Genomic DNA, 248802 nt, shown 5'->3' on the forward strand with positions numbered 1-248802 from the left:
AAACATGTATGGCCCTGGCACCAGAGTGGCTAGTATAAGCTGACACCTGTATATATTCCATTTAGTTTGTACCTCTCAGTCCACCCTCCCTCCCCCTGCCCTTAATTCATTCAAATGCTTGGAATTTTGTATAGAGAATACTGTGTGTATGCTGCTCTCTCTTTTCCTCGGCATATTTGGTCCTACCCCCAACTCATCTGGGAACTCCAGCTTTTTGTGGGTTTTATTCCTATCTCTAATAAAGTGTCCTAGGTTGATTTATTCCTACCAAATAAAAAGGCAAAGGAAGTATCTGTAATGGAATGTTTCTGGTATACAGTTGGCAAATGGAAACGAGGTAGCCACAGCCAGATATCTTTATACCACCCTTAGGTTTTGCTGATCTTGATAAAATACACAGCACTGCATTTCATCTTTTCATTTAAATTGTAAAACAGTCTAATTTCATGAAGTGATTCCTAAGTTAAAGACTTACTAATTCTCCCTGTAAGATTGCCATTCCAAATGGCACAAGATGAATAGTCACAATAGCAACCAGTTCTTGAGCACATGCATAGTATCCCTTGACCACACCCTGGGCTGTGGTGTCCGTGACTGCACATGGGGGACCAAGGAGGAGAGTGGTCTGGGTAGTGGCTGTTCTTGATTGTGCTGCTTATGAGAGCAAGAAGGGTTCCTCTGACTGCTGGGGTCTCCTTTAAGGTAAGATGGTCGGTCAGGACTCGAGGGGCCTTGGCACATATTTAAAGGAAGATTACCTATCTTTGAGTTGAGTCAAAAAGAAATGCTAAAATTCTAGTAGGTAAGTGCAGTGTAAGCTCTGGCCTCCCCTGGGCATTTATAGTAAATGAGGCACTCTTGAGTACAGCCATGCATTGCTTAATGATGAGGATATGTTCTGAGTAATGCGTCCTTAGGTGATTTTGTCATTGTGCAAACTCATAGAGCGTGCTTACACAAACCTGCTACACACCTAGGGTGTATGGTACTAATCTTATGGGACCACAGTCGTATATACAGTTCATCGTTGACCAAAACGTCGTTATGCGGCGGGTGACCGTATTCATTTCTTGTGGATTTGGAGTGAGCTGCCTGTGTTGGGGAAGTCCCTGTGTGTGAAAAGCAGAGGGAAAAGCACATGTTGGTTTAAATATCTTTATGGTTTTTTCATTAGTAGTATAGGGATTTTTAGGAAGTGCCTGAAAAAAACAGAGTAGGAATTGATCTGATTTGTTGAGAACTCAGACATGGTAAAAGTGATGTTTTAATGACAAAACTAGAACATTTGGCATCAATTAGTAAAATATTGGTTGTTCAAGGAAGTTTCAACCAAGGCATTGGGCACTTAGCTTGTAAGCCCCCAAGTTGGACCCACTTACACAACCCTACCCGTGGGAAATAGCACTCAGGAAAGGATTACAACCAGTCATCACCTCCCAGCCAACCCCCTTACTGAAGCCCCACACTGAAAGGGGAAAAGGAATAGCGCATCACATCAGCCAAGTTTTTATTATCTGCGGTGCCTTTGGTCCTGCTCGCATCATGTGATAACAAGCCTGGCGTGCCACTTTCCGGAGTAGCAGGTTACTCTCACAAAGAGAACAGTGAGGGCCCAGTCTTCAACAAAGAACGTCTGTCGCAGGCGCCCCCCGGAAGCTACTGCGGGAGGAGCAGTCTCTGAGGAGCCTGGGCTTCCCCTCACTTGGCCCTGATTGTGTTATTTCCGTTCTCAGGGGGACTCAGCCAGAGAATGTGCTGTGGACGGTTAGAAACAGTGATGAAATGTGCTCAAGATTGGAAATTTCACAGGTTCCCTTTCTTAGTTTCGTGTTCTTTTCCCACCTGCCTCTCCCATCCCAAAGAATAAAAATAAAATCCTTAAATATTCCATCAGGCATGATGGGTGTAATGCTTTAGTGGAAGATCTAATAAACCTGAGATTGTGAGGGATTTTTTTCACTAGGCTAAACCTAATTTTAGCAAACCTTTCCATTTTTCAGGCTTCAGATGCCTGCTGTTAAAAAAAAAAAAAAAAAAAGCTTGTATGTAGGTCAGACTCCCACCAGTTTATGCTTTGATACTGCTATTTTGAAGCCATCTCTCTCTCGCTCTCTCGCTCTCACCTCCCTCTCTACTGAGGAAGGAAATACCTGAATTTTTTTTTAATGGAAAATACATACACAGACACACCCTTTATTTTGTTTGGTGAGGCCTGCTCCCATTCATTTTAGGTTCGCCTGGCCAGACTTTTTCATGTTTAGTAAGAATTAATAGAAATGCCTTCAGACATTGTCATCCATTTAAAAGTGATGAGACCTATATCAGACACCAGAAAAAGCACAAGGATGTTTATATTTCAAAATGACGGGTTGCTTTACAAGAAATTGATTTTTTGCTTCTTCCCGGTCTTCTTAAATTCTACCCCATTTCAAATTTGTTCCTTAGAAATTAGCTTTTCCAAGAAGAGAGATGCTCAACTTTAAGGCAAGGGTGGTGTAAAGGAAAAGAAAATGGGTCTCAGGGTCAGACAGACCTGGGTTTGGATCTCGGTTCAGTCTGTTGTTCCTGTGACTTTGGGCCAAATTACATAGCCTCTCTGAGACTTTCAGGGAGGTTAGGTAAGGTTTCCTACCCTTGAAACTCATACTGTCTTGTACTCATCCTGACAACCTGGAGGGCTCAATGAGATAACTGTCATTGCCTGGCTAATGGCAGGCCTGGACTCAAAGTAACCGTCTTGTCTCCTCCCTGTCTGTTCTCTAAATCCACTGCCCAAGCATACCAGCACTGAGAGTCATGTAGCCTGTGAGAGCAGTAACCTCTGGATGGCACAGGGACATTGCTCACTCTTAGTACTCCTTGCGTTCCTGAGAAATGTTTGTGCAAGGTCCCACAAGCAGAAGTAAACTATTTTTCCTCTAGGCCTTTCTTTTTGCTGCCAGCTCCCCCAAAGAGCCATTGTTCTCTCATGCCCTGAATACCCATATCCCAGTGCCTTTATGACCCTATTACAGGAAGATTGGAGAACTTTTTCAGAAGGCTTTAGAATTTATATCTAGAGAAAGGAAAGGTGTTCTTCAGCTGTTGGGCTTATAGCCTTGGAAAACCCTGAAGCTGCCCTATCCCTTGCTTGTTGTCATAAAGATATAGGGAAATAGGTAAATGGGCCACTGCCGCTGAGCAGGTAGCTTTGGAAACAGCACTGCTGGGCCTGACAGCGAGAACCTACAGGCTTATCCCAGTGCGGGTTGGATAGTTGTCACCTCATGGGTCTGTGTCGATCTGCCACTGATTCTCTTTGCCAGATTGTTTCTTGAATAATTTGTTTTTCTCCTGGAACATACACTCTGAGCTGCTGGTTTTGAGAATTGTTTCTGTCTGGAGCCAGGTCAGTTTAGTGCCAGCAGGGTTTGCATCACATAGTCTGCTGGGAGAGGGTTGGACCCCCTTCCTCCAGACCTTCATCAGCAGGGTGCGCTGGTTACAAGCACCATCCCTGGAGCCAGAGTACCCAAGTCAGGTCTGGGCTTCCCTGTTTACACACTTTATGACATTGAACAAGTTACTCAGTCTTTATGTCTTCTCCTTTCACAAACTTGATGACTTAAAAAACAGAAATTTATTCTCAGCATCCTAGGAGCTAGAAGTCCAATATCTACCAAAGCCATGCTCCCTCCAGGGACTCTAGGGGGTGAGTCTGTTCCTTGCCTCTTCCAGCTTCTAGTGGCTGGCAGCATTCCTTGGCTTGTGGCCACATCTCTCTTTGCTTCATCTTCACATCGCCTTCTCCTCTCTGTTTTCTCCTTTATGGGTCTCTTATAAGGACACTTGTCATTGGATTTAGGGCCCAAGATAATCCAGGATGATCTCCTCATTTCAAGAGCCTTAACTTAATCAAAGACCTTTTTTCCAGATATGGTTACATTTACAGGTCCCAGGTCTTAGAACGTATACATATCTGTTTGGGGACCACCATCCATCCTGCTGCAAAGTGCTAGAATGTGTGTTTGTTAAATTAAAAAATTATTTATTGCAGGAAGCAAAGCAGTCTCATAAGTGTGATGTAGTGAGGAAGAAAATATGGTGCCTGGAATTAAAGTACACACTTTACATTTTTTTTAAATGCTGGCTGTGATATTAAATCCTTTCTTATGAACTGTTTCATTTGAGCACAGAGTGGTATGGTAGAAAGAGAATTTGATTTAGAGTTAGAACACCTGGATCTGATTTCCCTTACAAGTTCTGTGGCCGTGAAGAAATCTCTTTTCTGAGCTTCTGTTTACTCCCTATAAAATAAGAATATTTGCTCTGCCTCTCATAAGCCTGTTGGAGGAGCCAGTGACATAAGGCATTATAACAAATAAATCATTTCCCTGATTTTACGGAAAGCCGTATGATGAAAGTAGGGCAGATATTTAGCTTTACTATCTATCTTCTGAGGAAACAGAGGCTTAGGGCATCCTAGATGACTTGCCCAAGAACACTGATCTGGGTTGGGATGAAGTGAAAGTGAGATCGCACTGTGTAGTTTCTAGTCTAGTTTATCTGTACGTTCCCTGTTGAGGATGACATTGAGTGGCTACTGACTGCTATAGCCATTGGTCAGTCGGGTTTGGGCAGCCCACTCTTTGCTCTAGACATCAAAGTACAAAACTCTCATACTGCTGAAAACAAGAAGTGATTGGGACTGAACAGTTGTGTATGCTGTCACTCATGTGAGCACACACCTGATATGCTCTCCCTCCTTTCTTTCTCCCTTACCCAGTTCTCATTCAGGCCTCTTTGTAAAGGCATGCTTCACTGCTCTACCGTCAGTTTTCTGGGGAGAGAGACTGAGAAGGGCTGGCAGAGGCCTCTTGTCCAGGTTGAACTTGGTAGAAGGAGGCAACCTGTACCTGTTATGTTACCAGTTTTGCTTCCCACGGTGGGACTTGAACCCACAATCGGAGGGGACCTGAGAAAGAGCCTAGGGCCGGTGGATCTTGAACCTACAATCGGCGGTTTCCTCCTCAGAGAGTCCTTTTCTTTTCGGTGTCGCGGATTTGGAACAAAACCAAAGCTGAGCGTTCAACGGCGCAAACTTTTATTCAATGGCCAAAGAATGGAGAAGTGGGAACTATGTTCACAAATCAACTTCTCAGCTCTTAGGGTGATTAAGCAGCTGTTATAAGGGGCCAAGGTACTGAAGGGGAGGAATATTCATAGTTCTTCTGGGAACCAGGCAGGCAGGCAGGCTTTTGGGGTTGAAGGGGACAAGGGTGCCACCTCTTTTCTTTCCTTATTGGTTATACCCTGCCATTGCCATGGCAGTTGTAAACTGTCGTGGTGCCGGTGGGTGTGTGGTGTAACATGGTAATGTATTACAGTGAGCATATAATGAGGTGCAGGGTCTATGTCAGCTCAAGTCAGACCACTGTGTTGCTTATATAAAAGAGCTTTAACCTTGATTTGTGCCCATTAAACTATTGTCCTTCGTTTGTAGCTCTTTAAAATCAAGTCCAGCAGCCAAACCACTGAGTTCCAGAACTAATAAGTATCCACCATCATATCTAAAGCAGGATTGGCAAATTACAACCCATGGGCCAAATCTGGCCCATCTCCTGTTTTTTTTTGGGCTGCAGGCTGAGAACGGTTTTACAGTTTAAATGATTGGAGGGAAAAACTCAAAAGAAGAAGAATGTTTATGTCACATGAAAATTACGTGAAACTCACTTTTCAGAGCCCATAAATAAAAATTTATTGGGATGCAGACACACCTATTTTTTATGTATCATCTATGCCTTCATGCTCCAAGAGCAAAGTTGAATAGTTGTGATAGAGACTATATAGCCTGCAAAGTCCAAATGTTTACTCTCTGGCTCTTTATAGAAAAAGTGTGCTAGAAGTTCTAAAGGCTCAGTGTGAAGCTGAATACAAGCGGTATTTACTGTTCTTGTGTCTAATGTCTTCTATCATTAATTTCAAAACAATAGGGAAAGATGAAGGAACTGTCCTTCTCCCCTGGCCCGGTCTCCCCGCCTCTGCCAGGTTCTCCACAGCCAGTGCTTTATGATGAAGGATAGAGAGAGAGATTTTTTGTGAATGGGACTTGGCGATTCCAATCAGAATCCCTTTTTAATGTTAATTTCACAGTAGTGACCAATACCCTTTCAAACACACCTTCCCACAAAGCCTGTGCGTGAAGCTCCATCTTGACTGAGCTGTGGTCCTTGGACTGTGCACTGACTTGCTGTTAAAGTCCTTGTCTCCATTCCCTGTGGTCTGGGCGTGGCATTTTGTGTCCTCAGGGAGATAATTGACAATCCACTGTTCACCTAACTAAACAGAAGGAATGCTTTGTTTTCTGATGTTTTTTTGTAATTGCTTCTTACAGCTACCTGCCTCTACCAGGGCTTAGGATAGTCATTCACTTCATAGACCTGCCCCAGTATTTCTCCTCTCCCCTCAAAGAAATTAAAAGCTGGACGTAGAGATTATTACAGATTATCGCTCTGTCAGTATTTCTTTCTTTTTCTTTCTTTTTTTTTGAGAAAGATTAGCTCTGAGCTAACTGCTGCCAATCCTCCTCTTTTTGCTGAGGAAGACTGGCCCTGAGCTAACATCCATGCCCATCTTCCTCTACTTTATATGTGGGATGCCTATCACAGCATGGCTTGACAAGCAGTGCCATGTCTGCAGCCGGGATCCGAACCGGCGAACCCTGGGCTGCCGAAGCGGGACGTGCGCACTTAACCACTGTGCCACCAGGCCAGCCCGCTTTGTCAGTATTTCAGATCCTTTGGCGGATTAGGTATTTGTGTTTATCAGTCTTGCGCGGTGAGTATCCCTTTCTTCCTAGTACACTTACCTTAGTACTTTCAATCTCCCTCCACAGGTCAGATACCAGGCCCAGGTTCCATGATGCCTGGGCAGCCCATGCCAGGCCGAATGATTCCCACTGTTGCGGCCAACATCCACCCCCCTGGGAGTGGCCCTACCCCTCCTGGTATGCCTCCAATGCCAGGAAACATCTTAGGACCCCGGGTACCCCTCACGGCACCTAATGGCATGTGTAAGTAGCACAGTGCAGGGGTGCATCACCCCAGGGTTTCTCTGGGAGGGCTGTAGACAAGGGATGAAGGCTTTGTTCTCTGTTTTGGTCTGGCAGGTCCACAGACAATGTGATCTGTGACAGTGTGTTTCAGATCCGTTTTTGGTCCGTGCTTTTCAGCACCCTGATGAACAGGCAAAGAGCTGATGAGTGCAAAGTGCTTCTAGTCAATTGGGCTTGTGTGCCATAGCCATCACGGCATGCATGCTTGACACCAAGGTCTGTGGGGAGGCCAAAAAGACATTCCTCTCCCACTCCCATTTAAGCCTGTCTAGTTTGAGTCTTGGGAGACATACAGAGCTATTGGTTGTTATTTTCCCTACAGGAGCCTTTTGTGGATACAGGGTTCATAAGTAGTGGCTATAAAGAAAACAACAGTTTAGGGCAGGAATAACAAATAAGTTTCTTGTAGCCACTCTGATATATTGGTAGTGGCTGCGTAGACTAAGGAACGACTGTTCGGGAGCTGTGTTGAGAAGGAATATGAGGTCCCAGCAGGTTCAGTGGAGAAGGCACAAGTGCTGCTGAGCAATGTCTGTCTGATGGTGTGTGCAAAGCAGGGTCATTTCTCCCATAGAGCCCTTGCTCTGCTCCAACCCTGGCCTCCAGAAGATTGCTTCAGAGGCTCTGGCCTGCCCTTTACTCCTGTAGACTTTCTCAGTGAGAACAGTCCCAAAATGCAGCTGATAGTGGCCAGGTACCCGAGCCACATCTGTGATCTCAGGTTCATTTATAAGTTCATGTATGTGCCAAGGAGTTAGCTCCTGTTCACAATACAGAGAGTAAGGACACTTGAGAATTCCTAGCGTCCAGGAGCTGTAGTTGGGAACATAAGGAATGAACAAGTGGACAGTAGTATAGGATTTACCAAAATTAGATGAGACTGTGAAGTGCCTTGAGTGCACTGTAGTACTGTAGGAGACTTCCCAGGCCCTGGAGGCAGGCTGCATGGACAAAGGCTCTTCTCATTTGTCTCTAGAGCCCTTGGGGCTAGAACAGAGTAGGTGTACAGAAGAAAGACAGCAGTTTAGCTGGGTGTATAGGATCACGACAATAGAAAAAAATGATTTCCCTTCAGCCAGTGGTCAGAGGTTGTAGTACAGCAGGTACCTCTTTTCCGTGGCAAGAAAATGCTTGCCTTGCCATCTTACAGGCCATATACAAATGTGCCAGCCTACCAAGAGAGAGGACCAGTTTGCCATCCCCATTGCAGAAGCAGTATCATTGGTCTTTACCACTCTCATACCCTGCTAATCACCCATGGTGTGTGACTGCAGGATTCCATCCTAAAGGACCTTCAGTGGAGCATCTTGAGAATGTGGAGGGTTTTGGGTGCTCCCCTCCCCTTCCTGCACAAATGAGTGTTTCAGGGATTCTGAGGGATTCTGATTTGGCTCCAGGGTACAAGGCAGGCCTCACTGGGGAGTTGTTTTCCTTCTACAGGCCTTAGTTTCCTCCACTAAAAGATGACACAAGGAATTAGATCACTGGGCTTCAAAATGCTTTGAGGAGCCTTACCAGTTTGGTGGAAACCTCCTAGGGGGAAGCTGGGTGAATTGACTTGTAAGCAAGACTACACTTTAATTATTTGTTTCGTATGTTTTCATTTCTGGCAAAATCTAGAGGTTTAAAAAACCCTGGATTAAATGATCTCTAGGGTTCCTTTGTACACTAAAGCAGCTAAAGTTGAAATAGGAAGGGGCCCCAGACACTCATACTAATTGTTCCCTTCAGGATCTGACCTAGTTTTGGCCAAAAATCCAAGGACTGCAATTCAGGAGCTGTGGGGCCTCCCAGGACTGTCCAACTTGTCAGCAGCTGCCTCCAGTGAAGCTCTCTGGTCCTGGTGGAGTCAGTTAAATCAGCAAGAAGTTATTGATAATCTATTTCTTGTCCAGCTAGGCTAGATACTGTGAGAGAAACAAAGAAGACACAGAACTTGCCCAGGAAGGAGCTTATCATTTAACTAAAGAAATAAAATTAGAACCATTAAAATACAATAAAACCAAAATATAAGTTCTGAAAAAGTCTGGAGTGATTCTTGGAAGGGTGGGACAGATTCAGACACCTCCCACTCCTGCACCCACTTGGGTTAGTGGAAACAACATGAGTGAGCAGTGACCCAGAGGTTCACATGCACGTGACCCGCATAGACCACAGCGGCAGCAATGCCTCACAGGCCTCATTGGTTACCTGCCATAAAGAAAATTACTTCCTATGTCATTTTTCTCTGGTTGGGCTCTTTCCCAAGCCCTTTGTGTTTCCAGCAATGACGAGTTACTCTCGAATGTGTTTGCAGATCCCCCTCCGCCGCAGCAGCAGCAGCCACCACCACCACCTGCAGATGGAGTCCCTCCACCTCCTGCTCCAGGCCCACCAGCCTCAGCTGCTCCCTAGCCTGGAAGATGCAGGGAACGTCCACACCCAGCACCACCAGCTGGAGTAGGGATGACAAGACTTGTGTTCCTCAGCTTCCTTGGATTTCTTTCAGGACTTTTCTTCTCATAGCCCCAAGCTCACATCCCTTATTTCCCCATTTCTCTTGCCACCCCTCTCCATGCTCTGACTCCTCTTGTGTTAGGTCCTCAGCCAACACTCAAGGGGTAGCCTGTGGTGACTGTGCCCTGGTCATCCTAAAAATAACCTGCGTCTCCCCTGTCCTGGTGTGGGGTATACTGACAGTTTATCTGCAGGTCCTGTCAACATTAGTATCCTATGTCTTTATCATTTTTGCTCTCCTGCAGTTTTTTGCTTTGTCTTATGCTTCTATGGAAAATGCTTTATAATCATTATCCTTTTTTTTTTTTTTGTCATTATTGCTTTAAAGGAGAACTTCCTAAGTTAATAGGAACCAAAAAATGGTGATGAGCAGAGGGGATAGCCAGAGGGGACAAACCTTAAGGCATTATAAGTGACCTTATTTCTGCTTATCTGAGCTAAGAATGGTGCTGATGGTGAAGTTCCATGAGATATTTGCCACACATAGACGCACCAAAATTAAAAGAAATGGGGAAAGGGACCCCATTGATTTTTATCCCTAGTGAGGACTGTGAAGGCTTCCACCCACCTGGCAGAACATCCCCCTTTAGTACATGGTAGGGAGAGCACAGGCGCCAGAACAGATCTCCTTCCCCAGGCCCACTGGTTCTGGTTTTCTATGCAGATAGTTTGTTGGAGTGGGGGTGGGTATTTTGTTTTCTGAGAGCAGTGTGAGCTTTGAGGGCTGGGATTTTGGGAGGCATTCCTAAGTTCCCTAGACTAGCCAGGAAAGTTTTAGGAGTCTGTGGCAATGGCCACCCAATGAATCTAGCCCACTATTCACTGCTTTGTATGCATTTTTTTCCTCCCTCTTTAAAAACCTTTAAAAAGAAAAAAAAAGTAAGTAGATAGTGCTAATAAACATTTTAGCTCATGGAACTTGGTTAGAATGGCTGGGGGTACACGTCCCCAAACTACCTCTTGCAGTAGCCAGGGTGAGTGGAACTTAGTGAAGCGGTACTTTAGGTTTGGGCTGGGATTGGAGAAGTGGGGTAGGATCAACAGCCTCTCTTACCTTCTCCCTTCCCTTTCTGAGATCCCACATTCCATCCATCACAGGGTTGTCAAGGAGATGCTGGGGGTACCAAGGAACTCACTGGGCAATCAGAGCATCAAGCTTTGAGGGTTAGGGTGCTTGGGCTGGGAGAGTAGAATGCCATTCCAGAGGAAGAGCCACAAAAATGCCTTAATTTGAGCCCATTTCTACCCCTGCTGATGAGTGACTTGAGAATTCTTGTTTTTTTCCTGTCCTTTTTCCCTCCCCTCTGTCCTTCCATGGGTGGGGAAAGGGTGTTTTTGATAGAGCTTGATTTCCAAAGCACCAGGCCTCTTCACTTCACATTCTTAAGTGGCTGTTTCATTATTTAGAATGCAAAGTGGAACATCTTTTTCTATATATTCTATAAAGCTTTACATATGAGAGGGTGTAGGGAGGTGTTTCTAAAACACCTTACAACTTTTTTTCTTAATATCAGAAAGCAAAAAAAACCCACAATTTAGATTTGCCTTTCAGAACCCTCAGGTGTTACCTCTAACCAGGTGGTCCTGGTCACCATCAGAGTACTGGAACCAAGGAGACCTTGTTCCTTTTGTCTGTTTGTTCTGGACTCTCGGAGTGGAAATGAGCTTGTTCCTACTGGAGTTTAGTTCCAATGCATTTGCCTCCAGAAAGACCCCAGTGCCTCTTGACAATGGCCAGGGTTTTCCGTGTTTCCCACCAGTCTTTCCCAAAGGAAACTCATTCCAAATACTTACCTTTTCCACTGAGGTCTTAGAAGGAAAATGGAATTCTGGTTCATACTGTGGTCCCTTGTAACCTCAGGTCTTTAATGTGATCACTTTCAAATTTAAAAGATCCAGGTGGAAATATTTTTACTATGCTGGTAATACTTCTACAGAATACCTGAATTCTTAACACTGTTATGTTTCAGTATAAGTGGTGACTTTTTCTTTTCATGTCTTTGATCTGGTTTTGTCCCTGTAATACAGCCGACCCAATTTTGTGAGGGGGAATAATATGTGGTTTTTGTACAAACATGTTTCTCTGTGTGTTGTTATTTGGAAAAATGAAGGGAGGGAGTTTCGGGAGATTGGAGGAAATTGATCAAGAAAGCCTAATCTCCCCTCTTATTCAGTGAATAAATGGAACATCGTTTCTGGATTCTAATCCTATTCTCTGCATTCATACACCAGTTTCTTCATATGTCCTATGAAAAGCCTAAATATTCAGCCCCACCTGATCCTGGTCATTACTTAAAGTTCAGTGACTCCGGGCTTCCTAACCCAGCTCTCCACCTTCATTGTGCTTAAGGAACATACAGTTGAATGTGCCTTGCCCACTGTTTATTTCCATGCTCAAAATGAAGAAAGATGAGGGGCTGGCCCCGTGGCCGAGTGGTTAAGTTCGTGCGCTCCGCTGCAGGCGGCCCAGTGTTTCGTTGGTTCGAATCCTGGGCGCGGACATGGCACTGCTCATCAGACCACGCTGAGGCAGCGTCCCACATGCCACAACTAGAAGAACCCACAACGAAGAATACACAACTATGTACCGGGGGGCTTTGGGGAGAAAAAGGAAAAAATAAAATCTTTAAAAAAAAAAAAAATGAAGAAAGATGAGTGGAAGTTCTCCAGGAAGAGTGAGCTAGAGAATGTTAGGATGCAGTTTCAACAGCCTCAAGTTGGAGGCACGTGATTCCATGGATAGCCTTTGGAGCACCACAGATGCAAACCCTGTGCAGAAAACAGAAGCCATTGCCTTCCAGATGCTTATGAACCCAGTGAAGCAAAAGAAGCCGATTCTGTGTCTGCCAGGAGGTGAACACTCAGCTCCTCAAGGAGCTCATCCCAGACCGGTTGGGCTTTGCTTTCTGACCCGTTGTAACTCTTCCCTCCAGTGAAGAGTGCTGGAGGCAGCTGGGTCTCACAAGATTCCTGTGCTTCCCTAAGGGTGATGAGAGAAGTTAATCCTGAAGACTGGTTTATAAACTTGAGTGTGGATTCTTTTTAGAGCATCACAGGTCATGTTCAATCAACCAGTCTTCCACAGGTTTCTCAGATCCTTACTGTGGAGTAATTCCGCCAGATGCACTTAAGAACAGCAGTTTTCCAGCTTCAGTGCAGATCAGGATCACTTGCAGGATTGTTAATATACAAGCTGTTGGGCCCTACCTCATAGCTTCTGATTCAGTAGGTCTGGGGTGAGTTCTGAAATTTTGTATTTTTAACAGGTTCCCAGGGGATCCTGATGCATCTGGTCAAGGGACCATCTTTTGAGAACCACTCTTTAAGAAGGTTGTATGGTATGGGGCTGGCTGGCGCATAGTGGTTAGGTTTGGTGCACTCCACTTTGGCAGCCCAGATTTGCAGGTTCAGATCCTGGGTGTGGACCTATACCACTGACACGCCCTGCTGTGGCAGTGACCTACATACAAAATAGAGGAGGATTGGCACAGGTGTTAGCTCAGGGCTAGTCTTCCTCAAGCAAAAAAAAAAGGAAAATTGGCAGCTGATGTTAGATCAGGGTGAATCTTCCTCAGCAAAAAAAAAAAAAAAAAATTGTGTATTAGAGCAAGATCTGTACAGTTCCTGACAGTTCATTTTATGTGCCTGTTAGTCCAGTAAACATTTGAGGGCCTAGTGTGTGCCAGGCATTTGACCCTGCATGCAGTGAAGTCAGTTATGAATAAGGTAGGCATGGCCCCTGTGCTCCAGGCCATTTACATTTTTGTGGGGTAGGGAATACCAAAACTTAAATAGTTAATATTATTTTAGATAGTGCCAAGTGTTCATGAAGAAAAAGAAGCAGTGTAGTAAGAGTTTTCTAGGGAATAATTTATACCACCTGTGAATGGGATGTTCTGTGATTTTTGTCCTGTGGGGTGTGGTAACCTGAGGGTTGACATTCATTCCAGGAAACCTCCATCTGAATAATCAGAACACCCTTTCATCTGGGTATGCAATGCCAACCCCTGAGATTTCTTTCTGCAAACCTCTCTGCCTGTGACTTTTATTATAAAGCCCCTGCTTCCTACAGTTCCAAGAGCGTAGCTGTTTTCAGTTGCTTCTGCTGAAGGAAGACTTCCTGGGAACATTGTGAAAGCACCTTGATCCCCTGTTAATGGATTATCTCCATTTAAGGAAGTCATCTTTCAGAATGGGATGGAAAGGTGTATTCTTGAAGGAAGTGCTGCCTCAATGTTGGATCTCCTTGTGAACAGCTCCCGTGGACTTCATTTCCCTGTGTCTTGCCTTTAGGCCTGCCATCACAATTAAGAAGCACTTTTGATCCTGAACTCCTTGAAACAGAGCTGAGACAGGACTGCCATACCCAAAGGGTGACTGAGGGAGGGGGACAGAGAATTCTATGAATCAGCCTAAACAGAGGTTCTGAAACCAATAGTAGCCAGCTCACTCTAAGACTACCCAGCACTGTTTCAACTCTCATGGGAACCCAGGGGGCAAGAGACTTGTCTGGTCCCCTCCTGCTCTGGCCTGTCTTGTAGAACTGAAGCCATCTTTACTCCCTACTGTCCCCAGAGGTCTTTCCAGGCCCCTCCAAAGCCATGGAGAGCAGTCAAGTGAGTGATTTCTGGTAGCTACCTCACCACCACCTGCCATACAGTACATCCTTTGCAAGTCTCAGCAAAATAGCCATGCCTTAATACAGTACAGTGGCCACCACCTTCAGACAACAGACAAGAAAGAAAATGCCTCCCACTCTAGTTCTAAGGCAGTCCGGTATCTAAGGTGCCCTCACTACCAGATGGTCTAGGAAGGGTTTAGGAGGCAGCAGGGCGCTTGGTTGGTAATAAACCTCTTTGCACAGGTTGATTTCTGTGGCTAGTTTGGCCCTAACACTGACATCTCCCAAGGCCATGCAAACTGATTGTGGCATTCCTTGTTCCAGTCTGCTTATTCTGCAGTAGCTACAGGATGAGAGCATATGTGCAATTGAGAATCCAGAGTTCCCTGCAGCAAGGTAGTCAGTGCAAAGAACTTAGGCCCCTGACCCTCGGGTCTTCCCTTCTTCCTGGTAATGGTGCAACAACGTCCGGTCCCAGCAGCCCATCACCAAAACCTGTCACAGCTGACTGCCCTGCAGCTCTGAACCGGGTGTCTCTACCTAGCACACTGCCAGGAGAGAGGCCATACCAGATGTCCATTTTTTACTCTGATCTAGGATGTCAGTCTGGACTTAACTGCCGTGTTGTGCCCTGTTAAGAGATCAAAGCATCAACTCTTAAGTGCCCAGGTGGAAGCGGGTGGTGCTGGGGGGGAGAAGCAGGGCTTCCATTTGCCAAATGAGGCCCTACCTCTGCATCTTGACTCCTTCTGAAATTAAGAAGCAAGAATGAAAAGCCTCCATACTAAAATGAAAACATTTGAAATTAGGATCTTAGTTCAAGTCCTGGCCTTACCACTTCATTAGCATGAACTTGGACAAAGTTGCTTATTCTTAGTGTCATTTTGCAAATATATAAAATGACTGGTAAGGTATTCATACTATGGTTGTGAAGAATAAGACAGAGCACTAGGAAAACTAAAAACTCAGAAATGTTAGTGGTTACTCTTGAGGACTTAAAGGCAGAAATCGTGCTGTTTTCCTGTCCAGACTGAAATATGCCCCCAGCCATGGCAACTGGAGCAGCTCCCGCCCTGGATAGGAGCCCCTTGGTGAAGCCAGGGGCTTTCTATGTACAGAGAGGCGGGGTGTAGCCATGGCAATGGGCCCTGTGCCTGCCTTGGTACTGGAGGCAGGTTGCCAAACCCAATAGGAACCTCAGAGGCATGCAGAAGCTGTTGCTTCACAAAGCATCCCTGATGCCCAAACGCACAAGACTTGAATGTGGGGACATGAAATGTAAGCTCTAGATAGAGGTCAATTTCCCTTTCTTTCACTCTCCAATTCCTACATTTTATCTCTCCTCTTGTTTAGCCTACCCTGGCCCTTGTGCCCAGAAAAAAATATTGCATTTATTTGACACTCTATGGTTACAACTTTTCACATATATGAGACTTGGGTTACTGACTCTTCCCAAGGTCACACAGACCCAGTGCTGAATCCTGCTCTTTCCATGATATTCCACTGCCTGGATTAGCTTCTCCCATGCATCTTGTGAAGATTTTGCCCAGCCAGGTGTTCTGTGCCCAGTTCTGAAACTGCTGGTGAGATCTGCTAGGGACGCTTGGAATGAAACTGAATGGCAACAGTTGATTTAAAATCCCAAAATGAAAAAAGTGTTAACAGAATTTGTCTCCAGGGAAGGGAAGAAGGTGGTTGAGGAACAGATATTAAGGAAGGAGACATTTCATATTTTATACCATATGCTTGTTTTACTTAATTCAGAAATTGAATTTAAAGGAATATATTTAAATATTTAACAAAATATATTAAAATGAGAAACAAACTGGAGTAGGTAGAGTTTTACAAAAGGGTGAGAGAAGGGCCAGCATCCAGACCGATCTTGTGAAAAATGGTAGTGGTTGTCACACCCCAGGCATCAAGGGACCCATCCATGAGGCCTCCTTCCCACACAGACCAGCGTCAGGAAGGAGACGGTAGGCATGTCCATCAAGATCCTCCACTCTGACACCTACCACTCAAGAGTCAAGGAGACACAGCAGATAAACACCAAGAGATTTGTATACAAGGCAAAAAAAAAGGAGATACAGAGATAGCCACAGACAAGGGAAGCAGAGATGGAGTTGGAGAGTGCATTGGTGCCTCTATGGGCAAGAGGCAGTGCAAAGCCCTGCCTGGCCCTCTGCTCAGAAAAGGTTGTATTTCAAACTGGTATTTACTATCCCCAGAGGCAGCATGAAGCCATGGAAAGAGCCTCAGAAAATCAGCCCCTTTGCAGGGAGCTCCAGACCCAGTTCTGGGGTGGGAGTAAATGGTTGCCGTTCATTCATTTATGCTTTCCACAGGCCTTCAGGAGCCTCCCTCTGTGCCTGGTGCTGTGCAGTCAAGTGCCTTGCAGTTCAATGGGGAATTACTGTAGATAGACAATGAGATCAGGACATAAGTGTCTAACTGCTTGGGGCAGGCTGAGAAGGCTTCTCAGAGGGGAAGGTGATAGGAACTGAGCTTTCTGGGTTAAGGAGTTTACCAGGCAGACCTGGAGGGGAGGGAACCACCAGGCTGAGCAAACAGATTGCAGCAGTACTTCCAGTGAGAGAAACAAGCTTTGAAGCAAGGCAACCCCATCCAGAGACACCCGCTAGAGAGATTAGGAGATAAAACCTCCATCCTGGTCACCTCTGTGGTTCCCTCGGGACAGAAATGAGAGTGTCCCTCAAGTATCAGAACTGCCCCATCTCCTGGGGCAGGAGGGATCCTGGATGTCATCATTTGAGTCAATAACAGATCAGGAGGCAGAAGGTCGGTTTAGGGGGATGGACTAGGTAGCTAGTCCGAGACTCCGCCTCCCCACCAAGCAGGGCTCCAGGGATGAGTGGTCCTGGGCTGCACAGTGAGCTGGGAACGGAGCCCGCAGACTGCTATAATGCCTCGCCTAGCGTCCGCGATCTAGACTGCTTGGGTTTACCCAGGAATTTGAGCTTTGGTGGCCTGGGACACACGGGGGCGATGTATCCGGTGAGGGAGGAAGGAACCAGGATTAAAAGCCGCTCCCCAGGCTGCCCCGAGGAGGCGAGAAGGAAGGCAGGGTAGCCACAACCCCAGGAAGGTCTTGCCCCCTGCCCCCGGGATGAGTTCTGGCGGGCCTGGCTCTCCAAGGTCTAAGCTTTGTTGCGGACGGATTAGGTCTGATCCGATTAGAGCCTGGGCCGTCGGCTTCGCCCCCTTGCCTAGCCCTGCCACCTCCCGCCCCGCCCTGGTGGGGATCCGGAGACCTCCCCGAGACCCTTCCTCGCTCGGAACACCGGGTTGGCACAGAACTCCGAGAGGCTCAGCGCGCCCCGGGTTCGGCTCATTGCCAAAGCGCGGGCTCGGGCTTCCGCCCCCTGCGGCTCTTCTGAGCCCCGCCCCAAGCCTGCCGGTGTCTGCGCTCCCGCCTCCGTGCTCGCCGCGTGGCGAGCGGGTTCCTCGCGGGTAGGGGACCCGTGCCAGCCCTCCACGGGGAGGGCGGGGCCGCGGCCCCGCCCCGCAGGTCTCCCGCCCGTGCACCTGTCCGCTAACGCCACGCGCGGCGCTGTGGCCTGCCTCCGCGCGACTCCTCGTCCGTTTGTCTCCGCGTCTCGAGCCGGGGGTCTGTCTGTCCCCCCGGCAGGCTGACTGAGCAGGGCCGGCGTCAGAGCTACGTGCGGCGGGGCGGGCGCGGCGGGCGGGGTGGGGGCGGTGCTGAGCGCGGCAGCGGCGGCGCGGGAGGCGGGGAGGCGCCGCGCGCCGGGGACAGCGGCGGACGGCGGCGGCGGCATGCGGCTTCTCGCGCTGCCCATCGTGGGCTGAGACGGCCGCAGCACGGGCGGGAGGCGCGGTGGCCGGCGAGCCGAGGGCGCAGCCAGCCGGGCAGACCGCGGACAGCGGTCAGGGCGCCGCGCCATGGGCCGAGCCGAGGGCGGGGACCCGGGTCGGGGGCCGCCGCCGCTGCTGCTGCTTCTGGGGGCCACGCTGGTCCTCGCCGCCGGGGCCGCGCCGGGTAGGTACAGACTGCAACCGTGACCCCAGCAGCCCTCGCGTCCCGCCCTGGGCCGGTGTCCCGCTGGCTTCGGGTGCAGGCGGGGTCCGCGAGCTGTGGCAAGGAGGCGGGGCAGCGCCTTGCCTGCGACCTGGGCGGGGGAAGGGGCGCGCGACCAGGAGAGGGACTGGGGGGCGGACGAATGGTGGGGGAGGCCCCGACCAGGATGTGCGGACCGAGAGACTGGCTGGGGAAGGGGCCTTGGTGGGCGGGGCCTGAGGGTGAGACTTCGGGGCGGGACCTGGAGGTGATGGGGGCAAGAGGATGGGAGTTCAGGGCGGAGCTTCGGGAGGGGTGGGGCCCTACGGGTGCGACTTCGGGGCGGGGCTTGGAGGTGGTGTGGAGCCCTGACGGTAAGACTTCTGTCAGCGCCCGAGTTGGAGGCCGCTGTGGCCAGACTGCGGGTTGTGTCGGGGCGGGGCCTGACGCTCGAGAGGCGGGGCCTGAGCGGGGAAACGTCGAGCTGGGTGTATTCCCAGGTTTGGGGGGCGGGCTCGGGGCGGGGCTCAAAGATGGGGCGTGGCCTCGGGAAACCTTGAAGCTGCGGCTTAAGGTTGGCCCCGGTCTGGGAGAGGGAGCCGGCCGGGCGAGGCCTAAGGCCTACCCCGCGCGCTGCCCTGACGCCCCGCCCCTCTCCCTCCGGTCCACAGCGCGTGAGGCGGGTAGTGCCGTCGAGGCCGACGAGCGGGTGAAGAGCGTCCTGGTGTGGGAGCCGAGTGCCAACAGCACGCGGGAGAAGGCCGGCCAGCCCGCAGCTGGGGAAGACGAGACTTCGTGGACCGCGGCCGGCGGCGAGCAGGCAGTGGTGGGTCCTGGGGTCGGGCCAGAGGAGGTGCTGGAGGCGTCGGCGGCGGTGACGGGCACCGCCTGGCTGGAGGCTGACAGCCCAGGCCTGGGCGGAGTGACCGCAGAGGCGGGCAGCGGAGACACCCAGGCCCTTCCAGCAACCCTCCCGGCTCCCGACAAGGCCCTCGGGCAGTCGTCGGTGCCCCCCACAACCTCCGAGGCTACAGAGACCAGTGGACCACCCTCCGCCACCCCCGCCGACAAGCTGAGCCCAGGCCCTGAACTCCCCAAGGAGAGCCCCTTGGAGGTTTGGCTGAACCTGGGAGGCAGCACACCTGATCCTCATGGGCCAGAGCCCACGTTTCCCTTTCAGGGCACACTGGAGCCCCAGTCAGCATCAGATATAATTGACATCGACTACTTCGAAGGATTGAATGGTGAGGGCCGAGGCGCCGACCTGGGGAGCTTCCCGGGGTCACCAGGAACCTCAGAGCACCACCCGGATAATGGGGGAGAGACCCCTTCCTGGAGCCTGCTTGACTTGTACGATGACTTCACCCCCTTTGATGAATCTGATTTCTACCCTACCACATCTTTCTATGATGACTTAGATGAAGAGGAGGAGGAAGAGGAGGAGGACAAGGATGCAGCAGGAGGTGGAGACCTGGTAGATGAAAATGACCTTCTAGTGCCCACTGAGAAGCCTGTTCTGGGGCCAGGGACAGGCCAGCCCACCAGTCGGTGGCATGCTGTCCCTCCACAGCATACTCTGGGAATGGTCCCTGGCAGCAGCATCGCCCTCAGGCCCCGCCCAGGAGAGCCAGGCAGAGACCTGGCCACAAGTGAGAATGGCACTGAGTGCCGCAGTGGCTTTGTGCGGCATAATGGCTCGTGCCGGTCAGTGTGCGACCTCTTCCCAAGTTACTGTCACAATGGCGGCCAGTGCTACCTGGTGGAGAACATAGGGGCCTTCTGCAGGTAAGGGTTTAGCAGGCAGGTGCACAGGGGCTTGTAACAGAACTCCTGAAGAGTGTATGTGAGGCAGACTCAGCAAAGGAGGGAATGTGACAAAGGAGGGAGTTAACAACTTCCAAGAGGTTGTGCATTCACAGGATTCCTCCATCAAGAGATGTTCACTCAAGTATCTTCTACAGAATTACTTCCTAGTGTACTTCCTGTGGTCTCGTCACTAGGAGAGGTTCCTCAGAAATAATATTTTCTATTTCCTCTAAGTGTTGTGTCCTTTCCCAAAGCACTAAACTATAAAGGCGAAATGAAGGACTTCTCTAAGGGTTTTGGAAAGAAGCCTTTGCTGGCTTTGTGGGGTCACTGTTGGAGAGTTCTGGCTATACTAGCAAAAAGAGTGGGCCCATAAACCTACTCTGGGGGAAAGATAGCTGCTGAACACTCCCTCTGAGCCATATGTGTGGCAGGAGGAGAGCCCCATCTCCCTGTTGGCTATATGGGGCGGGGAGGGCATGTCAAGTCAGAGGGAGGACCTTCTCATTGGGAACTCAGAGAGCAGCCACCCAAATAGATCGAATCAAGCAGAGTCTTTCCTGGTGTAGCAGATGTGGTGGGGTTTCTTAACTTTGGGTAGTGGCATTTTCCCTTCTGCCTTGATGTTTGTCTTCCTTGGGATACCCAGCCCAGAATGTTTTTAAAGACCCAGAGAGTATAGTGACCCTAGGGACATGGTCTGAAGCCACCATCCCCTGCCTCATCAGTAATTACCCCGTACACCTGCCTTCATGCTGAGGTCATTAACATGCTGGAGGGCTCATCAGCTTATTCTGGAAGAATCACAAGTCAGGGGTCATCTGGGTGGTTTGCTTGTCTCCATCCTTTACAGGCCCCAGAAGTGGAGTAGAGCCCTCAGATGCCTCTGGGACTTGTTTCCATTGGTCCTAGGAGGAGCATTTCTGTAATCTGGGTGTCTCCTTTTTGAGTCTTATTCCCAATGTTTATTTCCTTGGTCTTTTGGATGTATGTGAAGAATTCAGGTTCTGTAGGTTTTGATGTCCTAATAGAAGAATAACATACAGAAAGCATGAATGTTGTGCCTTTGGCATTAAAGCTTGAGTTCCTTCCTGTGAAGTTCTTTTCTATGAATTATTGTGACACTAGAGTCACTCATATAGGATGTGTTCACACAGTTCTGGTTGGAGTTGTCTAGCCATTGCCAAAAGCAGAAACTGTGATCAAGAAATTATGGCAACAAGACCTTGCCAGTTGGTTAAGGGCTACCACAACTTTGGGAAAACCGTGTGATTTTACTCCTCAAACTTTAATTGAGGAGACTATAGTGATTGTTTTAGCCTGGGAGCTATGGAATGTCTGTGCAAAATCATAATCTTTCATCCTATTGGAGATTTGAGTTTTCACCTTCAAAGTAAGCTCCCCGTGAGAGTATGAAATTTGGAGCTCTTGCTGCCTCTGGAGAGCTAGGAAAGTTCCCAGAACCTTCTGGAGCTCTCAGGGGATTCCCAAGTGGAGGAGTAAGCTTGTCCTCACTAAACTGCCTGGCTGTGCTGACCGTAGGCCTGCCGATAGGTCACTGCGTCAGAAGGGCTTCTCTACAAGTCCACTCAGTTCCCCTTGCTCACTGTCCATCCCAGGATCGCACTTGGGCCTCCCTACCGGAGATTCCTCCTCTAGCTGTGTACACTCAGGCCTGGCAGTGGCTCGAAAACTGTTTTGCATTCCACTCACAGGAGACTGCTGAGCCCTTAGTTGCAGACTGCAGTGTGCCTTTGTCTCTGTCACCATGACCCACTGCAGAGAAATGATCAGAGCTGTGGCAGAACTTCCCTAGAACAGTGGGCTAGAGGGATCTGCTTTTCAGCATCCTCACACAGATAGCCTTCCCATGACTGCAGAGGGTCAGCTGGAGAAGAAAGAAGAATTTCCTGTTAGCCATGTCTCCCCACCCTAGTAGCCAATTCTCCGATGCATAATTTCCCTATTTCTGGACCCCTTTCTCTTGTCTGTCATTCACCCTGAGGTTCATGTCCTCCCTCCTTTGCCTGCCTCTGTATCCTTCCACATCTTTCCTCTTTGAGGCAGCCTGGTTCCCATGGAAACAGCAATGTCATTGGAAGAGCTGGAGCCTGGGAATGTCCCCAAGGGCAGGAGAAAGTCACTCAACAAAAAGACTAAAACCCACCCAGAGGGTTGATTCTCACTGTGCTTGCATGACGGTTCTCATGGTAATAGGACAGGAAGCTATAGGGGCTGCAGAGATAGGAGGAGAATATACACCCATCTTTGTGCTTGTCCTTGTCTGTTGCTTCTTTATTTTTCAGTGTCTGGTTAGCCACGTGAACTAGATGGGACTGCAAAGCAACAAGATAGGCTTTTATGTATAGTGCGGGTCCTAATACTTTATAGTCAAAGCTCCTATTCATCTTGTTTTTCATCTGTCTTTCACCTAGAGCCCAGGGCAGGGGGGCCTGAGAGAATCCTCTGATTGTCCTCACTGAGGCTTCCAGGTGGAAAACCAGGGTTCCCTTCCCTCCTCAGTCACCTAACAGTTATGTGAATGACCAGTGCTCTCAGTTTCTCAGTGCTCTGGTTACCTCATTTACATCATGGACCTCAGAGCTGCCCGGCCTACTTCATAGAGTGGTTATAAAGATGGAGCAAGAATATGAAGGTCTGCACAGATTAGGGGCATCACAATTCCTCTAGACAGTTGTAGGAGCAGGCTATTGAGGTAAGTACTGGGGTCAGGGGCCAGGCCCTTGCCGTGGCCATGGCTGCCTGCCCATCACCTAAGTCTCATGCTGTTGCTGCTGCAGGTGCAACACACAGGACTACATCTGGCACAAGGGGATGCGCTGCGAGTCCATCATCACCGATTTCCAGGTGATGTGTGTTGCCGTTGGCTCAGCCGCCCTCGTCCTGCTCCTGCTCTTCATGATGACAGTGTTCTTCGCCAAGAAGCTCTATCTGCTCAAGACGGAGAATACTAAGCTGCGTAGGACCAAGTGAGTCTGTGTCAGCCAGCCCCATCCTGACCCCTCCATCTGTGCCCCTCCATCTGACCCAGGGACATTGTCTTGAGGGTTTCTGGCACCTGCTGTCCATCCCTAGTTGTGTTTTTCACACCAAAGATTCACCCAAGCTTATCCATTCCTATACAGATGGTGCTGGAATTGCAGCAGAGGGTAAGCCCCTCTGGCACCCTGCAGCTATCCAGCACCATTTCCAACTCCCTCTACCCCAGGATAGCGGGTGCTTAAAGAAAAGGCAAGCAGCATATAACAACTCTTGGCTCTTACTCGGTCCCCAAGTAAGTTACTGTGCTCAGTCCCTCACCCCCACCTGACTGCACCTGCTTCCCAGGTCTTTGACAGTCAGTGGCCGGTGTGAGGATTTCACTCACAAATCAGTGTGAAGTAATACCCCTTCCCTTAAATCTGCTGTCACTCAATAATAGGTCTTCATCAGTGAATGTTGAGGAGAAAGAGTTTAGCACTGCAGTGCATTGCTTTTCAAAGCTTGTCAACCTTTGGTCCAGACAGAAGTGCAAGGAACTTAAGGAAATCCTCTTTACCTCTCTTAAGTAGAATCTGAGGGATGGAGGGGCCTAGGCTTAACTTCCTCTGCTGTGGATTTTAAGGGCTCTTTGGGGATACAGAGTCTCATTTCAGTTCCTCTCTTAGTAGAGGAGTGACTGCTCTGTGCATGTGAGAATCAACCTGCATGTATGCTTTAAGTCCATGCCTTGAAGACTCGAATGTGACCTTACACACCAAGAGAGAATCACTCTTATCACTAAGCAAAGTAAAGGACCTTCTGAAGTGTCACAGGAGTCACAAAAGAAGGAGTTTGGAGTTCAGCTTCCTTGGGGCCCAAGAGACAATTTATGCAGAACTGCCTCCACCTCCCTTTCAACCTGTTGCTCCATTAATCCCCTCCCCCTGACCTGAGACTCCCTCCAGAGAATGTGACTGAAGGACTTTTCCTAAGTCCTGGGAAAAGGACAAAACGCCGTCTGTTGCTCCTTTGCTGGGTAAACTCATGCAGTGTGCAGATGCTGGCAGTCTCTACAGCCTTTCGGCTAACTGTCGTGGGCCTGAAAGGGCCTCTCCTTTGTGCCTGTGCATTGAGGCAGGGGCTGTATCTGTGCATGTGATCACAAGCCAAGACCCTTGGTTCTAAGGGGGTGTGGGGGGGAGGGGGAGGGAGGGGCTTGGACCACCTATCAGGGCAGCTGCTGATGGGGATGGAGGAAAGAAGGAGCAACTAACTGCCAGGGGAGTGGAGAAGCAAGAGCTGTGGCCAGGGACAGGGCCTCGTTCTACGCTGTCCTCCTTTAGCTATGTCTTTTGCACAGAGCATGGCTTCCTCACCCCTTCAGCTCAAATGCTGCCTTCTTTGTTTCCCTCTGCATACCTTCTTTCTTTCCTAAGCCTGGTTACTGCTCTGGTAATGCTACATGTGCCCAATGCTCCACAGATACTGCTGCAGTTTATTGATTCTAAGATACATATTTTTTTTCACATATTAACATCTCTGAAATTGGATTGTGTCTTACAGTCACTGGCATCTTATAATCACTGTTGGCCAGATGGCAGTCATGATGTAGTTATAATTGTCTGGCATGCACAAACGTGGTCATAGCTGTTCATATCGTTGTCAGTTCTTTAAAGTCTAAATGAGCTACTTCAAGTATATATTAAAAACTCTAGGTGATCAGGAAGTATTGGATCATGGTTTAAATGGTAGAAATTTTTTCTTAATGGTACATCAAATAATGGCTCATCTTGCTATAATCTGTGGCATTTTATGAAATACAGTATTTGACTCATGGAGCTTTTGTCAGATTTTTGCCATGATCTTTTCACTTACATTTTCCTTTCTCTCTTCTGTTCTAACCAGCAAATTCCGGACCCCATCTGAGCTTCACAACGATAACTTCTCCCTATCCACCATTGCCGAGGGCTCTCACCCAAATGTAAGGAAACTTTGCGACACTCCCCGTACCTCCTCCCCCCATGCCCGTGCCTTGGCTCACTATGATAACGTTGTCTGTCAGGTAACTTGTCTTCTTTACCTCTCCCCTTATGCATGCTTCAGCCCCTGCTCATGTCTTCTGTCTATTTCAGAGTGTGGAGTCACTCCTTAGAGCTCTGGAGATAAGCTTAGGGCAACCAGTTGGAGTGGTGAAAGTGGGAATAAGAGCGTGATGGTGTATCACTTCCTTGACAAGCAGAGTTATAGGTAGTAAAGAAGATCTTTTTCTAGGATGACTCATGCTTTTTAGCTTCATCTAGGCTTTAGAAGCCTGATTTTTGTCTTTCTAGTTTCTATATCAAAGAGAAAATGCTCTGCTTTCATTGCTAGGGAATTTCCTGATGGTCATTGAGGCAAATGGTGGTTGCTCTTTGGGATGAGTGGAAAAACCTCTGGAATGGCTGGAAAAAAGTGTCCTTGACACTGTGAGGACTCTAAAAACTGGCAGGCTTATACAAACTGGTTAGCGCTGAGCTGAGCACAGAACACTGGTGGAACCATAAGTCTAGGGGTAAATTCTGTTCTTAGGAGGATGAGCTCATAAATATCAGTCAAACCCCAATAAAAGGTTTCAATAGACCATTTTCTAAAGACCCTGCTTAGTGTGTTGTCTAGACCAGACTAACCAGTAAAATACTGTCAAAGAGAATTTCAGAAATAAAGCAGAAAAACTGTTCCAGCCCAAAATCATGTCACATCTAAATCCAAGAATTCTGCACATGATACAGGCTCCTCAAAGTAAATGCATCATTACACAGATAAGGGAAATAAGCTAAGATTCTTCAGATGGAAACAATGGAGTTTAAGAGGAAATTTTGAAGAAGTTCTTTGAAATAATGGACCATCGAATATCAGAACTCTTAGGGGCTTTAACAATCTAGACCGGTGCTGTCCAGTGGAACTTTCTACATCTGCACCGTCCACTACGGCAGCCACCAGCTGCCTGCGGCTGTAGAGCTCTCGAAATATGGCTCCTGCTACCACCTTGGGTAGCACAGATCTAGACCTCTGTCTTCTTGTTATAGATGGGGAAAGGGGGGCCCCAGAAGGGGAAAGAGAATAATAGTGATTGAGACCTTGTTCACCAAACCCCAGAAAAGAAAAACTTGGCTTGGCGGAAGAGTAAAGGGTCAATTTAAATGAGAAATGAAAGAGGTAAATCTAGAATAATTTTTAAAAGTCTTTGATATAAAGAATAGAGAAAGAACAGATATTATTTTACTTGGTATACAAGATATTAATAAGTTCAAGATGGATATAATAACCAAGGAAGCAAGCTGTGCTATAAACTTAAAGATTGATGACCATGTTAATCAACCCACAAGGATATAGGCCCATTGAGGTCAGGACAGTCTTGCTCATCTTGGGACACTCAATCCCTACCTTACTTACCCGGCCCCTTGCAGTAATATGCATTTAGTCATCATTTATGGGATGCTAATGAATGAGAATGATGGCCTGCCACAGAGTCTCTTGGTTCCACTATCTGATCTTCCATCTTGTACATGTGGGGCAGCAGGTCTGACCAGTACGGTGTTTCCTAAATTCATTGTCTGCAGTTAATTCCTGTCTGTGTGGTGGAATGTAAGGTTCCTTAGGAAAGTTTCTGACCCATGCATTTATGGTACCCCAAGTATGAACACCTTTTTTCTTCACAAAGAGGGAGAGGAAGGAAATTGCTCCTCTTGGAGGCCTTGGTTGCATGAGTCAGTATAAAGGTTTCCAGTTCTTCTTGACTGACCCAGCTTTGTGGAAAGCAAGGCATTTGTACATGAAAGTTACCACTGACCTTGAGTTCAGAATATTAGCAAGCCTTAAAAACAAGACCAGAGCAGGGGGTAGTCAGCCATGGTGGACTCTGCCCGAGAAGGGCCATAGAGTTGTCTGGGCAGCACTCAAAGCATCCCTCAGAGAAGCGGCAAGATGAGGCTCTGGTCATCTCTGGCTTCCCTTGGATCTTGAGGGTCATTTCCACCTGGCATCCTTTCCTCAGCTTGTGCCCCAGGGGACATCTTGTCCTCTCTGCCAAAGTTCTGAGTGTGTGAGGGGAGGAGTCTCCTGTACAGTAGGCAGGGTACTGGCAGACTTTCTACCTTCATTTCTCATTCTCTCCACCTAGCCCAAAGGTCAGAATTGGTCATATTCAAGATCTTGTGGGCATTAACTGTTAAGATAGTTGCCACTTTATTGTGAAGTAAAGCCCTATTCATTGCATCAGTCACCACACTGATTGCTTACAAGTGATCCTGGCAGCAGGGTGAGGGTGAGAAAACCTCCAGGTGAGCAGGGAGGTGAAATGGGGGGCAACCAAGTCAGGCCTGCTCATTTAATCTCTTCCAGCCCTCTCCTTCACCCCTCAGACTCCCTTGTTCGTATTGATGTTTCCTAAAATTTTGGAGAGTTCTATTTATCTTAATAGGGTGATTATTTCTTTTACAGAAGTAAAGTAGATTGAGTGGGTCATTTTCCTACCCGGTACCAGTAATCTCTGTGAGCCACAATCTGAAAAGGTTTCAAACAAAAATTTCTGCTTTGGGTCTGTGGTGGGGGAAAGGTCAGTTGCTGGTGTCTGTGTCAAGGGCACTTCCCTTTCCTCTCTGCTGCTAGCATCATCTGTGCTGTTCCCCGCCCCGGGCCCGCCTGGACTGATGTGGGGCCCTGCAGCTGGTGAGCCAGTGGCTGAGTGTGTGTGTGAGTCTTTTGTGTAGCTGAGCAGCCAGCCTCAGAAGGGAACATCAGGAGGAAAGGAAAAAGCCTGCAGCTCCTGAGCCCCTGCTGTGGAGGTTTGCAAGTTTTCTGGGAGGAATGGCAAGTGTGTCAGAAGCTGGCCACTTTCCAGGTGCACAGCATGAATAAAGTCACCTGAAATCCATGGGCAAACTGCACAGACGCTGAGCGCTGCCCTGTTAGTGCTCACAGCTGTGCTATCAACGGGATGTTGTGGATATAACTTGGTCCTCCTAAGATTTGACAGACTTTCCAGGACTTCACTCTATTATTAGGACTTCTCCATGGTGTCCCTTAGTGCTTTTTTTCCTCCCTATTTAAATCTTTCTTACTTCCCAGACTCTGCTTCTTTCATCTGTTTGGTAAAGCACTGACTGCCTACCTCCTTCTGATAGAGGTTTGTGTCTGGACAAGGAGGAGTCCAGGCCTGAACCCACTACCCCTCGGCTGAAGGATGCCCATATGGCTGGGGTGGAGTGCTGGGAGTAGGGAGTGCACAGTAGTTCCCAGGACTTAGGCCAGATGGAGGTCCAGTTTAGTTTGGGCCCTCATCTTCTTGGCACCACAGCTTTGATGCCTGGTCTGTAAGGACTAACTAAATCACTTTTCTTCACATCATGAAGTTCATTTCCTCTTGTTCTTGTCTCATTGGAAATGGGGAACATGTGCTCCCCTGTTGTTTGTAAATCACTCCTGTGGTCTTTGAAACTCTATTAAATTGCTCTATTCAAGCTGGTCTTCTGGAAAAGTGCTAAGTAAGGCTGGGAGCCAGGGGCAGGTGACAGTGGTTTCTATATGCACAGAGCTTTTGAACATGCGGAGTGTCCTGTATAAGCCTGGAGCCTTTACCTATTTTCTTTCCAACCAATCACTGCCCTGACTTAGTGCTGTTATGGGTCAAACTCAGTAGCAGGCATCGTGGATAAGAGCTCTCCACAGTTTTATGGAGAATGCCCTGGTGCTTATGCATGATGCTTACCTTGAATTTTGAAGTGGTCAAAAACGGAAGAAAGGTCTGAGCTAGCTGGTCAGATAGGGACATTCTCTACCCTTCTTGTCACCCATGAACCTGCCTAGGTGGTTACACAACCCCTTGTTCAGTTGAGTTCCAAGCACTTACAGTAGCTATTTAGGGCACCTGAAAATAATTGAGGCCCACTGAACTGCATTGGGTCTAATCCCCTCAGGTGGTCCTAAAGGAAAAGAGTAGTGGGAAGGCAGGAATTGCTGTAAGAGTTCTCTGAATGCCCAGAAGGCAGAATTGGAGGGCTGTGTGCTGGTATGGGTTTCCTGAAAACCTTTGACAGGCAAATTCGGTTCAGGTTCAGGAGCTTGTCATAGGGCTGCAGGATATGGATAGGCAGAAGGGCATGGGTACACATCAGAAATGTGTCATGAACCAGCAGCACAAATATCATCTGATGCCAAGTATGGCAAGCCACTCAGACAGCCAGACTGATCTGGGCTTGGGTTGAGGAAACACCTTGTAAATTAGCATCTTTTGCTAGGTAAACTTCTTCTGATGGTGAGAGGCTCACACATCTCTGGCCTCTAGTCAAAGGATGTATATTTGCCATGGGGAGAGGGGCCCTAGCTTTGCCAGGAGCAGCTTGGCGCCTGACCATAGGCCTATTCGCAGCCCACTGTGTGCACTGACAAGACATGTTCCTTTTCGTGAGAGCAGAAAACAACAGGATGGAGGGCCATGGGAAGAGGGGCCGGGCAGGCCAAGCAGAGCTCATCAACAGGTGAGACTTTAAAGGGACCAGGCCAAGTATTAAAAGGGACTGTTTTCCCCAGTCTCTGTCAAAGAGAAAACCTTGGATGGCCTACATTAAGGGTATTTGTAATCCAATTACCTGTCAAGTTTTCATCTATATCTGGCCAGTGTTTTTGAGGATGACTTTCCTAAAAAGTAGCTGCTAATGAGTCGCTTTGGTTCATTCAAGTCTTGGAGCTTTTTTCCTTCTTCAGTTATGCTTCTTTCAGCCAGATAGAAAAGCCTGAGATTGTTTGATCCCTCTACCCATTGTCTCCTTCTTGCCCCTCCTTCACCGTTTTTCCTCTTCCAGGATGATCCTAGTGCTCCCCACAAAATCCAGGAAGCTCTCAAGTCCTGCCTGAAAGAAGAGGAGCCATTTAACATCCAGAACTCCATGTCGCCCAAACTTGAGGGTGGCAAAGGTGACCAGGCTGACTTGGAGGTGAACTGTCTTCAGAATAACTTAACCTAAAGCAGAGCAAGAAGAGAGGAAGTGGGGGGTGGGGGTGGGGGAAGAACATTGTCTCCTCTTGTACAGAGTCTATTTCTTGTAACCATTTGTTAAACTCTTTTCTTTTTCTGATCTCATGGCATGCTTTGATGTATTTTGTACAGGAGGGAAAAAAACACAAAATAAGCAAAGAACCTGAACAGAATCGCATACGTTGGATTGTTTTGTCTGTGCTGTCTGTACATTGCTTCTGCTGCTGTGATTTCTAAACCTATGCTGTTATTCAACTGACTTTTTTTTTGTACTTTGACACACCTTTTTTTGAAATACCAGTAAAACAAAGTTCTTGAAATAAAACTTTTTAAAAAGCCAGTTTCCTAAAGTCATCATGTCTACTCCCTACCCATTCTTGTCAGTTTGAGTTGAATTCTTACCTTCATTGACGATTTGTATTTATACATGTTTGAAATCCCAGAAATGGTCTATGTACTAGTCAACTTGGGTTGCCGTAACAAAATACCACAGACTGGGGGGCTTAAACAATAGAAATTTATTTTCCAACAGTTCTGGAGGCTGAAATTCCAAGATCAAGGTGTCAACAGAGTTGGTTTCTGACGAGGCCTCTCTTTCTGACTTGCAAACAGCCACCTTCTCACTGTGTCCTCACGTGGCCTTTTCTCTGTGAGGATGTGGAGAGAGAGATCTCTGATGTCTCTTCCTCTTCTTAAGGTCACTAGTCCTTATCTCCCAATACAGTCACATTAGGGTTTAGACCTTCAACATATGACTGTTGTGGGGGACACCATTCAGTCCATAACAGTGTGTAGCACCTGTGTTTAAGAATTTTCTGGGCCAGCCTGGTGGCACAGCAGTTAAGTGTGCACGTTCCGCTTCGGCAACCCGGGGTTTGCCAGTTCGGATCCTGGGTGTGGACATGGCACTGCTTGGCACGCCATGCTGTGGCAGGCATCCCACATATAAAGTAGAGAAAGATGGGCACAGATGTTAGCTCAGGGCTGGTCTTTCTCAGCAAAAAGAGGAGGATTGGCAGCAGTTAGCTCAGGGCTAATCCTCCTCAAAAAAAAGAATTTTCTGTCCAGGGCCAGCTTGGTGGCGTAGTGGTTGAGTTCGTGCACTCTGCTTTGGCAGCCCGGGGTTCACAGATTCAGATCCCAGGCACAGATCTACACACTGCTCATCAAGCCACCACTGTGGCAGGCGTCCCACATATAAAATAGAGGAAGATTGGCATAGATGTTAGCTTAGCGACAGTCTTCCTCAAGCAAAAAGAGGAAGGTTGGCAACAAATGTTAGCTCAGGGCCAATCTTCCTCACCAAAAAATAAAAGAGTATTCTTTCCTTCTTTGATAAATATTTATTCAGCACTTACTCAGCCAGGCACTATGCTAGATGCCAGGACCTATAGATGAATAAGATAGACCGTAACCTCAAGAAGTTAACATTGTACTTGAGAAACAGACTTATAAACAAATAATTATAATACAGAATGTCAATATTATAATAGAGGTATGTACAAAGCTTTGAGTGTTGGAGTTAAGAATTCAGAAGTCTTCAGGGAAAGGAGGATTAAACTGGGCTTTGAAAGATGCGTTTTTCAGGATGATGCAAAAAAGTGGACATTCAGGCAGAGGGAGAACACTTGTAGGAAAGTTGTGCTGTATGACTAGTGATTGTGAGAGGGAGGGGTCCTAAGTGATGAGGCTGGAAAGGGCAATTTAGGACAGATTGTAAGGGCCTTGAATGCTACTAAACACAGGGCTGAGGCGGAGTCAGATTTTTTTCTAAAAGATACCTCTGGAGACAATGGTGAAGGTAGACAGAATGAGGACTGGAGCAATCCAGGCAATGAATAAGGATGGATTAGAGAGAGTAAAGAGTTCAAATAGGCAGAATTGCTATTGGGGGAGTTTTCTATAACTTTGCCTATGTTCCATCTGTGATAATTCCAAAAACTGGGATCCCTATGAGTGTATTTTTGTTGCCTAATTTCTGCTGGTTCTCCCTGATTTGTCATCTCATGTGCCTCATTATTTATTTTGTACTGGACATTGTATTTGATAAACTGTTTATTGCCATATTTTGAGGCCTGGGATGATTTCTTTCTTTAAGGAGGGTTAAGGTTTGCTTCCGTCAGGTGCCTAGGGGCACTAGAATTCTGGGACCGCATTAATCCAGATTGGAGGTTGGAGATTTTCCCAGCCACTGAAGCCAGGCTGCAGATCTATCAGACTATGCAAGGGCTAGTTGGCTTTGGTTAATCTTTACCCCTAGGGCACAATCCTCTGAGGTCACAGCCTGCAACAGGAAGGGGTTTATCAGTTTCTACTTTTGGTGGGCTCTGTATTCCAACCCCCATCCCCGAGCCCTGCAAGACTTTCAGAAACACAACTCATTCTCTCAGTCACCTCTTGTAAATGGGCAAGTGCCTCCAGGGAAGAGGTGGCCCTGAATGCTGGCCTCACCTGTCTTGATTCCTGTCTTCTCTGGGGTGTCAGCCTAGTAATTCTTTAGTATCTTGTTAGCTCTTTGATGCTTTTCAGATGTTTGTACAGCTTTTTGGTTGTCCTTAGTGGAAGGATTGGTCTAATTTACCTAGTCTGCCATTTACTGACAACAGAAGTCATCTATTTTTGTCTTGGGACTCTTGCCCAGATGGCATTCAACTGGTGCTATGAGCTCAGTCTGCTCTTTGCTTTTGGATAGGGCTGCATAGTGAGATGTTGGTTTATGGCCTGTGTGAGTTACAGTTTCCTTACCTGACCTTTATCCTCTTTGTGGGGTTTGGCATAGTTCTGCTTAGACTTCCTATACTTTCTGAATTAGGGGACAGACCCGTCTTTCATGGATAGGCACTTCTGGCTCCTTTTCAAGGAGGCTCATTCAAGAGGGATTGTATGTGAAAGCACTTTTGTAAGTCCTAAATCCCATCCAGACATAAGGATTTGTTAGTATTGTGTTTTGTTTTTGCCACAAGAGAATTATGAAATGCAGATCAAAGTCCTTGGCTCTACCCCATCTTCCCAGCACATGCAGGAGGGATAGGAAAACCCAGAAGGGAAGGCGAACAGGAGACAGTGCAGGCCTAATGAACAGAGTTACCAGATGCTACCAACAGTCTTTGACCCTAAGAGGGGGCTGATGTGATGGAATAGGATATATTGGTGTCCATCTGTGCCAGCCCTCTTTCCTGTCACTGTTTGTGATTCTCTGTGATGTGCTCCAAGGGCCGGCCAGCATCCTCTCTGGGGAACTCGAGCTCTGCTGTCAGCTCCCTCACCCACCTCCACAGTGATTGCCTAGTGTTCCAGACATCCCTCTTCAGCACCCTGGTGCTTTCAGATGAGTGTGACCTGATCCCTTCTCTCTGCTGTTTCCAGCCTGTCTTCTGTCATTCTCTCTAAAAGACATACTGAAAATGTGGGAAACTTAGGCATCATGGAAGAAAGATCATTTGTCTGGGGAACCTTTCGTCACTGATGAGTCTTTTCACTTAGGAGAAGTATACATACAATGTTGAACCATCTGTCTATGCAAGGCATATCCTTTACACATATGCCGTACCTGTATTAGTTTCCTGGGGCTCCCATAACAAATTACCACAAACTGAATGGCTTAAAACAAGAGGAATTTACTCTCTCATAGTTCTGGAGGCTAGAAGGCTGAAATCAAGGTATCAGCAGGGGCATGCTCCCTCTGATGGCTGCAGGGAAGAATCCTTCCTTGCTTCTTCCTAACTTCCGGTGGTTGCCAGTAATCCTTGGTATTCTTTGGCTTGTAGTTGCATCGCTCCAGTTTCTGCCTCTGTCTTCACACGACCATCTTCCCTCTGTCTGTGTCTGTGTCTCTGTGTCTTCACAAGGCCTTATTATAAGATCACTAGTCATTGGATTTAAAGCCCATCCTAATCCAATAAGACCTCATCTTACCTTGAGTACTACTCCAAAGACCCTATTTCCAAATTAGGTCATACTCGCAGGTACTACGAGTTAGGACTTCAGTATATCTTTTTGGGGGGACACAGTTTAACACACAATCATGCCTTACTATTTGAAACACACTCTCTTATCTGTGGTCTCATCACATCCTCACCAGAGCCTAGAGACGGGTCTTAGGGCTGGAAAGCATCAGTGACAATATTAGAACCCAGACCTTGGACTTCTATTTCAGTCTCCTTTCCTCTGTGTGAGATCATGTCATAGACACTGTATTTACAGTTTGTGTCCTTTCTCATATAATTTACAGAAATGAAAAGGTTAGCATGTGCTCTGAAAAGCAGCAGACCCAGAGCTCAAAGACCTCTCCAATTAGGAGTCCAGTGACCTCTCTGAACCCAAGTTTCTTCATCTGTAAAATCCTTTCCTTTTCATAGAACTATCTGCACGTCAGGTATATAGCAATGAAGAAAATGGTCCAAAAGCCTTGCCTGGTGGAACTTACTTCCCAGTGTCATGAAATGCACACAAGGTGAGGTCTGGGAAAGTATTCCGAGAAGTGGGAGTGCCTGTACAAACCCACCCTGCAGGCCTGGGGGAAAGGGTGAGTGCCAGCAGGGGGATAAGGGCAGCTTTATTGGTCAAGCGAGCAATGAGGTGTGAGCACTGCGATTGCTGAGAACTATAGCAGAGGCTCTTCTCTCAGCCCAGGAGCTCATCCCAGGCAGATGAGAGGCTTGAGGGAAGAGTGAGGGACTCCACTAAAGCGAACTTGAAGTAGTATTTTCTCTTGGGTGCATAACAATGACATTACACTAAGTACATGGGAGCAAAGACAGGCAAAGTTACACTAAGGAAGCAGATGGCCAGCCAGACTAAGCAGTACTCTGGCCACACATCTATCAAAGCCAGAGGAAGGATGTGTCAGTCAGAAGGGTTAGCTTCCTGCTGCACATGTGCCTGCAATTCTGAGGCTTATACCCGGGAGCAGAATTGTTAGGATGGAATTTAGTCTATTTTTACCTTTACAAGATGATGTGAAAAGTGGTTGTATCAAAATAACTTGCAACAACAGTGGATGAGAGTTGCTTTTGTTCCACATCCTTGCCATCACTTGATATTCTCACACATTTTCCATTTTAGCTGTTTTTGTAGGCATATAGTGGTACGTAATTGTGATTTTAATTTGCACTCCCTAATTACTAATGAGATTGCACACCTTTCATATGTTTATTAGTCATGTAGATTTCTGCTTTTGTGAAGCACCTACTTAACTCTTTAGCCCATTTTTTTATTAGATTATCTTTTTCTTATTGATTCACAGGCATTCTTTATATATCCCATTTCTTGGTCATATGTGTTGCAAATATCTTTCCTCATTTTGTGGCTTGCAATTTCATACTCTTAATGTTAATTAAGTTAATATTAGGGTGAAATTTTTTGTTTTTGAGGAAGATTAGCCCTGAGCTAACATCTGCCACCAATCCTCCTCTTTTTGCTGAGGAAGACTGGCCCTGAGCTAACATCCATGCCCATCTTCCTCTATTTTATATGTGGGACGCCTACCACAGCATGGCTTGCCAAGTGGTGCCATGTCCACACCTGGGATCCGAACCAGCAAACCCCAGGCCACTGAAGCAGAACGTGCGCACTTAACCGCTATGCCACTGGGTCGCCCCCGAAGGTGAATTTTTATGTGGTCAAATTTATCAATCTTCCTTTCTGATAACAAAATCATTCCTGAAGAGTTGCTTCCACCTCAGATGCTAAAAGTCACATGAGAACATCACTTGCACCCAGTAGCAAAAAAAAGTCAGATAACACACATAATCACAACTTTTTGAGCCCATGAGAGAGCTGAGGTCACAAGGCAGCCAGATAAATTGAATTCCAAAGGATGATAAGCTCCTTCGAAGAGAGACAGAACACATAAACTTTGTCCATGGTAGAGCCCAGGAAGAAGAGGCAACACCATAAAATCAGGAAAGACAGCTAAAATGTTAATGAATTCATAAAGGCAGAGTGTGAACTAGCCTGACAGTTCAGAGTCCCTGGGAGTTCCAGACACAATTGTTGTCTACAGCCATTCACAAGCTCTTTTCTACAAGCCTCAATTAGGTGCTCACAAAAACTGAGGGGTGATAGGCATGAGACCTGAGAGCACCCCAGTTAGTGGTGCATGGAAACAAAACACCACCCACTTCCCAGACTCTTCTATCAATCAAAGCAAAAGCTTTAAGTGGATGGAAACCCTCCTGTTCCCATGAACAGGGAAAATGAACTCCCTCTGGGAAAGAGGTAAAAGCAAAGCCACCTATCTCTGCAGGAGAGGCAGGAAGCTTCGCTCCCCATTACAAGCTTTGCTTCCATAATTCTTGGGGGAGGGGCAGGAATCCTTCTGCCATTAGTTCCAAGCAAAGGTGTGAGGGAGGGTTAAAACCAAACCCACTTACCCCTGAGGGAGGGGTGGGCCCAGACACTGCACTGATACAATTGTCTGCTACCACTGAGGGAGGCTCTAAAAACTTGCTCCCACCCTAGACTCCCCTCGGATACAAATCAGAGTTTGGTTGGCAAGGAAGGGAAGAGCAAGGAAGAGAAGAAAGCTCTACCCTGAGACTCAGGTGCACAAAGTCTGCCTAAGAATAAAGCTGGACCAGGAAAACAAAAAAGCTGCCCCACCACAGGCTTCACCCTGATTAAGAAGCAACGGCAGTTAACTGCTGGGAGAGTGGAAAAAGCATGAAGAGATCCTCCTCTGAGGTCCAGGAATTCAGGACCTGCTGAAAGCAGAATGCAAAATTGCTCTGGCATCTCAGACCTCACATTAATCAAAAGGTAGCAGTAGCTGGCCATTGGAGGAATTACAGCAACAACAAACCTCAAATCCAGCTCTACTACTGACTTGCTTGACTCAATCTCTATACTGGGAACCTAACAAAAAAAGAGACATGCCCATTTACCTAAGTCTCTCCTATTTCTCTTTTTTTTTTTTGAGGAAGATTAGCCCTGAGCTAACATCTGCCACCAATCCTCCTCTTTTTGCTGAGGAAGACTGGCTCTGAGCTAACATCCACACCCATCTTCCTCTCCTTTATATGTGGGATGCCTACCACAGCATGGCTTGCCAAGCGGTGCCATGTCCACACCCAGGATCCAAGCCAGCAAACCCCGGGCCGCCAAAGCAAAATGTGCGCACTTAACCACTGCACCACTGGGTTGGCCCCTCTCCTATTCTTTTATACACAATATTTGGCATTCATTCAAAACTCATGAGACAAACAAAAAAGAAAGGAAAAGAAAAATAAACCACTGGCAAGTAATAAAGTGTTCAAAACAACCAGATGCAGAGATGACCCAGATAATGGAACTATCAGAAAGAGACTAATTAGTATGTTAAAGGATCTAATGGAAAAGATGAACAATATGCATAAACAGATTGGGAATTTCAGCAGAAAGATGCAAACTACAAAAAAGGAGTCATGTAAATGCTAGAAATAAACCATAGAAAGATCACCACAAAATCATAGGTGAAGAATTGCTTTGACTATACTAATAACATATAAAATAGACTTCAGAACAAGGAATATTACAGGGATAAAGATGGACATTACATAATGATAAAGAGATCAGTTCATCAAGAAGACCTGACAATTCTAATGAAACTTCAAAATATAAAGGAAAAAATGATTGAGGGCCGGCCTGGTGGCACAGCAGTTAAGTGTGCATGTTCCACTTTGGCTGTCTGGGGTTTGCAAGTTTGGATCCCGGGTGCAGACATGGCACTGCTTGGCAAGCCATGCTGTGATAGGCATCCCACGTATAAAGTAAAGGAAGATGGGCACAGATGTTAGCTCAGGGCCAGTCTTCCTCAGCAAAAAGAGGAGGATTGGCAGCAGATGTTAGCTCAGGGCTAATCTTCCTCAAAAAAAAAAAATGATTGAAATGAAAGGACAAAATAACTAAATGACGGTTATAGTTGGAGTTTTCAACACTCCTCCTTTGGTATATGGAAACCAAAAATCATTGAAGTTATAGAAGACACGAACTACACCATCAACCAACTTGATCTAATTGACCTTTCTAACCTTTCTAGAACACTCCTCCCTACAACAGCAGAATCACACTATTTTCAAGTGCACATAGAACATTCATCAAGATAGATGATACTCTGAGGCAGTACACTCTTTGACATCAGTATTAAAAGGATCTTTTTGGACACCATGCCTTCTCAGAGAAGGGAAACAACAGAAAGAATAAACAAATGGGACTTCATCAGATTAAAGAGCTTCTTCAAGGCAAATGAAAACAGGATTGAAACAAAAAAACAACCCACTAACTGGGAAAAAATATTTGCAAGTCATATATCTGACAAAGGCTTAATATCCATAATATATAAAGAACTCTCACAACTCAGCAACAAAACATCAAACAACCCAATCAAAAAATGGGCTGGAGACATGAACAGACATTTCACCAAAGAAGATATACTGATGGCCAATAGGCACATGAAAAGATGCTCATCATCGCTGATCATCAGGGAAATGCAAATCAAAACTACACTAAGATATCACCTTACACCCGTTAGAATGACAAAAATATCTAAAACTAATAGCAACAAATGTTGGAGAGGTTGCGGAGAAAAAGGAACCCTCATACACTGCTGGTGGGAATGCAAACTGGTGCAGCCACTATGGAAAACAGTATGGAGATTCCTCAAAAAATTAAAAATAGAACTACCATACGATCCAGCCATCCCACTACTGGGTATTTATCCAAAGAGCTTGAAGTCAGCAATCCCAAAAGTCCTATGCACCCCAATGTTCATTGCAGCACTGTTTACAATAGCCAAGACGTGGAAGCAACCTAAGTGTCCAGCAACAGACGAATGGATAAAGAAGATGTGGTACATATATACAATGGAATACTACTCAGCTGCAAAACAGAACAAAATCATTCCATTTGCAATAACATGGATGGACCTTGAGGGAATTATGTTAAGTGAAATAAGCCAGCGAGAGAAGGATAATCTGTGTATGACTCCACTCATATGAGGAATTTAAAATTATGGACTAAGAACAGTTTAGTGGATACCAGGGGAAAGGTGGGGTGGGGCGTGGGCACAAAGGGTGAAGTGGTGCACCTACAACATGACTGACAAACATTAATGTACAACTGAAATTTCACAAGATTGTAACCTATCAATAACTCAATAAAAAAAAAAGAAACTAAAAACAAAAAAAAAGGTAGATGATACTCTGGGCCATAAAATAAATCTTCAAAATTTTAGGGCCAAGTGGTTAAGTTCGCACACTCTGCTTCAGCAGCCCAGCATTTTGCTGGTTTGGATCCTGGGCACGCGCAGACATGGCACCGCTCATCAAGCCATGCTGAGGCAGCATCCCACATGCCACAACTAGAAGGACCCACAAAATATACAACTATGTACCAGGGGGCTTTGAGGAGAAAAAGGAAAAATAAAATCTTAAAAAAAAAATTTTTAATGTTTTGAAATCATACAAAGCATGTTCTCTGACTACAATAGAATTAAACTAGAAATCAATAGCAAAGATATCTGGAAACCCCACCTCCGAACATTTGGAAATTAAATAGCACATTTTGACCCATGATTCAAAGACTAGATCACAAGAGAAATAAGAAAATATTTTGAACTGAATGAGAACGAAAACACAACAGATCAAAATTTGGGAACACAGCTAAAATAGTGCTTAGAGGGAAATTTATAGCATTAAATGCTCTTATTAGAAAAGAAGGTTTCAAATCCATGATATAAGCTTCTATCTTAATAAACTAGAAAAAAGTATGCCCAAAGCAAGCAGAATAAAGGAAAAAATAAAGATCAGTATTGAGATCAATGACATTGAAAACCAGAAAACAATAGAGAGCATAAACTGAGAAACCAAAACTGATCCTTTGGAAAGATTAATAAAATTTATAACCACTAGCCAGACTGATCCAGAAAAACAAGGAGAGAAGACACAAATTACATAATGATCAAGAATGCAAGAATGAAAAATGGGGCATGTGGCATTACAAATCCTACAGACAGTAAAATAATACTGAAGGAATTTTATGAACATTTGATGCCAATAATTTTGTTAATCTCAACGAAAGGGACAAATTCCTTCAAAGACAAATAGTACTAAGTCTCAATCAGGAAGAAATAGATAACCATTAATAGCCCTGTATTTATTAAAGTAATTGAATTTGTAGTTAAACTTGATAAAATTTTGATAACATTTCTAATCTTGGTAAAAATTGAAAATTTCTGCTCTTTGAAAAACACTGTTAAGAAAATGAAAAGATGAGCCAGAGAGGGGAGAAAATATTTGCAAAACACCTGTTTGATAAAGGGTTTGTATTCAGAATATGTAAGGAACTCTTACAATTCAGTGTAAGAAGACAGCCCAATATTTTAAATTGGCAAAAGATTTGAACAGACATGTCAACATAAAAGATATTTCAGTAGCAAATAAGCACGTGAAAAGATACTCAATATCTTTTAGTCTTTAGGGAAAAGCAAATTAGAAAAACTACAATAGGATACCATTACATACCTAGTAGAATTGCTAAAATTTAGAAGACTGACAATACCAAGTGCTGGTAAGGATGTGGCCCACTGGAACTCTCAAACATTGCTTCTGGAAAAGCAAATTGGTATAGCCATTCTGGAAAACACTTTGGTAGTTTCTTATAAAGGTAAACATACCTGCAACCCAGTAATTGCACTCCCAGATATTTACTCAGAAATAAAGCACGTACATACGAAGAACTGTATATGTATGTATATAACAACTTTGTCCATAACCCCCCAAAAAAGAAAACAAAGTGTATGTCAATTCCGAATGGATAAATAAACTGTGATACAGCCATACAATGGAATACTATTGAGCACAAAATGGAATGAACTACGTATATGCACATCAACATGGATGAATCTCAAAATCATTATGCTGAGCGAAAGAAGCCAGAATCAAAAAGCTGCATACTCTATGATTCCATTTATATTACATTCTGGCAAAGGCAGAATGTAATATAGGCACAAAAAATAGATCAGTGGTTGTCAGAGGCTGAGGATGGAGGAAGAGAATTGAGTGCAAAGAGGCATAAGGAAACTTGTAGTGATGGAAATGTTCTATAACCACCTTGTGATGGTGGCTACACAACTGTACACATTTGTCAAAACTCATCAAACAGTACACTTGAAAAAGGTGAATTTCATACTTTGTGTCAGGAGTCCCCAAGATCATTTCCAGGTTTAATGATTCACTAACAGGATTTATAGGACTCAGCAGATAGTTATGCTCACAGCTAAGATTTATTGCAGTGAAAAGATACAAATCAAAATCAGCAAAGGCACATGGGAAGAAGTCCAGAGAAAACCAGGAGCAAGCTTCTAAGAGTTCTCTCCCAGTGGAGTCAACACAGGACCCACTTAATTTCTCCAGCAATGAATTATGACAACACATTTGAAATGTTGTCTATCAGGAAGCTTATAACAGACTCAGTGCTCAGAGTTTTTACTGGGGACTGGTTATGTAGGCACCCACTGCTTAGCACGTACCAAAATTCCAGTCTCCCAGAAGGAAAGCAGATGTTCAACATAAACCACATTGTTTGCAGAAACAGTTTAGGCACAGCGAGCCACTGTAAACAGGGAATAGTGAGAACTCTTCCAAAATCTTAGTTCCCAGATGCCAGCCTTTCCAAGGAGAGCATTCTTGGGCCTGCTGTATTAACTCTTTTCTGCCCATACCTCAATAAACCTAACCAAAAAAGGAAAGAACAAAAGAAATTGTTACGTATCTTGAGATCATGAAAATATTTAATCTTCTTTTCATAATAAACTTTTAAAAATTGAAGAATAATTTCATATATTTTTTAAAACTTTGTTTTGCCTTTCACATTCAGGTCTGTAATCAGCGGTGTGTGGGAGCTGGCTCACACCGTCTCATGAGAAAGTTGTTAAATTTTCATGTATTTTGTGAGCCAATTGTTAAACATGGCAATTATTAAAAATTAACCTGTACAAACTTACAATTAAATTGTATTAAAAACAAAGATAATAAATACTCAAAATTCATCACTTCCTACTTATTTTGCTATTATCTATGCTCTTGAAGTTATTTATGTCAATTGAGTCCGTTTGTTGGAAATGCCATCTAATGTAATGCTACTGCACAATTTTCCCTATTCTGTACTCAATGACCTTACTTGGAATCAGCCATGGTAGGAGTATTTACACCATGGAACTCAGTAAACACTGAAAGTCAGGGATTGTTCCCCTTGGGGAACTGGTTGTTAAACATTCATCAGCACACTGCTGTCTGTAATCCACCTGGCACCGATTTTTGTAAATGACATTAGGTGGGGATCCAATTTCATTTTTTTTCCCAAATGGATATCCAGTTAGCCCAGCATCATTTATTGAAAAGGCTACCATGTCTCATTTTCCCACTGCTCTGAAGTGTCATTTCTGCATTATTCAAGTGTGTATACAAGAATGGGTCTGTCTCACATCTTCACTTTGTTTCTTTGGTCTATTTGTTTACCTCTGCGCCACTATCACACTGTGTTTCTTGCTTCATAGTAAAGCTTGATGTCCAGTAAACCAAGTCTTCCCATTTTGTTCCTCAAAAGTATCTTGGCAATTTTGCGTCCCTTGCATTTCTACATGTGTTTTAGTACCAAAACAAACAAAACATGAATAAAAATCCTTGAGATTTTGATTGGAACTGGTTAGAATCTACAGGTTAATCTGGAAAGAATTGATCTTTACAATATTGAGTTATCCAGTCAATGGACATGGTCTATCTCTCCATTTATTTGGGTCTTCTAGAATTTCTGTAAATATTGTTCTATAATTTTCTGTATGAAACATATTTGTTAGATGTCTTTGCAGGTACTTGATTTTGTAAATAGTATTTTAAGTGATATCTTTTCAGAGTTTTTAATTTTCTGGTTTCTATTGTATTTTATACAGAAGCAATTATTTTTAACATTGATTTGATATTCAGCAAACTTGATAAACACATAATTATAACAATTCATATGTAAATTCTTTTGGATTGTCTGTGTACAATCATATAATCTGCAAATAATGATAGCTTTGTTTCTTTCTGTACAATCCCTATAGATTTAATTCTCTTTCTTGGTTTATTGCATTAGCCAGGACCTTTCCATATATTATGAATAGATATGGTGAGAGCAGACATCCTTGTGTCACTGCCAGTCTCGAAAAGAAAACCTTCAACCTTTCATTATTGAAATAGTATTTGCTGTAGGCTTTTTGCAGATACCATTTATCAAAGTAAGACGTTTCCTTCTACTCATAGTTTGCCAAGAGTTTTTACTTTGAATGGATGTTAAATTTTATCAAAAGCTTTTCTGCATCTATTGAGATAATCATGTAATCTTCCACTTTTATCCTCTTAATACATAAAATTGCACTGATTTTTCAAATGTTAAACCAATCTTGCAACTTTGGAATAAATATAACTTGGTTGGATACATTAACCTTTCAATTTATTGCTAGGCTAAATTTGCTAACATATATTTTTAGAAATTTTTCCTCTACATTCCTGAGTTGGCCTGTCACTTTCCTTTTTTGTACTGTCTTGGGTAGGTGTTTGGTATCAAGGTTATGTCAGCCTTATAAAATGTATTGGGTATTATGTCCTCTTTTTATATTCTTCAGAAGAGTGTTTAATATTGGCACCACTTCTTTTTCCTCACTGGTATGTGAGAACATACCGGTGAGGCCATCTGGGCCTGGAGTTTTCTTTGTGGAATGTTTTCTTAGTTATGGATTTAACTTCCTTAACAGTTACAGGATGGTTAAGGTTTTCTACTTTTGTGTCACTTTTGATAGATTGTATTTTCCTAAAAATTTGTCCATTTCATCTAAAATGTCAAACTTTGGCGTAATATTGTTTTCAATATCTTCTTGTAATGTTAATGTCTGCAGAATCTACAGTCGTGTCCCCATTTATATTCCAGATATTGGTTATTTGTGCCTTCTCTCTTTTTCTTAATTAGTCATACAAGAGGCTTATCAGTTGTATTAGTCTTTTCAAACACCCAATTGCTTGGCTCTTTGTTAACCATCTCTGTTTTCTATTTCATTATTTCCTGCTTTTATTTTTATTATTTCCATTCTTTAATTTTCTTTGGGTTTACTTTGCTGTTCTTTTTCTAACCTCTTTATGGATACTTGGCTCATTAGTTTTCAGTCTTTCTTCTTCTAACATACCCATAGTAAGACTATAGATTTTACTCTAGGTTTTGCTTTATTCGGTAGTTTTTTTTTTTATTTTTTATTTTTTTTAATTTTTTTAAAGATTTTATTTTTTCCTTTTTCTCCCCAAAGCCCCCCGGTACATAGTTGTATCTTCTTCGTTGTGGGTCCTTCTAGTTGTGGCATGTGGGACGCCGCCTCAGCGTGGTCTGATGAGCAGTGCCATGTCCGCACCCAGGATTCGAACCAACGAAACACTGGGCCGCCTGCAGCAGAGCGCGCGAACTTAACCACTCGGCCACGGGGCCAGCCCCAATTCGGTAGTTTTTTTTAAGACTATTTTTTTTAGACCACTTTTAGGTTTACAACAAAATTTAGAGGAAGCCATAGAGATTTCCAATTTACGCCCTGCCCACACACACGCATAGTCTGCCCCATTATCAACAGCACTCATCAGGATGGTATGTGTTTTACAAAGACACATCGGTAACCTACACTGATGCATCATAATCACCCAAACTCTATAGTTTACCTTAAGGTTCACTCTTGTTGTTGTACATTCCACGGATTTGGACAAATGTATAATAATATGTATCCGCTATTGTAATATACAGAGTAGTTTCACTGCCCTAAAAATTCTCTGTGCTCTGCCTGTTCATCCTCCCCATCGCCCTGAAAACCACTGATCAGTCTGTTGTTTCCACAGTTTTTTCTTTTCCAGAACGTCATACAGTGGAATTATACAGCATGTAGCCTTTTCAGATTGGTTTCTCTCACTTCGTAATATGCATTTAAGTTTCCTTCATGTCTTTTCATGGATTAATAGCTCATTTCTTTTTAGCGTTGAATAATATACCATGGACTAGATGTACCACAACTTATTTATCCATTCACCTACTGAAGGACATCTTGGTTGCTTCCAAGTTTTGGCAATCATGAATGAAACTACTATAAACATCCTTGTACAGGTTTTTGTGTGGATCTAAGTTTTCAACTCCTTTGGGTAAACCTCAAGGAGTGCGATTGCTGGATCGTAGGGTAAGAGTATGTTTAGTTTTTTCAGAAACCACCAAACTCTTTTCAAAGTGGCTCTACTATTTTGTGTTCCCACCAGCAAGGTGTGAGAATTCCTGTTGCTCCACATCCTTGTCAGCATTTGGTGTTGTCAGTGCTCTGAATGTTGGCCATTCTAATAGGTGTGTAGTGGTATCTCATTGCTGTTTTAATTTGCATTACCCTGATGACACATGATACGTAGCATCTTTTCGTATGCTTATTTGCCATCTGTACATCTTTGGTGAGGTGTCTGTTAAGGTTTTTGGCCCCTTTTTAAAATGAGGTGCTTTTTTTTTTAATTGTTGAGTTTTAAGAGTTCTTTGTATATTTTGGATGACAATCCTTTATCAGATGTGTCTTTCGCAAATAATCTCTCAGTCTGTGGCTTGTCTTCTAATTCTCTTGATATTGCCTACTGCAGAGCAGAAGTTTTTCATTTCATAGATCATGTCTTTGATGTTGTATCTAAAAGGGCATCGCCATACCCAATATCATCTAGGTTTTCACTTATGTTATCTTCTAGGAGTTTTGTAGTTTCACATTTAGGTCTATGATCCACTTTGAGTTAATTTTTGTGAAGCATGTAAGATCTGTGTCTAAATTCATTTACTTGTGTGTGGGTGTCAATTGTTCCAGTGCCATTGGTTGAAGAGATTATCTTTGCTCTCTTGTATTGCCTTTGCTCCTTGGTCAAAGATCAGTTGATTATATGTGGGTCTATTTCTGGGACTCTATTCTGTTCCATTGATTTGTTTATCTGTTCTTTTGCCTATACTACACTGTTTTGGTTACTGTACCTTTATAGTCAGTCTTGAAGTTGGGTAGTGTCAGCCCAGTCCTCCAACTTCATAGTTCTCTGACAGCATAATGTTGGCTATTCTGGGTCTTTTGTCTCTCCATATGAACTTTAGAATCAGTTTGTCAATATTCATAAAATAACTTGCTGGGATTGTGTTGAGTCTATAGATCAAATTGGGGAGAACTGACATTTGACAGTATTGAATCTTCCTATCCATGAACATGGACTATCTCTCCATTTATTTAGTTCTTCTTTGATTTCATTCATCAGAGTTTTATAGTTTTCCTCATATAGATCTTCTATATATTTTATTAGATTTATACCTGAGTGCTTCGTTTAGTTGGGTGCTAATGTAAATAGTATTGTGTTTTTAATTTCAAATTCCACTTGTTCATTGTTTGTGTATAGAAAAGCAATTGACTTTTGTCAATATTAACCTTGTATCCTGCAGCCTTTTTATAATCATTTGTTAGTTTCAGGAGATTTTTAGTTGATTCTTTCAGATTTTCTACTTAGATGATCATGTCATCTGTAAACAAAGACAGTTTTATGTCTTCCTTCCCAAACTGTATACCTTTTATTTCCTTTTCTTGCCTTATTGCATTAGTAAGGACTTTCAGTATGATATTGAAAACGGATGATGAGAGGGGACATACTTGCTTTATTCCTGCTCTTAGTGGGAAAGCTTCAAATTTCCCAGCATTAAGTAAGATGTTAGCTGTAGACTTTTTTTGGTAGGTAATCTTTATCAAGTTGAGAAAGTTCTTCTCTATTTGTAGTTTACTGAGAGTTTTTATCATGAATGGGTATTGGATTTTGTCAAATGTTTTTCTGCATCTGTTGATATGCCATGTGGTTTTTCCTCTTTAGCCTGTTGATATGATGGATTACGGTAATTGATTTTTGAATGTTGAACCAGCATTACACGCCTGGGATAAATCCCACTTGGTCAGGGTATATAATTCTTTTTATACATTATTGGATTTGATTTGCTAATATTTTGTTGAGGAATTTTACATCTATGTTCATGAGATATATTGATCTGTAGTTTTCTTTTCTTGTAATGTCTACGTCTAATTTTGGTTTTGGGGTAACACTGGCCTCATAGAATAAGTTAGCAAGTATTTCCTCTGCCTCTATGCTCTGAAAGAGATTGCAGAGAATTGGTATCATTTCTTACTTAAATGTTTGGTAGTATTCACCAGTGAGCCCATCTAGGTCTGGTGCTTTCTGTTTGGGAAGGTTATTAATTATTGACTCAATTTCTTTAATAGATATAGGCCAATTTATGTCATCTGTTTCTTCTTGTGTGAGTTTTGGCAGATCGTGTCTTTCAAGGAATTGATACATTTCATCTGGATTACCAAACTTCTGGGCATAGAGTTGTTCATAGTAAAAGAAATTCAAAAATTCATTTTAATTTCCATGGGATCTGTAGCAATGTCTTCTCTTTCATTTCTGATGTTAGTAATTTATGTCTTCTTTTTTTCTTAGTTAGCCTGGCTAGAGGCTTGTTTATTTTATTGATCTTTTTAAAACACCAGCTTTTGATTTAATTGATTTTTTCTATTGTTTTCCTGTTTTCAATTTCATTGATTTCTGCTCTAATTTTTACTTCTTTTCTTCTGCTTACTTTGGAATTTTAATTTGCTCTTCTTTTTCTAATTCCTAAGGTGGAAAGTTAGATGATTGACTTCAGGTTCTTCTTCTCTTCTAATACATGCATTCAATGGTATAAATTTCCCTCAAAACATTGCTTTCATTGCATCCCATAAATTTTGATAAGTGATGTTTTCATTTTCATGTAGCTCAAAATATTTTTAAATTTCTGCTGAGATTTATTCTTTGACCCATGTATTATCTAGAAGCAAGTTGTTTAATTTCCGTATATTGGAGGATTTTCCAGTTTTCTTTCAGTTATTGATTTCTAGTTTAATTCCATTGTAGTCTGAGAGCAGACATTGTATGAGTTCTCTTCTTTTAAATTTGTTAAGGTATGTTTTATGACCCAGAACGGGTCTACTGGTGAATGTTTCATGTGAGCATGTATTCTGCTGTTGTTAGATGAAGTAGTCGATAGAAGTCAGTTATATCCAATCAGTTGGTTGATGGTGTTGTTGAGTTCAACTATGTCTCTACATTGGGCCTGCTGGATCTCGCCATTCCTGAGAGGCAGGTGTTGAAGTCTCCAACTGGATTCATCTATTTCTCTTTGCAGTTCTCCGTTTTTGCCTCACGTAGTTTGACACTATGTTGTTAGATGAATACACATTAATAATTTTTATGTATTCTTGGAGAATTGACCCCTTTTTCTTTTTTAAGATTTTATTTTTTTTCCTTTTTCTCCCCAAAGCCCCCTGGTACATAGTTGTATCTTCTTCGTTGTGGGTTCTTCTAGTTGTGGTATGTGGGACGCTGCCTCAGCGTGGTCTGATGAGCAGTGCCATGTCCGCGCCCAGGATTCGAACCAACGAAACACGGGGCCGCCTGCAGCAGAGCGCGAGAACTTAACCACTCGGCCACAGGGCCAGCCCCGATAAATGACCCCTTTATCATTATGTAATGTCCTTCTTTATCCATAATAACTCTTTACTTTGAAGTCTGCTCAGTCTGAAATTAATATAGCTACTCTTGCTTTATTTTGATTAGTGTTAGCACAGTGTATTTTTCTCCTTCCATTTACTTTTAATCTGTATGTGTCTTTACATTTAAAGTGGATTCATTATTGACAGCATATAGTTGGGTCTTGTTTTTTGATCCTCTCTGACAATCTCATCTTTCGTTTTTTTCCTTCTTCTTCTTCTTCTCCCCAAAGGCTCCCAGTACGTAGTTGTATATTTTAGTTGCAGGTTCTTCTAGTTGTGCTATGTGGGACACCGCCTCAGCATGGCTTGATGAGCAGTGCTAGGTCTGTGCCCAGGATCCGAATTGGCAAAACCCTGGGCCGCCGAAGCAGAGCGTGTGAACTTAACCACTCAGCCATGAGGCTGGCCCCACATAATCTCATATTTCAATTGGTGCATTTAGACCATTGATATTCAAAGTGATTATGGATATAATAATATCAACCACCTTGTTACTGTTTTCTATTTGTTGCCTTTGTTCTTTGTTCCTATTTTTGTTTTCCACTCTTTTTCTGCCTTTTGTGGTTTTAATTGAGTATTTTATATGATTCCATTTTCTCTCCTTTCCTCTGTAGTTTTTTTAATAACAGCTTCATTGAAATATAATTCATAGACATACAACTCACCCATTTAACATGTACAAAGCAATCATTTTTAGTATATTCACAGAGTTATGAAGTCATCACCACAATTAATTTTAGAATATGTCTGTTACCCTAAAAGAAAACCCATACCTATTCTCCTTTTCCCTTCCCCCCAGCCCCTAGCAACTATTCATTCACTCTCTGTCTCTATGGATTTGCCTATTCTGGATATTTCATATAAATGGAATCATACAATATATGGTCTTTTTGTGACTGACTCCTTTCACTTAGCATAATGTTTTCAAAGTTCACACATATTGTACCATAGTACTTCATTCTTTTTATGACCACATAATATTCCATTGTAAGGATATACTACATTTTGTTTATCCATTAATCAGTTGACAGACATTTGTGTTTTTTCCCCCTTTTTGGCTGTTATAACATTTGTGTCCAAGTTTTATGTGGACATATGTTTTCATTTCTCTTGAGTAGACACCGAGGACTAGATTGTTGAGTCATATGGTAACTCCATGCTTAACTTTTTGAGGAACGGGCTGACTGTTTTCCAAAGTGGCAGCACTATTTTACATTCCCACCAGCAGTTTAAGAGGGTTCTAATTTCTTCGCATGCTAAACAATACTTGTTATTTCTTTTTGATTATAGCCATTCCTGTGAGTGTGATGTGGTATCTCATTGTAGTTCCACTAGATTTGATATGCAGTATTTTTGTTATTCAGTTTCTTCCATTGACCTTTTGCTTATTAGAAGTTTATCTCCTTCCTAGTATATGTCCTACATATATTTCCAAACCTATGGGAATTGTCTAATTTTGTAATTGTGTTGAGTTCTAGCTAAAGTGTCTTGTAATTAAGGAACATACTCTATATAATTTCAATCTTTTAAAATTTACTGATATTTGATTTATTTGTCATATATGGTCATATTTTGTCGACATTCTCTGTACGCTTGAGAAGAATATCGGCATTTTGGAGTTCAGTGTTCTATGTATCTCAATTTGATCAAGTTCGCTGATCATGTTATTTATATCTTCTTGATTTTAATGAATTTTTTGTCTGATTTTTCTAATTGATTATGAGAGAGGTGGTTAAAAATCTCCCATCATGATCATACATTTGTCTATTTCTCCTTGTAGCTATATCAATATTTGTTTTATAAAATACAAGGCCACATTATAGAATGCATACAAATTTAGAATTGTTATATTTTCCTGGTGAATCGAATCTTTGCAGCATTATGAGGTGACCATCTGTACCTATTGTACTGACTTTGGCCATTTTGTCTGATAGTGCTATAGTTACATCAGCTTTCCTCTGGTTAGTGCTTGCAAAGTGCATATTCTTTAATTGTTTTGCTTTCAAACTTCCTGTACCCTTTTGTTTTAGACATTTGTCTTCTAAACACCATAAAGGTGGTTTTGCCAATCTGAAAATATTTTTGCTTTTTCAACTGAAACATTTAGTCCATTTACATTACAATTACTGACAAACTTGGATTTAAATCTCCCACCTTGCTATGCACTTTATCTTTATTCTGTATTCCTCTTTTTCTTCTTTCTTGTCATATTTTAGATTTTCTCAATGTCAATGTTTAATTTTTTGATCAAAACACTCTACACTTCTATCCAATACTTAACAAAATCTTTTTAAACAATCTCCTTTGAAAATTCATGTGTTAAATTGGAGCTTCAAACTTTTCTTCATTACTGTTGCTCAGTTTACAAAATAAGAAATGTTTGTGTTTTTTTTGAGGAAGACTGGCCCTGAGAAAACATCTGCTGCCAATCCTCCTCTTTTTGCTGAGGAAGATTGCCCTGAGCTAACATCCGTGCCCATCTTCCTCTACTTTATACATGAGACACCTGCCACAGCATGGCTTGATAAGCGATGCCTAGGTCTGCACTCAAGAATCCGAACCGGTGAACCCTGGGCCACCAAAGCAGAGCACCAGAACTTAACCGCTACACCTCTGGGCCAGTCCCAAGAAATGATTATTTTTATCATTACATGTTTTGCCACTATCAGTTTGAAAGTTATTAACTCTTTTTCTATTCATTTAGTGGTTTCTGTAAAACAATTCTGACCAATTTTCCCTTCTGTGATCAATGGAAATGTTCTCTATTTATGGTGTGCAACATAGTAGCCACTAGCTACAAGTGGCTCTTGGGCATTTGAAATGTGGCTGATACCACTGAGGAACTGAATTTTAAATTTTATGTTAATTTTTTGTAATTTAAATGTAAACATCCGTACGTGGCTGGAGGCTGCCATGTTGGACGGCACAGCTCTCAAAATTACAGCACAAATTACTTTCTTTTCAGTCTGATGTTGATATTATTACCCTTCTCCCAGACGTTGCAAGAACCTCAGAACACTAACTCACTTATTCCTCTCCTGATATATATGCTACAGTTAATATTTTAAAATTCTCTCTATATATTTGAAATTTCAAAAGACATCATTATTATCATTTTACCCTGTCTCCCCCTTGTTCAAGCCAGTCTGTAGCCACTCTAGTCTTCCTTCTGTTCCTTGAATAGCAAGCTCATTTTCAGCTCAGAGTCTTTGCACTTGCTATTCCCTTTGCCTATACTGCCTTTCCCTCAGACGGTTTTTCATTGGCTCCTTCTCATCATTCAGGTTCCTGCTCAGATGGTTACCCTTTAATGAGGCCTTGCCTTATACTCTGCTGCACAATTCGTTGACTTCCTACCTTGCTACCATGTGGTACCCCATTTCTAAGAGCCATGCTTTTGATTCATTATTAAGCCTCCTCTGAGAGACCTGTACTTCAGAGTGGGTCCTGATTGGTGAGCCAATCAAAGTGGTCCCTATCACTTTGCCAGCGATTGGTTTTAAGCATGTGACGCTGCTCTGGTAAATGAGGTGTGAGGGGAAGTTTGTTGGAGGAATTCTGAGGAAATTTTCCTATCACCAGGAAGAGAGGATCTCTTCAGTGAATATATCGTGTGTGGATGTAATGCCTGGCACTGCAGCAGTCATCTTGAGACTATGAGAGGCACTAACCTGAGAACAAGTCTAAGGATAACAGAACAGAGAGATGGAAAGTGCCTGGTTCTTCAAAGATGCCACTGAGCGCTGGAACTGGCAAGTTTTAGAGCTGCCCAGTTTCCAGGTTTTTTTTTTTTTTTTGAGGAAGATTAGCCCTGAGCTAACTGCTGCCAATCCTCCTCTTTTTTGCTGAGGAAGACTGGCCCTGAGCTAACATCCGTGCCCATCTTCCTCTACTTTATATGTGGGACGCCCACCACAGCATGGCTTGCCAAGTGGGATCCAAACCAGCGAACCCCGGGCCGTCGAAGCAGAACGTGCGCACTTAACTGCTGCGCCACCAGGCCGGCACCTCTAGGTTTCTTACTATTTGAAGCCAAAAGCACTCTAACTTTCACCTTCTCCAATGTGCCCTCCCCCCACCACATACTTTCCCCATTAGGGTCCTTACAATATTTATCACTACTAGACACTGTTTTTATTTTTATTTTTTAAAATTTTTATTGAGATAATGGTAAGTTACAATCTTGTGAAATTTCAGTTGTACATTATTGTTTGTCAGTCGTGTTGTAGGTGCACCCCTTCACCCTTTGTGCCCACCCTCCACTCAACCTTTCCCCTGGTAGCCACTGAGCTATTCTCTTTGTCTACATTTTTAAATTCTTCATGTGAGTGAAGTCATACAGAGATTGTCCTTCTCTATCTGGCTTATTTCACTTAACATAATTCCCTCAAGGTCCATCCATGTTGTTGCAAATGGGATGATTTTGTTCTGTTTTACAGCTGAGTAGTATTCCATTGTACATATATACCACATCTTCTTTATCCAGTCCTCTGTTGATGGGCACTTAGGTTGCTTCCACGTCTTGGCTATTGTAAATAATGCTGCAATGAACATTGGGGTGCATAGGACTTTTGGAATTGCGGACTTCAAGTTCTTTGGATAGATACCCAGTAGTGGGATGGCTGGGTCATACGGTATTTCTATTTTTAATTTTTTGAGGAATCTCCATACTGTTTTCCATAGTGGCTGCACCAGTTTGCATTCCCACCAGCAGTGTATGAGGGTTCCTTTTTCCCTACAACCTCTCCAACATTTGTTGCTATTAGTTTTAGATATTTTTGTCATTCTAATGGGTGTAAGGTGATATCTTAGTGTAGTTTTGATTTGAATTTCCCTGATGATCAGCGATGATGAGCATCTTTTCATGTGCCTATTGGCCATCCGTATATCTTCTTTGGAGAAATGTCTGTTCATGTCTTCTGCCCATTTTTTGATTGGGTTGTTTGATTTTTTGTTGTTGAGTTGTGTGACTTCTTTATATATTATGGATATTAAGCCTTTGTCAGAGGTATGAGTTGCAAATATTTTTTCCCAGTTAATGGGTTGTTTTTTTGTTTCAATCCTGTTTTCATTTGCCTTGAAGAAGCTCTTTAGTCTGATGAAGTCCTATTTGTTTATTCTTTCTATTGTTTCCCTTCTCTGGGAAGACATGGTATCTGAAAAGATCCTTTTAATACTGATGTCAAAGAGGGTACTGCCTACATTTTCTTCTAGAAACCTTATGGTTCCAGGTCTCACCTTTAGGTCTTTGATCCGTTTTGAGTTTATTTTGGTGGGTGGTGAGAAAGAATGATCAATTTTCATTCTTTTACATGTGGCTTTCCAGTTTTCCCAGCACCATTTGTTGAAAAGACTTTCTTTTCTCCATTGTAGGCCCTCAGCTCCTTTGTCGAAGATAAGCTGTCCATAGATGTGTGGTTTTATTTCTGGGCTTTCAATTCTGTTCCATTGATCTGTGCACCTGTTTTTGTACCAGTACCATGCTGTTTTGATTATTGTGGCTTTGTAGTATGTTTTGAAGTCAGGGATTGTGATGCCTCCAGTTTTGTTCTTTTTTCTCAGGATTGCTTTAGCAATTCTGGGTCTTTTGTTGCCCCATATGAATTTTTAGACACTGTTTTTATTTTTTATTTAAGAAATATTTATGTGGTATTTACTATATGCCAGACACAGTTTGAAGTACTTTACAAATATTAATTCATTTAATCCTTGTAACTACCCTGTGTAATAGATACTTTTATCCCCACTTTCCAGAGAAGGAAGCTGAGGCACAGAGGTCAAATGGCTTCCTCTTGGTCAGCAGGTAGAATTAGAGCTGGGAATCGAACCCAGGCCTTCTAACTCCAGAGTCAGTGCTCATAACCAGTCTGTTGCCTGTCTGATGTTTCATTATTAGGTTACTTGTTTTCTGTCTGACTTCCATAGAATACAGGTCGTTGAGAGCAGAGATCCTGTCTTGTTCACAACTGTGGCTCCAGGGCATAGGAGGTAGGCAGCAGTCTTTGTTGAATGGATGAATGAATGAGTGATTGAATGGTAGACTCCAGTTCCTTGGGAAGGGCAGTTTCTTGTTTGCATCCATGGCCCTGGGCCTTGAAGAGGGCTGAAACTTCCTCAGGGTGTATTAACTGAGGCCTGTGAAGTGAAGCCATCTCTGGATCCCCAATGATGCCCCATCTTTGGGGCCCCAGGGGAGGCCTGTGCAGATGTCCCAGGAGGCCTCAAAGCGTGGTCCTTTTTTTGGCTTTGCCTTCTTGTTGCTGGGTGCTCTCGAGCTGGCCCCTTCTTGTCCCTTCCTGAAGAAGAAAAGGAGCTGGCCCGCTTCCCCCTTGGCACTACATGTGCCCATTTGAAGTTCCTGAGGCCAGGCCCACTGGGGGCCCAAGCAGCCATCGTTAATCACACAGCCTGCTGCTGCCTGCCCACGCGGCCGGCTTTGAGGGTTGGGCAGAGCCTCTGGTGGGAACTGCTCACTGCCCTAATTGGGCCTCTCTTGGGAGGTGGCAGGCCCCGCTTCTCACTTGTCTTTACTCTGGCTGCTGCTTCGCCTTCTCAAGGAGGACAGCATGCTTCCTGGTCCAGCTGACTCTGTGGCCAGCCAGGGCAGAAGTTCACCCTTGTTCTACAGATGCAGAAATAGAAACCCTGGCGTGGACTGGGTCCCTGCCCAAGGCCATAACAAGGCCAAGCAAGGTTGCCAGGAGTAACCACCAGAAAGCCAAGTGACACAGCTCTGTTCCTCACTCTGCTGGCAACTGGAATGAGTTCCCACAGGAAAAAAGACCTTCGGCTCCTATGGCCGCCTGGGCCCTGCCAAGCACCAGGCACAGGACTCTGGCTCTGGCATTCATGAAGATGTGTCCATGTGAGAACTGCCACCAGCCCCCAGAGACCCTGCCAAATCCACAAAAAGTCAGATGAGAGCATCGGCAACAGAAGTAGATCGCAGGTCCGCCCTGAAGCCAAGCAGGCAAAGCTGGGTTTCCAGATATTACTACAACTTCCCTGCTCTGTGCCTCAATTTACCCTTCCTGGAAAATGGAAAGAGTTTTCGGGTACATGATGGCAGGGCCAGAGGAGGCCTTGTCTATGAGAAGCTTGCAACATGCCCTTTGAGGGTCAGACTTAGAGAGACTCTGAGGTCAGAGAAGAGCTAAATTATTGGTTGGTCCCGGATCCCTCTCTGTGATTTAAATCACCTTTAGAAAATCCCCAAAGACCATGGGGCTCGCACAGCAGGACGTCCTTCAGCAAGAAGGCTCTTACTCCCTCCTACCATGAGCCAGTCTCTTTTTTTTCTTCTGCCACCTTCTCTTTAAATGGATTATTTTTCTATTGAGACTTCCTGCCTCCCTGAGTCACCCCTGGTCCTACTTCTACTCTCTGAGCACTTAGAATGACTCAATAAGTCTCTTTTTGGTTTTGATGGTCTTTTCAGGACAAAAGACAACCAGAATCCTGTTCCTGAACCTTCTCTTCTCCTGGCTGAATGTCTTAGTCCCTTCAGCCATCCCTCACATGACAGCTCTCCTGGCCCCTCAGTGTCCCACATGCTTGTCTCAGGACGTCCTGGGTAGGTCCAGAGGGTCTCTCTGTACTCTAGGTGTGAACCCAGAGGGGCCACCTGGCCACTCCAGCACTCAAAGGGCTGGGGCCGAAGCACAGATGCAGACCCACGTCTGAAAGTTTGCAAGTTATGACTCAAGCTAACCATTCCATAAGCAAACCTCTACTTTGATCTTCATACCTTCCTAATGACTTGGAAGACTAAGCTTGTAGTTAGAATTCTTGGACTCAGAGTTCCGCCCCAGAATGTGGTGGGGCTGGGAGAGCAGCCCTGCTGCCCCCAGCCTGGTCCCCTTCCCTCTTACCCCTGGTTCCACCTTCAACTGAGATACCTCAGGAATGCTCATAGAGACACCTGAGTCCACATGTTCCAGCTGTGTTCACACTCCTTGGCCTCTCAGACCCCATCCCTAGGGAAGGGGGCCAGGGAAGCAGGCTTGGGGCCATTAGGGCAAGAGATTCTGGGGTCCCAGGTAGCAAGCGTGGTCTAGAAGGGGAGAGTACGGGTTCTGAGTAGACACGTCCCTTGGCCCTGAGGCCCCCTGCCCCCTGAGGACAGTCAGGACCGCTCTTGCCTGGGTCTGAGGGCCTCACTGAGTTGGCCTGTTTTCACAACCAGCATCACGTATCCCTCTATCGAGTCATCCTAAACTGATACCCATACAGTCCCTAATGTCATTTTCTAGAGGAATGTAGCAGTTCTATTTATTCAGTTGGGTTTGGGGGCCCATGTGCTGGACTCAGGCTTTGTGAAAACTGAGTTTCATATTTCTAACCTCTTACAATTGTTTCAAGCCCAAGTTCTGCCCTCCAGAATCGTACAGGAGCTAACTGTTCACGTCTCTGCTGACTGTACATTTGCTGAGTGTGCCATTCACACCCCAACCAAGCCCTTTGTGAGTCATCTAGCCCCGGAACCTGGGCCTTTCGCCTGGTGTCAATTCCTCTCTAGTGCAGAGAACAGGACTAGTGGTGCTGAAAGCCAGCTAATGATGGAGGGGAAGATGGGGAGCAGGGAGTACGAACAGCGCTTTGTAAACTGTGTAGCTCCGGCTTGTGCGGCTGCTTCCTGGGTTTCTAGTTGACTCTCTGAGTCCATTAGCAGGGTGGTAGGTGACAAGTTGCCTGGCACAGAGCTTCAAACTGTGACAGGACTCCCTTTGCCCCACCTCCCCATCACTGCTCAGCTTCAGTTGGCTCAGGGCCCAACCACAGGCCGAGTTTCCCTGTCAGTCTTACCCTGCCCCTGTCATCTCCACCCTCCCCTCCACATGGCCAAGTCCTGAGGGTCCTTCCAGCCTACCTCCAGCCCTGTGTCCACCCATGTGGTGTGTCTGAGAGGCACCACCCAGGTCTCCCAAGGAAGGAGTGCGGTCAGCAAGCAGCCTACAGCAGTCAGCCCCTTTGGGCTCTGCCCCAGCTGCACAGAGCTACCTCGTCCAACGTCACCCGGTTCCCAGGGGGGCTCACATCCAATGACTGATCCAAGGGAGGGTAAAAAAACCTGGCCATCTCAGCCCAATGCCAGACAACCCTGATGCCCATTTTAGCTCCAGACTGCCACGTGGGGTCGGCTGAGGCTGTCATTGGGCCTGCATCACATCAGGAGTTGTTCAGTGTGTTTGCAGACAGGAGTGTGCGGGTGACTCTGGCTTGATAAGGCAACTTGAAAGCTTTCTGCTTAACCCTTGGATGACAAGGATGTTCCTTCACAGTACCCTCGATTCTTCAAGCTTTAGTGAACTATGATTAATAAACGTCATAGTAGGTGCCATCAAGCCAGGTATTATGCAAGGCACACAACAGCAATATTTCATTTAGTTCTCAGGACAACTCTCGGATGTGTGTAGGCATTCCTTTGTTTTTCAAAAGGAAGAACCTGAGGCTCAGTGAAGTTAATTGAGGGTGCACAGCTGGGAGGGGACTGTTTCAGAGTCACTCGTTTAAGATGTCACACTTCAAACCAATACTTCGTTTTTATTTTCTACTGCTTCTGATGTTTATTAGGTCTGCAAAAACATTATTTTCTTAAGAAAAAGCATTAACTTGGCCCCATTATTCTCAAGTACACAATTACAATAATGTCACACATCCCTATCTGATTTTCTTTCTTTGTATTTTACTTTTTTTTACAAAGTCTACAGAGGGAGGGACATGCAATATTTAATAGGATGTTTCTACAGGGCTTTTTTTTTTCAGACTGATATTTCTCATCTCTTAACCTTCTTATCTATTTGCTCAAATATCTTCACCCAGGCAGAATCTTTATACGTTTATTAACCCTTCAGGGAAAGAGACTTTGAAATTTCTATTTTCAAAAACCTATCCTTTGGGTGCAGTGTTTATTTTCTGGTTTCTCAGTGAAGCCGTCGTCTTCCTCATTGTGTTTGCTGTGGGGTCCAGGAGAAGTGAGTCCGTGTGGATTGAATGAGTGATAAACGAATTAATGAAGGGATCCACAGGGGTGTTAAGTGCTGTGATAGTGAACGACAAGTGTCAAGTACAGTGAGAAAGATTTGGAGAGCTATTTTAACCTTTCGGCTCTAAGCTACACTTTTGGGTACCGTACTAAGACCCTGGCGCACCATGTGGCAGGTGTGTTTGGAGTGTAGGATGGGAGTTGAGCAGGGCAGGGAGGGTTCCCAGCAGGCGTTCAGAGCTGTGAGGTTTAGGAGAAAGGACAGGGCTGTTCTTTTGCTGATACCAAGCAGAGAACCCTCAACACTGTGGTAATTGTTTTAAAAGCAGAAATCTAAGCCACTGTGGGCTCCAAGCCTGTGCCTGGGATGCACCATGGTGAGTAGGTCTGGGGAAAGAGGAGGAAACTGCAAAGGGAACTGAGAAGTAGACAGGGACATAAGAGGACAACCAGGTGAACGAGCCAAAAGAACTTGTGTCACGGAGTGATCAGCTGTGTGAAGGGCTGCAGATGCTTGAGTAAGAGAATGAGCAGTGAGATCTGACCTTGGATTAACAATGTGGAGGTCACCGGTGACCTTGACAGGAGCAGGTCCAGGGGAGCGGTGGGGACAGAAGCGTGATTAGAGTGGGCTCAGAAGAGTAGGAGGGGAGGTAGTCCCACAGTTTGCTGGGGGCCCATTGCCTAGGATTTTTCCTGTGGAGGCTGTGGGGCACCCATGTTGTTCGGCCCGTGCCTGACTCCCAGCACCAGAGTGGCCCTGCTTCCAACGTGTAGTCTGCTTGGTCAGGTTCAGCTCAGGGACCAGGCAAGGCTGAACCTGCCACTGCCAGTCAGGAGAGGCCCCACCTGCACTCCTATACCAGGCTGCCCCACCACAGTCTGCAGCAAAGGAACACCCTACAGCAGGCTGGGGTCTCCAACCTTCATGTTTGCATGTCAGCACATGTTGCCTCATCTACCCTCATTTCCACTCTGGCTTCCATCCCAAAACATCATCATGCACATCTCAACTCTTCTGGTGTGCTGCACAGTCTCCTCGCTGCCTCGGACCTGGCTCCCAGCTCCTCCTGTCCATAGGCCTGCAGCACCTCGATGGGCCTTCCTCTCTACCAGGGTTCCCAGGACACCCGCAACCTCCCTGCCTTGTCCCAGATTCTGAGGACACACACACAGCATTCTGATTCTACCCTCATTGTGACACATTAAAATACCTTCCTGTGGATGCACCTGTCTCCCCAGCTCTATGCTGCACCCTTGGTGGGTTGGAGACCTGGTCTGATGGACTTGGTTGGCAAGATGGCCTGTCCACATGTAGCCCTAATCATGTGCCACCCTGCCCATGGCCGTGGGTCTGCCAGCAGAGTCGGACGTATCTCCACAAACAACATTTCCTTTGAAGTCTCTTCGTTTCATCTTTAAAATTTACGTGAATTTTGCATTGGACTTCATGGCTGTGTTTGCTTTCATTTTAAAGGATTGACTGTTATAGTGCTTACATGTTAAGTTCTTAACTTCTTCCCTAACTAAATATTCAAGTAAAACTGATCCCCAGTTTGTCCCCTGGCTTCCTGAAGTCCTGACTCCCTGGGGGATAAGCGCCTCATTTCAGATGCCCAGGCCTCCGGCGCCGTTTACATTTTACAGTGTCTTGTGCAGCCATTGCCAGCTGCTCTCCCCAGATCCTCTGAAAGCCATCCTCGGGGCTATGGCTCCTTCCTCCTGAAAGGGCCTGTGTCCTCCTCTTTTCCCAGCCCAATCCCAGGGACGAGCCCATCTCCTCTTCACTCTTCAAAGTCTGCCTAGCCTCCCTGGGGGTCAGGCATGTTGGCCACACCCTCCCATGGCCACATTGGTGCTGTGGTGCTTCTTGCCTGGTGTGGAGGTGTCTGCCCTCTACCCCTCAAACAGGGACACCTGAGTGGGAGTCATATCACCTACCTCTTCAGGCCCTGTCAGCCTTAGCTGAGAGCTAAGGCTCCATCTATGCTTCTTGAAGGGATGGGTGAGCCCAGAGAGACCCCAGGACTATCTAGTCACCGCCCCCTTATCACCGGAGGAGTGGTTGGGGCTCCCAAGGGAGGGAGGCAGACCCCTGGGCCAGGCCACACTGGGGCTCTGAATTGACCTGTAGGTCTCAGGGGCAGATGGGTGCTCAGACCTTCCTGGGCTGTCCAGCCCCGTCCAGAGTTCACAGTCTGATCACCTGGTCATCAGAGGGCTGAGTGGCGATTACATTCAGCTGTGCAGTTAGTTGGCTGGGGCACCAGCCCTTTGTGATGGGACTGGGCTGGCACCAGAGTGTGGGACAAGGGACGGCTGGCAGGGAAATCAGAGCAGCCCTCCTGCCACCGGCTCTGGCTTTCCGCTGGTGACACGTAAGAGGATTAGGGCTCAGAACTCTGGACAAGGGGCTTTTATTCTCAGGGCTGTGTTTTCATTGGCTTGCAAAGCCCCAGAGGCAGGAACAAAAGGTGAGGAGGGACCGCCAGATCCCTCGCCCTCCAAGCCTTCAGGGGAGCACAGGAGCCCCAGCCCCATTTGTGAGTGACTAGAATCCAGCCCCGTCCAGGTCTGCCGGAGGCTGGAGCTCCAGGGCCTGGGGGGAACATCCTCACCCTGCCACAGAGGCCCGAGCCACCTATAGGCTGGCACAGATTTCCTGAGGCGGCAGTGGCTCATGAGGGAATCCCAGAATCCTGGCATGTCAGAATGGATGGAAGCATACAGCTACCTACTCCAGTCTCTGTGGGAATTTACACAGGGGGATACTGAGACCCTGAGAGAGGCCATGACTTGTCACCCAGTGAGGAAGGGCCTGAGCTGGGACTGGAAGGAGGAACATGAGGCCCAGGGGGCTGCCTGGCCCAGCCTGGGAGGCGGGCCTTGTCCTCCAGGGAGGCACGGAGGCTGATTTCTTTCCACCATTGACTGGGTTTTCTCGCTCTAGAATTTCTTATACATGGAATCATACATTATGCACTCTTTTGGATAAGACTTCTTTCTCTCAGCATAGTGGTTTCAGGTGTTGACTATGTCAGTATTTTGCTCCTTTTTATTGCTGAGAATATTCCACAGTTTATCTAGTCACCAGCTGACGGGCATTTGATGTGTTCCCAATTTTTGGCTATTACAAAGGAAGCTATTATGAACATTCGTGTACAAGTCTTATTTTTATCAAAAAATTTTATCACGAAAAGTATACAGAATAATGTGGCAAGCGTATTTTTTTAAAATCAAGTATAAACAACTTGCCATATTTGCTTCAGTTCTTTTTTCTTTTAAGAAGAAAATACACATGTAGGTAAAGCCCCTGGTACGTGCCTCTTCTTCTTCCCTCCCCAGAGATAACCACCATCCAGACTTCAGTGTTTACTCTTCCCATGTGTGTTGTTGATAGTTTTACTAGGAATAGTCATTCATTCCACTCAGCAAATATTGAGCAGTTACTATGTGCAAAGCCCTGGTCTAGGCACTAGGGGCGCAGCAATGAACCTGACCGGCAAAAATCCCTGCCCTTGGGGCACTGACTTCCTAGTGGGGGAGACATTAAATAATTAAAACACATAGTATGCCAGGTAGTGGTAAGTGCTGGGAGGAAAATGAAGCAGAGAAGGGAGACAGGGAGTGGTAACGTGAGGAAGTGGTTTGAAATTTTAAGTAGGGTAGTCAGAGAAGGCCTTACTGGAAATGTTTTCCAGCTTTTATAGCTGTATAAGAAGTAACCTGTGGGACCAGCCAGGTGGCACAGTGGTTAAGTGCGCACGTTCTGCTTTGGCAGCCTGGGGTTCATAGGTTCGGATCCCAGGTGCGGACATGGCACCGCTTGGCAAGCCATGCTGTGATAGGTGTCCCACATATAAAGTAGAGGAAGATGGGCAAGGATGTTAGCTCAGGCCAGTCTTCCTCAGCAAAAAGAGGAGGGTTGGCAGATGTTAGCTCAGGGCTAATCTTCCAGAAAAAAAAAAAAAGAAGAAGAAGAAGAAGAAGAAGAAGAAAAAAGAACCTGAAACAAGTGCCTTAAATATAAGAAGCATTTGTTACCACTCATGGCTTCTGTGGGTCAGGAATTTGGGAACATCTTAGCTAGGTAGTCTGACTCGGTGTCTCATGAGGTTGCCCTCAGAGAGTGAATGGGGCTGGGATTATCATGAAGACTCCTTCATTCACACGTCTGGTGCTTGGCCTGGGTAAAATCCAAACAGCTAGAGACTGGCCCACTTGGGTCTCCTCAGGCATCTCTCTATCTCTCTGTGGACTTTGCACTTGATCTCTCCAGCTGAGCGGGTTCAAGGCAGCCATTGTTCTTATATAGCAGTCAGGGCTCCAAAGGTGTATGTCTGGGAGAGAGCCAGGTGGAAACGAATTGCCCTTTTTGACCCTGCTTTGGAAATCACATAGAGTTACTTCTGCCATTCTCTTGGTCAAGGCAATTACAGAACTCTGCCTAGGTTCATGGGAAGGAACCATAGACACCACCCCACCTCTCAATGGAATGTCAACATCCTGTTGTAAGAAGAACATGTGGAATGGCATAGATGCTTGTGTGTGATAGATGCAATCTGCCTCAGAAAATAGCATTTGTGTGAAGACATGGAGGTGACAGGGACAACCAAATGCATATCATACACGTGAGGGAAAAGCATTCCAGGTAAAGGGAACCAGAAAGAGTTGGAGGTAGGTAACTACCTAGTGTGTTCAAGAACTGGCAAGAAAGTCAATAGGGCATAGAGAAGTGAGCACTGGGATACTGGTGGAAGAGATGAGGTTAGAATGTAACCTGGACGTTTAGGTCACTAGGGCTCAGCTTTTCTCAGAATTTGATGGGACCCATAGGAGGCTTCTTAGAAGAAGAGTGATGTGGTCTGACTTAGTTGTAAAATGATCACTTGGCTGAGGCTGGGGCAAGAGGAGGAGCAGGAAGACTGGTTAGAGGCCTGCTGCACTGATCCAAGCATGTGATGCTAGAGGCTCAGAGTGGACTGGTGATTGTAGAGCTGGTCAGATTTTGGAAATATTTTGAAGGTTGAAACAATAGATTTTGCTAATGGATCCATGTGGGGATGAAAGAAAGTAAAAAGTGAAGGATGACTTGACTTTACCACTGAAAGGACAGAACTAGGGAAGAGTGTGGAAGAAGCAGATTTGGGGACCTGATCATGAGTTGGTTGGAGACGCTTATTAGGTGTTTAAGTAGAGATATCAGTGAGGCAGCTGGAGAGAGGTGTGGGCTGGAAATATAAATCTCAGTGTTGCATTTTACTAGAAGTTCTAGCCAGGGCAATTAGGCAAGAACATAAAATAAAAAGAATCTAGACTGGAAAGGAAGAATAAAATTACATTTATAGATGACATATACTTGAATATAGAAAATCCTAAGGAACACACATACACACATACAATTATTAGAGCTAATAAATGAGTTTAGTAAGGTTGCAAGATACAAGATCAATGTGCAAAAATCAGTTGTATTTCTATACATTAGCAGTAAAATATCTGAAGATGAAATTAAAAATAATTCCGTTAGCTTTCATCCTTTGCTGGTGGGGATGTAAAATGGTACAGCCACTTTGGAAGACAGTTTGGCAGTTTCTGACAAAGCTAGCCATACTTTTACCATACAATCCAGCAGTAATGCTACTTGGTATTTACCCAAAGGAGTGGAAAACATATGTCCACACAAAAACCTGCATGCAGATGTTTATAGCAGCTTTATTCATAATTGCCAAAATTTGGAAGCAACCAAGGTATCTTTCAGTAGATGAATGGATAAATTAACTGTGGTATATCCAGACAATGGAATATTATTCAACGTTAAAAAAAAAGAATTATCAAGCCATTAAAAGACATGGAGGAAATTTAAATGCATATTACTAAGTGAGAGAAGCCAATCTGAAAAGGCTACATACTGTATGATTCCAACTATATGACATTCTGGAAAAGATAAAACTACAGAGACAGTAAAAAGATCAGTGATTGCCAGGAGCTTGGGGAGTGTATAGGCAGAGCACGGAGGATTTTGGGAGCAGTGAAAATATTCTGTATGACGCTATCATGGTGGATACATATCATTATACGTTTGTCAAAAACCATAGAACGTTCAAAACCAAGAGTGAACCCTAATGTAAACTACAAACTTTGGGTGACAATGATGTGTCAATGTAGGTTCATCAACTGTAACAAATGTACCACTCAGGTGAAGGATGTTGATAATAGGGGTAGCTATGCATGTGTGAGGTCAGGGAGTGTATGGGAACTCTCTGTACTTTCCACTCAATTTGTTGTCAACAGAAAACTACTCTAAAAAATAAAGTCTATTTAGAAACAAAAAAGGGCAAGGATTTGAATAGACATTTTTCCAAGGAAGGTATATAAACGACCAATAAACACATGAAAAGATTCTCAAGATCATTAGTCATTAGATAAATGCAAATAAAAATCACAATGAGATACCACTTCCCGCCCAGTAGTTTGGCTGTTTGAAAAAAAAAAAGGAAAACAAGTGTTGGCGAGGATATGGAGAAATCAAAACCTTCAGACATTGTTGGTGGGGCAGTAACATGGTACAGCTGCTATCGAAAACAGTTTGGCAGTTTCTCAAACATTTAAACATAGAATTATTGTATTATTCAGCAATGGCACTCCTAAGTGTATACCCAAGCCTTGGGTATACCCACAGTCATCCTGGGATGTTAGTAGTTTTGGGAGAATTCTCTTTGACTGTCTCTTTCCCTGTTCATACCCAGCTATTAAGCTTTATTAATTTCCAGCTAATTGCTCTACTGTTGTCAAAAATCCCCTGGGACATAAATTACTCCACACACTGATCCAATTAAATCTGGGCTCCTTTGAAGAAATGTCTCTTAAGGTCAGTGTTTGACATTTGTCCTGATCCCACGATAACTCTTCTTAGCTGTATCTTTCCCTGGTCTCCCTGGTAAACTAGCCAACCTACAGTTTAGCTTATATCTCTAATGAATCTCCTCTTAATTGCTTTTCACCAGAACCTCCATTGTTTTGAGAGCACCCTTAGGCTTGAACTTCTTCATACTCCATCGCAAATGAGGTCAATTCCTTTGGGAAGAAATTTGGGGCTCCCTGCCTTCTCCTCACCCCAGGCAAAATCTCTGAGCCCTGTTTCTGGATAATGGCAGGGACATGGCACATCTCTCTCTGAGTGACCCTCTGCTCCGGGAGCTGGTTGCTCTGTGGAGGGGGGAAGTAGTTGCAACTTTTCTTGGCTCATCTTTGTCTTATGAGCCAAGGTGAGGACAATCAGGGTCCTAATAATCTCAGTGGCACCACACCCAAGATAGAACCTCCTTCTCATGAGTGGGACCTGGGTGGACCAAGAGAGCCACCACCTGACTCAGCCACACTCACCCAGAACTTAGCCTCAGCAACAGATAAATGGGAGCAGGATGAGAAATGCTGACACCCTGCCCCTCTAGGGAAGAAGGTTCTCTGACAGGCAGCTGAGGGGGAAGGGGGCCCTGTGTTCTTGGCTGAACCAATCCAGAGGAGTTTTTATCTCTATCTCGCTGAACTAGGAAGGGAGAGGGAGGGAATGGGACCCGTTCAAATACCATAGCTTTCACTTTTCTTACCAAGTTTTAGTGGATTTTTTTTTTTAAAGATTTTATTTTTTTCCTTTTTCTCCCCAAAGCCCCCTGGTACATAGTTGTATATTCTTCGTTGTGGGTCCTTCTAGTTGTGGCATGTGGGACGCTGCCTCAGCGTGGTTTGATGAGCAGTGCCATGTCCGCGCCCAGGATTCAAACCAACGAAACACTGGGCCGCCTGCAGCGGAGCGCGTGAACTTAACCACTTGGCCACGGGGCCAGCCCCAGTTTTAGTGGATTTTTTAAACAAATGTTTCTTCATTTGTTGTACACCCTTAGGACAATTTCCAGAGACTTTAAATGGCTGGGTTTTTAAAAATAATTGTCACTAGTCTGACTGGGGAGTGAGAATGCAGAGCTCTTGGCATTGTCATGCCAGAAGTGTAACTACAGCGGATTATTAAAAGTATTAGGATTTTGGTTTGGATATTATAAGATATCAAATCACCAGGTGACTGTCATGGGCACTGAAGTAATATATTTTCTGCAGCTCTATAGTTCTTTCCTGTGAAAAGACTTTGAGGCCACACAGAACAGAAACTGTAAGACAACCCCCCGCCCCGCCCTAGTTTACACCCATTTTTGTGATCTTCTTGCCTATCTTGGCACAGAGCTCCCTGGGTAAGACAATCAAAGCCGAGGTAGGCAGGATGCCGGGGCTGAGGCTGACTATCCAGTGTGGCCAGGGGTCACCTGCATGTATTTCATCTGAGAGCAACTGGACTTTGAGAAGGAAAAAAGTCAGTGGATGTATGAAGATGGTCTGGAAGAAAAGGCACAGGAACTGGAGAGAAAAGGCCTAGGGCTTTCTCAGTCACACACTTGTCTTCCCACCTCTTGGGGGAAATCCAACTCTCTCCTGAGGGTCTCTACAGATCCCTGAGGGCTGCCGCCAAGGCTCCCTCTTGTCCCGATATCCAAAGCCCTGCAGCTCCCTGCACCTGCCCCCAGGCGGGAACCGCAGCCTCTGCCTCCAAATTCCCAAACGCCCTCATAGGAGCCTCTGCAGGAAGAGCCAGTTGTATCAAGGGCTTGGAGTGGTGGCAGGGTCACATTGCAGAAGGGCTTTAAAAGCACATATTAGACATCGTTATTCTTTACAGTGCTTTGGAAGCTGCAGGCAGCACCTGCCTCCTGGGGCCTGTGCCCATGGCCCAGGATTCTCACAGCCCTGCTTCTGTGGGGCACATTCTCTGCTCTCTGTTTCAAGGTCTCATTCCAACCCTGCTTTGCCTGTCCACACCAGGCCACCCATTCTCGGGGAGCCAGGTGGCAATTGAAATTTTAAATTAGTGACTTCTCTTCCTCTTGGCCTCATAATGCCCCAAAGGGGCAGCCCAGACCAAACACCCACTTTATCTGTGCTTGGCAGTGAGCAGCCTGAAAAAAAGCCTCTGTTCTCCTTCCTCTCCAAAACTGGGCAGGGCAGAGCTGGTGCTGAGGGTCTTGGTGGGGGTTTGGTGCATCCATTCACTCCTGGAAGTCACAAGGTGAAACCCAAGTGAGCAGGGGAGGCCCTGCCTTGCTTGGGTGTGGCATATCTGGGGAGTCATATTAGAGCTCAGCCAGCCTCCTGGGGCTAAAGGGAGACTTAGAGACTCTCTGGGAGTTTAAAGAAGACCCAGGAGGAGGCCCAGAGAGGCCCAGGGAAGCCATTACTCACTTTCAGCAGAACAGCAATGACCCCTCCACCACCACCCAGTTTCTGACCCAGGCCACTAACAGATTCCCACGTGTGGGGCTGCCAGACATGTCCACCTCCATGTCCCCTGGGGCCTCAAACACATCTGGTGTAAACCCATCCTGATCCCTCCCCTTCCTCCCATGTTGCCAGTGACGCCTCCATCCCACTTTTAGCCCTTCACCTTCTGCCTCAGAGTCTTGTCGCTTCTCCAGCCTGTAAGATTTGTAAGATTTCTCCTCTCCCTGTCCTCACTGCCAGTTCTGGATCAGCCCCTCCTGGCCTCCTGCCCCACCCCTTCGAATGCAGCCCCCTTTGAATGCTATGGCTTCATGCCCTGTCTAAACCACACACTGACTGCATCACTCCCATTTCCTCATCAGCATGGTACCCAAGACCCCCGCCTTCCTCTCTCAGAGGTCACAGCACTTCACAGACTGTCCTCTGATGTCAGCTTTGACTCCCTCTGTGCGCCCAGCCTCTCAGCCCAAGCAGAGTCTCCTGTGCCCTGAGGCTCCTCCAAGTCAAGAGGGACAGGCTCAGCAGACGCTAGGGGTGCCGTCACTGCACACTACCAGGCTGACCATCAACCAGCGAGGAGGAAGCTGACAGAAAAATGTTCCAGTCACCTGTCCTGCAGGTGCGCAGTTCTGGGGGGCACTCCGCATGCTTTTCCCAGACCCCAGCAGACTCTCGCACCTTGACAATACACTCCCACCCAGGCTTCTCCCACTTCTGGCTCACCCTCTGCTCCAGTGTTCCCTTCCCAGTAAGTGACCTCATGTCAGCTCAGACTTTTGGGGAAGCGAGGCTAAGCCAGGCTCCTCCATCTTTTGCAACCTTCTCAAAAGCACATCTTTCTCCAACTATACCAAACTAACCACATTCCCTCATTCACTCATTCATTCATTCATCACATTTATTTAGCACCTACTGTATCATAGGCACTCTTCTAGGTGCTGGGGATACATTAATGAAGAAAAGAGACAAAATACCTGCCCTCACTCAGCTTACATTCTAGTGAGGAGAGGCACTGGATAGGCAAACTGAATTGTGAGTTAGAGAGTGATAAGTTCTACGGAGAAAAATAAAGCAGGGTGGCGGGAATGGGTAGTGCTGGGGTGCTGCAGATTAAATTCTCTTGAAGCATATGCTGAGCTGAGTTTGAGGGCAATGCCCATCACAGGATGGGGGAGGACGCAGGATTGGGCGGAGGGAGAACTTGAATGGTAAAGCAAGTCCAACAAAGCCTCAGTGGGGAGTTCTGGAGCAAGTATGGTCTGTCAGAGTGTTCCACCCAGGGCGGAACCGACCAGACCCCATAGCCCTGCTTCACTCAGTCACCAGAGGAGGGCTGCCCTGGGAAGTGTAACCTCAGGGGAGGCTCTGTGCAGCCGAGGTGGACCCTGGCAGAATTGAGAGCTGGAGGTTGTCTGGTGATCGCTCTTCCTGCAGATCCTTCTGGAAAGGGGATATGGGTGGTGCAACTTTATGTCTACCACGTGGGTCGTGTTCAGGGAAGGCCTCACAGAGCAGCGACTTGAAAGGGTTCAGGAAAGTGAGCCCTGCAGACATGTGGAGGAAGAGTCTTACACACAGAGCGAACAGAAGCGCAAGACCCTAAGTGTGGTTGTGTCTGAGGTCTTGAGAAGCAGCAAAGAGGCTGGTAGGGCTGGAGTGAGTGAGCAGCAGGAGAGGAGTTAAGAGCAGAATTGGGTCAGATCTACAAGGCCACGTGTGAAGACTCTGGCTTTTACCCTGAGCCAGAGGGGAGCCATGGAGGAGTCAGGGCAGGAGGGACATTCCTGAGGGGGGCAGGGGACATTCCTGAGGGAGGCAGACTCCAGAGCAGGAGAGCCCATGAGGAGTCCACCGCTGGGATCCCAGAGAGGGGAGCTAAGGACTGTCAGTGTGCAGGACCTTGACCATATGCTGGCTAATACAACTGTTCAATGAACACTCAGGGCTTGTTAACCCAGCAGCTTTAGCCTGTGTCTGCTGCCCTCTGGTGGATCTGTAGGAAATTACCCAAACCTGCTTCCAGCTTTTCTTTTTTATTTATTTATTTATTTATTTATTTATTTATTTTTTTATTAATGTTATGATAGATTACAAGCTTGTGAGATTTCAGTTCTACATTTTTGTTAGTCATGTTGTGGGTACACCACTTCCCCCTCCGTACCCTCCCCCCACCCCCCCTTTTCCCTGGTAACCACCGATCAGATCTCCTTCTCAATATACTAATTTCCACCTATGAGTGGAGTCATATAGAGATCGTCTTTCTCTGACTGACTTATTTCGCTTAACATAATACCCTCGAGGTCCATCCACGTTGTTGTGAATGGTCCAATTTCGTCTTTTTTTATGGCTGAGTAGTATTCCATTGTGTATATATACCACATCTTCTTTATCCAATCATCAGTTTCTGGGCATGTAGGCTGGTTCCACGTCTTGGCTATTGTAAATAATGCTGCGATGAACATAGGGGTGCAACGGACTCTTGAGATATCTGTTATCAGGTTCTTAGGATAGATACCCAGTAATGGGATGGCTGGGTCATAGGGTATTTCTATTTTTAACTTTTTGAGAAATCTCCATACTGTTTTCCATAGTGGCTGTACCAGTTTGCATTCCCACCAACAGTGTATGAGGGTTCCTCTTTCTCCACAACCTCTCCAACATTTGTCGTTCTTGGTTTTGGATGTTTTTGCCAATCTAACGGGGGTAAGGTGATATCTTAGTGTAGTTTTGATTTGCATTTCCCTGATGATTAGCGATGATGAACATCTTTTCATGTGTCTATTGGCCGTATTCATATCTTCTTTTGAGAAATGTCTGTTCATGTCCTCTGCCCATTTTTTGATCGGGTTGTTTTTTTTTTTGTTGCTAAGCAGTGTGAGTTCTTTGTATATTATGGAGATTAACCCTTTGTCAGATAAGTGGCTTGTAAATATTTTTTCCCAATTAGTGAGCTGTTTTTTTGTTTCAATTCTGTTTTCCCTTGCCTTGAAGAAGCTCTTTAGTCTGATGAAGTCCCATTTGTTTATTCTTTCTATTGTTTCCCTCAACTGAGGAGTTACAGTGTCCGAAAAGATTCTTTTGAAACTGATGTCAAAGAGTGTACTGCCTATATTCTCTTCCAAAAGACTTATTGTCTCAGGCCTAATCTTTAGGTCTTTGATCCATTTTGAGTTTATTTTGGTGTGTGGTGAAAAAGAATGGTCAATTTTCAATCTTTTGCATGTGGCTGTCCAGTTTTCCCAGCACCATTTGTTGAAGAGACTTTCTTTTCTCCATTGTAGGCCCTCTGCTCCTTTGTCGAAGATTAGCTGTCCATAGATGTGTGGTTTTATCTCTGGGCTTTCAATTCTGTTCCATTGATCTGTGGACCTGTTTTTGTACCAGTACCATGCTGTTTTGATCACTGTAGCTTTGTAGTATGTTTTGAAATCGGGGATTGTGATTCCGCCGGCTTTGTTTTTCTTGCTCAGGATTGCTTTAGCAATTCGCGGTCTTTTGTTCCCCCATATGAATTTTAGGATTGTTTGTTCAATTTCTGTGAAGAATGTTCTTGGGATTCTGATTGGGATAGCATTGAATCTGTATATTGCTTTAGGTAGTATGGACATTTTAACTATGTTTATTCTTCCAATCCATGTACAAGGAATGTTTTTCCATCTCTTTATGTCATCGCCTATTTCTTTCAAGAAAGTCTTGTAGTTTTCATTGTATAGATCCTTCACTTCCTTGGTTAAGTTTATCCCAAGGTATTTTATTCTTTTCGTTGCGATTGTGAATGGGATAGAGTTCTTGAGTTCTTTTTCTGTTAGTTTATTGTTAGTGTATAGAAATGCTACTGATTTATGCACGTTAATTTTATACCCTGCTACTTTGCTGTAGTTGTTGATTATTTCTAATAGTTTTTCTGTGGATTCTTTGGGGTTTTCTATGTATAAGATCATGTCGTCTGCAAACAATGAGAGTTTTACTTCTTCGTTACCTATTTGGATTCCTTTTATTTCTTTTTCCTGCCGAATTTCTCTGGCCAGCACCTCCAGTACTATGTTGAATAGGAGTGGTGAAAGTGGGCACCCTTGTCTTGTTCCTGTCCTCAGAGGGATGGCTTTCAGCTTTTGTCCATTGAGTATGATGTTGGCTGTGGGGTCTATCATATATGGCCTTTATTATGTTGAGGTACTTTCCTTCTATACCCATTTTACTGAGGGTTTTTATCATAAATGGGTGTTGGATCTTGTCGAATGCTTTCTCTGCATCTATTGAGATGATCATGTGGTTTTTGTTTTTCATTTTGTTGATGTAGTGTATCACGTTGATTGACTTGCGGATGTTGAACCATCCCTGTGTCCCTGGTATAAATCCCACTTGATCATGGTGTATAATCTTTTTGATGTATTGCTGTAATCGGTTTGCCAAAATTTTGTTGAGGATTTTTGCATCTATGTTCATCAGTGATATCGGCCTGTAGTTCTCCTTCTTTGTGTTGTCCTTGTCAGGTTTGGGGATCAGAGTGATGTTGGCTTCATAGAATGTGTTAGGGAGTTCTCCATCTTTCTCAATTTTCTGGAACAGTTTGAGGAGAATAGGTATTAAGTCTTCTTTGAATGTTTGGTAGAATTCTCCAGAGAAGCCGTCTGGTCCTGGACTCTTGTTTTTGGGGAGGTTTTTGATTACCGTTTCTATTTCCTTACTTGTGATTGGTCTATTCAGATTCTCCATTTCTTCCTGATTCAGTTTGGGGAGATTGTAGGAGTCTAGGAATTTGTCCATTTCTTCCAGGTTGTTCAATTTGTTGGCATATAGTTTTTCATAGTATTCTCTTATGATCTCTTGTATTTCATTGGTATCTGTTGTGATTTCTCCTCTGTCATTCCTGATTTTATTAATTTGCGATTTCTCTCTTCTTTTCTTGGTGAGTCTGGCTAGGGGTTTGTCAATTTTGTTAATTCTTTCGAAGAACCAACTCTTTGTTTCATTGATCCTTTCTATTGTCTTTTTTGTTTCAATATAGTTTATTTCTGCTCTTATTTTTATTATTTCCCTCTTCTACTGACTCTGGGCTTTGTTTGTTCTTCTTTTTCTAGTTCTGTTAGGTGTCGTTTGAGGTTGCTTACGTGAGCTTTTTCTTGTTTAGTGAGGTGAGCCTGTATTGCGATGAATTTCCCTCTTAGGACTGCTTTTGCTGCATCCCAAATGATTTGGTATGTCGTGTTCTCATTTTCATTTGTCTCCAGATAATATTTGATTTCTTCTTTAATTTCTTCAATGATCCATTGTTTGTTGAGAAGCGTGTTGTTTAGTCTCCACATTTTTGCACCTTTCTCTGCTTTTTTCTTGTAGTTGATTTCTAGTTTAATAGCGTTATGATCAGAAAAGATGCTTGATATTATTTCAACTCTCTTGTATTTATTGATGTTTGCTTTGGTTCCCAAAATATGGTCAATCCTTGAGAATGTTCCATGTGCACTTGAGAAGAATGTGTAACCTGCTGTTTTTGGATGAAGTGTTCTATATATATCTATTAAGTCCATCTGGTCTAATTTTTCATTTAATTCTATTATTTCCTTGTTGATTTTCTGTCTGGATGTTCTGTCCATTGGTGTTAATGGTGTGTTGAGGTCCCCTACTATTATTGTATTGTTGTTGATGTCTTCTTTTAGTTCTATTAAGAGTTGCTTTACAAATTTTGGTGCTCCTGTGTTGGGTGCATATATATTTATAAGTGTTATGTCTTCTTGGTGGAGAGTCCCTTTTATCATTATATACTGTCCCTCTTTATCTTTCTTTATCTGTTTTGTTTTGAAATCTACCTTGTCTGATATTAGTATAGCGACACCTGCCTTCTTTTGTTCATTATTAGCTTGGAGTATTGTTCTCCATCCCTTCACTCTGAGTCTGTGTTTGTCTTTGGGGCTGAGGTGTGTTTCCTGGAGGCAGCATATTGTTGGATCTTGTTCTTTGATCCATCCTGCCACTCTGTGTCTTTTGATTGGGGAGTTCAATCCATTTACATTTAGAGTGATTATTGAGACGTGGGGGCCTACCACTACCATTTTGTGTCTTGTTTTCCGGTTTTCTTCAGTTTCCTTTGTTTCTCGTCCCATGGTTTAATCTGTTCTGATGTAGAGCTGCTACTCTCTGTTGTTGTCCTTCTACTTATCTCCTCTGCTCTTGGTTTTGTAGCCCCTTTCCTTTTTTGGATTTTTCAGGAATGAGGGTTTTCCTGAGGATTTCCTGAAGAGGAGGTTTTGTGGCAATGAACTCCCTTAATTTTTGTTTATCTGGGAAAGTTTTTATTTCTCCATCGTATTTGAAGGATATTTTCGCTGGGTAGAGAATTCTCGGCTGTAGATTTTTGTCCTTCAGATTTTTGAATATATCATTCCACTCTCTTCTAGCCTGTAAAGTTTCTGCTGAGAAATCTGCTGATAGCCTGATGGGGGTTCCTTTGTAGGTTAGTTTCTTTTGCCTGGCTGTCCTTAATATTTTCTCCTTGTCGTTGACTTTTGCTAGCTTCACTACTATATGCCATGGAGTTGGTCTTCTTGCATTGATAAAGTTTGGAGATCTATTGGCTTCTGTCACCTGAAGATCCATCTCCCTCACCAGATTTGGGAAGTTCTCAGCCATTATTTCTTTGAATAGGTTTTCTGCCCCTTTCTCCTTCTCTTCTCCCTCTGGTATACCTATAATCCTTACGTTGCATCTCCTAATTGTGTCTGATAATTCTCGGAGAGTTTCTTCATTTCTTTTAAGTCTTGCTTCTCTCTCCTCCTCTGCCTGCAACAATTCTATATTGCCATCTTCCAAATTGCTAATTCTTTCCTCCATATTATCGGCCCTACTGTTCAGAGCATCTAGATTTTTCTTAATCTCCTCTATTGTGTTCTTCATTTCCAATATTTCTGTTTGGTTCTTCTTTATCGTATCAAACTCTTTTGTGACATAGCTCCTGAACTCGTTGAGTTGTCGGTCAGAATTCTCTCTTAACTCATTGAGAATCTTAATGATGGCTGTTTTGAAGTCATCATCATTTAGGTTATATATCTCATTTTCTTTGGGATTGTTTTCTGTGTATTTGTTACTTTCTTTCTGTTCTGGAGATTTAATGTATTTTTTCATATTGCTTGATGTTGTTGATTTGTGCCTCCGCATGGAGATAGAGTTTAGTTGCTCCTTTCACTTGTTTCAGCTGCTGCGGTGGGGGGAGCAGCTGTTTATACTTCACCAACCAGGAACCCTGTCCGTAGTTGCTAACTGGGCCTGGGCCCCTCTTCGTAGCCACAGTGGCCCTTTGGATTCCCTCCTCTGCCGTGGGGGCCGTCACAGGGGGGCTTCAGGCTGCAGGTGCCTACTGTTGTTGCCCACCTAGATGCGCTCTCTCCTTGGGGTCTGCAACGGTGTTATGGGCTTTTCCAGCAGCCAGGGGTGGGATCACTTATATTTGTCGCTCCGTTGCTGTCGGCACCCACCAAATCTCACTTGTCCTCTATGGGTCGCAGGAGAGCTATTGGCATCTTCTACAGTCTGCGGTTAGTACACCTAGCTATGCTGCTTTTGCCCTGGGGTCTTCCAGCCTTGTGGCTGGCGGCTGGGTGCCTTCTACTGGTGCTGTGCAGAGGCTTTCCCTAAGGCTGCTGTGAGCCTGTAGGGTTTCCCCCTAGGCTACTAAGCTGGGTCTCTGGAACTCTCTCCAGCCCCAGTCCTCTCCGAGATCTCCGGCAATCCCTAGCCTCACGGGGTGGGCAACGGCAGCTGGGTGTCGCCCCGCCCTCTGGGATTCTCTCCGGGCCTCTCCCGGAGCCATGAATGCTCAGCGTGGCCCCTCTGCTAACGGCACACAGAGAGTTTTGTCTGCTGCCCAGGCGGAGCTCCGGCGCTTCCCCTCCGGGTCGCAGAACCGGCCTTTGAAAGTTCCCCCAGCCCTGGTCCTCTCCTCTCCGAGATCTCTGGCAATCCCTAGTCCCACGGGGCGGGCAACGGCAGCTGGGGGTCGCCCCGCCCTCTGGGCTTCTCTCCGGGCCTCTGCCGGGAGCCCTGAATGCTGGGCGTGGCCCCTCTGCTAATGGCAGACAGAGAGTTTTGTCTGCTGCCCGGGTGGAGCTCCGGCGCTTCCCCTCCGGGTCGCCGAACCGGCCTTTGAAAGTTCCCCCAGCCCCGGTCCTCTCCGAGATCTCCGGCAATCCCTAGTCCCACGGGGCGGGCAACGGCAGCTGGGAGACCTCCGTGCCCTCCGTGTCTCTCTCTGGGACCCTCCGGGCGCCCCGAGCACCAGGCTGGGTCTCCCCGCCAATGGCGGGGAGAGACTCTCCCCGCCAATGGCGGGGAGAGACTCTCCCCGTGGGCTCAGGTGTGCAACTCCAAAGTTTCCCTCTGCGTTTAGGAGTAATTGCGGGGGGTTTAGGTAGGGTTCTGGTCACCTGTTTCCACCGTCGCTCCTCTGTTGTGTTCTCGCTCCTGCCCTAGATGTGTGTGGATCCTCTGGGGGCGTCCGTTGGAAGAAAGCCACTTGCGGGTACTAGGCTGCCCGTCGGGGTCGGAGAGTTTTCACCTATTTCCACATCCTCCCGGAGGAAAGTCCATCCGCCTTCCGATGTATAGTCGCGTGGGTGTCTCAGACGTCCTGAGATGCTGTCTGGATATCCTTTGTCAAGCGATAAGTGTCCAAATAATTGTAGACTCGAAGGGCGAGAGACAAAGAGGACTACTCACGGCGCCATCTTGGCTCTCTTGCTTCCAGCTTTTCAACAGTTCTTTCGCCAGGAGTCCATGGGTTCTGTGGGTTCACTTTCAACTCTGGGCTGAAAGCTTTCTTGTCACAGATGGTGGAGGTGTCAGGCAGCACTTGGAGGAAACAATTCATCAACTTAGAGATAGGAAGACAAAGGGAAACTATAGTGTACATGCAACAATGTTTGGAGTCGGGTTGGGGTAGGGCCATGTGATATTTTCCAGCTGTAATGGTCACCAGCATCCAGAAGAAGAGGGGCTGAAGGATGCATCTGGCTGGGAGCTGAAGAGCAGGTACTGTTCTCAGGAGGAGAACAAGGTAAAGATACTGAGGGTGTTTGCCACAGAGCTCTGAGTCCCAGGACACAGTCATGGGTTCCTGCTGGGGAAGGAAGGGAATGGAGCTGGGAAGGCTCAGCTAATGGAAAGAAAATGGACATGTCGAAGGCCTGTAGATCAAAATGGAGCTGGGATCTGGTGGAGAGAGTGTGTGAGGAGACTGGACAAAGAGGGAGCAATGGGAGCCGTGGAGCCACTGGAAGCATTGCTGCTGCCTTTGCTGCTGTTGGAACCCAGGAACCTGCACTCCTGCTGCTGCTGAAACTCCTTACCACTGCTGCAGCCAACAGTCACCCACCACTGAGGCTCTCGCTACCGGAAGAGTCACCAGAAGCAGGAAAAAATGGCTTCTTCCTGCCTTCCTGTCTATTACCAGTGTCTCCCTGGCAGAATATAACTGGAAGCCAGTTAGCAAAGCAGTCTGGAAGGTGTAGTTTGCTGGCTTCCAGACCCCATCAATGCAGATCAGGGCACTTCAGCCCAGGGGCAGTACCAGCATCCTAGTTGCTATGTAAAAATCTCTTCCCTTTTGGAACCCTCATACACTGCTAGTGGGAATGCAAACTGGTACAGTCACTATGGAAAATAGTATGGTGATTCCTCAAAAAATTAAAAACAGAAATGCTATATGACCCAGCTATCCCACTACTGGGTATTTATCCAAACAACTTGAAATCAACAATCCAAAGTAACATATGCACCCCTTTACTCATTGCAGCACTATTCCCAATAGCCAAGACAGGGAAGCAATCCAAGTGCCCATGAACCGATGATTGGATAAAGAAGATGTGGTGTATATATACAATGGAATACTATTCAGCCATAAAAAAAGACAAAATCATCCCATTTGCAACAACATGGATAGACCTGGAGGGTATTATGTTAAGTGAAATAAGCCAGACGAGAAAGACAAACACCATATGATTTCACTCATCTATGGAAGATAAACAAACACAAGGACAAAGAGAACAGTTCAGTGGTTACCAAGGGGAGGGGATTAGGGGGTGGGCACAGGGTGTGAAGGGGAGCACTTTTAAGGTGATGGACAAGAAATAATGTACAACTGAAATTCACAATGATGTAAACTGTTATGAACTCAATTTAAAAAAAGACTAAAAAAATTGCCTCCCTTTTGTTCCTCCAGTCCTTCCAACACCCTTTGACCCAATTTCCTGCATCAAATCCTTCTGTTTGAATTTTCCATATTAGCATTGGTCTGTTCAACATGTACATAAACTATAACTAGGGGTAAATCCAGGTATTTGGGAACTGAGGCTTATACCATGGGGGAGAGGAATTCTCTTTAATAAAAGGAATACAACATTATGAATAAAAAATTAGATTTATTAGCTTCATGGTAAATTCACCTTTTCCTGAGACCCAACAATTCCGCTCCAGATACATACCCTAAAGAAATTCTTGCATATGTGTATCAAGATACATGGTTGAGTATGTTCACAGGAGTATTCTTTGTAATAGGAAAAAACTAGAGCTGACCCATCACTATTGATAGGAAAATGGATAAACATAGGAAGAATCAATATTTTATATTAAGAAGATATCTATTCTCCTCAAGCTGTATTTACAGATTCAATACAATACTGATCAAATTATAGCAAGATTAAATGGAACATGCTACTTCCAAAATTGATCTGTATCCCTTACTTCACACCAAACACAAAAATTAATTACAAATGGATTAAACACTTAAATGTGAAAAGAAAAGCTTTACAACTTTTGGAGAAAATCTAGAATATCCTTATGACCTTTGGGGTAAGGAAAACTTCATTAAGTAAGACTAAACAAGCTCAAGCCATAAAGCAAAAGTTTGCTAAATTTTGGTTCAATCAAAAGATAATTCACAGACTTCCATTTCCATCCAAGATGAAGTAACAAAGACTAGATTTACCTTCTTGCTTAAAACAACCAAAAAAAAAAAAAAGACAAAAATATGTACACATATGAAAAAACAACTTTAAAGACATTGGACATCAGGCAACAAAGGACAGCGATCCATGGGAAAATAACAAGGGGAGCTCTATGATTATCCAAGCTCATTGCCTGGAGCTTCCAGATAGGGAGGAGGAACTAAGCTGGAATACTACCTGAGTTGAAAAGATGGAGCTAAGAGTCTGGGGGACACCAAGACTACCAGAGTTCATAGATAAAGGACAGAGTATCAGAGAGGAGAGAGTTGCACAGAGAGAGAACCCGGAGGTCAGCAGAGTCACCGTCAAGTATACAGCATGTGAGGAAACCACCCAGGGCTGGGGGAAGAAGCATCAAAAAGAATAAGAGGTCTAAACAAACTCGGAATAAAGGGAACTTCCTCAACCTGAGAAAGAGCATCTATGAAAAACCCACAATTAACATCCTACTCACTGGTGAAAGACTGGACACTTTTCCACTAAGAACAGGAACAAAGCAAGGGTATCTGCCCTCATCACTCCTATTCAACATTTTACTGGAGGTTCTAGCTAGGGCAATTAGGCAAGAAAATAAAATAAGAGGCACCCAGATTGGAAAGGAAGAGGTAAAACTATCTCTATTTGCAGATGACAAGATCTTATATATAGAAAACCCTAAGGAATCCACTAAAAAACTATTAGAATATGGGCTGGCCCCGTGGCCGAGTGGTTGAGTTCGCGCGCTCTGCTGCAGGCGGCCCAGTGTTTCGTTAGTTCGAATCCTGGGCACGGACATGGCACTGCTCATCAAACCACGCTGAGGCAGCGTCCCACATGCCACAACTAGAAGAACCCACAACGAAGAATATACAACTATGTACCGGGGGGCTTTGGGGAGAAAGAGGAAAAAAATAAAATCTTTAAAAAAAAAAAACTATTAGAATATACAAGTTCAGCAAGGTTGCAGAATACAAGATGAATACATATAATCAATTGTATTTTTATACACTTGCAAGGAGCAATCCGAAAAATGAAGTTTAAAAAATCTATTCACAACAGCATAAAAAAGAATAAAATACAGAGGAAGAAATTTAACGAAAGTGCAAAACATACTCTGAAAGCTGTGAAACATTGTTGAAGGAAATTAAAGAAGACCTAAATAAAGGTAAAAATATCCAAAGTTCATAGATCAGAAAACTTAACATTGTTAAGATGCCAATACTCTTAAAATTCATCTACAGATTCAACACTATCACTATCAAAATCCCAGCTGGCAGGGATCCTTATCTTATACCATATACAAAAATTAACACAAAATGGATCAATGACCTAACTGTAAGAGCTAAAACTCTCAGAGCAAGAACTCTCAAGAGACAACACAAGGGTAAACCTTCATGACCTTGGATTTGGCAATGGATTCTTAGATGTGACACCAAAAGCACAAGCAAACAAAGAAAAAAGCATATAAACTGGACTTCATCAAAACTAAAATCTTTTTTGTTTCAAAGGACACCATCAAGAAAGTGAAAAGACAACTCAGTTGCAGAAAAATATATTCATTCCTTCAAAATGAGCAACTGCTATGTGCCTGGAACTGAGAAGTGCAAATAAGACAGACAAAAATCTCAACCCTCCTGCCTTCCTGTGTGAAGATTCAAATAAATAAGGAAACTGAGAAAGGAAAAATTAGCTTAGACTGTAAAAACCTGTCCTGCTATTCATCATCACCACAGATAAAGCCAGCTTTAGCAGGAAACAGTATTTCTGTCAAGGATATGCTGCAGCTGTTGTCTCGTAGTAACTGGTTTCTTTGAGGGACTACTGCTTTCTTACTAAGAAACTTTGTTCTCTAATATCAACTTTGCTGTTTGAAATCATGTCAGTTCCCTCCAGCCAACAACCACCAGAAACATACCTGTTGTTGAAAAAGTTGAGTTTATTACTCATTGCTGTGAAAGAGAATGCCCACCATGGGAAACCAAGGGGTTTATCATTAATAGAGTGCTAGAACACAACGATTGGATTTGGGCTTGTTAGGTGATTTAGAGGAGGGTTTAAGGAGGCACAGCTTTGCTTGGGATTGGATGCTGTCAGAAAGTGGGGTTAATTCTATGATTGGGTATCTTAATAAATCTTACCTCTAGAGAGGGCAGAGTAGAGTGAGGGTAAAGCTGTGATTGGTAACGAAGGAGCACTCATTAGCTGGGAGAGGGCATTTTTGGTAGTTTGTGGCTTGAACAATGTTCATGTTTTGTGTTCAACGTGATTATGGAGTGGTATAAACCTGTCTTGATCCATCACAATCAGTCTAATGTTGACGTTTTGTGAAATTGTTTATGCTCAACAGGAGAACACCAAGACCTAGCCGTGAGCATCAGGCCAGCTCCTGGATGCCAGGGCCTGCTTTTCTCTTTCTCACATATCAGTAAGCATAAAACATTCCGTTCTTGGAGGATCTAAGTCATTTTGACACGGAGAAGCAGCCTCGATTTCCAGTTCAGGTCCAGAGCTTCAGATAAGTGACTACATTCCACACCTAACTTAAGCTTGCAGTTTCTACAGACCCCTGGTCCACTTTGCAGTCCAGGCCAGATACCGATCCCTTTACACACAGCTGTGCTCTGCTTTGAGCCTATCAAAACACTGCTTCATTTATATTTCACCTGAACTCCACCCTTCCCCAAATCCTAAAACAACTCTTTCCTTTGTTTGGTGACAGGCACCAGAATTCCACTAATGTGCTATTTCCCTCATTGCAATGAGCCAGTAAACCTGTCTCTGTCGAATTACAGATTTGTCCCTGGTGATCTGAGGCTGACTAGGCTACACCTATATATGGTATACCAGATATAAATGCTATGGAAAAAATAAAAGCAGGAGAAAAGGGTAAGACGAGTTGGGGCAGGGGCAGTTTGCGACTTAAATAGGCTGCTCAGGAAGGCCTTGCTGATCAAGTGACACCTGAGCAAAGACCTGAAGGAAGTGGGGTGTTTTTTATTCGGCTGAGTATCTGCGAAAAGAACCTTCCAGGAAGCGGGAACAGGTACTGTAAAGGGCCTGACGAGGGTCATACAGGGCGTGTTCCAATTACATTTTCTTAGTGAGCCTACCGTGACACCTCTTCACTTTGGAAACCTGTCCCTTCTCCATTGTTACTCCCTTATCCTGCTTTTGCTTTTCTCCACAGAGCTTTTCAATAGTATATAATTCCGCGTTTATTATGTTTGGATTGCATGCTTTTCTGCTTTGTGCAAAGACGGGCACCTCCGTCTGTCTCGTTCATCGATGTAGCCCGAGCTTCCAGAAAGGTGGGACACGGGTGTAGTTCGACAAGCACGTGTGAAGGGACGGACTGTAAGGCCTAGAAGCCCGGGACTAGAAAGAGAGCGAGGCCAATGGAGGGTGAAGGACACCCAGTCGCTGTGGGTCGAAGACCACTACCAAGGATCGGCAGCCTCAAACCCCCAGAGAAGTACCCACACAGCCCAGCGCTTCCCAGAACCCCCGCCAGAGGCGCGTCCACGCGCGTGCGCCGGGAGCGGCCCAGGTCAAGGCCCCGCCTGATTGGCTACGGGCAAGAGCCTAGAAGAAGCGTTGGGCATGCGCGTTCTTTCCGCGCGCTGCTGCGTGGTAGCTGTTTCTCTTGGGCGTCTATCGTCTCCCTGGCAGCCTAACTTCACGTCCCGGGCGCTCGTCCCGGGAGCTCGGAATGTTCCCAGAACTTAATCACCTTCTCAACACCACCCCCGACAGGGCAGAGCAGGTAAGAAGTTGCGCGGTCGGGAAGGGGGCGGGTCCTGGGAGCGTGGCGGAAGACTGCGTCTCCGGGGGAAGCGCGTGCAGACCGGTGGGAAAGACGCGACCTCTATGGTCACGGGGGCGCCTGGGAGTTGTAGTTCGGGGAGTGCTGCCCCGGGGCTTGGGGTCTATGCTGGCGCCTGCGGAAGGTGGGCTTCTGGACCTTCTCGAGTCTTCTCAAAGGCCGTGTGTGCTCTTGAAAGTGCCCAGGAAGCAGGTTCGACGTTTGGATTGGCTTACATTCACAGATGTGTATCGGAGAGCCCTGTGCGTCCTCGCTGGGCTGGGCGTCCCGGCGTCCAGAGGAGGTTGCCAGAGAGGATTCTCCATGTTTCACGTTGGACCGGCTTCTTAACTGCCCTGATTCTCTCTGTGGTCCGGGAGCATTTGGCGGGTTCGCAGTGAGCGCTGCTGCTCTTCGTCCTCCTCATAGTGTCTACTAGTGCTCTTTGAAGCTGCTCTCGGCCAACACTGGGTTCTACCGCCTCCGCCTTTGGCCTCGCCGCTTTCTCCCGCACTCTAGGGCACCTCGAAAATTTTCGAATTTTAGCTCAGGGGTTACCTCTCCTAGGAATATATTTGGTTTACTTCATAACCTTTGATTTCCTAATGAAGTGGTAAATTCCTCCAGGCAGCCAAGGTACCATATGTGTAAAGCCTTTTTATGACCCCATAGTGCCAGGCAAATTGTAGCTTTCAGTAGATCCTTGCAGATTTTAGTGGCCCAGCAGTTCTTGTCTGTCCATGCCTCCAGATGGCGCTGGTTACCTTTCCAGTTGCTATTGGCACCTTTAAAATCCTCAGCCCAGGGCCAGAGGGAGGGAATGGAAGTTCGAAGTGGGCATCAGAAAATGGCAGCGCTGGGGGATAACCCTTAAGGTCTGTTAGTGTGATCTTTCACATTTTATAAGTGAAAAAAAGTCACAACAGCAGTGAGGTGGCGTGTCTGATACCACTTGATCATGACCTTCCCTGACACTGACAAGGAACTAGAGATGGCTGGAGCAGGACAGCCCGGCACTGCAGAGACCATTTTTAGAGATCTTTCAGGGCTTTCCATGATCAGAGCTCTGGCTGAAGCAGTGTAAAGGGCTATTGAGAGGAGAACTTTGTTACTGGAGGTCTCTGTCAACAACTGCTTCTGCCTTCTCCTCCACCCTGTGGGACAGAATCGACATCCAAATCAGAAATAGAGAGGAAGTTGTATCAGTTGACCTTTTAGAAGGTCTCGTCCAATCCTGGCAGTCTGTGATTTTTGTTGGAGTCTGATGGTAAAAACTTCCTTTGTTCAGGATCTAATTCTCCCCAAGACTGGTCCCTGACTTACTAAGGTGAGGAGAGAGGAAGAGAAGGGGGTTTATTCTGTTTTGCTTTGGGAAAGTGGAGGCTGAGATACGCTTGCCATCATGAGTGGCTTAATACTGATCACTTTAATTGTGATCAAATTTTCCACAATTTTGACTTCTTTCTTTTTTTTGTAAACTTAGCATATATATAATTAAAAAATACACTCTCCAGTTGTAGAAATTTAGGAGTGGACACAATCAACTAGATTTCTGTATTCATCTGACCTCTTTCCAGGGAATCTAGTTCATCTTTTTGTGTTCCTCTTTTAGGGGAAATTGACTCTACTGTGTGATGCCAAGACAGATGGCAGTTTCCTTGTGCACCACTTTCTCTCCTTCTACCTCAAAGGTATGAATCTCATTGATCCTGAAGAAAAAGAAACCCAAGGCAAAAACCAAAACAAAAACAAACCCCTGTTTCAGGAAGCAATGGGAATAGTATTAACCAGCCAGGGCTTTGATGTTTGGGTAGCCAAAGGGCTGTTTATTAGGTAACAGATTACTGGAGCATTTCATTCCCTCCCGACCCCTGCCAATGAGTGGCATGTGCTCACTGTATCCACATCCTACCTTCCCCTTCTCTATGCTCTGCACAGGCACTGCCTCACTGAGGTCTTTTAGTGGCCTCCTGATTTATTTGCTCCTCCATCCTTTTGTATCTTGACGTCTCTGGGCACTCGACCCATTGATACTTTGCCCTGGCAGTAGATGCTTCCTAAAGAACACAGGGAAGAAAAAAGTACAGCCACTGCAATTTACACATGAAAATAGATTAGAAGAAGAAAACAGCCAAATGAAAAAAAGACTCATTTGTCAATTGATTCTTCTTGGGCACCTTCTGAGCCAGGCCAGGATCCAGGTAGACCTTGGCACTCTTTGTTGTAAAATGTACAGCTTTGGAAGTTATTTTATTTTCCAGATGAAATTATTGTCAGCATTGAAAGAGCAAGAGAATCTACAGATAAATTATTAGACTCAATTATGTTTAGTAAGGTAGCTAGAGCTTCTTTGTGCTGCCATTATATCCTCTTGGATATAAGACCCGTTTAAAAAAATCATGGTATTCCTGTATGCCAACGACAAACAGAAATATAATTTTTTAAAAACCACAATTTATTTACAATAGAACAAAATAAAGTACCTAGTAATACATCTAACAGAAGTACATTTCTGAATCAATGAAATAGGTATAAGTAATAAATAAGAAAAAAATGCGTCTTAAAATCAAATTGGTTATGTCAAGTTGCAAGGCCTCTGGGCCTCTAGGCCTGTCACAGTGCTTTTGTTTCCAGAGGTAGGAAGTGTACAAGACTGGTTTGTAAACAGGGCTTTATTAAAAATCAATTTATGTTGTTTTCCAGCTAATTGTAAAGTCTGCTTTGTGGCACTCATCCAGTCCTTCAGTCACTACAATATCGTGGGACAGAAGCTGGTAAATATTTAAGAACTCAGTGGTGAGGTCCCTGAGTGAGAGAGAGAGAGTGTGTGTGTGCATGCGTGCCATGCATGTGTGAGCATGGTCTAAGGCTGTGCTTCTCATTTGGGTTGTTTTCGCAAAGAAGGGACTAAGGAAATCGTAGGATCCTGAGGCCCTTATCTGAAGGGCTAAGGCAGCATCTCTGCGTGTTTTATTAATTTAGAGTTTATAGAACCAGATCTGTTGTTAATTAATCAAACCTACCTCTACTGATTCTAGACCAGTTAAGGTTTTCTCCTTCTTAGTGTGGACTCTTATCTTGATCCTCCTGGGTTAGAGATCACAGTTGGTCTGCTGCCAAGTTGGGTGTCTCCACTGTCTGTCTAGGGCTTAGGACCCCACTTTGGGGAGAGGTGCTTTTGTCACCTACCTCTCACCTCATCTTGGCCTGCTCCTCATCTCATCAGGCACAAGCAGGCAAAAGTAAGATGGCCGAGGAGCTGGTGAACCTTCTGGCTTAGTCTGGGCCATTATCTGTGACCTGTGACCAGGTGGACTTACTGGATTTTTTTATTTTTTTGATATGCCAGCCTCAGAGATGAAGAGAACCAGGCCATGCAGCCATGCGTCAACAGTCATATTTGAAATGCCAGTCTTACTGTTGGGCCGAGTCACTGACTCTTCTCTGATGGGGAGAAACAAATGAGAGGGTGAGAAAAGGGTAGACTCTTGCCCATCCTTTACAGAGAAGGAAGAAGTTCTTATGTTAGAGGTCAGGGCATGAGCTCAGGGAGAGTGGTCGTGTCAGAAACACATGTTGCATTCCAGGTCTGTGAAGCATGTCTCTATGGCCCCTGCATTTGTGTTTTTGGATAAGAAAGCTGTGTACTCATACCCAGATTGGCTACTTTTTCTCTTACCTTAGAATCCTCACCACCACGGCAGGAATGGCATGCACAGTACTGGGTTTACAAAGTACTAGAGCACGAGCTTCTGTATTCTTGGTGTATTATTGTACTTACATCAATAGAATGGTAACGAGCAAGAGCAAAGGTGATGATCTGAAGTCGTTCTCTCTGTCAGGGGTAGCTGTTCTTGCTAATGGTGTTGCCTAGTAGGGCACACTGGTATGTGGATGAGCAATTGAGACCTGGTTTAGGGGCATGAGGAGTCTAGAGTTCCATGTCACCTGTGTGTCTGCACAGATAGAGCAATGGGTTGCATATTTAGATTGTGTCACCATCCTGGGTGTTGGTTGAAATGCAGATTCTGGGCCCTTCCCCCAAAGCTGCTGATTCTGGAGGTCTGGAGTGGGGTTTAGGGATCTGCGTTTTAATCAGGTGTCTCAGGGATTCTTAATTGGGTTGTTTAGGATGAGCAGTATTTAAGAAGTTCTGGTCTAGAGCAGGAGTCAACAAACTACAACCTGCACCCCCTGGTTTTTGTAAATAAAGTTTTATTGGAACACAGCTACACTCTTGTGTTTCTGAATTGTCTATGGCTGCTTTCACTCTGTGATAGCAGAGTTGAGTAGTTGCAACAGACTGTATGGCCTGCAAAGTCTTTGTGGCTCTTTGCAGAAAAAGTTTGCTGAACCCTGAGCTAGCACATTGAGAGTTCACGTTGCCCCAACCCTGATGGGACTACTTCTTCAGTTAAAGGAAAAGGGTCAAGAAGAACTTATTTAAAATGAGTTCTTAATGTATTCCAGGCAGCTGACAGTTACAGTCTATGAGTTATGTTATTTAAAACCTCAGAACAACCCTGAGGTCCTGTGCAACTGATGGGTAAACAAGAGGGTTTTTGAAATTCAGAGCCAAAAGTCTGGCCCTTTTTCCTGCAGCAGCATTTTCCAGATCTTGGTCATTCTCCCACCATTTTATTGTTATTATTTACTTACTGTTTTTAAATGTGCTTAATTTTATAAATACCTGAATTTAAAAGGGAAACTTTATATTACTATTACAAATTTAAAACAGGTATTGGGTAATCATGAAAATATATAAGAAAAAGAATGTAAGCTTTTAAGGAATGTGACAATTAAATGTAAACGCACATCTGAAAAATGGAATAGGGCTTGTGGGGTTGGGAACACCCAGGGGAAAGAAGACATGGGCCCTGTACGTTGGGTGGACAGGTACACTTCTGCAGGGTTTGGAATGTGTCCTGTGCCCTCTTGTGAGCTGGAGTCTAGCCTCTCTGATGGGTTCCCTGGCAAGGTGCAGTAACTCACTCCTCTTGGTCCTGCTTAGGGTGTCAGCCTGACCACAGCACGGGAACGTGGGCAGCTCGTGTTCCTCGAAGGTCTCAAGTCTTCAGTGGATGTCTTCTTCCGGTCTCAGGAGGAGCCACACCCTCTGCAGTTTCTCAGGTCAGTCAGCCTGCAGCCCAGCCCAGAAGTGTATGCCTGGTTGGTGGGCCCAGACGAGGGTTGCTGTGTGATTTCCTTCTCCTCAGGTGTGGGAGCACAGAGCTGGCTTCAGGAGTCAGATACTTCTCTGGTGTTGCAGGAGGCCCTTTAAGAAAAAGTTTGTCAACCACTGGTTTAGTATTCTGAGATTAGTTTTCCTGCTTCTCGTCCTTTATGAGCATCAGCCACAAACATAGCTCCGTGCAGACTTCCCACCTGCTTGCTGCTCCTCCTTGACCCCAAAGGAGTCCATACAGGAGCTCTCCCTGTTGTGCCCTCTCTCAGACTCAGCCTTATTCAGTGGCTGGGAGGCAGTGTGGAGTCAGAAAGCCATGTGCCCTGGGCCTGTGCATGTGACCTCGCACACAGCCCTTTGCGTCTCTGAACCTGGGTGTCTTCATCTGAATGATGGGCCTGGTTACACCTGAGCCCAGGTTGTGGGGAGTTTTCCTTGCTGTTAGTGGGGCTCAGTCCTGGAGCGTGGGGCAGTGGGCAGGAGCCTGGGCCCTGTGCTCCGGTGCTTTTTGAGCCCCTACTGTTGCTGGGAAATGACTGTCAAGGGTAGTCACTGGGAAGACAGGGGTAGTTAGGCCAGCTTGTGTCAGAAATAGGTTGAATCTGTTATCTGCACAAACAGCCCTTAGACCACTGCTCCTCACCACCAGGACACTTGAATTGCTGTTTAGCTTTTTATATCCAATTCTCACCTCCTGGAAAGACTGCTCCTGCCTGCCCAGTTCAAATTAATCTTCCAGATGCCTTCAGCTCTTGGATTGAGAGGCTGTATGATGTCTCTTCAGGGCCCCAGGTACTATTTATTTTTGTGTCCCCCAGTTTCTAGCACAGTGCTTTGTCCCTGGTAGGCCTCAGAGAATATTTGAATTGAAGTACAGCTTTTGTGTGCGTGCGTGCCTTTTCTTTCCAACCAGATTGTGAACCCCTTGCTGCCAACTGTGATCCAGTTCTTTGCCTCCCCCTAACTTTCCTGTGGAGCTACTCAGCCCCAGATAAGCTTTTCTAGAGTGAACTCTCTGGTGACTTTTGCCCTGTGTCCCAGGGAGGCCAACACTGGGAACCTGCAGCCACTGTTTGAGTTTGTGCGGGAGGCCCTGAAGCCTGGGGACAATGCGGAGGCTGCATGGAGGTGCCCGGTGCTGCTGGTGGACGACCTGAGTGTGCTGCTGAGCCTGGGTGTGGGGGCAGTGGCCGTGCTGGACTTCATCCACTACTGCAGAGCCACTGTGTGCTGTGAGCTAAAGGTATTGATGGGCCTGTTCTCCGTGCTCCCGCCTGTGACCTCTAGGGACCCAGACAGGCCCAGATCTCACTTGCTGCAGTGATCTTTTTTGTTTAATTGCTTGGGTTTTGGCGTTACTCTGGCAGGCCTGGAATCTTTTGGTTTACTCTCCCTGCTCTCCACAACTTGCCATTGTTAACACTTAGAGCCCTCAAAACTAAAGGGATGGCCAGCACTGTCTTTATTGCGGGTGGTCACGTGTGGGACTGCGATAGTCCTGTGGGCAGTCGATAGTACTGGGGCAAGTCATTATTGCTCTGAGTGTGTTTTGAAGATCAGCTGAGATGGTGTAAACTGCTTTAAAAATTATGAGGTGCAATACGAGTATAGGATGTAACCTTTATTGTCAAATTATGAGGCAAAAAGAGATTTTGCCATAGTAAAGACTTTAACAATAAAGTAGGCCAAACTGTAAAATAGGAATGGCTGTGGTGCCTACCTCACAGGAACCCAACTGCAGGAGTTAAGTGAGATGAAGCTTGTAACACGCCAGCACAGTGTCTGGCCCACAGTGGCCACTCTTCAGTGTGTGATGGTGCAGCTGGTAGGAACTGTGGACCTTGGCACCGTGTGGTCGGGCTGAGTGTGCAGAGCAGTGGGAGACAGAGCTAACTGAGTGAGCCAGGGGTGCATGTACCCAGCACTGCATGCTGAGCACCTCCTCTGTGCAAGGTCCTGCCTGGAAACTTCTTCTAGGGGAACTTCTGATGCTGTCCTGGCTGCAGTCACAGGGCCAGGAACGAGGGTGATGTGGAGAGAATGGAAGGAGGAGGAAATGGAAGGGGCTTGGAGGATACAGTTCAGTGCGGTTTGGGGTGACAGTGAAGTAATCAAAGCCACCTTCTGCAGCTCAGCTTGCTCTGTGAACCACTACCACCCTCTTTTTGTAAAAATACTTCTATTAGCTGAGAAGGTAAAACTTGGGAATGGTTTAAAAAAGAAAGAAAGAAGAACTGAGTAGTATAAAGGATACTTTGGTACGAAGTAATTGTCGCCCTCCCCCCAGTGGGCATCCTTCTAGAGAGTCTATGCATCTTTGAACATGTTGGTATGTATATTTATCTCCCTGCATTTTTCTTCCCATTACTGGTTACCTACCATCCACACTGTTTGGTACTTTTTTCATTTAATAACACACAGTATGCTTTGGTGTCCATTGCCCCAAAACAGAACACACGAATCTGCTTCATTCATTTTAACATCTGAACAGTATTCCTTTGAAAGGACTTGTTATTCAAGGCGTCTCCTTTTGATGGGGTTGACCTTCCCCTCTGCTTCTGCTTTTCCAGCTCCTCCTTGCCGTCTAACTCAGCTCAGATGTGCCCACCTCCTCGCCCTCTCCTCTCACTAGACAGGATGCCTCTTCTTTGTGCTGCCCCAGTACCCCATGCTTCCCTCCTCCTGGCGTTGTATCCTGTATTGTCAGGATCTGTCTGTCTCCAGGGCCCACGACTCTCGCCTTTTATCCCCACTGCGAGGTCTGGGACAGGGTAAGCTCTCAGGAACTGTTGACTGGATGGATTGGTGCCTGGCAGAATGATGGCGCTTTTCACTAACTTTCGGGGGGACCTCAGGCCGAGCTTAGTGTTAGATGATTTGAGCTGGAAGTACAGGTTGGACGTGCTGGTGAAACTGTCCAGCAGATGATTGGAATTAGGGTCCTGGAGCCCAGGCAGGGGTCCTTCCCACAAAGGAGATGGTTTCAGCAGCAGCAGGGAGGCTGATCTGTGAGAGGGTGTGCAGGGGAGTAGAGGCCCTGAGAGCCCAGTGGTCCCTGATCCTACTGTCCCTTCCAGTCAGGTTTCCATCTTATATCTCTGTTGCAGGGAAATATAGTGACCCTTGTGCACGACAGTGGAGATGCCGAGGACGAGGAGAATGACGTCCTGCTGAATGGCCTTAGTCACCAGAGCCACCTGATCCTGCGGGCCGAGGGCCTCGCCACTGGCTTCTGCAGGGATGTGCATGGGCAGGTGTGCAGGGGCTGGGACTTGGGGGTGTTACTGGACAGCAGGCTGCTTGCCTCTGTGCCTGACTCTAGACTGCACGTTGGGGTCCTGTTGGGCCTGAGGGCTTGTCTGGTTGGGGCATACCTTCAGATGGAAGTTGTGTGAATGCAAGTCAGAGTCTGCTCCGGAGGGTGCTTAGCCCCACACACCAATGCAGGTTTTCCACAGTCTCCCATCTGTGACCTGAGTGGCGCTCCTAAAGATGAGACAGCTGGCTGGAGTGGAATGCAGGGACCCTGCTATCAAACAGTAAAATTTCTCTCCAGGACTAGCCCAGGCTTTATATGTTCAGATCGACACTGTTCCTTCTGAAATAGAGACTTGGGGAGGCTGTACCTGTGGCCTGGGTTCCTGCCTCCCCAATTCTGCCTCTGACCAGAAGGTTTGGAGTACGGGGCCAAAGCCAAGAGGCCTGCCCCTGGGAGGGAGGTCAGGTTCAACTCCTCCCAAGGGGCTGCCGTGCCTCTGTGCTTTCTGAAACTTCTCTTTTCGAATCACCCCAAAGCCTCTGCCACAACTTCCCGATTAAGTTTATGTTGACTACTCTTGACCCATTAAGGTTGGGTAGGAGTTTTGGCTTAGAGTCATTCAGAGACAGGCATGGAAAATAAAGCAAATGAGCAAACCCAGAAATGCTGTGTTGGTGGTGCTTGTGGCACAGTGTGAGGAGAAGGTTCTGCCAGGCAGCTTGTGGCCTGGCTCTGGAGCCAGTCCCCCGAGTCTTCTAGTTAGTGGAGACATCGTCCAAATAAATGTCTGACCTTCCTGAGCCTCTGAATTGAGTATAAATACTAATGTGTTGATTTTGAAAATCAGTCTAGCCACCATTACAGACCCATGCGTAGAAAAAAGACCAGAGGGAAATACATAAAAATACTTTAATGGTTTTTCTCTGGATGACTTTTTTTCTTCCTTTTCTTTCTCTTTCACATTTTCTGTAATGAGTGAATACTACTATTGTAATGAAGGGGAAGCCTTTATTTTTAGTTAGCTGGTAATCAGCTTTGTTTCAGAAGTCAGGCCCGTTATGGCATGGCACGTGAAACTGATCTCATAGGAGCCTCAGTTGAAGGCTGTGGAGGAGGCAGGTGGGGTTCACAGTGGAGCAGGTACTTGGGGTAGGTGCTCCTCTTTCATTCTTCTCCCTGTCATTGTAGCTGAGGATCCTGTGGAGGAGACCATCACAGCTTACAGCGCAGCGGGATCGCAGCCTCACCTACCAGTACAAGATACAGGACAAGAGTGTGTCCTTTTTCGCCAAAGGAATGTCTCCTGCTGTTCTGTGACCTCAGTAGAGGCAGGTGCAGATACTTTAACTATTTGCAGATGTGAAAGATAAAGCGACCGAATAGGAGTGGACCTTTGCACCTTTGTAGTAGTATCTCAGGCTGGACTGGTAGCTCCGTGTGACCCAGCGATGGCCGAGTGGTGCTGGGCCCGTATGCCTTTGTTCCCCTGGGCCCTGCTCAGAAAACATGCGAGGAGTCTGCCGCCCTTCCTCTGCTGAGAGACGCTGCATGTGGAACCCAGGTGAAAGAGGTCCTTTGGAGCTTTCCATGTAGATTTGCTTTAGTCCCAACTACCTGTTTCCCGTTATGTGCCTTCCGGAGCCTCAGTGGGTATGAATGTGCCAGCCGGCAGACAGTCCTGGATGGCAGGCATCCCGGGTGACAACCAGGGTAGTCATGGCTGGTATCAAGTGAGTTCCTACATCGTGGCTTCCCATGGAGTGTGTCATTTATTTTCACCTTCACCCTGCAAAGGTATTTTTCCCTTAAGTCCAGTGAGTCCTTAAGTCCAGGCTTAAAGAGGTTTGAAAGTGTGCTCAAGGATGTAGAGTAGGTAATGGACTCCTGACTCTAAAGTCCACGTTTGCTGACTGACCCTCAAGGAAACCAGAGGCAGGTTCCCAGCCCAGTTCACAGGTTCCTCCTGTATATGTTGATGAGACCTAGCCGTCAAGGGCCTAGCACCCTGGTCGTGGTCACATGAGGCCTTACGTTGGGCCCAGCTGTGTACGGCCTTGGTGAGAGGGGTAAGCAATGTTCTTGCAGCCAGGGAGGATGGGGCCTCCTTCACCTGTGAAGACTGTGGGAGGTGAGCTGTTGCCTTAGCATCCTGTAGATGCAACTTGCCACACTCAGCCCCTCAGTCAAGGTCATCTCAGGGTGGACACCTGGGGTATTCTTAAAATGGGTGTTTTTTATTGTATGCAAATTATACCACAATGAATTTGATTTTAAAAATTAAAAAATAACACTGCTTTGCAGGGACTAAGGAAGTTTCATATCCATTAATTTAATTTTAACTTTTTTTTAACATTTTTTAGTCTTTGTAAAAGGGAACAATTCATCACCCTTCTGCTCAAATCATACTGACTGTCGCAGCATACTGAATATTGCAGACCTGATAGAATATTTGAAAATTTTAAGTATAAGTAACTTAAGAGAAAGTAGTTATTAAAGAATGTAATGATTCTTTTATTAGTGCTTCAGTATTTTTACAAGCTTCATATGAACTACAGTTCTGAATGGACAAGGTGCCACGAAACATTTTTTACATGATATGAATGTTGCTATTATGTTTCTTCACTTAATTTGTAAATGTTTTCACTAAATTTTTAATGTTTAATGGCTAGTCAGCATTTTATGGTGTCACTATATTCTAATTTGCTTAGCTAGTCTCTCAGTGTGGAGGTTCTGGTTTTTGTAATTATAAATTATGCTGTTATGAATTTTATGTACTATATCTCTATATAGGTATGGGGGCAAGAACTTGTTTCCTTAGGACAGTCCTTCCTTCCTTCAAGAAATACCACCTTCTGTATGGCAGGCTGCTGTAGGCACTGACGGTGTGACAGTGACAAAAAGGTCCTGCCTGCAACAAAATTGAGAAGTAATATATGTAACATGAGTTAGGCTGTGATGAGTGCTAGAAACGGAGCAGGGAGGGGGCCTATGAAGAGTGAGGGACGATGACGTTTTAGAGTCTCCTCCCCGAAGCGGAATTCCTGAATTGAAGCCTGGACTGGCCCTCATGTTATCAGGTGGTTCTTCAGAATGATGGAGCCAGCTAGCAGTGATCCAGGTTGTCCTCCACCAATGTTGAGTTTCACTTATTTTTTACTAATTTAATAGTTGTGTGGAAATGGACATTTCTTTAATAATGGATAATAAAGGATATAATTTCCTGTTTTTTCCCATGTGTACAGAATCTGTTCCTCACTGTTAATCACTTATCAATTAAAATCTTGTGTCAACCTTATTTTATGAATTGTTTATAATATTTTGGAAAGTAAGATTTTATCATTGTCTTTGTTCATGTTTATTTTTCTACATTCTGGTTTAAAAAAAGTATTTTCAGAAACATAAAAAGAATTTGTTTTCTATTCAGATATGTATTAGTTCAAGAACTCTTGGTAGAACACCTGTGTTTTATAAGGGATTGTTAAGATAAAGACAATCCTAAAGGCACCTGCTGCAGTGTAATGGGGGAAAGAAAACGGGAACCTCAGTAAGGTGATGCCGAGGGGAAGGTGACAGGGGCCATCGAAACAGTTCAAGTCATGGGAGGCTCATAGGCTGAGGGTCACAGGAAAGAGCAGTTTATTTCCCCCTCACTTTCTTCTTTTTAAATTGAGGGAGCAGAGAGTTGGGGAAGAATTTATGGACCTTGGAATGTTCCTATTTTTTCTCTGATGGCGTCTTAGTCCTTCAGGATTCAGAAATGTATTTTTCTTCTTCATTAGAATGAGGTGCTATTCTTTTTTTTTTCCTATTTTAAAATAATTTTTAATATATGCTTAAGATTTTGACTCATTTGGAATCTCTTATATTGTAATTTGTCTCCATGCTGATAACTAAATAGCCCAACAGTATTTACTGAAAAGTAATGCTCCTTTCTCTTCATGTTGTTCTGATTTGTTTATATGTAAAGTTCTTAAAATTGAGCCTCTGAAATTTGTCTTTAATACGTATTGAAAGTTTAGTGTATGTCTGCTACTAAGAGTCTTTATTAAAAGGATATTGTGCCCACATATTTATCCAGATGAATTTAACCAGCACTTTATCAAGCTCTATAAAGTATTCTTCAGGGAGTTTTTCTCTCATTTTTTTAAATTGTAGTTGTATAATTTTATTTAAAAAACTAATGAAGAAATTAATACTCTCCTATTTAATACTTTTTGTTATTGGAAAAGGACTTAATCTGATATTGTTGATTTTTCTATGGTGTCTTTGACATAGGAATGCAGTTGACGTTTTAAAATTTATTACTTCCTACAGTTTTTCTAGACTATTACTTGTAGTAATTTCCTGATTGAGATTCTTGAATTTTTTAGATTTTCTTTTTTTTAGATATTGTTAACATCTTCAAATAATAATACCAAATTCGCTTATTTTTCCCTTGAGTAACGTTAAGCAGCATTTAAAATTTGTTAAATAAGAGTGGTGTGAAGGTATTGTCTAATTTCTGTTTTTAAGGATATGAGAAGCATTTTATATAGTAATCCTTAATTTTAAAATGTATATATTAATTATCAAATCAGATGGAAAAAAAAAGCTTGGAGAGGGAAAGGAGAAAGAAATCTTCCTCCTCAATCTCCTGTCCCCTTGTTAAGAGTTTACCCAGTAATCATTATTGAATTCTGTAGACTTCCTCAGCCTCATTGAGGTAATGGCACTGTTTTCCTGTGGATGTGGTGAGTATGGTAACACCTCTCTTTGTTGTATGAACCTTGAATTTCTCTTACAGTCTTGTCTTGGTATTTGTTGTATTTTCTATGACCTGTTTATGTTAGGCTTGCTAAGATTTAAAAATTAATATTTATTTTATTGAGATTTATTTATTATTGTGATATTTAGCCATCTATATTTGTCAGCGAAGATGGCCTCTACTTTTTTGTTTATCTGTGTTACCCTGGTCAGTTCTGAGCATTAGACCCACGTATGCCTCATAAGCCATGTTGAGGAAATTCCTGCCTTTTATATGCTTTGAAAGTCTTAGTGCTTTTTATTCCAAGTTAGGAGTTGCATTGGTCAAGGTTAGGTAACTTTTTGGAAGTGATAGAAAAACGTTGTTATTGGTGTTTATTTATGGTTACTTTGTTTTGTCAGTTTTAGTATTATTTCTGAAATAGTTAAGCATTCTATTTGTTTTTCCAAAAAAGTATTTGTAAGTCATATATACAATAAGAGACTTGTATCCAGAATATATAAAGAACTCTTAATTTAATAAGACAACCCAGTTAAAAAATAGGCAAAATATTTAACTAGATATCTCACCAAAGCAGACATAAGAATGGCAAACACGCATGTAAAAAGATGCTCAATGTCATTAGCCATTAGGGAAATACAAATTAAAACCATCTTGAGGTACCAGTACATAATCACTAAAATGGCTATATCAAAAAGACTGACAGTTATAAATGTTAGCAAGGATATGCAGAAATTGGAACCCTCATACACTGCTGGTGGGAATGTAAAATGGTGCAGCCATTTTGGAAAACAGTCTGGTAATTCCTCAAAAGATTAAGCATGGAATTACCATATGACTCAACAATTCTGCTTCTCAGTATCTACTCAAGAGAAATGAAAACATATGTCCACATAAACACTCAAATGTGGATGTTCATAGCAGTAGTATTCAAAGTAGCCAAAAAGTGGAAACAATCCAAATATCCATTAACTGATGAATGGATAAGCAAAATTTGGTATAGCCATACAGCAGAATTTTATTTGGCAATAAAAAGAAATGAAATAGTGATACATGCTGCAACATGCAAGAACCTCAAAAACACTATGCCAGACACAAAAAGACCACATATTACACAACTCCATGGAACTGGGGTGAGAATGGGAAGTGACTTCACTAAGTTTCTTTTTGCTATGATGAAAATGTTCTAAAGTTGGATTGTGGTGATTGTTGCACTATACATATACTAAAAATCATTGTATACTTAAAACAGGTGAAATTTTTTTTTTTTTTTTTGGTGGGAAGATTTGCCTTGAGCTAAATCTGTTGCCAGTCTTCCTCTATCTTGTACATGAGCCACAGGTACAGCATGGCCACTGATAGACGAGTGGTGTAGATCTGTGCCCAGGGACTGAACCCGGGCCACCGAAGCAGAGCGTGCTGAACTTCACCAGACCACTGGGGCTGGCCCCAAATGGGTGAATGTTATGGTATTCTTACTACTGGGGGCTGGCCCTGTGGCATAGTGGTTAAGTCCAGTGTGCTTCTCTTCGGTAGCCTGGGTTGGTGGGTTCGGATCCCGGGTGTGGACCTACAGCACTCATCAAGCCATGCTGTGGTGACACCCCACATACAAAATAGAGGAAGATTGGTACAGATGTTAGCTCAGGGCTGATCTTCCTCAAGCAAAAAAAAAGGAAGATTGGCAGCAGATGCTAGCTCAGAACAATTCTTCCTCACAAAAGTAAATTATACCTACTGAGCTTAGGATCCTGACTCTGCCACTTACAGCTCTACTGTAGTAACAAATAGCCCCCAAATCCCAGAGATTTCGAACAACAAATATTCTTCACTGACATTACATGTCCGGGGCTATGGGTCGTTGCTGTTGTTCTGCTCTCTGGCTTCTCATTCTGGGACCCAGTTTGAAGGAGCAGTCCCAGTGTGGCATTGCTGTTGTCCCGGCTAAGGGAAAGAACAAGAGGCTCATTCGCGCAAGCATTGGCTCTTAAAGCTTCTGCCAGACCTGTGTAGGTCACGTTCACTCACACTCCATTGGCCAAAGCAAGACATGTGGCCAAGGCTGACAGTGCAGAGGTGAAGGGTGCTCACCCTGCCGGGAGGCACCACACTCACTTGACAATGGGCAGGGCTGTGTGTATGATCCGCTTATAGAGAGAGAACAAGGAAATAATCGACTATAATTACCTTACTCAAGTTATTTAACCTCTCCAGGCTTCAGTTTTATCATCTTCGAAATGAGATACTAGTGCCTGTTTTATGGGGTTTAAAGGATTGTCATGGTCAAATAAGTGATGATGGGCAAAGTAGACCTGGTACGTGGTTTAAGCATTAGCTACTGCTGCTGTTCTCATCATCTGGCAAACTCTTATCTTACGAGGCACTCACACAGCATCCTTCTGGTGATTCTTGCTCTTTGGTTTCCTGCCAACCAACTCCCTTCCACCCATAGCGTTTGAAAGCTTAGTGGCAGAAGTTCAGGGGCTTTGGGGTTGGGCAGATTGACATTTGATGCTGCCCCTGTGTGACCTCAGGCAAGTTGTTAAAGCTCTGGGTGCTTCAGTTTTTGCATCCTTAAAATGGGGTTTATCTTACTTGCCTCTAAAGGCCAGCATGAGGATTAACAATCAATAGTTTTCATTATTAATGGTTGCTATTATGACCTCTGTCATAACCCTTATCATATTGCCTGTAAGGTTTTGTTTAAAGATATGCACTAATGGGGTTAAGTAAGTTTGGCGCTCCGCTGCAGGCGGCCCAGTGTTTCTTTGGTTTGAATCCTGGGCGCGGACATGGCACTGCTCAGTGAACCACGCTGAGGCAGCATCTCACATGCCACAACTAGAAGGACCCACAACTAAGAATATACAACTATGTACCGGGGGGCTTTGGGGAGAAAAAGGCAAACAATAAAATCTTTAAAAAAAAAAAAAAAAGATGCACTAAGACAACCTCTCTAGTTCAGGGAATTAACGTCTTATATCCCTGGTCTCTGACACATGGTAGGAACTTGATAGGTAGTAAAGGCAATAAATGACTATCAATACAAGTTGGAGATTTTAAATGTTGTTAGTGATTGTATCATGGCTATTAGAATGGCTACTGTTTATTGGAATGTAGACATTTTACATGTGTTCACACTGATTTAATTTTTTTGAATACTACAGAGGTCAATGTTCTTGGTTGTGTCTTCGAACCTGACTCCTAAGTCGAGGTTCCCTGAGGTTAAGTTAATTTTCCTGGCCACAGAGCAGCTGAATCAAAATCAGGATTCAAATCCAAGGAGTCTGGCCTTGAAGCAGTCCTTCCCACTTTATCATGTTGCCAGCTGCTGTCACTATTGCTTAATTCATACTGAGCATCATTATTAGTGCAAGCGATTGCAAAGACAGACTGTATTATTATGAAACATCCTTATCTGTGTCCATGACAAGCCGAAGCAGCTGGGCCTTGAGCAGGAACCCAGAGTCCTGGGCCCAGACTGTGCCACCCGGTTCAGAGTGACCGTGGGCAAATCTCTCCTCTTGAAGAAGCTTTTTTCATTTGTGAAATAGGCCCAGCCCCTATTTTTCAAGATTGTCATGAGGATTGGCCCAGACTGCAAGTTCAAGTACTTGGAATTAACACTTCTTAAAGATTTCTAAGCTCCATTTAGTTTTTAAAAATTTTGAATTTATCATTCCCATGGGGAGCAATCTGTAGTAAGGTTGAGCTTTAGCTAGAGCTACGTGGAGCTGTTCTACCTGAATTATGTTTAAAAACTAAAATCAGGTACCTGCAACTTACCTGGAAATGCATAATAAGTAAGATGATTGGCAGGTGGATAAAGGGATAGATTTTTTTAAAAGCTAGATATGAGATACTAAGTGAAACGTTAACAGTTGTAGAATCTAGGATATATAGTTGTTAACTGCATGGTTCTTTCAACTTTTCCCTCTTTTCATAATGTTGGAAGGGAAGCCCTAAAATCATGGCCACTGATTGGGGGGTGTTCTGTAGCAGTTTTCCCAGGGGCCCAGGAGCCTCTGCTCCCCCACAGAGTCTCGCTTGGTTCTCAGGCAGTGGAGGATTCTCGGCTGTGCTGCAAGCACGGAAGTTCTTAGCTAAGTGCTTGTCAGTTTTGGGGGCTTTTGTGTTTGGAGGAAAGCGTCTAGACCTTGCAAAGGGTCAGTCCGCTGCAGACACAGGTTTGGTGGTGTGGTCGGGTAGGGGAGGGGTGGTGAGTGAGGGGAGTGACAGCAGTCCCCAAAAGACAGTCTGGCTATTAAGTCCCCACTGTGGAGGTTGTGAAAAGCCAGGCTCCTGGTCCTCTCTGAGGAGAAGGCTCTGGTCCAGTGGGTCTAGGGTAGGGCTCAGGAAGACTCGGTTTAACTTTAAATATTCCCCAGATGATTCTGCTGGGAGGCAAGTTTGGAACCACATTCTTTGTAGGAACTTGGCAGTAAAAGAAGGGATTGGGACTCTGTCGTGCAGGCTCATGGTAGGTTCACTCAGAAAACTAAAAAACTGCATAGACTTTATATTTGCTCAAAGGAATGAGGCAATGGAGAGACAGGGAGGAACTCGTGACAGGGAAGTGAGATCATTTTTGCCCAAGATTTCTCAGGGGCTGGATGATGGCATTTCAAGAGATCGATGAGGATGGGTAAGGGATGTAAGACTTCCCCATACTGCTCTGTTGTTGCCTTTCTCTAAAAATAACAAAAAAGAGAGTAAGAATTCTCATCTAAAGCCAAAAGCCGACCTTGAATACATGGCATGATCTTTTTTTTGAGGAAGATTTAGCCCTGAGCTAACATCTGCTGCCAATCCTCCTCTTTTTGCTGAGGAAGACTGGCCCTGAGCTAACATCCATGCCCATCTTCCTCTACTTTATATGTGGGACGCCTGCCACAGCATGGCTTGCCAAGCAGTGCCATGTCCCCACCAGGGGTCTGAACCTGCCCCCGCCCATCTGCAAAGCAGAACGTGTGCACTTAAGTGCTGGGCCACCAGGCCGACCCCCAGGGCATAATCTTAAAGGTCACTTGGGCCAAGGCCAGTTGTCCTCATTATTATTTAATTTCACTGTGACAATAGTGTGGTAGGCAGGAAGGGAGGCAAGACATTGGCGGCCTTGGAGAGGTGGTCTAGAGTCCAGTGGGAACAAGGTTGAGGGAGGGGGTTACACTCTAAAGGAGGCCCAGGAAGGACAAGGCGGCTGGAGCTGCTTGAAGGGCCACCTCTAACTTTTGCCTTGCATTGTGGCTATACTGCACTTTAAAGCAAACCCAGCGCCGCAGCGCTTGAGGGCAGGAGCAGGGTTTGCCCTGTGCAGGTAGCCCGGCTTGGTGCCGGTGAGCTGAGCGGCTGCGCAGGCCTAGGGCAGCAGGGTGGGGCGGGGCTGATCTCCGACTCTCGAGACCCGGGTACCCGAGGGCGTGGGGTGGTGTGATCAAGGTCGGCAGTCGCAAAGGGCAGCATCCCGGGATGGGCCAGCGCCCCAGCGCGGGGGAAGCCTCCCCTTCCCCTTGTGTGGGACCCAATAACAAGACCGACCTCGGGGTTTTCGGGAAGGCGGGATGAGAAGTGTGCAAAGTGCTCAGCTCAGCACCCGACACGAGTAACCGCTCTGTGGATGTTGCTCTTGCTGTTACAACAAATACACATTCTATGTAGAAAATGGCTAAATGTCAATCAGCAAATGGAAAACACCCAACACCATGCTCTTCCACCCAGAGATATCCACTGACCACACCTCAGCGTCACCCCGGACCCCTCTCCTGGGATTGTTTTTAACAAAAAATGAGTTCATACTCTACAACTCATTTTGAACCATCTTTCAAGAACTTTCAACATCAGTAAGTATTCGTAAAACTAATCCTTTTAAAAGCCTGTAGGGAAACTCATTTTATGCACGTAAGTTATTCGACCCATCTGCATTTGTTGTCTCTGGGCTGCTTTAAATTTTTCGTTGTTATAAAACAAGGAACATGAGAATCTTGTGCATGTTCTTGATAATTATCCGGAACCCGTGGTCAAAAGCCCTGGTGCGGTCCTTAGGGCCCTATCGCGTCTTCACGCCCCGCCTCGCCGGCCCGGCTCTGCCCTGCACCGCCGCCTTTTCCTCCCCTAGGGTTGTGTGACTGGCTTCCGCCAGGGGGCAAACGCGAGCCCGGGCGGGGCTCGACTACGCATGCGCGCGCCGCTGGGAGCACGTGCGGACGGCGGTGGGGGTGGGAGGGGAAAGGTAGGAGGTGAGAGGTGAAGGGGCGGAGAGCTGCGCGGGCGCCGGGCGTCCAGGAGAGAGGGGGCGGGCGCCACGCACCGGACTGCGGCCCGGGAGCGCGCACGCCGCGCCCTGCCGCCGCCGCCGGAGCCCGGGAGCTGCTGCTGCTGCCACAGGTACCGCCGCGGATCCGGTCTCGGGCCTCCTGCCGCGCGGCCCGGGAGTTCCGGCATGGGGGCCGCCGGAGGCGCGGGCGCGCAGGCGTGGGCGCTGTCCAGCAGCCGCATGGGCCGGGCTGGGCCGGAGACGGAGACGGCAGCCCGGAGACGGGACCAGGCCGCCGCGTCCCCACCCCCACCGCGCGCCCACCCCTGGCCCTGGGTGACCTCTGCTTGGAGAGGGGGCCGCGCCGTTATGCCCACTGGCCCCGCCGTCACCTGGGAAGCTGTCGGTTCTAGAACCTGCTTTTGGGCTGTCTGGGTTTTCCAGGGTGCGGGCGAGAACATGCTGTCCGCTCCTGCCTCTTAGGGAAGATCTAATTGAGAGGCAACGCATAGCTTCTTTGGGTTTTGTTTGGTTTCTACTTTTCTCTTTTGCTCAAACCCTTACTTTGCTCACTCGTGTTGTCTCTGTTTACTTCTGGGTGGGTGTATTACCTTAGTATATCCTACAGGATTATAATGTCACGATAGCATTAGTTGCAGGGAGCCCTGGATCCAGACTGAATCGCAGAAAGGGGTCCAGGTGGAAATGCTCTTGGCTGAAGGGGGCACTGAGTCCCTGTGGGGGAACTAATTCCCCCGAGTTTGGGCCACCTACCGCCCCACGTTCTATGGTGACAGAGCTGTGTGACTAAACTCTTTCTGAGGATTTTGTAATAATTCTTGTGAAGTGGACATATAGTTTAGGTGTTAGGTGTTTTACACATTGGCAGCATTCCCACTGGGCCCATGATTTAAAAAACACAAAATATGTATAAATATATTTCCATATTAATTTTTTTGGTAATAGCTTGAAATTGAAAGAATTACTTTTCATTTATTATGAACTAATCTGGTGTTTGAGAGCTCTCTTTTCTTTTGCTGTTGTGGCAGAAACAACCCCTCTCCAGAGGTCTCTGTGTTCTTTATAATCACCCCCACCCCAATCATCTAGATTAGTTTGCTGTTGTGAGGTGGGTCAAAAGTCTACTCCTAGTTTATGAGTAGAAAATGGAGGCATAAATATTGTGCCTTGCCTGAGGTCATATATGAGCAAGAACACCGTCTAGTGGGCAGCAGACCGTACCTGTGGAGTTCAGTACACATGCATTTATTAACACTTGGCAGTAGACTTTAGGGATGCTTACTCTCTTAGTATCTAGCCATGCACGTGACTGTGTCCCAAGGACCCTGGAATGACACTTGGCTTTATGTGCTCTTTGCTTACCCTCCCTTTGGTGGCCATTTGCTGGCCACTAGTGGTAGTTTTACTGGCTCTGACGGGTGCTACATATATGGTTTGTGTCATCACTCACAAGGAACAGGTGAGAAGACTGCCCCTCATGGAGAAACTAGGTTCTCAGGATTGCCCAGCTTAGAAGTGGTGGATCAGGCCTTTGCACCAGATGTGCCTGACTGTACCACCTGAGCTACTTCCACTGTAACTTGGTCCCTTCCTGAGTTGGCTGATGACTCAAAGTCCAGGGGACTTCTTTTGCCACCTGAAGTAATAATTCTGGGTAGAATATTTGTTGAGCACTTGTGCTGTCTAGGTCCTGTGCTAGGTGCTGTAATAATAGCTTATCTCACTTCATCATCGTAATAACCAGGCAAGATGATACTGTTATCACCCCCTTTACTGGTGAGTTTTAGAGATGTTATCTGACTGGCCCTGGGTCACCTAGTGAGTTAGAGGCAGAGCCCAGGCGTAAACCCAGGTTTGTCTGACAACAGAGTCCATGCTTTGTGCTGTTCTTGTACTTGCTGGCTTCACGGGTCGTCTGCGTTGCGCGTTGCCAGGTGAGAGGTAACAGAAGAAGGTGATAGAGGTGAAGGGAGGAGCCTGTGTCGTGGACTTGGCTCAGAGGTGATGGAACTCAGGAAGGAGACAGCAGTTTGGCCACTGCATTTGACAGCTTCCACCTGAGTGGTCAGGGGCACTGCTGGAGAGTAGTTGCAGGGTTGCATACATCAGCTTTGCAGTGGAGTCCAAGAGGGGAGGGTGCAAGCATCAAGGGTGCATGTGGGTCTCGGGGAAAAAAATTAAAACTGACCTTCGTGTTTATTTCAGCCTTACTTCATTTTTATTATGTAGTTTATAATGTGCACTATATTATCACAGTAGTACATATATAATTTATACATAAATATGCATATATTGGGGATGTATACTCAGATTTTTGTTGTTGGGGATTCATAATGAAAAACATTTGGTAACCACTGGTTATTTGATATTTAGTGGTTTCTGAATGCGTAAGTTGTGTAAGGCATTGTGCTAACCATTTGTTCCTGAGTTGAAAGTCTAGTGAAGTTCACTGTAATTCCACATAATCAGAAAGAATGGCATTTCATATTAATAACCAGTTATAAATTATTTAAAAAATTGCAGTCACGAGTAGGAAAGAGGATCTGACATTTCTACAGTCTTCATGTCACAGATATAGCACTGAGCTTAAGTTTGAAGCTATAGTGACTGATATAGCCTTTTAGAAGTTAAATTTTATTGAACCTCTTCTATTTTAAAGACGTTAATTTCAGTTGGAAGTCAGACTACACAAATATGGTAGTTGTAATAATTGTATTTGTGCCATTCCCCAACTTTAGAGTATTTTCAAGACATCTAAATGTTGAAATTTCAACTATTTTGATTCCTTATCATTTTTTTTAAAAGATTGGCGCCTGAGCTATCAACTATTGCCAATCTTTTTTTTTTTTTCCCTGTTTTTTCTCCCCAAGTCTCCCCGGTACATAGTTGTATATTTTAGTTATGGGTCCATCAAGTTGTGGCATGTGGGATGCCGCCTCAGCATGGCCTGATGAGCGGTGCCATGTCCGCGCCCAGGATCTGAACCAGCGAAACCCTGGACCGCTGAAGCGGAGTGTGCGAACTTAACCACTCGGCCATGGGGCCAACCCCTCCTTATCACTTTTTACAAGCTAGATTTGATTTTTTTTTTTTAGTTCATTCCACTGCAGTGGTTGGTACATTATCTCAAAATGAGCAGTTTCAGAATTCTACCTAATTTGAAAAATATCTTATCACCTTCCAGCTTATCATTTTACTATTCCATTGATTAGTATTTGTTCAGGAAGTAGGTTAGAATAACAGAATGGGTTTTGAGCAAGAAATATATTTTCCTAACTAGGGAAGCTATTTTTATCTAGGTGAGATATCATTACTTCATAGTGGTGGTTCTCAAACTTTAGTGTAAATTAAAATCACCTGGAGGGCTTGTTTTACTGGAGTTGCTGATTCTGTAGGTCAGAGGTAGGCCCTGGAATTTGACTTTCAAACAAGTTACCAGGTGCAGATACCGCTGGCCTGGGGAGCCATACTTTGAGAGCCATGGCTCCATACTTAGGCACCTAAAACCAGAGCACGATGCCAGTGTTTATATGTTTCGTGCAGAATCCCATCAGCATCAGTCAGTCTTATCGTTTAGGTTTTTTTCTTTTCAGTGAGGAAGATTGGCACTGAGCTAACATCTGTTGCCAGTCGTCTTCTATTTTTTGTTTATGGGATGCCGGCACAGCATGACTTGACGAGTGATGTGTAGGTCCCTGCCTGGGATTTGAACCTGCAAACCCAGGGCTGCCAAAGAGGAACATGTGAACTTAATCACTGTGCCACTGGGCTGGCCCTGAGTTGTTTTTTTTTTTAATACAAGTCATCCACAGTTAAGAAAAATTAATTAGCAAGCACACACATACATACACATGTATGTATTAAATAGTTTCTAATAGTTTAAATAGTCTCTCATCCTGGTGGTAACCACTAGCTGGCTTCTTAGGCTTCTTGCTCATTCTCTTCTCTCTCCGTATATATAATGGGATCATACCTTTTTGTATCCATTTTCTATGTTATTGTGTGAACATCTTTCATGTAGAAAACTGTTGTACAACATTTTTGGTGGTTTTTTTTTTTTTTGAGGAAGATTAGTCCTGACCTAACATCTGCCGCCACCCCTCCTCTTTTTGCTGAGAAAGATTGGCCCCAAGCTAACATCCATGCCCATCTTCCTCTATTTTTTTTATATGTGAGACACCTGCCACAGCAGGGGTTGACAAGCGGTGTGTAGGTCCACTCCCAGGATCCGAACTGGCAAACCTTGTGCCGCTGAAGTGGAACCTGTGAACTTAACCTCTGTACCACTGAGCCGGCCCCCATGTCTGGTTTTTTAAAACATAAAATCTCACTTATTTTTATGTTTTCCAATAACTTTCTCCTTTGCGCAGCCTCATCCAATCCACCTTGCTGCATTTGGCTGTGGGCTTGGGTTGCACCTTTCAGAAAACTGAACTAGCACTCAAAAAGTCTCCAGTCACAGTCTCTCCAGCAATCTTTAGTAACTCTCCCAACTCTCATGATCTGCCTTAAGCTGGCCCTCCTAACCCTTCTTCCCTCTACCAGCTCATGTTTATGCCACCTCAGCTCCTGGGGGGGACTAGGTCTCTTCTCTCTGGGTTGAGCCCTGGCTGGGTTTGACGTTCATTTGGATTTGTCACCCCAGTGACAGTGACTGTTAAAAACATCAAGACCTGTCTTTAGCAGGGAGCGGAGAATATTGTATATCATATTCTTGTCAGGGAGGATGATCTTGAGTTCTTGACCTCCCAAAGCCATCCCAAGCTCAACTGTGAGAAGGAACATCCATGGGCCTGTACTGGATGGTGCTTCAATGCACCCATTCTAGGCAGTATTTTGTCTTTGGGTGAAGCTGGACCAATTCTGGCCGCTCTTCCGGTTACTCTTTACTAAATTTAGCTTTGCATGGCCCCATCAGCTTGCATTGAAATCTATACAAAAAGTCTCCAAGAAAATCTGTGAGGCCAATTAGAAATTACCTTCAGGTCCAGTGCCTCTCTTTTGAGCCACTGTTTGATTTTGTCTAAAGTATACTGTGAACTGTATCAGTAATGGTTCCCCCTTTGCCTTGGCCACTAGAGAGCTCAGAGTCCAGCTTGTATTCAGAATCCTTTTGCTTGTTCTTTCTATATTAACCTTCCTTCTGGCTTATAACATTGTTTTTAATGGCTAGATATTTTGCTCTTTGTGTCAGATTTTACTGTAAAATATATAGCACATTTCATCCATATTCTAAACATTACTATGATTATATACTTATAGCCAAATCTTTGTTCTTAGCCTTATTTCCTTTTTTTAAATCAAAGTCATATTGGTTTATAGCATTATGTAAATTTCAGGTGCATATCGTTATATTTTGACTTATGTATAGACTGCATCATGCTCACCACCAAAAGTGGTTGCCATCTATCACCATACACATGTGCCCCTTTACTCCTTTTGTCCTTCCCCTGTCCCGTTCCCCTCTGTAACCACCAATCTGTTCTGTGTGTCTGTGTATTTGTTTATCTTCCACATATGAGTAAAGTCATGTGGTAATTGTCTTTCTCCGGCTGACTTATTTTGCTTAGCATAGTACCCTCAAGGTTTGTCCCTGATGTCGAAAATGGCAAGATTTCATCTTTCTTTATGGCTGTGTAATATTCAGTTGTGTGTATATACCACATCATCTTTATCCATTCATCCGTTGATGGGCACTTATGTTGCACTGATATTGTGAATAATGCTGCAGTGAACATTAGAGGTGCGTATATCTTTTCGAATTAGTGTTTTTAGTTCTTTGGATAAATACCCAGTAGTGGAATAGCTGGATCATATGGTATTTCTATTTTTAATTTTTTGAGAAATCTCCATACTGTTTTCTGCAGTGACTGCCCCAGTTCACATTCCCATCAGCAGTGTATGAGGCTTCCTTTTTCTCCATGTTCCTTTTATTTTTTTGTATAGTTGAATCTCTCTGAGTCCTGCCTTCCCCTGTGCCTTCCTGTGTACTCGTTCTTTCTTTTGCTGTTCAATTTTTTTTGTTTTGGTAGATACATGTGTCAGAATTTCCTTCCTTTTAAGGCTGGATAATATTCCATGGTATAATATACCAAATTCGTTTATCCATTCATCCATTCATGGACATTTGGGTTGTTTCCACCTTCTGACTATTGTGAATAATGCTGTTATGAACATGGGTGTACAAGTATTTGTTTGAGTCTCTGTTTTCAATTCTTTTGGGTAAATAGAGAAGTGGAATTGCTACGTCATATGGTACTTCTATGATTAACTTTTTAGGAACCACCATGCTGTTTTCCACAGAGGCTGTGCCATTTTAACTTCTCACCAGCAATGCACAAGCATTCCAATTTCTCCATGTCCTTTCCAACACTTGTTCTTTTCTTTTTTTCTTTATTTTTCCAAGGAAGATTAGCCCTGAGCTAACATCTACCACCAATCCTTCTCTTCTTTTGCTGAGGAAGATTGGCCCTGAGCTAACATCTGTGTCCATCTTCCTCTACTTTGTATGTGGGATGCCTGCCACAGCATGGCTTGGTGAGCAGTACTAGGTCTGCACCCAGGATCCGAACTGGCGAACCCCTGGGCCGTTGAAGTGGAGTGTGCAAACTTAACCGCTGAGCCACAGGGCTGGCCCCTTTGTTTTTTTGATAGTAGTTATCTTAATGGATGTGAGGTAGTATCTCATTGTAGTGGTTTATTTATTTACTTTTTTATTGCTGTATTTTATTCAGGTCTTAATAATTTATAACATCATGAAATTCCAGTTGAACGTTATTGTTTGTCAGTCACCATATAAACATGCCCGTTTACCCCTTATGCCCACCTCCCAACCCCCTTCCCCTCTGGTAACCACTAATCTGTTCTCTTTGTTCATGTGTTAGTTTGTCTTCCACATATGAGCGAAATCATATGGTGTTTGTCTTTCTCTATCTGGCTTATTTCACTTAACATAATACCCCCAAGGTCCATCCATGTTGTCGTGAATGGGGCGATTTTGTCTTTTTTTTATGGCTGAGTAGTATTCCGTTGTATATATATGTCACATCTTCTTTATCCATTCATCAGTCGATGGGCACTTGGGTTGCTTTCACTTCTTGGCTATTGTGAATAATGCTGCAATGAACAAAGGGGTGCGTAAGTCTCCTTGAACTATTGATTTCAAGTTGTTTGGATAAATACCCAGTAGTGGGATAGCTGGATTATATGGTGTTTCTATTTTTAACTTTTTGAGAAATCTTTGTACTGTTTTCCATAGTGGCTGCACCAGTTTGCATTCCCACCAGCAGCGTGTGAGGGTTCCATTTCCTCCACATCCTCTCCAGAATGTTATTTTTCGTCTTGGTGTTTATAGCCATTCTAACAGATATAAGGTGATAATCTTAGTGTAGTTTTGATTTGCATTTCCCTGATGATTAGTGATGTTGAACATCTTTTCATGTGCCTACTGGCCATCTGTATATCTTTGGAAGAATGTCTGTTCATATCCTCTCCTTGTTTTTTGATTGAGTTGTTTTTTTTGTTGTTGTTGAGTTGTGTGAGTTCTTTATGTACTTTGGAGATTAACCCCTTGTTGGATATATGATTGCAAATATTTTCTCTCAGTTGGTGGGTTGTCTTTTTGTTTTATTCCTGATTTCCTTTGCCTTGCAGAAGCTCTTTAGCCTGATGTAGTCCCACTTGTTTATTTTTTCTTTTGTTTCCCTTGCTTGAGTAGACTTGGTATTTGAAAAGATCCTTCTAAGACCAATGTCAGAGAGTGTACTTCCTATAATTTCTTCTGTGAGTTTTATGGTTTCACGTCTTACCTTCAAGTCTGTGATCCATTTTGAGTTAACTTTTGTGTATGGCGAAAGATTATGGTCTACTTTCATTCTTTTGCATGTGGCTGTCCAGCTTTCCCAGCACCATTTATTGAAGACACTTTCCTTTCTCCATTGTATATTCTTAGCTCTTTTTTGCCTCATATGAATTTTAGGATTCTTTCTATTTCTTTTGTTGCCTCTGCTTTTGGTGTCATATTCAAGAAATCCTTGCCGAATCTAATATAATGAAACTTTCCCCCGATGTTATCTTTTAAGAATTTTATAGTTTTAACTCTTCATTTGGGTCTGCAATCCGTTTTGAGTTACTTTTTGTGTATAGTACAAGGTAAGGGTCCAACTTAACTCTTTCGCGTGTGGCAGTCCAGTTTTATTAGCGCTATTTGTTGAAAAGATGGTTCCAGGGAGAAGGGCCCCAGGTGAACCTCATCTCTTTGCTCTCTTCTTTGCCATTCTTCCTCTCACGAACAGCCCTTTTTGCACGTTTTGTGTTTGGAATGGAACCATCTCCCAAGCGACATATTAAAAGCTTTTTTTTCCCCAAAAGATTTTATTTTTCCTTTTTCTCCCAAAGCCCCCTGGTATAGTTGTGTATTTTCAGTTTTGGATCCTTCTAGTTGTGGCATGTGGGATGCCACCTCAACATGGCCTGATGAGCGGTGCCATGTCTGTATCCAGGATCCGAACCAGCGAAACCCTGGGCTGCCGAAGCACTGCGTGTGAGCTTAACCACTCGGCCACGGGGCCGGCCCCTAAAAGCTTTTGAGATAGTAATAAAGTAGAGGCTCATCACACCTCCACTTTGGGTAAACTCTCCAGAACTCTCGTGCTCTCCAGCAGACCATACTTCTGTCAGGAAACCAGGCAATGGGCATCCGTCCTCTGTGGCCTGGATGTGACCATGTGTGGCTGAGAGCAGGAGGCTGGTTCTGGCCATGTTCCTACCTGCACCTGCTGGGACTGAGGCTGAGGGCACCGTCCCCTGGGCCAAAGATCTTATCTTGTGAAAACAGGGCCTGCCCCATTGGACTCCCAGGTTGTTTCTAGCTTTAAAACAGATTCTTTGCCCACATTCATAGCAGTGGTCAGTTCAATCCCTTTGTTAGTCATTCCTGACCAGATCAAGAGGGAATAAGAATGTAGGTAGCTGGCATTGTGGAAGAAAATCTTTAGTAAGTTTGTTGATATTCAGTTATGAAGGTGAGCATCATGTACATGGTTATTTGTGATGACTATCACAACCAATTAATTTAATTTGGTCTTCCTTCAATATGAGTGTTGCTGTGCCATCCCAACAATTATTCTAAATGTGGCAATAATCATCCCCGTGAATATGTGTGTTTTCAAGCCTCCACTTCTCTGAAATCAGCTTTCATTCGTTAACTGAAATCCCTGTCTTTTTTCAGTACTGTTAACTTGGTCTGCTGAAAATTCTTCCAGCTTATTTGGCTAATTTTGATGCTTAGAGAAGCAGAATTTCCTGTCCTGATCATTGGTCCACTTTGCAAAGCAGCTTTTAGGAAAACTTTCTTTCCCCCGAAGATTAATTGTTTGCACCAGTGGACTAGTTTAGCACAGGGAAGAGACTTACAGCGACTTTCCGCTGTGTACCAAACAAGGTACTGGATGCTCTAGGGAGCACAAAGGCAATTCAGCTGTGACCTTCTCCCGAGCGGGACTAGTCAATTAGGGGAGGCCGAGAGGCACAATGGACACAGGGCAGGGGGGAAATACACAGTTACAGAAACTTAAGACAAGGAGCCTGCTATTCCACAGAGCAGCTTTATTCATCATGTTTTAATTTTAGCTTTTCAGTGCAGTAATACATTCACATGGCACAAAATTCAAAAGGTACGACAGAGTATACATGAGAAAGTTTCCCTTCTTTCTTGCCCATGGCCGCCAGATCCTCTCCTCAGAGGCAGCCAGTGTTACCAGTTCTCGAGTGTCCCTTCAGGGGTGCTCTGTGCCTAATACAAATACAAGAGTCTTTTCTTTTACATGAAAGTAGCACCCTATACTCCGTGCTTTTTTCTTTGTGATAGTTCATTATCAATACATAAGAGCTTTCTCATTGTCTTTACAACTGGATAATATTCCATTGGCAGGAGGTACCTTAATTTAAGTTAGTCAGAGCTTTATTGATGGATGTGTAAGGTGTTTTAAATTTTGCTAGTGCAGACAACACCGAGTAACCTTCTATATGCATCAGTCCACGTGTGGCCAAATGTATCTGTCCATCACTTACCAGAGGCAGGAGTGCTGGGTTGGTGAGTATGTGCTTTTGTAATTTTGATAGTTCTCACTAGATAAACCACCATAGAGGTTTTGTCCGCGTATGCTTCTCAGCTGTGTGTGGCAGTGCCTGTTTGTTGACACCCTCACCAGCACTGTGGTACCACACAGTTTCATCTTTGCCAATTTGGTAGGTGAAAAAATAATTTGTGTAGATTTTTCCCCCCAAACTTCTAAGTTCAACCTACAGAAAAGTTAAAAGAATAATAGAATGAACGCTCATGTTATATCAGGGATAGTTTTAATTTGTTTCTCTCTTGTTGCAATAAGGTTGAAAGGCCATTTCTCTTTTCTGTGAAAAAGCTGTTTGTATTCTTTACCCAGTTTTCTTTTGGGCTTTGGTATTTTTTAAATTGATTTTGTAAAAATTGTTTATATATGAAAGAATTAGCACTTTGTCAGTCATATGAATGGCAGTTATATTTTTCCATATTGTTATTTATCTTACTTAGGATGGTTTTGTCATGAAAAACTTTTGGTTCTTACTCAGGTCATGTTTATTGACCTTTTAAGGCATCTGAGTTCTCTGTCATACCTAGAAAGATCCCTGAAGTAGAAGAATATGAAAATTATCTTCTGGTTTCTTAAAGCACATTTTATATTTCATTTTTTTTTTACCTTTAAATCTTTTATCCATGTGGAATTTATTTTGGTGTGAGGTGTGGGTCCAACTTAATTTCTTCCCAAATGGCCACCCATTTGTTGCAACACGTTTTATTGAACAATTCATCTTTCTCCCACTTGTTTAAATATTCTTTATCATTTACTGCATATGATGTACTTTGCCACATATCAGGTACATTTGGGTCTATTTCTGGACTTTCTATTCTATACATCAATTCATGTATTTACGCGTTAATACCACATCATTTTAATTACTCCAGCTTTATCGTTTTTTTTTAAATATTTTATTTTTTTTTCCTTTTTCTCCCAAAGCCCCCTAGTACATACTTGTATATTCTTCGTTGTGGGTCTTTCTAGTTGTGGCATGTGGGACGCTGCCTCCACGTGGTTTGATGAGCAGTGCCATGTCCGCGCCCAGGATTCGAACCAACGAAACACTGGGTCGCCTGCAGCGGAGCGCACGAACTTAACCACTTGGCCATGGGGCCAGCCCCCATCTAGCTTTATCGTTTTGATATTTGGTAAAAGTAATTCTCATTCATTACCTTTAATCTTCAGAACTTTTCTGGCTATTTTTGTTTTCCTGTATGAACTTTAAAATAAGTTTGTTTAGTTGAAAAAAGTCCTGTTTGTTTTTATTGGGACTGTGTTACATTTTTAGGTTAATGTAGGAAGAGTGACATTTTGGCGATATCTTCCCCACTAAGATGATTGCATGCCTTTCTCTTTGTTCAGGTCTTCTTTTATGTCCCTCAGAGTTTGAGAGATTTCTTGGCATTTCATGTTAAGTTTATTCTCAGATCTTTTTTCTTTGTTTGTTTTTGGGGTTATTGAAACAGTATATCTTCTACCTACTTGTTGATGATGTCTGTGAAGGCATTGATTTCTGTATATTAATTTTCACCACCTTACCTGATTGTTTTATCAACTGTAAAAGGTTTTCAATGGGTTCTCTTGGATTTTCTAGATATATAATAATATCTTCTTCAAATACTGATAATTTTACCTTTTATTTTCCAGTGGTATAGCTGTGTTTTCTTTCTATTGCCTAAATTGTGATAGCTGGTATCTTCGCAACAGTAGTAAATAGTGGTTAAGTGCATAGCCTCATTTGGCCTCTGACTTTAGTGGGAATTCTTGTAATGTACGTAATTAGATGTGTGTATGGCCTTAATTTTAGCTTTGAGGTTGAGAAGGATGTAAATATGTAGTTGAAGTTTGTATCTTACTATATGTATTTTTTTTTTAAGATTTTATTTTTTTCCTTTTTCTCCCGAAAGCCCCCAGGTACATAGTTGTGTATTCTTAGTTGTGGGTCCCTCTAGTTGTGGTATGTGGGATGCCATCTCAGCGTGGCTTGATGAGCGGTGCCATGTCCGCGCCCAGGATTCGAACCAACGAAATCCTGGGCCGCCTGCAGCGGAGCGCGCGAACTTTACCACTCAGCCACGGGGCCGGCCCTTACTATATGTATTTTAAATGTAAATCAGTATATAAATATTTGCTAAATGTCTGTCTATTGTTATTAAAGTTGTTTTATTTAATTTTTTTGGCTTTATTGAAGTATAATTGACAAGTAAAATTGTATATATATTTAAAGTATACAACATGATGATTTGACATATATATACTTTGTGAAATGATTACCACAATCAGGTTAATTAACATGTCCATCCCCTCACATAGTTACCTTTTTTGTATGTAGTGAGAATGCTTACAGCCTACAGGCATACCTCCTTTTTTTGCAGTTTGTTTTATTGTGCTTTGCAGATACTGTGTTTTTTACAAGACCCTCAACCAGCAAAAACATTACAACCTCCTGAAGGCTCCGATTATGGGTAACACTTTTTAACAATAAAGTATTTTTTAATTAAGATATGTATATATTTTTTTAGACATAATGCTCTTGCACTCTTAAGAGACTCCAGTATAGTGTAAACATAACTTTTATAAGCACTGGGAAACCACAAAGTTTGTTGACTTGTTTTATTGTGATGTTCACTTTATTGTAGTGGTTGGAACTGAACCCGGAGTATCTTTGAGGTATGCTTGTATTCTCTTAGTGAATTTCAGGTACAACAGTATTATTCACTCCAGTCACCATGCTGTACATTAGACCCCCAGAGCTTATTCCTCTTATAACTGAAGGCTTCTACCCTTTGACCAGCCATCTCCCCATCTCCCCTACCCTCTAGCCCCTGGTAATAGCCATTCTACTCTCTGTTTCTCTGAGTTTGACACTTTTTTGTTTTGTTTTGTTTTTTTAAGATTCCACATATAAGTGAGATTATACAGTATTTATCTTGTTCTCTTTGGCTGATTTCTCTTAGCATCATGTTCTCTCGGTTCTTCTATGTTGTTGCAAATGGCAGGATTTCTTTATTTTTCATGGATGAATAATATTTCATTGTGTATATATATATGTGTGTGTATATATATACACACAACATACATATGTGTGTGTGTATACACTACATTGTCTTACCCATTTATCTGTTGATGGACAGTTAGGTTCTTTCTTGGCTATTGTGAATAATGCTGCAGTGAACATGGGTGTGCAGATATCTCTTCAAGATAATGATTTTGTTTCCTTGGGTATATACCCAGAAGTGGGATTGCTGGATCATATGGTAGTTCTGTTTTAAATTTTTTGAGGAACCTCTTTATTGTTTTCCGTAATGGCTGTACCAATTTACATTCCCACCAACCATGTACAAGGGTTCCCTTTTCTCCATATCCTTGCCAACATGTGTTATTTGTTGTCTTTTTTATAAATGCCATCCTAACAGGTATGAGGTGGTATCTCTATTGTGGTTTTGATTTGCATTTCTCTTATGATTAGTGATGTTGAACACTTTTTCATGTACGTGTTGGACGTTCGTATGTCTTCTTTGGAAAAATGTCTGTTCAGATCCTTTGCCCATTTTTTAATTGAGTTATTATTATTTTTTTGCCAGTGAGTAATATAACTTCCTTATATGTTTTGGATATTAACTCCTTATCAAATATATGGTTTGCAAATATTTTTTCCTGTTCCGTAGGTTGCCTTTTCGTTTTGTTGATTGATTCCTTTGCTGTGCAGAAGCTTTTTAATTTGATGTAGTACTGTTTGTTTATTTTTTCTCTTTTTGCCTGTGCTTTTGGTGTCGTATCCAAAAATCATTGCCAAGACCAATGTCAAGGAGCTTTTTCTGTGTGTTTTCTTTTAGGACTTTTATGACTTGGGATCTTACATTTAAGTCTTTAATGCATTTGAGTTAATTTTTTGAGTGGTAAAGGATAAGGATCCAGTTTCATTATTTTGCATGTGGTTATCCTGATTTCCCAACACCATATATTGAAGAGACTGTCTTTTCCCCATTGTGTATTCTTGGTGCCCTTGTCAAAGATTAGTTGACTCTGCATGTGTGGGTTTCTATCTGGGCTCTCTACTCTGTTCCATTGGTTATATGTCTGTTTTCATGTTGGTATCATACTATTGATTACTATAGCTTTTTAATGTAGTTTGAAATCAGAAAGTATGATGCCTCTAGCTTTGTTGTTCTTTCTCAAGATTGCTTTGACTGTTTGGGGTCTTTTGTTTCATACGAATTCTAGGAATATTTTTTTCTGTTTTTTGTGAAAAATACCAATTGAATTTTGATACAAATTGCATTGAATCCGTAGATTGCTTTGGGTAGTATGGATATTTTAACAATATTAATCTTCTAACCAGTGAGCATAGGATATTTTTCCATTTATTTGTGTCTTCCTCAATTTCTTTCATCAATGTCTTACAGTTTTCAGTATGCAGGTCTTTCACCTCCTTGGTTAAATTTATTGCTAAGTATTTTATTCTTTTTGATGCTATTGTAAATGGGGTTGTTTTCTTAATTTCTTTCTCTGATAGTTTGTTGTTAGCATATAGAAACAGGATTGATTTTTGTATAGTGATTTTTGTATCCTTTTACAACTTTACTGAATTTATTAGTTCTAACAGTTTTTTGGTGGAGTTTAGAACATAAAATCATGTTATCTGTAGACAGTTTTACTTCTTCCTTTCCAATTTGAATATTTATTTCCTTACCTAATTGCTCTGGCTGGGATTTCCAGTACTATATTGAGTAGAAGTGGCAAAAGTGGGCACCCTTGTCTTGTTCCTGCTCTTAGAGAAAAAGCTTTCAGTTTTCATTATTGAGTATGATGTTAGCTGTGAGCCTCTCATATATGACCTTTATCATGTTGAGGTACAGTCTTTCTATATCCAATTTGTTGAGAGTTTTTAGCATGAAAAGTGTTGAATCTTGTCAGATGCTTTTTCTACATCTATTGGGATGATCATATAATTTTTATCCTTTATTCTGTTAATGTGGTGTATCATGTTTATTGATTTGTGTATGTCGAAGCATCTTTGCACACCAGGAATAAATCTAACTTTATTGTAGTGTAAGATCTTTTTAATATGCCCTTGGATTCAGTTTGCTATTTTTTTTTTAGGTATTTTCCATCTGTATTCATCAGAGATATTGGCCTGTAATTTTCTTTTCTTGTAGTGTCCTTGTTGGACTTTGGTATCAGGGTAATGCTGGCCTTGTAAAATTAGTTTAGAACTGTTCCCTCCTCTTCATTTTTTTGGAAGAGTTTGAGAAGGATTGCGTATTAGTTCTTCTTTATAAGTTTGGTAGAATTCTCCAGTAAAGCCATCTGGTCCTTGACTTTTGCTTTTTGGAAGGTTTTGGATTACTGATTTAATCTCCTTACTGGTAATCAGTCTGTTCAGATTTTCTGTTTCTTCATGATTCAGTCTTGGTAGGTTGTATGTTTCTAGGAATTTATCCATTTCTTATAGATTGTCAAAGTTATTGGCATATAATTGTTCATAGTAGTCTCTGATGATCCTTTGTATTTCTGTGGTATCAGTTATAATGTCTCCTCCTTCCTTTCTTTAAAAAAAATTCATATTGACTTTTTTTTCACTTAGCAGTAATCGCGCCTCAGATAAACCTCATTGGTTACGATACTGCCACTGCAGCAAAGCTGACTGTTTTTTCTCAAAGATCGGCACCTGAGCTAACATCTGTTGCCAATCTTCTTTTTTTTTCTTTCTCCCCAAATGCCCCCAGTACATAGTTGTACATTCTAGTTGTAGGTTCTTCTAGTTGAGCTATATGGGATGCCACTTTAGCATGGCTTGATGAGCAGTGCTAGGTGTATGCGCAGGATCTCAACCAGTGAAACCCTGGTCCACTGAAGCATAGTGTGCGAACTTACCCACTCAGCCACAGGGCCAGCCCTATCATTTCTGATTTTATTTATTAGAGTCCTCTCTCTTTTTCCCTTGGTGAGTCTAGTTGTAGGGTTGTCAGTATTGTTCATCTTTTTAAAAAAACCCAGCTCTGGGGCCAGCCTGGTGGCGCAGCAGTTAAGTTCACACGTTCCACTTCTCAGCGGCACAGGGTTTGCTGGTTCGGATCCTGGGTGTGGACATGGCACCACTTGGCAAAAGCCATGCTCTGGTAGGCATCCCACATATAAAGTCGAGGAAGCTGGGCACGGATGTTAGCTCAGGGCCAGTCTTCCTCAGCAAAAAGAGGAGGGTTGGCAGCAGTTAGCTCAGGGCTAATCTTCCTCAAAAAAAAAAAAAAATTAGGGCTGGCCCTGTGGCCGAGTGGTTAGGTTCACGTGCACTGCTGCAGCGGCCCAGGGTTTCGTCGGTTCGGATCCTGGGCGCAGACATGGCACCGCTCATCAAGCTGTGCTGAGGTGGCATCCCACATGCCACAACTAGAAGGACCCACAACTAAAAATACACAACTATGTACCAGGTCTCTTGGGGAGAAAAAGGAAAAATAAAAATTTTTTTTTTTTGAGAAAGATTAGCCCTGAGCTAACTGATGCCAATCCTCCTCTTTTTGCTGAGGAAGACTGGCCCTGAGCCAACATCTGTGCCCATCCTCCTCTACTCTATATGTGGGATGCCTACCACAGTATAGCTTGCCATGTGGTACCATGTCTACACCCGGGATCCAAACTGGTGAACCCTGGACCACCAAAGCAGAACGTGTGCACTTAACTGCTGTGCCACTGGGCCGGCTCCGGAAAAATAAAATCTTTAAAAAAAGGAAAAAAGAATGTGGAAGCTCCAACCAGCAGAAATCACCATTCTTTAAAAAATAAATAAATAAATAAATAAATAAATAAAAATCCAGCTCTTGGTTTCTTTGAGCCTTCCTGTTGTCTTTTTAGTCTCTGTTTTGTTTATTTCCACTCTGATCTTTATTTCCTTCCTTCTCCTAACTTTTGGCTAAGTTCTTTTTTTTCTAGTTCTTTGAGGTGTAAAGTTAGATAGTCTGTTTGAGTTCTTTCTTTTTTCTAAATGTAGGCCTTTATTGCAACCTAAGTGTCCAGCAACAGACGAATGGATAAAGAAGATGTGATACGTATATACAATGGAATACTACTCAGCTGCAAAACAGAACAAAATCATTCCATTTGCAATAACATGGATGGACCTTGAGAGAATTATGTTAAGTGAAATAAGCCAGCGAGAGAAGGATAATCTGTGTATGACTCCACTCATTTGAGAAATTCAAAATTATGGACTAAGAACAGTTTAGTGGATACCAGGGGAAAGGTGGGGTGGGGGGTGGGCACAAAGGGTGAAGTGGTGCACCTACAACATGACTGACAGACATTAATGTACAACTGAAATTTCACAAGATTGTAACCTATCCATAACTCAATAAAAAAAATAAAATAAAAAAATAAAAACAAGATGAAAAACAAACAAAAAAACCCCCAAAAAACAAATTAAACCATAAGTCAAATAAATGTAGGCCTTTATTACTATAAACTTTTTTCTTAGAACTGTTTTTGCTGCATCCTAGAAGTTTTGATATGTTGTATTTCCATTTTCGTTTGTTTGAAGACATTTTTAATTCTCTTTCAATTTCTTCTTTGACTCATTGGTTGTTCAGGAGTGTGTTGTTTAATTTCCACATCTTTGTGAATTTTCTGGTTTTCCTTTTGTTATTGATTTCTAGTTTCATACCACTGTGGTCAGAAAAGATACTTAGTATGATTTCAGTCCTAGTAAATTTGCTAATTTTTGTTTTGTGATCTAACACGTGATCTGTCTTGGGGAATATTCTGTGTGTGCTTGAGAAGAATGTCTATTCTGCTGCTGTTTGGTTGAAATGTTGTCTGTATGTCGGTTAGGTCTATTTGATCTAAAGTATAGTTCAAGTCCAGCGTTTCCTTATTGATTTTTTGTTTGGATGATCTATCCATTGTTGAAAGTGGGTTGTTGAAGTCCCCTGCTATTACTGTATTGTCCATTTCTCCCTTCAGATCTGTTAGTATTTACTTCATATATTTAGGTGTTCTGATGTTGGGTACATATATATTTACAATTGTTACAGCTTCTTGATGTATTCATCTCTTTGTCATTATATAATGACCTTTTTTGTCTCTTAAGTTTTTGACTTAAAGTCTGTTTTGTCTGATATAAGTATAGTTATCCCTGCTCTCATTTACATGGGATATCTTTTTTTGTCCCTTTTACTTTGAGTCTTTTTGTGTCCTTAAAGCTGAAGTGAGTCTTTTGTGGGCAGCATATAATTGTGTCTTGTGTTTTATCCATTCAGCTACTCTTTGCCTTTTGATTAGACAATTTAATGCATTTAAATTTAAAGTAATTATTGATAGGTAGGAACTTAATGTCACTTTACTAATTGTTTTCTGGCTGTTTTATAGTTCCTTTGTTCTTTCCTCCCTTTCATGCTGTCTTCCTTTGTGAATTGATGACTTTTTGTAGTGGTATGTTTTGACTCCCTTTTCTTTATCTTTTATGTATCTGCAGTAGTCTTTTGCTTTGTGGTTAGCATGAGGGTTACATAAAACATCTTGTAACAGTCTATTTTAAGTTAATAACTTAATTCCAATAGCATACAAAAACTCTTTGCTTTTACCCCCCCATTTTATGTTTTTGATGTCACAGTTTACATCTTTTTATATTGTGTATCATTAGCAACTTATTGTAACTATAGTGATTTTTAATACTTTTGTCCTTTAACCTTTATACTAGAATTAAGTGATTAACACAAACAACATATTACAGTAAACAATATGATAAACAACATATTACAGTATTAGAGTATTCTGAATATGACAGAGTGCTTAGCTTTACCAATGCGTTTTGTATTTTTATTTGTTTTCATGTTACTAATTAACATCTTTCCAGTTCAGCTTGAAGAACTCCTTTCAGCATTTCTTGTAAGACAGGTCTAGTGGTGATGAACTCTCTAAGCTTTTGTTTGTCTGGGAAAATCTTTACTTCTTCATTTCTGAGGGACAACTTTACTGGGTAAAGTATTCTTGGATGGTAGATTTAAAAAAATTTTTATTGAAGTCATAATAGTTTATAACATGGTGAGATTTCAATTGTACATTATTATTTGTCAGTCACCATGTAAATGAGTCCCTTTACCCCTTGTGCCCACCTTCTAACCCCCCTTCCCCTCTGGTAACCACTAATCTGTTCTCTTTGTCCATGTGCTAGTTTATCTTCCGCATATGAGTGAAATCCTACAGTGTTTATCTTTCTCTGTCTGGCTTATTTTGCTTAATGTAATACACTTGAAGTCCATCCATGTTGTCGCAAATGGGACGATTTTGTCTTTTTTTTATGGCTGAGTAGTATTCTATTGTGTATATATACCACATCTTCTTTATCCATTCATCAGTCAATGGGCACTTGGGTTGCTTCCACTTCTTGGCTATTGTGAATAATGCTGCAATGAACAAAGGGGTGCATAAGTCTCCTTGAACTATTGATTTCAAGTTGTTTGGATAAATACCTAGTAGTGGGATAGCTGGATCATATGGTATTTCTATTTTTAACTTTTTGAGAAATCTTCATACTGTTTTCCATAGTGGCTGCACCAGTTTGCATTCCCACCAGCAGTGTATGAGGGTTCCATTTCCTCCACATCCTCTCCGGAATGTGTCATTTTTTGTCTTGGTGATTATAGCCATTCTAACAAGTATAAGGTGATAATCTTAGTGTAGTTTTGATTTGCATTTCCCTGATGATTAGTGATGTTGAACATCTTTTCATGTGCCTATTGGTCATCTGTGTATCTTCTTTGGAAAAATGTTCATATCCTCTGCCCATTTTTTGATTGGGTTGTTTGGTTTTTTTTTGTTGTTGAGTTGTGTGAGTTCTTTATGTACTTTGGAGATTAACGCCTTGTTGGATGTATGATTTGCAGATATTTTCTCCCAGTTGGGTTGTCTTTTCGTATTGTTCCTGGTTTCCTTTGCCTTGCAGAAGCTCTTTAGTCTCATGAAGTTCCACTTGTTTATTTTTTCTTTTGTTACCCTTACCTGAGTAGACATGGTATTTGAAAAGATCCTTCTAAGACCGATCTCACTGATGTCAAAGAGTGTACTGCCTATATTTTCTTCTAGGAGTTCTGTGGTGTCACATTTTACCTTTCAGTCTTTGATCCATATTGAGTTAATTTTGGTGTATGGAAAAAGATAATGGTCTACTTGCATTCTTTTGCATGTGGCTGTCCAGTTTTCCCAGCACCATTTATTGAAGAGACTTTCCTTTCTCCATTGTATGTTCTTAGTACCTTTGTCAAAGATTAGCTGTCCATAGATGTGAAGTTTTATTTCTGGGCTTTCAGTTCTGTTCCATTGATTTGTGTGTCTGTTTTTATACCAGTACCATGCTGTTTTGATTACTGTAGCTTCCTGTAGTATATTTTGAAGTCAGGGATTGTGATGCCTCCAGCTTCATTCTTTTTTCTCAGAATTGCTTTAGCTATTCGGGGCCTCTTGTTGCCCCATATGAATTTTAGGATTCTTTGTTCTATTTCTGTAAAGAATGTCATTGGGATTCTGATTGGGATCACATTGAATCTGTAGATTGCTTTAGGTAGTGTGGACATTTTAACTATGTTTTTCTAATCCATGTGCATGGAATATCTTTCCATTTCTTTATATCATCATTCATTTCTTTCAGTAATTTTTTTTTTTAAAGATTTTTTAAAATTTTTTCCTTTTTCTCCCCAAAGCCCCCCAGTACATAGTTGTATATTTCTCGTTGTGGGTTCTTGTAGTTGTGGCATGTGGGACGCTGCCTCAGCGTGGTCTGACGAGCAGTGCCATGTCCGCGCCCAGGATTCGAACCCACGAAACACTGGGACGCCTGCAGCGGAGCGCGCGAACCCAACCACTTGGCCACGGGGCCAGCCCCTCAGTAATGTTTTATAGCTTTCATTGTGTAGGTCTTTGACCTCAATGGTTAATTTATTCCAATAGTTTACTCTTTTTGTTGTGACTGTAAATGAGATTGTATTCTTGAGTGCTCTTTCTGTTAATTCATTATTGCTAATTCTGTCCTCCATAATATCAGTTCTGTTATTCAGGGAGTCTAGATTTTTGTTTATCTCACCCACTGTGTTTTTCATCTCCACTGTCTCTGATTGTTTTTTTTACAGTTTCAATCTCTTTTGTGAAGAATTCCTTCTGTTCATTAATATTTTTCCTGATCTCATTGAACTGTTTATCTGAATTTTCTTGTAACTTGTTCGGTTTTTTTAATGATAGTTATTTTGAATTCTCTGTCATTTAGATTGTAAATTTCTGTGCCTTCAGGAGTGATTTCTGGGTGCTTGTCATTTTCCTTCCGGTCTGCGGTATTAATATATTTCTTTATACCGTTTGATGGCATGAATTTGTGCCTTTGCATAGTAATAGTATCTGGTTGCAGATTCCACCTGCCGCCACTGGGGGTGGTGGTTAGGAGCTGTGTATTCTGAGTCTGCCATGATCTGTGGTGTCTGTGCCTGTCCTTTGGCATTTGTGATGTCAGCGCCCAGCTCTGATTGCTGACTTGCTCGCTCACAGCTGCTGCTTTTCTAACATTTGCCTGTGTAGGAGCAGGGGTGCTTTCTTTGGTATATACGATCCTGGGAGCATTCTCGCACTGCCCTTGCTATTTGCTCTCCTACGGTGCTGGCTTGATGAAGATATCCCTGCAATAGCTTAGCCTCCTCTGTGTGGAGCTTTCCCCCAGACTGTGAGGGAACGTGGAGAGTGAAGGCATTCCTGTGGGGAGCTGCCCCTCTCCCCTCTTTTCTCAGAGCTGCATGGTTCTGTGCCTTGGGTCGCTGCTGGGAGGGAGAGGAGATCCCCTTTCCTCCTTCCACTTCTTCCTAGGGGAGTCCAGCACCTCCACCTTCAGACATATGGCTGCATGGGTCTCTCAGACATCTTTTGTGTTGTGTGAATGTCTTCTGTTGGTTTATGAATGTCCTTTTAGTTGTATCTTAGCAGGAAGAGTCTAAGGGAAGAGCTCACTCTGCCATGATGCTGACATCACTTGGTAGTTTTTTCTTGTAGCGCTTTGAATATATTGTCCCACTCTCTCCTGGCCTACAGGGTTGCTGCTGAGAAATCTGCCAATAGCCTTATGGGAGTTGCCTTGTATGTGAATAATTTTTTTCTTGCTGCTTTTAAAATTCTGTTTGTCTTTGATTTGTGATGGTTTTATTATAGTGTGTCTTGGAGAAGATCTTTTTCAGTTGAATCTTTTTGGGGACGTATAAGTTTTGTGAATTTGGATGTGCAAATCTCTCCCAAGATTTGGGGAAGTCTTAGCCATTATTTCTTTAAATAAGCTTTCCTTCCCTTTCTCCCTCTTTTTTCCTTCTGGGACTCCAACAATGCTTAAATTATTTCTCTTGATGATATCCTATGATTCATGTAGGATTTCTCTTTTTTTTTTTTTTTTTTTACTTTTTATTAAGGTTATAATAGTTTACAACCTTGTGAAATTTCAGTTGTACATTATTGTCGGTCATGTTGTAGGTGCACCACTTCACCCTTTGTGCCCACCTCCTCACCCCCACTTTCCTCTGGTAACCAATCAGTTCTCTTTGTCTACATGTTTAACTTCCACCTATGAGTGGAGTCATACAGAGTTCGTCTTTCTCTGACTTATTTCACTTAACATAATACTCTCAAGGTCCATCCATGTTGTTGTGAATGGGACTATTTTATCATTTTTTATGGCTGAGTAGTATTCCATTGTGTATATATATATATATATATATATATATATATATATATATATATATACCATATCTTCTTTATCCAATCATCAGTTGATGGGCACTTAGGTTGCTTCCATAGTGACTGCACCAATTTGCATTCCCACCAACAGTGTATGAGGGTTCCTTTTTCTCCACAACCTTTCCAACATTTGTCACTTTTTGTTTTGGTTATTTTTGCCATTCTAACAGGTGTAAGGTGATATCTTAGTGTAGTTTTGATTTTCATTTCCCTGATAATTAGTGATGATGAGCATCTTTTCATGTGTCTATTGGCCATCTGTATATCTTCTTGGAGAAATGTCTATTCATGTCCCCTCCCCATTTTTTGATCAGGTGGTTTGATTTTTTGTTGTTGAGCTGTGTGAGTTCTTTATATATTATGGATATTAACCCTTTGTCAGAAATATAACGTGTAAATATTTTTTCCCAGTTAGTGGGTTCTTTTTTTGTTTCAATCCTGTCTTCCTTTGCCTTGAAGAAGCTCTTTAGTCTGATGAAGTCCCATTTGTTTATTCTTTCTATTGTTTCCCTTGTCTGAGAAGACATGGTGTCCAAAAAGATCCTTTTGATACTGTTGTCGAAGAGTGTACTGCCCATATTCTCTTCTAGAAACCTTGTGGTTTCAGGTCTGATCTTTAGATTGTTGATCCATTTTGAGTTTATTTTTGTGATTGGTGAGAAAGAATGGTCAATTTTCATTCTTCGACATGTGGCTGTCCAGTTTTCCCTGCAGTGTTTGTTGAAGAGACTTTGTTTTCTCCATTGTATGCCTTGAGCTCCTTTGTCGAAGATCAGTTCATTGTTAGCGTATAGAAGTGCTACTGATTTATGTATGTTGATTTTATACCCTGCAACTTTGCTGTAGCTATTGATTGTTTCTAATAGTTTTCCAATGGGTTCTTTGGGGTTTTCTGTATATAAGATTATGTTGTCTGCAAACAGTGAGAGTTTCACTTCTTCATTGCCTATTTGGATTCCTTTTATTTCTTTTTGCTGCCGAATTGCTCTGGCCAAAACCTCCAGTACTGTGTTGAATAAGAGTGGTGAGAGTGGACACCCTTGTCTTGTTCCTGTTCTCAAAGGGATGGCTTTCAGTTTTTGCCCATTGAGTATGATGTTGGCTGTGGGTTTGTCGTATATGGCCTTTATTATGTTGAGGTACTTTCCTTTTATATCCATTTTATTGAGAGTTTTTATCATGAATGGATTTGGATCTTGTCGAATGCTGTCTCTGCATCTATTGAGATGATCATTTGTTTTTTGTTTCTCATTTTGTTAATGTAGTGTATCATGTTGATTGACTTGCGGATGTTGAACCATCCCTGGTATAAATCCCACTTGATCATGGTGTACAATCTTTTTAATGTTATGCTGTTTTTGGTTTGCCAAAATTTTGTTGAGGATTTTTGCATCTATGCTCATCAATGACATTGGCCTGTAGTTTTCCTTCTTTGTGTTGTCCTTGTGTGGCTTTGGGATCAGGGTGATGTTGGCTTCATAGAATGTGTTAGCGAGGCTCCATCTTCCCCAATATTCTGGAGTAGTTTGAGAAGGATAGGGATTAAATCTTCTTTGAATGTTTGGTAGAATTCTCCAGAGAAGCCATCTGGTCCTGGACTTTTATTTTTGGGGAGGTTTTTTAATTACTGTTTTGATTTCTTTACTTGTGATTGGTCTATTCAGATTCTCTATTTCTTCCTGCTTCAGTTTTGGGAGGTTGTAAGAGTCTAAGAATTTATCCATTTCTTCTAGATTGTCCAATTTGTTGGCATATAGTTTTTCATAGTATTCTGTTATGATCTTTTGTATTTCTGTGGTATCCGTTGTGATAGTTCTAATTTTATTTATTTGAGTCTTCTCTCTTTTTTCTTAGTGACCCTGGCTAAAGGTTTGTCAATTTTGTTTATTTTTTCAAAGAACGAACTCTTTGTTTCATTGATCCTTTCTTCAGTCTTTTTTCTTTCAATTTCATTTATTTCTGCTCTAATTTTTTTTATTTCCCTCCTTCTACTGACTTTGGGCTTTGTTCTTCTTTTTCTAATTCTGTTAGGTGGTGTTTGAGATTGCTTATCTGAGACTTTTCTTGTTTATTGAGGTGAGCCTGTATTGCAATGAATTTCCCTCTTAGGACCACTTTTGCTGCGTCCCAAATGAGTTGGTATGGTGTGTTTTCATTTGTCTCCAGACAATATTTGATTTCTTTTTTAATTTCTTCAATGATCCATTGTTTGTTCAGTAGCATGTTGTTTAGTCTCCACATTTTTGCCCCTTTCCCGGCTTTATTCTTATAGTTGATTTCTAGTTTCATAGCATTATGGTCAGAAAAGATGCTTGATACATTTCAACCCTCTTGAATTTGTTGAGGCTTGCTTTGTTTCCCAAGTTATGATCTATCCTTGAGAATATTCCATGCACACTTGAGAAGAATGTGTAACCTGCTGTTTTTGGGTGGAGTGTTCTATATATATGTCTATTAAGTCCATCTGGTCTAGTTTTTTATTTAATTCTATAATTTCCTTATTGACTTTCTGTCTGGATGGTCTGTCCATTGGTGGTAGTAGGGTGTTGAGGTCCCCTACTGTTACTGTATTGTTGTTGATGTCTCCTTTTAGTTTTGTTAATAGTTGCTTCACATACTTTGGTGCTCCTGTGTTGGGTGAGTATATATTTATAACTGTTATGTCTTCTTGGTGGAGTGTCCCTTTTATCATTATAAACTGCCCCTGTTTGTATCTCTTTATCTTTTTTGCTTTGAAATCTACTTTGATATATAAGTATGGCAACACCTGCTTTCTTATGTTCCTTATTAGCTTGGAGTATTGTTTTCCATCCCTTCACTCTGAGTCTGTGTTTGTCTTTGGGGCTGAAGTGTGTTTCCTGTAGGCAGCGTATTGTTGGGTCTTGTTCTTTAATCCATCCTGCCATTTTGTGTCTTTTGATTGGAGAGTTCAATCCATTTACATTTAGAGTGATTATTGAAATGTGGGGGCCTAATGCTACCATTCTATCGCTTGTTTTCCAATTCTCTTGCATTTCCTTTGTTTCTCATCCCATGAGTTTTGGACTACCAATTCAGGTAGGTAGATTTCCATATTGGCTTTGTTCTTATTTGTAATTTGTGTCTTTATTCTTGTTATTTGTTTAGTGGTCACCATGTGGTTTGTATAAAACATCTCATAGATGAGATAGTCCATTTTCTGATAGCCTCTTATTTCCCTAGGTTAAGCTGTTCCATCCCTTTCCTCTTCCCCTTCAAGGTTATTATAGATTTTTTTTTTTCCTTCTTGTGTTGTGAGTTTGTGGTTAAAATGACAAGATTATATTTATTCTTGGTGTTTCCCTTCCTTTTATCTTTAATGTTATACTTAGCCTTTGCTAACTTGTTCTGATAGACAGCTGCAACTTTCTGATTTTGTCTTTCTACTTATCTCCTTTGCTCTGGGTTTTGTAACCCCTTTACTTTTTTTGATTTTTCAGGGATGAGTGTCTTCTTGAGCATTTCTTGTAGGGGAGGTCTTGTGGCAACGAACTCCCTTAACTTATGTTTATCTGGGAAAGTTTTTATTTCTCCATCATATTTGAAGGATATTTTCGCTGGATAGAGTATTCCTGGCTGCAGGTTTTTGTTCTTCAGAGTTTTTAATATATCATTCCACTTTCTCCTAGCCTGTAAGGTATCTGCTGAGAAATCTGCTGACAGCCTTATAGGGGTTCCTTTGTAGATTATTTTCTTCTGCCTTGCTGATCTTAGTATTTTCTCTTCGTCATTGACTTTTGCAAGCTTCACTACTATATGCCTTGGGGTTGGTCTTCTTACATTGATAAAGTTTGGAGATTTATTAGCTTCTGTCACCTGGAGTTCCATCTCTCTCCCCACGTTTGGGAAGTTCTCAGCCATTATTTCTTTGAACAGGCTTTCTGCCCCCTTCTCCTTCTTTTCTCCCTCTAGGATACCTATAATCCTTATGTTGCATTTCCTAATTGAGTCAGATATTTCTTGGAGAGTTTCTTCATTTCTTTTTAGTCTTAGTTCTCTCTCCTTCTCTATCTGCAGCATTTCTATGTTCCTGTCTTCCAGATTGCTAGTTCTGTCTTTCATATTATTGACCCTACTGTTCAGAGAGTCTGGATTTTTCTTAATCTCCTCCATTGTGTTCTTCATCTCTAACATTTCTGATTGGTTCTTCTTTATAGTTTCAAGCTCTTTTGTGACATAGCTCCTGAACTCGTTGTCTATCTGTATTCTCTTTTAACTCACTGAGTTTTTTAATGATGTCTATTTTGAATTCGTTGTCATTTAGGTTATAGATTTCAGTGTCTTCAGGATTGTTTTCTGGGTACTTGTCATTTTCCTTCTGTTCTGGAGATTTAATATATTTTTTCATGTGGCTTGACCGTGTGGATTTGTGCCTCTGCATAGAAATAGAGTTTAGTTACTGCTTCCACTTGCTTCTACTGGATGGGGGGAGCAGCAGCTGTGTAATCTGTATTGACCAGGATCCCTGTCAGCTGTTGCTAACCAGACCTGGACCCCTCCTTGTGATCACAGTGGCCCTGTGGGGTCTCTCGTCAGCTGTGGGGACAATCGCAAGGGGGCCTTGGTTGCTTGTGCCTACTGTCACAGACCACCTAGACACGCTCCCTCCTTAGGGTCTGCAGTGGTGTTATGGGCTTTCACAGCGGCCGGGAGCAGGTTCACCTAGACTCATAGCTCTGCCACTGTCAGGACCCACAAGACTTCACTTGTCCACTATGGGCCACAGCAGAGCTATGGGTATCTACTGCAGTCTGTGGTTAGCTTACCCAGCTGTGCTACTTCTGCCCCAGGGCCTTCCAGCCTTGTGATTGCCAGGTGAGGCCTCTCCACTAACACTGCACAGAGGCTTTCCCCGCAGTTGGTGTGGGACCGTGGATTTAAAATCCCCTGGACCATGGAGCAGTCTCTCTGGGGCTCCAACTTGCCACTGCCCACTCACACGGTCTCTCTGGGTCTCCCTTGCCCTCTCAGGGCCACAGCAGAACTTTGTGTATTAGAGGCAGCTGGCAGGTTGCTACACTGGCCAGCCTCCTTTTGCCCCAGGGCTTCCCAGTGTTCTGAATGCTGGGCGGGGCCTCTCCGCTAATGCTGAGTAGAGGCTTTCCCTGCGGCTGCTTTGGAGCCATGGATTTTCCCACTGGGCTATGGAGCAGTCATGGGGCGCTTAGGTAGGACTGTAGTCACCTGTTTCCACCATTGTGCCACTGATGCCCGCGCACGCCCACCCTTGGTGCCATGGCGATGCTATGAGTGTGTCAGCCCATAGAAAGTTGCTTGCAGGTACTAGGCTGTCCAGGGGTCGGAGAGTTTTCATCTATCTCCACCTCCTCCTGGGGAGAAGTCCGTCCACCTTCTGATGTATGGTAGCGTGGGTCTCTCAGGCGTCCTGAGATGCTGTGTGGATATCTTTTGTTGACTGATGAATGTCCAATTAGTTGTGGTTCGAAGGGGGAGAGACAAAGAAAACTGCTCACTCCACCATGTTGCTGATGTCTGTCACTCTCATGTAGGATTTTTTTACTCTTTTTTTTTTTTCCTATTTGTTCTCTGACTGGATAGCTTCAAATGACCCGTCTTCGACGTCACAAATTCTTTCTTCTGCTTGATCAAGGCTGGTGTTGATGCTGTCAATTGTGTTTTTCATTTCATTCATTGTATTCTTTGGCTTCTGAATTTCTGTCTGCTTCTTTTTTATGATTTCTATCTGTTAAAATTTTTGTTTTGTTCACGTATTGTTTTCCTGATTTCACTGAATTGTGATATTTTTGTAGCTCACTGAGCTTTTTTTTTTTAAGATTTTATTTTTTTCCTTTTCCTCCCCAAAGCCCTCCGGTACATAGTTGTACGTTCTTTCTTGTGGGTCCTTCCAGTTGTGGCATGTGAGATGCCACCTCAGCGTGGCTTGATGAGCAGTGCCATGTCCGCGCCCAGGATTCGAACCAACGAAACATTGGGTCGCCTGCAGCAGAACGCAGGAACTTAACCACTTGGCCATGGGGTCAGCCCCTCACTGAGCTTTAAAACAACTTTTTTGAATTCTTTATTGGGCGGATTGAAGATTTCCATTTCTTTGTGGTCAGTAACTGGAAAATTATTGTATTCCTTTGGTATCGTGTTTCTTTGATTTTTCGTGTTCTTTGAAGTCTTGTATTCCTATCTACATTTGAAGAAGCAATCATCTCCTCCAGTCTTTATTGACTGGCTTCAGGAAAGAAATACTTTCTGTCAGCTCTTTAGGGATTCTGAGGCCTTCTCAGTGAATGACATGTGCATTATCAGATTTCCCAAATGCTTTTTCGTTTTATTTTTTTATTTTTTGAGGAAGATTAGTCCTGAGCTAACATCTGCTGCCAATCCTCCTCTTTTTGCTGAGGAAGGCTGGCCCTGAGCTAACATCCGTGCCCATCTTTCTCTACTTTATATGTGGGAAGCCTACCACAGCATGGCTTGACAAGTCGTGCCATGTCCACATCCAGGATCCGAACTGGTGAACCCCAGGCTGCTGAAGCGGAACATGCGCACTTAACTGCTGCACCACTGGGCCGGCCCCCAAAATGCTTTTTAAATGGTTATCAAGGTTTAGAGTCAACTAGAAAGAGTATGGGAGATTTTTAGAACAGTTGAAAAAGTGAATATTATAAACCTTGACAACATATGAAGAAATACCAGTACTATTTTAATACAAACGTGTGTATGTACTACTTTTACAGTTGAAAAACAATCACTGTTACAACTTGTAAAGGGGAGCTTTGGAGTAATGCTCTATTTCTTGATGTGAGTAGTGTTAAGGTTAAGTGGCTGTGTGTAATTTCATGGAGCTGTATGCTTAACTTTGTATATTTTTCTGCTATGTCTTGTGCTAAATTTGAAGTTTATTTAAAGAAAAAGTACTCATCATAAAAAAATTTAAAGTATAGAAAGTTGACTTAAAAAATCTCTCCATGTAATCATTCCGCATGAAGACCAGCAACTACTACTAGCATTTCCCTCCATTCTCCTGTTGTACGTTTCTTTGCCTAGACTTTTATTTTACATTTTCAGATTGTAAAAGTCATACATGCTCTGTGTAGAAAACATGTTAAATACAGTAGGACACTACATACTTCTACAATGGAATGATGATGTGATTGAGAGAGAGATGCCAACAGCCATAGTATGGAAAGTTTCTTCAATGGCAAAGAATCCAGAAATTTATGAAGATTTTTACATTAAAAAATGTAAGGGTTCTGATTCTAGTCAAGATGTAGCAAGCACACTCTGCCTTTTCTTTCTGACTGAATTCAGCTAAGATCCCTGCACAGACTGCATGGATGAGCTATCTGAGTACCCTGAAAGACAAATGGTAGCGGTTGGATTCGGGAAGGAAACTGTTTTTGTTTGTTTTTTCTCTCCATAGAATACCTTCCATACTGGACTCAAAGGTAACCCAAAACCTGGAACTGGGCACTAGGTACAGACAGAAAGAGGTCCAATAGAATCTATCTCTTTCTACTCTGAGGAGAAGGAATAGGGATTCACATGGGTCAGGTGGGTAGGGATGGAGGAAGAGAATCTCTTGGTTTTTTGTTTGTTTTTTCTCATTTTCTCCTGCCCTGGCCCCCGTGAAATTATGTAGTGGTGGAGACAGCAATGGCATTGGCAGCCTGGTGGGAGAGGAATCTTTTCAGTTATAGGGATTGTGGTCTGAAGAGCCTGGAGAGATTTGCTGATTTTGTTCTCTTGATCCTCTCACCACTTTACCCCAGAGGTAGTCACAGTTGTGGGTGCTGCTCAGAGGAGCAGGGAAACTAAAGTCCTTCCTTTCTAGCCGCAAGACCAGAAAAGGGGCCCCTGGAAGCTGGAAGGTATCAGGAAGATTGTAGAGAGGAAAGAACTCAACAAAGTGAAGCTGTAATACTGTGTATGACATCTTGGGTTCTCCTCGGCAATAGCGTATGTGCCTCTGACCCTAAACAACATACCAAAGGCTTTGAGGCCTGAACTGTGGAGTAGACTACTGCCCAAGTCCTGCACTGGCCACTGCATGGTATGTATGTGACAGATCAAAATAGTACTGCGAGGGCTTTGAACTGACTGTGGACCCACATCCCACAGAAGGTGGATAGGAACTTGCAGATTGGACCTAATCAAGTTGATTGCTGCTAAAACAAACAATCCAACATTTTCCATTGGATTTAAACAAGAGTCAGAGTATCATAGCATAATATCCCCAAATTCAAGATTATTCTACATAGGAAGAATCAGGAAAATCTCACCATCTCCCAAGGAGAAAAGACAGTCAACAAACGGCAACCATGATATGACAGAGATGTTGGAACTATTAAAGAATTTAAAGAAAAAAGCATAATTGAAATGTTAATTAAAACCTTGCTCTAAGAAGTGAGGGTGAACACTCCTGAAACAAATGGAAAATTAGACACTTAAATTTAAAATTAGAAAAAATAAATATGTCTCTATTTGCTGATGATATGATAGTCTATTTAGCAAATCCCAAGTAATCTAGAAAAAAGTCTCTAGGTAAAACAATTTTGAAGAAGGATAAAATAGGAATCGCTCTACCCATTTCAAGACTTTATAGCTACAGTAATCAAGACTGTGTGGTATTGGTGGAGGGTTAGACACACAGATCACTGGAACAGAATAGGAAACCCAGAAATAGACCCACACAAGTACAGCCAATTGCTTTTTGACTGAATGCTTGTGTCCCCCCAAAATTCATATGTTGAAATCCCAACCCACATTATGATGATAAAAAGAGGGGGCCTTTGGGGAGTGATTAGGTCATGAGGGCTCCACCTTCATGAATGGGATGACTGCCCTTATAAAATAAACCCCAGAGAACTCTCACTCTCCTTTCTGCCTTGTGAGGACACTGAGAAGACAGCCATCTACGAAGCAGGAAGTGGACCCTCACCAGAAACTGAATCAGCCTGCACCTTGATCTTGGACTTCCCACCCTCCAGAACTTTGAGAAATAAATATATGTTGTTTAAGGCACCCAGTGTGGTATTTTTGTTATAACAGCCCAAACGGACTAAGGTAGGTGCCAGAGCAATTCAGTGGAAAAAAAAGGGTAGTCTTTTTAACAGCTGGAGCTAGAACAACTGGATATCCATAGGGAAGGGGACAAAAATCACCTAGACCTAAAGCTCACATCTTACACAAAAAGTAACTGAAATGGGTCATAGATTTAAATGTAAAACTGTAAAAAAAAACTTAGGAGAAAACGTCAGAGAAAATTTTCAGAAGTAGGGCTTGTTGAAGAATTCTTATACATGACCCTTAAAGTATGATCCATAAAGGAAAAAAAATGAGTAAATTAGACTTCATCAAAATTAGAAATTTTGGCTCTGTCAAAGAATCTTTGAAAAGAATAAAAAGAGAGACAAGCTACAGACTGGGAGAAAATATTTGCAAACAGCAAATCTGACAAAGACTCATATCTAGAATATATAAGGAAATCTCAATAGATCAAAGAAAATACTTTGAGATTAATGAAAAAAACAAAACTCACAACATGTGGAAACTTATGGCATGCAGCTAAAGTAGTGTTTGGAGGGAAATTTATAGCTGTAAATGCCTATATTAAGAAAGAAGAAAGATTTCAAATCAATAACCTTAACTACTTTGAGAAACTAGAAAAAGAAGAGCAAAATAAAGCCAAGGCAAACAAAAGGAAGAAAAAAATAGACTAGAGTGGAAACAAAGGAATAGAGACTAAGAAAACAATAGAGTAAATAGGGGTCGACCTGGTGGTGCAGTGGTTAAGTTTGCACATTCCACTTTGGCAGCCTGGGGTTTGCCAGTTCGGATCCCAGGTGCAGACATGGCGCCGCTTGGCAAGCCATGCTGTGGTAGGCATCCCACATACAAAGTAGAGGAAGATGGGCATGGATGTTAGCTCAGGGTCAGTCCTCCTCAGCAAAAAGAGGAGGATTGGCAACAGATGTTAGCTCAGGGCTAATCTTCCTCAAAAAACAAAAAAATAAAGAGTAAATAAAACCAAAAGTTGGTTCTTTTAAAAGATAGCAAAATTGACAAACTTTCAGCTAGAATGACCAAGAAAAAATGAGAGGACTCAAATTACTAGAATCATTAATGAAATGAGGGACATTACTACCAACTTTTCAGAAATAAAAATGATTATAAGAAAACACTATGAACAGTAAATACTATGCTAATAAATTAGATAGCCTAGATGAAATGGACAAATTCCAGGAAACACACAAACTAACAAAACTTAAGAAAAAATAGAAAGTCTGAATAGACTTATAAGAAGTAAAAAGATTGAGTTAATAATTTAAAAACTTCCCACAAATAAAAAGCCCAAGATCAGATGTCTTTGCTAATGAATTCTACCGAATGTTTAAAGAAGATTTATCATGAACTCTTCCAAAAAAGTTGGAGGGAGCACTTCCCATGTCATTCTATGAGGCCAGCATTAACCTAATACTAAAGCCAGACAAAGAAAAAAGGAAAACTGCAGACCAGTATCCTTAGGGATATAGACACAGAAGTCCTCAAGAAAATATTAGCAAACCGAGTCTAGAAACATTTAAAGGGATTATACCCAGGAATGCAAAGTTAGTTCAAAGTGAGAAAAATCAGTCAGTGTAATGCACCTTATTAGGATAAAAAAAAAATGATCGTCTCAAAAAACACAAAAAAAGCATACCACACTTTCATGATTAAAAAAAACCACTCAGCAAACTAGGAATGGAAGGGGACTCCTCAACCTGATGAAGGGCATCTATGAAAAACTGCCATGTAATATCAGACCTAATCATCAAAGATTGAATGCTCTCTTTCTGAGATCAGGAATAAGATGAGGATTCCATTCTCACCACTGCAACTCAACATTGTACTAGAAGTTCTAGACAGGACAATTTTACAAGAAAAACAAATAAAAGGCATCCAGATTGGAAAAGAAGTTAAACTCTATTTGTGAATCTCATGATCTCATATATATAACATCTTAAGGAATATGCACACATACATGCACACACGCACGTGTTCAGTGTCACCAGCCATTAGGGAAATACACATTAAGACCCAATTAGATATCAGTACACACCTATTAGGGTAGCTAAAATAGAAAATAGTGGGAATACCAAGTGCTAGTGTGGATGCAAAGAAACAAAATCTCTCATATGCTGCTGGTGAGAATGTAAAGTGGTACGGGTACCCTGGAAAATATTTTGGCAATTTCTTAAAAAACTTAAACATACCATACTACCCAGCAGTTTCACTTCTAGGGATTTATTCCAGAGAAATGGGATAGTGAGTGAGTGTGGATAAGAACAAGCACGATAGGCCCATTGTGGCTGAAGCTTGAGCGAGATGGAAAGGATTTTCAACAAATGATCCTGGAAAGCTGTGGGACAGAGCTGTGGGACTTTTCCTACTGTCTCCACCTCCCTTGGGCCTTTGTCACATTTACTTTTCTTGGTTGATTCTTAATATGTGCAAATTGGTTGAAGAGAATGTTGAATGCTGAGAGTTTGATGAATACAGGCACAAAATAAATAAACCATCTTTTTTTTTAATCCTGTCTTATGTTAATATATATTGTGTGTTTGGGTTTTTCTAAAGGTTCCTCATTTATTTTCTCATTTGGGATGGGTTCAGAACCATAGTCACCTTAAGCATGCTGTGACAAAGTAGGATGAGCCTGCCACTCCACTCTGCTCTCATGGACCCATTCCATCCTTAGTGCAGTGCCCTTTATCTTGTGAGCCAGAGGATCTCACTTGATCTGGGCTTGTCTTCTCTGTAGACTTCCTTAGGGCCATTCTTCTGTCTTGCTTCCGGTAGTTTTTTCTTTATGTGTACAGCTCTATAATTTGGGTTTCTAATAGCAAATTCCTTTATTTTTGCTTGTAGTGGGGTCTCCTGAAAAGGCAGACGGGAGGATGTATACATTTTTATGTAATGTGGTTCACTCAGACCTCCAGGGCCTCTATCCTTTCTGTATATTGTGTCTCTTTAAATTCAAGAAGCAGAACTGTAGCTTTTGATCTGAAGAAACCTGTAAGTGTGGAGCAATATAAGAAAAACAGGTTTTTGGTTCAGGTTGAGTAAATTTTGCTATGTAATAGCTTTTTTTAATTTTTATGTAACAGCTTTGCATTAAGATGTATACGGTGGGGCTGGCTCAGTGGCACAGCAGTTAATTGCACATGTTCCGCTTCAGTGGCCCAGGGTTCACCGGTTCGGATCCCAGGTGCAGACATGGCACTACTTGGCATGCCATGCTGTGGTAGGTGTCCCACATATAAAGTAGAGGAAGATGGGCATGAATGTTAGCTCAGGGCCAGTCTTCCTCAGCAAAAAGAGGAGGATTGGCAGCAGTTAGCTCAGGGCTGATCTTCCTCAAAAAAAACAGAAAAATGTATACAGTGGAGTAGAGATGAATATGTCTTCTCTTGCTAGGTTCAGGTAGGTGGGCTGTGTAATAAACTAGAATTTGGATTTTCTTTTTAAGCTTTGTTTTCCAGGTGCTGTGAAAATTAACAATTAGTATAACTAATAAAGACCAATGGAAACTGAAATTGACTAACATCCTGTCAGAAAGATTTGTATTTTCTGCAAAATGGAAGTGAATTAGATAGTTTTTTCTCCTGTCAGTTGTTTCACATGTAAGAGCTGAACTGCAAAGGTGGGACTCTCCCCACCACCTCCCTTGTTGCTTATGTGTTTGCAGAAGAGGCCTGAGAAGGAGATTGGGATTAGTAGGATTAGAATTTCCTGGAGGGCTTCACTTAAGGGAAAAGTTGTGGGGCTTGTCAGAGGACCGAGATTGGAAAAGCTACAACTGGTTTCTGACTGTCAGTCTTCAGGGATCCTCTTGATAGTGTATCTCTGCATGTGTATATCTCGTTAGTGTTTGTTTCAGAAATGTTGCTTCCCCAGAGTCCTTGTTTATGCTGGGTGGTGAACACTATCGCTGGTCCCCTGCTGCAGGTCCATTGTTTGAGACTTCTTTCACCTGTCATACTCTAGGTGAGTCTTGTGAATGGTTGAGCTATTGTGAACCCCTCTGCTCTTTGGTCCAGCACCTGTCACCTACTGTCTCCTCTCTCCGTTGCCTATTGAATTGACCCAGAGAGAGTTCTTTGTATTTCCGTAGAAGGTTACTGGACTGGAAAATTGCCTGTGCCCCTAAGGCTTGCGCTTCCAGGAAGGTAGAAGGAGTGATAGCATTCCTTCTTGTGAATTGGCTGTCATAGGACTCCTTTTACTTCTCATTTCTGGTCTTGACACTTTTGAGGAGTCATCTCTTTGGCCTGGGTTTTCATCAGTGAGCCTCATCAAACCAAGACACATGTCTGGGCAGGTTCCCTGTAGCACAGATCAAAGAAAACAGCAACATGGAACAGAAGTAGATTTAAACTTGGATTCCATTGGAGAGCTCAGAAAGAAGGGAATTCTAGATCCCTGGGCAATTTGCTAGAGTTTCCTACTTGATTTTATTGGTTTAAAGTTCTCTGCTTAGAAGCAACAGAAATTAACTTTGGCTCACACAAGCAAAAAGGGGATTTACTGGAAGGATATGGATGGCTCACGGACTGGAAAGAAAAGCTGATGAACTCGTCTTTAGAAAGGACTGGAGTCAGAGCAGCCTGCAATCTTGGGAGCAGGAATCTCTTGGGGATGTATAAACACTACCACATTCAGTTCCTGCTTCTATCTCCTCACAAGTCAAAGTCCAGGGAGAGAGGCCCAACTGGCCTGGCGTGGGTCAGGGAGGGGCACCTTGACTGACAGTCTGTCCAGGCCAAATCCTGTGGAGTGAGGTGGTTCCCTGAGCCACAGTAGGCTGCTCTTACTCACAAAAGGAGACAGCTGCTGGGCAGGCAGGAGTAGGAGGAGCCCTTTGCTTGTATGCTCCCAGGAACAGCTGTGGGACCAAGAGCAGAGACTTCCACCTAATGTAGCTATCACAGTGAAATTTGCTTTATGTCAGGGGCCTAGGTTTTATGTTGAGGGCTGACCCCACTGAACGTTTTTTATCAGTGAATCACTGTTTGTGCAAGAATGTGGCTTTTGAGGGGTCAGCGCTATGTAAAGTTTTTCCCTAGGATTTATCTCAGTCTGGCCTGTGCACAGATGGGTGGAGGAGGGTGTCCAGAACTCCCATTTCGCCGAGAGCAGCTGAAGGAGATGTCTGATACACAGATGTGCTTTCCTGTGCCACCATTTTAGAAATGTGTAATATGGACGAGGGTTGAGAGTTTGTTACCAGAGCTAGAGGGGGAGTTTTTTGGCTTCTTTGGTTAGACTGATTTAGAAACTGCCCACAGTCACTAAGAACTGACCAGAGTTGTGTGTGTGTGTGTGTTAGGATTGATGTCTCCAGTCCTTGCAGGTGGGTGTCCTGAAACACTTCCCCACTCAGATCACTGCTATCTACCCCAGCAACCCTAGTGTGCAGAACCAAGTACTCCTCAATAATTGTTTTTTTCTCTTCTTGCCAGGTACCTGCAGATGATGTCCATTGTCAGTGCTGTCCAGTGTGTGCCAGGCTGATCCATGGTCACTTTACGGGATGGCAGCAAGGTGACTTCAACTGAGGATGACCCTGACTGAAAGGCTGCGTGAGAAGATATCTCAGGCCTTCTACAACCATGGGCTGCTCTGTGCGTCCTACCCCATCCCCATCATCCTCTTCACAGGGCTGTGCATCTTAGGCTGCTGGTATGTTTCTGAGTTGCCCTGGATATGGTGGAGCGGAGCCTTGGGACAGTAGGTTTCCTGACCTTGGCTGCTCTGTAGCCCTTAGACTGTGTATGGTTTTTACACAATGGAACTTGAGGCTCGTTGGAGCTGTTGAGTGGAGAGCTCTAGTCCTGGAGTGTTTATCCACTAACTTAAAACAGTCCAGGCTCCCCCTGACTTAGTAATTCACCAGGTTTGTTCACATCACTGGTAATCTACCTCAAAATAATGTTTAGACACTTGTAAGAAACTGCAAGATAATTGAAAGGCACACTCTTTTAATTTTCTTTTTCAACAGTGGCAGTTTCATTTTGGTACCTGGTTAAGAGCAGGAGCCTTCACGTGTTGCAAGGCAAAGTCCATTGGAGCAATTCCTTGGGCACCACCTTGCAGGCTAGCCTTCGAGACTGGGTTCTCTGCAGTCTAGTCATTTTCTTGTGTTCACATGGAGCCTCCTTCTGTCCTCTTGTTGATTCTTGGGGACTTCTGTGCTCACCAAGGACTGTTGAGGGAACTGTAACTGCCCTCAGTCCATGTCTGTCTTTCTGTCACAGGGCCCTGTAGAAGTCTGAAGACCGTGGCTGATAATGACATTGTAATAGGAGAGGCTTGATCTAAGATGGTATCTGATGGAAAACACTAACAGCCATGAAAAGAGCCCATCTTATTATCTTTGCATCTGGAAAGAATTCTGGTTTCCAGATTAATTGTACATCTAGTATTTATAGATGTTTTCAGTGCTGTACCAGAAGGAGGATGGCTCAGGACTGAACTCGATGTTCAGTTGTTAATGATCCCAACCTCTTCCCTAATTAGAACTAAGATGAGCATCATTCATTGAGAATTTCCTGCTGGGTGCTGTGTTGGTGCTTCAGGTATATGATTAAATGTCTCATCAATTCTCATAATAACTTTGGAAAGTGATCCATTTATATTTCCATTTAACAAAATAGGGATGGAGGATTAGAAACTTGCCTGGTCTACACAATTAATAAGTAGAGAAACTGGGGTTCAAATCCAGGTCTAGAGATTGTGGTGCCTATACCTGTGGTATTCTGTCACCCAGATTCCTCACTCTGGCTCAGTGTATTTGTCCTGATGTTTAAACTTTGTTAAATTGTGTTGTACAAAATAAGATAGTTGTGGCTACATCCTGTAACTGATGAATTAGGAATGCTCTGAGAACCCAACTCTTGAGTTGGTTTGTTTTTTCCGTTTAAGCTAATTGACCCATCTCTCTCTTTCAAATCATACTTTTCTAGGCCTGGCCTATTTGCTAAGGCAGTGGTACTCAGACCTGAGTCAGCATCAGAATCACCTGGAGGGCATATTGAAAGACACATTGCTAGGCCCCACCCCAGTGTTTCTCATTCATCAGTTCTGGGATAGGCCCCACAGTTAGCATCTCTAACAAGTTCCCAAGTCTGGGGACCACATAGTGAGAACCACTAGGCTGGGTCTTTCTTGAAAATTTATCTGAAGTTCTACCACATCTCAGCTGAAAGTATTTTTTTCTTTTATTCTAATTTCTGGAGCAACAGTTTGTAATGACATTTATGGTGGTTTTCGCTCCTGTTGCCTTCTCTTGAAGAGGTGGGATTCAGCTCCCCCTCCACTGAATTCTCAGTTCCTTGGTGGCCTCTTTGTCTGTGCCTTTGCACATTGGAAGTTGGTGAGGAAATACATGATGGAGGAATACACTGAATTAAACTTGTATTCTGTATGGGCAGTTTTAGTTGAAGAGGTGGTAGTTGTGATTCCACTCCACAAAGACAGCTCTAGCTACAGGAAAAGGGAACGATGTTTCCTCTTTGCTATTCATTTTCTGGGGATTGGGTGTAGCCAGCTGGGACCAGGCAGTTTTCTGGACAGAGAATGTAGGATATGTATATAGCAGCTGCTTGGGTACAGTTGGCCTTATCTTTGAATGAATAATTTGAGATCACACAAGTGTTTCAAAACAGATTGTCCTTGGATTTATGATGTTGGGCCTCTGATAGGAAAATTTTATGAGATGCTTAAGGTCTCAAGTATGGAGGACACCTCCTTGACTCAGGGTCATTTAGAATGGGATGGAGGGTTGGGTAAGAGGCAGATGTGGTGATAACAATATTTAACAAACAGTAGAGCCCAGATGCAGCCCAGCCTGGCACAGGCCTGCATCATATCCGACCAGTGCTCTTGGCTGGACATCAGTCCTGAGAAAAGGGTGGACGAGGCTCAGGGTAGGATTGGTCTGATGAGAAGGAAGGGAAGACATCTTCATTGACCACTGGCTTCGGAGGTCCTCAGGTGCTTCCAGACACGACATTTCCTTTGGTTGCCTAACATCCTTGGAGGTGGTGTTATTCCCGAGTTCTCTAAAGTTGATGAAACTAGAGTGGAGAGCTAGTAAGGGATAAGTGCTGCACTGGCAGGTCTGTGTGGCAGAACAGAATCTGTACTTTTTCTACTTCAGCATGGTGATAGGAATTTTTTGAGGAACACTATTTGGTGCTGATACCTTTGATTGCAAGGAATTTGCTCCTTGAACAAGAAGCTTGAGAAAGAGGCTATCACCTGCAGTGGGCCAGGAGCAGAGCCCGGCAGGATCTGCCTGGACAGGGAACAGAGAGGCTTTTTGAGGCAGTGGCCCTACATAACAGAAGTTGAGAGAGCATAAAGTTGGGTTTTATAGCCACCACAATAAAGATGGCTTTAATATTTGCCAGGTACTATGCCAGACCAATGATGCAGAACACAGTCCATCCCCTCAACAACCCACAGTCTTGGCCGAGAGAGACCATTGCGGTGCCGTTGGATGTCGTGCATAGCAGATGTGGCCTAGCCTCGGTGCAAAGGGAGACAGTGTCAGGGAGGCTTCCTGGGAAGAGAACAGCTAAGCCGAGCCCTGCGGGAAGAATAAGTGGCATATTCCTCACCTGCTTTCCTGTTTATGGTCGTGGTCATTCAGCTCACTGCTCCCCCAACAAAATGACAGGGAGGTAATACCCTGGCATCCCCTCTAAGAACTCCCCCCCCTCCGAGGGCACAATGGTTTCTTCTTGTCTTTGCAGTCACTCTGCTTTTCTTTGAAGAGAAAAACCAGCCTATCACATTCTTGGTGCTGTGTACTTATTTTCCCAAACCAGCATCTTTGTCATGTGATCTTAAAGGAGTTTTTTAAAAACTTTTCTTAAAATCTGATTGGCTTAGGAAAAAATTTCCAAGGCTAGATGTAGTCTCCCAGCCTCCAAAGGCGATAAAGCTTGTATCAGAGAATGCACAGATTCTGGGCCTTTATGGCCAGGAGACCAGAGATCATGGACCCAGGGCACAAGCCTCACTATCCTCTTCTCCCCCGGGAAGCTCTTCTGTCCAGAGAGTTTCCCTTTCTGCCAGAGCCTCAGCTTGCCTGCAGAAAACAGTGTGAATAATAGACAGCTTTTAGTAGTTTTATTAGATACTTAGGTTCCATTGAATTGCTTACCTTTTATTGTTCCTGGAATGAGAGATTTGTTCAGCTTGAACCCAAAGAACTGCTGCACTTGATATCCCTGTTCAGATCTAGCAGCGTCCTGGGCTGTGGACCCTATTCATCACCACCGGATCACCCTGGGAGCAGGGAATGCTGTTTCCTCTGGGAAAATCTGATGAAACTTGTAGCAAGTGGGCACTGTGGCAAGAGGTGTCTGTTTACACTTCCTAGAGGTTAGGTCACCAGGACCTGAGGTGTGGCCCAGCAGCAGCCCAGCAAGGCAGAGAGTGCTGTTGCTCCAGACCTGCCCTGGGAAGTGGTGGAAGCACTGTGGGATGAGGGAAGAGTGCCTAGATGCCAGGCTAGCTGGACTGCCTTATGGTGCAGGTCTGAGGTTAATGTAAGGGTCATTGGGTCACTTGTGATTCCACAGCTACTGCTCATGGTTATAGAAGGTGGATTTAAACTTGGAGGGCAAGTCAGAATCACAATGAGGACATTATAAATCTCCTGAAGGATAATAATCCTGTGGCCTGATGGGTATTTAAGAACAGACTTGGTCCCTTTCCTCCTCCTTTTCTCTGGAGGAAAGAAGTACCTTCAGGCTGAGGCTGGACATCTCAGTTGCAGTGGCTTCCTCTTCTCAACCTCTCTCCCTTGTCTGCCCACATCTCACATTTCCTCATGATCACCATCGTCCCTTTGGGGGGTGTGCACACAGGTTCCCTCTTTCTGTGCCCATATGGTCACTCTCTAGACACATTTATATTCACTTTTTGTGAACAAGAAAGAAAGCTAAGTCACTGAAGCCTTGTCTCTGCCTGTGCTTTGGAGAGGCCAGCTGGATATCTGAGAAGGAAGTCCCAAAGCACCATTGACCTCTGCCCTAAAGCCTAGACTCGAGAGGCAAAGGAACTAACTCCTGCAGCTGCTCCAGGTCACTGACCTGCTCAGCATTCCAAAACCGGAGTCTCTCCCCAGGCAGAAGTTACCCCTGGCCTCACAAACAAGCTCCGAAAAAGCTCTGGAGAGCCCATAGGAGATCAAAGACATCTTTACCACTCCACATTGCTTCAGAGAAGAGAGATCAGGAGATCTTAGAAATATCCCCTTCTGTTCTTTCACTATCCCACCCCTGATCCTGTGTTGTTTTCCCCTGAGAAGGGAGGAGAAAAAATACCTCCCACTCCTGAGGTCTCCAGGGAAGTGTCTCGTGCAACATCTTCTCTGAGTGTCGTTTGTGAGGTTGCTCTTTCTGTATGCCTTCACTGTCTCCTGAGGTCTCCATCACAGATAACTGGGAGTGAGAATGGGAGATATAGAGCCAAGACCATCTGTGTAACTTGTGGGACCTCATGCAATGTGAAAATGCAGGGCTGCTTATTCAAAAGGAGGGGAAAAGTACCATTAAAGGTACTAAAATATGCTTGGATGGGAGTGGGTGAAAGACTTGCCCCTACCAAAATGCCCACCAGATGTGCTTATGGTGCTGTCGGCCTGGGATGGTGGTGGCCATTGCCTCACCCTGCCCCAGGATACAGTGGAGTATGCACATCTGACCCCAAGTCTCCTTGTTTTTACATTCAGGCCCCTGCCAGGGGGCAGCAGAAAATGGGATACTTAGACAGGGAGGGGAAGGCCAGGTCGTGGGATACAAGGGGGCAGGAGAGCTGGTAGGCAAGAACCTATCTCAGGGAGGAGGGACCATGTGTGAACCTACACTCCAAACCCTCATGAGACATATGCTTCATTGTGATGGACTTCACTTACAAAATACAAGTTTAAAGGCAAATTTATTAAGAATTTCCATACAGCTACTGCAGAGCGTTAAACTCCAAGCAGTAGGCCTTTCTGAATGTGGGGTCTTGTGCAGCCATACACGTTGCACATCCATGAAGCTAGTCTTGGGTAAAGCATTTGGTAGATAAACAATTAACATACTTTATTTTTTGCTGAGGAAGGTTGGCCCTGAGCTAACATCTGTTGCTAGTCTTCTTCTTTTTGCTTGAGGAAGATTGTTGCTGAGCTAACATTTGTGCCGCTCTTCCTCTATTTTGTATGTGGGATGCTGCCACAGCATGGCTTGATGAACGGTGTGTAGGTCCATGCCCAGGATCCAAACTGGCAAACCCTGGGTGCCGAAGTACAGTGCGTGAGCTTAACCACTACACCCTGGACTGGCCCCTTAACACACATTTCTTGAACATCTTCCATGTGGCTAGTATTGGAGATGCTGAAACTGAAATGGCATGTCCCCTTCCCACACATTTCTTATGTTAATCAAGCAGATGAATAGAAGCCTCTGGGGTCAGTGTTTGCAGGTTACCATGGGAGTACTGAGGAGAGGTGTGCCTAACTGCCTGGAGGTGGAGGAGTAGAGAGGCAGTGCTGCCTTGAAGGATAAGCAGGAATTTGGCTAGCATTTTGGTGGTAGGGAGCATTTTAGTTTGGGCTTCCCCTGAAACAAAGATTTGAGTACATGTAGCTTATGTATGAGATGAAATGGACACTGGTAGGGAGGTGGGAAAGTGAGGTGGGAGGGAATGTGCATTGTCCTACAAGTTACTACCATGGGCAGCTGAGAGTAATCTCACTGGGAAATGCTGAGAAACAGTGCAGGACGTCCACCTCAGAGCTCCCTACCTGAGTCTGGGCCAGCTGGACTGGCTGTGCCAGGGTTAGCAAACTCTCCCTAAAGGGCCAGATAGTAAGGCCACACCACACATAGTCTCTTTTGTGTATTTTTCTTTGTTTTTTCAGTTTGTTTGTTTTATATAACTCCCCCCCTTTTTTGAGGAAGATTAGCCCTGAGCTAACATCTGCTGCCAGTCCTTCTCTTTTTGCTGAGGAAGACTGGCCCTGAGCTCACATCCATGCCCATCTTCCTCTACTTTATGTGGGATGCCTGCCAGAGCATGGCTTGCCAAGTGGTGCCGTATTCGAACCGGCGAACCTCAGGCTGGGGAAGCAGAACGTGCGCACTTAACCACTGCATCACCAGGCTGTCCTTATATAACCCTTTAAAAATGTGAAAAACCATTCTTAGCTCACAGACCACACAAAAACAGGCCATGGGTTCTAGTTTGCCGACCCCTAATCTGTATAGTAATAATATCAACCACTGATTGAGGGCTGCTTCCAGCTAGCATTAATTCACGGCATTTGTGATCTGTCTCACTTAGGCAGAGAGGCCTCCAGCAGTAATAGAACACTCTCAGGCAAACAGATGCAAGTGCTGGTAGTTGGAAATGGAGCCAACATGCCCAGAAATAGGATCGGGGGATAAGAGTAGGGCACCAGTAGCCTGTAGGGATGTGGTAGGTGGCCAGATGTGGGGAGAAGGCTATACAGGCACAGCAGCAGAAAGGTGCTGGGCCTGGGGGTCTGGGAGATTTGCACTGCAGTTCTATACCTGAATAGGAGACAAGGAAGTGATTTCAGGAGTAGAAGCAGGGGGTCTAGCTAGGTTAGTGCATTTTTCCAGGTGAGAGTTGTTTGTTGTTTAGTCTAAGTGGAAGCTCTGGAGGTGGTGAGATGTGGCTGAGTCTGGATAGATTTTGACGGTGGAGTCCTCAGGATTTTCTGAGGACCAGATATGGAGTGTGAGAGAAAGAGGAGTCAAGATCAAAATGCTTGGCCTGGGTGGCTGGATGGGTGGAGCTGAGACAGGAAAGGCAGAAGAGGTTTTGGAGACCTGTTAATTTCCTTTGCCCCTGTGGGATCAGAGTAAACCAAGATGTGATCTAGTCCTAGAAATGAGTTTCACGGAAGCAGCATAGGGTGGTAGTAGAAATCCTCAGATAGCTTCTTTCTTTAAATGTCTTTAGTCTTTTTTCTGACCTTGGAAAAGTGAGTATTTTTACTTCTGAAAATTGACACTTTTCTTCTAAGCTTTCCTTTTGGTCTAGAATTTGGTAGCCACAGACAGTGATTATTCCCTTGGCATTTTGCATTTTTGTGAAATATTTTTCTTTTGCCTATATTAAAAGGAATATATGGTCATTTAAATGTTTAAACAAAACACAAATGTAATACAGGGTAGTGTAGTGTGATGTTAAGAGCACAGACTGCCTGTGCTCACATACTGGTTCTATCACTTTCTAGTGGGGGTATGGCTCCTGCAGGCCTCGTTGGGTTGTGATGAGGCTTACGTGAGCAGATAGTTGGAAGGCACTTGGATTGGTCCCTGGCACATAGTACATGCTCTATGAGAGTTAGAAATCATCATCATTGGTACAGAGACGGTAACAGGCAGGTCCACTGTCAGTGATAAGAACCATGTTGGATGAGTACAGGCATACTTTGTTTTATTGTGCTTTGCTTTATTGCACTTTGCAGATGCTGCATGGAGGGCAGGACCCTCCACCAGCAAAAGGAGTACAATTTGCTGAAGGCTTAGATGATGCTTAGCATTTTTTAGCAATAAAGTATTTTTTAATTAAGGCATGTACTTTTTTTGGACATAATGCTATTGCACATTTAATAGACTACAGTATAGCTTAAACATAACTATTATATGCACTGGGAAACCACAAAATATCTGTGACTCGCTTTATTGCCATATTCACTTTATTGAGGTTCTCAACTGAACCTGCAATATCTCTGAAATATGTGCCTCTTTGGAGCACTTTGGCAGCTCATAGGAGGAGGAACCTCGATCCAGACTTTGGGCTAAGAGGAAAGACTTCCTGGGGCAAGTGATACTACAGCTGAGGCCTTGAAGATGAGATATCTAGGAGAAGAATGGGCAAGAGTGTTCCAGCAGGTGCAGAACCTTAGAAGCAAGAGAGGAGTTGTGTATGGCTGCAGGGCGAGGTTGGAGAATGACTCTGAGCCATTTTAAGCATTTCAAGGCCTGTGGACTTTTTCCTAAGAGACTTTATCTTAGGAAATTGGATGTTCTGGAGTGTACTTCCCTTCTGGAGTGTACTTCCCTTCTTTCTCTTCCTGCTGGAATGTTTAGACCCCTGGAATTCACAGCTGTTTTTAATATCTCAAATCTTGAGAAACAGGCTGCTTTTAGTTTAGTCAGTGTTTTTGAGCAACTATTATGTGGAAAGTATATGTAGAATAAATAAAATGTGCTGCCTGCCTTCATCTTATGATGGAGCTAAAGCTCCAGCTGTCTTGTAAAATATTTTTCTTTTACCTATATTAAGAGGAATATATGGTCATTTAAATTTTTAAACAAAACACAAATGTAATACAGGGTAGTGTAGTGTGATATTAAGAGTACAGACTGGGGCCAGACTGCCTGTGTTCACATACTGGTTCTATCACTTTCTTGTGGGGGTATAGCTCCTGCAGGCCTCGTTGGGTTGTGATGAGGCTTACGTGAGCAAATAGTTGGAAAGCACTTGGATTGATCTGGGTCCCCTGACTTCTTTTTGCACCTACAGCCCAGGGGTGAGCCCATGCATTGCACAGAGCTTTCCCCAGCAGAACTTTAGCTTAACTAACTTTAGCTAAGACAGCCCTTGACACCTACTTCCAAACAGCTGACCTAAGCTTTTGAAAGTAGCAAGACAGAAGCAACTCTTCACATACAAGGGATTCTCAATAAGATTAATAGCTGGTTTTTTCTCCTCAGAAACCGTGGAGGCCAGAAGGCAGTGGGATGACATATTTAAAGTCCTGAATGAAGAAAAACCCAACCAAGAATTCTGTATTCTACAAAACTATCCTTCAAAAATGAAGGAAAAATTTAAGATATTTTCAGACAAACAAAAGCTGAGGGAATTTGTTACCAGTGGACCTGCCCTACAAGAACCACTAAAGGACGTCTCCTTCAAGCTGAAAGGGAAGGACACTAGACAGTAATTTGAAACAGTAAGAAAGAATAGAGAACACTAGTAGGGTTAACCAGTATTATTATACTTTTGGTTTGGTTTGTAACTTTTTTGTCTTTTGTGATTTAAAAGGCAACAAATGCATTAAACAATAATTTTAAATCTATGTTAGTGGGCATACAATCTATAAAGTGTAATCTGTGGCAATAACAATATAAAGGGGGAGAGACAAAGATGTATAGAAACCCAGTATACACTATTGAAAGTAAGTTCCTCAGACTGGATAATTTCATTTCTTATTTTCAAAATTGCTAATCCTTTCTTCTGCCTGCTCAAATCTGCTGTTGAACCCCTCTCTAACAACACTATTCAATCTAGGTTGTTATAAGATGTTAATAATAATTGCAATCCTCAAGGAAACCACTAAGAAAATGACTTTTAAAATATGCAGAAAAGGAAAGAAGAGAATCAAAGTGGCACACTACAAAAAATCAACCAAATACAGAAAAAGGCAGCAATGGAGGAACTGAAGTATAAAAATCTTGTAAGACATTCAAAAAACAAATAACTAAATGGCCTAAGTAAATCTTTCCTTATCAGTAATCACATAAATGTGAATGGATTAAACTCTCCTATTAAAAGACAGAGACTGGCAGATTAGATTTTAAAAAGACAGAATCCATCTATATGCTGTCTACAAGACACTTTAGATATACACTACACTTAGATGTAAGAAGACAAAGAGGTTAAAGTGAGAGGATGGAAAAAGATATTCCATGCCAAACAGTAACCAAAAGAGAGCTGGAGAGGCTATTTTATTATCAGACAACATTAAAAAGGTTATAAGAGGAGTGATGTCATCATCATGGTGGAGTGAGATGTTCCCTTTGTCTCTCCACGCTAAGATACAACCAAAAGGACATTCATTAACCAACAGAGGGTACTCATACAGCACACTAGGACATCTGAGAGACCCATGCAGCCGTAAGTCTGAAGGTGGGGGTACTGGATCCCCAGGAAGCAGTGGAAGGAGGTGAGCGGATCTTCTCCCCCTCCCCAGTGGCAGCAATCTAGGTCATGGATCCTCACACAGCAGCTGTTTGTGACTCTAAGAGGAGGCGAGGGAGCAGGCAGGCCACTGTGCAAACACTTTCACTTTCAGAGTTCCGTACTAGCCTGTGGAAATGCTCCACACTTAGGTGGCTCAGCCACCATGTGGGCACCCCTGCCAAGCCCAGCAGCCCAGGTGGGCTGCCAGTGAGTGCAGAGAGGGCTATGTGCACGACAAAAAGTGTCCCTCCCTCCCTCTCCACTGGCCTGGTGCATCAGCTTGGCCAGACAACCGGGTCAGCAGATCCATACCAGAGTAACTACATGTTTGATCTGTCAAGTAGCAGTGGCCAGCAGGCAAACGCAGAAGATCCCTATCAGCACAACTTCCAGTGGATGGCCACAATTTCCAGTTGTGGGTTCCAGTGGATGTGGGGGGTTCAGAAAAAACAGCTCCTGGGCCTCCCCCAACCCCAGCCATGGTGGCAGTGGAATCTGTGACTAGATACTACCACTATGTGCTGGCAAAGGTCTACCTCATCAAACACCATGAAGAAATACATTAACACTCCAGATCAGAAGGAAATTGACAAGTCTCCAGAAACCACTTCTGAAGTCACAGAAATTTACAATCTAAATGACAGAGAATTCAAAATAGTTATCATGAGGAAACTCAGCTAGGTATAAGAAAACTCAGTTCAATGAACTCAGGAATAAAATTAATGAGCAGAAGGAATTCTTCACAAAAGAGATTGAAACTCAAAAAAGAAAATACCAAACAGAAATGCTGGAGATGAAGAACACAATGAGTGAAATAAACAATCTAGAAACCTTTAAAAACAAAGCTGACAGTATGGAGGACAAAATTAGTAATTTAGAGGACAGAAATGTAGAAATGCTTCAGGTGTAGGTGAAGAGAGAACTGAGACTTTAAAAAAATGAAGAAATTCTCCAAGAAATACCTGACTCAATTAGGAAATGCAACATAAGGAATATAGATATTCAAGAGGGAGAAGAGAGAGAAAGGAGCAGAGAGTTTGTTCAGAGATAATTACTGAGAACTTCCCAAACCTGGGAAAGGAACTGGAATTACAAGTGAATGAAGCCAATAGGATTCCTAATTACAGCAAAACAAAAAGACCTTCTCCAAGGCGTGTATTAATAAAACTGGCAAAAGTCAGTGACAAAGAAAAAATATTAAAGACAGCAAGGTAGAAGAGAATAATTACAAAGGAATGCCTATCAGACTTTCAGCAGGTTTCTCAGCAGAAACCATAAAGCCTCGGAGAGAGTGGAATAATATATTCAAAAGACTGAAAGACAAAAACTTTCAGCCAAGAATGCTCTATCCAGCAAAACTATCCTTCAGATATGATGGAGAAATAAAAACTCTCCCAGATAAATAAAAGCTGAGGGAGTTCATCGTCATAACCCGCCCCCCCCCCACACACACACACAAGAAATGATCAAGAATGCCCTCATACCTGAAACAAAAAGGAAAGGATTTACAAAGCTTAGAGCAAGGAGATAAGTAGACAAAACTCAGAAAATTGCAGCTCTCTATCAGAACAGGTGAGCAAACACTTAATTATAACATTAAAGATAAAGGGAAGAAAAGCATCAAAAATAACTAAAACATTTCATTTTAATCACAAACTCAACGCAAAATGGAATAATTTGTAACAATAATAAAGGGAAGACAAAAAGCATGGAACCTTCTTAGGCTAGTGGAGATAAGAGGCTATCTGAAAATGGACTGTCTCATCTGCGAGATCTTTTATACAAACCTCATGGTAACCACTACACAAAAAGAACAGAGACACAAATGGTAAATAAAGAGAAAACTGAGAAAACCATCATGTAAAGTCACCAAACTGAAATGGCAGTCAGAAATACAAGGGAAGAGAAACAAGGGAAGTATAGAACAACCAGAAAACAAGAGATGAAATGGATGTATTAAGCCCTTATATATCAATAATCATTCTAAATGTAAATGGATTGAATTCTCCAATCAGAAGACACAGAGTGGCTGGATGGATTAAAAAACAAAACCAAACAATATGCTGCCTCCAGGAAACATCTCAGCTGTAAAGACAAACAGGCTCAGAGTGAAGGGATGGAAGACAATACTCCAAGGTAATGGCAAACAAAAGAAAGCAGGTGTTGCCATACTTATATCAGACAAAGCAGACTTCAAGATGAAAAAGACAAAGAGGGGCAGTATATAATAATAAAAAGGACATTCCACCAAGAGGACGTAACATTTATGAATATATATGTACCTAAAACAAGAGCACCAAAGTACACAAAGCAACTAGTAACAGACCTAAAGGGAGAAATTAACAGCAAAGCAATATTAGTAGGGGACCCTAACACCCCACTTACATCAACGGATAGATCATCCAGACAGAAAAACACAAGGAAATAGTGGAATTAAACAAAAAACTAGACCAGATGGACTTAAGAACATTCCATCCCAAACCAGCAGAACACACGTTCTTCTCAAGAACACGTGAAACATCCTCAAGGATAGACCATATGTTGGGAAACAAGGCAAGCCTCGATAAATTTAAGAAGATTGAAATTATATGAAGCATCTTTTCCAACCATAATGCTGTGAAACTAGAAATCAACTGCAAGAAAAGTGCTGAGAAAGTCATAAATATGTGGAGACTAAACAGCATGCTACTGAACAACCAATGGATCATTGAAGAAATCAAAGGAGATGTCAAAAAGTATCTGGAGATGAAAATGAAAATGCATCATACCAAATCTTATGGGATGCAGCAAAACCAGTTCTAAAAGGGAAATTCATAGCAGTACAGGCCCATCTCAACAAATAAGAAAAATCTCAAATAAGTAATCTTAAACTACACCTAACAGAACTAGAAAAAGAACAAACAAAGCCCAAAGTCAGCAGAAGGAGGGAAATAATAAATGAAATAGAAATTAAAAAAAAAAAAAAAAACGGTAGAAAGGATCAGTGAAACTAAGAGCTGGTTCTTTGAAAAGATAAACAAAATTGACAAGACCTTAACCAGACTCACTAAGTAAAAGAGAGAAGCTTCAAACAAATAAAATTAGAAATGAAAGAGGAGAAATTAATGGATACCACAGAAATACAAAGGATTATAACAGAATACTATGAAAAACTAAATGCCAACAAATTGGGTAACCTAGAAGAAATGGATAAGTTCTTAGGCTCATACATCCTCCCAAAACTGAATCAATAAGAAATAGAGAATCTGAATAGAGCAATCACAAGTAAAGAGATTGAAACAGTAATCAAAAACCTCCCAAAAAACAAAAGTTCAGGACCAGATGGCTTCTCTGGAGAATTCTACCAAACATTTAAAGAAGATTTAATACCTATCCTTCTCAAACTATTCCAAAAAATTGAAGAATATGGACCACTTCCTAACCCATTCTGTGAGGCCAACATCACCCTGATCCCAAAACCAGGCAAGGACAAGACAAAGAAGGGAAATTTCAGGCCAATATCGCTGATGAACATAGATGCAAAAATCTTCAACAAAACGTTGGCAAACTGAATATGGCACACATTAAAGGGTCATGCACCATGATCAAGTGGGATTTATACCAGGGACACAGGGATAGTTCAACATCCGCAAGTCAATGTGATATACCACGTTAACAAAATGAGGAATAAAAACCACATGATCATCTCAATAGATACAGAGAAAGCATTTGACAAGATTCAGCATCCCTATATGATAAAAACTCTCAATAAAATGGGTATAGAAGGAAAGTACCTCAACATAATAAAGGCCATATATGACAAACCCACAGCCAACATCATACTCAACAGGGAAAAACTGAAAGCCATTCCTCTGAGAACAGGAACAAGATAAGGGTGCCCACTCTCACCACTCTTATTCAACATAATACTGGAGGTTTTGGCCAGAGCAGTTAGGCAAGTGAAAGGAATAAAAGGAATCCAAATAGGGAGTGAAGAAGTGAAACTCACCCTCTTTGCAGATGACATGATTCTATATACAGAAAACCCTAAAGAATTCATCAGAAAACTCTTAGAAATAACAACTACAACAAAGTTGCAGGGTACAAAATCAACGTACAAAAATCAGTTGCATTTCTGTACTCCAATAACAAACTACCAGAAAGAGAACTCAAGAATAAATCTCATTTACACTTGCAACAAAAAGAATGAAATATCTAGGAATAAATTTAACCAAGATGGTGAAAGACCTATACACTGAAAACTATAAGACATTATTGAAAGAAATTGAAGATGACATGAAGAAATGGAAAGATAGTCTATGCACATGGATTGGAAGAAGAAACATAGTTAAAATGTGCATATTGCCTAAAGCAATCTACAGATCGAATGCAATCCCAATCAGGATCCCAATGACATTTGTCACAGGAATAGAACAAAGAATCTTAAAATTTATGTGGAACAACAAAAGACCCTGAATAGCTAAAGTAATCCTGAGAAAAAAGAACAAAGTTGGAGGCATCACAATCCCTGACTTCAAAACGTTCTGCAAAGCTATAGGAATCAAAACAACATGGTACTGGCACACAAAGAGACACACAGATCAATGGAAGAGAACTGAAAGCCCAGGAGTAAAACTACACACCTATGGACAGCTAATCTTTGACAAAGGAGGTAAGTACAATGGAGAAAGGAAAGTCTCTTCAATACAGGGTGTTGGGAAAACTGGACAGCCACATGCAAAAGAATGAAAGTAGACCATTATCTTTCACCACACACAAAAATTAACTCAAAATGGATCAAAGACTTGAAGGTAATATGTGAAACCATAAAGCTCCTAGAAGAAAATATGGGCAGTATACTCTTTGACATCGGTCTTAGAAACATCTTTTCAAATACCATGTCTACTCAGGCAGGGCAAACAACAGAAAAAATAAACAAATGGGACGACGTCAGACTAAAGAGCTTCTGCAAGGCAAAGGAAAACTTGAGCAAAATGAAAAGACAACCCACCAACTGGGAGAATATATTTGCAATTCATGTATCCAACAAGGGTTAATCTCTAAAATATATAAAGAACTCATATAACTCCGCAGCAAAAAAACCCAACCTGATCAAAAAATGGGCAGAGGGGGGCCAGTCCCGTGGCATAGTGGTTAAATTTGTGCATTCTACTTTGGCGGCCTGGGGTTTGCAGGTTTTGGTCCCGGGTGCGGACTTACACACCACTCATCAAGCCATGCTGTGGCGGTGTCCCACATACAAAATAGAGAAGATTGGCACATATGTTAGCTCAGTGACAGTCTTTCTCAAGCAAAAAAGAGGAGACTTGAAAACAGATGTTAACTCAGGGCTAATCTTCCTCACCAAAGAAAAAAAAAAGTGCAGTGGATCTGAACAGATGTTTTTCTCTGACATTTTTCCAGAGAAGATATACAGATGGCAAACAGGCACATGAAAAGATGTTCATCATCACTGATCATTAGGGAAGTGCAAATCAAGACTACAATGAGATATCACCTAATCACCAAAAGAAAAAATAACAAATGTTGGAGAGGATCTGGAGAAAAGGGAACCCTCATACGCTGCTAGTGGGAATGCAAACTGGTGCAGCCACTATGGAAAACAGTAAGGAGCTTTCTCAAAAAATTAGAAATATCCTACAATCCACCTATCCCACTACTGGGTATTTATCCAAAGAACTTGGAATCAACAATTCAAAAAGACTTATGCACCTTTATGTTCATTGCAACATTATTCATGATAGCCTAGATGTGGAAGCAACCCAAGTGCCCATCAACTGATGACTGGATAAAGATGATGTGGTGTATATACAGTTGAATACTCAGCCATAAAACAAGACAAAATTGTCCCATTTGCAACAACATGGATGGACCTTATGTTAAGTGAAATAAGCCAGACAGAGACAAATATTGCATGATTTCACTTGTATGTGGAAGATGAACAAACACATGGACAAAGAGAACAGGTTAGTGATTACCAGAGAGGAAGGGAGTGGGGAGGTGGGCAAAAAGGATAAAGGGGCTCATATATATGGTGACTGTTGGTGGTGAGCGCAATGTAGTCTATACAGAAACTGATATTACGTAACAGTGTACACCTGAAATGTCACAATGTTATATACCATTATGATCTTAATAAAATAATTTTTAAAAATGGGCAAAGGACTTGAATGGAAATTTATCCAAATAAGATATACAAATGCAAATCAAAACCACAATGAGATACCACTTTACACCTACTAGAATGACCTTAATAAAAAAAAAACCCAGAAATTAGTAAGTGTTGGTGAGGATATTGAGAGATTGAAACCCCTCATATATTTCTGGTGGCAGTGTAAAATGGTACAACCACTGTGGAAAACACTTTGGTGGTTCCTCAGCAAGTTAAACATAGAATTACCACATGATCCAGAAATTCTACTCTTAGGTACATACCCAAAATAATTAAAAACAGGTTGTTAAATAAAACCTTGTACAGGAACATTCATAACAACACTATCACAAAAGCAGAAGGTGTGGAAACATCCCAAATTTCCACGAACTGATGAGTGGATAAGCAAAATATAGTATATCCATATAGTGGAATATTATTCAGCCATTAAAAGGGAATGAAGTACTGATACATGCCACATCATGGATGAACCTTGAAAACATGCTAAGTAAAAGAAGCCAGTCACAAAAGGCCACATATTGTATGATTCCATTTGTATGAAATAGCCAGAATAGGCAAATTCATAGAGATGGAAAGCATATTTGTGAATTCAGGAACTGGGGGAGGGGTGAAGGGGAATGAATGACTGATTCTTGGGCAGGGGGTTTCCATTTAGGGTAATTAAAATGTTCTGGAAATAGATAATGGTGATGGTTGTAACCTAATGCCACTGAATTGTACACTTTAAAATGATAAATTTTATGTGTATTTTACAATAAAAAATAGAAAGAAAAAAGATTATAAGAGACAAAGAAGGACATTATATGTTGATAAATGCTTCAGTTCAGCAAGATATAACAGAAACATATACACGCCTAAAACCAGCCCAAAAATATATGAAGCAAAAATAGAATTGAAATGAGAAACAGAGAATTTTACAGTAAGAGTTGGAGGCTTCAGTACTCCGCTTTCAATAATGGATAGAACAACCAGACGAGGTCAATAAGGAAACGGAGGACTTGAGCAACACTGTAAACAAATGAGACCTAACAGATATATACGAAACAGTCCACCCAATAGCAGCAGAATACACGTGCTTCTCAAGTGAACATGGAACATTCTCCAGGCTAGACCATGTATTAGGCCACAAACAAGTCATAATAAATTTAAAAAGATTGAAAATTCATGCAGAGTATCATTTCCAGTCACAGTGGAATGAAACTAAAAATCAACAAGAGAAGGAAAACTGGAAAATTTAGATATATGGGTATTAAGCAATATGTTCTAAAACAACCAGTGGGTCAAAGGAGAAATCAGAAGTGAAATTAGAAAATACCTTGAGATGATGAAAACTAAAACACAATATGCCAAAATTTATGGGATGCAATGAAAGTAGTACTAAGAGGGAAATTTATAGCTGTAAAAAGGACTCAGGACTTGTATCTAGAATATATAAAGAACTATAAATCAATAAGAAAAAGTGAGTTGACCCAATTAAAAAACAATCAAAAGAGTTGAAGAGGTGCTTCACAAAAGGGGGTATATATCCAAATGGCCAGTAAGAATATGAAAGAGTTTTCGTCACTGTTTGCACATTAAAACCTCAGAGGGATACACTACCTCCTCTAAATGATTATACTTAATTGACTGATGGTATCAAGAGGTGGCAAGGACTTAGAGCAGTTGGAACTCCCATCACACTGCTGGTGGGAACATAAATTTGTACAACTACTTTGGAAAACTGGTATTATCTACAAAGCTAAACATGTATATCCTGTATCCCAGAAATTTCATTCTAGCCAACAGAAATGAGTGCTTATGGCAGCCAAAAGCCATATATGAAAATGATCATAATAGCTTTATTCTTAGTAGCTCAGACTTGAAACAGCCACATGTTCCTCTACAGTGGAATTGATAAGTGCACTGTAATATATTCATTCATTGGAATAGTACATATCCTTGGAAAAGAACGACCTACTGCTACCTGCTCCGCTATGGATGAATCTAACAGATGTAATTTAAGTGAAAACAGCCAATCACAAGAGTATACAAGTGGAACAGATGATCTCATTTATAAGCCATTCAAAAACGGGCAAAACTCATGTATCGTGATAGAAGTTCTAATAGTGGTTTGGGGGGAGCTCTTCACTGGGTTGGGGCACAAGGCTGCCTTCTGAGGTTCTAGAAATGTTCTATAGCTTGATCTTGGTAGTGGTTATACAGGTGTATGCATATGCAAAAATGCATTGCACCATATACCTAAGATTTGTGCATTGTACCATATGAAAGTTAATTCTCAATTAAAAAAAAGTGTTTTCGTATAGACCTGAAATAAAAAGTACATCCGTTGCCAACTTTCTGCATGGAAGGCCAAGGTTTTTCCTTTGTGTATGGTGGGCCATTGACTTCTGTTCGGCATAGTCTAGTGTAAACCACACCCTCAAAGTATTATACACAGTTTTCGTAGTCTGTCCCTTTAAATTGGAGCAATTGCTCAGCAATCTGAATTGGGATACTTCTGGATTTTTATAGTTTTTTCCCCCAGTTTTTTATTATTTTCTTACTTATGTCTAATTTGACAAGTTTTTTTTAGCACGTTGCCTTTATTACATTTCTAAAAGTACTCAACCAGTCTCTTTTATGAATTGGGCTTCCTTGTAAGCTTTCTATGACTAACAATGAATTTGAAAAATTCTCATCTAGGTGGCTTCAGAGTTTCCTTCTAGCTCTAAATTTTTATGATTTTGGTATTTTGTACATTTGTACAGTCCTAGTGGGGAGAATTCAGTGCAACTGCAGTGGTTCCCGTGTCGCTGTTATCAGTGCAGACTTTACCTCCTCTCATGTTCTATGTTTTCTCTCCTTTTTGTTCCTCCCAGCTACCCACTGCTGAAGCTCCCTTTGCCAGGAACAGGACCTGTGGAATTCACCACTCCTATGAAGGATTACGCGCCTCCGCCTGTGTCTTCTGACCACAAACCACGAGAACCTAATGAGCAGCCGGAGTGGGTAGGTGCTCACTGTGTTGCTGAGGAGAGTCCTGGGGGTTGGGTGGAGATTGGCTGAGGCGGGGGTTTTGTGAGTGAGAGTGAGGGTGGTCAACCTCTGATTGGTGCAGACATGTACTTGAACAGCTTTACAAAGGCACCAAAAATATTTTGTTATATATTTAATGAATAACCTGTTTTGAAAGGAAACATTAAGCGACACAGAAATGTGACTGACTTAGAAAAACTGGGATCTGTGTTGTAGCTGTGGCCAGCTGAGTCTGGGTTCATCCCCTGGGCTGCTCACACACCGTGCACAGGTGCTGGCAAGTGCCTTGGTAAACAGGCCGTCTCCTCCTTGCCCCAGGTGGTCATGAGAACCACTGAGCGTCCCTAGAGAATGTTTTTAGAGTCCTGACACTGTTTAATATTTGCAGCGTGCACCTAATTTTTTCAAATCTGTTAGGTCCTATTTTATCCTCACAGTCCAGTCAGGTAAAAAGTACAGGTTTGTTTTGTTTTAATCTCTTTTACGGTTAAGCTGGGGCGCAGAGTGATGAAGTGCCTGATGTTTAGTTTATGTGAGGTCAACACTGGAGCAGAACTCCAGGTCTTCTGACCCTAAGCCAACTGCTTCTTCTGTACCACGCTGTTCTCAGTTGACACTGTGAGCTGAGTGCTGATATAAACGAGGAAGAAACAGTCTCTTCAGTTGAGGGTCTCAGGTGCAGGACATAAGTCACCGGAGCTCTGCACTCACGTTTTGGAAATCTTACAGGCTTGATTAGCTTGGCTCTAAACCTTTTGCCTGCCAGGTAATGGATGAAATGTCCTTCCTTGACGTGTTGTGCTTTGGTCCCATGGATTGGTGCTGGACTCTTCACGTCTGTTCTTGAGGAGAAAAACCAAAGCTCAGGGAACAGAGCTCTTCCTCTCCCACTTTTTCTCTGACAGTGTTTGCACATTCCTTCCCGTTTGCTTTTGGGTAACGTAGTGGTCAGGTAACGTGTTATAAACTTGGCTGTACTGTTGCAGAAATAGCTAGTAGGTAAGGTTTGTGTTAAACTACACGTGGTGTCAATGGGAAGTACACAATCCAGGCTTCATGGGACTCCGTCCATCAAGGTCAGAGGGAGCATGGTCTAATACGGGCGGAAACCAGTTCTGTAACTTCATGTCCCAGCTTGACAATTGGCTTACTATGGGACCTTCTTAGTTCAAACCTTTTACCTTCATTAACCTCTTGATGCAGTTTTACCACCTAATGGTTCCTGGTCATAGCAAGGTAGTCTGTGTTTCTGGATGTTTTGTAACTACTAGAGTTCAGTGCACCTCATGGTGCAGAACAGATGTTTACTGATACTGCTGTTAGGGGGGTTTACTTGTTTGTGAACTCTTTAAACTTTCTTAGTGCCCTTCTTTGGTCTGGGATGATGTTGGTAAGTGGGTATACAAAATGATTTGAGGGCTCAGAAATGGGGATTGTCTGTTTTCTCTTTCTGATTGGAGTCCCCATCCTCTGAAGAATTGAGAAGGAGACCCAGGCCTTGGTGCTGTAACCTGGTGCCATGCAGCTCACTGGTCAGTTATCTCACCTTCATTGACTGTCCGTGATGAAAATACAGGCCAGCAATACAGAAATTTTAAGGTCTGCTTTAGTTATGAGGGACAGAAAACTCAACTAGAGTAAGCAAAAAGGCAATTTTTCGGGTCATGTAACTTGAGGGGCAGGGCGGAATCAAACACAACATGGTTTAGGCCTCAAAAAGAGTTCATTTCAGCTCTGCGTCAGCTCCACTCTTGGTCCACCTAACAGTGGCTCCAGCAGCTTCAGCCCCATGTTCTTGCAACATCCAGTCCAGTGGAGGACGAGACGGTGCGCAATTGACTCTGAGTGGGGTTATCTGCCTGTCCCCATCCCAAATCCTATGGCCAAGGAGGGTGCTTTGTTGATTAGCTTCATCACCTAGTTATCTTTCTCACCAGGCTGAGAAAGAGAGAGGATGATTTCCAAAGGAAAATAAGGAGGCCCTGGCACAGAATAGCATGCGCATGCATCTACTGCCCACATGAAGGAACCAAAGCGACCTTCATTCCTCCGTTCATTCCTTTATTTAACATGTTTATTGTGTGTCTGCAGTGTGTCGAGCAGGATAGCATAGAAGACACATAGAGCCTCACTGCCCCTGAGGGGATCCCAGTCTGGGTGGGAAGAGAAGACAGAGATGTCAGTTGAAATAAATACAATATATGTTAAAGGGACTCAGGGGCCAACTGAAAGAGCTCTCAATGGCCAATTCTGGAAAATAAAATATCTTTTGCAACAAAATGAATAAAATAGTATTGGATTATAACCCAAAGTGTAAAATAAATATCTGAGTCCATATGATGGAATAAATAAGTGGATGGGGGAGAATACAAAATCTGGGCAAAAAATTTTGAAATAATTTATGTAGGTACTCCGCCCTCAAGGAGGTGGAATGTAACTCCCCTTCCTTAAGTGTGGACTGTGCATAGTGACTTCCTTCCAAAGAGTACTGTAAGGAGAGGGGGAGAAACAGTCACTTTGCAGTGGAGAACCTTACAGGTACCTCCTCAGGTTGATAAAACATACCCATGTGTGAGACAATGAGAAGGGCACTTTACATTCTGTGGTCTTCCTCCCCAAAACCCATAACCCAAGTTTAATCATGAGAAAAACATCAACTGAATTACAGTTGAGGGACTTTCTACATAATACCTGACCAGTACTCCTCAAAACTGTCAAGATCATCAAAAACCAGAAAGTCTGAGAAACTGTCATAGCCAAGAGAAGCCTCAGGAGACATGACAACTGAATGTAGTGTATCCTGCATGGGATCTGGGGAGAGAAAAAGGACATTAGGTAAAAACTAAGAAAATCTGGTTTCCTTAGCAACAATTTCTCAAACTTTCCTTATTTTTGATGACCTTGACAGTTCTGAGCAGTACGGTCAGGTATTCTGTAGAGTGTCCCTCAAGTGCGATTTGTCTGTTTTTCTCTAGGTTAGACTAGGGTTATGGGTTTTTGGAAAGAAGATTACGGAGGTGAAGTGGCATTCTTTTCATATCCATCAACTTCCTAAATTAGTTTTTAAATTTCCATACGTTAAAGTTCAGTCTTTGTGTTGTGAAGTTCTTGGTACTGTCAGATTTTTTTTAAAGCCTTTTAATACATGTATGGAGAAATCTCATTGTGGTTTTAATTTGCATTTCCCAGATGACTAATGTCAAATGCATACTGTATTTGCATATCTTCCTTTATGAAATGTGTGTTTAAATGTTTGCCCATTTTGAATTGAAGTTTTATTTTTATTGAATTGTGATTCTCTGTGCTGGAGATGACTGTCTCTCTGTATAGTCCTCCTTCTCCCCCTTTGCTGAAATGCTCCCCCAGTGGGATCATGGCTACACCCTGCGGTTGGCCTTTATCTGTCCTCCAGAGAGGACGCTAATCAACTCTGTCAGGTCCTTGTGCTCTGAGCTAGGCCCGCCCTGTGTTAGAGTCACTGAGATCAGTGGCCTTGTGAGGCTAGGGGGGTCATTTCCCTCTGAGAAGAGGGAGGTGTTTACCAGAGGAAGAGAAGAGCAAAGCAGAAATGGTAGAGACTTTGCACTTCCCCGGTGTGTGACCTTGAGCAAGTTACTTAACACCTTTGTGCCTTCATGAAAGTTTCTGCTTTCATAAAATGGGGATGATAATTATATCTACATCGTGCGTTGTCATAGGATTAAGTGAAAGAATGCAAAAGTTTAGTGCAATGCCTGGTGCATCATTTGCATTCGACAAATGCGGATAGTTTGTGGCTGTCACCATTGTCATTGATTGGATCTGGCCAAAGCAGAAAGGAGGAGAACAAAGGTTCATGTGCTTGGACTGCCCTCTGGTGTGCCCCAGACCTGTGCTCCTTGTCTCTTACCTCTCGGCTCAGATGTCACTCTCTCCAGGAAGTCTTCCTCAGCTCTCTTGCAGATGTGTGCCCTGCTTCTCCTCTGTGCTCTGTATTTTGACCCAGTTGAAATCATATTTCATTCAGATTTGTTTACTTCAATGTTTTGCACATAATAGATGCTCAAGAAAGGTTTTTTGTTGAATAAGGAAACAGTACATTCTTATTTAGGAGACAGGGATTCTGAAGTGAGGCATTTTTCTTGGAACATGGTTGGTGATAAGGTAGGTAGGACCAAGTTGAATCGTGGGCTGTGGAGTTTAAACTTTAATTCTGTAGGTAGTGGGAAGCTATTCCCTTAGAGGCAATGACATGATGAAAGTGGTAGTAAGAAGATCAGTCTTATTGAACTTGGAGAAACTTAGAGACTGAGATGGCCATGTCTGGGAGCAGGGCGGGGGGATATCTTGTTCTGTCTAAATGGGAAGTAAAGATTGTGCTAAAACACAGAACAAAACAAAAACAAGCCTGAGGTCTTCTGCACTGGCCTGGATCCCATAGACCAGGTCCTCACAAAACCTGAATTTCACACAAAGCCCTGCTTGGCAGGTCCATCTTGGTGGCTGGGCTTCCAGGGCCAGCCTTGCAGTGTTTCTGGTGGCTATCTGAGCCTAGACACAGGGTTTCCAAGGATCCCTGGTCAGGGGCTTCATGCTGTGAATGGTTGTGGCCAGATACCCCAGGAGTCCCCAGGACCTCAGCTCCCCTCCTGTACTGCTTGTGCTGGGCCTTTCCATCCATGTCCTGTTGTCTGTGGGAACTCACATGGTTTACAACTGCCCAGGCAGGTTGGCTGTAGAGAACAAACAGGCTTGGGAATTTGGCAGCCCTGGGCTTTAATCCTGGCTCTCCTGCCTCTCAGCTGTGTGTCCTTGGACGTAATCCTTTTATCTCTCTGAGCCTTGGTTTTCTTATCTGTGTCCCCTAGCTCAGGGCCTCTCACAGGCTGCAGTCAAGGTGTTGGCCAAGGCTGCAGTCATCTCAAAGCCCAACTGGGGGAGAATCTGCTTCCGAGGTCACTGAGACGGCCGCTGGCAGCAGGTTCCTTGCAGGCTGTTGGACTCACTGGATAGTGGCTGAAAGTCCCCTCAATTTCTTGTCACATGAACCTTTAGCAGCTCGCGATATGGCTGACTTCATCAGAGTGGTGGCTCCAAAAATGAGGGGAATGGAGGAGGAGTCTTTTTTTCCTTCCAATTTTTTTTTGTGTGGTAAAATACATGCAACATAAAATTTACCATCTTACCTATTTTTAAGTGTACAGTTCAGTGGTATTAAGTACATTCACATTATTGTCCAACTGTTACCACCATCCATCTCCGTAACTCTTTTCATCTTGTAAAACAGAAACTCTATATCCATTGAATAACTCTTCATTCCTCCTCCCTCAGCCTCTGCTAACCACCATTATACTTTCTGTCTCTGAGTTTGGCTCCTTTAGGTACCTCAGTAAATGGAATCATACAGTATTTGTTTTTTTGTGACTGGCTTATTTCAATTAGTATAATGTTCTCAAAGGTCATAGTCTTTTGTAACCTAATCTCAGAAATGACGTCACTTCTGCTCTTTGTCAAAAGCAAGTTACTAGGTCCAGCCCACTCTCAAGGGGGTTATATGTGGGCATGAGCACCAGGAGGTGGGGATTATTTGGCCATGTTAGAAGGCTGCCTACCACGGCCTCCCTGTAATGAGGAGTGTTCCCTTTGTGCCCTGGGGCATCTGGACTCCACTGGGCCCTGTACTTCCTGAGTTACCTGCTTTGGATACCACATGTCGTCTCTGTTTCCATGTCTGTTTCTCACTTGAATACCAAATAGAGATTATGATAGGGCCCAGCACAGTGAGTGGTGGGCTCTGCCCACATCCCCAGGTACCATTTTAGTGTCTACCTGCCTACTTTCCAGCCACCAGCATCTTCATCTTATTTGTCAAAGGATCTCTGGTATAGAAGGGCTGAAGTGCTGGAGAATTTACGCCTTCTAAGAGCAGCCCTCAACCAGTAACTGCACGAGTTGGTATGTAGTACCTCAGCTCTATAATCCCTTAGGTGGGATAACTCAGCTCAATCCAGTTATCCACAGAGGTCACATGCTCAGTAACACACCCTTGTTGGCTGTCTTCCCTTCTTTGCTCCTGTCCCTATTCCCCCCACTGAGTTTCCTTCACATCCCAAAGAAACTACTTGTCTTAGGGTCTGCTATTGGGGAAACTCAAACTAAGATAGTGATGACAAGAGTTAGCCCAATGCCTGTTGAATAAACCACCACAAGAGAATTTTGATGCCCAGAAGAGGGAGGTTGAGGCATTGTATGATGCCCATACATTGGATGATGAGTTTGGTAGAATCATATTAAATGACTAGACCAAGATCTTGAAAGAGTTAGAAAGATGTGGAATAGCTGCTTGGAAAGTTCATTTGGAAGTCAGTGAGAATGAATCAAGAGCCGGCCAGCAGAGGGAGGCCCAGCTAAGGCTGGAGAGCACAACTGTACAGTAGGCTCATTTCTCCATGGTTTTTGTCTGGTAAGGCTTACCAGCCAAGGTATGAAAACAAACGAGCAGTGGATTTTGCCCAGGATTGGTGGAAGGTCAGAGGAGAAAGAGATGTCTTGGGTGAAGGGGTTACATATTCCTATGAAAATATGATGAAAGCTGTGGATCTTCTTCCCTAAAAATGATGATGGTAATAATAAAATATTTACTTCCAAGCAGAAATTTGAATAAATTTGGGGAGCAGCATGCTCATAGAGCTCCTGAAGCCAGCCATCCCTAGAGCCCAGGAAGAGACCTCTGGGTCTGAAGTATGTTAATTAGTACTTTGTTGAAATGGTGGCCCGCACGGTCCTGGCTGGGGAGAAGGTGCCAGGGTGGGAAGGGGGCCAGAGATGGACTGGAGGGCCAAGGAGTTGTCCTACCTGGAAACTGACTAAGGGTTCATTTGGACAGGCTCAGTGGGCCTGAGGTGGGGGGTCTGAGAAGGGCAGTGGGCAGAGGAGGTGGTATATGCAGAATCACAGTCTTGTGCCAAATGAGAACAAGCCCAGGGCTGGAGGCTCCATGGAGCTATGCTGCCTCTATGTGATGTGCGATGTCCTTCACAGGGCTTTAGGATGATTGCCCTGGGAATGGTTCATTGTAGAGCAGTTGGTCTCTGGATGACTCCTCCCCCACTCAGGCCTGTGTGATGTGTTGAGTCGATGAAGTGCTGTTCAGATCAGAGTCTGTGGTAGACAGCTCTCTCCAGGTACCTCTCTGCCTCCTGGCAGCTTCCAGTGGGCTGAGCCTGGTGCAGAAGACAAAGTGGGTGAGGCCTTCTGTCCCCAGAGCCTTCGCTAAGAGATGGCTTTATAAACGGAAACGTCACAAAGGCTCAGATTGTTGCTCTGGGTTGTTCCTTTGTGCCCAGGGGCCCAGGACGCCCTACCTTGCTGTGTGTGTTCAGCGTCTTGATGCTTGCTTGTGTGATAACCTGGAGTACTGCCTCACTGAGTGGCTAAAAGGCCTTCCTTTCCTCTGTGCACCTGCTCTTTGGAGTTCCTGATCACGGAACAGGCATGGAGACAGCCCCCCATCCCTCAGCCAGGCCCAGCTTCCTCCAGTCTGCACTTCACAGCATGTCACGGCTCTGGGCAGCCTTTCCCTGTCTCTAGTTGGATGATACTATGACTCCTGAGTAGTCTTCCAGAGCACTGCTTTTGTCGGGTCTCCCCTCCATCTCGGAGATGCTCAGGGCTTTTCTTTGCCAGCTGATGGAAATCCAGACAGCTCAGTCAGGCATCATCCTAGCCACCTCTCATTTTAGCTGTTATTTCTGACAGGCCTGCTTTGTGCTGTTCAGGCTGGCTGTGCTCTCAGTGTCTGTTGCTCCTCAGATGCCCTCCCTGCCCGTCTCTCACCAATTCTTCCCTACCTCATGGCACCACTCAGCTCCTCTGCTGACCCTAACCCTGTCATAGCTAATCTAGTACCTTGTTTGGGGGCTGCTCCCTGACATCCGCATCCATCACTGGGAGTTACTGTTCACCTGTTACACGTATGAACATTTAGTCACTTAAGGGCCTGTTTTTAGCTCTTTAAGGGCAGATGGCAGGTTCTAGTGAGAAAAGTGTGTGATGTTCAGTAGGAGACCTGGGTTTGAATCCTCACACCACTCTGCTCAAGTCAGGAAACCCTAGGCAATCACCTTGCTTCTCCTAGGACTGTCATAGCAGTCAATGAAGTGATGTGCCACAACTGTTTATTGCTAATATTTCCACTAATACTTAATCTCTGCACATGCCATTTATATACATATGTGTGTATATGTCAGTGTGTGTATGCATCTTCTTGATGCTGCAGGTTCGTTATCCCCCTTTCACGATTAGAACATTGGAATCTAGAGAAGTCAGAAACATTTCCTTGGCCATATTGGAGAGTTGGGATTTAAAACTGGGTCTTTTGTTCTTCCAAAACCGCTGACCTGCAAGTGGCAAAACCAGGATCAGTAAGACAGGCTACACCCTTTTGGGAGCTTATGGTCTATTGCAAGGTCGGCATACATTTTCCATAACGGGCTGGATGGTAAATGTTTAAGGCATTGTGGGTCACATGGTCTTTCATGAACACTCACTTCTGCTGCTGCTGTGTGAAAGTAGCCATGGGCAGTACAGAATGGAGTGGGCATGACTGTATTCCAGTGGAACGTTATTTAGAATAATAGGTCTCAGGCTCGATTTGGCTTGTGGACCATAGTTGGCTGACCTCTGCTCTGTTGGGAAACCACTTCCTAAGTGGTTCATAAATGGTAAAAAGCCCATTTATGGAACACCATTTGTAGACATCTTCATTTTTGAAGGCCTGTCTCTGTGGCCCCCTCAGTGCTTTGCCCATCGTAGATGCTCAGTAAATTCTTACTGAATATGGACCCATGTTTCTCTCTCCTGTGCTGAGCTGACCTTTCTACCCTCCCCCATTTCTTCTGCAGTATGTGGGTGCCCCGGTGGCTTATATCCAGCAGATATTTGTGAAGTCTTCAGTGTCTCCTTGGCATAAGAACCTCCTGGCAGTAGATGTGTTCCGCTCACCTTTGTCCCGGGCATTCCAGCTGGTGGAGGAGATCCGGAACCATGTGCTCAGAGAAAGGTATTCCTCTCAGGGGCTCCAGCCTCCCTGAATCCTGTTCTGTACTGAAGGGAGGGTACAGTTCTCAGTGTAACTCCATTGAGCCAGCCAGCTCTGCAGAAATTGAGCAAGTGAGAAGGATGATGGGTGAGCCAGCTTTGCATTTCCCAGCATCCTTTTGTGTCTGCTGCAGCTGCGTTCCCTGTTGACCTCTGCAGATGGCTCAGATAGAGCCCTGAGCTTTGTCCTCAGATCTCAGACAGAGTAGGTATCCACTGGGCTGACCCTGTGATGAGCTGACTGAGAACTGGTTGACGTGCCTCAGATGGCTTACTGCCTAGGGGTTATAAGATGTGAATGTATTGGTGTTGGCTGTGCTGACGAGAAGCATGCTCTACCTGGGGATATGCTTCTGAAGCCCCAAGCCAAGTGGTCTCCCCATCCCAATAGTAGACCTTGAGCATGCTGGCTTCATAGACTGCTCACCCCCTGGGTTTTAGTTAGCCTAAGGTATTTTGACAGGCATTTTGGTGAATGAAATGAAGCCCCTAGTTTTTATCCTATCCCCTCTGCCTACTGAATTAGCCAAGGTGTTTTAATAGGTGGGGCTGTGCATACTCCCAGAACTTGCTTCTCTCAGAGATGACTGGCATTAGGCTCTGGATGTGCTTTGGAGATCAGATAGCCACATGGTTTGGTTGTTGACCATCTGGAAGAACTTTCCCCTGCTGCCCTAATCCTCAAGCTCTTTGAGATACCAGGCATCTGGGAACCTGATGACAGAGGGTACCCTGTAAGTACAGTGGGCCTTCCCTGGGCTGGCAGACACAGTGGGTGCCTCATCCTGTCTCCTACACAGCTCTGGGACCAGGAGCCTGGAGGACGTGTGCCTGCAAGTGACCGACCTGCTGCCAGGCCTTAGGAAGCTCCGGAACCTACTCCCTGAGCATGGATGCCTGCTGCTATCCCCTGGGAACTTCTGGCAGAATGACCGGGAACGCTTCCATGCTGATCCTGACATCATCAGGACCATCCATCAGCACGAGCCGAAAACCCTGCAGACCTCAGCCACGCTCAAAGGTACCCCCAGGACGGGTTCCTTGAAGACCCGTGAGATGCGTCAGTTGCCGTGTCCTCTTTGATGGGTGCTTTGGCAGATCAGGGGTTACCCCTTGTTTCCAGGGGTAGAGGTGGGGATGGGTTCTTGGTGGCTCTACAGTGGCTGCTGTTCTTTTGTCAGTACCTGCTGATTTCTGTCTGCAGACTTGCTGTTTGGTGTTCCTGGGAAGTACAGCGGGGTGAGCCTCTATACTAGGAAGAGGATGGTCTCATACACCATTACCCTGGTCTTCCAGCGCTACCATGCCAAGTAAGGCCTTCAGCTCTTGGGGCTCCTCCTGACTGGGCTGTGGAATGACTTGGGACTTTGAGTGGTCCCTGTTCTGGTTGGAGTGTCCAGATTGTCCCCTGGGAAGTTTTCAGTCCTCGTCTTTATACCCCTTGGAATGAAGGATGCTATCTGTTCAGATTTGCTTGAGGATGACCTGATAGCTAGTTAAGAATAAGGGACTAAGGCAGGGCTGGCAAATTCAGTGCCTTGGTGCCTCCACTGGTCTCTGTTGAGCCTATGGCAGGGGTCCCCAGCTGGCTACTGCTGAGGCCCCGGTGGCCTCAGAGTCTTTCCCAACAGAGTGCTGTAGGCAGCTCCCCAGCAAGAGTGAGGGCACTTGAGATGCCTCCAGTTGGCTTTCCTGGGCCTTTGGCAGTCGGAGTGGTGTGATAGGTCGGGAAAGGGGTGCTGAGGAAGGAGCAGGGGGAGCTCCTGAGACAATTTGGCCAACTTTATAATTCTTCCAACACCCCTGGAAACTGCAGGGAAGCTTAGACACCACGGAGAGGCTCCCTCTGACACAGGGGGAGGAGGGAATCCCTGATGGGCCCTCCTTCCAAGGATTATCTTTGTCCTCTGGACCATGAGGAACAGTCCATCCTGAGCATGCTGCTCATGGCCTGCTCCATGACCAGGTTCCTGAGCAGCCTGCGGACCCGCCTGATGCTCCTGCACCCCAGCCCCAACTGCAGCCTTCGGGCAGAGAGCCTGGTCCACGTGCACTTCAAGGAGGAAATTGGAATTGCTGAGCTCATCCCCCTTGTGACCACCTACATCATCTTGTTTGCCTACATCTACTTCTCCACGCGTAAGTCCATGGCAAAGAGTCTGGGGGCTTTCTGCAAGCTAAATGGGCATTTCCAGATCAGCCACTTTCCTGCCTCTGGAGGTGGCTTGGGCAGAGATGTAGAACATGCCTGGTGGTCACAAAAGCCAGGGCTTCATCCCCCAGCAGAGTCTCAGGGGCTTGGATGGGTCCACGGCTCCTCTCGCTTCTCAAAGAAAGATCCTTCCTGGGTTAGGATTCCCAAAAGACACACTATGCCCCTGGGACTGGGAAGTGTACATGGCCATCCTTTTCTTTGGTTAAACCAGGGTCCTTCCCTTCCTCGATTGTCAGGGCACACTCTCCTCCTAGGAGCTCAGTTAAGAAGGGTCTGTATGCCAGGGTCTGGGGGAGATGCTGCCCTGATGTGTCCTCTCTGCCCTCCAGGCAAGATCGACATGGTCAAGTCCAAGTGGGGGCTGGCTCTGGCTGCCGTGGTCACCGTGCTCAGCTCACTGCTCATGTCTGTGGGGCTCTGCACACTCTTTGGCCTGACGCCCACCCTCAATGGCGGGTAGGTCCCCAACAGGCTCCACTGGGCCACAGGGTGGGCCCTCAGGCCAGAGAGCCTTTCATCTCTGCGCCTACCCTGGACTGGACACTTGCTGTTACCTCATATCTTCACATTGTTATTTTGACATTTAAGAGGTACATTTTTTTTCCTCTTTAGTTTACCTGGTTTGTACATGTATATGTATAGTATATTCATACGTATATATGTATAGTATATTTATATGTATGTATAATATACATTTGTGTGTATATGTGTGTTTATATATAGGGTATGTACTTATGTGTGTATAAGTGTGTGTTTATGTATATATATATGGGGCTTATGTATATAAGTATATTGCTTATATGTGTATAGGTAAGTATGTATATGGTTGTGTTTATGTGTTATATATACACATGCATACTGCTCCTTGATGGCTTAAGCTACAAATGGGTGTGAGATAGAAGGTACATTTCTTTTTTCACTATTAAAATATTTAAATGCCTAATAGATCATTTTAGAGTAAGCTTTTTAAAAGATACAAGCACACTCTGATTTGTCACTTCTCCATTGATGTTTGCTTTCTCTTGCCATTTCTCTCTGAATCTTGGGCTGGAAGCCCTTTCCTGGATTTGTCCTCAGGCCTTGGTCTCCTTGACTTTGACTAGGCCCCACCTGTCTGTCCATTAGTGGTTACTAGCCGATTGGCCTGTGCCCTACCTTGGATTGTCAGGCTGGTTGCAGGAACAGCAGTTTTGTGTTTTCTCTTACTTTCATTGCTCATAGAACACCTGCTGCTTCTCCTGAACCTCGCAGTGCTAAACACCCCTCCCCCCGTAGCCGTCTGCTGTGCCCATCTCCGAGCCCTCATTTGCACTGCTCCACAGCGGAGATCCTGGTGAGGTGTCCTTGGCTGGCGTTCCTTGTGCATAGACTTATCTCATAGTCTGTTTACTAGTAGTGTGAGCCTGTGGTCTTGGGTAGCTAGTAGAGTTTTCTTTAGGAACAGTTCTTCAAACACATCTTTTCCAGAGGCGAGTACTGCTTTAGCTCATCTCATCCCCCTTCTGTTTAGTCCTGATGGCTTGGCCTGGAGTGCTGCTGAAGGGTCTTGGCCATGGTCGTTTCCTCTGGCCGGCAGAGTCTGTTGTGCGAAGGGCAGGGAGAGGTGTGCTCTTGCAGCTGGGTGGCAGGGGGGCCTCCTCTGGTCCTCCCTCCACTGTGCTGGATAGATGGAGATGGGGACGGTTGCTGGCCACTTGGCAAGGCTTTGAAGCCTCTCTGCAAGCTGAGAGCTACTGTAGACAGAGGCCCTGTTGGGTGTGAGTGGGGAGGGTGGGGATTCTGCCCTGTGCTTGTGGGAGTCGCTCAGCAGCCTCCACTACAGGCTGCAAACCCCACAGCCTCTCCAGGGCCCAGACCTGTTGAGAACCAGCTGTGTGTTGGGGGCCCTCAGTGCCGTCCTCACCCTCTCCCTCTCTTCCCCAGCGAAATTTTCCCCTACCTTGTGGTGGTTATTGGGTTAGAGAACGTGTTGGTGCTCACCAAGTCCGTGGTCTCAACCCCAGTGGACCTCGAGGTGAAGCTGCGCATCGCCCAAGGTAATATAGTGGGGAGTCAGGAGGATGGGGCGGGGGAGGGGCCCGTTTTATGCTTCCTCCTGCTGAGGAAACAGGGACCCCCAGCATAATATGGCCTCCATTGCTCTGGCCTCTCACATAATATGGAGTGGGCCTAGCAGCTTGTTAGCACATGCCCCGAGGAACCATGGAGTCACTGGACTATACTTTGTCCTGGTTCATGTGTCAGTAAGAAAGCAAACCGGACTCTGCTATGGGGCTTGGTGTTTGGTGGCCCTTCATCCAGGCTGGCACCTGGTGTTTTCTCTTTTTGCCTCACTCCACCACACTAGGCCCAGGCCCATGGGGCTGGTCACTTCAGAGATGCTACCTCCACAGCTACCAGAAAAGCCCCTGTGGCCTCAGTGGCAGGAGCTGGGGAGCTGGGGTTCTGGGGAAAGTGAGAACAAAGAGCCTAGGCCTGGAGGTCTGAACTCTTGTGCCTCTTCCACCTAACCCCATTATCTGTGGGAAAGGAGCTGGAGACAGGCTGTTCATTCATTTGGCGAACCTTTGTGAGCTTCTGTGAGAGGCCGGGCCCTGTGCTAGATGTGGAGTTCTGAGGAGATGAGGGGAAATGGCCCCTACCCCCTGGGTGCTCAGAGCCTTACGCATGCGACCATGTGATAGCATGAGGCCCAGGGACTTGCCGTGGGGAGGGGCTTGTGGAAGAACACAGCTAGCTCTCCCGTCCCCAGAGCCCTTCTGCACGTGGCAGGTAGACACACTCATGCTGTCCCTGTGCAGACGAGACAAGGACAGCATGTGAGGCTGGATGTGCCAGAGTGGGGAACAGTTGGCTTTCGTCTTGGGTTTGCTCATCTCAGCATCTGCTTCTCCCTTCCTTTGATGGTTATAGCTCTCCCCTGTACCCTCCAAGACCCCTCTTACCTGCAGCAGCTGTGCAGTGATGGCAGCACCTTGGAACCCAGGCATTGGCAGTCCTGAGGATTGGGCACTTTTGTAGAATAGTTGCCGCAGAAGGCTGGGCACCCTCCCCGTGCCTCCATCCTCTGAGGACCACGAGGTTGTGTGCAGACAAAGGTTATGTATTGGCCCAATGGTCCTCTTGTTGTCCTCTGCAGGCCTAAGCAGTGAGAGCTGGTCCATCATGAAGAACATGGCCACAGAGCTGGGCATTATTCTCATTGGCTACTTCACCCTAGTGCCCGCTATCCAGGTAAGGCCCCAAGGCCTGCCACTTGGGTGAGCGTGGAACCACCTGCTGGGTTCCCCAGCTGTGCAGCCATGCACAGGGTGCACCCCTCTCAATGCAGACTCCCTTGTCTATGAGACGGGACCTCTTTGCTGCCAAGATGGTTGTTAACATGCATAAGGTGTTCCTGGCATGCCTGGTTGAGCAGAAATACTTAGTAAGCCCTGGCTGGGTTATGGGATTGAGCTCCCAGCCCATCAGGCTCTGCCTTTGACCTTGTCCTCTTATGCTCTCTCATTCAGCCAAGTGGCAGGAGGGGGCTTGGTGGGCTCAGTGGAGGCTGGTGGCTGGCTGTGCAGTTGCAGTCAGACCTAGTTTCCTGTTTCTCAGGCAGAAACACTGTGGGGCCCCTGAACTGGTCCTGTCTTTCCTGGCACTAGTCCTGACCCACAGCTGCAGCTTCCAGACACATGGCTTCCCTGTAGGAGGGCCACTCCCCATTGCCCAGAGTGGCCCCTGTTCTTGCAGAGTGCCCTCACTCAACTGTGAGCAGAGGTGGAGGTGGAGTTGGAAGCCCAGACTGTTGCTGACCATTCTGGAAGGAGCTGCTCGAAGGGGGTGATGCATCATCTCCTCCTTCCTCCTCTCCCAGGGCTGGCAGGCCTGCTGAGGAGTGAGATGAGTGGAGAGCATAAGGGCTCCAGGCTTTTCCCCCAGATGTCCCAGAGGGCATCTGCAGGCCATGGTGCAGTCTTGGGATATTAGAGCCATCATGACTACTACGCCATCATGTGCTAGATCCTTCATCTTACCCCAGATTTGAGTAAAAGCTGTGGTGATGCACCAGAAGTCTCAAACAAGGGCAGGGGAGGGAAACTTAAATCTGCGAAAATTCCATCTATCAACAGAGCTTGGGGAGCAAAGGGACCACCGTTTTTCAGTTTTAGGGCAGAATTAATTCCCTCCCGCCCCCTCTCCCCTGCTTCGTTGGTCCAGTGCCATCTCTGGCCAGGGACTTTTCTGAGAGCCCCAAAATCAGGTCATCCCTGGGCTCTGGGTAGGTGGTGGTCCATCGCAGTTGAGCAGGTCCAGGGGCTCAGTGGGGAGGGCCTTTTGGGTGGCAGGCTGATGCGGCTCAGAGCTTTCCAAGTTGGAGCAGGCCCCCCTCTCTCGGGGGATCAGGAGATTCAGGGAGAGCACCCACCCTTCAGCCTTCTCTGAATAAAGGTGTGAGGAGGTCTCTGCTGCCCCCTGGTGGGGAGGGAGGGAGGGAGCCGCTGGCACTGTCCCTCCTTGGCCACTCCCAGATTCAGAACTACTAGTATCTCTTTTCTTTATCTCTGCTGTGCCCCGCCTGCCACTGCCCTGCAGATTCTGAGGTGCCCACAGGCAGGGAGGGAACTGCTTCTCTAGGGTGCTAGGCCATGAGGTCATGGTGTCCCCTTATCTGCTCTAATTCCAGGAGTTCTGTCTCTTTGCTGTCGTGGGCCTGGTGTCTGACTTCTTCCTTCAGATGCTGTTTTTCACCACTGTCCTGTCCATTGACATTCGCCGGATGGAGGTAGGAGTGGGCTGAGCCCTGCCCCATCCACCTCCTCCTCAGCCCTGGCTGTGCTCAGGGGATCTTGGGTGAGAGAGGTACAGACCTTGGGCAGGGACAGTAGCCCCGTGTGGGCAGCCTCTGGACGGCGGCCTTGGGTCCTGACCACTGCACCCCCAACAGCTAGCCGACCTGAACAAGCGCCTGCCTCCTGAGGCCTGCCTGCCCCCAGCGAAGCCAGTGGGACGGCCAGCACGCTTCGAACGGCAACTGGCTGTGCGGCCATCCACACCCCACACCATCACACTGCAGCCATCCTCCTTCCGAAACCTGCGGCTTCCCAAGAGGCTGCGTGTCGTCTACTTCCTGGCCCGCACCCGCCTGGCTCAGCGCCTCATCATGGTACCTGCCTGCCCTGCCCTGCCCTGCCCTGCCCTCCTCTGAGGGCCAGTGCTCAATTCTCTCTTGAATTTGACACTATGCCTTGGAGAGGGCACTGCTCCTCAGGCCCTGTGGCCTCTTGAAGCCTGGCTTTGGGAAGCTGCCCACCATACCATCCTGCCTTGAGATGGTAAACCTACTTCTGGGAGAAGCAGCCCTGGGGTCGTCATGTTGAGGAGTCATCATCTCCCCAAGATGACCCAGGATAGAAACCTGCTAGACGGGCTGCTCTGGGGTGGAACCACCATGGTTCCCTGAGTCAGGGTTCATCAGCTGCTACATGTACAGGCATCAGAAAATGCTGGGCAAAATAATTCACCTGCTGGACTGGCTGCTGGCCACCAGTGCCTCTCCCAAGGAGTTGAAGTGAGAGGGAAGCAAGGCTGAGGCCCTCTGAAGACTGGGACCTGTGGGTGTCTTTGGAGCAGTCAGGCAGCTGGTCCCTCTGGCCATGCTGACTGTGGGAATGGCAGCAGCTTTCTGGCCCCAGCTGAGATGGGCGTTAGGGATAGAGAAATTCTCTCTCAAACTCCAGGGTGCTGCTCTGTATTTCCAGGCTAAGAAACTCAAACCCTGATCATGGAAAGGACATTAGGTCCCTCCAATGACAACTGGCCTCAGGTCGTAGTGGGATGACTTGGGGTGGGCAGAAGGGAAGGACAGATAGGGGCCTGTGTCCTCTCCCCACCCCCAGGCCTGAGGTCCCCGTGCTGCCTCCTTCTAGCATGAGGGCCAAGGCTGCTGTGCCGTGGGGCTGCCTGTTCCTCCCAGAGGCCCCGCTGAGCGCCCAATGCCCCACTGCAGGCTGGCACTGTTGTCTGGATCGGCATCCTGGTGTACACAGACCCAGCAGGGCTACGCACCTACCTTGCTGCCCAGGTGACGGAACAGAGCCCACTGGGCGAGGGCGCCCTGACTCCAATGCCTGTGCCTAGTGGCGTGCTGCCTGCCAGCCACCCGGACCCTGCATTTTCCATCTTCCCACCTGATGCCCCTAAGTTACCTGAGAACCAGACATTGCCAAGAGAGCCACCCGAGCCTGGGGGTCCAACAGAGGGCATCCATGATAGCCCAGTCCCAGAGGTAACCTGGGGGCCTGAGGATGAGGAACTTTGGAGGAAATTGTCCTTCCGCCACTGGCCGACACTCTTCAGCTATTACAACATCACACTGGCAAAGAGGTGAGTTGCGCTGTACCAGTAGTCACCTCTTCACTTGGTGGTGTCACCTCACCGTCTCCAGAGCATTCCTTCCCCCTCAGGCGGGAGACCCACTGCTTGGAAGTCTGTTTCCTTTCAAATAATTAAATACCCATAAGGTTGTGAAGTAGGAACCAGTGCTCCAGGCAGCCACAACCTAAGACAGTGGCCCTGGGCCCTGCTCTGGGGAGTCTTGGGTTGCTGCCAGCGCCTTGGCCAGAATGAGATCCACCCACTTGCTGCTGCCCACTCTGTGCCAGGATGGGTGATGGAGACAGCCCACACTGCAGTGATGGCTGCTTGGGTGCTGGTGTCTGTGACAAAACAAGGTTGGGGTACCAGAGCTGGGCTGGGGAGGGGCCCACCTCTCTCCTCACCACCCATGCTGAGAAGACTGTACTGAGAGGGTGGTGGTCTCGGAATCTGGCAGCTCCAGCTGAGTCCTGCATGGAGAGTAGGGAGTGGACTGGGGCAGCAGCAGGAGGGACCCTTCTGAGGGCATCCCCACTGAGGCTGCCCACCTGCCCGGTCCCAGGTACATCAGCCTGCTGCCTGTGATTCCGGTCACACTCCACCTGAACCCGAGGGAGGCCCTGGAGGGGCGGCATCCTCAGGACGGCCGCAGTGCCTGGCCCCCGCCACAGCCTGGGCCGGGTGGGCTCTGGGAGGCCAGCCCCAAGGGGCCAGGTGTGGTGCAGGCCCACGGAGACATCACTCTGTACAAGTAAGGCCCCTGGGGGAGGGGGTGGCGGTGGGAGGGCCAGGGCATGCCTCACCACCATCCCACCTGGCACAGGGTGGCGGCGCTCGGCCTGGCTGCAGGCATCATCCTCGTGCTCCTGCTGCTCTGCCTTTACCGCGTGCTCTGCCCACGCAATTATGGGCAGCCTGGTGGTGGGCCCGGCCGTCGGCGGCGTGGGGACTTGCCCTGTGACGACTATGGCTATGCACCGCCTGAGACCGAGATTGTGCCCCTGGTGCTGCGTGGTCACCTCATGGTGAGTGTGGCCTGGGGGCTGTGGGGGCGCCTGGGGCCCTGGACCGTGCTGACGCCAGTGCTCATGTTTCGTGTCACACGCCCACAGGACATTGAATGTCTGGCCAGCGATGGCATGCTGCTGGTGAGCTGTTGCCTGGCAGGCCACGTCTGCGTATGGGATGCACAGACTGGGGACTGCCTCACACGCATCCCACGCCCGGGGTACGTGCCACCTTTCCATGCCCTGTCCCCGTCTCCTGCCCCACCTCCCACTCCTACCATTCCCTGCCATCCCCTGCCATCATTCCCTGCCATCCCCTGCCACCCCACCACTGTCCTTACTCTGCCCTCCTGGCCCCCCACCTCCAGCAGGCAGCGCCGGGACAGTGGTGTTAGCAGCGTGTTCGAGGCTCAGGAGAGCTGGGAACGACTGTCAGATGGCGGGAAGGGTGGCCCAGAGGAGCTTGGGGACAGCCCTCCACTGCAGCACCGCCCCCGGGGCCCTCTACCACCTTCCCTCTTCGGGGACCAGCCGGACCTCAGCTCCTTGATTGACACCAACTTCTCAGCGCAGACGCGGCTCTCAGAGCCCGCTCAGCCAGAGCCCCGGCACCGGGCAGGCTGCGGCCGCACTCGGGACTCCCCAGGCTATGACTTCAGCCGCCTGGTGCAGCAAGTGTACCAGGAGGAAGGGTTGGCTCCCATCCACTCACCAGCCCTGCGCCCACCCTCACCTGGACCTGCGCTGCTCCAAGCCCCTGAGGATGAGGCGGGCTCTCCTTCCGAGAAGGGCTCCCCTTGTCTTGCCTGGGCCCCCAGCGCAGACGGCTCCATCTGGAGCCTGGAGCTGCAGGGCAACCTCATCGTGGTGGGGCGGAGCAGTGGCCGGCTGGAGGTGGGCAGAGGGACTGGAGGTGGGCAGAGGGGCCGTCCACTTGGGGCTTGTGGGCCTTCCCAGCCCGCAGGTGCTCACAGCTTCTGGGCTTGCAGGTATGGGATGCCATCGAGGGCGTGCTGCACTGCAGCAGCGAGGAGGTCTCCTCGGGCATCACAGCCCTCGTCTTCCTGGACAAAAGGTGAGATTGCTAGATTGCCTGCCTCAACCCCAGACATCCCCAGCCCATCCTGGCCAGGCCATACTCAGAGGTTTGAGTCCTGGCTCCCCTTTGCTGGTATGTGACTTGACTTCCCTTCTCGGTGCCCAGCCCCACACCTGTGAACAGCGGGTAGTCCACCTCAATGGGAGGGGTGACAACTAAAAAGAGTTAACTGGTAGGAAGCATGTAGAATAGGGCCTGGCACACGCTGAGCTCCCAGGACCCTTAACCACTGTGACAGTGGGGAGTGGGTACACTGTTTTCCTTTCTCACCTTTGTGAAGCCAGCATATCTCTAATTGCCCTGTCAATACTGACCTTTCTTGGTTTCTTGGCTGCATTTTCAGTTACAGAAAAGTGCATTTTCAAAAGAACCTTCTTGTTAGAACATTTCTTTCCCTTTGATACTGGACACTATTCTCGCCTCCCTCCTCAGCGCGCCTCTTGGCTGTGGGTGTTCCCAGGGCTCCATCTGCACACACTCCCTGTGAAGGTCCCAGCCACCCAGACTTTGGGCTCCCACCTCTGGGCTCTTAAACCCAGGTCTCACCCATGACCAGGAGCCTCCTGCTGAGCGCTTCACCTGCTTGTCTCATGCTGGCTCTTCCTTCCAGAGTCTCTGACCATTTGTGGCACCACCATCTAGGCTAGAGCTTGAGGTTTTTTTTTTTCCTTGGGGTAGGAGGAACCCCTTGTCCTCAGTTCTCTCAATTTTTGTTGGCTGCTGCTGTCATTCCTGCCACCATCAGGCTTCTTGCACAGGCCTTGTCCTCCAGCCTGTCCTCCAGCCTGGCCAAGTTCATTAGGTTCCCCACGATTGGAAATTCTTCCTTGCTGCTTGTTTTGTTTCCAGTTTTAGGGAAAGCCCACGGGCTCAGCCCAACCCCCAAAGTTCCTGATGACCACGGTCTCTCCTCCTTGCCCTCCCCTTTCCTGTACACTGGGCCTTCCGCAGCTCTGCCCTGGGCCCTTCCAGTTCATGGGTGGAGGTTATAGACGTGCATTGCCTTTTGCTGGAGTAAGATTTTGAGCCCACTCACTTCGAGGCTTTGGGGTCACTGGACAAATGTCCCCATCTCTGCCTGTCAAACCTGTGCCTAGGGATTTCTGGGCAATGGAGAGAATCCTTTGTGGAAAAAGGAAATGGAGTTGGGGCTGGCCCTGTGGCCTAGCGGTTAAGTTCGGCACACTCCACTTTAGTGGCCCAGGTTTGGTTCCTGGGCACGGACCTACACAAGTCGTCAGTGGCCAGGCTGTGGTGGTGGCTCACAGACAGAATAGAAGAAGATTGGCATAGGTGTTAGCTCAGGCGAATCTTGCTCAGCAAAAAAAAAAAAAAAAGACGGGAAAAGGAAAATGGAATAGGTGGTGCTTGGGTTAAAGCTGCTTTTATGTGATAGAGACAGCAGTACCTCCTGTGGCAGCAAAACGCAGCCCCACCTCAGGTCCTATTTCGCCGCTTCAGAAGGCTTTCCTTTAGCTCCAGGCTATGAAGTGGAACCTTCCACATGCTTTTTTTTTTTTTTTTCCTGGTTTACAATCTTAGGTGATGTTCCTCAGGTATCATTTTATGTATATTAGCTCATTTACTCCTTGTGACCACTTTGTGAGTTGGGTACTCAATTGAGGACAACCTGTGAGGTTGTCCCCATTTCACAGATGAAGAAACTGAGGCACAGATTAATAATTAGAGTTGCAACCTGGGCCCTCCAGTTTCAGCATCTGTTCCACAGCACGTCCTTCCCTCTTGGCCATGGTCCCTCATGTCTCTGTTGTTCCCACATGCTCAGTGGAGCTGAGCCTGTCAAGTACCCATGGTGCCCGGCCTCAAGGCTGGGGGCTCTGAGGGAGATCCCCCTGGTAGCTGCTCTTGTCTTCCAGGATTGTGGCTGCCCGGCTCAACGGTTCCCTCGATTTCTTCTCCTTGGAGACCCACACTTCCCTCAGCCCCCTGCAGTTCCGAGGTCAGAGGGCCTGGGCTGGGCAGGGGCCTGCACCTGGTGGGTGAAGTGCAGGGGCTGCTTGTAAGGTGTCTTCTCAGAGATCCCTCACTTGGCCTGTTGTCCCCAGGGACCCCAGGGCGGGGCACTTCCCCTGCATCCCCCGTGTACAGCAGCAGTGACACTGTGGCCTGTCGCCTGACCCACACAGTGCCCTGTGCACACCAGAAACCCATCACAGCCCTGAAGGCCGCTGCTGGGCGCCTTGTGACTGGGAGCCAAGACCACACCCTGAGAGTGAGTGTTGGCTCCGTCTTTTAGGTGCTAGGGTGGCCTAGCACAAGGGATGAGGAGCATTTGGGGTCGGTCGGGGAGAGGCTAGAGGTGTCCTGGATGAACCGTGGAAGGGATTTCTTGGCCAAACTGTAATTTGGAAAACACCAGATTGTCCAGAACTTGATGCCCATCCCTGCCCCAGGTGTTCCGTCTGGAGGACTCGTGCTGTCTCTTCACCCTGCAGGGCCACTCAGGGGCCATCACAACGGTGTACATTGACCAGGTAAGGGGCTGATGGGGAGCTGTGGGAGGGGTGCAGGAGTACTATGCCAGGCCCATTGCTCTTGTTTCTGACTCCTGGGAGCTGGCCCCCAAGGGCCTTCTGGGATGTAGTGGGAGGGCCGCCACCCACTGGGGCACTAGGACGGACACCCTTGTGGACAAAGGTATTCCACCTCAGTGACCCAGGTCCCCTGGGCCTCTTCCCCTAGACCATGGTGCTGGCCAGTGGCGGACAAGATGGGGCCATCTGCCTGTGGGATGTGCTGACTGGCAGCCGGGTCAGCCACATGTTTGCTCACCGTGGGGATGTCACCTCCCTCACCTGTACCACCTCCTGCGTCATCAGCAGTGGCCTAGATGACCTCATCAGCATCTGGGACCGCAGCACAGGCATCAAGCTCTACTCCATTCAGCAGGTAGGCAGATTAGGGGCCACAGGATTCTCAGTTTTGGGGTTTTTTTTTTTTGCTGAGGAAGATTAGCCCTGAGCACATCTGTTCCCAGTCCTCCTCTTTTTTTGCTTGAGGAAGATTGTCCCTGAGCTAACATCTGTGCTGATCTTCCTCTATTTTGTATGTGGGTTGCCGCCACAACCACAGTGTGGCTGATGAGTGGTGTAGATCCATGCCTGGGATCTGAACCCGTGAACCTGCGCTGCTGAAATCAGAACATACCGTACTTAACCACTACACCATGGCACCAGCCCCTCTTGGTGTTTTAAGGAGGACTCAAGACACTGAGCCTGTCGTGTCCTTTCCTCTAGGACCTGGGCTGTGGTGCAAGCTTGGGCGTCATCTCAGACAACCTACTGGTGACTGGTGGCCAGGGCTGTGTCTCCTTTTGGGACCTAAACTACGGGGACCTGTTACAGACAGTCTACCTGGGGAAGAACAGCGAGGCCCAGCCTGCCCGCCAGATCCTGGTGCTGGACAATGCTGCCATTGTCTGCAACTTTGGCAGTGAGCTCAGCCTGGTGTATGTGCCCTCTGTGTTGGAGAAGCTGGACTGAGGGTGGGCAGCAGCTGCGCCCCTCTCAGCCGGCTACACAGGGCCAATGCACTGGAGCTAGACTGGAGGGAGGAGATGAGTCTTCTGCAAGCTGCCTTTGAACTGTCCTGCCTCATGACTGTAATATTATTAAACCTTTTTTTTAATCACATCTGCCAGAGGCCTTGTGATCCGCTTGCGTCTTCCCCTAGAGGAGCTTCTGTGTCACTTACTTACATATTCCCTCCCTGTGTCTAAACTTTAGTACTTGGTTAGACTTCTCTCAGCTCAAGAAGTGTACAGCGTGAGGGAGGCTCAGCAAGCCAGCACTAGAGGCCTTCTTGACCATTCCAGGGGTGGTCATCCTACCACCCACCCACATCCAAGCTCACTAAAGGTACATCTCAGATGGTGCTACTGGGGCTCTGGCTCTCTCCCTGAGGTGGCAATGGACAAACCCTGGCCACAGAACAGGTCAGTTTATTATTTCAATAGCAAAGAGCTGAAAAATGTCAGGTCCCACAAAGGAGCAGAACCTGAGCAAGGCCTGTGATGCACCCCTACCCTACAGGGGTGCGGGCTAGGCCAGGTAGGGCTGAAGGCAGCAGGAATGGGAGTAAGAGACCAGGCCCACCTGGAGAGGCCCTGCTGAGCATGGGCAGACAGGCATGGGAGATGATGATGTAGTGTAAGGACCAAGCAGGCAAAGCCTGTTCAGGTCTTGTTGAGTGTCCAGAGTGGATCCAGAAGGCTGAGGGGGTCATCAGTGGGCCGGGCAGCCCGCAGACCCTGCCCGTTATGGGCCTGCAGAAAGTTCTGCTTGCTCATCCGCTGCTTTCGCTGCAAGGAGCTGTCCAGGGAGAAGGCCTCGGGAGTTAGGGAGGCCAGCAGCTCCAGGGAAGAGGAGGGCGGGCCCACGCTGGGGACCTCAGGTGCTGGCTGCTCTTCTTCAGGCTGGGGGGCCTCAGGCAGGGGTGAAGAGAGGGGAGGTGGGGAGGAGGATGGGAGCTGGGTGGACTCTGGGAGGCTAGCTGGCAGTGGGCCTGGGGGCTCTACAGGGCCTGGCAGGCTGGCAGCTGGAGAATCCAAGCCTCCAGGAGGCCGGATGCTGAGTTTTGCAATAGTGGCCTGGATAGAGCTGATGGGCACGTCTCCTCCGAGGACCAGGTCCTGGGAGTCCTGAGGAAGGTGATTCTGAGAAGACAGAAGTGGGTAAAGACGAGGGTCACAAGACTGTGGCTGTCCCCACAGCCCCCAGGAGTTCCTTCCTTACCTTCTGGCTGATGCTTGTGCCGGCTGAGGGTTTACATGGAGGGGGCATGCCATGGCGCTGCAGGACCTGCTCCACGTGTCTCACCACTGCCTCGTGGCAGAACCTGAGGTGCAGCTGCAGAGGTGCATTTGGCTTGGTTAGCTGGGCAGAGCCCTGGGACCCCAGGGCAGAAGGCCCAGTCCAACACCCACTGGCCCAGACCCTCACTTTCTCCTGCAGCATGTGTTTCCTCTGCTGCCGCATGCGGCGCACCAGCTGAGGCAGCTCCGGGATCCCGTTTCCAGCCTCCACCTCCTGCACAGCCGCATAGAGCAGTGCGAAGGCTCCTGTGCGGCCCACTCCGGAGCTGTGGCAGGAAGTGGGTGTAAGGCCAGGCCAAAGCCCATGGCAGAGGAACCTCAGGCAGCTGCCCACCTGCTACCTGCACCCTACCTGCAGTGCACGACGATGGGTGTGTGCAGGGGTCGCTGGTGCAGGTAATGTGCATGCACCTCCTGGATGAAGCGCAGCAGGTTGCTGGGGCTGTCAGGCAGGCCTCTGCGGGGGCAGGGCAGTGCTTTTGAGCCAGACCTGATCAGAGATCCTCCCCACCCCTCCCCACCCTAAGGAGCAGAAGGCCCCCAGGTCCCCAACTACCACCCAGGGCAGCAGACGCACAACTCAGGCCAGGTGGAGAAGTGGAGGTGCACGAGTGAACGCTTGAGGCTCTGGTCACGGAACTGCAGGCTCAGCACCCGCTCCACGTGCGTCTCAGTGGTGCGGACACTGCTCAGGGCCAGACTCAAGGCACCGTGCACCATGGGCTGGCCCCTCTCAGTGGGGAAGTACCGTGCCACCTTTTGCTGAGGGGCAAATAGATGAGGCAGTTAGGGCTGGTTTTCCAGCGTCCCTCCTGGGTGCCCATCCAACCTCTCCCTCTCACCTTCTCCATCTCGGCCTCAGACACCAACATGACAATGACTGACACTTTTTGCTCATGCACCATGAGCCAGAAGTCAGCAGCTGTGCCAGGCAGTGGGGCCTGGGTGGCCACCAACGGTGGGCAGTATGGCGAAAGCCCTTCCACACGGCTGGCGTTGATATAGTCATCCTTGCCTGAGCGCAGCACCACGCGGTTACTATCATAGGGCATGACGTCCTGGTGCCGGTTCTTGAGTGAGTAGCAGCGGGCAATGGCGATGGAGCGGCCACGGGCATCGTGTTCCTGTGCGTCTTGAAGCTCCCGCCATACAGTGTCCAGAGCCGCTGCATCGCCCAACTGGCCCCGAAAGGCCTCCAGCTCCTGCTGCAACTGCTGCAGCCTCTCAGGGTGCTCATAGGGGTCCCGCTCAATCAGCCGCAGGGCCTGTGGCCGCCGGCCCTCAGCCGCATCCACCTTAGTAGGCTGCAGCAGGGGCTGCCCACCCCCAGGAGGCTGGGTGCCTCCATGCTGGCTCTCAGGGCTGGAGGAAAGCAGATCTGCAGCTGCAGTGCCTCGGCGCAGGCATGAGGGTGGCTCTGCTGCAGGGGGCCGAGGAGGTACTGGGCCAGGTCCTGGGGATGGGGCAGGTGAAGGCACCAGGTGGGGACTGGGGGTGGGCTGGCTGGCAGGTGGGGGGCCTCGAATGGAGAGAGGGGCTGCTTGGGGGCCCAGGGGCCTGGAGGCAGGCGCAGGACCATATGCCAGGGTGGGATGGGGAGACTGAGGAGGCCCAGGGCTAGGGAATGGCAGAGCCCCTGAATGGGGGGGCAGAGGGTCCTGAGAGGGGCCAGGGTAGACCTGGGTGTGCAAAGCTGGTGGTGGCTGCCCCAGGACACCAGGCTGAGGGGCAAAGGGATAGGGGCGTTGAGAGGCTACCAGTGCCGGAGCCTGGGGTGGGAAGAGATGCGGATGCTGGAGTGCAAGGGGCTGCTGAGGGGGCGGGGGCCCAAATGCTGCTCGTGTGGGCTGAGGCTGGGGCTGGGGCCCAACCCTCGGGGCTGGAAAACCCGTGGGGATCCCAGGAGAAAAGTGGTGCTGGGCTGTGGGTGCTGGGAGGGGCTGCTTGGCCCCTAGAGGGTAGGTGTAGGGCATGGGCAATGGCTGTTGTGGGGGCACCGGGAAGCAGGGCTGGGGAGGAACAGGGCTGGGGTTGGGCCGTGGTGCTGTGTGGCTGGAGATGGGGGCCTGGACACTATCTACTGTGGTAGTAGCTGGCCGAACCCCCATGGTCAACTCAGGGCCTGAGAACTGGGGAGGTGGGGCTGAGGGCATACCTGCAACTGCTGGGGGTGGCCCTACCCCCCCATAGGGACTGCTCACCACACCATGCTGGGGGGAGGATCGGGGCACAAGGCCCAGCTCTGGTGTGTAGGCAGGGGCTGGGTAGAGGGCAGGTCCGGGTACCATGGCCATTGCAGGATGCCCTGGGGCCTGGGGGGCCCTGGGCTGCAACATCTGGGTGGGGCCCGAGTAGGTACCAGCGGGTAAGGGTCCCGAGAGATAGTGGGGTCCTGGGCCTGCAGAGGCAGGGAAGGGGCTGGGAGGAAAGTGGAGTGGGGCAGCAGTTCCTAGGAAGGTGTCAGGTGGCCGTGGGCCAACCACCATGTCAGGGGGCAGACTGCGCAGCTCCTCGGGCAGGTCTGCTGTCTCCACTGCCTCACCCTCCTCCCTGCGGGGCAGGAATGGCTTTGGGGCTGTGGGCCGTGGTGGTGGCTTCTTCTTCAGCTCCCTGTGGGACAACATAAGAAGTGGAGCCAGACTCCCATCAGCCCAGCCTGGGTTTGGGCTGCGGCCGTGCCTGGGCCCCGGGCCACACTCACCTGTCCAGGAGCTGCTGGCGGGCAGCCTCACGGGCCTGGCAGGTGGACTGTGCTCGTTCCAAGAGAGCGGCCACCTTACTCTCCAGGTCCGCATAGAAGTCCTTGCCCTCCTGGGACTTCTTCATCAGGTCCTCATAGGCTTCATAAGAGGCCACCAGGGTCTGTAGCGTGGAGTTCCACCTGGTGGACAGAAGGGCCAGCAGAAGGTGAACAGCTAGAGCCAAGCTCTGAGAGAGACTCTGGGAGGGACTGTGGGCAGGAGCACACGGCCAGACACTGACTTTTGGTCCAGTTCGCTGAGCACCCGCCGCACTGCTGCATACTGCACGTTGGCTTCTGTCAGTGCCCGGAGCACGTTGTCCTGGGCAGCCAGGTTCTGCTCCAGGTACACTCTCAGCTGGTCATACTTCTTCAGCTGCTCCTCAAACAGCTTCTGAGGAAGTGTTGGGGGATGAAGGACAGACACTCAGGGCCTCACAGGGCCACATAGGAGCCCTGTGTCAAAGCTCCTCCACCCTGCTCACCCAATCCGACCTTAATCTCTGAGTGGTCCGTAGTAACCAGTGAGGCAGTGATGTCATCCTTCTGAATAAGCTCACGCAGCTGCTGCTCCAGGGACACACGCTGGTCCCGCATCTCCTGCACCTTGGCCAGGATACGCTTCAGATTCTGCAGCACAGCCTTGTCCTCTGGGAGCAGCAGTGGTCAGTGAGGCCAAAGAAACTCCCAGCTCCACGTCTCTTCCCGCGGGTTTGGGACAGGCGGGGCTCACCTGGGGTGAGGGCTGGCGTGGGCAGGGCAGCACGGACCTGGTCCAGCGGCCCACTGAGCAGGCGCAGGTTGCCAACGTGCAGATTCATGGCACGGTGCAGCTCACTGTTGGTGAAGGAGGCCTTCTCATGGACCTCCATGTACTTGGCCCATTCTCGCCTCACCTCTGCCAGCTCAGCCTTGGAGACTGCCAGGCTGGCTCCTGCCTGGCCCACTGCCTCCTGCAGCTTCTGGTCTAGCAGCTCATCCTCCTCCAGCAGGTCCCTGATGTCCTTCAGGGAGGCCTCCACATCCGTGAACACACCTGACAGCACTGGGGGGGGGGTGTGGGAGGGGGGGAACAGCTTCTGAGGCAAGCAGGCCAGGCACCCACTGCGGCCCATCCCCCAAGAGAGAGAACTGCCCACTCAGTCAAGGGCTTGTGTATGGCCCACTGCTTGCTCAGCAATGCAGATGGGCGGGCAGTGAGGGTACAGCGATCCGTGTAGGTGGGTGCTTGTGCCAGGTGCTTGGAGAGATGCAATTTCCATCCTTGGCGAACAGGGGACATGGAGACCATAGCAGATGACTTCCATATTCTCACCCTCCACCTGCTTGCTCTCCCCCTCACTCACCTTGCATGGACTGAACGAGGTTCCTGACGGTGTCGGGCCGGACACTGAGAGCCGCACACTTCTCCATGAGCTGGGGTGGGATGTGGCTGTATGCATCAAGGTTGTCCACTGTCTCAGGATCCAGCTGCATTGAATCCATGAACTGGCTGCGAGGGGCAACAGGAGCAGGAGCTGGGTGCTGACTCAACTCCTCACATGTAAAAGGAGCCCACTAGGGCCAGTCCCCACCACTGAAGCTAGGTCTGAGGTCCTAGCAGAGAGCAAATCAACATTCCAACTTCCAGCACTGGATCTGGTCTGGCCTAGCCTCACAGAACATGCTCAGGGCACTGCTGAAAACAATGGGACAGAAGGGACATCCTCCTCCCAAGATATGTGACTCATTTTACACATGCAGCACACGAGGCCCAGAGCAGGGAGGGCAGAGCAAGGAAACCTGGTACAAGCAGACACTACTCTCTCTGTTGCAGGCAGCACTGGGGACCCCACAGAGGTCTGGCGTGTACCCCCACATCTCCCACTCTCAGCCCTGCACTCACTCCAGGACTTCATTCTTGTCCTCAATCTTGGCCATCATCTCCCGAAGCAGCTTGGCCTTCTCCTCACTGCAGAAGTGACAGAGCAGCTGTTGGAAGCCTATGTCCCTTGAGACATCCCCACCCAACCTGTGCTAACCGTAGTGCCAGCCCCTCCCACCCACCTGTATAGCGAGGAGGCTTCATGGGCAGCCATGGGTACCAGTTTGGCGAAGATGTCAGGGCCTGTAACAGCTGGATCTGTGGGGTTCACTGGTAAGGGCTTCACCAAGGGGGCACCTGGGAGGGGGAGGAAGAATTCTGGAGACCAGGCCCACAAACCTCCAGTCTGCCTCTGTTCTGTCCCATCTTCACCTCCTACCCCAATCTCGGCCTCCCCTCAGCTTCAGACCTTTCACAGGCTGAAGGGTGTCCAGTGCTGGAACAGCCTCATGGTAGATGAAGTCATTGTCCTTCTTGGCAGAATTGTACCTGGGGGTCAGGAGAAGGGAGAGTGGGAAGTCTTGGGTGATCAGTGGGAATCCAGGACCTAGCCTCCCACGTGGGCCACTGCTCTCTGGCACTGGTGGCTTCCTCCCAATGATGTAGGCAGAGGGCCAAGACCCTTCCTAACAAGAAGGAACCAGGGCCATCCCTAGCCCCACAGACTCACTTTCCTCCAATGACATCCATAGTGAAGCGAAGTGCGTCTTGCACAGTATCAGGCTGGCCCTGTGCGGTAGGGATGGAGGATGCTCAGCACCAACCGAGGCCAGTGCCAGGACACCCCTCAGCCCCACCAGGCCTGCCTCCTGTAATCTCAGAGCTCTGAGGCGTGGCCAGGCTCTTCTTCAGCTTTACCTTGGCCAACTTGATGGCTTCATTGAGCTTGTCCAGGGCACTCTGGAAGTATGCAACCTGTGGGGGGCAGCAGGCAGAGCCTGGTCCGTCCTTCCTTGCTTGGACCCTACTCCTTCTGACACCCACTGAGCACTGCCCGGCTATCAGGTGACCCATTAGAAGACAAGAAGGAGGCAGCCAGGTGCCAGCCCAGCCAACACGACCAAGGTTAGCATCACACCCTGCTCCACCTTACAGCTTACACTTCCAACTAGCCCTCTCCTGAGGGGAGCCTGCTACATGTCCTCAGTCCCCTAGGGATGAGGGCTGCAAGATGGGACAACACATAAGAAACACACGGCCTACAGCAGGGGAGTGGCCAGGGATATGGGGGTTAGAGACAGAGAGAAGACTGCGCCCTCTATTCTGTAAGGGAAGGGACCCCACCAGGATCTCACTAACAGGGCTGGAACAAGTCCTGAGTCCCGTCTTTGTCATAGCTTACTCACCCGCTCCCCAAACTTCTGCTGCTCCTCAGCCTGCTTCCCCATGTGAAGCTAGGAAAAAAGAAGAGATGTCACTACTTATTTCCCGAGCTGTGGCAGCTCAGCCCCGTCCAGGCCCAGGCCATGGTGCTCTCACATGAGCCACAGCCGCAAAGTAGTAGATCTTCATTTGCACAAGCTTCTTCCAGTCCTTCTGGATCCGGCCCAGCAGCGAGGCGGTGTCAGGGTTCTCCAAGGCCCGGCATGCCTCCTTGTAGTAATCCACTACCTGAGGGCCAGGATGGGGCCGTCAGTGGGAGGGAGTCAGGAGTAAACCAAAGGCCTGCTTCAGTTCCTTGAGGACCACCATTTACCCCATCCCTACCTGTGCACTGATGCGGGCCACAAGAAAGCTCTTCCTGTTGTCTAACATCGACTTCTCCAGAAGGCACTCCTGAGCCTGGCCCTGGGGCAACAAATGCAGGTGGCCTCCCTTGTTCACCTGGAGCCCTTGCCCTTCCCAGCAGGCAGACCCAGGGATCCCCTCTTCACTGTCTTCTCTTCTCCAGCCTCCCCAACTCCAAGAAGCACAGTCCTGCTCCTGATTCACCTGGGCCTCAAAAGATCAAAGCCAAGGCCCTCTGCTGGTCCCTCACCGCCATCTGCACAGGGCCTGGTCTAGGATGCAGCCCTAACTGTCCCCTCCCCTGGATTCAACTCAGCCCCAAGAAGGGTACCACCTCACCAGCATAAGGTTGACATTGAGAGTGAGGATCTGGCGGCTCATGTCAACGCTGTAGGCATGAGGGAAGTGCTCACGCAGGTAGGCAAAAGCACCTGCTGCACACTGGAAGTGAGTACAGGAGACCTTCATGCCCTGGGAGGGAAGACGGGGAGGATGGTCAGAGGCAGAGCCAGACAGCTGCCTGTGTCCACTCCCGCAGGGCAGGACTCATCTCTGGAGGCTGCGAACACTCAGCACCCCTCCCTGGTTATGTCCTGTGTCCCACCCACTGCCCGTGCCCCTCCTCACCTCCTCAGACACCCGCTTGTCCATGGCCCCCAGCATGGAGTGCAGCGCCCCTGGGGAGGCAGAGACATGGTGTGAGAGTGAGGCAGAGGGAGTAGTGTTGTCACCCATGATCAGGAAAATGGATCTGAGAACTGAGGCAGTTGGTCCAAGGACACCAAAGCTACAGCAAAGGGGGAGACTGAGAAGATGAGCCAAGCCCCTCAGTCTCCTGCTTTGCACCAGGCAGGGGTGGGAGTGGAGGAAGGACAGGCTCCCGTCCACAGCCCCCAGCCTACAGGGCCGGTCTTGAAGCCTGAGGGAGGCCTACACAGTACTCTCGGGCTCCCCAGGCTTCTCCCTTGAGCCAGGCTGAGGCTGAGTCATCAGGGTTGACGGCAGGGCCGATTGAGGCCAGCCTTGTCCTCCTTCTGCCTGAAGTAGCCCAAAGCCACAAGCGGGGTTAGGAGCTGTCCAGTCAAAGAAGACAGGCCATCTCTCCTGGCTGGAGCACAAGATGGCAATGCCCTGTGGCAGCCAACCCAGTGGAGCCTCTCCTCAGCAGGGTGGCTCCAGATGGCCCAGAAAAAAGGTGCCAGTAGAGCTGCGGGGAAGGCAGTGGAGGGTCAGAACCCAGGTGTCTTCCATCCATCAGCCCACTTGGTGGCCTTCTGCTGAGCTGAGATGCTGGGTTGACAGAGCTGGGAGGTAGGGCCAAGGGGGAGGGGTCAGGCAGCTCACCGAGATTGTAGAGAATGCAGGCCTGCTCATACTTGATGTCCTCATGGGCCACAGACTTGCCTGAGAAGATCTCAGTCCTGTAGACATGCCACCCCAGTCATCCTGAGGGAAGGAGCTGGCCAGGGCCCTGAGGCCAGGTGAGGGGACCAGCTACCCCAGTGTGGGGTCAGAAGGAGTGAAGCCTGGGGAGACCACACCAAGCCACTCCCCATCCTGTGCAGTAAGGAAAGGAAAGGGCAGGGGAGGGGAGGGAAGGGGCATCCCCACCATCCAGACACCCTGGCCTGTCCCAGGTACCCTCTAGGTTCTCCCCAGCCCTGCCTGCCAGCTCTCACCAGGTGACAGGAACGGCAGCCTCCTGGCCTGAGCCCATGGGGACGCGACTTTGCAGGTAGTGGAGCTGGCCTAGGTACTTGCGGAGGACACTGCAGCCCTCAAAGTCCCGTGGGACACGGACAGCATTCTGGGGGGCAGATGGGAGAAACAGGCCTGTCATCACTTGGGGTAGATGACAGGTATGCCTGTCTTCCCACAAACGCCCAGGAAATATGCATCAGAGCTGGGAGACTCCAAGGGATCCAAAGAAAGCCCACAGCTACACCTGCAGTCATTCAACAACCACCAGCCAGCACTGGTGGTCTCAGTCAGTCCCACCTTTCTGAAAGGCAGCTTACAAATGCATTAAAATTCTAATGTACCTAACGTCTGATCCACAGTTCTCTATCTAAAAATATACAGTAAGATATCCAGATAAGCAAGAGCATGCAAGGATATTTATCAGCATTATTAACAGGGTCAAATACTGGATGCCGCCAAAGTTTTCATTAGAGAGGACTGTTTAAATAAATGATGTCAAGGCTACCCACAAAAGAGAAGACTCTGCAACCACAAAAACTGAAGATAAGGATCTCTATTTATTGATATGTTAAGATGTCCAGGACATATTTATCGGGCAAAAAAAAAGTATGTAACAGATGAGCGGTATGATTTATGTAAAACCACATAGATACTGATAACCAACTAGATATATAGACAAAAAGAAAAAAATCTAGGTTATACACCAAAATCTTAAGTGATTATCCCTGGATAATAGGGTTTAAGTAATTTCTCTTATTCTATACATACATATAGAGATATATTTTTAATTCTTTGCATTGTTTATATATTCTTTATATTGAACATTCCAATTTTTATAATAAACAATAAACCTATTCCCATTTTGAGAAAACAACAAAAGCAAGCAAATGAACCCTCTGCTCAAACAACCAGAAGAGCAGACAATACAGCCTCCAAGAAGCAGGTGCACAAAGGAGATGGGCTAGAAGCGCTGTGATGCTCTCACCCCACCTGCCGGAGAGGACCAGAGCCCTCCACCAGGATTCTAGCAGCTGAGGGGCCCAGCAGAGCGCTGGCTGGCACCAGCTAGAAGAATCCTCCAGGACACTACACTCCAGAGATGGGCTCCGAGCCTGCTGCCTGGGATCTCTCAGAAGGGACGCCAGAGCAGCAAAAGTCCGGCACGAGTCCCACTCCACACCACCTCCCCACGGTGTCTCGGGCGGCCGTCTCCCCTCTGGACCTCAGTCTCCTCTTTGCACAGGAACGATGAGCTCCCTATGGGAGGGGCTTTAGAACGCCCAGTGCAAGGACAAGGCGTGTCACAGCCACACAGCTGAGGTACCACCTCAAGGAGCCTGTCCCACAGGCCGGGGCTTCTTGAATCTAATCTTATCACTCCCCTCCCCATCATAACCTCTACCACAATCAAATACCACTTGTACTCATTAACATTTTCCTTTCAGCCAACCCATTTTTTAAAGTGGAGCCACATCCTAAGCAGTTGCATCTCTGAAATAACAGGTTTGATGTGCTAGCTATCATTTTTTTAACAATCACTAAAGCATATGCAAAAAAATAAAAAAATATGTGTCTTTGTACTTTGTGAAATCAATAAAAGAAATCTCAACTAAACTGAGTCAGGAAAGCCTGTAGGGGCAGCTCTCACGCCCCATCATACATGGTCAATTACCTCAAGCAGGAAGAGAGGTCTGCCCGCATCTCTGACAGGAGGGTGTTTTCTACTTTACGAACCAGCAGGAGAAGGAAGATTTCTCTCCCAGCCTGGCAAGAGCCTAGGTGACGAGAGACTGTAGCAACCCAGCCAACGAGAAGCTTCTATACTTTGGACTCTCAGTTTCCTCCAAAGGGGTTTGTTTTATTACAGTCCCTCCCAACTTGCCCTTTTTCTCTATAAAAGCAAGCTCCCGTCCTTCGTCCTCCAGATTGGCCCATGGTCTGCCACAGCCTGTATATCCAGAACTGCAATTCTTCTTGATTGTTTCCAAATAATCTCCTTTTGTGGGTACCATAACTGGCCAACTTACTTTTTAAGTTGACAACTTCCTAAAACCATCTTTGGGAAACAATGGAAGCAACCCGCCCCTCCAGGTCATATAGATCCACCCGCACCCTTTAATCCAACCAAGAATGCAGCCCCCTCTTGTCCCACCCTGGCCTGTCGCGCGCTCTGATGAACTGCGTGCAGTAGGAGCAGAGCAGAATAGGGGAGTCAGAGAGGAAGCTCTGACGCCCCACCATAACCACTCCCCCACTCCTTCAACAACCCCTCACAGTGCCTGTCAGTTTTATTTCCTGTAATCACGGAGCCAAGAATTTATTCCAGTTACAACTGGAAAGTCTTCTGAGGGACAACCATTCAGCCCCGTTTTACAGATGAGGAAACTGAGGCCAAGATCAGGAAAAGAAGATTGCCTACAGCTTCCCAAATTATATCCACCTTCCATTTCTATTGTAAATCACTGAGTTATGGTAAAAGGTTAACCTGACTTATGCTGTCTCTGCTTTCTATGTCTCCGTACTTTGATACATTTTCTGTAATTCACTAAAAACTAGACCAGTGTTACTTCTAAAATTGCTGTAATAGTTTATTTAGTTACTCTATTTTATTTTCACTGTATATATTGTCGAGTCTGGGAGTTTTTTCTGGTCTGTTCATTTTTTTCACTGAAAGAATTATAAGCGTTCTATGTAAAAAAGTTTGTTCTGTCGTTTCACTGAAGAAACACTGATCTGATCCACCTCTCACATTATTTAGATGAACAAATCAAGTCCCACGAAGGAGAAGTGGAAGTGGCCACCCTATGTCCTTCTATGAGTCATGTCTGTTCTGGGAATAGCCTCAGGTCTGCAGGGTCCTGGTCTGGAGCTCTCCTGAGGGAGGCTCTCTCCAGTCCACTGCTCTGTGCAGGCGCTCGCTCTACATCTTAAAGGATCTGCCTCAGAAGAGGCTTTGGAGATGCATGACAATGCTCCCTCCTAGAGTGTGTTGTGTGCATACGTGCCTGTGTATACAAAATGGTGGTAGTCCTAGTGGTTAAGATTATCTCACTCGTTTTCAAACTATTCGAATGAAATCTTTTTTAAAATTTTAATTTATGAGTAGTATTCTAGGAAGACGACAGAGCAGGAAGCACCAGAAATCTGTCTCCTCAGCTGAACAACGATCTTACTGGCAGAATCTGTCTGATGTAACTATTTTGGAACTCTGGAGTCTACTGAAGGCCTGCAGCTTGCAGAAGAAGGCTTGGATGATAAATTTTGGTGACTATCAGCTCTCAGCACAGTAGCAGCTACCCAGCTCCCAGCCCTGTGCAGGCAGCCTTGCACATGTTCCTGGAGCAGCCAGCACAGTCTGTGGGAGCCAGGGTAGGCAACAAGGACTGTGTCCTCCAAAGATCAGAGATCTGTGCTCTGATTGCTAATTACTGCTTCTGATCTCAGAGGTGCAAAGAGGAAGGCTGACACTGTTGTTGCAACTCCTGCTCTGGCTGAAGAGACTTCAAGGGGATTTAAAGTGCTAGTGCTTCTCCCCCACCGCTCCCTTCATTTTTCTTTTTCCCCTTTTGGGAGCCAGACACTGAAGACTACTACATTCAAAAGCAATCATATAGACAGAGAAAATTAGAAAGTCATCGTGCATACCCAGGGAAAGGCAAAGGCTCAGAAAAAACTTGAGAGGACCTTAAGTTCACACGTCAGGCTGATTCTTGGCACAAAGACAGCCTACAATAATCAAAACACACACACACAAACAAAAACCAGCAAACTGGGGAAGGGGAAGATTCTAATTTCCAGAGTCACCATATCATTAGAGTCAAATGTCCAGTTTTCAACAAAAAAAATCACAAGGCAAAGCAACAGGAAAATACAGCCCATTGAAAGGAAAAAACATAGGGACTGGCCCAGTGGAGTAGTGGTTAAGTTCCCACACTCCATTTCGGCAGCCCAGGGTTCACAGGTTCAGATCCTAGGTGTGGACCTAGCACCGCTTGTTAAGCCATGCTGTGGTGGCATTCCACATAAAATAGAAGAATGGCACAGATGTTAGTTCAGTAACAATCTTCCTCACAAAAGGAAAAACAGAAACTGTCCCTGAAAAAGACTTGATGGCAGACCTAATAGAAAAGACTCTAAAACAAGTGACTTACAGATACCCAAAGAACTGAAGAAAGATGTGGAGAAAGTCAAGAAAATGACGTAGGGAATAAAGCAGAAATATCAACAAAGAGAGAGAAAAATGTAAAAAGAAATCCTACAGCTGAAAAGTACAATAACTGAATTGAGAAATTCACTAGAGGGATTCAAAGGCAGATATGAGCAGGTAGATGAAAGAATGAGTGAACTTGAAGATAAGACAATTGAAATTATCAAGTCTGAAGAACATAAAGAAAAAATATTGAAGAAAAGTGAAGAGAGCCTAAGGGACCTTAAGACACCACCCAGCAGACCACTATACACATTGTGGAAGCCCCAGAAGGAGAAGAGAGAGAGACAGCAGCAGAAAGACTATTTGAAGAAACAATGGCCAAAAATTTCCCAAATTTGATGTAAGACATGAATATAAACATCCAAGAAGCTCAAAGAACTCCAATATAATGAACTCAAAGAGACTCACACCAAGACATTATAATCAAACTGTTGAAAGACAAAGAGAATCTAGAAAACAGCAAGAGAAGCGATGCATCACATACAGGGCATCCCTCAATGAGATTATCAGCAGATTTCTCATCAGAAACTTTGGAGACCAGAAGGCAGTAGGTTCACATATTCAAAGTGCTAAAAGAAAAAACTGGTAACCAAAGATCATATATCCAGCAAAAGTGCCCTTCAAAACAGGAAAAATTAAGAAATTCCCACATAAACGAAAGCTGAGGGAATTCATCACCACTAGATCTGCCCTGCAAGAAATGCTAAAAGAAGCCTTGTAGATTGAAATGGAAGGACACCCAGGGGGCCGGCCCTGTGACTGAATGGTTAAGTTCACACACTCTGCTTTGGCGGCCTGGGGTTCACCAGTTTGGATCCTGGCTGCAGACCTACAAACTGCTCATCAAGCCATGATGTGGTGGCATCCCACATGGAAGAAGTAGACTGACCTGCAACTAGGATCTACAACTATGTGCTGGGGCTTTGGGGAGTAAAAAAGAGGAAGACTGGCAACAGATGTTAGCTCAGGGCCAATCTTCCTCACCAAAAAAAAGAAAGAAAGAAAGAGAAAAAAAGATCTTCCCTGAATTTTCAGCTAAATGAGCTGAGAAATTACTATTATTTAATTTAAAAAAAAAAAGGACACCTGATAGTAACTTGAAGCCATATGAAGAAACTAAGATCTCAGTATAGGTACATATATGGACAATTATAAAAGCTAATATTACTGTAACAATGGTGTGTGACTCCACTTTTTTTTTGGCTGGGAAAGATTCACTCTGAGCAAACATCTGTTCCCAATCTTCCTCTTTTTTTTTTCTAAAAAAAAAGCCCCAGTACATAGTTGTATATTCTAGTTGCAAGTCCTTCTAGTTCTTCTATGTGAGCCACCGCCACACATGACTACTGACAGATGAGTGGTGTGGTTCCCTGCCCAGGAACCAAACCTGGGCTGCCGAAACAGAATGCACTGAACTTTAACCACTAGGCCCTCAGGGCTGGCTCTCCACTTTTTGTTTTCTACATAAGAGACTAAGATATTGAAAAAAAAAAAAAAAGGAAAAAACTCAATTTACAAACAGTTATGGGGTTTTATTTGTTTTTGGTGCTGAGGAAGATTCACCCTGAACTAACATCTGTTGCCAATCTTCCTCTTTTCATATGTGAGGTGCTGTGACAGCATGGCCACTGGCAGACGAGTGGTGTAGGTCCACATCTGGGAACCGATCCAGGCCGCCAAAGCTGAGTATGCCACACTTAACCACAAAGCCACTAGGGCTGGCCCCACAGTAGTTTTTAAAGACTATCTCTTTTGCATATGTAAACATACCAATTAACTGTCCCCGCTTTAGAGGAAAGATACAATCTCCTATACTCTGAAATCATAAACAAAATTTTTATTTAAAACTTCTAGTGTTATTCAAGTAGAAAAAGTTGTTTTTAACTACTTTAAAACAGAGTAGTGAGATAATTCATCTTTTTGACAATTTTGTTCTCGTCTTAAGAACAGTGTCACCTTCTTTGAAAGTCAGTAAGTTCCTCTACTTCAACATAACAAAGGCCACATATGACAAGCCCTCAGCTAACATTATGCTAAATTGGTAAAAGACTGCAAAGCTTTTCCTCTAAGACCAGGAACAAGGCAAGGATGCCCACTTTCACCACTTCTACCACAGTACTGGAAATCCCAGCCGGGGCAATCAGGAAAGAAAAAGAAATAAAAGGCAGCCAAATTGGAAAGGAAGAAGCAAAAGTCTCTCTGTTCACAGACATGATCTTATACACAGTAAACCACAAAGATTCCATACAAAAATATCTGCTGGAACTAATAAACGAATTCAGCACAGTTGTGGGATATAAAGTCAGTACACAAAAATCAACTGATTCTATACAGTCATAATGAACAACCAGAAAAAGAAATTAAACGAACAATTCCATTTACAATAGCATCAAAATAATAAATTACTTAGAAATAAACATAATCAAGGTGAAAGATCTGTATACTGAAAACTACAAAACTTTGCCAAAAGAAATTAAAGACATCAGCAAATGGAAAGACACCCTGTATTCATGTATTAGAAGACTTCATATTATTAAGGTGGCAAACTTCCCCAAAGTGATCTACTTTTTTTGGATTTTACTTTTTAGGGATTCAATGCAACCCCTATCAAAATCACAAACAGCATTTTTTGCAGAAATAGAAAAATCCATTCTAAAATTCATATGGAATGTCAAGAGATCCCAAATAGCCAAAAGAATCTTGAAAAAGAAGAATAAAATTAGATATCTCATAATTCCTGATTTCACAACTTATTACACAGCTACAATAATCAAAATGGTGTGGTACTGGCATAGAGACAGACATATAAATCAATGGACTAGAAAAGAGAGCCCAGAAACAAACCCGCACATACATGGTGTTATGGGCTGAATTATGTCTCCAGCTCAATGCACATGTGGGAGTCCTAACAGCCAGTATCTCAGAATGTGACTCTATCTGGAGACAGAGCCTTAACGAGGTAATTAAAGTAAAAAGAGGGGCCCGCCCCATGGCCAAGTGGGTGAGTTCCCGCGCTCTGCTTTGGTGGCCCAGGGTTTCACCGGTTCAGATTCTGGGAGTGGACATGGCATGGCGCATCAAGCCATGTTGAGGCGGCGTCCCACATAGCAGAGTCAGAAGACCTACAACTAGAATATACAATTGTGTATTAAGGAGCTTTGGGGAGAAGAAGATGAAAAAAAGAGAAGAAGATTGGCAACAGGTGTTAGTTCAGGTGCCAATCTTAAAAAAAAAAGGGGGGGGCATGGAGCTTTCATTTCATTAAAAAAAAAGAGTAAAGTAAAATGAGGTCATATAGGTGGGCCCTAATCCATTATGACTGTTGTCCTTATAAGAGATTAGGACACAGACCTGCACAGAGGGACAACCATGTGAAGATACACGTAGAAGAAGGCCATTCGCAAACCAGAGAGAGGCCTCAGAAGAAATCAACCCTTCCGATAACCTGATCTCTAGAACTGTGAAAAGATAAATTTCTGTTGTTTAAACCAGCAGTTTGAGGTCCTTTCTTATGGCAGTTGTAGCTAACTAATACATACGGTCAAATGATTTTCCACAAGGCTGCCAACGCCGTTCAACGGGGGAACACTATTTTTAACAATGGTGCTGGGAAAACTAAATATCCACATGCAAAAGAATGAAGCTGGATCCTTACCTTATAACACTTACAAAAATAAACTCAAAATGGGTCAAAGAACTAAATGCTAGAGCTGAAATTATAAAACTCTTAGATGAAACAAAGGGGAAAATCTTTGTGACAATGGATTTGGTGACAATTTCTTGGATATGACTCAAAAAGCACAAGCAACAAAAGAAAAAATAGATAAACTGGACTACATCAAAATTTAAAACTTCTAAGCATCAAATGACAAAATCGACAGAATGAAAAGGCAACCTATGGAATGGGAGAAAATATTTGCAAATCATGTACCTGGTAAGAGGTTGATATCCAAAATTTATAAAGAACTCCTATCATTTAACAACAACTTGATTCAAAAATGGACAAAGGACTTGAACAGACATTTCTCCAAAGAAGATATACAAATGACCAATAAGCATATGGAAAGATACTCAACAACACTGATCATTAGGGAAATGCAAAATCAAAACTACAATGAGATACCACCTCACATTCATTAGGATGGCTACTACCAACAAAACAGAAAATAGTAAGTGCTAGCAAGGATGTGAAGAAATTGGAACCCTTGTGCACTGCTGGTGGGAATGTAAACTAGTACAGCCACTGTGGAAAACAGTATGGTGGCTCCTCAAAAAGTTACCATACGAACCAGCAATTCCATTTCTGGGTATATACTCAAAAGAAAGCAGGGTCTCAACGAGATATCTGTACACCCATGGGCATTACATATACAACTCATGTTCACCCATAGTGGCATTATTCACAATAAGCAAAAGGTGGAGGCAACCCAAGTGTCCATCAATGGATAAATGATAAAAATGTGGTATATCCATACAGTGGAACATTATTCAGCCTGAAAAAAAAGAAGGAAATTCTGACACACACTAAAACATGGATGCACCTGGAGGACATCATGCGAAGTGAAATCAGCCAGTCACAAAAAGATAAATACTGTGTGTGTCCACTTCTTTGAAGTAGTTAAAGTAGTCAGATTCATAGAGACAGAAAGTAGAAGGTGGTCTCCAGGGACTAGGGGGCAGGGGGAAGGGGAGTTGTTGTTTAATGGGTATTGAGTTTCAGTTTTGCAAGATGAAAAGAGTTCTGGAGACTGGTTGCACAACAATGTAAATGTACTTAGTACCACTGAACTGTACACTTAAAAATAGTTAGGATGGTAAATTTTATGTTATCTGTATTTTACCACAATAAAAAATTTCTAAAAGATATTTTTTACAAAGTCAGGTAAGTTCCTTGTAATAAGGCTTCTACTAATTAGTGACAAATACACACTTTTAAGTATTTTCTTTCTAATTATTTTATGCACCATTGTATAGCAACATGTTTCCCCTTGTGTGTTTGTTAGAAGTCTGAGGGTCTGAAGTCCACACTGGCTTGGCTGAACCTTGGGTCCCAGGGATGTAAATATGTGCTGTAGAAATCAGTAGCTGTTAGTGTTTTCTTGTCCACCACCGACCACAGACCAACGCAGCCATCCTTGCAATAAACCAGCAGCATTGGTGACTGTTTTTAATACCCAACTGACCTGTTAATTTTGGATACATTTTCAATTACTACTGACATTTTCTGTCAGCTATTCAGAAACTAGTACCAGCAAGGACTGGCAACTTCAACCAAATCCAGAAATGTAAGGATATTATACCCATTCAGAGGATCTGCAATGGATTCATATGTTGCTCCCTTAATTGGAGCCTTCCACTGTTCAGACTCTTGGACAAATTTTTCAAAAGTGAAACAAATAAGCAAATTGGCACTTGGCCTTGATAACAGTGTTTCCAGCTCTTTCACAATGCTGCAGGTAGCAGGACAGTTTTCTCGCTTGAGAACTGAGCCTCCACCAAATCTTCTAGGTCGGGTTTGCATACCTGTTATTCCTATGCTGACCACACACGGATGATTGGGGCAGGACCACACCACCTCAGGAGGCTGAGGGAGGCATTCAGTAAGCCATGTGGAAGTGAAAGAAGCCTCACTCAAAAGACTGCAAATGAGAGAAACCGAAACTACTGGGGAAAGAGAAGGCCCACTGTGCACCATCCAGCCTTCCAGACCACAGCTCGCTCCATCCCGGCACCATGAACCGCACCTCCCAGACCTTTGTCAGTGGCACCTACAGTGGTATCCCCCCGACCTATGAGATGCTCAAGGAGGGGCATGAGGTGTCCGTGCTGGGGGCACCCCAGAGCTCAGCTCCCATGACAACCACCGTGATCAACATGCGCAGTGACACCTCTGCGCCCAACCACATCGTCTGGTCCCTGTTCAACACGCTTTTCACATACTGGTGCTGCTGCCTGGGCTTCGTGGCCTTCACCTACTCCGTGAAGTCTAGGGACCGGAAGATGGTGGGCGACGTGACTGGGGCCCAGAGCTATGCGTCCACCGCCAAGTGCCTGAACATCTGCGCCCTGGTCATGGGCCTCCTCGTGATCATTACATTCTTCAATATTTCTTGCCTCTGGCTGACTGATCTTTTTCCACGCATTTTAGCGATCATGATGAGTTTCAGAGACTACTAGCAGCTGTGCGTGGCCTGTGGCTACCCCAGCCTTCAAAGCAGTTTACACACACATCTGCCTACACTTGAATTCAATAAAACACTGGTTTGAGGGAAAAAAAAGACTGCAAATGAAAGCGCTACTCCAGCGTCACACTCTCTGGATCCCTCACGAAGTCATTTATTCAATGGGCGTCTTTTTTTCAGGATTTGGCTCCCCAGCCCTCTTCCCTGCCACTGGAGACTCAGCTTAATGCCAATGGTGCCCACCAGTGCCTTTCTGCTCAAAGAATCTTATTTAGAGTTCCATGTTACTACACAGTAACTTTGTTCACTGCTGAATCGACAGTGCCTAGAAGAGTACCTGAGATTAAGACAGGGTTCAATAAATGTTTGTTAATGGAATAAATAATGCATGACTAGAACTCCAGCATATAAAGAGGACAGATGAAGAGCTCCTCTTAGTTCTCTTTTTTGGGGATCAAGCTTTGCCCTCAGCTTGGGGCAAAGGAAGAGCTGAGGCTGAAATTATTCAACATTATGTAGTTTTTATTTAAAAAGTAGAAAAATTTTTTCATAATATTAAACACAGAAATGACATCTGGTTATTGGTCACTGTTTACTGCTAATGGACACAGGTTGAGAAAGGTTGAAAACACTGTTATAATAAGATTGAAGCAAATCGTTTATCAATTAGAATGATTCAGCAATGCTATTTTAAATTCCGGCTTTTTAAAAAATAAAAAGAATGTGTACAATATCACAACGGCTGTCTCAGGACAGGGTTGTTTTGTTCTTCATATTTCTCTTATTTCCCAGTTTTCTACAGGTTTTATGACCTATTAATTCATCAGAATACAAAGTGAGTGACTGTGCCAATACTCCTGCCCCCTGACAGAGTTGCTAAGAGGACTGTGGTGCCCACTACCACTGAGCCCCGCAATGGCAGAAACAGGTCACCTCCAACCGGCACAATAGCCAGCACTGTGCTCAATGCTGACAATTCAGATGCCAGAATCAAGCCAAAGATAGACATTCTCACAATTATTAACATTGTTCTGGAAATACATGCCTACTGCAAGAAAACAACTGTTGGAAAGAAGGCGGCAAAATCATTACATGTACACGATTATGACCTGTGTACTTGGAAAACCCAAGAAAATGAGCTGAAATACTACCAGAAAGAAGACAATTAACAAAAATAAATTGCTTTTCTCTACACCAACTGTAAGGGGTGGAAAATATAACCAGAGACGAGGGAAGGACACTAATAGCAATAACAAAAAAAATACAGAAGTAAATCTAAGAAGATATGTGTAAAACCTACATGAAGAAAACCGTAACTTTACTGAGAAGCCTGAAAAAAGATCTGAAGAAATTCAGAGGAAAGCAACCTTGCAAAGATGTTAATTCTATCTAATCAATCTGTAAATTTTATGAGCTCATGAAATTCCCAAGACTATTTTGGAGAACTTGACAAAAAGATTCTAAGTTCATTTGAGAAATACTCACGTGAGAATAGCCATGGAAAACTTGAAAAAGAAAAGTTACTATCATGGATTAGTCTTATCAGATAGTAAAACGTATAACAGATACAATACTTAAAATATCATGGGCCTGCAGAGGAAGATAGATGGTGGAAGAGATCAGGAAATTCTGAATAGATCTAAAATACATATGAGAATTCAGCATTGGAGTGTTTCAAAACAGTACAAAAAACACGGAGAAAAAGTTAAAGTTTGAGCCTTCCCTCACATATCACATACTTTAAATGCCATGTAAAGACTGAAGTGAAAACCAGAAGCACACAAGTACCAGAGAAGGAACATTGGTGACTGCACCTTGTTTGGGTGACAAAGGTTTTCTAAATGCAAATCAAAGGGAAAGATGAGATGGACCCACTTTATAAACATTTAAATGTAAAATCTGAAAAGTTTGCACTAAATACACAATAAACAAAAACGATGAACTGAGAAAAATATTTGCATCATATAAGACAAAAGAGGAGTATTACTAATGTATGAATGAGTCTTATAAATTAGTAAGAAAAAAGGTCTAACACCCAATAACAAAGGACATTAACCGACAATTCCTAAAAGACATATAAACAATTGTGAAACCTTTTTGTTGACCAAATAACTGAAAATTAGAATCAAATATCCTTTTCATCTATCAGACTGCCAGAACTGGAAAGTAACAGCAGGAGGCGGCACACTCTGCTGAGGGGTGTAAACTCAAACAGGTGCTCCTGTTCACCCACTAATTCCTACAGAAACTGTCCTATAAAAACCCAACTACGCAGACATGGGGTATATTTACAATGGTGAAAGACTGAAATAATCACATGTTCTCAGAGATGAGACTGATTAAATTATAGTGTGACATAATCATCACAGGCCATTAAAAATACTCTTGTATGCTCATTGATACAGAAACATCTCCAATGTGTTAAGTGAAAACAGCAGGCTACATAAGCAGTATAAGTGGTGCACGATCCTACTGTGGTTTTATTACTATATATATTAAATAAAAATTTTAAACATAAAATTTTAAAAATTGTGCAAAGGATTCTTAAGATTGGTTTTCATTTTTTTTTGCTTTTTAGTACTTTGAAATTTTCCTATCATTAATTTTGCTGCTTTTACAGAGGAAAAGATTCTAAACTAAAAACACAGTTCCAGGTGGCTTCTTACCTCCCTATCAAACCAATCCCATTCACGTCTGCATAAAAATACTACCCTCCTACCTGTCTGAGCAACTCCAACTTCTTCAATTCCTCATTGTAGGCTTCTGGGTTCTCTCCATAATTCTTCAGGACAAACTAGAGAGAGAGAATAAAGTAAACCAAGGTTAGAGAAGACTCCCCTGCTCCCGCTCCTGCCCTCAGTCCTCAGCAATCACCAGTCAGGGTTCAGGATCAAGTCCGGAGTGACAACCATGAGTTCATCTCCTGGACCACTGCTCACTCTACCTCCATAAATAGGGCAGCACCAAGATGCTGACCATGGGAGCCTCCTCCTCTGAGCAAAATGAGAAATAAGACCCTACATGAACACCCTGGCTGGTCCTCATTATGCTTCAGCCCTCTCTATGAAGTCCAGGACTCCGCCAGCTCAGGAAGCCAGGGAACTGAGATGGCTACAATGGGATCCTACCAAGCATCCTAAAACAGGCCACAAATTCAAGCCTCCCTCACGGATTGGACCCTGCTGTGTACTGGGGTCACAACCATAATCCTAACTCGACAGCAAATGTAGGCAAGAGGCACCAAGCGAGAGGGCGTGCAAAGCCTTCTTCACCAGCCTGCCTCCTGGATGGGAAAGGGCGCTAGAGAAATAAGTGACCTGTAGTGTCCTCATCTGTGAGGAAAGGCCTGCTGACATGTGACCGGAATGACCCAGATGGGAGAAGGGAAGGTCACTGCCCACATCAGAGAGGGAACTGGCATGCCGGCCCACAATAGCACTCACCCCTCAAGAGCTGACTGTCATGGACAGTGAGCACACTCACCAGCCTGGAGGCACGGCCTGGACCAAAGGGCCCCTTTTCACCTAAGATTAACAGTCTAAGGCAGCTGGAACTACCCCTGTTGCAGCACCTGCTTCCTGATGTCTGGGTTACAATCTGGGGAGCCAGATCCACTAATTTCACAAACACTAAGGGCACTCACTAATGCCCAACTCACAAGGTTCCTTAAGACCCCAACCAAGGTATGTGAGGCAGAGATGGAAGGAGGCTGTAACGGCGAAGCAGTGGCCTGCTCTGCCCAGTAGCACACTCACACCATGTCTGTGGCCCATGCACCTTTCCTGGAGTCCCTTCCCAGGGCCTATGACACATGGCCAAGGAATTAGCCACATGGAAACCTGGAAGGCTGTATGACAGCTCCTACCTGCCCTGGTAGGGAAGGGAAAGGAGGGACAGGCAGAAGGGAGGCGACCACTGTGCTCATTTCAGTACTATCGGCCATGTTCCCAAACCTCTGGCCCTGACCCCTCTTCTGTTGGTTTCACCTTCTGAAAGCCCCATGTGTCCCTGAGCTCTCTTCTCTATCCCCCTGCCAGCTCTGGCCTGGACAACCCACTCCTTCAAATCCATCCCTTACCTAGTGGCCAGAACTGTCTAACACAACTCTGACGTCACTCCTAACTTTAAATCCTTCTGAACACACACTCCCGGGCAAAAAATAAACACGCTTTTCTCAGGATAGTGAGATTACAGGAAATGAGTTGTACTCTAAAGAGAAAAACTGTAGTCTGAAAAGAATGTGCAACAGTGGCTCCCCAAAGCCTCCAGGACCAAATCTAATCTCGGCACAGAGTTCACGGCCCTTCACAACATGCTCCCAACAGCCTTCAAGGATCGTCCTCTGGCACCTCCCAGGGACACTCAGCCAACAGTACCTTGGAATTACTGCTCTCAGGTCTCAATGCCTGTCCACCGCCTTCTCTACTAAGACTCAGCTGAAATGTCACTTCCTTGAATGTTAGCTGCTGCTATCCTCACATTATGCACGTGCCTCCATCAGACTGTGTGCCCGGCACCAGTGACCCCACCCCCACCCCCACCCCAAACAATGAGTCCATCAGGAATGGTAGGGGCCTTATTAGATGTGCTGGATCCCCAGCAAACGGTTGCCTTTACAGGAAATGCAGAGGAAGGATAAACAAATTGAGTAACAATAAAAGGAGACACACAGAAAACTTCAGAACATGGAACATTTAACCCAGTCTCTGAGAAATCAACGTCATTGCGGGTGGGGGGGGGGGGCGGCAGGAGACTATTGTAGATCAAAAGAGATTAAAGAAATAGAACAACTAAATACAATATAGGAATCCTGACTGGATCTGAGTTTAGGGGAAAAAACAGTCATAAAAGACGTTTTGAGGACAAGTGGTGAAATTTAAATATATAGTAGAAAATTTCTGTGAATTTTCTTAAGTGTGATGATAATATTGTGGTTATATAGGAGAATGTCCTTTACTCTTAGGATGTGCTGAGATGTGTACAACTTACTTTTAAAGGTTCATGGGATATATACACACACATATATATGTATGTGTGTATATACAGAGAGAGAACACACAAATATGGTGAAACGTAACTATCAAAACTAGGTAGGGAGAATTTGGGTGAGCATGCCTTCTTCTTTCAACTTTTCTGCATGTTTGAAATTTGTAATGTTTTAAGAGTTGCTGAAGAGCTAAATGGTACCTGAAAAAACATGTTTCCCTATGTCAGAGGTTCTTAGCCTTTTGTGGGTCCTTTGAGAATATGATAAAAGCCATGAAAGAAATCTCCTTAGAAATATTCAAATATGCATAAACACAAAAATTTGCCAACAATTTTAGGGGTTCACAGACACTCTGAAGCCCATTTAGGAAGGGGGTTCACAGACACTTCAAAGCTCCGGTTAAAAACCCCACTCTGATCCAGCCCACCCCTTCTCCTCCTCGCCACACCCTCCAAAAACCACAAATATAAAACGTGGCCTGAGCTATAAGATAAAACTTGACTATCTAAATGGGAACATCTTCTTCGATTAATCTCCTTTTAATAAAATATTTTAGTTTTCCCACTCTGAGGCTAGAGAAAAGGAGTAAAAGTGGAGCCTAGAGGCCCCGTGGGACAGAGGCCAAATGGATTAGAGGGATATCTGAAAGTCCCAGAAACAAGGCTTCACCTGACATCACTAAGAACATTTGTCCCTGATGTTCACACAACGGTGAAGTGGAGAGAGATGCTGCCCCTACCCGCAGCAAATTGTCCCTAGAGGTCACCTTCTTCCTGTGTCTCATTCTTCCTCCAAGATCAGCAGCAACACTTACCGAGCTCCTACCACGGGCAAGACACTGTGCTGAGCAAGAACCCAAAGAGGCAGATACTATTACCACCATTTTACAGATAAGGAAAAGAAGAAACTGAGGCAGAGAGGTCAGCGCACTTGCCAAGTTCATAGCACTAGTAACTGATGGGGCAAGGACTGAAACCAAGGCATTTGGGGTCCAGAGCCCCTGTTCTTAACCACACATCAAATCGATTCATTTCTCTTTTTTTAAATATGGTTCTCATAAATAACTCTAAGAAACAAGAAGAGAAAACAAATCTTCAGCCACACAGTCAGTGGAGCAGCCAGGTTATTTTTTAAACTCTGACAAAATCTTCTATGACTGCTGATCACTCCCCCACTGAATGGAGGAAAGAGGCTGGCTGAAGGTTCTAAAGGACAGAGACCATCTCACAGTCTCTCTATGGTCTGAAGCTCTGCAGAGCTCATAACAAAGTCTGGTCAGGATTTGAAGCTCCTAACAGAGCCTGAGAAGGAAGGCCCAGCAGCAGTTAGAGCCTGGACCTTTGCACCACAGATGAAGAGTAAGAAACTAGAAGGCCTGACAGGACCCCAGCAGACCTACACAACTAACAGCTGGTTGGGGTTGGGAGGGCCCAGCCAGGCTTTGGAGCATCTGGGGATCCTTTTCTGAGGGAAGACTAAGACATACGGACAGGTCTATGTTAATTGAGAGCATGTCATCAGAGCTGCTGAAAAAAAAGGAAAGGAAGGAGTTACAAGTGAAAAACAATAAAAGAGAATGGAAAGGCCATTTCCAGAGAGAAACACCAAGACAAAGTATTAGATCTGGCTGTGCCCCTGGGTTGCTGTAGGATCTGGGCTTGGTTTTTTTCATCTGTAAAATAGGGTTAATAGTACCTGCTATGTCTAACTTGCAGAGCTGTCATAAGGACTTAAGCTATTTCCTAAAGAGAGAGAGAGGATGCTAGGCTAAAAATACTGTTTACAACATGCGAAGACCTGTACTAGGGTCTCACACGGATAAACTCTTGATTCTCACAAGCTTATGCGGTATATTATTTCCATGTTACAGGTGAGAAAAGTGATGTCATCATTTGTAGCAGCTGTAGTAGCCATTAAGCAGACGAGGTGGGACCTACACCAAGGTCTGTCTGATTCCAACGTCTAGGCTGTTTCCATGAGGGTATTCTGCTCTTTTACTGAGGAACAAATGGCACAGAATTTTGTCAGTAGGTGAGATCACTGAAAACATCCACCCTGGGTCCTGCCGTTCTTCCACAGATTAGAAAAATGGGAACCAGAGATGAGCAATGGTAGTGCTAGAACTCCAAGCCAGAATTCTGGACTCTTGACCCAGGAATATTTCTTTGTGTCACTTTCTACAGTCCCCACATGTTCTCATTCTTTTGTGTAGGCTTTTTTCTCCCCTGGGTGGGGTTGTTTAGCTTTCACTCTTTTTTTTTTGATGAAGATCAGCCCTGAGCTAACATCTGCCACCAATCCTCCACTTTTTGCTGAGGAAGACTGCTCCTGAGCTAACATCCGTGCCCATCTTCCTCTACTTTCTATGTGGGACACCTACCACAGCATGGCATGCAAATGGTGTCACGTCCGGCCCCGGGATCCGAACCGGCGAACCCTGGGCTGCCGAAGCAGAACACGCGAACTTAACCGCTGCACGACCAGGCCAGCCCCAGCTTTCACTCTTAATTTACCTTAGAATTTCATGGTACTAGTTAAAGCAATAACCCCCCAAAAAAGGCAATAAAAGGCATCACGTGTGTATTACCTTTTTCACCATACACATTATATTTCTTTTTTCTCCACTTGCAGGGTTGACTCAAATATAGGAATGCCTTGAGCAGTTCCACAGAAACGCACATAAAATTGAGTCCCACATATAGTATTGTTAATTAATACAATATACGCTCTGCCACTGAATCTCAAATGACCTTAATTTTATTGAGAGAAAGGAGTATTACTGCCAAGGGAAATCTTTAGTCCCTTGGTGTCAGCAAGCCCAAGACAAATAACAGGTCACAAGCACTGAGGATGAGAGCAGTCCTTCATCCTCACCTCGTCTAACCCCACATAACACTCAAGGCCTCTCTCCCACATCTCTTCTGACCTGTCTGAACTACACCAGTGAGGGTGACTCAAGTTACCTCTCCTGGAGGGTGCTAAACTAGATTAGGTCATTCAACCAACACTTGTTATACACGGTCTACACACAAGTATTTATTACTTCCTGAGTAAAGGAACGTATTTGGTGTGAAATGGATATAGGTCTTTGGTGTATGAGATTAAAGTTACAGAAGAATGAATGGACAATCCTGGTCATCTGTGCCTAGAGCCATTCCGTATAAAACACAAGTGGGGAGACAGGCTCAGACAGACCAGCTCAGTGACTCTAAATCTGTGATAAGGGATAAGACAGGTCACCATCACTGGTAACTGGCAAAGTCCTGTGCTCCTCACTGCTGAGAAGCCAGGGCCCTTTTAGGCCTCTGGTGATCTCACTTCCCTTTCTGCACGTGGGGCAAGCTTTTCAAAAAGAGTCAGCTGTCCCATGGGAAATCCGCAAAAGAAAAAATTCTACAAACCTGAAAACCAGGCTCTACCTACAAGTGAATAAGATCAACAGGAAGAAGAGGCAACAAGAGTGTGCAGTCTATGGTGCAGGTCACCTGAGTGCAGGAGCTGTAAGATCCATCTGAATTTGGAGGAGGGTGGTACAACTGCCAGGCAGCCAAGGGGCCCTGAAGAAGTATGGTTCAGCCTGGGTGATGAAGAGGAGGAAAAGAATTCCAGTAACAACCGTAACAAGGACAGTGACCAGATGTGGAAGGAAAAGAGGCTGAAAGTTCCTGTAGGAGAGGCCTGGCCGAGTGAAGTTACAGAGGCAGGTGCAAGCAAAGTGGTGGCAGGCCTTAACAGCAGGCAGTTTCTCTGGACGAACCGAGTGGGAAAGTGGAGATTTACAGAAATCAATCCAGCCATAGAGGGAGGAGGGGAGAGGCCAAGAAGCCAATTGGTTGGCAGGGTGGCTACCATACGATATGGTACATCCGCCTTCGAGGTTACTACTGGATCACTAGATGGTAAACTTCACGAAAGCAGAGATTTTTGTCATCACATACAGCCCTGAATTCCCAGAGCCGGCACATAATAGTCCCTCAATAATTACTTGTTCAGTGAATGAACTGGGGACGGATGTAACACCTCAGTTCAAGTGAGCGTGACTTAAGCTCAAGTGCAGTTGGTTAAGGACAGGTGTTTGGAACCGGAAGAGGAAAGAACTTTAAACACTAACACTTGTAGCCAAATCACTCACTGATGAAGAGCACAAGAGTCATCTTTCATTGGTTTCCACTGAGTCAGCACTCTGGGCTCTAAAACACAGGTAAGAAGGTGCAGGGCCAGCAGGATTTCCCCACTAAAAAAGTTATGTGGGTCCAGGTATCCCAACCTAAAAGCTTGGCACTGCAGTTCAAAACCAGCTTGCACTTCTCCTGGCTCTTTTTTCACGTTATTCCATAATTGAAAGCATGTCAATCAGGAGTGAAAACCAATACTAACCATTATGAAAGTTTTTTTCAAATGCCCAGCCTCATAAAGAAAAAAACCCTTTCTCTATCTGGAAAACTCCCAGTCATCCTTCAAACCCCGCCTCCTTGGCAAGGCTTCCCTGATGGCTCCCCCTAAGGCTGGTACTTCTGTACACTGCACATACTTCTACTCTTCCACTGATGTCAACATCTAATTTTTAAATCTCCTCTACTATACTATGAATTCCATGAAAAAAAAAGATGATCTCTTATTCATCTAATTATCAGTGCTAAGCAAACTGCTCGACAGGTTGACCTCAACAGAATCAATTTTTACCCGACTATCCTAAATTAAATTCCACCCCTCAGCTCCAAGTCATTGGTGAAGATTACCGCAGCTCAGAGCAAGGGTCGAAAAGGACAAGGGTACCAGCAGCAGAAGGCAGAGTTGAGGCTCTACGGTTGGAGAGAAGAGTCCAGGACAGGAGGAGTTCTCAGGCTGCAGTGGCTTCTGCAGTCTCCTCTGCAGGAAGAGAGTTCCACGGTACCCTGAGGGAGTTGGCCACTTTCAAGCCCAGCCTACCCACAGACTGCTATTCCTTTTCAGTGGGTTCATGCCACAATCTTAACCTATCAAATAAATGGTGATATCCTTCCCAATCTCAAAAAAGAGGAAACAAAGAAAAGAAGCTGATGTCTAGCAAATGTTTTTTCAGCATCTGATACCGTCTTAGGTTAAATGGCTAATGAGCAACTCCTCTCATGGAAGCCCAGGGACTCTCAAGGAAGCCACTGCTCACATAACACCTTGTAGCCTAGGCATGGCTAGAGCACCAAAGGCTAAGCTCAAACAAAAATATCTCCTAGGAGTTTGTGAGCTAAGGTTTTATCCACTGGATTTCCACAAATTTAGTCACCATCTCTAAATTCCCTATCGACTATCAATTCAGTCATCTGAGAAATGTTCTCATGAACGCCAACTATGTAGAGGGGACCCTGCTAGGATGTGAGAAGCATGGAGATGCCTCGCAGGTCACTTACAATTGAAAAGGGGAGCTAAAACATAGCACACACAACTGTCACCAGGAAAAGAATGAAAACAGTAAGGGATTCAGAGAAGGGAAAGATTAATCCAGATGAAAAGATTAAAGAAGACTTGTGGAAGAGACAGAGCTTAACTGGACCTTGAAAGATGAACAGAACCAATATACAGAGATTAAAGAAGGGCCCCATCCCCATCCCCAGGGCAAAGATGAGAGCTCTTCTGGATGGGAGGAATTCCACAACGAAAGGCACAGAAGAGCGAACATACAGAGAATGTTAAGGGAAAAGCAAGTGGCTGATTGTGAACAGAATCTGGAATCCTTGTATCAGAAGCACATAGATCAAGCACATACTGGGCGCTCAAAAAATGCTGAAAGAACCGTGGTAGGTCAGGGAGAACTCTGAACAGGTTAGAGTCGAACTAGAAAACAAAGGAGTTTTGTTGTGTCAGAGAAAAAGTCATCTAATTGTACTTAATGAAAGGGCTGATGGAGAACAGACCAAAGTCTGAGGAAGAGGTAACAAAATTCCGGAATTTTAAATCACTTAATCTAACTTCCTGGTTTATGAATGAGGAAAAAGAGGCAAAGGGGTTAAATGACGGACTCAAAGGAATATAAACAAATTGTCAGTGTCTAAATTAAGGCCACAGCGGTGTAAAGAGGTGGTTATGGTTTCTTGGGAAACTACTTCCATATCCATTTTCTTTCTCCTGTTTCTCTCCTCAAGCACCCAGCTGAGTGGTGCACCATCCAGATTATCTGGGACTTACTCTGGCAGCTGCTGTGCTAAAACCACAAGGATGTCAACCTGCAACAGCCTCCTTGTTGTTCCTTTTCACTTCTGCTCTGACCCTCAACACTACCAGGTGACCCTTCCCAAGACAGATGTCTCAGAGGGCACCTGATGCCCAACCAACACCTGGTTCCACCTCTTTGTATCCCTGATCTCGCCACAGAGCTCCCTTGCCTCAGTCAACTCCAAACCAGCCTGTCTCCTCCGTCCAACTGAAGGTTCGACACAATAGCTACTAAGGTCTCTTGGGGAACTACAACATTGTTTATCCCGTCCAAACAGTTCTGAAAAGCAGTAACCCTCCCCAAAATGAATGGAACTCTATCTTTTCGTTCAAAGGGGCTCCCGAATAGGTTTCTTCTTCTGAGGAGATCGGACAGAACTGCACCAAGTGTCAGAGAGACCCCAATCGCAGAAGGCAGACATTCCTGGGTCACCGGGGCTCCCGTCTTAAAACACATCCTGAGCCATCCTCAGCGTTCATCTCAGGCCGGTCGCGGACAACGTACCGAGGGTCGGGCACAGCAGTTCAACCCAGACGATCAGGGTCGCCTCCGCTCCCCGCGGGGCGGTCCTGGAGTGGAGGAAGGGCGGAGCAGAACTAGATCCAAAGCGTCACACTGAGGAAGTCTGACGCCTCGGTGGCAACCGTGAAAGGCCCGGGGCAGAAGTCGGGAAGCGGTCTCCGAGGAGGCTGCGGGTGCTGGCCCAGGGCCGCCGAGGAGAGGGAGGTTGGCGAGCGGGGGGTCGAGGTGGACCAGACTGAGCAAAACCAGAGGATGCCCCTCCTGGCCTCACCTGACCCTGCGACAGGGCCTGGAGAAATGATGGACGCGCAGGGGGCGTCACGCGCTGGCAGACAACGCAGATACGCGGGAGAAGGGGGTGGGGGGGTGCGAGACGCACTCACCTTCTTCACTGCCGGCTGGAAGTGGAAGTCACCGGCCTCCTTCAGGTCCAGCCAGATCATGGGCATGCGGGGCACGGCCTCCATGGTGGCTGGCGCCCGCCGGCCACCAGACCGCTCCCTCTCTGCTCCAGCTGCTGGCTCAGCCCGCGCCCTCGCCCTCCCCCTCCCCCTCCCCCTCCCCACCGGAAGTCACCCGTCACGCGGGGACGAGAAGACGCTCGCACGGCCTGCTGGGAGATGCAGTCCCGGCCCCGCCCACGCAGCCTTTCGTACACGCGCAGCCTCCGATGCGCATGCTCAGTCTCCTCCTCAGGGAGGGCGTGGAGGGCGAATCTCCAGCCCTAGGCGAGATGGTTTGTGGGAGTGGTAGTTTTCATCCGCTTAGCTGCCCATCTGTTTCCGGGCCGAACGTACCAGCCCTGCCTGGCTTTGGTGGTGGCCCTCCTTTCTCTAGGGAAGGGCGTTAGAGAATGCACCTATGAACTTGTAGTCCCAAATAGTGTCGAGGGCAATGGAGGACGGAGGCAGGTGTATGGTAGAGAGAACGTTGCGGACGGGCTTCCCAGAGGAGGTGACTGGAAAACTGAGCGCTGGGAGAGGGGGCGCCTGGCCAGGAGGGGGACGAGGCTAAGAGGAGAGCAAGAGGTTTTGTCCCAAGTGTCGAGCTTTGGAACAGAGGGGTGACTGGTCGAAGATTGGCACACTTGGTCCAGCCTCGAAGGCTGTGCACTGCCTAAGAGATGGACGCCTCCACTTGTAATGATGGGGAAAGAACGCCTAGATGGAGTGTAGAGAGAAAAAAGGAGGCCCAGAGCAATGTGGGTAGATGGGGTGGGGCTGAGTATGCCCAGCCATGTGAGTACCTAGTTTGGCCAGGCTGTCTGGAAGGGGCCCACAGAACAGAGAACAGTTGTTGCCTCTGGAGAGGTGACCTAAAGAGCAGAATTTTTTTTTTTTAAGATTTTATTTTTCCTTCTTCTCCCCCAGTACATAGTTATATATATTTCAGTCGTGGGTCCTTCTAGTTGTGGTACGTGGAATGCTGCCTCAGCCTGGCCTGATGAACGGTGCTAGGTCCGCGCCCAGGATCTGAACGGGTGAAACCCTGGGCAGCTGAAGTAGAGCTTGTGAACTTAACCACTCAGCCACGGGGCCAGCCCCCAAGAGCAGGACTCTTTAAAGCGTGTATGTATTACCTATCTTTAGAAATAAAATGAAGAATAGTTTGGAGATAGTGAGGGGAAAAGTGGAAGCAGGGAAACCAGTGAGGATCCTTTGTAGTCTTCCAGGAGATGGGACATGTTGGGTTGGGGTAGAGAGAGGTAAAAAGTGGGCATATTTGAGAAGTGTTTTGGAGAAAAAAAATGTCAAAACTTGGGGTGAATGCATGTAGGGGAATGAGAATGTCAAAGATGATTTCCAGGTTTCCAGCTAGTATAGCTGGGTGGCTGCAGGGCGTTTACTGACATGAGAAAACAGGGGAAGGAACAGGTTTGGAGAGGAAGAGCAACGGTTCAGGTCTGTCTGTGTTAAGCTGGACACAGATGCTTCTGAGTCTAAAGAGGAGATGCGGAGGAGACCAAAGGATGTGGGATCTGGACTCAGAAGAGAGGCTTCACCCACAATATAGGGCCCAGGTCCCCTTTGCAGTGAGACCCCAAAACCTTTGAAGACTCTGTCAAGGGCCTACCTTCATGCCACTTGGAGTTAGAACAAAAGGAAATGCAAGTACATAAATGTTTGTAGCAGCATTATTCATGGTAGCCAAAAGTTGGAAACAAACCAGATGTCCATCCATGGGTGAATGGATAAACAAATATGGTATATCCATACAATGGACTATTATTCAGCCTTAAAAAGGAAGGAAACTCTGATACATGCTAAACATGGATGAGCCTTGAAGACATTATGCTAAGTGAAATAAGCCAGACAAAAAAGGACAAATATTGTATGACTCCACTTATATGAGGTACCTAGTATAGTCAAATTCATAGAGACTGAAACAGAATGGTGGTTACCAGGGGCTGGAAGAGGGGAGAATGGGGAGTTTTTGTTTAATGGGCACAGAGTTTCAGTCAGGGATGATGAACAAGTTCTGAAGATGGATGGTGGTGATGGTTGCACAGCAATGTGAATGTACTTAATGCCACTGAACTGTACCCTTAAAAATGGTTAAAATGGTAAGCTTTATGTTAGGTATATTTTATCACAATAAAAAAATTTTAGAAAAGAATATGCAAGACCTTACAGATAATTTTTTTTAAGGAAAGAGAAAATTGTACCAGCATCTTAAAAGAGCTTATTTCTGGAGGACCATCTTGGGGTCACCGGATCAGAGGTGCAGAAATTGAAGATAAAGCCCATGTCCTGAAAAATGCCAACAATGAGGAAGGAAAGAAAGTTGCCCAAACACAATTTATAGTAAATGAAATGCAGGAGCCCACCCTGGGGTTCTCTGATGGTGAGGTAGTGCTGAGCCATAGTGGAGCTGCTAGACGTAGACACAGTAGCTGGACCAGAGCAGGGTAGGGGGTGGGAGACTAGTACTGCATCACTGAGCAAAGAAAGAGGCAAGATTCAGGATGTGGGACTAAGGAAGGAGGCAGCCACAGGAAGCAGTTTGGCTACAGGACACAGACAGCCCAGGCCCCAAGCATGAGGCCAGTAAGGGATCAAGATTAAGCAGTTACAGGTCAGTATGGGCTGGAACAGTCAGGAAGGGACAGGAGAGGATTAGGAAGCCCTAAGGTGGGCCTTGCAAGACCTGTAGGAGCAGGCATTCCAGGTGAGGGGAAGTGCAGGTGTAAAAGGGAGCTCTGCTAGGTTCCAGGATTCAGAGGATCCTACCTCATGAGCTTCCTAGAGCAACACTTTTTGCCCTACTGTCTTTCCTTCCCCTAGCCTCACTCTCCTCTATATAAAGGGACCACTTTGGCCCCACGTGAGGCTTCTGGGGTTGACCTACAACAACAGACATGGACCCTGTGAGTGTCAGGGTGTATTAATTCCCTACGGCTGCCATAACAAAGCATCACAGACTGAGTGGCTTAAACAACAGAAATTAATTTTCTCACAGTTCTGGAGGCCACAGGTCTGAGGTCAAGGTGTCGGCAGGGTTGGTTTCTTCTGAGCCCTTGCTCCTTGGTTTGTAGATGGTTGTCTTCTACCTGTGTCTTCACATGGTCTTCCCTCGGTGCATGTCTGTGTCCTAATCTCCTTTTAAGGACACCATCATATTGGATTAGGGCCCACCCTCATGACCTCGTGTTAACTTAATTGCCTCTTTAAAGACTCGACCTTCAAATTCAGTTACATTCTGAGGTACTGGGGGTTACTACTTCAACATTTGAATTTGGGAGGGAAACAATTCAGCTCATAACACAGGGTCACAGTGACATGAAGGGCAATTGGTATAAGAGGCATCAAAGACTAAGAGGCCCTGTGAGGAGGCCTCCAATGCTGAGGCAGTGGGGTGGGGATGAGCCAGTGGAGATGAGACAGCAAAAAGGATGTCTCTGGGGAGCCCTCCTAATGAACATATTTCCTCACAGAGACGGGCAGAGTTGGGAGTTTGAGGAAGCATGAGACTCCATAGTAATAGGGAAGAGTAGGCCCATTCACAAGCGGGTGGCGAACACCCCGTTCAGCCAGGTCAGTTCACCCCTTTCTCAATGCAACACATACAGACACACACCCATCACACCTGGCAGAGCTGGATTGGCCTCCGAGGCACACAGACATCCTCCTCCATTTTACCAATGGTGAAACTGAGGCCTGGATTGGGGAGTGGACCACTCAAGTCTCCCAGCAAGTAAATGGAAGAGTCCGGGCTGGGCCTGAGTCTCCTGCCTCCCAGTTCATTTGTTCAATAAATATTTATTAAACACTCACTGTGTCCTAGACACTGTTCTATGTGCTGGTGAATAAAACAGGCAAAGATCTCTGCCCTCATAAGGTCACAATCTAGTGAGGGGAGGTAGACATTAACACAATAAAGAATATACAGTATATGAGATGGCAATAACTGCTATGGTAGGAAAAAAAAATAACAGAGGAAGGAAGATGGGAGTATGAGGAGGGGGACATTTGCAATTTTATATCGGTTATATCAGGTGGTCATGGAAGGCTTCACTGAGAAAATATGTTTGAGCAGAGATCTGAAGGAAGTGAAGGAGCAAGCCAGGCCATAGCTAAGGGAAAAGTATTCTAGAAAGAGAACAACAAATACAAAAGCCCTGAGCCAAGACTGTACTTGGCATCCCTGAAGAACAACAAGGAGGCCAGCATGGCTGAGGCTGAGTGAATATGGAGAAGAGTAGGAGATGGTGTCGAGAGGCAATGGGTCGGGGTGAGGTGGGAGTTGCAGATGGGGTAGGGTCTCAAAAACCGTGGTAAGATTTGGGCTTTTCCTTGGATGACCTGGGGAACCATGAGAGGGTTTGGAACAGAGGAGGGATATGATATGACCTAAGTTTAAGGGTTACACTGGCTGCTATATTGACAGACTGTGGAGGGAGGTGGTGACTAGGAGGAAGGGCCCATATCAAGAATTGTGGATTCCCGGGACACTGTTCTGGGCACTATAGAGGGGAGGGTGGAGACGGGACAACTGCACCACTCAGATCTTGCCTTCAGGGTCTTCAGAGTGAGGTCTGGGATGGGAATACACACAGGAAACATGTGAGGGGGACTTGAGACAGGAATGTACCACAGGGGCAGAGTCGGGGTGGGATTTGGTGTGCTTAGGCCAAATCACCTCCAAAGAAGGGGGTGGGGAAAGAGTGAACCCAGAGCGGGCAGAGAGCCTACTGGGGTTGGTGAGGAGAGAAGGCTTCCTGACGAAGAGAGGTGATCCACAGACTCACTGCAGCTCCTGTCAAACTCCCACTTTGTATGTGTGTGAAAGTTGACAAGGTGTTTCTCAAATTTATGTGGAAAATCAAAGGCCTCTATACCGTCTTAAAGAAGAGAAGCAAAATGAGAAACCTGTCCACCAGATGTCTAGTCCTGTTAGAAAGCTGAGTAATTGGAATAGTGGAAGTATTTGCTCAGGAACATAACATTCGACCATCAGAACTGAATAGGGAACCCAGAAACAGACTGAAGACTTCCACGTCCACTTAATGGACTCCAGAGGTAGCATAGCAGGCCAGTGAGGAAAGGAGAGACTACTGAATAAATGATGCAGGTCAATTTGTCATCCATGTGAAAAAACTTAAATTGGAATATGTTATGGATTGAATTGTATCCCCCCAAAAGATATGTTGAAGTCCTAACCCCTGGGTATGTCTGTGAATGTGACCTTATTTGGAAATAGGGTCTTTGCAGAAGTAATCAAATTAAGATGAGGTCATACTGGATTACAGTGGGCCCTCATCCAACAACTGGTGTCCTTAAAAAAAGAAATTCCGCCTTGAGACTGCAACATCAACTCAGGCCTGAGTGTCCAGCCTGCCACGGGGGTGCCCTACAGACTTTGGACTTGTCAAACTCCACAATCGCATAAGCCAATTCCTATCAGTTATCTATCTGTCTATCAGCTGTCTGTTCATCTCCTCTTTCTCTGGAAAGTCCTGACTGATACAGAGCTTACTTCACACCATGTTTCCAGTAGGGTTTGAAGTCAGAAGAGAGGGAGGAGAGAAGTGATTGTAAGTGGGGACACAACAGGAGCTTCTGGGAGTCTGTGAATGTTCTGTGTCTTGATCCATCAGGCTGCTGCTTACAGGAGTTTGTTTACTTACTCCTGTAAGAGGTAAATAAACCAAGCTGTACGCTTCTCTTGTGAGCATTTTTGTGTATATATTACAGTTCATAAAAAGTGAACATAAGAAGGTAATTCCAGGTATATTAAGGACTGAAATGAGAAAGGCAAATAGCTCTAACTTTTAGAAGTAGATATAGGAGAATATCTTTATAAAGTCAAGAGGGAAGGATTTCTTAAACAAGGTATAAAAGGCACCAGCCGTGAAGGAAGATCAATAAATTAAACTTCATTTGAGTTAGGAAATTCTGTTGCACAAAAGACATCATAAAACACAGGAGCCAGCCTAAGAGGCTTCAAATCCAGGGCAATTAAGCTTCAAAATAAAATAAGGGTAGTAAGGGATTATAACCCATTGAATAAAAGAATACGTGAATTTATACAGGTATAAATAAATAATTAGGGAATGAGAAAAGCTCTTTTTTACAGCAGAAAGCCGACTATTAGATGTACCAGGAAGCATGAAATTAGAAAACCCCTATTTGGCAGCCATCATATTAATAATTCAGGCAAAATCATCAACGGACATAAAATTAATGGATCTGAGAAGTAAAGTAACAGGGTGATTACATAGTTCCATAGCATCTCCACACAATAAACTTAGTAATTATAAAGGGGAAAATAGTAACTTTACGTGGAGGAACTTGACAGACCCCACCTTAACCAAGTGATGAAATTTAATATCACCAGCAATGGGCTAAATCTACACCGCGTACCTCCTGGTATGATGCACTGAGAAGAACAGAGCATCAAAAATGCATCACCTTGAGCTAATCATGAATGAACATTAGATAAACCTAAAATGAAGGAGGGTTTATGAAATAACTGGTCTATAATCTCCAAAAATGTCAATGTTATGAAACAAGGAAATATTGTTCCAGACTAAAGGACACTAAAGAGATGTAAAAACTGAATACAACATATGATATGGGATTTTTCTTTTGCTCTAAAGGACATTACTAGGACAACTAGTAAAATCTGAAAGAAGTCTGTAGATTAGACAATAGTAGTGTATTAATTTCCTGAATTTGAGACTTCTTCAGTAGTTATGTCTACATATAAGAGAATGTCCTTGTTTTTAGGAAATATACATTAAAGTATTTAGGTGTAAAAAGGCGTCATTCTGCCCTGCCCTTACTCTCAAGTGTCTTGGGGGGAGGGGAGGAGAGAGGAGAGAACAAGTGTGTGTATGTGTATTATATATAATATTTTCTATAATATTATATGTATATATATATAGAGAGAGAGGAGGATGCAAAGGTGGTCCAGTGTTAACATATGGGGAATTTTGGTAAACGATTTGAAGGAATTCTTTGCACTACTTTTGCAACTTTTCTGTGTAAATCTGACATTATGTCAAAACAAAAAGTTAAAAGAAAAACAGGACACCATAAAGAAAGCGGAAAGACAAGACGAAATTGGAAGATGTTTATGAGACAAAACCAACAAAGGATTACCATCTAGAATATGTAAAGAACTCTCATGAGTTCTTGAGAAAGACAAACAACCCAATAGAAAAGTGGGCACACAACTTGAATGGGAATTTATAGGAATAGTCAAAACCATATGGAATAATGTCCAACCTCATCAATAACCAGGGAAATGCAAACCCAAGCCACAAGGAAACTCCACTTTATACTGATCAGATGAATGTGTATCCATCAGTCAAAAATAAGTGTTGGTGAGGATGTGGAGCAATAGGAATGCTCATCCATCGCAGATGGGCCTGTAAATTGCTGCCACCACTTTGGAAAACTGGCATTATCTAGTGGGGTTAACACTACTACTTCTTGTGCCCGGGCAATTCCTCTGCCGGGTGTCTATATATCCTGGAAGGACTCCTGCCCACAAGCACCAGGAGGTGTGTCCAGGAAGAATGATCATAACCACCCAAACAGGGAACACGGAGCCCTCCCCAACAGCCACCTTCCTTGGATGGGAGTCCAGAATCATTGCATTACAGGTGGGGAAACTGAGGCATGGAGAGGGAAAGAGGCTGCCCAAAACACTGTGTGGGCTCTGAGGCAGAGACAGAGGAAAGATCTGGTGTGGCAGGGGAAGGGAGGGGAGGAGGGTAAAGGGACAGAGGGGAGGCAGCTCTCCTGGTCTGAGAACTGGCGGACTGGAGGCCAGAGCCAGAAGGGTCCCCATTGTATCCTTTTCCTCCCAGCCACCATCCTGGTTCCTGGAGCCTGGGGAGTGGACTCTGAGGAAGCCTCCCTTCCTTCCTCCCTCCCAGAAAGGGGTGGATCCCTGCTCCATGGGAGCAGCAAAGGAGAAGCTGCTCAGGGGTGCAGTGCTCTTCCTCCCTCAGTGTGTCCCAGGCCCTCCAGACATCCTCAGAGCCTTGCTTGCTTTCCCCCTAGAAAAGGCTCCAACACAACACATTTGCAAATACACAGGAAGACAGGGCGCCTCTGAGGCCCATCCAGGAAACCAGAACCCCTTCTAGCTCCCCCGGGGTCACTCAGCCAGCAGATGGCGCCAAGGCCACACTGTTGTGACAACACAGCTGCTATCCTTGAAGTCACTGGCTGCACAAAAGCCCAGCAGATTTGAAATTATGTTTCTTTGTTCAGGAACAGGTTAAATTCTCAGGTGAGGGGCCCTCTTGTATCAGTGTCTGTGAACGGAAAGGGAGCAATGGAGGACTTGTCCCTTCCTGCCTAGGACAAACACCCAGGTTCAGGCCATTGATAGGGAGGGCCTCCAGGTCGATGGGGCCCTAGGGATTGCCTGGTGCCAGGCAAAGAGCAGTAGCTCAGTCAAATGTGGCGGAACTTTGAGACATCCTGGCCTTCGCAGTGAGAGCCTGGGGGCTGGGTGGCACCCCGTTAGGGGTGGCGAACCTGCTGAGTCAGGGCTGGGGTCAACCTGTGGGACTCTCAGATGCCAGAGCCTTTCTAGCTGAGGTCTCTGTGTCTGTGGGTAGTGGGGCAACTTGTGTTTACACTTGTGTTGTTCTGGAACAACACGTGTGTCCCCCCATGGGACGAATGTGGCCACAGCTACTTTCTCCATCCCACTCGATTTACACGGGCCACTTGGTCAAGGGCTAAGGGTTTCTGGAATCTGTGCCCTACCCTCCTGATCACCCCATTACAGCAAGGGGGAAGCTGAGGCCCAAGAAGGGCAGAGTCTTGCCCAAGGGCCCACTGGGCTTCTTTCTTCACAATTCTCTGGCCCTTGTGAAAGCTTTTTGCTCCAAACATCTTCTCAAGGAGGTGAGCAAGCTGCAGGGACATTCAGAAGGTGTTACAGGTCTTAGCTGTCTGTGGTGCTGGATGAGTAAATAACTGTGGAGTGGAACCGCTCACCTGAATGTGATCTCTTGTCTCCTGCAGGTGGAGGAGTCTCCCCCACCCCCATGTGTCCTCTTCCTGCTCCCTGCACCCTCCAGCTGCCTTCCAGAGACCCTGACCCACACCCTGCTTCTACCTCAGGCCCCAGGGACGAGTCACCTGCTGGGTGGGTCATGGAGAAACCTCCTGCTGGACACCTCCTCTGCAGCTCAGCTCCTAGCAGACCAGGGCCAGACCCGCAGCCCCCATGCTGAAGGCAGAGCAGCATGGTGGATGACACTACCCTGGGTTGGAATACCAGCACCTCCACTTACTTGCTCTGTGCCTGGGCCCAGGTCTTAACCTCCCCGTGCCTGAGTTTACTCACCTGCAAAATTGGATTAATGGTGGTCCCCTGGCCAGAGCCTGGAGGGGTAAGAGCTCTGGGCTTGCTAACGGTCTCAGCTGCATCTCTGAGCCATCACTGCCCTAAAAGCCACCACACCTCAGGCTTTCTCTGTCTCACGTGCTGGCCCAGCTCCTCCACTCAAATTAGATTTAATTCCCTCATTAGAAAGTAAGATAACAGTTACCTCCTAGAAGGTAAGAGTTGTTATCTCTGCTTCACAGATGAGGACCCTGAATCCCAGAGAGATTGACTAAGAACCAAGGAGAAGCAGCAGAGGTGGGATTTGAACCCAGGTCTATGGAACCCTGAAGCTGAGGTGGGGCTCACACAGCTGTATTCCGAAGATGCTCTGGGTCAATGATCTGCCACATGCCCATCTGGGTGGGCAGTGCGGGACAGGTTGCTGAGAGACCAAAGAAAAACCTCAGAGACAGTGAACGAGACATATGGGTTTGTTGAGAGTTACTTACAGGGAAGATCAAGTGGCGGCTGGCTAGACAGGCCATATGCATCTGCTGCCGCCCCCTGAGAGAAGCTTGCTTAAGTAGGCAGAGGAACAAAAGCTGCATGCTTCCTAAGGTGGACTATCCCTGTATGATCTGCATTTGAAGGACCTGAGCCCTCCCCTACCCAGAGGACCTCTGTATTCCCTCAGACGGGGAGGGTCTTGGTGCTAACTCTCCTGTGAGACAGCAGCTGGGTTGGCCAAGCCCAGGACTGTTATCATCCTGAGTGCTGGCGTATAGCCCAGACAAGGATCCTCAAGGACACATGGTTTTTAAAGGGGTACGCTAGCTAACGCTCCTACACTCCACCCAGTATGTGTCCAAATGGCCCTTCAAATCTCATCACGCCAGTCTTCCATAGTTTCCTTGAGCCAGACACAGAGAGCAGCACTGCAGCTTGACACCACAACAGCAATAGAGAGCACAAGATGAAAATAAAAGTAGTAAAAAGGCACGGACACCAAAGAAAACATGTCATCAGGTGGAGGGGCGTAGAAATGGGAAAGTGGGCAGCGGTCCTCCACTCTCATGGGGCTCTCCAGTCAGAGGCGTTGGCAGCTGGGAGACGCCATGGTAGCCCTGTGGTTGAAGAGAGACTGCTCCCTGCATACCCAGCAGCTAGAGCAGTCATGTATGTCAGCAACGGTGTGTGCCCAGGCAGCGAAAGTGTTGGCAGATGTTGTCCTAAGGACGAAAAGATGTTTGGAGGGGACTAGAACAGGGAGGTCATGACCAACAAGACACAGCAGAGAGAAAGAATGAAAGTGCCTTGGGGAATTTGAGGTGTTATCATGATAGCCTGCTCTAAGCCTGTCCCCCAAGGGGTTAAGAGACTATACCAGTGGGGCCCCACCTGCCACTCCCAGGGCCAGGTGACCATGTGGGTCCCAGTAGGGAGTTCTCTGGCAGAGGCAAAAGCCAGTTGTTCTGAGTGCCCAGCTGTGGTTGTAGTTTCTCTCTTTGATTAGCCCTTGTCTACAGACGTACTGTCATATCGGGTCCTTGTGTCAATAACTGATATGCACTGGGTTGAGTGCATCTCATATTCATTCAGTTGACATATTGTAATTGTCAGGTGTCTTGTCCAGTGGGCTAGGGTCCTGTCTTCTGTCCTCAGTTGTTGTTTCAGCAAGCCATTTATTTGTTCCACCAGCCCCGTGGCTGTGGGGTTGTATGGCAGGTAAAAATGCCAATGTATGTCCATTTGATCAGCCCATGTCTGTACCTGGTGGCCAGTAAAATGTGTACCTTGGTCACTGTCGATGTCCATGGGAACACTGTACACAGAACAGAGGTGTTCCAGGCCTCTCATGGTGGTCTTCTGTGTGGTCCTCTTGCTGGGGTATGCCTGTAGCAGTCCTGTAGACGTGTCCACACAAGTAAGGGCATACCAGCAGCCGTCAGAAAGAGGCAAGGGCCTGATGTAGTCCACCTGCCAGTGTTGAGATAAGTAACAAAAGGCAGACAAATCTATGCTTCGTAATCAATTTCTAATATTTTATCTTGTTTGGAAAATGACCTACATACTCAATGAATTTTTATCATTTAACTTAATTTAGCAAAACTCTAAAGTTTCAAGTTACCAAAAAGATTTTGGAAGCTGTTTTTCAAGCATCTATACCATAAAACATAATTATTGTAACTGAAAACTCTTACCTGATTTTATTTAAATCATTTGTTCCCAACAATTATGTTTATTTATAAAAAACTTCATGTGACATTAAAGCAGTTAGCCAACATCTTGGGTTATTTTAAGTACATACAGCATAATACATAATTATTGTTAAAAAGTTCCCCCGTCCCCAGTTTTTATCCTTTTCACATCTATTTAGTTTACTTATTATTTACTTATTCCCCAATTCCACCAGTTCTGCAGCAGTATAATCCCTTATGGTGGAATGCATATACCAAACCGGTGGAGGCAAATCTGTGGGATCTACCCCTGCGGGTTGGGGCTGATCAGGCCTCTGTCCTCTCATCAGACTCCTGTAGGCGTGTGCACAGAGCCCTGGTAGTTTTCACTTGAACCAGCCGTGCTTCCCTTTCTAATTTTAATTTCTCTTGTAGCTGCCTCACCTTCACCTTAGCTTCCACTTTGGCTTTTGTTGCTAAGCGAACAGTGGCAAGGAGGGGCCATTCCACTGTGGCAGCTACCACCCGGGCTTCTGATTTCTTTCTCTCATCATTTATCATGTTCAGAACTTACCCTGCCTTCATTGCAAGCCATCCTATGGTGGAGAGGTGCTACTCCACAGCTGTAGCAACGGGCTGGGCTTCTCTTATGCCCAGGACGTTCCTTAGGCCCTTTGGTGTTTTCAGGGCATCCCTGTACTCATGCAGTGGGCCCCATCCATCAGGGATGGTGGTGAATGGCCCCCACAGGGCCAACCTGGGATTGCCCCAGTGGATTTCCCCTTCCCATCCCCCACAGTCTTCGGGTTCACACGGTTTTCTTTGGTCTCCTGGCTGGCTTGCCAAGTGTTCCACCACACACCCATCTAGGGGAGGAGTGCGGGACAGGTTGCCGAGAGACCAAAGAAAAGACTCAGAGACAGTGAATGAGACATATGGGTTTGTTGGGAATTACTTACAGGGAAGGTCCAGTGGCCGCCAGTTGGACAGGCCATGTGCATCTGCTGCCACCCCCTGAGAGAAGCTTGCTTAAGTAGGTGGAGGAACAAAGGCTGCATGCTTCCCAAGGGGGACTGTCCCTGTATGACCTGCATTCCAAGGACCAGAGCACACCTAACCATGGAGGGCCTCTGTGTTCCCTCAGACCGCAAGGGTCTTGGTGCTAACTCTCCCATGAGAAAGCAGCTGGGTTGGCCAAGCCCAGGACTGTTATCATTGTGAGTACTGGTGTGTAGCCCAGACAAGGAGCCTCAAGGACACATGTTTTTTTGTGTTGTTGTTTTTTTATTTGTTTGTTTGAGGAATATTAACCCTGAGCTAACATCTGCCGCCAATCCTCCTTTTTTCGCTGAGGAAGACTGGCCCTGAGCTAACATCTGTGCCCATTTTCTCCACTTTTTTATATGTGGGATGCCTACCACAGCATGGCTTTGCCAAGTGATGGCATGTCTGCACCTGGGATCAGAACCGGCGAACCCCGGGCTGCCGAAAGCAGAACATATGCACTTAACTGCTGTGCCACTGGGCCAGCCCCAGGACACATAGTTTTTAAAGGGGCACGCCAGCTAATGCCCCTACAGTCAATTATCAAGACAAGTTGTTGAATTATTTTTATGTAGCTATAACAGAGTTTGATCATTTGAATGCATACTCTGTAAAGTCTACCTGTCAAAAAAACCCCACCCCACTTTCTTCCACTTGAGAACCCTCACTGAGTTCCCAGGCCTGACTACTGCCTTCCAACCTCAAACCTTGGGACATGTCATAGAGTCTTACTGTTTGATAGGATCAAAAAGCCTACATGGTCTGTCCCCACCCCTCTCCAATAGATGCCCGAATCCTACATTTCTTGCAACATCATATTGCAAGTACAGAAAAGCCCACTCAAACTAGCTTAAACAATAACCTCCAGAGGCCCTCCACCTTCGGGCAGGGTGTGACCCAGAAGGGGTCATTAGGATCTGTTTCTCTCTCCTCTCTGCCTTCCGTGGTGCTGATCCAGTGCTGAGGGGCTTGTCTCACATCCCAAGATGTCTTCTTTTTCACATCTAGTCATGCTTTCTTTTTTATTTCCAGGAAGAAAGAAAGTGCCTCACATTCCCACCAAAAGTTCTGAGATGTATTCTAAGGGGACCAGCTTAATCACATGTGCACCCTGAACCAATCACCCATGGTGATGGGGAGATGAAAGGTACTGGTTGACTTAGACTAAGTCGAGTGTTCCTCTCCCAGAACCATGCAGATCCTCAAAAGGAAATTGGGGGCTGATTGGAAGGGAGAAGGGGTAGGGAAAATGGATGCTGGAGAGGCCGGGCATCAAATGGCTCCTACAGTCTCCTACAATTTCCCTGCCAAGTGGTTGTCCAGACTCAGTTCAACGTCTTCCAGGCTGCCTTCACCATTCTGGACTCCAGCCATTGTCAGGGGGGCTTTCTTGTTGACATATCTCTTCCTCGGAGTCCAATCTTTGGTCCTGGCTCCATCCTCTGGGACTACAAGAACAATCTGGTCTTCTTGTTCATAGCAGCCTTTCAGAAACAGAGCAGGGAATCAAACTCTCCTTGTCATTCCTCTCCTCCAGGTAAAGCTTCCCACTTTCTCATCATTCTACCTAGGACATAGCTGTGTCACTTGGACAAGTGTTCTAACTTCTCCAGGCCTCATTTTCCTCATCTGTCGATACTGGGGACAATCTGAGCTTCTCAAACTGGTGGGCAGCCATGTAATGGGGGACTGCAAAGTCCCTGAACAAATATTCTACAGCATCTAGAGCCTTGATTTAATTGGAGGTTTTTTCTTCTCTCGATGGAAATTTAAAGCATTTTAATGTTAAAATAGCTGTGGGCAACTCAGCAATATATGGACAAATAACCCAATTCAAAAATTCAAGTCAAAGGACTTGAATAGACATTTCTCCAAGGAAGATATACAAATGGACAATAAGCACATGAACGATACTCAACATCATTAGTTATTAGGGAAGTGTAAATCAAAACTACAGTGAAATACCCTTCACATCCACTTCAGTGGCTATAATCAAAAAGAGAGACAATAGCAAGTGTTGGCACGGATGTGGAAATACTGGAGCCCTCACAGATTGCTGGTGGGAAGGAAAAACGGTACAGGCTCTTTGGAAAACAGTTTGGCAAGCCCTCGGAAAGTTAAAACATAGAGGTACCATATGACCTAGAAATTCCATTCTAGGTATATCCAAGATAACTGAAAACAAATGTCCACACAAAAACTTGTATGTGAATATTCATAGTGGCATTATTCATAATAGCAAAAACCTGGAAACAACCCAAATGTCTATCAACCGATGAATGGATAAACAAAATGTGGTATAGCCATACAATGAAACACTTTTTCAGCCATAAAAGGAGTGAAGTACTGATCCATGCCACAACATGGATGAACCTTGAAAACGTTATGCTAAATGAAAGAAGCCAGTCACAAAATGCCACATAGTGTATGACTCCATTTATATGAAATGTCCAGAACAAGCAAATCCATAAAGACAGCAAGCAGATTAGTGATTGCTAGGAGCTAAGGGGAGGGGAAAATAGGGAGTGACTGCTATTGGGCATAAGGTTTCCTTCTGGGGTGATGAAAATGTTCTGAATGATACACTTCAAAAGTGTATAATTTTTAAATTATTAAAAGGGTGAATTTTATGATACATGGATCTTATCTCAATAAAAAGAGTTCCATGGAACTTGAAAAAACAGTTGCAGATGTATTGTGGAATAAAATGTAGACTCCATGTGTATATTAAAAAAATACTTTTATTGTTTTTGTAAAACTCAAAGTTGTTTATTATAAAAAAATTTCAAATAAAAAGGAAAAATGGAAAGAAGAAAGTCAAAATCCCTTGCCAGCTCCACGCAGAGAAGAACACAGAGATGATCATTACTGATATTTAGCGAACATCCTTTCAGGCACCTGGCTAGTGATATTGTTACGGATACTGATGGAAGCACAATTTTCCATATAAAGAATTCTACCTTATACTGGGGGTTGCATTGGTGCATTATCTTTCTTAGTCTGTGCAAGTCTCCTCTCTACTTTTATTTATTTTTTTCTCATCTCATTTCCTGCCCTCTCAACCATCAAGCATTCTTACCTGCATTTTGAGGGTGTTACAGAATGTGTATCAGTTTGAGAGATGTATTCTGATACATATAAAGAGTGTTAAGTTAGAAATCTCGTTCTGTTTCTTCCCTTTGTTACCAAGCACCATGTGTTTAAGATTGATCCATCCGGTTGCTATATGTTCCTGATTTGTTGCTCTATTTCAGGATTTCTCAACCTCAGCACTATTGACATTTGGGGCTAGACCATTCTTCATTTTGGGGGGCTGACCCACAACATGCATTGTAGGATGTTTAGCAGCATCCCTGGCCTCTATCCACTAGATGCCAATTGTACCCTCTCCCCAAATTGTGACAATCAAAAATGTCTCCAGACCTGGACAATTGTCCTGGGGGGCAAGGGGCAAAATCACTCCAGTTGAGAACCATTGCTTAACTGCTGCAGAGAAATCCACAGTGTGTGCCCATTGTCTTTTCTTATTCACGCTCCCTTTAATGGACACAAGATCAGTTCCCACAAGATGAGCTGCAATAGAACCCTCAATCTTCAGCCAAGAACCTATGAAGAACATAAGCACCCACCAATAAATGGATCTGTACTCCAATAAGTAGTAGCAGTGTTCCATGGATGGACACACCACAATTGCTCTAACAATCCCCTCTTGCAGCATATTTAGGATGTTTCTAACTTTTCACCATTATGCATCACACCTGCATGGATTTTAAGATGAGACTAGGGCCTTCAAGGACCTGTTAGGCCTATGGAGGACTGTTCTGTGCTCTGTCGCCTCTCCCCACTTCCAGCTCTGATTTTCTCAGCTCTGCCTTTAGCTTTTGGAGGAAGACTCATGAGCTGCTCTGTGCACTGGTTTCCCCACTGGTGGGCCTGAGTGGGAACACCCTGGAGTTGCTCTCCTCCTCCTCAGTTTCTGAGTCTCCTTCAGAAAAACAGGAGCCCCGCAGTCAAGGGCAGGCTGGGAAGTTAACAGGCAGATCCCCAGTAACAAGGGAGCCAGGGGAAATGGGAGCCCTCAAAGAAAAGCGAAGCCCTTGCTCTTCCCCTTCTGAGCTGCTGCCGGGGGCTGCCTGTCCCAGAAGCCAGGAATCCTCGCCCTGATCCTGTTGGAGACAGCTTCTCCACCTTGCCTGCAGGGAGCTGCTTGGGGGAAGTGGACAGTGATGCTCTCCCTGGAGAGGCTGCTGCCATCACAGCCATGAGGGACTGTGAGCCATGGATTGTCAGATCTTGTGATTTTTTTCCAAGTAAATCATCCAGATTTTTAAAGGTTGACAACCAGCTTTTTAAAATGTATGTAGCATTGTAGATGCCAAGCTGAGCACAATCTCAGACTGGACACTTTGTCAGCTGAGGAATAGTCATATACAGAGTTCATGGATTCTGAGCAGTTGTTTTGGGATCAAACCAGAACAGCCAGGCAGAGACGGCACAGAGTCCTGGACTGTCAGAGCTGGAGGTACCCTACCTGTGTCACAGGTGGGGACACTGATGCCCAGAGCAAAGGAACTTGCTCAGCATCACACAGGTCTCTTGCCCCCAGCTCAGGGCTCTTGCCTCACTCCTAGGCCCTGGCCTGTTGCCAAAACCTAATGCCTCTTAGCCAATGGTATTTCGAAACATTGGCCAACACTGGGTGTTTAGCAAAGAAAAGGAGAGGCCCCTTTCAGGAAGGCACCAGCCCTACATGTTGTCAGCAGCAGCCCTTGGGCAAGACAGCTTGAGTAGCACTTAAAAGGAGCTACAAGTGGCAGTGGATCAGAGAAGGGACAATGGCAAGGGTCTGGAAGGTACTCGTGCTGGTGGTAGGCTTGGCAGCGGTGGCCTGTTTGGCCCAGAGCCGTCTGAGCTATGAGGAGATTGTCAACCTGGCCTTGCGGTTCTTCAATCAGGGGCGACGAGGACAGCCCATCTTTGGCCTGCTGGAAGCCATCCCACCACCTAGCTCAGTAAGTATCTGCAGACCCAGGCCGGGGAAGCAGGTGACGCCTGCCTCTAGCAGCACTGTCAGGGCGGCAGGCAGAAGAGGATGCTGGCACAGGCACAGAGTGCTTGCTTAACAGTAGCTGTTGTTATTAGTATGATACTATACTTCAAGGTAAGAAAAGATGTAATCTCGGGTCTGACAGCTGGCTAACTGGTAAACTTGGGGATGAAATATAGGGTCTGGGCATCTAGCCTGCACTGAGGCCCTGGGCTTAAAGGAATAGGCAGAGCTGTTTCAACGGACAGACAGGAGGAGACTGGTCTCACCAGTGCCTCACCAGGGGCTTCCAGTGTCCTCTTCCCACACCCATTACCTTTCTTGGTAGCTGAGCATGCTAGGCAGGTATTCTGGTTACCATTTCACAGAAGAGGAAATTGAGGGGCAAAGACGGCAAGCGACCCCTCAACGTCGTACAGTTCTGAAGTGGTATCCTTTAGCTAGTTTCCAAAAGCCCTGCACACCTTAAATCTCTGCTGAGGCCACTTAAGAAGCACCACACCTCCCACCCCCACCCCCGTTTTTGATGGAAAATGCAGATCTTGGATAAGCCCCTTCCAACTTGTCACTGTGACCTCTCTGTACCTTTGTTCCCTCACCTGTAAAAGGGAGATGACCAGGAGTTTTCTCTTTCTTCTTTAGAATTTCACCAGCAAGATCCCGCTCAACTTCAGGATTAAAGAGACGGTGTGCGTTTTAGACCGGCTGAGACGGCCCCAAGACTGTGCCTTCAGGGAGGACGGAGTGAGTCTCCCATCCGTCCTGCTCACCCCCAGTGAGCAGGAGACGGTCCTCTCTTCTCTTCCTCCTCAAGGGGGACGTGTGTTCGTCTCCACCCACCTCACCTGGCCATGTGAGGTTTCACTGTGGAAGCCTTTTTAAAGATAGGGGATTTTCCCTGTGCTTTTTCTTTTTCCTTACTATAAATTATTGTAAATCCTTATTATAAAAGCAATACATGCTAAAAAAATTTACTAAATGTAAAAAGGAAAAGAACAAAGCGGGACCATAATCCATCTAGAGATAACTGCTTTTATAAAAATTAGAGAAATAACATTTTTTATAGCATATTAACAAAATGTGGAGAGGCAAAATAAAATAAAAATCTCCTGCAACCCCACTACTCAGGGACAGACAACGTCAACCGCTGGTGTATCGTCTTCTGCATCTTTTTTATGTACACAGTTATTATTTAAGCCAATATGGCTAACTCTGGGCATGCTAATTTATGGATGCTTTGTCCCGTTTAATAACTTACATGATCGTCCTTTATCTTCACGGATGCCCATCTAGTCCGCTCGGTCCTTCCCCGTGATCGCCTTTCCCGCCTGGCTCTGGGGCATTACTGTTTGCTTCCCTGGTTTGGGAGGATCGGGGAAGACGCCGTGGTGGGGCTGGGACAGGCGCGTTCCCGCGGGCTCTGCGGCCCGGGACGGCGGGGGAGCTGGGCGCGCATGCGGCTCGGTCTCCTCGGGGAGGGTGGCCCGGCGCTTCCAGCCCCTGTGCTCGCTCCCACGCAGGAGGAGCGGACCTGCATCGGCAGCTTCTTCATGCTGAGGCGTTTCCGCGTCCTGACCGTCGACTGCGTCCCGGACCGTAAGCAGGAGCAGGAGCAGGAGCAGGAGGTGAGTCCTGCCCGGGCCCGCCCGCCTCTCCCTCTCCGGTTTACCCGCCTCCGTTCCCTTCGCCGGCGGCTGGTTACGGCCTGCGCCACTGACTTCGGTGCGTGGGGCCTCAGTGTCCTCACCTGGAAAATGGGGCCCATCAAGCTCTTCTCAACGCAGACTGTGGGGAGGGGAGAGGCCGTGTGTGAGGAGGGGATAGATCTTGATGACTGCTAGTCGCTTGGCAGAAGGGGACGGAGGGGAGAACAAACTGGTGGTCGGGGCTAGGGGCGGGCTGGGAGGGGCACTCAGTGTTTTCAGGACTCTGGCTCCGCTCTGGGCCCTGACCTCTGGGCCCAACAGACTCCCTAGACATGGACTCTCCTCTACGTCCCACATTTGGGAAAATTGAAGCCAGAGGTGGAGCCTCCTGGCAAGTGAGTGGAACAGCCAGGGCAGAAATGAGTCCCAGAGTCCAGACCTGCCCAGGCCCTCCGGGCACCGGTGGGGGAGGAGGGGGGGAAGAGCCTGACTGGGGACCACTTCCAGCCCCATTACTGGCGTCACTGCTTGTGCCCCAATCTTCTCATCCGTGCCTGGACAGAGGGGCCACAGCTGGGACAGGAAAGGGGGCCAATCAGTGAGGGTGATGGGAGTGACTATCCAGCATCACTTCTGCAGGGCTCCCGGGTGAGGCGTTCTGCTCAGTCTCCTGAGGCAGCCACTGAGGAGATTGACAGCTCCCAGCTGCCACCTGCGGTCAGGGACGCGTACGAGAAAGCCAAGTACGACATCATCAGCAACATCCTGGCTAATTTCTAGGGCCGGAGGAGGGAGAGGAGCCCCTGCATCCCCACTACAACCTCCTCTTCCCGCCCATCCACTCCCTCTGCTGCACTCAACACCTCCTTTCCTTCACAGCCTGAGCCCATCCACATGCCTCTGCCTTTGCACACCTATTTCCTTCTGCCTGGAATTCCTGCCCATCCTGTGTCTGTAAATCCTATTCATTCTTCAAGACATAGCTCCAAAGTCACCTCCTCCAGGAAGCCTCCCAGCTCTCCCCCCACGCAGAAGTGTCCTTCCCTCATCTGTGCATTCACAATCCTCAAACCATGCTGGCATTACCTGCTGTGCCCTGGCCAGATAGCTCTGTCTACTCACAATTGGGCCCTCCTGAACCAGCTGCAGTTGGCTGTGGAATGAGTTTCTCAACGAGATGCTCCTGGAATCCTTGGAGGGCAGTTGCTTTTGTGCAGGACCCTGAGCATCCTTGCTCCTTGCCCAGTCACTGTGACAACTAAATGTCTCTTCACATATCCCAGCACCTCCAAAGAGGTCAGTCCACCCTCTGGTGAGAACCACAGGGGAGAGGCTCAATAAAACATTTCTGAAATAAATAAGTGAATGAGTGAATGAATAAAAAGTGTTAGAGAGAGCTAGACTGGCTGTACTTGGGGTGTAGAGACCAATGAGTCAGGCCCTGGGGGCCATTCTACTGTGCATCAAGGGAACCCAGACTCCCTGAGGTCAGGGCAGGGATGATGGAGAGAAACATGGGATGAGGGCAGAGAGGGGTGGTCCAAGGGCCACCCTGGAGACTCAGGAACATGGAGTAATCTGCCCCCAGCCTCCTCAATTGCCTTTAGTTCCTTTATGCCTCCTCCTTTAGCACAAAGCTCCAGCTAGAATCTCTCCCTGAACCCCAGACTTGCGAATCAGACTGCCTCATGGACACCTCCCCATGTGTGTGACAAATGGATGTCCAAAGGGTGTCCCACACTCAGTATCTTCTCTCCAAACCTGCCCTTCCTCCAGCCCACCCCAGTCCAGCTGATGGCAACTTCATTCATCCAAAAACCTTGGCTCCTGGCTCTCTCTCACAGCCCACATCTGGTCCACCAGCAAACCTTGGTCTTGGTCACTGATGCATCCAACGCTGAGAACAGGGCCTGGCATGCTGGAGTTGCTCAGTGAATACTTTTTGAATGGATGAATGCCCTTTTCTTCTCATTAGCATGCTCCTTCTTCAAGAGTCTTTGCTACAGAAATATCTGAACAAAACTCCCTCATTTGAGGGGCCATGGTGTAGAGTCCCTTGGGGAAATAGGCTTTTTAGTAATAGTCCCAGGGAGGCCCAAGACTCCTCTCCATTAATGATAATAATAGCCATCATTTATGAATGCCACTTCCCATACAGTCTCAGTTCTCAGAACCACCTTGCAAGCTTCATGCATCACCTGCAACTTTTAGTGAGGAAAGTGATTCCCGGGAAATTGGTTGACTTGCCTACAGCCCACACTCCAAAGCCTTGCCACCTAAATCCTGGGTAGCAGCCACTGGTGGGTGAGAAGGGTGGGGGATGCCGCAGGGAGTGACCCTGGAGGGAGGTTGGGAAATGGGCAGGTTTGGGCAGAGCAGGATAAACTGAGACCTTCAGACCCTCTCCCTTGGTGGGCGAATGATGTTCAGCTGGAGAAGGCCACTTCTAACCTTTGCGGCCCCACAGAATGTACTAGCACCTCATTCATACCACCAAATTACTCTCTTACCTGAGCCCTACTCCTGACAGAGAGTACTTCCAGACCTCATCTAAGTCTTCTGGGGGCCATGGGGCTCAGCCCCTTGGGTCCTGGACACTGTGGGACTGAGTGGAGCAACTTCTTCCAGGAAGCTTGAGACCCAGCTGTGCTAGTCAGCACCACATCACACAAGGTCTGGGGAAACTGGCCCATTGTCCTGTACCCTGCAAGAGAGAAGGGCCTATAGGACCAGCTACAAGACCTTGCTGGGGGCCACACTGCTGCATTCTCACAGCCCTTGACACCATCAGGCCCTGAGATAGCTCTGAGGCTTCAAATACGGCTCAGCCTTTTGGTCTCTGCAGCTTCTGAAAGTCTTCAGGCCCACGGAAGCAAGACTGAGGAGGGAGAAGTCACCGGGGTTGGGAGTGGGAACCCGATGGGTGAACAGACCTCTAGGGTAACGTTTAAATGGCTACAGGAATCAAAGTCCACTCCTCATACATACATATATACACAGGCAAATGTGTTTTAGTTTTAAAACAAAAGTGACCTCATGGTGTACCCTCCTTTTTACAACCAGCTTATTCTCATTTAACATATCATGGAACACACTCCAGTCACTATTGACCCACCACATGATTTTTTTCTATCTTCCTAATGCTCCCTTGGGTGGCTAGACCTCCATTTACTTAAGTCACTTCTGCTGTTAACACTAAAGTTGTTTCCGTTTTTTGTTTTGAAATTGTTGTAAACAACGCCGAGATGAAAATAAGTTCCTAGAATAGAAGTGGCATCAAAGTGTGTGTTCATTTTAAGAATTCAATGTATTGGGGCCGGCCCAGTGGCACAGCGGTTAAGTTCGCACGTTCCGCTTTGGCGGCCTGGGGACACCAGTTCGGATTCCGAGTGCGGACATGGCACTGCTTGGCAAGCCATGCTGTGGCAGGCATCCCAAGTATAAGGTAGAGGAAGATGGGCACGGATGTTAGCTCAGGGCCAGTCTTCCTCAGCAAAAGAGGAGGATTGGTGGCAGATGTTAGCTCAGGGCTAATCTTCCTCAAAAAAAAAAATTCAATGTATTGCTAAACTACTCTCTGGGATGGGAGTGGAGCTCTTTTGGTAGCTTTAGTTGTGCTACCAAAAGTAGGGAATTGCCTACATGCCCAATAGGGGAATGGCTAAGTAATTTGTTATAGCCAGTGGATAGACTAGTATGCAGCCTATAAAATAAACTTGAAGATGTTGTTACATCAAGGAAAATGCTTGTCTTAGAATACGTAAAGCCTTCGGAAGCCTGATTAAAGAAAACACAGAGGACAAAAAGAGTTCAAGTTACACGAAATGGGGAAATCATAGATGCAGGAGTCATGGATTTTAAGAGTTATGACCACTTGCAACTCTCACGCAGAGAATGTGAAAAGCTGGAGCAAATGAGCGATTTCCTAGCTAACTATGAATTATCAACACTGACCCAGGACCAGAAAGGGAAAATGTGAACAGGCCAGTTTTCTTGGAAGAGCTTGGAGAGGTGAGTAGAGATTCAGGACCAGATGGTCCACAGCTGAGATTTATCTAGTCTGTAGAGTGGGGCTACTCAGTATGCACAAGAGATGACTGGGGAGTCTGATTAAAATACAGATTCCAGTCCAGTAGGCCTGGGGTGGTCCCCAGGAATTTGCCTTTGTAACTAGCATCCAGGTGATGCTGATGATGCTGGACCATGGACCACACTTGGAGTAGCAAAGCTTTAAAGGACATATAATTCCAAATAAATAAGACACTAACGTCTTTCAAGAAAACCAAATGGCCCAAACGTATAAACAGAGGAAACCCGCTGGGGAATGACTGAATGAGTACGGGACAAGTACACCCTGGGACATGATACAGTTTTAAAAATGCGTTAGAGGGGATCAGGATCCAAGATGGCGGCATGAGTAGTCTTCTTTGTCTCTCCCCCTTTGAATCTACAACTAATTGGACATTCATCGCTTATCAAAGGATATCCATATAGCATCTCAGGATGCCTGAGAGACCCACACTGCTATACATCAGAAGGCGGATGGACTTCCCTCCGGGAGGAGGTGGAGATAGGTGAAAACTCTCCAACCCCGACCCCCAAACAGCCTAGTACCTGCAAGTGGCTTTCTTCCAGCGGATGCCCCCAGAACATCGCCACACACCAAGGGCAGGAGGGAGCGCACACCAGAGGAGCGACAGTGGAAACAGGTGACCAGAGCCCTACCTAAGCCCCCCGCAATTACACCTAAGCCCAGAGGGAAGCTCCAGAGTTACACACTGGAGGCGGAGGGGAAAACCTCTACTCGCCATTAGCAGAGAGGCTCCGCCCAGCATCCACAATGCTGGGAGGCTCCCAGAGAGAATCCCCAACCGGGCGGCAGCCCGCCAGCTGCCGCCGCCAGTCTCACGGACTGCGGCTGCCGCCCGATCTGGGCTCGGGACTACCGGAGATCTCCTGGGAGAGGACTGGGGCTGGGTGGAGCTCCAGCGGCTGGCTCTGCAGCCCAGGGTGGGAAACTCCAGAGTTCCGTCTGGGCAGCAGGCAAAGTCTCTACCTGCCATTAGCAGAGAGGCCCTTCCCAGCATCCACAATGCTGGGAGGCTCCCGGAGAGAATTCCAAACGGGGCGGCAGCCCGCCAGCTGCCACCGCCAGCCCCACTGACTGCAGCTATCGCCCAGTCAGGGCATGGGGCTACTGGAGATCTCCTGGGAGAGGTCTGGGGCTGGGTGGAGTTCTGGCGGCCAGTGCCACGGCCCAGGGGGAAACTCTGGGCTTCCGTCCTGGCAGCAGGAATAGCCTCTACCCACAAATAGGGGAGAGGCCCTGCCCAGCATCCACAATGCTGGGAGGGTCCCAAAGAGGAGAATCCCAGGCAGGGCAGCAGCTGGCCAGCTGCCACTGAACTCAAGGTCTCTGGCTATCCCCCAGACAGGGCAAGGGGCTCCCCAAGATCCTGGGGGAGAGGACCAGGGCTGGGTGGAGTTCCAGCGACCCGGCTCTGTGGCCCAGGGGGAAATTCTACAGTCTCACAGCAGCCTCAGCAAAAGCCTCTGCACAGAACTAGTAGAGAGCACCCACCCGGCAACCACAAGGCTGGAAGACCCTGGGACAAAAGTAGCATAGCTAGATGAGCTAACCACAGACTGCAGAAGATGCCCATAGCTCTGCTGTGACCCATAGTGGACAAGTGAGATTTTGTGGGCGCCAACAGTGACAGAGCTGCGAATATAAGTGATCCTACCCCTGGCTGCTGGGAAAGCCCATAACACTGCTGCAGACACTAGGGAGGGAGCACGTCTAGGTGGTCTGCAACAGTAGGCACCAGCAGCCTGCAGCCCCCTTGTGACAGCCCCCACAGCTGAAGAGGGAAACCACAGGACCACTGTGACTACGAGGAGGAGCCCAGGCCCAGTTAGCAACAGCTGATAGTGTTCCTGGTTGGTGCAGTATAAACAGCTGTTCCCCCACCACACCAGTAGAAACAAGTGGAAGCAGTAACTAAACTCTATCTCTATGCAGAGGCACAAATCTACACCATCAAGCAATGTGAAAAAATATATTAAATCTCCAGAACAGAAGGAAAATGACAAATACACAGAAAACAATCCCAAAGACAATGAAATATATAACCTAAATGATGATGACTTCAAAACAGCCATCATTAAAAAACTCAGTGAGTTAAAAGAGAATTCAGATAGACAACTCAACGAGTTCAGGAGCTATGTCACAAAAGAGTTTGATACTATAAAGAAGAACCAAACAGAAATACTGGAAATGAAGAACACAATAGAGGGGATTAAGAAAAATCTAGACGCACTGAACAGTAGGGCCGATAATATGGAGGAAAGAATTAACAATTTGGAAGATAGGAATATAGAAATGCTGCAGGCAGAGGAGGAGAGAGAACTAAGACTAAAAAGAAATGAAGAAACTCTCCGAGAATTATCTGATGCAATTAGGAGATGCAACGTAAGGATTATAGGTATACCAGAGGGAGAAGAGAGGGAGAAGGGGGCAGAAAGCCTATTCAAAGAAATAATGGCTGAGAACTTCCCAAACCTGGGGAGAGAGATGGAACTTCATGTGGCAGAAGCCAAGAGATCTCCAAACTTTATCAATGCAAGAAGACCAACCCCACAGCATATAGTAGTGAAGTCAGCAAAAGTCAATGACAAGGAGAAAATACTAAGGGCAGCCAGGCAGAAGAAATTAACCTACAAAGGAACCCCCATCAGGCTATCAGCAGATTTCTCAGCAGAAACTTTACAGGCTAGAAGAGAGTGGAATGATATATTCAAAAATCTGAAGGACAAAAACCTGCAGCCGAGAATTCTCTACCCAGTGAAAATATCCTTCAAATACGATAGAGAAATAAAAACTTTCCCAGATAAACAAAAATTAAGGGAGTTCATTGTCACAAAACCTCCTCTTCAAGAAATGCTCAGGAAAACCCTCATTCCTGAAAAATCAAAAAAAGGAAAGGGGCTACAAAACCAAGAGCAGAGGAGATAAGTAGAAGGACAACAACAGAGAGTAGCAGCTCTACATCAGAACAGATTAAACCATGGGACGAGAAACAAAGGAAATGGAAGAGAACCAGAAATCAAGACATAAAATGGCAGCGGTAGGCCCCCACATTTCAATAATCACTCTAAATGTAAATGGATTGAACTCTCCAATCAAAAGATACAGAGTGGCAAGATGGATCAAAGAACAAGACCCAACAATATGCTGCCTCCAGGAAACACACCTCAGCCCCAAAGACAAACACAGACTTAGAGTGAAGGGATGGAAGACAGCACTCCAAGCTAATAATGAACAAAAGAAAGCAAGTGTCGCTATACGAATATCAGACAAAGTAGACTTCAAAGCAAAACAGATAAAGAAATACAAAGTATATAATGATAAAAGGGACTCTCCACCAAGAAGACATAACACTTATAAATACATACGCACCCAACACAGGAGCACCAAAATTTGTAAAGCAACTCTTAACAGAACTAAAAGAAGACATCAACAACAATACAATAATAGTAGGGGACCTCAACACCCCATTAACACCAATGGATAGAACATCCAGACAGAAAATCAACAAGGAAATTATAGAATTAAATGAAAAATTAGACCAGATGGACTTTATAGATATATATAGAATACTTCATCCAAAAACAGCAGGTTACACATTCTTCTCAAGTGCGCATGGAACATTCTCAAGGATAGACCATATTTTGGGAAACACAGCAAGCATCAATAAATACAAGAGCGTTGAAATAATATCAAGCATCTTTTCTGATCATAATGCTATTTACAAGCTACTTATCTGACAAAGGATTAATCTCCATAATATACAAAGAACTCACACAGCTTAACAACAAAAAAACAAATAACCCGATCAAAAAATGGGCAGAGGACATGAACAGACATTTCTCCAAAGAAGATATAAGTATGGCCAATAGACACATGAAAAGATGTTCATCATCACTAATCATCAGGGAAATGCAAATCAAAACTACACTAAGATATCACCTTACACCCGTTAGATTGGCAAAAATATCCAAAACCAAGAGTGACAAATGTTGGAGAGGTTGTGGAGAAAAAGGAACCCTCATACACTGTTGGTGGGAATGCAAACTAGTGCAACCACTATGGAAAACAATATGGAGATTTCTCAAAAAGTTAAAAATAGAAATACCCTATGACCGAGCCATCCCACTACTGGGTATCGATCCTAAGAACCTGAAATTAGCAATCCCAAGAGTCCCATGCACCCCTATGTTCATCGCAGCATTATTTACAGTAGCCAAGATGTGGAAGCAACCTAAATGCCCAGAAACTGATGACTGGATAAAGAAGATATGGTATATATATACACAATGGAATACTACTCAGCCATAAAAAAGGACAAAATTGTTCCATTTGAATCAACATGGATGGACCCTGAGGGTATTATGTTAAGCGAAATAAGCCAGACAGAGAAAGACGAACTCTATATGACTCTACTTATAGGTGGAAGTTAACATATAGACAAGGAGAACTGATCAGTGGTTACCAGGGAAAAGGGGGGGTGGGGGGAGGGCACAAAGGGTGAAGTGGTGTACCCACAACATGACTAACAATAATGTACAACTGAAATCTCACAAGGTTGTAATCATCATAATCTTAATAAAAAAAAATGCGTTAGAGCTTTGGTAGAAGGTGTGGGGAGAAGAAGGCTCAAAAAATTATCTACAATAGAATCCATTTTCTGTAAAACAGACAAAAACTCCCAAATATGGACATAAGGATATGTATAGAAGGTTTTATGAGTATAGAGAAAAATAGAGAAGAAAATAGATCAGGGTATTAACACAGGTTATTGTGGGGGGAGCTACTGACACAAGTGGTAGGAGATTGAGGGGGCAGTCAAGCAAAAAAGGAAAAGAAAAACGTAGGAACTACACTCTAGCCAAGCATGAATATGAGGCACACTTCTGTATTTATGTGAAATAGGAGGGGTATGTATGAGGTGAGCATATACCTAAAGGAATTAAGCATTTCGAAACAGTGATAATCTTGAAGACTATGTAATGTCAAGGAAAATGTTTGTGTCAAATGATAAAAGCAGGATCCTGAAGTTTACCCACATGGGAGGACACATTCTACTCCAGCATAGGAGCTGCTAAGCTGGGATTGTCCCTGTGTGATGGAGAACATGATGCCCTTGGAGCCCACAGGTCCCCTTAGCATCTGGCATGAACTCCATTCCAGGATCTGGAGCCCCAGAGGAGACAGCAGACCTTGGGGACTCAGAAGCCAAAGGGTGAATCAGTGTTCCGTTGCTTTATTGTGCTATAATTGACATACAATAACTTGCACATATTCAAAACGTATGTTTTGATGAGTTTGACATAGTATACACCTGTGAAACCATTACCACAGTCAAGATAGTGCACATGTCCACCATCCACCAAAGTTTCCTCACACTCCTTTATAATCCCTGCATTCTGCCTGGTGTCCTCCTCCCCACTCCTGCTGTCCTCAGGCAACAGACTGATCTGCTTTCTGTCACTATAGATTAATTTGCATTTTCCATAAATGGAATCTACTATAGACTGGATGTTTGTGCCCCCCTTCAAAATACATATGTTGAAATCCTAACCCCTAAAGAGATGGTATTTGGAGGTGGGGCCTTTGGGAAGTCATTAGGTCACAAGCGTGGAGCCCTCATGAATGGGATTAGTGCCTTTATAAAAGGGACTACAGAAAGCTCCCTTGCCATTCCTGCCGTGTGAGGACACACACAGCAAGAAGACAGCTATATGTGAACCAGGAAGTGGGAGCTCACTAGACACTGAATCAGCCACTCCCTTGATCTTGGACTTCCCAGCCTCCTGGGCTGTGAGAAATAAATTTCTGTTGTTTATAAGCCAATCATTCTAGTGTATTTTGTTATAGCAGCCTGAACAGACTAAGACAGAACTGTACAGCATATACTTTTTTTGTCTGGCTTCTTTCACTAAGCATCATTATTTTGAGATTCGTTCATGTTCTATCCGTAGTTCATTCCTTTTATTGCCAAAGAGGGATGTATCACAATTTGTTATCTATTTACCCGTTGATTTTTTTCTGTCTGCCACTTATGGAGTGCTTTTGAGTAGGTCTTCTCCCCTTTCTCAGCTTTTGTTTCCTCCTCTTTAAAATGGGAATATGCCTGCTGTCTTTTCAACCAGGCTGTTGGGAGGATCTGAAAGACTTGATGGCCAAATGCTCTATAAAGAACCAAGGGGAGCTCTGCTTGGGATGAAGGGGCTAAGTGCCCCAGACCATGATTTCTGGGGGCCACACTTTTTATCTGTTAGGGGAGCCGTATCTGAACTGCCCATAGACCATCCCAACAGGAGAATAGGGGCTGAGGCCCCAGGGAGGCACTGGAGGGGTGTTAGGAGGGGAGAGACACGGTTTGATTTACAGCTTTACAATTTCACTCTGGCTGCTCTGCTGCCTATAGACAGCAGGGGATGCAAGGGTGGAAACAGGAAGAACAGTTAGGAGGCCATTGTGGTGATCCAGGTTCTAAGCGATATGCTGAGGGTGTGGACTAGTGTGGAGGCAGGAGAGAATTGGATTGGAAGTAGATCAACAGAACTAGGTCATGGCTTGGCTGATGGAGAAGATGATGAATGAGTCTCATCCCTTCCCCACTCCAAAACCCAACACTGGGTTCCTGAGTGAGCAACTGTGAAGACAAGAGATGCACTATGAGGGTGGGGAAAATTAGGAGATCACTAGGTTTGAAGTTCCACTTTGGATATAGTCATATTGGGACATATCCAAGTGAGTATGTGAATCTGTGCTGGTCCAGGACTCCAGGTGTCTTCCTAACACATTGGAAAGGGCAGTATCAGCCAGGGAGAGTGTATGGAGTGAAATCAGAGCTCAGGACTGAGCTCTGAGGCCTCTTATATTTGGAAGTTAGAAAGAGGTGGAGGTGGGCAGTACAAGAGTGGAGAAGAGAGATGTTTCAGACAAGGAGAGGTGAGCATCCCTAGACAAGGGAAAGAGAGAAAGTGAGGGGCTTATAAGGGCACAGACCTGGCTCACTCTGGTAATCGCAATCCCTGCTGATGGGGCAAGAATTTCCCTAACCACAAGGGTCTAACCCCCTCGGAGAAGCAGGTGCCCACTCTCAGGAGGTCCCTAGGCAAGTGAAGAAATTAGAAATTTAAAATCTTCCCTCAAATAAAAGGCCCAGATTGCTTTGCTGGTGAACTCCATCAAATATTTTTTTAAAATACCAATCTTTCAAAAACTCTTTCTGAAACAGAGGAGCATTTTATGAGGCAAGTATTACTGGCTAAAGACATCACAAGAAAAGAAAATGGCGGAAAATACCTCCAGTGAATGTAGATTCAAAAATACTTAACAAACTATTAGCAAACCACACCCAGCAACATAAAAAGGATTATACACCATGACTGAGTGGGATTCATCCCAGGAATGCAAGGTTGGATCAATCATCTTGAAAATCAATGTTATATACCATATTAACAGGTTAGAGGATAAAAACCACACGATCATCTCAATAGATGCGGGAAAAGCATCTATTTGATGAAATCTAATACCCATTCGTGACAAAAAATCTCAACAAACTAAAAACAGAATGAAACTTCCTCAACTTGAAAAAGGTCACTGATGAAAAACTCACAGCTTAACATATTTAATGGTGAAGGACTGGATGTCTTCCTCCCTAAGACTGAGAACAAGGCAAGGATGGCCACTTTTGCCTCTTCTACACAACATTATACTGGAGGTTCTAGCCAGTGCAATAAGGCAAGAAAAAGTTAAAAGCATCCAGATTGGGAAGGAAAAAGTAAAACTGTCTTTATTCACATAAGACATGTCATGTATGTAGAAAAATCCAAGAAATATACACACATGAAAATTTTTTGAAAAGATAAAAACTAATAAATGAATTTAGCAAGATCACAGGATACAAGATCAATATACAAAAAATCAATGGTATTTCTATATACTAGAACCAAAAAAAATATAAAATAAAATTAAACAAGCAATTCCATCCACAATAGCATAAAAAATACTTATGAACTTTTTAACAAAAGAAGTGTTAAGACTTGACTGAAAATGACAAAAATATTGCTGAGAGAAATCAAAGAAGATCTTAACAAATCACAAACATTCTATGTTCATGGATTGGAAGACTTTATATTGTCAGAATGGCAATTCTCCCCAAATGGATCTATAAATTCAACGCAATATTTATTAAAACTCCAAAAGGCTTTTCTGTAGAAATTGACAAGCTGATCATAAAAGTTATATGGGAATGCAATTACCAAAATAGTCAAAAAAATTTTGAAAAAGAACAAAGTGGAAGGACTTACATTATCCAATTTTAACACTTACTTTAAAGCTGGAGAAATCAATATCCATACAATCAGTGTGGTATTTGCTCATGGACAGGAATGTAAGATCAATGGAACAGAATTGAGAGTCTAGAAATAAACCCTTATATTTATGGTCAACTGATTTCAACAATGGTACCAAAGCAATTCAATGGAGGAAGAGATAGTCTTTACAACAAATGTGGTGAGACAAATGGATATCCATGCACAAAAAGATGAATTTTTCAAAATTAACTCAAGATGAATCATACACCTACATTAAAGCTGTAACTGTAAAATTTCTAGAAGGATTTCTTCATGACCTTGGGTTGGGCAAAAAGTTCTTAAGATATGACACCAAAGCATGACCCATAAAGGAAATAATTGCTAAACCAAACTTCATCAAAATTTAAAAGTTCTACAATTCAAAAGACACCATTAAGAAAATAGAAAGACAAGCCACAAATAGGAAGAAAATATTTGCAAATCATATATCTGATAAAGGATTTGTATCCAAAATATGTGGAGACTTCTTACAACTCGTTAATAAGACACATTACCCAATTTAAGAATGGGCAAGATTTGAATAGATATTTCACTAAAGATATACAAGTAGCTAACAAGCACATGAAAAGACGCTTAAAATCATTAGTTGTTAGAGAAATGCAAATTACAACCATAATGAGATGCCACTTCACATCCACTAGAATGGCTATAATCAAAAAGAGAGGCAATTCCAAGAGTTGACAAGGATGTGGAGAAACCTGAACCTTCATACATTGCCGGTGGGATTCTAAAATGGTACAGCTACTTTGGAAAAGCTTGTCAGTTTCTTAAAAAGTTAAACATAAACTTGCCATATAACCCAGCAATCTACTCCTAGGAATCTGCCCAAGAGGAATGAAAATATATGTCCACAAAGACTTGTACATCATAGCAGTATCATTCAATAATAGCCCCAAACTGGAAACAATCTAAATATCCATCAGTGAAAAAAAGTGGATAAACAAAATGTGGTATAGCCATACAGTGGAACACTATTCAGGAACAATAAAAGAAACAAGCTACCGATACATTCTACAACACAGATGAACCTCAAAAACATTCTTCTAAAGAAAGAAGCCAGACACAAAAGACCACATATTGTATGATTCCATTTATATTAAATATCCAGAATAGGCAAATCTATAGAGACAGAAAGCAAAATAATGGTTGTTCAAGGATGGGGGTGAGAGTGGGGAACTTTTTGGACTGATGAAAATATTATAAAACGGGATAGTGGTAATGGTTGCACATTCTGTACATTTACTAAAAATCATTGAATCACACACTTAAAATGGGTGAATGTTAAGGTATATAACTTATACCTCAATGAAACTATTAGAAAATCAGTGATGCAAAATGGAGGAAGACTAGGAAGCATAACTAGAATATGAATCTCGATATACCCGACTGTCCTCAAGTTCCTCAAGAAACATAGTGGTTGTGCCTCTTCTACGTGCCTGGTGCTGGGGACACAATAATGGAGGCTCTTGGGGAGCTCACCATCTAGCGGTAAGACAAGCAAACAGGCTTCGTTTGCCCCAGTGGGATACAGTCAGAGACAGGCACAGAGGTGGGGCACCAGGCCGACTAGAGGTGCTTTCTTGCAGGGGTGACATCTAAACTGACACCCTGAAGGACTATTTGAGGAGGCTGAGTGGGGCGAAGTGCCGGATCACAGCAGCCTTCTATGCCAGGGCATGGCATTTGTGTTTTTATCCTGAATTGCAAACCTAGAAAAAGATAAATAGGGACCTGAGCTCCGTTAAAGAGAAACATCTGTGTGCCACTAGAGATGAAATTGGAAACAGTAAGACTGGGGTACTTTCTATGAGAACTGTGTGATTCCCTTGCTACTTTTTGGTTGTTTAATGTGTTACTACGAGCAGCAGTAAAAACCAGTAGTGCTTATCTTTGGGGTGAAGAGGAATGGGCTCTGCTGCTAGTTTTGAGGGGAGGGGAATCCTAACAACAGTAACAAAAAAACCAAATGCAAAATCAAGCAGATGAGGCTAGCTAGAGCTCACTGGTCCACTCTTCACCCATGGGCTCTTGGTTGAGCAAGGTGGCTTTAGCTTACATGGAAAGGGCTGTTATTATTTTAGAGGCATTTGACCTTTCTCCCACGGCACACAGCTGGCAGATCATCTGGCTTCCTCCGTTTCAGCACAAAGGTGCCTCCTTCTATAATCCAGACATGGTTTCTTCTCTTTCCCTTGCTGCCCAGTCTGCTTCCCCAAGGTCCATCACAGTACTGGGCAGCAGACCTCCACACACTGGGCATGGAGGCTGGATGGATCAGCTGCTTCAAAGCTCAAAGACACTGCTTCTCTCAGGCGAACTGGACTGTGAGTGTGGAGATCTGGTCTCGATTCTCGAGAATACTACCACTTAGCTGATGAATCAGGTCAGTTACTCAGCCCTTCTGAGGCTTATGCTAAAATGAGCTATGCTACCTACTGTGTGCGGATTCCTAAGAGGACCAGGTGAGAATCGACAGTTTGTGTGTGAAATAAGTGCTGGTGGGGTGTGTGGGAGTGACATACCCTCCCAAAAACTTAAAAAATAAAGTTGCGACCTAAGAGTATAACCATCACCCAGTGGATGAGACTGACCATAAGCTGACTTTTGGAAAACTGTGAATGAAGC

At 45.2% G+C, this 248802-nt stretch overlaps 6 protein-coding genes and 2 pseudogenes across 29 annotated transcripts in view; 6 read left to right on the top strand and 2 right to left on the bottom strand.

Annotated features, from left to right (window-relative positions):
• SMARCC1 (SWI/SNF related BAF chromatin remodeling complex subunit C1) overlaps positions 1-11663 on the top strand; it is a 165586-nt gene extending 153923 nt beyond the window's left edge. For 2 of the 4 annotated variants that reach the window (XM_070575546.1, XM_070575548.1), the window contains exons 27-28: positions 6875-7051; positions 9390-11663. In XM_070575546.1, coding sequence (XP_070431647.1) covers positions 6875-7051; positions 9390-9487 — 275 coding nt within the window. In that variant the 3' untranslated portion in view covers positions 9488-11663. Of the gene's footprint in view, positions 1-6874; positions 7052-8824; positions 9118-9389 lie in introns of those variants that run through there. The other 2 variants (XM_070575549.1, XM_070575550.1) reach the window with 1 other exon arrangement.
• A 6304-nt stretch (positions 11664-17967) lies between these two features.
• On the top strand, positions 17968-30386 carry CSPG5 (chondroitin sulfate proteoglycan 5). 3 transcript variants are annotated; one of them, XM_070575606.1, is made up of 5 exons: positions 17968-18228; positions 18918-20031; positions 22854-23042; positions 24940-25015; positions 29874-30386. In XM_070575606.1, exons 1-5 carry the CDS (start codon positions 18132-18134, stop codon positions 30033-30035), a joined length of 1638 nt encoding a protein of 545 aa, XP_070431707.1. In that variant the 5' UTR covers positions 17968-18131; the 3' UTR covers positions 30036-30386. The 3 variants fall into 3 exon arrangements, with proteins under 3 accessions (XP_070431707.1, XP_070431708.1, XP_070431706.1); XM_070575605.1 differs by having other exon boundaries at positions 17986-18228; positions 24940-25096; XM_070575607.1 differs by lacking the exon at positions 24940-25015 and having other exon boundaries at positions 17971-18228.
• Positions 30387-82270: 51884 nt separating this feature from the next.
• Positions 82271-94488, top strand: ELP6 (elongator acetyltransferase complex subunit 6). Of its 3 annotated transcripts, none has more exons than XM_008510013.2 (7): positions 82271-82710; positions 84362-84440; positions 85453-85523; positions 87761-87879; positions 88976-89177; positions 91042-91188; positions 92382-94488. In XM_008510013.2, the coding sequence occupies exons 1-7, from the start codon at positions 82657-82659 to the stop codon at positions 92508-92510; spliced, it is 801 nt and encodes a 266-aa protein (XP_008508235.1). In that variant the 5' UTR covers positions 82271-82656; the 3' UTR covers positions 92511-94488. The 3 variants fall into 3 exon arrangements, 2 of the variants coding, with proteins under 2 accessions (XP_008508235.1, XP_070431714.1); XM_070575613.1 differs by lacking the exon at positions 82271-82710 and adding an exon at positions 82720-82962; XR_011527009.1 differs by lacking the exon at positions 88976-89177 and having other exon boundaries at positions 82514-82710.
• Positions 94489-101998: 7510 nt separating this feature from the next.
• SCAP (SREBF chaperone) lies at positions 101999-182713 on the top strand. 14 transcript variants are annotated; one of them, XM_070575543.1, is made up of 24 exons: positions 102113-102321; positions 139575-139794; positions 148863-149101; positions 159142-159271; positions 168181-168338; positions 169177-169397; positions 169581-169686; positions 170343-170515; positions 170921-171047; positions 172515-172627; positions 173731-173825; positions 175264-175362; positions 175525-175743; positions 176587-176963; positions 177517-177705; positions 177778-177979; positions 178067-178182; positions 178330-178855; positions 178951-179036; positions 180938-181020; positions 181127-181293; positions 181475-181555; positions 181764-181970; positions 182318-182713. In XM_070575543.1, the coding sequence occupies exons 4-24, from the start codon at positions 159200-159202 to the stop codon at positions 182561-182563; spliced, it is 3663 nt and encodes a 1220-aa protein (XP_070431644.1). In that variant the 5' UTR covers positions 102113-102321; positions 139575-139794; positions 148863-149101; positions 159142-159199; the 3' UTR covers positions 182564-182713. The 14 variants fall into 14 exon arrangements, with proteins under 14 accessions (XP_070431636.1, XP_070431640.1, XP_070431644.1 ...); XM_070575544.1 differs by having other exon boundaries at positions 102139-102321; positions 178333-178855; XM_070575545.1 differs by lacking the exon at positions 102113-102321 and adding an exon at positions 102451-103670 and having other exon boundaries at positions 178333-178855.
• On the bottom strand, positions 117848-117971 carry LOC139076267 (U4 spliceosomal RNA; annotated as a pseudogene).
• Positions 182714-183005: 292 nt separating the features above from the next.
• Positions 183006-214640, bottom strand: PTPN23 (protein tyrosine phosphatase non-receptor type 23). 4 transcript variants are annotated; one of them, XM_070575528.1, is made up of 25 exons: positions 214402-214640; positions 205039-205113; positions 191906-192033; positions 191571-191647; positions 190854-190903; positions 190566-190697; positions 190206-190286; positions 189978-190109; positions 189845-189892; positions 189357-189413; positions 189169-189227; positions 188908-188987; positions 188681-188795; positions 188520-188585; positions 187981-188126; positions 187368-187679; positions 187130-187284; positions 186877-187028; positions 186596-186775; positions 184737-186504; positions 184472-184656; positions 184247-184351; positions 184022-184160; positions 183815-183928; positions 183006-183735 (listed from the first exon to the last, which is right to left on the bottom strand). In XM_070575528.1, exons 1-25 carry the CDS (start codon positions 214483-214485, stop codon positions 183256-183258), a joined length of 4920 nt encoding a protein of 1639 aa, XP_070431629.1. In that variant the 5' UTR covers positions 214486-214640; the 3' UTR covers positions 183006-183255. The 4 variants fall into 4 exon arrangements, with proteins under 4 accessions (XP_070431629.1, XP_070431631.1, XP_070431630.1 ...); XM_070575530.1 differs by having other exon boundaries at positions 191571-191720; positions 214402-214582; XM_070575529.1 differs by lacking the exon at positions 214402-214640 and adding an exon at positions 214001-214374.
• On the top strand, positions 201793-202395 carry LOC103551026 (interferon-induced transmembrane protein 3 pseudogene; annotated as a pseudogene).
• Positions 214641-231728: 17088 nt separating the features above from the next.
• On the top strand, positions 231729-235091 carry LOC103551027 (15 kDa protein B-like). Its single transcript, XM_008520286.2, has 4 exons — positions 231729-232049; positions 232727-232828; positions 233605-233709; positions 234370-235091. The coding sequence occupies exons 1-4, from the start codon at positions 231873-231875 to the stop codon at positions 234508-234510; spliced, it is 525 nt and encodes a 174-aa protein (XP_008518508.1). The 5' UTR covers positions 231729-231872; the 3' UTR covers positions 234511-235091.
• The last annotated feature ends 13711 nt before the right edge of the window (positions 235092-248802 follow it).

The sequence above is a fragment of the Equus przewalskii genome, chromosome 15 (genome assembly GCF_037783145.1).
Source record: "Equus przewalskii isolate Varuska chromosome 15, EquPr2, whole genome shotgun sequence".
Classification (NCBI taxonomy): Eukaryota; Metazoa; Chordata; class Mammalia; order Perissodactyla; family Equidae; genus Equus; species Equus przewalskii.

Excerpts from the sequence above, each read along its gene's own strand:
- CSPG5 (XM_070575605.1), top strand. The coding sequence starts at position 18,132 with ATGGGCCGAGCCGAGGGCGGGGACCCGGGTCGGGGGCCGCCGCCGCTG. Across the intron at positions 20,032-22,853 it reads AACATAGGGGCCTTCTGCAG|GTGCAACACACAGGACTACA; the intron begins GTAAGGGTTTAG and ends TTGCTGCTGCAG. Across the intron at positions 25,097-29,873 it reads ATGATAACGTTGTCTGTCAG|GATGATCCTAGTGCTCCCCA; the intron begins GTAACTTGTCTT and ends TTCCTCTTCCAG.
- ELP6 (XM_070575613.1), top strand. The coding sequence starts at position 82,876 with ATGCTGGCGCCTGCGGAAGGTGGGCTTCTGGACCTTCTCGAGTCTTCT. Across the intron at positions 84,441-85,452 it reads TCTCTCCTTCTACCTCAAAG|CTAATTGTAAAGTCTGCTTT; the intron begins GTATGAATCTCA and ends GTTGTTTTCCAG. Across the intron at positions 89,178-91,041 it reads CTGTGTGCTGTGAGCTAAAG|GGAAATATAGTGACCCTTGT; the intron begins GTATTGATGGGC and ends TCTCTGTTGCAG.
- SCAP (XM_070575533.1), top strand. The coding sequence starts at position 142,543 with ATGATGCAGAACACAGTCCATCCCCTCAACAACCCACAGTCTTGGCCG. Across the intron at positions 142,800-159,141 it reads CCCAACAAAATGACAGGGAG|CTACCCACTGCTGAAGCTCC; the intron begins GTAATACCCTGG and ends TGTTCCTCCCAG. Across the intron at positions 181,556-181,763 it reads CAACGGTGTACATTGACCAG|ACCATGGTGCTGGCCAGTGG; the intron begins GTAAGGGGCTGA and ends CTCTTCCCCTAG.
- PTPN23 (XM_070575528.1), bottom strand. The coding sequence starts at position 214,485 with ATGGAGGCCGTGCCCCGCATGCCCATGATCTGGCTGGACCTGAAGGAG. Across the intron at positions 190,698-190,853 it reads ACAAGCGGGTGTCTGAGGAG|GGCATGAAGGTCTCCTGTAC; the intron begins GTGAGGAGGGGC and ends CTTCCCTCCCAG. Across the intron at positions 188,796-188,907 it reads CACCCTTCAGCCTGTGAAAG|GTGCCCCCTTGGTGAAGCCC; the intron begins GTCTGAAGCTGA and ends TCCCCCTCCCAG.
- LOC103551027 (XM_008520286.2), top strand. The coding sequence starts at position 231,873 with ATGGCAAGGGTCTGGAAGGTACTCGTGCTGGTGGTAGGCTTGGCAGCG. Across the intron at positions 232,050-232,726 it reads CCATCCCACCACCTAGCTCA|AATTTCACCAGCAAGATCCC; the intron begins GTAAGTATCTGC and ends TTTCTTCTTTAG. Across the intron at positions 233,710-234,369 it reads AGCAGGAGCAGGAGCAGGAG|GGCTCCCGGGTGAGGCGTTC; the intron begins GTGAGTCCTGCC and ends TCACTTCTGCAG.